This window comes from Diplotaxodon limnothrissa, linkage group LG8 (assembly GCF_057381915.1).
Source record: "Diplotaxodon limnothrissa isolate DT_005_m linkage group LG8, D_limnothrissa_male_GT1.1, whole genome shotgun sequence".
In the NCBI taxonomy this organism is placed as follows: domain Eukaryota; kingdom Metazoa; phylum Chordata; class Actinopteri; order Cichliformes; family Cichlidae; genus Diplotaxodon; species Diplotaxodon limnothrissa.
This window is the reverse complement of record NC_140603.1, coordinates 24366855-24655212: the sequence shown is the minus strand read 5'-3', so window position 1 is coordinate 24655212 and position 288358 is coordinate 24366855. Positions and strand designations below refer to the sequence as shown.

Here is a 288358-nt window from a genome sequence, read left to right as displayed (position 1 = left end):
CTGTCAACTCTATGAACAATGAATAGTTTTCCGAGGACAGGCAGATAACACAATAACAGCTGCTGACAGCTTTTGACAATGTTCCCGGGGAATGGAGTTCCAGTGCATCACATGTAAAACAGCAGGGTGGGTTACACACACACACACACACAAGAATGTAAATCAGCTTCTCCCTGCTAATCAAGTACTCCACTCCTCTGTATTTGTTAATAAAGCTGTCATCTTTTTAATTACAGTTCTCATTTTAAGTAGCTGGTTAATATACTCAATAGAAAACTCTACTCTCACCTCTCATTAGTTCACGGGTGAAGCAATAAATCCTTTACGCCCTGACTCTAAAATTTATATGGTTCAGAAACTCCAGAACATTTGTACAGTTTACAACTTTTACAAAACAGTTGCCCTTATCAAGCTCAGCAGTGAACAGCTCCAAAAAGCTGTCCTCCTGTTAGTATGCTAAATAAGCTCAGCTGACTGAGGTATTGCATATTCATGGCATGTTTCACTGCCACCAAGGATCCTGTGAAACCTCATTTTCACAACAAGGGACTTTCATGAACAGCACTTTCCTTTGTGTCTTTCTGGAACCATTTGGCCTTTCGTCTGTCGTTTCTGCTTAATTTGTTCTGTCAGAGAAGAGGAGCACTCATACCAGGGGCATGCACTATCTGCAGGGACTCATGGTATCCAAATAAGAGAGCGAAGAATGGAAGGCCAAACACGACAAGTAGCCGAACCGAAAACCTCTGTGTACTTACAAGCCGCCGTGTTCCATGTTTTGCTGCATCTTGATATTCCAGCTTAGTTAGTAATGCTTTTGAATAAGTAATCACACTGCGCTCCCTCTTTTCACTTCGTACTACAGTGAAAGGAAGCAATGTCATGTTTGTCCTGTGCAGCACAGTGTTTCAGCTGGAGGAATATTTCCTGTCCACTTTTCTGTTTATGTCCGTTATTCCTTATTTTCATAAATAAACCTTACTTTACATTCATTCAACATTTAGCACTTAAATAGTTAACAGGGAAAACAAAACACTACCGTCAACAGACAGTCACATCTTAGGCTATGCACCCTGCATCTTATCACTGTTGAAGACCTATTTTGTTTTTTTTGCGCTGAAGCTTGAGTGGAATTACTAATTCATACTTACTCAACAAATATTTAACCATGGTTATGTCACATTCTAAGAAACGTCCTGTTCTTACATGTAAGGAATTGTTCAGCAGATCTCCATCAGATAAAACACAATGTATTGAATTAGATAAAAAAATATTGTTGACATTCTCATGCCTTGGCTCATTATTAGTCGCAAACATATAACAGGGCTTTGGTTAAAAGTGAGAAAGTCTACCACCAGTGTTAAAACTAATGTGACGAAGATAAATCTTTACAATGGGTATTTTAATTAACTAGTGGAAATCGGAGGCAAAAAAAATGGGAAGAATAGGTTGAAACTGGAAAATAAACCAAGGCTCTGGATGTAACCATGGTAGATGGCACTTGAAGGGGCATGATGGCAGGGGAGTTCCTTTGGACTTTGTTGATTATGTAAATTATGGCAAGGTTGTCAAAATGACAGACAATGGACCTCTTTGATCATTTGTGCCTCCAGAAAAGGGCCACGATGACTACTGGGTAGTTCTGGAAATTGTTATGAAAGCATTTTGGTGCAATTTGGTGGAAAACCACCTTTTGCCTTAAAACTGTCAGAAGGAGCAGGATCTATGTAGAACTGATCACCATGTGGTTTTGATTTAAACAAGATGTGATGGCTAACTGTGTTAAAAAAGCGATGGAATGGATGACATGAGGGAGAACATATGGAGTAGTACAGAGGTGTGCCAAAAGTGGGAGTACTTGTTATTTTATGCAGGAAAGGGCAAGAAGAAAATTTGGAATGCCAGCAGGGAAGAAGCCTAAAATTGATTCATTGGGGAAAATAGACATATGGCCTTTTGTGATTATGGATGGGGATCCACTTTGAGTCTCCTCGTCATTAACTGGATGATGCTTGGTAAATGGCTGATGTGCTGAGAAAATGAGAATTTTTCGTGGCCGGTAAATAGATGATACTTCTATAAGGGGAATATAATGTAAAGTGCACTCAAGGCACGTTTTACTACAAGCCACATTTGCATAGTGCTTTATTCTGTGCTTTTAAGTCATTTCTAACTATCACACACACCCACAGAATGACTGTTTGGGGTTCACTACCATGTCCACTGGAGAGGCCAGAGATCAAACCACTGAAATTTGAAATGGCAGACAATCCACTCTAGCTACTGAACATCCAGCTTGTAAGTCACTGTAGCAGTCAACTGAAACATGCACTACTATGCTAAAAGGCTGGATTATTGATGCAAGTACTTTTTGTCCATATATAGCGTACAAATAGCTAGAGAATACAGCAACCCAATGCTAGCAGTGGCAGCACAATGTTGTTGAATAAAAGAAAAGGAATTAGCGGAATGTGCAGCATGCAAGCTGGTGCCACTCAGACCAGAGGAGGTTTAGAAATATACAGGTAACCCATTGATGGAAATAGCTGTAAAGGGAGTCTATGTAAGAAGAGAAACTGACATCAGACATAAGAGCAATCTGAGATCGATGCAATGCTTTGCTGCAATTTCTCTGTTGAACAGTATATTTCCTTAAAACAATTTTGGTAAGGGGATTGAGGATTGTTTGTAAGACTCCGCTTCATGGTTTGATTTGGGCACTAAACACTACTTTGTGTGGATTAGCAAAACACAGCTTTGGTTCAAATATGCAACTTCAGAATCACAATTAGTTTTGCTGCAATAATGTCCATACTTACATGTTAAAAATGTGACTCAAAAGGGACTTTTACAGCCATCCACTAGTTATAAGTGAAAGATGTGTTTCACTGCTGCCTAAGCCTGCTGCATCGGGAGACAGACACCAAAGGAGAGCTTGTGCATTATTTTGAGAGGTTGGCGGCTTTGTCATAATTGCAACACTTGATGTCCTAGGGACGAGAATAGGCTCATCTAATCCGATTAGTCATATTTTTCAGCAGTCACCTGGAGAAAAAAAAGGATCAAAATTTGAAATCGTATATGCACTTGGGTGATGGACAGAAAAGTCAGCTTTTCATCTCTCTCAGTTATAAGTCCAACCAGATCTCAGATGTTTCTCTGTACACATTGTCTACTGCAAACAAGGCTTATCTTGTCAACCTTAAAAACCTACCATAACTGCACAAATCAGAACATGTTGCATTTGGCAAATGAATGGTGAAACACTTATCATATCATTTTGTCAGCAGTCGTTTGCTTGTCCCGCTTCACTTCTGCAAAGCCCTCCTATATTCTCTGCCTTTATCATTACCACCGGCTCTGCTGTGACACTGCAGGGCCTATGACACCTTATCCAAGTAGAGTTTTGTGGAGAGGGGAGGACAAAGCAGACAGGCCGAAAAGATAGAATTCATTATTCAGGCCCTTCTGCTGCCTGCTCCTGCTACTGCTTTGCACATTCCATCTCTCAGCCTGTGAAATAGGGACCCTGCCTGTCCTGCACATCACTGTGACCCCATTACACTGCCACATATACAACCCTTTGATGAGAGCTGCTGCCATGGCTCTGCTATTCTAAAGAGAAAAAAAATCATATTACAATTTGCCATCCCATGCACACACACACGCGCGCACACACGCGCGCACGTATTAAATGTTTTTAGAATTGGGGTTTTTTTTCAGTGTACATATTTGATATTTAGTGGAATAGTTAGACATATATTAACAGAGAGAATGGGAGGAGAGAAAGGAAAGCTGGAATAGTGCACAGCAAAGGCAAAGATTTTTCCTTTGTTCCCTGTGTCTTAAAACATAACCCTCTTCAGGGCGATAGAGCAATTCTTAACTTACTTAGCTCACCATAAAACCTTGCATCCTAGTCTGTTCATATTGTAGGTCTACTCACTGTCTTGTCAGTAGTCCTGGATTGAGGACCTCTAACATCACCTTTCCACCCACTGTATTTGCTGAAATAGGTAGATGTGGGTGTCTCCACAGTGAGACAACATATGAAAAAGGAGAGTTTTTCAAGCTGGTTAAACAAGACAGGTCGACTGGAACTGTGACTGTTGTTACAAAAGGCTTTTTTGTTTGTTGTTTTTTTTTAGTTTTTAGGTCTTTTTTGTTTTTTGGGTTTTTTGTTTTTTTTTAGGAACAAGCTTTTCTTACATTCTTTGTTTTTTGAGCAGTTTTCTTGGTTTTATGGCAGAGTCAAATACACATGCTCCAAGCTCTCCTTGAGTTGCTGCTTCTGTGCTGGTTTGCTCTGTAACCTCCTTCAGCTCTGTCAGATTTTCTGCTAAGATTTTAAACTGCAGGTAAAAATTTAATGGCCTTATCCTCAGATTAGGAAAAGATGATGCATTTAAATCATGCTTGTAGTCCACAATTGCAAACCAGTTACTCCAGGCTGCTGGGTTTTGACGACCAAGGAGACTGAAGAGTAAAAGTCGTAGCGTCCGTATCTGAGCTTTGGTTATATAGCCATGCTAGTTATGAAATTTTGGCATCTCACTGATATGAGTAAGATCCACCAGCTTTTCTGCCTGAGCCTACGCTGTTTAAGTTTACCCTAACTGTTTATTTTAAATCCTTTCATATAGCTTAATAGGTCTCACTGTACCCCTTAATAGCAGGTGTTAAACAGTTTAAATACCATCACTCCCAGATGGTTCCTAGAATTACTTACTTTATTATTGAGCTTTCACCTCATTAAATCACTTGTCAGCTCCTTAAACCTTTTATTAGGTAGAAGAGACAAGATTGAAGGCAGCAATCTGTGCGAATTAATTTATTCCGACTACATTACAGTTAAATGCACAGTTTTCAAAATTTTTACAATGATTGAAAGTTCATTTATTGATAAACATGTTGACCTTCTTGTGGCCTGAGGCGATGAGGAGTGCAGGGTGAATAGGAGGAGTTCTGTTAAAGCAGAATCTCTAACAGCAGCAGAGAGAAACATACTCCTGTTTGGGATTTTCAACCAGCTGCCGTAGGTGTGTGGCCATGCCAGAGGCCTCACAGAGGATAGTGGGTAAAGGAGTGTAGTGTAGTGTCCTTAACATGCAGATTGCATGGAAATAACACTCTTTTCCCTCTCAAACACCTACACCGCACACACAAAAATGGTGACAGAGAATGACTGCAGGGAAACCTGCAGCTGAGACTGAAGAAGTCACTTGGATGAGTGATAAAACATTTCTCGCACTGAAAACGCTACGTCCAGATGAACAGAATCAACTTTTGGGAGTGACACAGGATTGTTACTGAAAACTATGGAGTCCAGGACACACATACACACATTCCTATATTCATTTGCAGTTGCACAGCTACTTAAAAAACAATTACAAGTTGTCCCTTCATCTTGAAAAAAAAAGTGTACAGAGGGTCTGCAGGGTGAGAAGTGGTTTCAGTGTTAGAGGAAAATGCAAAATAAGTCAGGGTCCTTGTTACGTAAGACATGAGATCCCCTGAAAACACAATTTGTGAAATACGGTAAATATCTAAAATTTCCCCTTGTGGGACTAATAAAGGTATATCAAAATCAAAAATCAAAATATTTTCTCTAGCTGTTGCATATCAATATAAGAGTATATTGAGTAGCAGTATTTCCACATGTTGGTCGTGGCTTCTTTCAGGGATTCTTTCAGGCTTTAGGGTTCAGGTTAGAACTAGTTGTATGGCGAGGATTTAAGATGTGCATGATCTCCATGACATTTTATGATTGTGTCTCTTTCAGCTCCAGTCTGTGTGCATTTCAAGCCTGAATATAATTTTGAAACTAAATTTATGTTGCCTGTTGTGAAGGTTGTTGTTCCCAGAGGGTTCGCAGCCAATGTGGGTTTCTGTACACCTTTATTAGAAATCAACACAAAAACTGTGAATAATACAACAATATTCAGTATCTTTTAACATCCACAATTCTGCCTGCAGGTCTATATGTGCAAAGTATTACCCATTACTACCTTAAGAAATGGCTGGCCAGCAAATACATGTTTGAATGTGCCCATGTTTCCAGCTATAACAGGTCAAATATGCTGATCATATCAAAATCCACTTTTTTGTTCTTTTTTCATATCATCAGGCTGTATGACAGTATTGTAAGTGGCAGATTATGAGGGAGGAAGAAACTGAATATCACAATCACAATCAAACTTAACCACATGGATATCTAAACACTAACAGCTGAAACAAACCATTCAACAGCTGCTCCTGGAAAACTGATGTATTCTGCATATACTGTGCTGTTTTGAGTGTGAAAATGATGTGTTGTGACTTGGGGGTTTAACCTTGAGGAATATGCAAAAGCTGTAGTGAATAATAATTGCTATGAGTCATGTAGTCATGTGGGGTATGGTGGAGTTTAAAATCAATCATGTCAAGCTGTTTAATGCAAAGACGGAGAGAGGAAAAGTATTTGTCTGTGAGCCCCTGTGCTGTTTGATATGTGCATGGCATTGAGGCACATCAGTTCTTAGTTGACTGACAGCATATGACGATCTCATGTTTGCAGAAGAGGCCTGACTGCAGCTGTGGGTCCAGTGAGGCTACTCATGTAAGAAGAAAGAGGCTGGCTCAATCAAATCTAAACCGTCTGGAGTGTCTCTAGAGTTCTTCCGATGGAGGACAGATGTGGTGATTGGATCAATTAAGCAAAGGTAGTATATTTAAATTTAAAAGTCTATCAGGCTGCTGCAAAGCAATGGCTGCTTCTTTTTTTTTTTAATTATTCACACTGTACAAACACACATCAGAAAGATCTATGTCTCCTTCTACATTTGAGTATCCTCTGAAAAAATGTTCTTATATGACGGTAAAGTCTGTCAGCCCAGCACGAGATACTCAGAGCTCGAATGCCAGTCAGTGTAGTTCTGAAACTGCTGCATCTTCAGTCAATCACTTGTGTTTTTGAGCTGCTGTGCAAATGGCAGTCCATTTGCACAGTATGACTCATCACCATTGTCATACCATAATTATAGCATCTGGCCACAGTGCCAGCCCTCATGCTGACGCTGTAAAAAAGAAAAAACCTTAAATATGATGAGGCTGTTTTTCACCTTTTCCAACTGTTACCTATTTCATTCCCACATCTGTTGTCTTATCCATAAGACCGACTCCTTCAAGACATTTGATGATAAGAATCATGTTGGTCACATGTTAATGCATACCTATATTTCAGGGCAAATAAGCTACATGCTTAATATAAATGCGTAATATTTTACAGCGGTAACATTTGGCATCTAGGTCCTGATCTCCCCACAGGAATATGTTACGTTCAAGGATAACCACCCACTAGATATCCTTTAAGTGCAAACTCCTAACCAAAAATAAACAGAGAATCAAGGGCATAATCAGATCTCCCTTGAATTACCTACAAATTTCTTATACTTCCAAACTGCAATTGCTAAGATGCTTTGTAATTGATTCTCTGGCCAAAACCTTAGATTCCCAATGAATGAAAATAATAGCTCCTTTGCCTGTCTTTACCCAGCTAACTTATCCTGAAGTTTCATTTGGATTTTTTTGTTTTTGTTTTGTTTAATCCGCTTTTAGAAATTTACCCTACCCCATAGCTTACACCTTTGCCCAGAATCCACCCCGCCGGGAACTACATGTTAAACAAATGCAAATTGAAACAATTGTGATTGGCCCATTTTATATCAGTTTGATCTGCTTGGTAGCAAACATGCCAGTATTTGTTTCACAATCTGTTGCTGTGCGGATTGCAGATTTGTGCAGAATGCAGGAGACTGACACTGCAAATGGAAAGCAATATTTATTGCTGGTAGCAGGTCTGATGAGAGAAGGAACAGAATCCAGACACAGCAGGATAAGCACAAAGCAAAACTAGCATGGTATACTCAGGAAGAAGCTCAAGAGACCAAGAGATACAAATATAAACACTTAACAAGGGAGCACAGAGGAACTGATGCATAATCATGAAAACAGGAACACACATACTGTGGAGAGTACTACTACAACTGCTAACAAAATACCTCAGTCAAAATACAAGATAACACCAGACTAGAACTGTCTGCTCCCCCTTGTCCTCCATAGACCTGCACTATTAAGAGAGATTTAGTCTCATCCAGGCATCTTTGGGTTTAGCTTGAATCATAAAATAATTGCCAAAAAATTCTAACTTTTGGAAACTGTGGTGTTTACTTAACTTTTAAATGATTACATGAATTTGTATCATATTTTCTATATCTTGTATTTGGTACAATTTATTTTAGGGGAAAACATGCTGATGATTTTGAGGTCTCAAAAACTCACAAAATATTATATAAAGGTACTTTAAGTATGTTACAGGGTTAACTTTGGTGTTTCTGTACTATGAAGATGCTTCACTTCTTACCTGTTCCTTGGTCATTTATAGTGGAAATGTGAATAAGTATGAAATCAGTGCTTGCTGACCAATCGGCTCTTTGTAAAATAGCATTATTATTCCTGGAAAATCCATGAGACCTGCAAGCATTGATGGTAGGAGGCACTAAAGTTTATTTGTTAATAATGAACATGAGTAATGAATGCAGATCAGTAGAAGCAAGTTCATTCCTTGGTGGAGTTTTTTTACTGTTGGTTGCAGCTTTACAACAGTTTTATTGTTCTATAAACATGCAACCTGTCACGGTTCTGGGTCAGTTTTGACCCAGTATTTTGAGTTTCTCGTGTCTTGATTTAATTTTGTATTTTGTTATTATTGCCGGTTTAGTTCAGTGTCTAGTCTGTCTCAATCGGTCGAGTCCGTGTCCTAGTAAAGTGTGTCTTGTTTTCTGTTTTACTTTGAAGGTTCATGTTCCTGTCTAATGTCAGTGTTTCTAGCTTTGTTCTCCCTGTCTCATTAGGTCTTATTCCTCCCAGCTGTGTTCCCCTTCTGTCTCTAATTCCTTGATGACTTCCTCAGTGTATTTAAGCCCAGTCTTTCTTCGTGTCAGTGTCGCGTTATCTGTGTGGTCCGTCTGCTTAGTTTATTTTTGTATCCTCAGTTTAGTTTCTGTTCCGTTTTTCCAGCGATAAAAGCTGTGTATTCTGAGTTCATGTCTGCCTCCGAGTCCTGCATTTTGGGTCCTATCTCCCTGCCCGTCCGCACACAGTCATGACACAACCATAGTCCTAGAAGGCACCTATTATAATTACTGACCTTATATCAAATCTGCAGATAGACTAAAAAATATCATTTATGTTTGTATATTGATTCTTTCCTCTCTGAAGCTGCAGCTGAAAGAATACAGACTAAAACTGTCTTTGGAATGAATGAATTTGATGAAATACAATAATCAGATTCTCCCTTGTGTCAGTGACAGAGCTGTGATATCGGTAAGTCTGTTAACTTGCCCAGTCAGCATTTACGCCGGCTCTCTTTTTTACTGTTTTCAAATATGCTAGACTTTTTTAATACAAAAGGTCTTTTCTAGCCTTACTGACCAAAGAGATTAAATGCACATACAGTCAAACAGCCCTATTAACTTTAACACTGCACAGTGCTTTTCCTCTTCCACACACTTTGTTACTGCTTTGTTTGTAGAAGCTGTGTTGCACATTTAACCTCTTCATATTTTTCTAAAGTTACAGTTTGATCTTTGTTTGCAACATCATGATACATAATTCTGATTGGTTGAATACTGCCAGTTCCACCCATTTCATTTGAATGCACATGCAAAACCTTCGACTGACATACTGAGTTGCTAACCCGCTTCATGTGACTGTTTATGCTGATAAGGGAAACAGCCTAGGTTTGTTTTACTCGCGTCGTAGCAAAGAGCTTTAGTCCAGAACTGCTTTCTATTACTAACCAGTAGCTTCCAGGAGTGGGCGTGATCTAGGGAGGACTCAGGCAGCCAGATATGTTTTACATCCCCAGTGACTGACAGTATTTAAACCTGCCTTTTATCTTCACTTGGTGCCAGATTGTTAACCTACTTTATATGATAGTGTTGCTCAGCCTGTTTGCAATTCAGATATGATCTAGTTACCTGCTTGCCTTGTAAACCTAGATTTGTATTTACCTGCTTGTCTCCTCCTCTTCCTCCTCTTAGAGGATTCTGTCTGGTGTACCTGCCTGACCCACTCTCCCACACACTCTCTGGAAATAAACATGGACTTGAAGTTGACCCTGTATCAAAGAAGGAGGACGGAAACCTGTGCAAGAAAAGAGACTCCTCCAACTGAGTAACAAGCTACTTACCTAAATGAACATTCTGACTTTGAGATAATTTTACATTTTACCTGATTTTAGAACAAAAATCTTTCCTGAGTTTAACATTTTGCTTCTGATGAAATATCTTAAGTTTTGTCTGCTTTGGTGATTAAAGTCTTTGAGCCTGTGAACATTCAGCTTTAACGAAGATACTTGGTTCATTTCTGTTGTTTAGAAACAACATTGAGTAGCTCATTAAAACCTTGTGAAACTGCTCAGTGTGACCTGCAGTTGAGTCCTTTTTGAACCGTGACAAGCCCATCGTTAGAAATAACGTACACAGAGACTCAAAGGTATTAGAAGCAAATTAAAACAGCAATCTAAAACTTTAAGCACTAGAACCAAAACTCAACTTGAGCATATTAACCAAGAATACAAAACAGCTGGGAGCGTGTCCATTGTTACCAGGTGCACCGAATGTCCTGTGGTAAACTCCTCTTAAGGCAACTCGAACCATGCAGGTGACATGCTGTGTAGTAAAATGAGTATTAATTAGAACCCAGCAATTAAGCTGAAGTGCAGCAGCAGTCTGAGAAACCCAAATTACAGAAATTAATGGCTTCAGATAATGTTTTCTTATGTGGCACTTGTTTGATTGGAGCCTAACAGCAATGTATGGCTATAAGCTTGGTAGGCAATGAGTCTGGCTGTGTATATGAGAAATAATAAAAACATGCAATCTCAGTTACCAGTAATTAACTCAGCCAACACAAGCATTGAGATCATTATTCACAGTCAAACTCAGATATCTAAGAGCACAAACAAATGGAAATATCCATAAACAAGTGCATGAAAGAAGCAATAGGAGGTGCATACAGCACATTATGGTGCATGCATATTTTCATGGGTAGAAGCAAACTTTAGAGGGTGGGGCTTTTGTTTGTTTTTGATAGATTTATCTTTTCTGATCCTAGTTTGAATCAAAATTCACAGTTTTGTTGGCATGATATGCACTAGAGTTTTATTTCATGAGCTACACGATGCACCCTAATAATGATTCTGATTACACATTGATTTTGCACCTGCAAATGCAAACACAATATTTGCACTGTGGTGTTAATGATGTCGCTACCAGCACCAAACTGTATTTGACTCCTCAAATTCTTTGAAATGGCATAATCAGGCTGATGTGGCAGGAAGTTGCTCTTGAAAAGCTACTATTGGGTTAATGTAGCTTTTGAAATGCTAATGGGAGCAGTGGCAACAAGCAACGGGACAGCTTTTGGGTGAGCATGCTGCGGAACAATGAGCAGAATACTGACAGCTTAACTACACTGACACGACTGAGAGTGTGGATATGTGTTGCTGTTACAGAGATACAGGTGAAGCAGGGGGACTGGAGTTGGATTGCAATAGTACATAGGCTTAAAACAGAAACATAAATATTTAGCTTTCCAGGAATCCTTCTATGGATTTATTTCAGTTTACTAGAAACCTTGCATGTCTTAGCTTTAACTCCAATCATCTGAGTGCTTTTCATCAACATAGAGCCCCATTTATCCATTTGAACAATTCCCTGAAAGGATTCAAGATTAATTAATCAGTATAATGAAGTTATTGTGTTAGTCTGTAACTCTAAAAGGTCACTAGGGCTCAGAAGACTGTGGCGACAGTCCATATGTAGCATTCCAAACTTGGCAACCGATGTAGTCACTGACACCGTAAGCGATTAAAGAAAATCATCAGCAGTCATTCAGCTTTGGTGGGTTTTTTCCTGTGCACTCTACAAGTCTGTAATCAGAGGTCCATAGAAATCATTCCAGTTTGAAATGCAGAACATTAGCTTGTGGATAAAAATGTTCAAGTACATAGCCAGTGGAATACACAGAAAAAGCATAAAGCGTAAGCACATAAAGCCTGAGCAAAGAGGGATTAGCTAAACATAACAGCAATTTTATTTCTCATCAAGCTTATAGTTTAAATTATTATAAAAAGATTTGCATAATGCAAATAACAGGTAGTGATGCCAGAATTAGTAAGTGGGCAAGTTAAACTGCAGAGATGATTCTGTGCCTATTTAATCAAGTGATCTACTTAGGCAAACTCATTTGGGACTTCTGTGTACTCTTTTTATATCTATCCAAACAAAAATGTTTGCTGAGGCTGCAGACATCCAGCAGGATATGCTGTGCTTTGTTTCACAATGTCAGAACTGTGTGCAAAACAGTGATAAGGGTTCAGTGCTTCACTGTAAGATCTGTATTAGTCTTGCAGATATCTTTTCTAGGATGGATTAATAGATGCTATTTAAAATATTTCAGAGGAGATGTTCATGCTTTGATAAAGAAAAGATTCGTCACTATGGAAATGTAAACAAAAGCACCACAGGGTACCATTTCATGGTTTCATAACTTACAGTGGCTTGCAAAAGTATTCGGCCCCCTTGAACTTTTCCACATTACAGCCACAAACATGAATCAATTTTATTGGAATTCCACGTGAAAGACCAATACAAACTGGTGTCCACGTGAGAAGTGGAACAAAAATCATACATGATTCCAAACATTTTTTACAAATAAATAACTGGGGTGTGTGTAATTATTCAGCCCCCTGAGTCAAAACTTTGTAGAACCACCTTTTGCTGCAATTACAGCTGCCAGTCTTTTAGGGTTTGTCTCTACCAGCTTTGCACATCTAGAGACTGAAATCTTTGCCCATTCTTCTGTGCAAAACAGCTCCAGCTCAGTCAGATTAGAGGGACAGCGCTTGTGAACAGCAGTTTTCAGATCTTGCCACAGATTCTCGATTGGATTTAGATCTGGACTTTGACTGGGCCGTTCTAACACATGGATATGTTTTGTTTTAAATCATCCCATTGTTGCCCTGGCTTTATGTTTAGGGTCATTGTCCTGCTGGAAGGTGAACCTCCGCCCCAGTCTCAAGTCTTTTGCAGACTCCAAGAGGTTTTCTTCCAAGATTGCCCTGTATTTGGCTCCATCCGTCTTCCCATCAACTCTGACCAGCTTCCCTGTCCCTGCTGAAGAGAAGCACCCGCAGAGCATGATGCTGCCGCCACCATATTTGACAGTAGGGATGGTGTGTTCAGAGTGATGTGCAGTGTTAGTTTTCCACCACACATAGCGTTTTGCATTTTGGCCAAAAAGTTCCATTTTGGTCTCATCTGACCAGAGCACCTTCTTCCACATGTGTGCTGTGTCCCCCACATGGCTTATGGCAAACTGCAAACGGGACTTCTTATGGTTTTCTGTTAACAATGGCTTTCTTCTTGCCACTCTTCCGTAAAGGCCAACTTTGTGCAGTGCACGACTAATAGCTGTCCTATGGACAGATTCTGCAGCTCGCTCAGAGTCACCATGGGCCTCTTGGCTGCATTTCTGATCAGCACTCTCCTTGTTCAGCCTGTGAGTTTAGGTGGACGGCCTTGTCTTGGTAGGTTTACAGTTGTGCCATACTCCTTCCATTTCTGAATGATCACTTGAACAGTGCTCCGTGGGATTTCAAGGCTTGGGGAATCTTTTTGTAGCCTAAGCCTGCTTTAAATTTCTGAATAACTTTATCCCTGACCTGTCTGGTCTGTTCTTTGGACTTCATTGTGTTATTGCTCCCAATATTCCCTTAGACAACCTCTGAGGCCGTCACAGAGCAGCTGTATTTGTACTGACATTAGATTACACACAGGTGCACTCTATTTAGTCATTAGCACTCATAAGGCAATGCACACCCCACTTTGCAGTTATTTATTTGTAAAAAATGTTTGGAATCATGTATGATTTTCGTTCCACTTTGTGTTGGTCTTTCACGTGGAATTCCAATAAAATTGATTCATGTTTGTGGCTGTAATGTGACAAAATGTGGAAAAGCTCAAGGGGGCCGAATACTTTTGCAAGCCACTGTATATGTAATAGAAAAAAAACTATTAAAAACGAGTTATTAAAAATTAAATAAACTGTCTTATTTTTCATTCCATAAATGATCCCGCCTATTGGGTAACCGGAGTCCTATTTCTGCACAAAAGTTTTTCCTGAAGTGTCCCATCATCAAGGAGTTCAACATGAAGCACTAATTATTACCCAGATATCAAATTATGTTCCTTAAAACATGTTTGTTGATATTTTTGATATATATTTTCATGAACTTAAACTTAATAAACAATGCCTTTGATTAATTGTTGACCAGTTGTTACAAACAGTTCAGTGGATTTCATTTGTTCACCACTACTAAAATTCTTTAAAAAAAAAAAAAAAAGTGGGTTTTTTTTGGTTGTTTGTTTGTTTTTACATGAAAAGCAAAGACACCAGGAGAATATTATTGATTGTGTGTCTTACTGATTTATACTCTCTAGGCCCTCTGAACTACTTCCAACATGTCTTATTTGTCTTATAGTAATTTGGAAAGGATTTAATCTCTCAAAGATGCACCAAATTGTAAAAGACTACGATGGACAGGCCTTTTATGTTTAGTGCATTTTAGTATTCTGCAAAAAAACAACTTAATTTCTGTGATGCGGGACAAATTTTGTTCTTTGTTGCTGTGTTTTCCTTTCACATTTTCCTTCAGAAAGACTCATAACAACCTATCAAGCTGAATTAAGTACAGCAGCTGTTTAACGCTCGGCCATCCACCTGCTCCGCCCCCCTAAATTGCAACTCCTCTAAAAACAAAGAAAAAACATGGTGACTGGTTACACTCACAACCCCATTTCCTTCTGTGCCATTCTTCATTGTTCCCTTGAAGCTCGTGAAATAAAAATTGCACACAGTTCTGCTTTGCCTTCTTTGATTTTAAATATGGTTCAAATTGTTTCCTTTTTGATAATAATCTGGAACCAACTGTTTTTGCACTCGTGAGTCGCTGCAGAACAGCTAATGTTGAAAATACAATTTCCTTTGAGTTCTCAAAGTTGGTAGTTGTGGATAGTTTCAACATGGGCATTAATTTGTTTTCTGTATACCGTTTGCCTCTACAATGTTGTACAGTATGTGGCTGTGAGAAGAATACATAGAGAATAAGCTCTGTGTTTTTGTATATCAAACAGTATGCGCATTAAAACAATTGTGTATGTTTTTCATGTCGTCCTGTGGATATGAACAAGTAACCCAACACCCATTATTGTTTGTTCTCGAAAATGGTTTTGTCTTTTCATGTAATCAGCTTCCTAGTAATTATCATGGACTTTTCTTCATGCACACAGACAGATCTTTTAAAAGCAGGTAAAATGTGACCTGCTGTGAGCTTCTTCCTAGCTAATAGCTTCAATTTTTGTTTTCCTGTGTGTAGTCTTTATATTGTACGGTAATGGGACTGGCCTTTTGCTGCCTGCATTACACAACTCCAAAGCTCAGCTTTTGTGAAATGAAAATGAGCACTAGATAAGGAGAGATGCTTATATTACAAAAGGATGAATCAGTAGGAAATGGCAGGTGATGCTACACACTGTAGAAGAGCCAATTAATTAATTTGTAGGCTGTCATCCCTTCTATGCGGATTGCAGGTATAGGTATTTATCTTCTTTTGGATTTTTGCTTGTGTCTTGGACTGGATTAATGCATGGATTTGTGTTTCATGTGCCAGGTGGTCATGTGGGCCCCACCTGCTGTTTGTTGACACCGGGTGACAGCCACCCACACAGCAGCCATGGGCTTGAACACACACAATAGAGGGAATTACATTTGCCTCCCAGTGAAATGTACACTATAGCAGATCCATCGTCATCCAACGGAAATATAAATATATAAAGTAAACGCATTTAAGAACATGTCAGCACTTGTTCTTACAGCCAGCAAGTGGAAGTAATATGACAAAAAGGGATGAAGGAAGATGCAAATCAGTCTCTGAGGTGTCATTTTTAACTTCTTTTTCATTTTGAGCTGTGAAGCTCAAGAAGTTTATTGAACTGATAGTCTATTACAATCATGTTCGAACAAAAGAGTATGAAACTAGCACATTTAACGAGTCAGTTAACACAAGACTTGATGACTTGGTCGAGAATGGGCAGCTTTGCTAGTTACGAAGTACTTAACCAGCTGGGGCATCAGTGACACAGTCCTAGAGATTTGTCACCTGTGACCATGGTAACCGTTTGTCACGACTGACACGTGTATTCCCCGACTGGTTGGTGAGTGGTTGCTATAGGATGATGGCAGCTATTACAATAAAGTTGATCTAAAACAGATATAAAGTGCCCTTGCAATTGGTTTGGTCACTGGCAGGTTGCCATGGTCACCTTTAATTTGCATGGAAAATGCCGACCTGTCTGCAAACACTAGTGAAACTGTGAAAAGTATGATTTAAACTGGAAATGGAGACTGATTGCATTCAAACTGAAAGCTGTGCTTTCAAAATTTGTTGGTGGCAGCATTTCTGGTTTCTGTTTCTTTTAACAGTTTCAGTACAGCTGGGAGAGTAAATCGAGTCAGCATTTTCCATGCACACTATGGGCAATCGGGGTTATTAGAATACAAAACAAGGAGAATTTTGATGTAGTGCCTTCTGTGCAAATGATTTCACCTGGTAAAAGCAAACCATTCGGTGGAATACACATTTTTCAATAGCGGTGCCATGCATCAGAGTTTGTGCTAGTCTCCAGGCCTGTGAGGCCTAAAATATTCTTAATCGCTAGCAGACATTATTTATGACTTTTAATATCTTGCACTGGCTCAGTTTTGTTTTGCCTTCCACATTTTTTTGTAAAAACAATTCCACTCAAATCAAGGCAAAGCAAAAGTGTAAAAATCAGGTCAAAACTGTAAAACACACACACACACACACACACACACACAAAAAACAGCTTAAAAGGCCAGTTTAAGTTCTAAATAGAGAAACCACTTATCCATTAAGCTTTTTGAGTAAAAAGCAAAAGAAGACCTTTTCATTCATAATATGGTGTAAATTAAAGAGCCAAAAGAGGGCACTAATGGGAATGTCTGAAAGTCAATGGTTAATCGTGTTGCCAGAGTAGGCTACAATACAGTATGTGAGAACAGCATGTGGGCGAGGTGTCAGAGGGTTTCGTTGACAGTGGGAGCTGTATTATCTTTAGCTCCAAGCACCAGTAACAGTCAGCGATAGTCCACTCAGTTGTATGTTCCCTAGGGACAGAACTCCTTAGAGAGAGAAAATTGGAGGAATAGCTATGACTGAGTGGCATAGTGGCAGCTCCACCTCAAACAGCCCATTCCAGACTCAATTACCACACATCTGCACCCCCGCTGCCAGCCCTGGCAATCCTAGGAAATGCTGGAATGGTTGTCCAAAAAAAAAAAAAGCAGCTTTATCTTTGGCTGCTCAAGTAGCAGAACACCTAAGGGTTGGAGTCTAAGCGCTGGGACTGAGACTGAAACAAATGAGGTCTGTGAGATCGGCATTTGCAGCTTTTCATAGGTCTAAAATGGCCTAAATCCAGAGAGAATGGGGGAAAAGAAGGCTTGATTTGAAAGGGAGATTCAGTTCAGAGATAGAAACATGAGCCCAGCAGGACATTGCAGAACGTTCTCCCACCCTGTAGGAGAATGATAAAGTACTACTGCATATAACACTGACTTGTTTTACAGAAATGCCCGGCCTCTCAATGGGCTTTGCAGAACGCAACCATGCAGGACTGTCACTGGAAAATTTATAGCCTGAGACACAAATGAAGATGCCATGTTGTTACACTAATTTAAACCCTTTTATGCCAAGAGCGACTGTGTCCATAAATCCCTTTTCCTCCTAACAGAATAGCTTTGTATTTTTCTTTATAGTTCTTTGTATTAACCTGATTAAAAAGCTGCTAATTAGGTGTCCCTTTCAGGAGATGTCTTTGTGTGTCAACATTCTTTCATTATTGCAGTCAACAAGTGTTTGGGCACAGTGGGGGGTGGCTTGTCTCCCATGAAAGTTGGAACATTATGATGCCAGCCAGCTCGCTATTTAATTACCTTCTCTCTTTCTGCCCCATTGATTTACATTGTGAGGCCTTTAATTATACAATTCATCACCTTTTAAACATGAAAAACGGTGTAAAAGCACGCTAATTAAACCTTGTCAAAAGGTTTTCTGCAAGGCCCCAGTAAATCAAGCAAATGGGTTGTGTGCACTGTGTGTATGTATATACAGTATGTTCTTTCAAGGGGTTTTTTCTGTGTATTGCCATAAATTCCACTTAATCCTCTGCAGCAAACTAATCGGGCTTTTGAAAGTATGTGTCATGAATTGATTTCAGTGCTTTCCTTGTTTTCTATTTGTTTGGTGTCATAATGAGGAGAAGGTAACAGGAAGACGCTTACCCATTTTCATCCAACATCACTGGTGTGTGTGTGTGTGTGTGTGTGTGTGTGTGTGTGTGTGTGTGTGTTAACTATTATGAGCAGTAATCAATGTTGTTGTTCTATGACTTTGCCATAGTATAAATGTATTTAAAAACAGGATAAGTCATTACCATTTTTGTCAGATTTTCAATCACAAAAAAACCCTCTATACCTTGGACTACTACAAGCTTTTCTATTAACTGGCAGATGAGTGGGTTGATCCCCAGCTCCTCCAGTCCATATGTTGAAGTGTCATCTGGCATGCTATTGAACCCCAACTCTCCCCCAATTTATCCATCAGTGTGAACTTGTGTGTGATAGTTACATGATGAAAGTGCTTAAAAGCATGAGGAATAACGTGCTGAATATGTGTGTGTGAATTGTGGGTTACCGACTGCGTATACAGTCAGTAGCTTACTTACTCTCTTATTAGCTTAATAGCAATGCTTCTCTATCACAGAGCCCTGCTGTAAACACAACTGTAAAAAAACATTTTCAGGTTATTTTAATCTTTTGTTCACCTGCTGCCTCGCCTGAGCCAGTATTTATCCCAGGCTGAAAATAGTCCCAAGTGCATTTATTTGAGTGAAGTTTACTTAAGCCAATGTTGGAGAGGTCGATCAGGTGTGTCTGGAGCATTCCCATTGGACTGCTTACTGTTGGACCAATGTTCCAGTCATAAACAAAATATGACTGTAAAATTATTCACGTTAGTTAATCAGCTCTAAAACTAGGCTACACCCTCCACTTTCCACAGCTGTGACACTGCAGCCTCGTGATGGTAATAAATTGGATGAATGCTACCACGAATCCCCCCCAACACACACATGCTTTTAGATTACTGAAGGTGGTGGGCCCATACAATTGTTTGCTCATTTCATTGTTTTATTTGAAGTTTTGGAAAACAAAGAATGGACTGAGGGAAAAATGAGGCAGAGGAGCTGAAAAGATTGCATTTAAAAATATTTCAGATGTGTATGTTGACCCCAGCTGGAATGGAGTCCAGTTCCCCCACATCACTGAGATGAAAAAGTGGTTTGTGGAAAATGGATGGATGGATGGATGAATTTGAAAAATGCTTGTGTATGTAATAAATTCCCGCCTCCTCCAAATAGTTTTTTTCACTTCTTGTACAGCAGGTGACCAGATCCCAAATGACGATAACAAGGAAATTATGACTCCTGAGAGAAAGGATAAAGTACAACGCCAAAATACGTACCTGAAATGATCAAGTGATCAAGGACTTCTGTGTGAAAACCTAGATGATCGGTTTGTGTTATGTCAGTATTACTGAAGAGACTGATTAAAAACAGCTCAATAGTAATAAAAAATACTGACAGAAAAGTGGGCTGTCTGGCCTTGAACATTAAACTACCAAACTAAAAACTGGCACCACTGCTGAAAGCAAATACAGTGAATGGTTTTCTGAGCATTTTATAATTTTCTTTAAAAATGGTTGCCCTATTTCTTAAAAATGCTGGTCACTGCTGAAACAAATGTGCTTTGGGTATAAAGCCACAACTTACTTATGCCCAAAATCCATGACCTGCGGATGCCCTAATGAAATGCAGTCTCACAACCGTAAGTCAGACAGTGAGAAATACGTTGTCTCTCATCTCCCCTCACTTATGTGAGAATGATGAAAGATTCAGCTTACCTTGCCTGCCCTCTTTTCTGATGCCTCGCACTGCAAGCAGCTGTCACCACTGTGAAATGAAATAGTCACCGGAAAGATAAACAGCACAAAAATGCACAACAACAGTTCGTGCTATTTTGTTAAGCTTTCTCGCACTGATACTGCTGCACAAAGGGTAGATGTCTTCTTGATTCAGTCAGTATAAGTCAGAACAAGAGACGCTCTACGCTTTAACATTGAGAAGACGAGGTCAGCAGTTCAACTGAGTGCATGTCTCGAAATGAAATTGCCTTCTTTTATTTATATATATATATATATATATATATATATATATTTATATATATATATATATATATATATATATATATATATATATATATATATATATATATATATATATATATATATATATATATATATAATGAATGCCTAACGTATGTAATATCACTGAATGTTGTTTAATGTAGGTGAGAGGTCTGAGCTTATTATGTGTCACTGTATGGAGAACGCCAATCAAGTTTTAGAGCCATTCCACAAGGACATATACACAGACACACATGCTCCGGTATAACTCATGCTACTGCGATCTCATTTTAAAGTCTTTAGTTTCAGCAAAGGAAAACAGAAGCCAAAGGTGATTTTGGATAACCTTGCCTGGTGTATAATAATTTCATAAAATTCACTTGTATTCCTATGTTGTGCAGCTTGTATCCAAAGGCAAGTCATCAGTGAATTAATTTGAGTAACTGGCGAAATATTTGGTGTCGGCAGAGATCTGGGGGCTTTTTAAATGTCACCTTCTCTATATTCAGGAGATGCTGAGGCTTTTTAAATGGCACTGCATTAATGATGTGAGATTAAATGCTCAATATCAAATAGAGGCTGCTCCAATTACAGTTTGTTCAGTTTTACTACGGCGTGGCCTTCAGTTTCCCTCCATGAAAAGCAACTTACAAGACACATCGAGATGGCGCACGTTAGCAACACTCCCGAGATGATATGTGCCATTTGCAGTGCAACCCTTGCCGGAACAAAGGCTTCTTTTGTGTCTTCCCGTTCTTGATCCAACATCAGTGACCAAATTGAAATCCTCTCCTCTGTACTGACCTGCAAATATCTGGGGACATGAGATAGGAGTGCTCACTGCCTTGAACAATGCCACAGAGTTAGGCTCTGATTCATGCTGAAAACGGATTAATTTCTCCACAAATTAACTGCTAATTCGTCTCTTATCTTTGCCCCAGACTCTCATTGAGTGAGTTGCCTTTCTCTCCTCTGCCCTGTTTCTCTCTCGCTCGTGACTCTGACTTTGTTAAGCTTGGGTGTGAGCTGTGACTGGAACTATCATTTGGTAGTCTTCCCCTTGGGTCTATTGCACGGAGATCTGAGACATGTCCCTCACGTCCTCATTTCCTTTTCTGTAAGTCTTCTACAAGCTAATTTGCCCCCTTAGCTGCTTAAATATTAAATGACAGTTTAATACCGATTCAATTAGATGTGTGAAGTGCGTGGCAGTCGTGCACTCGGAATTAGCGCAAGAAAAGTAAATATAGAAGCCTATACACAAAAACATGATCTAATTTACCACTTGGTGGGACATATGTGAGAGTGACCTTTGCTTTCAGATGACTGTATGATGTCTGGGACTGCTTATGTATGGTGGCATTGCTGTGTTTTTCTAATAGCAACAAAGGAGGAGAAAGACAGCCACACATCAAGGTCAGCCAAGAAAAGAAAGAAGAAGAAAGCAGTGAATACTTTTTTTGCACTAAAGTTTATACTTACAGCTCTATGTGCCCAGATCTTAAGGCTATCGACAGCTTCTACCGAAGAAGCCTTTCTGACAAGGGGATGCAGTGAATAGCTCAGCTAGATAACGTCCCAGCATCAGATTAGCAGCACCTAGCTCATGGAAGGAAGTGTACCACCATGTCTGCCATTTAGCGAACTTTAGAAAGGACAGCAAGAAAGGACATGGATTCATTCAAACGCACGACTCATCATTTATTCATGAAAAGTGAGATGGGAGTTCACAGCTTTTTTTCTATGCCTTATAAAGAATGATGTGTATCTCGCGGGGCGATCATGGTTTATGTATCCCCTGTTACATTTTTTGCATGGACTAATGGTGAAATTAGAAAGTGCTTACACAAACACAGTAAAACTCACATACTGTATGCATCTAAACTCAGACTATATGGGCTGACTATGCTTGACAAATGTTGAAGCTTCCATACATTATCTAACAAATTTCAGAAGAAAATCTCTGCCTGTCACATGATGGTTATGAGTCCCACTGGGACGCTGGTGTCTCCATAAATACTTTGACTTGACTCATTTGAAATGTCCTTTGAAGTCAAAAGTGACTCATGCTGAGATTGACAGTGGCATTTAACTTCACTTGGCAGCTTCTCACCCTTTCATACCTTTATTAATAAGCCAAACTTATTATTCGCTCAAACTCCCTTAATATTGAGATAATGTGTCACATCAGGTTTTTTTAGGAGTCATTTTTCATAATCACTGCGATAACCCTCCTTGAAAGGGGTGGCTGGGTGCACAGAGAGCGAGGGTCGGCGAGGTAGCAGCCAGGGACAGCTGTAGAACTCTATAAATGAGTATGCTAATGCTGACTGACATTTCCTTGAATGGCAATGAGGGAGAAAATGCTTGCTCCCAATTATCTTAAACGTCAGTGTAAAATGGGACTGTATATCCATCTGGGAATAATTTGAAATAAATGTAAAGGATTGCAGTAAAGCAATAAAAAAATGCAGATAACTAATTGAAACCAAGATTTCATGAACCTGCATGCTGCCTTGAAATAGAAGTACTTTATAAGGTACTTATAAAGAGTTCATTGTGCTCTTATCTCTTGCATTTCTATGATATTTTTCATTTTTAAAGGAAAAAAACTGTTTCAGTTGCCTAAAAATAGCAGTTAATAACCAGAGCTAGCCTTTACAGAGCAAATGTTTGTTTGCAAACATAACATTATGATGGTGGGAGAGTTTTGCACTGTGTGTATATTATGCATCTGCATGAATGCTAGTTTAAAAGTCGTTAATTATTAAAGAATCTAATAGATCTTTTAATATTTAGGCAGTTTGTTCTCAAAATTACATTGCTCTGCCTTCTAATATAAATGTTGCATTTCTAATGACTCTATTTAGAGATAAACGCAATTACTGTTATGTAGAATGGCAATGTAAATATATGTCAGGAGGCAGAAGGGGTGGAAAGAAGGTGCCTCAAAGTTAGAAGGACCTGGGCTTGAATCCACTGGCTGGGTGGGGTCTTTCTCTGTGGGGTCTGCATGTTGACCATGCTTACCCCCAGCTGCTCCCATTCTAAATTGGCCATAGGTGCAAATGCCTGTCTGGCTCTCTGTATATCCTAAAATGGATAAAAGCTTAAGAGAATGAATGAAAATGTAGTTTACCAAAGCATAAAAATAATACCATGGACACTTTTGAATGTGTTACCTTGAGTGCTTGTTTTGAAAAGAAATATTTTGCTAGCTATTTGCATGTAAAAACCAGTTGGGTGTGAAAATTATCCCACGTCTACAAACTGAGCCTAAAACCAGTCATTTGGGCTTAAAAGGAACTGTTCACTAGATGTGGTGCTGAACTGCAGCTGTAGGTAGGCCACAGACTGTTTTCACCTGAGTGTTACAGTCGCTTCAAATCCATTAGTGGGAAAATGCTTTTTAATTATTTATTTAGTTCCTTTGTTCTTTAAAGTCAGAAATAGTGTCAAATGTATTTCTGTAAACTAGTACGCCCATATAAACTCAAGGGATAGGGTGAGAAAAATTATGAGAGTGCGTGAATAAGCCACGAGTGTCGGAGAAGTATTTGAGGGTGGGTGTGGGATTACATGAGGCCTCAGCGCTCATGTAATCCTATTGTTTGCAATGGTGATAGATGAGGTAAGAAAGGAGTGTATTACGGTGTTTGCAGATGAAATTGTGATCTGTAGTGAGAGTAAGGAGCAGGTGGAAGAGAGCCTGGAGATATGGAGGTATGCTTTGGAGATAAGAGGAATGAAAATCATTAGAAACAAGATAGAATATATTTGTGTAAAGAAGAAGGAAACAGCTGAAGATGAAACAAGTAAAGGTAGTGAAGGGTGATGAGCTCAAATGTGCAGTGCACTAGAGCAGTGAAGAAGAATGGAGGTGGGTGGGGAGTGGGGGTGGGTGGAGGCAAGTGTCAGGAATGATTTGTAACAGAAGGATAGCAGCAAGATTGAAAGAGAAGGGTTATGAGATGGTAGTAAGACCTGCTATGATGTATGGTTTGAAGATGGTGGCACTAACAGAAAGACAGGAGGCTGAGCTGAAGGTGTTAATATTTTCATTAGAGGGCCAGCCCAGGTTGAGCAATTTGGAAATAAAGTTGGAGAGGCAAGGCTGATATGGTGGCAGATGTTCTACTGTGGCCATCCCTAACAGGAGCAGGAGAAAGGAGGAGAAACGTGTATATTCCCAACATGCAGTACACATGAAATTATGACACATTGCTTTCATAAATACAAAAATAGTTTTAGATGATTGGTACGCAACATGATGATGTTGTAATAGATCACGTTTAATTCTTTTTGTGGATATAAATAAGGTGCCGCTTTGATAAAGTATTGTAGGTGGCTAATGTCACAGTCCGTGTGTCCTTCTGCGCTGGCGTTCTGTTTCTCTCTCTCTGTTCCTTCCCTGCCTGTGTTTGTATGTGCGTCTGTGGTTGTGTGTTGTTTACCTGTTTTAGGGGCAGTTCCTCTGGGCCTTGCCACCCACCTGTTGAGAGTTTGCTGATTAACTCATCTGCTCCTTGTGTGGTCATTAATGCTGACTGTTTAAAGCTGAAGAAACCCCCCAGCCGTCACCAGATCATTGTGTCCGCAGGAGGTATTGTGCTCTGGCCTCTGTCCTGTTTGCTTATTCCTTTCTATTCCTTGTCTCTGTGCAGACCTCTCCAGCCTTTGGATACAAGCAAGTATTTGTAACAGTGTGTGTGCCCACAGACTTGCCTTCAGTTCCATAACATCTCAATCAGTGTTTTCTCTGCTTTCAAAGCTACCTGTTCAACGTGTGTTGAACTTTCTGTTCAGTCAGTTCTACAACAGCTAAAGGAAAAAAACAGGTCATTTATGATATGTGTATGATTCAGATATTTGTTCTTGACTCACCTGTCATGAATTTCTCCTTTATTATTTCCTTTACTCATTTTATATTTGTTGCAATCTCTGCTCTCATCTTTGAAATTTAATCTCAATGTCATTCTTTTAAGCTGGATGTAATTTTAGCCCGTTGCTAAGCGGTTGCAAGGCAACCTCAAGTTATGATAATTTGTAATGTATAACTGAAGTTTTGTGGGCATAAATTAGTTACTAGTCATGAAATGACAATACTTTTATAAGATGTTACAGGCGTGTAAATAAACAAATGGGTCATTTTAGCCCATTGCTAGGTAGCTGCTAGGCAACACCATGATGCCAAAATTACATAGATAATAATCATGGGGTGCTAAAGCTTTGTGCTGACCAAAGATTATATGAAAGGAAATACATGCTGTGACTTCAAGCAACAAAGTCCATTTTTACTGGTGTGAGAATTGGGCGGGACCTATGATTAATTTTTCTCATCTTCCAGCTGAGCAACTGAAGCAACTACCAATGAGCACGGAGGATACAGTTGATTAATACTAGAGATGGACCGATCCGATATTACGTATCGGTATCGGTCCGATACTGACCTAAATTACTGGATCGGATATCGGAGAAAAATAAAAAATGTAATCCGATCCATTAAATATCACGAAAGCACCTCACAAAACTTGCAACACGCCGTAACTCACCTCAGAACGTTAGCACGTCGGAGCAGTGTGGTCACGTGATAGAGCGGCTGTGGCATGCGGGACCTGTCGGTGGTCTGGATAGCATGTGGAGCTTCGCTAGCAACCCGGCATTTCATCTCCGACAAAGTTATCCCGAGAGAAGTAAAGCACGTGTGTAAGTCCATCTCTGAATGTTTGTAAAGCATTCCTGCGTTAATCTTAACAAGCGACTGCCTCTCGCTCTCCGGCTGCTACTTCAATCGTGAAACTGCTTAACGATCAGCTGATCGGCTTTTCTGTCGCGAGTCCGTGTCTCTGGTTTGCTTTTGGCCCACTTTGCACCAGAAAGAGGAAACCAGTGGCTGAACAACAGCAGCACGTTTAAGCTTGATCAGCTGTTGTTTGAATGTATTTAATATTACTTTCTACACCAGGATCTTTTTCTACGTAGCTGACGCTGGTAACTGTGCAGGGGCGGATCTAGCAAAGTTTAGCCAGGGGGGCCGATAGGGCATGAACAGGGAAAAGGGGGCACAAAGACATACTTTTCTTTCTTATTCTCATTTAAAATGTCGAGCTTTTAATAAATAATTATCTGACACCCAAAGTTTTAATTTGATGTAAAATGAATAGAAGTCAATTACTGTATATAGTGACTATTAAGTCTAATATATATACCCTAGTAAGCTATAGTACTTTTTACTTTGGGAAGGTACCATCTGTGCAGTCTGCAATTTTGTTGAAGAAAGATGTTGAATCTATTTAATATTTCTTGAAAAATAATTGATTTCTGTGCATTTTTTTCACACTTCATCAAATTAAGGTTGATTACGTCGATTAAGCATCATAAGGTGGAGCGTGAGGGGTGGTTCCCTATTTTTTATTTATTTATTTTTGTTGTTGCTGGGAGTTGGAACCCTATTAGTTAGGTTGCTTAATATTTACGCTAAGTACTCTTTAAAATACCAGAATAGTGAGGATGGTGTAGGTTTAAGTTTATTAGATTGATCAGTATTGCTGAACTATGAAATATTTTTTTTGTATACAGGTATAACAGAATAGCTTTAGTGTAGTTGTTGTTTTAAACTTGAGTATGAACTTGCAGACTTGCAAAATGCAGCAAGATATTTTAAAAAACAGTTTTGTTGATTAAAAAACATTATATCGGATTCATATCGGTATCGGCAGATATCCAAATTTATGATATCGGTATCGGTATCGGACATAAAAAAGTGGTATCGTGCCATCTCTAATTAATACATTAGCACATTACGGTTGCCTAGGCTACTACTGGCACGTGGAATGTCGGCAAATGACCAGCTGTGAGCTTCAAAGACTGGAATGATGAGCAAATCATTTGTAGCGTGGATGCAGCTTAAGATGTAACTGTGTGCCAAGTTTGGTTCTAAACTCATTATGTTGGAGGAGTTGGCAGACAAAAAGTAGTAATATATGCATCTATACATTATCTTAAGTAAGGAGAATAGAAATGCTGAGTTATACAAATGTTGCATCCTCTCCTAAATATAATCCTGGCCATTTTGTTACCTGTGTGGAGCAAGGATTCCCCCCCCCCTCTTGACCTACTGATTAAAAAGCTCTTTGTATGTTATTTCAATTGGAATGTAGACTATTCGTCTGGGAGACAGAAAGTTGTGCATATTCCATATCAGGCTAGTCATTAATCCTTGTGTCATGTTTTTAGATTAGGGTCAGCAGAATTGATTTCTTCTGTGGAGGTTAGCAAGAATAACAAGAAACAGAGAAACAGGAAAGCCAGCAGAAAAGATGAAAGCACAACAGCTGTAATTTTTCATAGTCATCAGAGAAACTCATACACGTATTCATGCACATACATTTATGCATGTGATATAAAAATATATGTATTATGAGGTCATGACTCATTACATGAAACAATTATTGGCTCTTTTACTGTTCTGAACTAAGCGAGATAAATCTACAGATTTCAAAAAAAATAAAAGCAGGGGGCCGAGTCAGGGTGAGTTCTCATTTTTCCCCATGTTTTTCAAAATATATTCTTTCTCCACTGGATAAAAGAGAATAAGAATAAGATTGCTTTTCCTTTGCGTTTGTCTAAAATTCATAAAAAAGTGTTTCATGCATGAGAGATGACATTTGATTTTCTTTTGGATTGCAGTGATTGATATTGTAGTTAGAAATCCCAAGGTGCAGATGTCTGCATAAAAGCCACTTCATAACTTGCTCCATCTTTGAACAGAGGTGGTGGTTTACGACACCAACTCTCTGCCATCTATAATCCAGTTTTGAGATCCCTTCCCAGACGCCTTAACGCCCACTCACATCCTGGGCCATCTGATCTCAGGAATTCGCATGATAAGGTGGGGCCAGGTTTCACAATGAACTCACCCGAAACTCTGGCTGATTGGGACCCACACCCAGTTTCACACCTTGGCTCAGTGGATTAGAGGATCATCAGGGGGTCCTTTTGTCCCTCTGTGGGGGGTTACTCCCACTAGGTTTATATCTGGGACTCTCCACCATTTGACCTTAGAACTGAAGAAGCTTCTCGGATGAGAGGTGAAACGTCTTCAAGTAACTTAAAGAAGTCCAGACGCTTTTCTTTGCAAGCTCCTTTGACAACCTACATCTTGCTACACTCCTTCTTTGCTGTGCAATTGCATTATTATATCTGTAGTGATAATCAAAATGTTTTAGCATTAGCTAACAATTAACAATGGTGCTTTTTGTTTTTTAAGAGCTGCCCTTTATTAAAAGGTGCAACATCATACAAATAAAACTGTCCAGATTTTACTTTAATTTTACTCTTTTTTTAATACTTTACGTTACGTTTCATCTACAGTAATGTATGTAAAAAAGCTCTGGGTAGCTCTGAAGCATTTTTTTTTCTTTTTAATTTGCTGAAATGTGTGTCTTTTGATGGAGGAGTAGAAGATGATGTCTGGAGCAAAGTGGAATAAGAAGAGTGGAGGGATTTCAGGGAAAGACAAATGGGAATGAGGAATGGGCCGTCGAGCCCAGTGCTCAGCTAATGGATCATGTGCCTTTCCCTGGAGTGGTTGGCCTCGCCTTTTTTTTTTTACTGACCATGGTGCTGCTGCTCTGTAATTACCTGCAGTGAAGGGATAGCTGCTGAAAGAGGGGCCAGAAAAAGAGTAGATAAAGAGGAAGTGAATCAAGACTAACACGATGTCAAAAGAGAAGTTCCTAAAGTGCCTGATTCATCTGACGTCAGTTTAAGATATTTAGGATTTCTGATTAGTGACAGAGTAATTTGTTTTTACTTCCCAAATCCTTTTAAGAACACCTCTCTAACCCTGCTAGTATTTTTGCAGCCATCATGAAATGAGAACTAGTCAGATGTGGCAAAAATATAAACATCTGTAACCTGTGTAGAAGTACAGATACTTGTGTTAAATAATACTCTAATAAAAGTTGAAGTACAGCTACTTTACCCAAGTAAAAGTGAGAAAGGTCAGGCTCTGAAATGTGTGATGGTAAAAAGTAGCTCTTTGAAGTACAGACATATCTACCAGCTATTTTGCTGCAAAGCTAAGTAAACCGTGTGCTATTAGCACATGTAAATACAAGTTTGTTTTTGTTTTTTTACATTTTGATGTAACCTAACACTGATCATGCATACCACAGCCACTTTGCATCAGTCCAAAATAGTGCTTTACTGTAAATTTACCACAGCGCAGCAAGCTAATGTAACAGTATTTATGTAGTATTATTCCACGTGCCACAAATGTTAGTGCAATGGGGACACACTGCCTCCCTCTCGGTGTGGCCGGTTAGGTGAGGCTGGCTGCAGTAATCACTGCAAGTCTGCCGTAGCCATACGTTAAGTATTACAGATACATAAAACTTGTTTGCTCAACTGATGGACACAGAGGGTAATAAGTGCTTAGTGGGCACGTGCCTGACACCAGTTGTATGTATTTCTCATTTGTTTATTAATTTTGTGTAAAACAATGTATTAACGGGATGTTCTGCTGTAGTGTGCTGTGGGGAATGGCGTGTGGCGAGCCTTTGAATAACGGATAGTTAGCATGTTAGCTGTTAAATACAGCAGCTGTACCTTTAGCTAGCAAACGCACTGTGTGACAAGTGCACACAATTAATTAATTTGTTTGCTGATATTTGTTGAAAAGAAACGCATTTGAAATTACCTACATTAAAAATGGTCAGATATTTTTTTGGGAGGTCACTCATCGAGTGTAGCACTAGCTAGATGCTAAAGTACCACCACCACAGCTTATTATAATCTGCAGAAAAAATGCTGTTGGAGATCTTTTCAGCCCAATTTAACCCGGGAGTATAGTGTTACAAATGATGCCTAAACTAAATGTTTTTGCCTCTTTTATCTCATTGTATGAAAAAAAAAAACCTACCAGTGACAGATACACCAAAAAGATTGCCTTTTATGTGTTATTGTCCCCTCTATTTAAACTGAAATTGGTTTGATGTTTGATGACAAACAGTGCTGGAAAATAAAGAAAATCTCAAATGCCTTAAACTTAAATCCTCACTGTACCCTTCATGGATGTTTTCACTTTCCTACACCCATTCCCGAAGTACTGTAATATTAATTGTATAATTAAATAAATATCAAATGTATTCCCGCGGTTCACCTTTCGTGGTCTTGCTGTTTTGCGGATTTTTTTTTTTGTCCAATTTTGCATGTTTTTGTTTTTTTTTACAGCACATTGTGTTCTGCGTTCTGATTGGCTGTAGACCATTGTCAATCAATCTCGTGCCGTGTCTCCTCTACAGTACAGAATGCGTTCAGCTTGTCAAATTTATCTAAATCGCTAGCAGTGTGACTCTGAAGTGCTGTACTGTATGTTTGTAAGTTTTCTCCAACAAACACAAAAATGTCGATGAAATGTTTTGCACCGTTTTAATCTATAATACTAGACTTATTTTTCTACGAAGGTTTGAACTTTTAGTGTGTTTAAACAAGAGAGAAAAGTGTGAAAATGTTCATGCCTGTCGGAGAAAAGTGTATAAAGTGTGTAGTGAGGGGTTTTACAGCTGTAAAAAAAAATAATAATAAAGTTAGCTACTTCGCGGATTTCACCTATCGTGGGTTATTTTTGGAACGTAACTACCGCGATAAACGAGGAACCACTGTATCAGAAATTATTTACTTTTAACTGACATCATATTTTATAAAATTATATATTTTGGGAGAAGGGGTGAAATATTGAAAAATGAAGGTGGTGTGTTGGCCAAACAGCTGGTTAAACATAATTGTCAGGGTCCTGGGACTGGGCGACCCAGGATCCCTGAGCAGTTATGTATTATATTATTATTATATGTATTTTGGTATTGCTGCTGCTCTCCTCCATGATTGTAGATGTGAGTGTGTGTGTTTAGGTCTGCGGGGATGCTTGGAGGATGGAGCTCAGCCACCTGCAGGCCTGAGGGGTGTGGCCCTGCGGAAGGACTGGCCACACCCGAAGCCACACACCTGCCGCTGATCAGGGCTCGTCGGGGGAGCTACTTAGGAGAGTCTTGGAGCTCCCACCGACGCGGGAGAGCACAGAAACACGGACTATTCACGGGGAGACACGACACGGGAGTCTGGGAGAACACGGGGATTTATTGCTACGTTGTTTTTCACTTTGTAAATAAACACTGCCTATACATAGAGCACCGCGCCTGGGTCCTCCTTCCCCACTCCTTCCACGGTGTGCCATGCCATACCGTGACAATAATAGTGATTTCTCAGAGATGCTATAATGAAAGTTCCAGGTTCAGCCTGCACCTGTTCCACCTGCCTGTTTTATTAAACTCCTCTCTATGATCAAGGCTTTCCTTGCTAACATTCACACATGGAGTTAAAGGGTTTTTCCACACTGGACTCCATCTTCTCTATGCAACACATGCTGGAAAAGGTGGTCAGTAAGAGAAAATGTATCTTTTAAGATGGTAAATCACAGAAGCTTGAACGTTTGTGAATGGTAGCTCTGTTTCCACACAAAGTGTGACTTGTAATTGATTTAAGAGCAGTGAAAGCAGAGCCTGTGGCAAATTGTCTATCACGCCCCCATCAGTTTACCATCAGAGGTTTTCCCACAATACACATGTGCAAACAACCAGGAAATACTGCTGGCCTCTCAGCTTGATAAGCTTCAGCCATTGTTAATGGGACACAGACATGCCTGTAAAATGTAGACACGCTACAATTTTCAATGGGATCCAAGGCAAGTGTGCTTCCAGCAATAATATCCAGTGGAAACAATCTAAAGAATGAATGCAAACAAGAAAGAAGCTTTATGGAGGAGTGCTGTTTCAGATGAAAGGAAAGAGAAATCTCTTTCACTCTGGTATGTAATGACTGATATCTCATTTGACCGGGCAAGCACTCCTTGTCTTGCTTCTCCTGATGGAAGTCTACAGCCACCAGAAGTACAGTAACAAGTATTTGTATTTTGTTATGCTCCACCTCTGGAAACTGTTAAATTTATTAAACAAGCCAAAAGAAAATCTGAACTTCTGTACCTGAACTCTATCTGCAGATAAAGAATACAAAGACAGTATATAATAGATGGACAAATCCTCAAAGCAAGGTTAATTGGTTAGAGTGGTATGTTGAGTCTGGAACGACCACATTTCCAGTCATTCTTTTGTTTACAGTTTGCTTTAAGTGATGTATAGATTATCTGCTGCAGAAACATTTTGTTGTGCTACATTAAAGTAAGAATGCATACGTTCAGTCAGTGATACAGAAAATGTATAAATGGATGTTTGTTCTTGATCTGCTACAACGTCTCTTTTAAACTGCTGGAATTGCAGCTAATACAACACACTCGTGAAAATGAATCACATTAGAGGCTATTTATCACCTGGAATAATCAATCAATAAAATTAATTTCACTTTCTAGCATCCAAGTCTCTCTTTTATTAGATGAGAGGATGCCAGAACTGAATACACCGAGTAGCCTGAAGTTTCAGACCCCAGTGTGCAGCTACAGAAGAAAATTGAAACACAGAGAGCAAAGCAAGCAGTAAAAGAAATATATTAATTTGACATATGTTTTCCTATTTAGTTGTGATAATTAAATCATATGATTGGCAGATTTCTGCAGCATTCCTGACATGCTATTTACAACAGCAGTGTTGCAGTTTTATTATTTATGGTCTTTCCACCTGTTTCTCTGTTAATGTCTGTAAAATGGGTAATGTTCAGACTGATTTTGTGTGGAAGAAGAGTAAAGGGAGAAGCCAAACGGCCCCTTTTATGTGACTACTCAGAGCCTGCGCGAGCCTGGTGTTTTAGGTTTTGCCAGGCTAGCTAATACAAAGAAACACTGGCTATGTTGAACTTGCTTTGTAGTCCCTCACTCTGGTCTAAAAAGTAAAGCCAACCAAAATATTTTCAATTTGCATATTTTCTTATGACAGGCTAGGGGCAAAACACTAAATACTTTCTTGATGAATTTATGGTCTTAGTCACAGGTTTTAAGTTAAATCAATGGATGACTGTGTTAAGGTTGCTGACCTCTAGGGGCTATATGTGAGATAGCTTTTTCTCCTCCTTCTGTGTTGGATATCTGTCTCATAAACCACAGCTGAGATGTGTTGCAGCTCATCAGCCACTGCATAAAGACTGCCATCTCAAAATGCCACGCCCGATTTTTGGCTTCAAGTTGAAGACGGGTCAAACATACCTTTAAGCATGCACTTACACTGGAATTAGTGGATTCAATAGAGAATGGCTTAAACCGTGGAAGAGACGGTGGAGGCTGTCCCCTCCTCAGCACAAACCTCAGGCTCATCAGACAGAAACTGAAGTGGCATCCTCCGTTTCTACTTCCAACAAGAATACACCCTTTTCAATCAACCCACTAACCACACGAGCTTTTAATTCGCTCTTCTTCATAGATTTAAATACAGATATTTCGTAATGGGAGGCAACTGCATATAAATCATCTTTCCTACACACATCAAGCCGTTATATGGTAGGATAAGCTTTAAAAATCTACCAGACTAAACTCTGCCATGTTCAAAATTAATCCCAGACGAGCCCCCACTTATGTTACACCCCACTTAAAAAGGAAGTATTATCTGGGGTGGGGGGGTAACACAAAGTGAAAAGAAAGCAACCGTAACAGACTAACACTGGCTCCATGAGTCTCGTTATATAATCTGAAATAGTGCATTGCTTAAAAATTTCTGCCATCTTCTCTCCTTTTTTGGCATTTTGTTCATTTTGTTCACTCTACACTTTATTCAGTGACAAAGTTTAACGCTGGGCACCCTCTTAACTACTAGCTGAAACATTTTAAAATGGCACAAAATGCACTTAAAGATGGTTTCCACTGACTGAAGCACATCCTCGGCACCAGCCTAACAAATGAGTCAGGCTATTACACAACGCATTTAAAAACTGTTTAATGACTGAACAAACCTGCCGTATAAATGACTGCAACCAGTGACTGTCACAGCATCTACTGCAAACATTTACCATATGGATTTCTGCATTCCTTCAAATCGTTCACAATGAAAAGCATTGTTAAGAGGAAAAACACTTTCTGTGCAATGAAAACTTCAGATTTTTTTTTTTTATTTGAAAAAAAAAAAAAGCACAATTTCAAGTTTTGTGTCAAGAATGTCTAAAAGTAATTTTAATAGGGAATTGTTTTGAGTCGAGTGCAGGTTTCCTACATATGATATCCATCGGGAAATTAGAAATAAAGAATGCCTCTAATAAATTATTCTAAAAAAAATCTGCCACCAGCTGAAGTAAATATAGGCCACTGTGTCACATGGGTGTCATTGTTTGTGTGTCATGTTAAATTAGCAGGTCTTATTCACTAAAATCCTGAAAGGCAACGAAAAAACATTCACACACGAAGCTGATCTCTCCTCTAATGTCTAATACTGAATTATTAAACTTATGCGTTCCCATTCTTACATCCATGAACCCTACCACTATAGGTATGCAAAGCATAATAACAATTGGGGATGTGGTGGCATAGTGTTTAGAGCTGTTGCCTCAGCGCAAGAAGGTCCTGAGTTCAATTCCATCATTAGGTGTGGAGTTGAATGTTCTTTCTGGGTACTCTGGCTTCTTCCCACAGTCCAAAGATGTGGGGGGTTAGGTCAGGGGTGTCCTACTCCAGGCCTCAATGGCTGCTGTCCTGCAGGTTTTAGATGTGTCCTTGAACCAACACAGCTGATTTAAATGGCTAAATTACCTCCTCAACAATGTCTTGAAGTTCTCCAGAGGCCTGGTAATGAACTAATCATTTGATTAGTGTGTTGACCCAGGGTGAGGTCTAAAACCTGCAGGACACTGGCCCTTGAGGCCTGGAGTTGGACGCCCCTGCGCTAAATTGCCCAGAGGTGTGAATGTGAGTGCGAATGGTTGTCTGTGTGTTAGCCCTGCGACAGACTGGCGACCTGACTAGGGTGTGCCCTGCCTCTTATAAGAAAAGACAGCTGGGATAGGCTCCAGCCCCTGTGACCCTGAAAAGGATGAGCAGGAGAGAGAATGGAATAATTGGGGAATGATGGAGACGCAGGTGAACAGAATCCAAAAATCAGAGATAGGAAGTAAAGCTTAAATTAAGGCACCAGAGACAAAGTAAAACAGGAACTTACAAAAAAAGAATACTTGACACAGAGACTGAGATTTGACAGCAAGCCACAAGGGAAGACAGGGATGACCTCAAACACACACTACAACTTTTATAAACTAACAGAAACCAGAAAACAAGAGTAGCAGTGGTAAGAAGTAAGGACTGAGCATAGAGGCATTACTATTATTACAGAAAAGAAAAAAAACTGAACTCACAATCTATAACTAAACAGAATATTAAATAGTGAACAACACAAGAACAAAAATAAACCCAGAACCAGCACAGTTACCATGTATATGTTGAACATATACACTCGTCTCTAACATGGTCCACTGGAAATTATTGTTGAATCGGTCAGTGCGTGAACAGTTGTCACTGTGTTACTTTAGCAAAGCTTAATCTGTTTTGGGCTTGTGGTAGGCTAGTTGAAGAAGATGTGAGTGTGTTTGCTCAGTACTGTGTGGTGATTAGAGCCCAAAAGGAATATCTGCCCCCGGGCCAGTTGCAGCCTGTGCTTAAATGAAAAAAGGTGGAATATAGACAAAAGACAACAGTGTGCTGGCTTCCATGGTTTTAACTTACATCAGTTCGATGAACAAAGTTATCAAAATTGTTCAAGTTTAACTTTGTGCCCAGACTTTCAGTGTCCATCTAAACTTTTAATATAAAAAGACTTGTGTGAATGTGTTATTGAATTGATCATGATCTGTATGAGTGGAAAGAAGCCAGCCTGTATTTTATGCGTGTAGGAGCAAGGTTGTTTGACCCAGTAAACTTCATGGATTTCCTTTGGAGCATATACAATTCTCGGTGTTTATTCTAAAAATTTTGACCTTCAGCAAGCCATAACTCACTATTGAAAGTGGACAATACTCCAGAGTTTCTTTTCAAAAACCACAAATGACTGTTGCTAACCTTCCTTGACACGTCATTTGATTCATCTGTGGAGGACTGGGATGGAAATAGTAGAAAAATAAATGTGAGCAAAGGAAAAAAAGAACAATAAAGAACAACACTCACGCTGAACCTCCAACACTTTCTTTCTGCTCCTGTAATGAACCTGAAGCAAGATGGCTCCTTGGTATTCACTGAGAAAGGCGATCGCTGGGACAGGCAAGCGTGCTGCAGGCTCAGGGTTAGTGCAATTAAATGGCTGTCTCATTGGATTATTGTGAAGGTTGCCTGGGCAAAATTAATAGCAGCTAGTCCTTTTGTGCTCCCCGATTTCTCCGATCTCTACCCACACAAGGGGTCATAGGTGCACGAGTGTCCAGAGGAGCGATATGAAGACAAAGGCAGAAAGAGTGGTAAGAGCAGGAGAATGGTGAAATACAAGCAAAGATACAGTATGAACAGTTTTTTTTAAGGTCAAGTAATTCCATTACCCCTCTGTTTACATTGTGTAACATAAATATTGTAGTTGAACATACAGCAGCTCCACGTGTTGGTAAGTCTGAAGGTTTTTCATCATGACATGTCTCATGGTTCTGTCTGGGAAGTTATGGTATTGTTTTTAATTTGTATATGTGGCATGAATTTTCCTTTTACCAAACGTAGAGCATGTTTTTACCTAGAAGTGGTTAACTTTTTGATTCAGTCCATACAGTCTCATATCGTATGTCCTCATATCATCAATAAATATGAGCACAAAACAAAAGAAGCAGATTTCTCTAACATTTGTTCTGGGTACCTATCATGTACTCTACGCTCTGTTCAATTTGTGTTTGTGATGTTGAAAACACATGTTGCTAAAACAGAAGTGACAGAGTGCCCTCTGGAGGACAAACTATGCAATGTCAACACAACACGGTTGAAGGGTGTTTTTTTTTTCTTTTTTTTCGTCTCTTTTTAATTGCAATCTTTGGACATTATAAATGCAGATATTGGTAGACTGGCAATAGTTATTATTGGCGATAATAGTAGCTCACTGGTTTATTAGATGCTAATTCAGATCCATAAATCTTTCTAGATCTGAGGTTTCCATTCATGGATGGTGGAGGCGGTTTTCAGCAGAAGAAAGGAGCCTCAGACTCCTCTTTCTTTTTATTTGTGGTTAAATGTAAAATAAGTAAATCCTCCCTTTCAAAACTTAATGATTGTTAAAAATGAGTTGCTAGGACTGCCAATTTAACTGAGAGTCAACAGGGAACTCAAAGCTGCAACTGTTTTTAAAAAAATCCTTTTAAAATAAGATTTTGTAAAGTGTTGACCCCATTTCAGTGACTGATAATTTGTGCATTAAAATACAAATATAAAATGCCGCAATTTTGTTTGTCTAACAAAACAAGAAAAGCCCTACTGAGCAGTGACAGCTGGTCAATACAGGTTAATTGCCTATTTTAGATCCAATATACTCCTAGGGCTGGTCCCATGCCCTGATAAATGGGGCGGATTGTGCCAGGAAGGGCATCTTTATCTTAATCTTAGTCAAATCAGACATGAAGATCATAAATAATGAGATTTCCACACCAGATCAGTCAGGGCCTGGGTTAACAGCAACTTCGTCTGGTGCTGTTAGCAAAAAGGGTCCCAGTGGAAACTGTTGGCCAAGGATAAAGGAACAGGAGGAGACATGTTAGGACATGTCAGCCAGAGAGAAGGAAAGGCATGAGTATGGCAATGAGAGTAGAGACTCTAAATGTAAACACTGTGCCCAGAAAAGGGGGATAATTGCCTGATATGATATGATGGAGAGAAGGATGGTAGCAAGGCCAGGAGTAATCTTGAAGGAAGAGTACGTGATCAGTGTTGTAGGTGAAGAGTGTCAGACAGAATCGTGAGTTTGAAGCTAGAAATGAAAGGGGTGATGTTTAATGTTGTCAGTGTGTATAACCCACAGGCTGAATGTCAGAAGATACAGAGAAATTCTGGAGTAAGTTGGATGCTTCATCCAACTTACTCCAGAATTTCTCTGTATCACCTCTACTGCTTCAGTAGAGGTGATGAGAGGGTGTTGGGTAGGTGAGTGTTATGGAGAAAATGCACAAGGACAGAAGTTGGTTGTGAAAAGGATGGAAATGACTGTAGTGAACATTTCAAAAGAGGTAGCAACATAAGGTAAAGTATAAGAGTCAGAAAGAAAGGTGCACACAAGTGGACAGCATGTTATGTAGAAGGTGCAATCTGAAAGAGATAGGAGACTACAAGGTGGTCAAATGTAGCTAGGCAGCATCAGATGTCAGTTTGTGGGATAAAGTTATGCATCCAGAAGAGGAAGCAACTAAAGCCAGAGGCAAAGATTAAGTGGAAGTTGAAGAAGGAAGAATGTTGCTCAGAGGTCTGGAAGGAGTTGAGACAGGCACTAGGTGGTAGGTATGACTTATTAGATGACTGGGAAGGTAAAGCTGTACTGCTGAGACAAACTCCCAAGAAGGTTTCTAGTATGGACAGAGGAAAGAGGACAAGGATACCTGATGCAGGAATGATAAAGTACAGGATACTTTTCAAAAGATGGCGTTGGAAAAAATGGGATAGTCGGACACATGATGAAAATAGACAGGACTGTGTGGAGGCTAGATGTACAGAGACTAGGGCTGCAACAATTCATCGAGTAATTGGAATAACTGATTATCAAAACTCCTCAGTGCTAATTTTTTGCTTCGTTGCTTCATTTAACATGCAGCTCTGTAGCTCTCAGTTGTCACTATGTAAACGAGAGCGTTTTATCCACATTAAAAACAGACTTGCAATAGAAAAATGTGCATGTGTGTCAATACCAAATATTAGACAATTAAGACCATGCAGCCCCCAGTTTTTAAACCAAAAGGCTTATAAAACCACAGCAGCAGTGAAGAAGATGTCTTAGTTTAACACTGATCAGGAGTCTGGCTACACACACCGCAAAGAGCAAAGAGTTGGAGGCGTTACCGAGACGCTGAGATCAGGTGGAGTGAAAGAAAAAACATTTCTAGCGTCTAGCTTGTTCTTGTAATCACTGTTAAACCCTTTGAAAAAGATGGCAGGATTTCTTCATTAAACCATCTGCTCAACAAGTTCAGATGAAAAGAAGAAAAGTAAACTTTATAGCTGCTCCTGCCCACTGTTGTTTATTTTACACAGTGAAAACTCTCCAGTAAGCCTCCAAATGTTGTATTAAAGTATATACCTATATAAAATATATTACCTCCTATCAATGTCAAAAAGGTTCCAAGAAGACAGAATAAAGGTAATTTTATTGTATGCCTTAATTTAGATTGCATGTATAAGTTATTTTATTTGACTTTAACCTTTGACTCTACTTGAGATTATTTATCTATTTTTGCATTTAAGAAAATGTTTTCTCTAAAAAGTTAAATTTTTAATATGGCATGTAAAAAGGCTTCAGTTGGGTGTTGTTGTTGGTTTTGTAGATGATCTTCTGTGGAAGCAGCTGAAGGAAGAAGAAGTTAACCAAATAATCGTCAATATGTTAAACTGGTCAATGAATGAGTTTATACTTGTTAAAATGAGCTAATGAACAGTCTGTCTCAAACCAGCATTGCACTCCCAAGACAGATTAATGTGACAAAAACTATAATTATGCATGAAGCTGAAGAAAAACACAATAGGTCTACTTTGGGCCTGTAATATTAATATTGTTATTTCTCTCAAAGTCAGAAACTAGAAGCTATTTTTGCTAAGAATCCACCCGTAGCTGACTCTAAAATTAGAAGTTGCAAATAAAGATGATACATGGTGTGAGAATATTGCTATTGAAAATGAAAGCGTGCCAAGTAATGATGCTTAAATTAATAAAGTATGTATTGTAAGTGTCAACAGTAGTTCCCCAAACAAAAAGAGGCTACCTGTATAGACTCGGTGACACTACCTCATTCTTTCTTGCCCTTGTTTACTCAAGTGTGCTCAGGCTGTTTTATTTCATTTTTATTTTATATTATTTCAATTTTAAAAAACAAAAACAAAGGGAGCGTGTGTATGCTGCACCACGCCTGTGTTTCTCCTTTCATTTTTAAGTATTAGAGGTACATCAGAAGAAAGTGGGTTTCAGAAGAGCAGTGACTTATCTTTTTTTATTAAATCAATTTTAATCTTCCTTCCTTGTTTTCTATTTTAAAAAGAGAAAAGGAATCAATGCAATAGTCTATATCTGTATGATTTTCCCATCAGAGTTCAGAGATAGCAAGTCACATTCAGAGTTTGATTGCCAGAACTATTTGATTGTGACAGGCTTGTCTTTTTGCTCAGACAGATATTGTCTTGAACTCTCGGATGGATAGATGGAATAAAGTGGGGCTTACCTTAGAGAACAAGTAAAAGGTTCAACAAAAGTCAACTTGGTAAATTATTAAATCTTTTATCTCGACTTGGTAACATTGTCTATTATTTGAGAGACTTGATGCCTAATTTGCCAATTTTGATGGAAAGCCTGTGTGATGAAACTTGAATCAATTGTTATATATGTTTTTCAGTGTTTTATCTCCCTCTTTATGTCTTCAGAGACTCATTATAGTCTCTGAATTTCTGCCTGCTTCATTCTACTTTCACAGCCTTACTGAATTTTTTACAAGGCCGGCAGACCTTCAGGTGGTACCACTATCTTTAAATCCACTGAGTATGCATTGCTCTGTATCTCTGCTATATCTATACATAATGAATAGAGTGAGACTCGGAATGACATCTGCAATATGCTGCAGTATTGTGAATGCACTGTAGTGTTAGATTATGCGTAGAACTATGCTGAATTGTTTTCGTGTGTCAAGCTGCCTTCTTTATCTGATATTTTCCAAAAAGTTGGGGTTTTTTGGTGTGTGTGTGTGTGTGGGCGGGAGGGGGGGGGGGGTGTAATATATATTTGTTGGTTGCCTCTTTCATTGGCGTTGCAGTAAACATGGCCATTAATTGCTCGTGGTCTTCAATGGCCCCCTACCCTAAGCTCCAAAACTACTTGCACACGCTTGATGAGTATAATTATTTGTAGGAGTACTTATCATGAGAAGTTCAATCCACTCGGTCAGTGTTTACACTCATGAAGCTCAGGCAAGAAGCCACTGAGCCAAAGAGGATTCGCTATGAAGGACTTGGAAGGGCCACCACTGGAGTGCCGTTGTGGTAAAAGCATGCCCCGTCAGACATGAGCTTTAACACCTCTGTTTTTACTCTGAAAATTCAGGATCTAACAGGCCATGAAATTACTTTTCCACTCTACGAAGAGGGGTCATCTCTTCCGTGCTTTACCTGAAGACAGCAAGCCAATACAGAATCAAGCTGTCATCTTAATTAGTCCGTACAGCCTCTTATTGAACAGCTTCTTTCGTTACACTTACTCATTGATCTGCCCCCTGATGCTTTTTAGAGGCTATGGAGATGGGAATAACTGACACAGTGGCACTGACACAGTTGTCTTTGACACACTTCAGTCCCATTCTCTTCTGCTGTTCACAGAGTCTTAAGCCATTTACTGTGGGATGTTTGTGTCTTCACAACATTGGCATCTATTTTCGCCTAATACTAGCTTACTGTTAGCTTATATAGCTGTGGCAATGGAACTGAAAACACTTGAATACAGATTAAAAGTGTATGACTTCTATGATGGCCTTGTAGTGTTGTTTTTCACTTGATTGGTTATCATTGTACTGATGGCTTTTTATAGTGCTACAAAGCTGGAGCCTTTCTGTGGAGCTTGCATGTTTTCCCTGCCCTTTGTCAGTTTCCTCTGGGAACTCCAGGTTCCTCCCACCTCTCTGTATTAGCCCCGTGACCTGCCCTCTGTCCATGGTGCCCGCACATCTCGCTCTATCACAGTTAGAAAAGGTTTCAGCCTTGACACTTAATTGAATAAGTGGTTAGGAAAATGAATGAGTAGATAAGAAAGCAGTATCAGCTTTTAACTTCTGAAAAATTCTAGTAAGCTTCACACACAATGGAACTGTTCACTTGTAAGCTGGATGTCTAAATGCAGCTCAATGGCCATATGAATGTATGTAACCTGATCTAGGCCCTATTTGAGTATATCTAAATGCGATATGTTGAGTGTTTTGAGAGAAATTTACATTTACATTTGCATGATAAAATTGTGATGCATATATCCCAAGAAAAGCTTCTTTATATTGTGCTCATTGTACATATAGCATGTATATAATACACTTTCACACATTTCATTCATAGTGCATGTATTTTTGCCTGATGCAAAAGCTGCTTCTTCATTTTGAAAGAAATGGCTGAACTCAGCTAAAATCTTTCATAGGAATATGCAAATATACACTCAGAAACTTATCAATGTTTTGGATGTGTTATGTCCATATTCCTTTGTTGAATTGTGTTCAGCGCCAAGGTGGCCTTAACTATTCAGATCAGTGCACAGAAACCTATGCTGCTTTTAATATTTCCGACCACATTATTCAAACTGCCAAACTCTAATGAAATACATATACTGTAATATTCAACACCTGCGTTTCAAGTCCCCCGGTAGGACTCACAATCTTCTTTCATATTCAGGTTTCAGGAAAATGGCAATATTCACCTCTGAAGATTACCGGAGGTCATTTGAGCAGAGGCAAAATAAGACGGAATAAAAATAAGAAGAGGCACTTCTTAAAAATTCATACTGTGTTTATCCCTGACGTGATTTTGCCCTATCACAATGGAAGACAAGACAATGCATAGGCGATAAGATCTATTGGGTTTATTTTCATTGTCTCTGAACTCCCAATCTCCTCTGAGGCACCGCCTGCCCTCAGCTATGATCTTCTCCTCACTTATATCGCAAGTTTTTGCTCTGCTTGAATTCTTTCCATTCTTTACTTTTATTTTTAATTAAATCTGTGTGTCAGTATGTTTAAGTCAACACTTGCGTGCAAATATTAAAGATATAAATGTAAGACATGTAAAATGAGCCACGTAAATGCTCTTGTTGTCAAACTGCAAGGCAAGCAAAAGCAGGGCAATTAGACAAGCTCCCAATGTGTGTTCAAAAGCATCATTCTGTTTAAGATGTGCACTGGTCTGAAACATGTCAGAGAATTCGAACCACCATCCATAAATTTCTTATTAATTTTTCCAAGCAAAAGCCTTTATTTAAAAAGTCCAACCAGCACAATAAACCAAGCATTTCACTACTGGTATTTTAGCAAATAATTGCTGCTAAGCCAAGTAAAACCTCACCCCACCATTAAAGCTGCTGTCATAGAACCAGGGAATAATTAGCTCTAAAAAGGTGTCACAGCAGCTTCTTCTGTTGTCTGCTGAAATTGCAAGCAAAAATCTTTGATTTGGTGCTTTACCAAGTATATTTACAGCAACCAAAGACGGTGCCCTTTGTCTCCTGATCATTTTCTTTCAGCCTTTGGGGCAGTGATCATGACTACAGCTGATGGAGACCTCCTTCTAGACAGGCAGGATGAGGTCAGAATAACAAAAAAATGCTAACTTTAAATATTGGGGGCTATGCAAACCGACTAGCTGAAGCGAAATGAAAGAACAGATAACTTGAAAAGAGAATTGATATTGAAATTGAAAGTAAAGTAAGGCAGTGTGAAAAAGTAATGCAGAGAACACAGCAATGAGAATAGCCAATATTTAATCTAAGAATAGAGACAGAACTTGGGGGAAAGAGCCCTTCCCAATTGAATGTACGGATAAGCTTCATTTCCTAATTAGCAGTGAAATCAAAGTAGAGCCGAGGCTGTTGGGAATGTCATTAACTTTGCATTTATTTGGTCATTAACCAAAGTTTTGCACAGATTAAAATGTGGACCTAATGAAGAGTAGGGAATCTCTTAGGTCATTAGAGCAACCATCCTGAGAATCATGGATGTGCCAAATCATTTTATAGGTGTGAAAAGTTACTACCAAAAAAAAAAGAATGAGGACCTTTCAATGTCAATGTAGCATACAATGACTACAATGTCCTAAAGTGTATATATAAACTGGGCTGATGAGTTTAGGCACCAGTCACAGGGCCTAGAGACTGCTTGGAGACCACCTGGCAATCACCAGTTGGTAAAAAAAACACGAGTATTCCCCAACTAGTAGAAGTGGTTGTGGGACATTACTGGAAGTTACTAGGGGAAACTGGTCGCAAAAACATATAGGATGGTGAACCAAAAACTTGCAATTGCTTTTGTTGCCAGAAAATGGCCACGATCACCTGTAGCTTGCATCGGAGTTAGTTCGTTCGCTAGTTAGCATTGTGGCGTCAATTACAAAAGTGCAGAAGCATCTCCTCTATTAAAATCAATCATGCTTTCAATATAGTTGCACAAGTCAATGAATGACCTATTTTTATTTCCAGAAAACATAATCCTGTCCTTTTCAAAAAAATCAGTCGTTTGTCTTCTGTTGGGTCAGTCTTCTTCTCTGACAAGCTCTTTATCTCTATTGCGGCAAATCTATTAGCTAATTAGCTTATTTGTTAGTGCAATGACTTACTGCCATTTTAGTATTTACCTGCTTCATTACCAAACTGCATGACTTAAATTTAATTATAGTTAGAAAACTATATTAATGGACTTAAGCTCAGTGGGCACTGTAACCTTTTTTTGGAAGGGCCTAGACACCCAAGGCCTCATAACCACTGGGTCAAGCTAAAAGGGTCAACCTCCATAGTTCCTATGACGAAACTGGAGAACTGCCAGCAGTCCGGGCCTTTATGGATATCTTTATATATATATAAGCAGAAGACTGTTTAGTAAAAGAAATACTGCCCACTTGGAGTTTTTAAAATTCTGTTAAAGAGAGAAGAGATGTTGTAACATATTCAAGCATGACTGTAAATTGTTCAGCAGTTTTCACACAGGATGCATAGGATACACAAGCAGTGCAGGGCACGGCCAGCATTCACAACAACTGAGTCAACTGGACTTTGGAGTGCAAGCACACTTACATGTTAATGCACCTAAGTACATTACCCAAATAGACTCAAAGGTGAACTGGCAAACGAGTCCTTGTCTCTAAAGCAAGTCTATGATCACAGATGTTAAAATATTAAAAATTTAAAAGAATAGCTTAAAAAGAAAAAATGTAAATGCTGACTAATTCTGATGAGCCCAAAACCTAAAATCTATGCAATCTATTTGCAATGTAGGTTTGAGGCCTAATTTCTGAATTTAACACTTGAATTGTCTCCAAAAGAGTCAGTTATAGTGTTAGCTATGATAAGTAAACAGTCATTCACTTGAATATCACCACTAATTAGGATATCCACACTTCTGAAGACTTTTTTATTTTGTCCCCTGACATCTCCAGAACTTCCGGTCTCACACTGCTCTTCTTTATATAAAATAACGGTCATTATCACATTTTCAATTGCTTTGTTGTATATATTGAACAGAAAACAGACTTTTAATTAGCAGTTCCACAAAGTCATGTCTGAGTTTCCACATTCCACTTACTGTAGGGCAGAACTGTTGACCATACTCTCTGGCTGAGCTATTTTAAGGCACTGTGCTAGTGGCTCACAGTCAGAGAAAAGCTTGTGATTAGGAGAGATCCACATCCGTTTTGAACATGCTCGAGACCAAGCTTTGCTCCCAGTGAAGATAAGTGCATTTTTTTCTTATCACTAAAAAGATAGCTGTATTGTATGAGTGGGTTAGTCAGTTTGCAATAGCTCTTCCTCTATTATAACTTCCTATAATTAATGTCCATTAGCAAAGGGGAGACAGCATTATAACCACCGAAGAAGAACCGGAACAACCTCAAAAAAACATGTTTTAAAGGCAGAGCAAGGTCAGCGCGGGAGTATGGCTTTCACTTTAATCTAGCCTCTCAGTAAAATAATTTCAGAAATAACACAAAACGTCTTTCCAACTGAAAAATAGAAAAACAGCATGCATTTACCCTTAAAATGTCAGCCAAATTGGAAGAGAACTTGGTGAGTGCCAATTACTCTTCTGGGGAGAAGGAGACTTAGAAGTGGTGAAGCTTTAACAAAGACCAAGTCACTGTAGGAACCCTTTCTTTCTAAAAATGTCTAAAACTACAGGCTATCAATTATTGGGATTGTTTGTTCTCAAAAAAAAAATCCTCCATTGCTCATTCTTTGCAGTAGTAAGTTCCTAGGCAGTAGTAAATCTGCACATAGAGTTCAGCTAATCTAGACTGTAGTCAGTAACTACATTAACTACTGTAACACCACATTTTCATTTTTTAAGTTGGCTAATTTTGGAATTGTTAATATAATAATATAAGAAAAGAAATTAAAACAGTAATATGTGGACTTTTAATGTGGAATGTATGTAGTGGATAAACCCTTGAAGTTAAGAGAAGTCATGACAAAACCAGTGAGTGTAAGTATATCTACTATGTTCCAAATTTCATATAGATCTGTTAAAGAACAACATAAAATAAAAAGTTTTGGAAACATCAAACAGCCAGTAGAAAAAAAAAATGCCTTGATGCCATCATGCATCTCCATCTACTACACAGATATTGTTTCCATGCCTTCAGTTTGACGTACATGTGCAATGATTCACCTTAGCTGTAGACAGCTGTGATGCCAGGTGTTTACTCCAGCCTGCAATCAACTGTCTAGTTTGACACTGAGTCTCCATGATCCTGTCAGCACACTCGTATATGGTACGGTACATCAAACACACACGGATGCACAAACTCAGATGCATGCAGATACACACACACACACACACACACACACACACACACACACACACACACACACACACACACACACACACACACACACACACACGCGCGCACAACACACACTGATAGAGCCTACATGGGTTGTTAAGCTTGTGGCTTGCATCAGTGGGATAGATCTGTTCGGCATCGAGCCTTGTCATTGCTGTCATCTTAATTTTCGGCCTGGCACATCCCCAAATCGCAGCCCTCCACCACCCAGCACCACCAAAAACTTCCCTGTACCATCTTTATCAGAGTGGAAAATGGATGGGACACTGGACCACAGACTGTTCCACTCCTTCATGAATATGCTTCTATCTCCCAATCAACTCAGAGCAAACTTCTTATGGCTCCCTGTGAAAATGTCTGTGGAAAGAAAGAGAGTTTTATCTCACTTTTGCAAATGCTCGCCCCTCATTTCATCAAGCTCTCCCCTGTGAAATATATCCCTCCTACTCAAGCCAAAGCCCCCAGGGGCCAAAAGCCAGTGAAGCCTCTTATTGAAATTGCCATCTTATCAGAGAAAATATCACCATGACATCGCTTCACAAATAGAGTGGTAATAAGTCTCGGTCAAGTGAGGTGGCTTTTACATCAGCCCCCTTAGCGTACAATGAAGCAGTTTTTCTATTACTCAGATGTTTGGAAGATAAAATGGCATCGCAGCAGTGGCCAACTCTCCAGGCTGCAGGGAACAGCTGTCAGAAAGAGTGCTCGATGAGAGAGCGTGCACACGCACACACACGCACACAAAGCTACTACAGTCTGTCATAAATTATGCTATTATACACTATATTGGATTGGCTTTTGTTCTCTCCAATTGAGGAGGGCAGAGCAGATATGAAAATAGAGCAGGAAATTGGTCTAGACGGAAAATTAGTGTCCACACAAAGTGAAAAACAAGTGATAATCCTGTCAGAAAATACATCTAATTTCACAGAGTGTAGAAGGAGAGAGACATGATGTTACACTTTTAAGCATCATCTTTATTGAATTCCAGTCAGTTCTTGAAAACATTCTTGCTTTAAGCCCCCGAAGACGATAGCGATCGATATCTTAACAGGTCTATGCACATTTTCTGCTGTGTACTTTGAAACCGCTGCATTAAGGTTTTTGCTTTTCCCTTATCTGTCATTTTGTCTCTTACCAACATACTCACAGTACATCCCCTCTTAATACTTCCAGATTCAGGATATGCTCTAATCTCAGACCACTATCTTCAAAAGGCCATATGCCATGGCTCTCTTCTGGGGCTGCCTAAGATTGCCTCCCAGTAAGCACTTTCTGGGGAGCTCTGTGGGGATTGCTCTGTTTGATCTATGCTACCTGGACCACAATGGTGCTGCAGAGGAGGATCCCCTCTCTCTGATCTCTTTCGCATGCCAGCAGCACACTCCATCTCCCAGTGGGCTGGGCTAACACCTTCTGAGGAATACAGCCCATTTTATAGCAGCTCTATTCCAGCTATTTCAATTCCAATAGTTCAATGTCTCTAATCCAATTGCAGCTGTGAGATATCCGTAGTCACAGCTAAAACCAAGCAGGGATAAACGTCAGGTTAATTCACTGACAATAAGAAAACCATCATCGTGAAGGAAAAGTCATCTCTTGCTGACTTTGTTTTTAGCAAAATCAAATGTTTATTTTATCAATTCAGTGATAATGAGCACAACACGGGATTCGACATCTTCAGTAATTACAGCTGTTTTTAGTTGTCTTCAGCCAACCAGAAGCATAATGACTGAGTCTTTTTCACATAAAATGGCTTGTTTGGATATGGATTTGGCATCAATAATGAGTTGTAATGAAAAACGTTAATGGAGCTTTGAAAACTCTGAAAGATCCGGAGTGGAGTGGGTAATAAAACTTGTAGTGTATGAGACTTTTGCCCGGTGCAAAAAAACGTTCACAAACAGATCCATCACCACAGGAGACAATTGATCAGTTAAATATTGCAAGTCTTTTCTTCGGAGAGAAGTTCTCTCATAAGCTGCAGCTCTCCAGAATTTTTGGTCTGAGGCGCAAACCAAACCCTTTCTGGCATGCATCATTTAGAAGACAGCAGCTGGTCATGTCAAGAAAACAATTGCACAAACTACAGATTAATGCTATTAATAGTAATCTTCTTTCACATTTACATTTTTTTAAGCGAGCCTGAGTTAGAGTTTATATGAGAGTTAATTTATTATGAATTTTATAACTGCAAACTATAGAACCAACCTGAAAATCTCTGCTTTGATTTGTAAAGCTATCATATGACAGTTCACTGGAGAAAATGAAGTCAACAATTCAGTGAAGTCAGTGAATGGCAGCAGCTATGTGCTCTAACAGCTTCATAAGAAATACATAAAACAGATGGTCAAACTAAATAAAATACAACAAACCTTTGCTTCCTTTTTTCCCAGTTTGAGTGCAGTGAGTAGTACTCACAGTAAAGAAAATAAGCTGCATTAGCACTTACTGGTAAATGTCGACAGGACAGAAGCCAGTTGTTTTAAACAACAGTTTACAGCCTAAATTACCTTATTGTTAAATATTTGTTTTGCCCATTTTACTGTTAGCTTTATTGCCAATAAAATGCTTTTAAATGCTGATTAAGTAACTCACCATAAGCCAAATGCTTAAATGCTGAATCTCACATCAAACTCAAATCAATTTGTGTCTTCAAGCTCACCAAGAAATAAGTCAGTTAACATAAATGAGCAAATTACAATCATGTGTTTCATGACCCTGCAAACCAAAATGGAAAGTGACACTTTTATTTACAATAATATCTTCACAGTGGTGGTCAGGAGGGACCAAAACACAATCAAACGTCAATATACTCAATGGCAGGAATAACTGAAACAGACACTCACACAAGGGAAAAGGGGAAATTGGGGCTATATATACACACAGAGACACACTCTGGGATAAACAGGGAATTAGACACAGCTGCGGCGAAGAAAGGCACAGGTGAAACAAATTAAGAAAATGTCAGGGAATTAAACTGAGACACAACGAGACAAATGACCAACAAATAATACAGAAAGCTGGTGGACACAAAAACAAGCACCAATAGACTTAAACTTGACACAGAAAGATACAAAGAGGAAGCCTGTGAAAACAACACGAGCTTCAACTAAATAAATCTCAATCAGAAAAAACAGAAACAAAAAACTAAACATTAAAATACAAAGGTTCATGAAAATGATTGATTCAAGGGTCAAAAACCCAGGACCATTACATGTCTAACTTAAATGTTTGCTCTATAAAATGCAGAATGAAGAGAATGCAAGAGAGCGCGCATGCATGAGTGTGCAAAAAAATGATGTTCCACCATAACAATACACCCAAACTTCTTTGCCAAATGAGTGATAACGGGGGTTTCAAAAGGATGTCCCATCCCAACCGAATAAAGAAAGAAAAAAACTTTTAAGTCTGCAGTTGTTCCACATTTGAACATAACAATACCACAAATGCACTACACTTTCCTACTGTATGAAAAGTATTCAAACTAATGGCATGTGTGTCAGCTCTAGGGAATGCATATGTTCTTCAGTCCTCCTGATGGGTCTGCTGTCACTAAATAAGCTAGGGGTGTGATCTGTTTTGCATCATCTTGCCCTTCAGGACAAATTGCAAACACAAAATTAGCTCGAAGTAATTTTTAAAAGAAAGCATGCTGGGTGCAGGCCTGGGTTTGCTATAGATTTAGGTAATATGTATGCAAGGGCACAAAAGTGGTATTGTGTTTGACTGTGCAGCCTAAATATACTTCTAAACTGGTTACCATACAGAATGGTTTATTTCATGACCAGTATAACAATAAGAATGTCTTTTCTCACTGTGTTCTGTCGCTTCTTCTTCTGCCAGATACTCAGTCAATTGAAAATGCCCTTTCTGATTAACAATTAAAATTCAATTACCTGCAGATGCAGAGGAATAACTTTCTTTCTGGAGCATACATTTTGCACTATTTCCTCTTTGTTGCTTCTAATGCAATTACAGAAATGCATTACTAGGACTGAGGATTGGAGATAGAGCAGTTTAGAGAGGGAAGGGACGGGTGAGAAGACATAAGTTAGAAGACTGATAATTGATATTGATGTCTGCAGCTGAATGATAATCCCACACATACCTTTTGGTGCCTGAAGAAATGACGGTTCTGTGATGTGACATTTTCACATGATTTAAATTGTTAAAAGTTTTTGGGAAATTTCTCTCTTCCAGCTTGATTTAGTGAAAAATGTATCATAGCTTGAGCTTTCATGAATTCTCCTGGGGAATTTACAAGCAAAGTGCTTATTTTAGAATTTTATACCAAGTTTCCAAAGGGCTCTTCAATAAATCACTGACAACGGAGAGGAGACTCACTGAGAGGGAGATAATGAAAAAGGAAAAAAGGGAGGTTTTTTTTAATATATCAAGTCGGCACTACAACTGGGATCTTTAGTAAACAAAGGGAAGACAAATTTCACAGCTGTACAGACATCCCTGTGTTTAAACTCTTTCCCACTATTACTCATGCAGTTAGGTCCATAGGTAGTTGAATTCAACCACTGATCATGTAATTGTGAGTAAGTAATTTGACAGACTACAGCTAACATAACATAATTTTAAATATTTGGATTATTTTTAATAACTACCTTAAAATTCTGCTCTTTCAATGGATGCCTGAAGTCTAGAAACCATGAATTAGATCCTCTGCCAGGTCTTTACTGCAGCTTATTTCAGTTGCTGCTTACTTGTGTGTATTTCTGCCCTCAGTTTGGCATCTAACAACTTAAAAGCATGCTCTACTTGGTTGAGGTCAGGTGAAAAACGTGCAGTGTCAAGAACTATTCGTTCAGTCGTGCAGCATTTGGCTGAATCGTAGCAGAGTCTACACTTCAGAATTCATTGTAATACTTCTATCACTAGTCACGTCATCAATATACGCTAATGGCTTGATTCCACTGACAGCCACTCATGCCCATGCCATAACACTGCCACTACCATTTTTGACTGATGATGTGGGATGCTTCTTCAGATCATGAGCTGTTCCTCTCCTCCATACTTTTCTCTTCCCATCTTTCTGGTGCATGTTAATGTTGGTTTCATCTATCCATTGGATTTTTTTTCCCCATACTGTGCCTGCTCTTTTAGATGTTTTGTGGCAAAGCCTAATCCTTCCATCTGCACAGATAGCATGCTAACACAAAGCTAGCCAAGAAGCTAGCCAGGCAGCCAGACCCCGAACTTCATTAGGTAATAAAGGCAGTCATGAGAAGTCAGGCTTGTAGTTTCCATTTCCACCTGTACCTGTTTCTAAAGTAGAAAGGACAGAAAAATTGCATGTGTGTATGCCCATGAGCATAGGGATTTGTGCCGGTGTTTAGAACTGTAGCCAAAGTATTGCTAACAGGTAATTACGAGACAAATGCATTTCAGGTCATTTTACAGAACAAGAAGAAAGTAAAGTAGCAGGTAGTGTGTGTGTGTGTGTGTGTGTGTGTGTGTGTGTGTGTGTGTGTGTGTGTGTGTGTGATGCCTTTTGTTTGTTTTCCGGAGTAACAATGGACAATGTGAATATTAGTCCCAAAAGGTTGATTCGGTTGATCTGGATGTAGCGTTTTAAGTGGGAGAAACGTGTCGTCACTCATCTAAGTTACTTCTTCAGTCTCAGCTGGCTGTGGGTTTCCCCAATCGTATAAACAGCACCTTTGCACAATGACTGAAAGTAGCCCACTGGATGATCAATGGGCTGTGAGGTCAGTTCCTTGATCATTATTGTTTTGGGATTTACTTACCTGGATGATTGAGCATGCATCAAGATAATGTGAATATTAGATTTTTCTTGGTTGGTGTGTCTCCATTATATCATGGCTGAACACCGCAACCTCTTTGTTAGTTGCTCTCAGCAGTTCAATTAAAGCTCTTTATACATCTGATTATTGGGGGGGGTTCTGTTTGTGCTATTTTGGTAGCTTTGTCGATAGTAGATTTACTACCTTGATTTTGTGCGTTTTTCAAGCTGGGTTTTCACTTATTGGCTCCCTAGATTCCCTTCGAAATTACTCCACTGAGATCACACGTTCCTTAGGTGTTTTAGCATTCTCATTGGTCAATAATTTACTTTACAAGTTAGAGCTAAATGCAGCATTCAGCCTAGGCATAGCTTTACCCAGGCAGAAATGTCCTCGTTGGTATAAATGTGCAAAATCTGCCAACATTAGTCTCCTGCTAAAACCAGGCAAAGACCCTTTATTTCCCTCAAGCTATCGTCCAATTTCTCTTTTAAATGTAGACCTTAAAATAATCTGCAAAGCTCTTTCAAAGAGATTAGAGAAAATTACCCCCCTCTTAATTCATCCTGACCAAACTGGTTTCATAAAAGGTCGGCACTCCTCAACAAACACTCGTAGATTACTTAATTTAATAGACTACTCATACGATAAAAACATCGAAACCATAATATTATCTCTAGATGCAGAAAAAGCATTTGACAGAGTTAACTGGAAATTTTTATTCGCAACTTTACACAAATTTGGTTTTGGAAACTCTTTCATAAACTGGATAAGAATATTATACAATTCCCCAACAGCTCGTATCAGAACAAATGACCAGACATCCTCCAGCTTCTGTCTCCTGAGGGGCACCAGACAGGGATGCCCACTCTCCCCTTCACTTTTTGCAATTTTTATCGAACCTCTAGCAGCAGCATTTAGACAGGCTACAACAATTAAGGGCATAAAATGTAAGAACATAGAACATAAAATCAGTCTCTATGCGGATGATGTGTTGCTTTTTCTGCAAAACACACAAACCAACCTCTCTGAGGTAACTACTTTAATAAACTGGTTTTCAAGAGTTTCAGATTATTCAATTAACTGGCCAAAATCTACAGTTCTCCCCATTAACTGCTCCTTCCATAACTCTTCCTCTGCCCCACTGCAATCCGGAAATATTAAATATTTAGGTATTAATGTCTCTCCTAAGCTTTCAGACTTAACTAAATTAAACCACATCCCACTTCTAAAGAAAGTAGAAGGCGATCTGACTAGATGGAAATCTTTACCCATATCACTCATGGGAAGGGTCGCCACTATAAAAATGATGATCTTGCCAAAAATAAATTACTTATTTTCGATGATCCCTAACAAACCATCACAAGATTGGTTCAGATCTCTGGATTCATATATTTCCAAATTCCTTTGGAAAGATAAACCCCCGCGTATTAGCTTAAAAACGCTACAAAGAACCAAGGATAGAGGAGGATTAGATCTGCCTAATTTTCACCAATACTTCTTAGCCAACAGGCTTCATTTCATCTCAGAATGGTTAAAACATACCTTCTTAGTTGAGCCCTGGCTAGATGTTGAACAGGCACTATGCAAGGATCTAGAGATTTCAGACCTACCATTTATTAGCTCAAACATCAAAAGACATGAATGCTTTAAAAGTATCAACATCAGCTTTTCTCTGACAGCATGGTGGGAGTTTCTAAAAATAACGGAGTCTTCATTAATCCCATGCAAACGTACACCTATCTGGAATAACCCTGACATATTACAAAACAATAATATGATTAATTTCCCAGAATGGAGTTGTAAAGGAATTAAATACTTAGAACATATATTAGAGGGAACAGAATTTATTCCATTTGACAGACTAGTTGCACAATATGGGATCAACAAGACAAGATTTTTAGAATATCAACAAATTAAATCCATAGTAAAAAAAAATTTAACCTCAGTCAAGTTGAATTACAAACACCACCAAGTGCGGAACATTTTCTTACTCTTAAATCCCCCAAATTATTATCTAAAATATACAGAACACTTTCTAAATTAGATGAATCAATATCCCTTCCAGAGGTGTGGACTCGAGTCACATGACTTGGACTCGAGTCAGACTCGAGTCATTAATTTTATGACTTTAGACTTGACTTGAAAAAATGTTCTAAGACTTGTGACTTGACTTGGACTTTTACACCAATGACTTGGGACTTGAATTGGACTTGAACCGGTTTACTTGAAAAGACTTGATATTTTACCCCAAATATAAAATTTAACATGCATATTATATAGAGATTGAAAATGTGACGTCATTCATGGGTAGAACCGCAAAGGATTCTGGGAACTCGTGGCAAGCGGTACTAGCGCACGCAGGCTTTCAATTAAAATCAGTTATACAGCGATAAAAAGAAACACAAAAATGTCAAGAAGCTGTTGTATTATTAACTGCAATAGCCGGTCGCATGACAGCCACGGGAAGCCGACGGGTAAAGAGATCGGTTGCTATCGGATTACGTCGTTGAAGAGAAATTGTTCAAGCCATGTTTCCGAAGTAACAAAGACGCGACGGATGGCCTGGATTGCAGCCATTCAAAGATAAAATATAACGTCCCAGAACACTCCAGCTCACAGGTTAGTCTGCTCCAAGCATTTACACGAAGGTCAGTGTTTTTTAGTAGTTAATACGTCATTTTTCTTAACATAATTGGTGATATAGGTTACAAGCAAGTCTGGCGCTGAACAGAAATTGTCGCGCTATGCTCCTTTGTTTATTGTGCATAAATAGTGAATTGTCCTGACACAATATTGTGTTTCGCCTCTGTTATTATGGCACATTGACAAAAACATATACTTTTATTCACAGGATAAAACAGGTTTTTTGTATCACTAATTGCCCAGTACGATTACAGCATACTACAGTATTATTGTCACTGCTACATTTCTGTGATGGGTACCAGAAATTATTTCCACTACTAATTAATTACCGTTGAGCTCAAAGGTCCTATTAATAAACTGTTAAGGAATGTGTATTTATGACGACAATTTGTGAGACTGGTAAACTTATGATACGTACGATGGTCTTTCGTTCTACACGGTGCATTTCAAGGTCCTGTACCCATCCGTCGGTAAACTGTACCTGGGCTTGTTGCAGTGACCTGAAGTTACTAAACTTCATGAGTGTATGCACTCACTCCAAGAACCGTGTAATTATAAATATGCATATAAATATGCTAAGATGAGATAGCTGACTTCATCTAACTAGCAAATGTTGTCCAGGCTACGTTGGTGATACAGTTTTTTTTTAATATGTATGATATTTTTGTCATGCGATTTTAAAGCTGGTCCTACAACCGCATCCAAGAATAACATGCAGCTTATCTCAGAACTGTCGGTGAAAATTATTCTTGGAGCTAGGTTTAATTGAGCTGCATTTTAAAGAGGTGCAATTTCACAATTTGTGTATATTTTCTAAGTTCACTATTTTGTCATGTGTTGAGAAAAACACAGATTTTAAAATTACATGGTCTAATATTTACATTTAGCATAACTGCAACATTATTTTTTCGTTTGTTTTTTTTTAAAGACTCGAAAGGACTTGAAATTCAAAGTTTCAGACTTGTGACTTGACTCGGACTTTTACACCAGTGACTTGAGACTCGACTCGGACTTGCCTGACATTACTTGAGACTTGACTTGAGACTTGAGGATAAAGACTTGAGACTTACTTGAGACTTGCAAAACAATGACTTGGTCCCACCTCTGATCCCTTCCTATTGCAAAGTGGGAAGCAGATTTATCAGTCAGCTTAGACCAAAACTTCTGGTCTCAGATTTGCTTAAAAACCTTTAAATTAATTAAAAAACCCAGTCTGCAATTAATACAATACAAAATACTACATAGAGTGCACTATACAGGTCATCGGATGTTCAAGATGGGCTTTACATCTTCCAACAACTGCTCACACTGTCAAGGCAATACACCAGACAATTACATCCACGCTCTTTGGTTCTGTCCACCAGTGCAAAAGTTTTGGCGCGAGATATGTGAAGACTTATCAAAGTGTCTGAAATGTAACATTCCAACTTCCCCCTTAGTGTGTTTACTGGGCAGCTTAGATAATGTCACTTCAGAAAAGAATATAGCCCATATGGTTTTCACTGCCCTATGCATAGCCAAGAAAACAGTCCTCATGAACTGGAAAAATAAAAATAATCTTAATTCTAACCAATATAGAAATTATCTATTAGATTACATTAGTCTTGACACAGCCTCTGCCACCACATCAGATCAATTGCTCTGGGCTCCTTTTATCAGCTCCATCACTTAGTGGGGGTGGGGGGTCATAGTTTGGTCCCGCCTTCACTGTTGTGATTGGTGTGGGGGTAGGGACAGGCTTAGGGCGTCGGGGGGTTCACCGGAGGCATCTTCCTTGGGGGGCTCAACCCGGGGTAGCGGTCATGTCCGGTTGGGGGCTCTGTTGGCTCTCAGGTGACTGTTTCCTCGCGGCTGCGTGCAGCGGGGCTAGGGGAGGGTCTGTGCTGACGGACGTGGGTTACTGACCTGGTAGCCTGGCTGGCCCTGGGTGGGTCCGGGATGGGCGTGGGGTTCTGGGGGTGCTCCGTCTCTGGGCTGGGGCCCGGGCCGGGCCTTGGGGGCTTGGGTCCTGGTTGGTGTGTTGCCGGGGTTGTGGGCGGGTGGGTGCATGGGGGCCCAGCCCTGGAGCAGGGTGCCGCCGGTGCGTCGAGCCACCTGGGGGGCTCTTCAACTGGTGGGGGAGATGGTCACATCTTGCAGGAGCTTTCCTCTCTTCAGGAACTCTCTCTGCAGGAGGGGGAGATACAGGAGAGGTGGAGGAAGATCTCAGCCTGGGCGTTTACTGTCTTATGTAGTCTGGAAGATGAGTGGATGGTGGGGTGGGTGCAGTTTTCTCTGTGGTGGGGTTGGGTGGACTGTCCCGGGCTCTGTGGGGCCGGGGGGCGCTGCTGCACTGGGCCCCGGTCTGGATGGGCCTGGGCCCCCTTTCCCTGGCGGGTCGCGGAGTATGGGAGTGCCTACTGGGGTCAGCGGGGGAGCTGGCCCCAGGGAGGGGTTACCTGCCCCTCCCTTCCTTCCCTCCCCATCTCCAGCTGCCTCCCTCTTCCCGCTCCACCACAACCACCCACACATGCAGGGCCTTGGAGTAGGGGTATGTCACCAGGGTGCAGAGGAGGCTACCCCCCCCGTCCCCTTCTAGCTGCCTCTGCCTCAATTTTATCCCACAACTTAGACATTCACATTATTCACACTCTCATTACACATACATATAGGATCTTGGGGGTGGGCACAATCACGGAGTCCAAATTACCATCAGGGTGTACACCTCACCCCTGGCGTCGTTGCCCACCTCTCAATTTTAAATACACTTAGACATTGAGGGCTAGCAGGAGGGACCATGCGCTTACCTGCTGCTCCTCGGCAGGTAGCTCCATGCCCTCCTGGGTTTTAATTGCACCTTAGAACACACATGCATCAACACTACAATGAGCGGGTGGAGTGAGGTTTGGAGTCTTCTCCCACCCCCGTTCTCTGCGGCCTGCTGGAGCGGGAGGGCTAGGAGGAGTTGGCCGTCCGACTGCGGTCTGGGGTGTGGGGCCTCCCTGCTGCTACGGAGTCGGGGTGGTCTGCCTCTCCCCACCGCAGGGAAAAGGGTAACACCACCTGGGTCTGGGTGCAGTTCCCCCCTCCAGGGGCAAGGGTACCTAGACCCGGTTTGTAGAGTACGCTTGGGGAGTGTGATCGTGTGTACAGCGTCTCTTTATGTCTGTCTCCACGTTGGTTGAGTGTGGAGTGAGTGCATATGAGAGCATGAGGGTGGGAATGGATGTTTGTGTCTGTGTGTGCCTGTATGTCTGTGTCTATATGTCAGGTTGGGTATCAGACGCCACCTCTCTGGGGACACCTCAGGCCCTCCAAGGTTTGGAGGCCTATCTCCGCCCACCACCACTTCCCCTGCCAGTGGCGGACTCCCTCAGGTGTCGGTGCGTTGGTGGTTCTTTGTGTCTGGGGGTGGGCGTCCAGGTACACACCGGCTCACTCCTTGGCGGCCGCTTATCGGGGCCTGGAGCCTGGGGCTCGCTTGGGCCCCTTCGGAGGTGGGGTTCCCCCGGCCTCTCGGCCTGGGGCTCGGTCACTCAGGCACAGCTGGGGGCCGGCGGAGCTCATGGGCGCGTCACTGCAACTCCCCCTGGCTTCTGCTCCGTGGCTGCTGGGTGAGCCCTCATCTGGGACTCTCCTCAGCTCTTACTGGAACAGTGGCGCGGCTGCCCCTCTGTTGGTCTTCCATGGTCTCTTGTGTTCTGGGGGCCTCTGGATGTCTGGAGTTTTGATCTCCTCCATACCCGCTTCACACCCCGGAGGACGGGGCTGTGGCCCCCCCACACACTCCCTAGCAGATCATTACATGGAGAAACCTTTGGAATACAAGCGCGCTGATCCACACAGGTATGCACACGGGTGTTCACTGCTCGTAGACCCAAATTACACCTTTCTTGGCTGCTACTTCGAAGCACATCTGTCCTGCGTGCTGCACAACAACATTGAATATTTAGTATTTACTGCTGTTTACACTTAGCTAGATTAATGCGATGGTGTTGTGTTTAGTATGTTGCTTTGTTTTTTTTCTGCTTGTTTTCTATTCTTCTCTCAACAGGTGATCCAGGAGATTTTTTTTTTCTCCCCCCCTTTCTCACTGTCCCTCTCCCCTTCTGTTTTTCCTTTCCCTCCTCTTTCTTTCTCCCTTTCCTATCCCTCACTCATGTCTGTCCCGTCTGTAACATCTGAAAATAAAATATAATAAATAATAAAAACAAAGATCGACCAAATGGACCAATACGGCAATGCCACGATGATCCATTTGGCAAAGTAAATCCATTGGGTATCCTTGTTGGTCTTCAGACAACAATTCTGATGGCTAAAGAACCAAATGGGACAGGAAAAAAATAAAAATAAAAATAAAATAAATGTGCAAAATCTGAATCTGTCTGACCTTGTCCATTATATTCCGATGTACTTTTATGACTGTTCAAACAAGTCACAGGTACACATTCTTATTCTTAACTTCATTGCACCTTAAAAATGTATCTGGCAAGGGCAGGCTGTATGAATTGACGAGAAGGACCCAAAATGCAAACTCCAAGGAACAGGGAACAAAACTTGAATGTCAACAAAAAGCGAGCCGTTTAATGAGGCTGGTAAAAGGTACAAACAAAAGGCAAGGCAAACTGAAGCAAAATTAACACAAGCCTAAACAAACAAACAATAGAGAGGGGAGGGGGACCTGGACATGAAACCTGGTGTAAAGAACATGGCGTGAACAACAGACGACCTGACAAAGAATGACCAGAACTAGTGATGGCCCGCTTGAAGCTGGCGCTCCGGAGCGTGTGTCGAAAAAAACAACACACTGGTTCAGAAGCACTGTGTCGAGGCTTGCTTCGTTTGGCAAAAGTCACGTGACCAGTGACGTCCGAAGCTTCATTACGCACGTAACTGCTTCGGTACCTGATTCAAACGGATATAAGGAAGTGAATCATCCACGGGATTCGTGGAGTGTGTTGATGGTGACAGATAGCGAAGAGGTGACCATTCCACTGACAGATATGGAACCAGCAAGGAAGAGAGGACGTTCTGGCGTGTGGGAATATTTTGAGTTGATTTTGCTCAATTCATTTTATCTGCCGAAGTGAAAAACCTGACATGTCCAAAATCATGTTTTCATAATGGAAATGCCATTACAGCATATGACTTTAGGAACACTTCTATGTGAATTAAAGCTGATGAAGACTACAACAATGTATTTGACACTATACGTACATTACATTGCTACAGTTTAGAAAATCATTTTGTTTATTGTTTTTAGGTGATAGTCTGCAGGACCCAGGAATACCTGCATATCTACCAGCTTGCAGTGTAGTTCCTGCACTCCACAGCCTCTTCTGTTCCATGCAAGTGGATTTTCTCCAGGGCAGGAGAAACTATTTCTAAGAAAAGGAACAGACTCAGCCAGCGCACAGTAACACTAATCCTCTTTTTAAATGTAACTAACAAAAGGGCTACCTGACATAGATCATGTTTTTGGTTCACCATCCTATATGTTTTTGCGACCAGTTTCCCCTAGTAACTTCCAGTAATGTCCCACAACCACTTCTACTAGTTGGGGAATACTCGTGTTTTTTTTTACCAACTGGTGATTGCCAGGTGGTCTCCAAGCAGTCTCTAGGCCCTGTGACTGGTGCCTAAACTCATCAGCCCAGTTTATATATACACTTTAGGACATTGTAGTCATTGTATGCTACATTGACATTGAAAGGTCCTCATTCTTTTTTTTTTGGTAGTAACTTTTCACACCTATAAAATGATTTGGCACATCCATGATTCTCAGGAATCTTGTTGTGCCTGAAAATGAATAAATAAATGAAATGAAATGAATGAAATATCTCGGCTCCAGCCTGAAGGGGCTCAATGGTTATCTGGCCTTTTCTCATTAACTGGGAGATGAAAGTGGGAGCTTGTCTTCGGTCATGCGTCCCTTAGAGAAAACCTGCAGTGGGACATTAATAAAGCCCTGAAGTCTGAAGGGAATCACTTTGGCCCTATCTCCCACAGCCAAAGCGAATCATTTCTCAGAGTGCTATTCACATAAGCTGCGGCTTCCACTTGTGTCTTTTCCATTTCCCCGAACCTCCATCTACACCAACTACTGACTCAAACAAGGGCATTGTATCGTCAAACCAGAGAGGGGTTAAGTCTACAAATCCCCTTGGGAATGACATAATATGTTATAGTTTAACAGTGAAGCAGTCACGCTTGGCTGCTTGCATTTTACAATATAGTATCATATGTGCACGCCTGCCCCGAAAGACCAAAGAGGCTCCCAGCAAAGATGCCATCTAAAAGGAAAGAAAATGCAAAATATTACTTAATGTGTCACTATCATCAAAATAAAGAAGCAATTTCAATTTTAACTAGGTCATGCATTCAATCCAGAGCTTACGAAACAGAAATCACTGACTGTAAAACATGAAGGCACAAGTAACGCTGGGATACACACTACAAACGTATGAATTATGTGTTTTATTCATGAAGACATAACTGGGTTGCCTTCTACAAAGCGGGTCTATTATGACTACTGCATGTGTCATTTGCAGAGACAGTAAAAAGGAAAGCCAGGTCTGTGGAAAACAACTTTTTAGATTTTTTCATTGTCCTTTCAAACACGCAAACATAACATAAACCATCCTTCTCTCCTTTGCTACAACCTTTTTGTTATGCAAACACAAACAATAGAGAGACACAGCCATCCACATAAAAATAAAGAAATAGACAAAGTCAGTTTGGAACAGAAGTAGCAGACGAATGAAGTAGATTGTTAAATTTATTTGCTATTATTATTATCATTTGTTTATTTTTGTTAAATTACCTTTTCTGTAGACTTTTGCTGTAGTTTTGCTTGACCTCTACGATGGTGGCGTTATGCCAGTAAGTCAAGACAATGAAAGCCACCTCTTTAGTTATTCGGAGGAAAAAGGATGCTCTTCAACTAAATAATCCTTTCGGCTGTTTGTTCCTCCTGTGCTGTTGTACTTTCTGTGTGAACATATAGACACTTCTTTTGTCAAGGCCGCAAGCCTGATGGAATAAATGTGTGCTACAGGTATTCTACTGGTATAATCTAAGTCCTTGTGGTTAAAATTTTGATTATGGCTTCTAAATCAAAAATCCAACATCTTAAATTCTTAGAATATTTAATTTCAAGTTACCATTTAGACAGTATAAATACCGTCTCTCTATCTAGTTCAGTAGAGTCTAGGGACCTACTGCTGACCTGACAGGTGTCCAGACGACAATCGCCAACAACTTACAAAAGGAAAGTAAGTCGCGGAAGGTCATTGCTGAAAACGCTAGCTATTCTCAGAGTTTTGTATCAAAGGATATTAATGGAAAATTGACTGGAAGGGAAAAGTGCGTACAAGCAGCAGAAATGACTTGTAGCCTTGAGAGGATTATCAAGAAAGTTTCCTTCTAGAACTTCACAACAAGTGTGTTGAAGGCTCCAATGGATGCTATGGAGTTAAACATTTTCCCTCTTAGTTCATTTATTATTTTATTATTACATTTTTTTTGTTATATCATTTACAGTACATGAGCCAGATGCCCTTGGATGACTTCTAACTACGACTCAACATATCTGAGAACATTTTGAGGAGGATCTGGCAGTTTTACAAAAAACTAAAGAAGAATATTATCTGTAGTTTCTACAGCGCAGCATATTTCCTATCTCTGTGCCCAGGTTCACATGTGATCTGTGCCTGGAGTGCATACCTGGCTAACATACAAGGATAAGCAAACCTGAAAGATGCCAGCAAAGTTAAAGCTTGGCAGAGTAAACCTCCAAACCCCCGAAACACAGCAATATAGATGTCTGGAAACGTCTTACAAAAGCACATCTTATGAATTTTAACAGATCCCACCTCCAATTCGCTTGGGTAAAAGAAAATAGAGAAGTGCAGCGCTCTGCCTTGGAGGTTTGACAGAGATATCAAAATAGTCTTTGCCAGTTGCTTTGTGAATCCATCCAATTAGGCCAAGAGAGCCCAATGAAGCTTCCTGATGGAAATGCTGTTTTAAATTAGGCCTGCAGTTAAGACTTCTTGGCTCTCAGCATGTATATTTTCACCTTTCTCAACAATTAGCCCGAAAGAATGATGATTACACGTGGAAAACAACAGGACCTGCTAAAAGAGGAAAGTGAGACTTTCTAAGTCAGCACAGAGAAAACACTGGTGGGAAATGGAAATACAGACAGAACTGGTGCCACATCTGCAATAGCGAGCTTTACGTCAATTTTGCAGACCAACCTTCCGTCCCTTTGTTGAATTTGTTGAACAAATCAGCTGCTGAACTCGAATACTAAGAAGCAATCTTCAAAAAATAATGAAGCTTGGAGTGAAAGATGGGAAGTAATAAGCCATGAATAGAAATAGATTTACATCATGATTATAATCTGAAATAGAAGCAGAGTGTGTGGTCAATGTAGAGTACAAATATACATTAGAAAGTCATGCTGTGTACAACTCAATAACACATCAAAATAATGGCTTCCTAGAGTTTGGTAATATTTTTTTTTGTGTGTGTAAGAGTTTTATTCGTACATGTTTTGTTGTTGCTGTTTTGTTTTTGTTTGTTTTTTCAAAATAAGATGGCACTGTATTTGTTTTTGTGAGAGAAATGATTTCGAGATATCGAGAGACGACATATGACTTAATTATTTTTTTATTCAATCTTTCTTCAAAGTCCCTGGCAAATACATTTGAGCTTTTCTCAGGATCCTCCTATTTGATGAGAAAATGCCAGAAGAAATGAAAGCCTATCTTTCCAAATGACAGCGATTTAGCTCATAGACAGGAGATTGTGGGGGAGCTTTCTCACTTGGGCAATTTGATATAATATCTTCATCTAATAACAGTCATTTCTTCAGTCTGAGCCCTTCCTGGTTTCTAACTGGATAGTGAATGACTACCTTGTGAATTACCTGCGAGAGTCATTCCACTAATGGCTTTTTAATCACCTTGAATATCCTGCTCTCCTTTACTTGTAAAGAAACTTCTTCCTTTGCCTTAATGATCTTTCAGAGCACAGGGTGTTATTGTTTTATGGTGGTTTGTGTTTGGGATGAGGATGGCTTCTTCCTAATAGCATCTTCCTTTGCCAATCTCAGATTTATTCACGGGTTCTCCTACATCATCTCTGACAACGAAAACGAGAAGGCAGCCGAATTTTAAAAAAAGGAATGAATAAACAGAAAGAGTCATTGTGATTGTTTTTCTGAATATAGAGAGAGGTAATCTAAATTGAGTCAAATCCATAAAAAGATGGCATTAGACTTTCATGGTGTAGCATCAGTGCGGCGACTAACTAATAAGGGAATTAATCCTACCGCTACGGCTCAGAAGCTGCCCCTAGCTCGTCCCGCTTTCCTAATCTATCATTTCCCCCTCTTACAAACAAATGCTACGCTCATTCACTCGCGTTATTCTGGATAAAATAGAGTAAAAGCAAAAGCATGAAAATGCCACTAGTTTAGGTGTCAATTCCTGTTAGTGAAAAAAAGTGTGTATCTAAAAACGCAGCTTGCAGAAACTTGGCATCGTATATGAGGGGGCAGCTGAAAGCGAGTCACATTTGCTCTGAGTATTTGCCAATTCCTCACAACCATTAAAGTGAAAGCGTAATAGTTTGGGAAAAGGCCAGAAGCCTCAGTCCACAGTGTCATATCAGCAAGCTGAAAACATTAAACTGCTTCAATTCTATCTTTTATTACATTCTCAGCAAATAAAAGGGACTATCTAGGCACCGACTAAAGGCAGTAGCAAGGAAATGCGATCATTTAACAGAAGACTACTGTAGCGGTGCAATATTAACAGAGCAGAGAAGCTGCAATTGATGACTGTCAATCCAATTTTAAGAAGCTTAAAGGAACTAAAGTGAGGATAATACACCAAAAGCACCTGATAGTGCAGACAATCTAAGACAAAATGAAGTCAAGTGAAACTTCTTTTTTTTTTTAGTTAAAACAACAGCTTCCCAGCTTCCAATATTGAACAACAAGTTGATGTCGTGGTTCCTTTGTAATGGACATGCATGTCATTAAATGAGAAGATCAAGACTCTCAAAGTTGCACACATCCAAGCTGTAACATACCATGAAGACTTCAGTGTTAACTGTGGATTGGAAAGGACAACCGAATGTCAGTTTTGACTGGAAGTGAATTTGTATGGAGTGAGGGCTGTCACACATAGAGGGCCATAGCCCCTAACAGCTTTTGGGCCCAGTGCTTGCCCTGTGGGATCATCCATAATTCATGTGGGAGTCATGCACTTGTCACAGCGGCTCTTTAGAGTAACTACCACAAAGGGGAATGGTGTGAGTGAATGGCAAACACAATTATAATGCATCTGTGTCTGACCATTTCTGTAACTTTCCAAAACTAGACAGTCCGACATTCATATCCTTTTCAAGGCACGATTAGCCCGCTGTGTGGAAGTCAGGAAAAAACCTGTTTTTTTTTTGTTTTTTTTAAATCTCTCAATTTCTTGTCACTCTTGACAAAACGATTTCTGTCACTTTTTTGTGAATAACCAGGGACAATGCTATAAACGCCTTCAAGGCAAGACTTTTAGTAAGTCTCTCCTATTGGAAAGTGAGCTCTCTCATGTCTGCATATTTTAACACCGTCATGTCTCCCCTTATAATAAACTTTAAGAATAGGCATCCTTTATATAGTACCTCTATTAACAAAGTGACAAACTGCTGCACAAAAGCAAATGTTTTTTAAAAAAAAAAAAAAAAGAAATAAAAAAACCACCCAATTAAAAAGACTTAAAAACCACTCAAAATAGAAACAAAAGAAAAACGGTAATGATTAAAACTGAGATCATGAAAGAAACAAACAGATCAAGAGGAAAGAAGATGGGGATAATAAAACATCGACACATTAAAACATTCATTAAATCCTCCCAGTGAAACACTTTTTAAAAAAGAGACACTAAAGAAGTGACTGCTCTGATTTTAGCAGGCAGACGGTTCCAAAGGCAAAGACTCATTTTGCATTGCATTTGTTGACTGGTGGAAACTAAGGAACATCGAGCAGTCCAATTAATCGATCCCTGTGAATGCACCAGCCCACAAGTGGTTAATACGTCTTTGATATAATTTGGAGCATAGCCATGCTTTAAAAGTGAGAAGTTGAATTAGAAAATCAATGCAGAAAATTACAGGCAGTCAGTGTAATGCTGGAAGTAATGGCAATATATTGATATCTCTTAAGATCTGGGCAGCAGTGTTCTGTATCAGATAGAGTGCATGAAGTGAGCTCTGACCAATGCTGTCATGAAATGCAATGCAATAACCAATGCAAGGCAGGAAAATAATACATGCACAAGTGCCCTCCATGGTGATGACTGGTTTTCCTTCCGTTTTTTTAGATCAGCCATCTGAAACAACCATGACCACATTTGGTCAGGGAACAGTTAGAGCTAACTAGTTTTGATACAGCATGATGCAGCCCATGAGTAGTTTGCACAGGTTTCATCCACTCTTTGCCTAGTGCATATAGTTCAGCCCTTCTGTAATTTAAAGCAAAATAAGACTTGTGCATAAAAAGGCAGTTTGCAGGCATGCTTGGATAGAATATAGTCTGTTAATCATCAGATTTATCATGTGATAATACTGTTCTGTCCAACAGATGGACAAAGCCTCTCGTCAGACAAAGCCAAGCCTACTTTATTGTACTGAAAGAATATCAGTGACTCATTCACTGGCTGCTTGAGCTACCAGTGACATCTAATAATAGTCATATAGGTTTGTTAGTCATCTGATGCAACAGCGTTTTGAAAAATCGGGATAAAATATTCGTGTGTTTGTTTGTTAAAAGCAGCCCAGTTCTTATATCGAAATTCTCGCTGCTGCTGAGATTCTCAGAGAGACAAGCAAAGCCTTCTTCTGCCGTGTTAAACTCTTTGGCATTAATGCTCAATTACTAAAGAGAAATGATTAATGTAGACTAAGTGAGAAAAACATCATTTTGTGTGGTAGCTCTGAGTGAAACTGCTTCTTATATGCAGTGAAAACAGTTGCATAACTATCTAAGTGTACAATCATCATTTCATTTTTTGTGTTTTTGGTTTTTTCATGGTATGTAATTGAGTCACTTGCTTTTAGGTTCACACTTTGTAACTGCCTTTCCCCCTCTGGAACCAATTTAACGTGTTGGTAGGATGACCTAATTTTCCCACAGACACCTCTAAAATTACTTTGGAATAATATTCTCTTTCATCTGTCTTGCTAGAGTTGCTGTTTTCAAACAATACTGCTCTCCATGATAAGTAATACTTTCTCCTCTCTTGCACTTTAAAGGGGGTCCTGCAAAATTTTAAAATATGTAGCTACACTGTATTCCAATGAGATTCATTTCATGATCTGTAACAAAACAATTTGTCTTCATGATTTGTATTGTACAAAAATGAGTAAAAAGAGGTATGATATATGTCTCGACTAAAGACGAGGGGGATCGTGCCTTTGCTTTTGCTGCACCAAAACTGTGGAACAGCCTGCCGGTTGATGTCCGTGCGTCGGAAACTATTCAATCTTTCAAATCACGGTTAAAAACCCATTTGTTTAAGCTTGCCTTTCAAACTACTTAGCTTAATTTCTTCCCGGTTCGTGCTTGTTGCAATAGTACCATCCTATAACTGTATTTTTTGTTGTTGATTGTTTTCTTTTGCTGTAAACCTGCAAGTATGGCTCGTCTGTGAAGCACTTTGTTGTACCTGTGACTTTTAAATGTGCTATAGAAATAAAATTGAAATTGAAATTGAAAAATATATCATATCAATATCATATTGACATGATAGAATCACACGGTTGCTGCAGATTTGTCTGTTGCATATACATGATGCAAATCTCCTGTTCTACCACATTCTAAGTGTGCTGTATTAGATTGATCTGATGACTTGGGAGACCATTCGAATACACTAAACTCATTGTTGTGCTCAAGAAATCAGTTTGAGATCATTCAATCTTAATGACTTGGCGAGTTATCCCGCTGGAAGCAGCCATAAGGATGGGTACACTGTGGTCGTAAAGGGATGGTCATGCTCAGTAATCTTGCTCATGCAGGCGTTTAGAAGATGCTCAGTTGATGCTAAGTGTAAGAAAATATCCCCATCACTATTATACCACCAGCAGCAGCCTGAGCAGTCTGAGCAGTGGATAAAAGGGCATGATAATGCCACGCTTTTATGTTGTTTGTGTCTGATTGTCATAGCAGAAATTGAGACTTGATCGACCAAGCAAGTTCTTTTTGCGGGGGGGGGGTCAACCTTTTATAGTACAACATCTTCATACCTTCCTTTTAAAGAGTGGTTATTTGAGTTACTGTTGTCTTCCTATCAGCTTGAATAAGTCTGGCCTTTCTTCTCTGACCTCTGACATTAGCAAGGCATTTTCTCCCAGAGAACCGCTGTTCACAGGATATTTTCCCTTTTTTAGCCTCTTCTCTGTAAACCCTTGAGATTTTTGTGTGGGGAAAATTGCAATAAATCAGCAGTTTCTAAAATACTCTGCTCAGCCCATCGTGCACCAACAGCCATGTTCATCTGATGTTCACTTTGAATTTCAGCAGGTCATCTCAATCATGTTTACATGCAGTGAGTTATTGCCACGTGATTGGCTGATTATACTTTTACATTAACAAGCAGCTGATCAAATGTGCCTAATAAAGTGGTCTGTGAGTGTATAGGTGATCTGACAATGATTTCTTTATAGATTAGAAAACAGCGAAGAAGCTGATAAAGAAAAAAGTTACTGAATTTGCTTTCAACAGCATTTAATGAATCTCTAGCCTTCATCCTTCAACAAAAACTTCCCAAAAGACATTTTAACAAGTGAACGGAAGAAGCCCTGCAGACCAGCAGTGCACGACAAAACAGAGAAGATTACAACTTTCTAGACTGTGAGCATATTTGGGAGCTTTTTTGTTATCATCATTATTTTTGAAATGACATCCACTTGGCACTATTAACACATGTGGATGTAGAGAAGTGTCTGGGGGGCTATCCTCATCTGGAGTAAAATAGCTCAGTTTTCCAAGGTCACAACAAGGTCAGGAATAAAAAAGAATTTTTTATCACCCTTCATAGACACTGTAACAGGCTGTCAAGGTGATACATTGTCTCTAAATGCATTCTCCATATCTGGTTCTAAAGACATCTGCGATTATAAATGCTGCAAATATGTTAATGTGAAAAAAAGGGGACTCAAAAGTGACTGAAGTGGCACATTTCTCATTTTTCAAGCTGCTGTTCAAGTATTGTCTCTGTAACATTCACCAAGAAAGAAATGTGGTTACATGTCTGCATCGGCAGTCAGTGAGAGCAGAGTTTCAGAAAGGATAAATAGACCCATTTTGTTTTGGAGATCATAAATATCTCATCTAACTATAACTGTATGGTGGTGGAGAGATTGGATAAATATTCAATGACGCGATGGGAGTAGGTGGAAAGTGAGAGATTTCAATATACCTCCATAAAGCAATAGACTGCACCAGCAATATTCTCTATGCAGAAAATGGCAAGTGCTTGTGAACTGTTTTTGGCATTTGAAAATAGATTCTGAGCTCTATCTTCCCTAAGTGCCCCATGGCAATTTTACAGCTTAATAGGGGCATTTGAAGAAGGACTTATCTCCCTCTTTAATACCACCCATTGCCCTTAGAATTCATCTTAATATCTTTTGGTACAGATCATCACCTAATTACCACTGACAAAGAGCAGCTGGAAGGTACATGGTATTAGAGGGAGTAATGAGCCAACTGTAATGAGAACAGCAAGTAAGATATAGAATTTTTTAGACACTGAATATACTGATTTACCTAATGGAATCAATATTATAGCTGTACAAGTTTTATGTATCGATGAACAAACACCAAATTGGAAAAGACGCCTGTGCAGTTTGCATCCATCCAGAAGTGCTTTAGTGATATAGATATATTACAATATATATTAGCAATAATATAGATATTTGAGTATATTACAGAAATGGGTCTATTATGGTATGTTATAATGTACACGGTATGAAGTATGTTGTGAATATTCTATAACTATAAGTATGTACAGGCTGTAGTGAGTACAAGCTATGTACAGGCTATGAACAGGATATAAATATGAAAAACTATACAGAATATGAAATAAATAACTTTACAGAAATCTGAGATATACTGTTATACAGAAATGGGAACTATGCAAGTTGTAAACAGTTGTAGGGTTAAAAATTATCAAATGTACAGAATGATTATTTACACAGAGCTATACAGTAGTGCAGTTAAGGTAAGTGAGATATAATTCCTACAGAGGCTATATAAAGTGCTGGTGGTTGTGAGTGGTGGTTCAGTCCATGTTATTATTGTGTGTTTGAGGGTACAGTTGTCCATTGTGGGTGTGTGTATGTTCAGTCCATGAGTTTAACGTGGGTCAGATGTCAGGAGGCAGAGTTCAGGAGTCTGACAGCTGTGGGGAAGAAGCTATTCTGGTCTTAGTCCGGAGGCTCCTGTAGCGCCTCCCAGAGGGCAGGAGGGTGAAGAGTCCATGTGATGGGTGACTGGGGTCTTTGATGATTTTCCCAGCCCTTTTCAGACACCGCTTCCTGTAGATGTCTTTTATGGCAGGAAGTGGTGCTCCGGCGATGCGCTGGGCAGTTTTCACGACCCTCTGCAACGCCTTCCGGTCCGAGGTAGAGCAGTTCCCGTACCAGACTGTTATACAGTTGGTCAGGATGCTCTCGATGGTGCAACGATAGAAGTTCACCAGGATGTCTGAGGACAGGTGGTTCTTCCTCAGAGTCCTCAAGAAGAAGAGGCGCTGGTGAGCCTTCTTGACCAGCTTGGAGCAGTTGGTCGTCCAGATGAGATCCTCGTAGATGTGGACTCCCAGGAACTTGAAGCTGCTCACACGCTCCACAGCCGTCCCCTTAATGTGGATGGGTGGATATGGGTCAATTATGCTTCAATTATTTCACCCAGCCAAGTGTACCACAGGTGACCACTGAGAATTAGGGTTAAATCCACATTGCATACTTTTCCCTTGTCCCCTTTGAAGACTTCTGCCTTGTGTGTTGTTTTTTTTCTTCTTGAAGTTTATTTTGTGTGTTGCTAAAAAGTAACAGAGTACTCTATCTGTCTTAAACTTGCTTTTTATTGTGTATTCAGTTAATAACTCTACTAACACTAGTGTCAAAAACTACTGAACCCACTCACATAACCTTATCCTTGACTTATCCTTAGCTTGTGTGTTTGTGTAACCAAGCAGGATTTCTGGCTCAAATGCATACTCGCAACCCAGTGAAATTTGTAATCTTAATGACTGAATTTGTAAGCTGCCCTGATGCTAAGAGGTGAGTATCAGTGCAGCCTACAACCGACAGCTTGGCCCATGCTGAGCAAACAGAGGCCAGGAAATGTTAGCTGGCTGATACAGACCTGCTGTCAGCCAAGACTGACACTGTGGGTGCTGAGTGGTGCAGGCAAGGGCAATGTGACTGAGGGCATGAGGGACGACAGACATCCTGGCACAGGCACCGCAGGCTGGCAGGTGTGTGTATGTATATATGTGTGTGTGTCTGTGTTGGCTGGAGGGGAGCAAGTGGAAATTGATGGCTGTACAGCCCCCAAATGGCAGGTGGTGAGGTCTCTCAGACACGGTCCAAAGGACAGTCAGAGAGAACTATTCATTCATGATGTAGCCGACTCCCAGACGAAAATGTTACCATGAAGAAGAGACGCACTAAAATATTTTTACTGTGCTGCACTAATAGGGTGACAAACTATGGCCACTTTCATAACTGAAATAAACAGATAATTTGACACTGATCTGATCAAAATGAAGTAAGAGTTTACTTCCCTAAAACTTTCTCTCTTCTTCTACATCCACTACATAGACCAAATGCAGCATCTTTCTTTAATGGTCCTGTAAATATTCTAGTTTTTCAATAGTCAAAAGGTCTATTTAACCTATTTAAATGGTCTATTTAAATGCCTATTTAACTAAAATTCAGTACTTTTTGGCTTTAATGATCAAAAGTACAGAAAGTTAACCAAAGGTTAAAAAAACAGTCTTGAATTTTGAAACTTGAACTTTAAAAAGATAAGATAAGATAAGATAAGATAGAACTTTATTAATCCCTCGGGTGGGTTCCTCTGGGAAATTCGACTTCCAAAAAGCACAGCAACGACCGAAGTTACAGTTACAGAATTGTTATATATATATATATATATACACACACACACACACACACATATATAAATACAGAGACAAATATAAATAAAATATACAAAGGGGATAAATAGAATAAATAGGAATAAAAAATAAAAATACAAGTGAATTGCACATTTCAAGTATTGAGTCTATTGCACTGTTGACTATTTACAAAAAGTATTGCACAAGGTATTGTACAGTGAGGTGAAGAGGCACTACAGCTTAGTTGTTCCCCCCTCCTTTGTCCTCCTGTTTCCCCTCCCTCTCCCCTCCAGAGAGGAGTTAAACAGTTTGATGGCGTGTGGGACAAAGGAGTTTTTAAGTCTGTTAGTTCTTGTCTTGGGGAGAAGCAACCTGTCACTGAACAGACTCTTCTGATTGTTTATGGCCGTGTGCAGAGGATGCCCAGCATTGTTCATAATGTCCATCAGTTTCTTTAATGTCCTTTTCTCTGCCACTGTCACCAGAGTGTCCAGCTTCATGCCGACCACAGAGCTAGCCTTCCTGATCAGTTTCTCCAGCCTGGATGAGTCCCTCTTTGCTGGAGAAACTGATCAGGAAGGCTAGCTCTGTGATCGAACAATGCTAGAAAATTCATAATCTCCAAAAGAATGTGGAGAGATGAAAGGCAGCTTTAGTCCTTTTGTTATTCTTCTGGTATTTTTATTAATTCTTTATGTGTAAAAGTATTCATTCATTCTATTTTCTGTATTTTCCTTCTAAAATATAAAAGATATTCTTGCCAAACTGTCCCCTGGATGAGAAGGGTCCAAGCTCCTATTTGCTTTATTTTTTGTCGTGATTCTGGGTTTCTGTCATTTCCTGTTTGGCTTTGAAATTGCTCAACCTGTTTTTTCTTTTTCTTTCTTCTCTTTTTTAAAAATTCCTCTTGGTTTAATTCTTTAAACTTATTGCAGTCAGTGTATTTAGTCTTCTAACAATGTTTAAATTTACTGGACATTTATGGTAAATGGTAAATGGCCTGTATTTGTATAGCGCTTTTCTAGTCCCTAAGGACCCCAAAGCGCTTTACACAACCAGTCATCCACCCATTCACACACACATTCACACACTGGTGATGGCAAGCTACATTGTAGCCACAGCCACCCTGGGGCACACTGACATAGGCAAGGCTGCCGGACACTGGCGCCACCGGGCCCTCTGACCACCAACAGTAGGTAACGGGTGAAGTGTCTTGCCCAAGGACACAACGACTGAGACCGTCCAAGCCGGGGCTCGAACCGGCAAACTCCCAACTCTTGAGATTTATGCTAATTTGCTTGTTAGTTCAAATAATTAACCAGCCATGTGACAGCAAATCAGTGTAGTATAGTCAAGACAACTTGCTAAAGTTCAAACTGAGCAGAATCAGAATGGGAGAAAAAAGTTGATTAAGTGACTTTGAACGTAGCATTGCTGTTGGTGCCAGATGGGCTGGTGTGAGTATTTTAGAAACTGCTGATCTGCTGGGATTTTCCCACATAATCGTTTCTAGGGTTTACAGAGGATGGTCAAAAAAAGACGAAAAATATCTGGTGAGCAGCAGCTCTGTGGGCGAAAATGCCTTCTTGATGCCAGTGGTCAGAGAAGAATGGCCTAACCTCGACCTAGTAGGGCAACAGTACCTCAAATAACCACTTTTTAAAACCAATGTATGCAGAAGAGCATCTCTAAATACACAACATGTCAAACTTTGAAGCAGATGGGCTATGGGAGAAGAAGACCGCAGTGGGAGCCACTCCTGTCAGCTAAGAAAAGAAAACTGAGGCTACAGTTTGTTGCAACTTTGGGCAGTAGACGATTGGAAAAACATTGGCTGGTCTGAGGAGTCTCAATTTCTGCTGCAATATGTTGTGTAAAAATGAAATAAATTGAGTTGGAGGTAACCAGGTTGTCTTTCTGGGTTTTATTTGCTTTTGCAAAGGGGTCAAACAAAAGTACAGACAGCATGACAGCACTCTACATGTTTTTTGACAAAGAGGGATTGAGAGATAAAGTATTTATAAAGATAGGCTATCTAGCTTAGAACACTGTGTAATAAAAGATAACATGTACATTTGGATAGATCTAATATGAAGGATTATACAGAGACAGAGTATCAAAACTGTTTGTTCAGTAAGGTCAGTTTGGCACAGAGAAGTAACAGAATCTTAAAATTTTACCATCACAGATATTTAAATAAAAGGGTCAGAATCATAAAAACACCAATGCTCGTATGTAAGATTGTGGGCACACTTTAACACAAACTGAGCATCATTTAGACACACACAATGTTGCAAACCACCTCCTTTTATGACCACAGTGTACCCATCTTCTGATGGTTGCGTCCTACAGGATAACCTGCCAGAAATGTGTACCAAATGAATAGTGAGTGTATATACTGCTTCCTTTTGTTGTTTGCCAAGTCATCTTTTTACTCCATGGAGTCAGGTTTCTGATCCATGTTTCTGTTTTTCTTTTTTTTTTCTAGTTATCTCAGACTTGTGACATTTACCCAACTTTGGTATTCTGTTTGACAAGTTTGTTTAATCACCAAGTATTTCTTTGTTTTGTCCAGATCACCGAGTCCAGAATAATTGCCAATCAGAATAGTGCTCCAAACTAGTTCGCATGTTATCTGTATATGGATGTTTGCACTAAAGTGAGGACCGCTATGTGTGCAGTTTCAGAGTTCTAGAGACTGCATGAGGTATGGTATCAAAAGACAGATGAGCTTAAAGCAAGACACACACACACACATTTTTTTACTTTCAAAAACATATGTCAGCAGAATATTTAGATGTCAAAAGTCCCCCTAAGAAAAACCCCTGATGATGGCTTTAAGGTTATAAATCGCCACTTAAGCACAGTCTATACTCTTTCTCTTCCTTTCTGACCTTGCTTTCACTCCACTTTTACTCCTTGCTTCCAAGGAAATCAGTTTTTTCTGCTCTCAGGTCTTCTGTAAATGCTCAGCCTAACATCATTCACAGTCACGATTTCTCTCAGCATAATTCACATGGATGGTGGTCATGTTTGTTTGCCTTGCCCGAGGCCTTGCACAACGGAAGAAGTGGAAGAGAGGCCCTAGGGTATCGAGTGGGATTGATGACTTCATGGACCGTGTTGCATAGATGAAGCATCTCTATCTGTATAGAGTATATGTGCTTTCTAACAAATATTTCTTGTTGTTTTTCTCCCTGCAAAATATCCACTGCAACCTTCAATGTCAAGGTTATTCTTATGATTGAGTTGGACATCGTTTTAATCTGCTAAATACGCTTACTTGCAGGCCAATTCTGTGACATGCACAGTGAGTTTTTCTTCTTCCTCTTCCTCACTATTCTTTCCTGTGTCCTGGTTTTCTGATTGAGCAGACCCGAATGGCAGGGAGTCATGACAAAAAGCCACACTGATTTCTTGGACTGCCATTTAGCACTGACACATTGGTCTTTCAACATGATAAATGAGAACTTTGCGGTAAACTTTGTCAACAGTTTCTGGCTACTCTGACAAGTCTAAGCACATCCACATAGCAATTCTGTCAAGGTAAACCTTCAGACTCTCTAATAATCTTACTTCATCTGCAGACGTACTTTGAGTTTGCCTGTGATAAGGCTACCGGAAAAGGGATCAATATCGATCAATAATCAGGGAGATTAGAGAAACCAGGGTGGTAGAGAGGATTTTAAAGTAGTCTGTTCTTGCATCTATAATGTCAGAAGTATTTAAATATAACTTGAATGACAGCAACACCAAGTTTAATATCACATTAAGTTCTCAGCCTTTGTATTTTATTGCATATTATCACTGTGGTTGGTTTCCTACATCGAGTAACATCTTTGTCTATGTCTTAAATCAAATTTAAAAAATAAAGGTCTGCTGGTATGCTGCCACTTTTGTACTATTTCCCAGTGCATCCATGAGAAATGTGCATTTAAAACCTTCTGCTGACTTGATGATCAAAGTAAATTCAATAATAATGGTTCAGTAAACTATTTCAGGTAATCTTTCGTTGCCTCTCATCCATACAGTAGATCAAAATGTGATTAATAACAGAATCCACTGCTGCATTACTCATTAGCTCTCAGGTAGAGCTCCTTCTGCTGTCGCGCTTACAGGCCTGCGGGCAGAAATGATGTGTTTCATTACCTACAATGTCTGCGGTGAAGCTCCTGAAATTCCATCATCTACCCTTTACGTGTCTGTTACAGTTAAAAAGGATCTCTGAGCTAAGATCATTTCTTTTTCTTGTAACCCCACTTTGCCTTTTTAATAAGCCAGCGCATAGTTACAAAGTATGATTATCCGTCAGCCTGAGGGTACACATTTTTATTCCAATAACTGCCTTTACACAAAAAGGGGATTATAGTTTCGGGGAACTATTTTAATACCAAGGTGTGTCCAAAAAGGGGAAAAAAAAGACTTCAAATGGGTTTTCAGTGCAGAATGAATTCCGAAATTCACACTGCTGTGTAAATAAATTAACACTTGCCCCAAGCAGAATATCTGAATCCATCTTTCTAAGGTGAGATAGTAATTTGTGCGAGCACAAGTTATGAAAAAGGCAAATAAAAATTCACATTGCCAAAGATTTGGGGGAAGGTATAAGGATATCATATCATGAGGCACAATTAAAGCGTGATGTGTTAATAAGCAGTGCCCTCAGCTGTGCTTGACGATTGTCTTATGTTGCAGAAGATTGTAAGGATGTCTAAAGGTAACTTTGATTCATTTGACGTCTTATATAATTAAATGAATTTGTATTCATGCATAATAAAAGGAGAAAATGAAAAGAATTAACATTAACCTTTGCAATCTCTCCCTTATACAGAGAACTGAAGACCATTGGAGGCAATACCTTAATACACAGCGTCTCCTAATGTTGAGGATGAGATGCTGATCAACTCGACATTATCAACTACTGGCTGCCCCCTATTGTAAGAAACCCAGAACTGCAACTGGGGAATGGAAAAAAATCAGCATTTAGAGTCAAGCTGAGTTTCTACAAGCGGCTTGGCACAGGGGATCATGTTTGTTGCTGTGCAAGCAAATGGAATAAAGATCATACCGGTGCAAAAGAGCTTTAGCTAAACCAGGCATGGTCATTTGTTGTAATCTCTGTGGATGAGCTGATCCTCCCTACGTAACCTTACACTATTACATCCACCCCTTACACAAGCGGACATTCAACAGGGATGGGGGAAAAAAAGAAATAACAACAGAGGTTGTGATGAAAATTAAATAAATACCAAATAGGACATGCACACTGGCACATAGGCTTTGATAAAATGCAGTCACAATATAAAGAAATATTATAAACGTACGGCGTTAATATTCAGTTTAGGCGCCTCAAACTTTATTTCATCAACTTTATTCTCTTTTATAAAGAACTTATTATTATTTTGAAATGATGATGCATGACCTGCGTGTTACATCAGAGATGGCAGCTGAGAAATAATGCGTAATTGATGCTGTCGGTGCTTTTTAGAGCATACAAATCCCAGATAAGTCTATTGATTTTCATTGTTCATGAGCAAGTCGAGAGAGAAGAAAGAAATTGAAATAATATTTAACAAAGATGAAACAAATGTGTCCGCATAATAACAGATAAAGCAGGAAAAAAAAGGTTTAAATTACAGTAATTTCAGTTGAAAAATTGAACATGAAATAAATAAAGATGAAGAGTTATAATAATCAGGTTCATATCAGGTCTAATTAAGAATTTGTTTATCTGCGAACACATTTTTATGCAGCACACGTAAAGCATGAAATGTTTCCTGATCACTAAGTTTTTTTGGTCTTTTCTGAGTCTTGTCCACTAAAGTGTAATGCTATTTAAACTAAAGCATTAACGGTACAATGTATAACAAGACAAACTACACTTTGTCCATCTGTGTATCACCTTTCATATTTTCTATACACCAGTTCCTCAACAAGGACACCTTTTTTATGATCTTTCCTGTGAATGGCACGGACATCATTTTACTGAAGCTACAGAATGAGTCTTGTACTCTTACATCTCCTCAGCTTCCCAAGGAGCAGAGTGACTGGCTGTCAGTTGAAAAAAAAATATGGTGTATTATCTTGTCAGCAGCAAGGAGTAGAAATCCTTGCTGAGATAAACTGTTTTTAGTTCCTTTTTCACTGTGGAAAAATGGTTTGGGACTACAAACAAGTACACAAAACAACACAGATGTGGGACAAAGCTTGTACTGTGTAGTGTCCGTGTAGTTCTCTAACCAGTATCTGCTGCAGAGTCACTGAGCCCCCTCACTAAAAACACTTGCTAAAACAAACTGCACTTCATCTCCAACTTTGACTGACAAGAGACTCGTGAAAATTTTAAACCCTGAGTGAAACGTCTCCAATAGTGCAAGCGCTGATCGAGTATCTGGGTGGATATGGCCTGTGAACACGGGCAGACAGGTATATAGTAGGTTAATTAAAAACGGCCGATGAGGTGTTTCCTGTCTTTATGAATTAACGCCAAGTCAGAGCAATGGAAACAGACTGAGGTGTCACTCAAGCATCACTGACCAAATATCCTTGGCTTGTGCACATTTTAAACTTGAATACAGTTCAGCCCACTTATGAACTCACCTCCAGGTAAGACAACTATGGGAAATATGTACTGCTGGAGTATGTTGCCACTACCATTTCCTCTGAAACAAAGTACATGCATAATAAATTACAAAGCCAAACACTGCCTTGAACACAAGAAGGTAAAGTAAATTGACACCCACTGAGCAGAAATGTGTTTCACACCTCACCATCGCAGGATTGGCTCATTAACTATGCTCTACTGCTGTAGAAATACATGGAATCATTTTTGTCAGGTTGTAAGGATAATAGATGGGAATTTCTTCACTGTGAACCATTTATATACTTAAAGGCTTATTATTCTGGTACCCATTGGGTTTATCTGTCTTGAGTGCAAAAGATAATTGAACTCATAAGTCAGCAGGTTGGTTGTAATGTGTGCAGTTTCAAAGATGTCTCAAGCAAATCTTTTACTTTTTTGCTCTCTCTCCCTCTTTTTTTTTTTTTTTTTTTTTTTTTAAATTTAGTGTAAGTCTGAAACCAAAGAAATACCTGCCAGAGCGTATAATACAAAAGCCCAACACAGCAGTTTTTCAGGAAACAAATTGTATTATACATGTAATTCTTCCCACCCTTCTCAAAAGAAACATTCAGTTCCCTCGCAATGCTTGGCCCTGAACTGAGTTTGAAAAACTCAGCCATACAAGAGGATATAATGCCTGTTGCCTACTTGCTTTAAAAATGACCTCCGGGTTAACGGCTTCTCTGTATCTACGGTTTAAGATGAGAATGAGAGAAAGGGCTAGAAAGACGTATTAGAACAGATGAACAGATAGACAGAGGCAGAACATTCACAGTTCACAACTCAATTTGAAGCGCGCAAACTATTTCAGTAGTGAAAGGAAATCTCTAATTGGATTAAATACAGTCTTATTTGGTTCCTTATCATCTCCCGTTATAGACAGCAATATTTCCTCACCCACAGTCTGCCTGACCTTGAACTGTTAGATAAATCTGGGGCTCTGACGCGACTTGCTGCATGTGTGAATGCATCTTTATTGAAAAAAAAAAAAGAGAGAAAAACGTATGAAGTTTTTTTTTCACCCTTGCATTTTGAGTTATACAATTATTTCTTTTGCTTGGTAAAATCCAGTTTATGGAAGTGTCACTTATGAAAACATATGTCTATACAGTAAAGACTCTGAATGGAAGTTATGAAGTGATGGCTGACTTTTGAATCAGCTCAGTGATACGGTATATGGCCGGGAAATTCTGTCCTTTTCTGCTTGATATTTGTCCATATAGTAAACAAGGTAAATTCAGACCATTGAAGTTTCTATTTGTATGTCATTTTGGACAAAAGAAGAAAAAATACTGAGTTTGATTCGATTTATTTTCCCATGAATGTTTGTAAGTTATATTCCTAGCAGCGTTGAGAAGTTATTGAACATTTAACATTTATGCAGGGTAGTGGATTGCAGCTTTCTTTGGTGTGACTGAGGGGCTTCGAGCTGCTCAGTAGAAAAGGGGTTGTTTTGGGGCTTTTTTAACTGATACACAAGAAAGATTTTTCTTGACACTTGACTGGATCACTGTGTTCACAATTTTTCTCTAATCTCAAATGTATTGAATAAAGGGTTGACCACTATTACAGGTGGAAAATACATTTTTAGGTACAGAAAAAATCCCTGGCAACTTCTAGAGAGATTAAACTTAAATAAACATCGATTCTGTATTTTTATTTTGGGATTTTTCATTTTAGAACTCAATTTCAAAATCCTGTTTGCAGCCCAGTGTCTTTCCTGCTTTACTAACACTTTACCTTTATGCTAATTATGTGGAAATATATCCACAGCATTTAACTGAATTAATTTCAGGTTCACTTTACATAATTAGTAGAAATGAATGCATGACCATGATTCTGCTCCTGAAGTGATAAACACAATGCATGTTCTAGGTCAGTCTCAGGTCTGCAGAGGAGACCTAGTGTGATCATGTCCACATCTTGGAGATATGGCTTTTTTCTGGCAGTGTAACGGAGCGGAAAGGCTGATTATGCTTCCAAGATGGTTTGTGTTTTTTAAAAGGAAGGAAACCTTCCTCAAAGCGGGCAGAGCAGTGGAGCCGCCGAGGGAAAAGCACACGATACAAAAACTGTAGAATTAAAAATATAATTTATTATATTTAAATAGTTAAAAAGGTAAAATGAATTAAAACAACCTTGGCCAAGGGAAGACAATAAAAATCAATAACACACAACATTAAAAGTCCAGTGGAATCCACCACGGCCTAAAAGTCACAGAAACTAAGAAATCCAGCGTAGTAATAAAAGAGGGAAACCCAGCAGAGTCCTCGCCTTCCTCCTCGCATTCCACGTCCTGGTGCACTGAAGAAAGGGAGGGAGCGGCAGTCACTATTCCTTTGGCAGTTTACTTTATAAAAAAGGATAAGTCAAAGACTTACCTGGGAGGGCAGAGCTCTCAACTCCGCCCGCCGCTTCCTTAAACTGCAATCGGCACCGCGGTCTCACTGCTTCTGTTCTCCCGCAGTGCACGAGCTGGCTCTTGTCGTTATTGCCACTTGACTGCCGCTACGCGTCCCTAGTCACTGGTAATCTCTTTTCCTCCCCAGTCGCTGGTCATCTCTCGCTCTCCAGTCGCTGGTAATCTCTTTTCCTCCCCAGTCGCTGGTCATCTCTCACTCTCCAGTCGCTGGTCATCTGCTTCATCTGATCATCTCTACTCTCTGATCGTCTCTCGCTCTCCCCCCTGATCGTCTGTGTCTTTCCTCTGTCTGTCTCGCATTCTTCGTGTTGCATCCCCCGTTGAACACCGGCTCCAACCCTTTTATGTGTCATTGAGCACTCTGTGAATTACCTTTCCTTTCCTCTTCAGGTGTGTCCAATTAGTCAAAACGGGGAAAAGGCGGAGTCTCTCCAGGACAATTTGCCGGCAACTAAAACATGCAAACTAAATAAAACACTGCACAAAAATATAACCAATGCATGCAATATAAAAAATAAATATGTACACTTCACATTAAAATACAGCACAGCAAAACAACGTCCGTCCTTCCCTGGATGACAGCAGCGCAAACATAATTTCTTCCACACACTGGTCCTAGCCAGTGTTTCTATTCAGAGGCACGCTGTAGTGCATCCATCAAAGCTTATTCATACTTGGCTGAAAGTGCGCAGTGAAACACAGTGTGTGATCTGCAGGATAACAAAAGGGTCACACAGAGGGTGAGAAATAACCTTCATACATAATCCGCTTTACTGGCCTGTGAGGAATTCTCAGCACATTATGTCCTGTGTGATGCATGTTGTATTCATGAAAAGGTCTAATGTGTATAATCTGTGTGCAGTTGAGCAGCAAATTAATAAATTCATATTGTGGTTCTGTGTCATAGGCAACAAATCACTGACATTCACCAGGCTTAAATGAATTGTGCACACTACAACAGTGAATTATTAGAGGATATATTAAATTTTATGTACATGCAGTTTTATAAGCTTATTTATACTCTTGCATTGGAAACCTGTTTGAGGTATGGTGGTTTTTTGCCATTTTTTTTTTCATTTTTGGTACATTCAATTCCCTTTCCTGGCTAATAAAACCAACAGTTACTTTGCGACCTTCAGCTTTCTTGACAATAACCCATAGAGCCTCTATGAGTTTTAATTCAGGCGAGTTACCTGGCCAATCAAGCCGAGTAATATCATGGCCAGTATTTAGTAGCAGCTTTGTCATTGTGGGCAGATGCAAAGTCCTGCTGGAAAAAGAAATTGGCAATTGTTTTGTTATTGGGAAATAAAGACATATACATACATTTTTTTTTGTCATTCACCAGTATATGCTTGGCTGGGTTATATTAAGTTTACTATTCAATATATGGTAATAAAGTCTATAAAACACGATTTGGGGATTTATGCGGCACACAAACGCTTTTAAATTTCGGCAAAACTGGGCTCCTGTATCAATATTCGATTCGCTTTTCGTCTTGGCCCTCGGTAGTTGCCGTAGTGACATATAAATGCGTTTTCAACCGGAAGTCCCGCCCCTTTTTCATCCCCTCTCTGGCCGACTGAGTAAGTTCATGTTGCACCACAAACATAATGACTATTTTAATCATCATCCATCCTCTTTGTCAGCAACATTTCGAACCCAACTTTTGCTAAAATATAATTATTTCATTCCGTTGGTAGAAGATTAGATTGAAATTTTATTTTTAGTACATTGATTATCGTCTGTATAGCTGACTCGATCTTTCTCTTCCGCAGCCTCCAGTCCGCTGACACGGCAGCATGGTAAGGATTGCATCTCATTTTAATCTGTTAGTTGCTTATTTGTGCTTAATAAGGTTGTATGTCATGTATACGTGTATGTTGTTACTTAGAGTGTGTTTACAGTTCAGTTAATAGTCGGTAGTTGTTGTAAAAGTAGTTAGCACTGGCTATTAGCATTAGCAAAATGCCGCTCAGGGGCTAAGCTGGGCCACCCGGCTGCAGTTTGTTGAGGAATGACACATGAGTCAATACCTATAAGAAATTGTTTTGTTGTTGTTGTTTTTGTTACTTTAAGTAGAAGTGAATGTCTTGAAAGTAGCTTAAGGCACTAAAATCATAGTTGCGTCTTTTCTACAGTACTACAGCTTAGACTTGGTCTGCGTTAGCCACAGGGTGCCTGACAATTAGCAACATCCTACCAAAAGAGTTTTTTGCTAACAGCAAGAAGTCCAAACATCTCAGGCTGATGTGCCCGTGATGCATTTACACTCTTGCGAGAATAATGATGGACCAAGTGCTAGGTTTCGACTTTATAACGGGAACCTCAGTTCCACCGGTCCACTAACACTCGTTAGCGATTCATTATCAGCATGTGAAGTTTGATGCTCTGCCTGACTGATCATTTTTTCTGTTTATTTGTAGCCTCGCAAGATAGAAGAAATCAAAGATTTCCTGCTGACAGCCAGGAGGAAGGATGCTAAGTGTAAGAGGCACACAGGCATCACATTTTGATGTTTAACAACTAGAAATTTAATCTTCTTGCCAAAGAATAGGTAGATATGTGGGTGACAGCTTGCCACAGACAGCTCTATGCTAACATTGTAAATTGAAATGCACCTTTTAAAGTCCAGTGAATGTGTTGAAAAAGAAATTTGAACCTCTAGAAATATTTTTTTTTGGGGGGGCATCTATCATGTAGTTACCTCTAAATTAAAGTGCTCTTCAGCGAGATTTTGGTCTTCCCCCAAAGCAAAATCACCATGGCTTTGATAAATAATAAATTGTGGTGAAACTTACTAAAAGTATTTAGTAATTGGCAGGCTTGTGGCAGTTATTCTGTGTTGTCTTAGGCTATTTAATATACAGACCATTCATACTTACATATGTAGTCACCTCCCACAAGCCTATTTTTGAGGCATGAAAAAACACGTGTTCAGAATGCTGTTTTTATTAGCAGATCCAGTAGAGGAAAGTATTAAACTAAAGCTCTCACCTATTAGTGTTTGTTTGACTTGAGAAATAATTATGTTTGAGTTTACTTTTGAAGAGACTCGGCGCTAACACAGCTTTGTCTTTCCTCCTTTAGCCGTAAAGATCAAGAAGAACAAGGACAATGTTAAGTTCAAGGTGCGCTGCAGCAGGTACCTGTACACCCTGGTCATCACAGACAAGGAGAAGGCTGAGAAGCTCAAACAGTCCCTGCCCCCAGGTGAGTAATAAGAGAGGTGGCATGTAAAGTGAACACAGCTTTCTGGAAAATGTGCTCTTGATTTTTATCAAGTAGATTTAAGGGCTTTGAATTAAAATGACTCAGACGAAACTTTTTATCGCACTGATTTAAAGATATGTGCACATATACTACTCTGTACAGTTTTGGGCCACCTTTGGGTTGAAGATTTTTAATGCTGGTGCATCCCTTTAAGTTAACTTACTTATTGAGACATGGTTCAGTGATTGTTAATGGTTTGTTTCTCTTGGCTGCAGTGTTAAAAAATAAACCCTTTTTGAAGAACATTCATAAAAATACAGTTAAGTTTTTTGATATTCTGGGACTTTAGTGCTTTTATTGGCCCACAGTAGTTGTCTGCTTTATCATATTTGCAAGGAAACGTATAAAACGTAGTTAATTTCATAAACAAATGTCTGGAATCTTTAGCGTTTAAAAAGTCTGTGTGCACATGTATTAATGATATCTGGTTCTCGTGGAAAATGACCTGGACTTTTCAGTGTGTAAAGCACAGCTGCAGATTCTCTGTTTACAATGTGTAGAACAGAAGGTCCTGATACTTAAGTGCCCCGAATTGCGAGGGTTAATAGTGCAATACTGGGGAAAAAAAAAAAGTCTCATAATAAAAAGAACCAAAGAAATTGATTGCTACAGCAGAGCTTTCCCAGTTTATGTTGTGTTCCTTTGCTCTGATATCTGGTTGGTTTTCAAATGTTTTCATATTTGATTGCAGCCTGTCTAGACATTGCAGTTAGTGCCTAAAAGTCTGTGTATGGTGGAATTGCACCATAGTGTAAGCTAAGAAGTTTGCCTCATAATGGCAGAGGAGCCATTTTTAGACAAATTAATTCATTTTAAAATTAATAATATCATCAATTTTCTGCTGCATATCAGGGTTTAGATTAGTTGTTTTTTTTGAAGAATTATTTCTTTAAAAATTGTGATACTTTAAATTATAATGAGCTATCATTTTATCCTCTGATTTTCTGTAACACGTCATGCTGTAGCTGGTAGGACTGAAACTGGCATTGAATCGCAAGCTCTTTGTATTAAAAAAAAAAAACCCCAACAACCCTGAATTAAATTCTAATCGCCACAGAGACATTCATGCTCTTCAAAGAGCAGATCCACATTAACTGGTTCTTTGCAGTTTGCTGTCACTCGTGTTGATGGCAGTCTGCCATCTTCTTAATACTGCCGGTATGATAATTGTTAATAACTTTCCCTGTAAAGGTCAGATGTGATACCTGGTGCAAGTGGAGAAATTTTGATGAAAATATAAATACTCCTTACTACTTTAATCATGTGATGCCTCAAATGTATTTTCCCAGTTGTGTTTTAGAAAGTGTGTATCTGAATATTTCTAATCTTTTGTCTTTCTTTCTCTACAGGTCTGGCTGTGAAGGAGCTGAAGTAAATCCGTGATGTACAGATAATTGTAATAAAAAACTGGGGGGGAAAATCACTTTGGCTTCTGTGATTTGTTGTGTTGTTATACCATAATCCACAAGTGTGACATGGACATTGGAGCATTTGATCTGAAATGAGCGGCAATGACTTTATAGCACAATTTGGGGCGAAATAATAAAATGCATCCTTTGTAGATGTTGATTGTTTTCTTCAGCTTCATCTTTGTAGAGGTTTTCACTGACTGCTTGGTTACAATGTCTGCATCAACATATAGCCACACTACATCTATATACAAGATTTTTACCCAGAAAATGTAAACTTGTAAATTTTAATGGCTATAAAATTAATTTTGGAAACATTTAAAGTGATAAAGTCATATAACCAGCACAGTTAGCTATTTGACAGCTGGGCTGAATCTGGCTCAATTCCACTTAGTTTAATTACATCAAAGTTTCATAAATAAATATAAGTAATCTGCTCATGAATACAGCAAATATTATTTTAGCATCTAAATTTGCTGCATCTGTAGCTGAAGTACACCAGAAAATACAAGTATACAAAATGTTAATATAAGCCACTTTAAAAATGACCCACCAGCTGTTCTCACGGGCTGCATGTTGTGTAATTGGCTTAATTGAACACTAGGTGGCACCGCTGTTGCTTATTTACCAGAGAATAAAGGGGCCGTTAATAATAAAAAAAAATCGATGTAGCTGATGTTACAATAAACTGACTTTGTGTATTTAATTAATTAGTTGTACTTATGATGTATGCTGCCAGACTAATGTTCCGAAACCATTTACGAAAGCGAATGTGCACGCCCCCTCACCCCCTGGTGTCCTGCGCCTACTATAAGTGCGCGTTCACGCTGCTGACTGTGTTGTCTGCTGTTTGTGTGGAGCAGCTGTCGGTCGGATAGTATCTGTAGGTCCACAGGAACGGAAACATGGACGCAGAGTGATTATTGGTCTTTCTCGGGAAAAATCTTAACCGGAGCTCACTTTGCAAACACACTTTTACCTTTGCAGGACTTTCCCCACCTCTCATGTGTGGTCGAGCGTGTTTCCACAACCGAGCATGCTTTTATCGTTGCCTTTGTTTAATGTGCGACTTGATTAAAATATCCGGCAGCGGAAAAAACTTCCTGCTTTACTACTGAGAGGCTAATTTAGGCTGAAGCCTAACTTTTTCTCCGGGCAGTGATGTCTTCGGATCGTGTGGATTACATTGCGCCGTGGTGGACTTACTGGCTTCACAATTTTCCTCATATCAATCTGAGGTTTCAGCCCATTGATAAGACCTTCCAGCCTGAAGATGAGAACTACCAGCAGGTCAGTGGAGAGGGATATGGGACATATGGCTCTTTACCAGAAGCCTAGTTATAGACGCTTAAAAACTGGGGCATAATATGTCTGTAGGTTTCTTCAATGACATTTAATAAAGAGTTTATAATACTATTTTAACACATTGTCCCAAAACCAACCCACAGTATGATCATTTTTTCTGATATTGCTGTTGTTTCACTAGAATCAGTTGTGGGCTGTTTGCTGTCACTATTCCCTCTGCTACCCTGAAGAGTCACACTGCATTGTATTATTGATGACAAACGTGGGCCATAATGTCCCTGCACGTAACCTAGTCAGCTCCACTGAAATCACACTGAAGCATCTTTACTTTGCCATTGACATGAGAACCAACTCAAAATGCTGTTTATGTATTGTAATTGCAGTCATCGTTCTGAAAGCAGCGATTGCTCTTCAGCAAACACACTAACAAAGCATCATCATCATCATTACTTCAGAAAACCTTAGAAAGAGAAAACGCAGCACAGGACATCTCCCAAACACTGCTTGGGTCGACTGTTGCAGCTTTTAAAATGAGCTCATCTTTTATCTGTGTGTGCTGGAGAGACAGAGAGAGGAAGCACCCTTGTGGGATAATGCTGGCATAGATCACCCGTGGGAGTCAAAGTGATTCCCATCCAACTCCAGAGGTGGTGACAGGACCATTTCACACAGCACTGAAGAGGGTTGGGATCAACTTTTGGATGACTAATGACCTGCTTGTGAACACATGTCATTTTCCATGAATGTTTCATTATTTAACTGTTGAATTTTTCAAAGTTACAGTTCTGCCTCTGTCAGTGCAAGTAGTCATCCTGAGAAGTGATGGCATTTAAGTTCATCGCTGCAGCATCCTAGCACACTGGTCTCCAGAGTGAGTTCAGGTGTCTGAGACAGTCAGAGCCTTATAATGATTTTCAAGCGTTTAATTTCAGCAGTGAAATAAGGCAAGTGGGAGTCATTATCACATAGTCAGCATTAGTGAATCGCAAATGGGTGCATTCTTTCATAAGCCAATACTAGTCACGCCAGATTTAATGTGGCTATGATTCATATTTCCTTCTTATTTCTGTGTTAACACATGATCACAAGTTTCCTGGAATTTAAAGGAGGATTTTAGTCATAGCACCTCTTCAGTTGGGGGTGATCAAAAACAGAGATAGAAGGGGGGGGGGGGGGGGGGGGGGAGCCTTACTTATTCTAACTAAGTGGGGACAATAAGAGCAAGGCTATTTTTCCACCTTGTGATGTTTTTGGTGGGTGTTTCATTCACTTGATGACATTCCCATCCCTCAGACCCAAGGGGGACCCCCTCTGTACTATAACTATAACGCTGATATTGTCAACAGTTACCTATCAGCACAGATAGGAAGCAACTTAGGGCCTCTCCTTTTCTGTTGGAAAAGTATCAATAGAAGAATCAAGCCTAAAAAAAACTCTTCATGATGTGTTGAGTCCCTGTGCTTAAGCCTTTCAGGACTTTAACAATAGAAAAGGAGAGACCCCAGGAAATACTGGACAACATATTCACTGATACCATTGCATTCATTTTGGTTTTGATGCATTCTGTCTTTGCAAGATATAGAATCTATTTTTTCACTCATGTTGAGGAAGACTCCAAATGAGGCAAAGAGAGGCAGATTGCCTTTTTTCCTCATGCTGCCCTGTGCTGCCCTCGATTGCATTGTGGAAATACAGCCGGAGCCACGGGGTGCAGGAAGAGAAGGTGGTGAGTCTCAGCAGGTGAAAAGCAATTCCCATTGAGAATACTGTCAGCCACAGGCAGTCAGTCAGTCTGGGGTAGGAAATCCCCACCACTGCATCCACCAACCTTACTTGTTCTTTGCGAATCTTCTTTCTCCCACCACACTCTATCTGACTAAACCATGCTCCTGCTTTCTATTGTCGAGGCTTTAATGGTCTCAACATGTAAAACAATGTACTGTAAAGCACCACAGCAAATGATGCAATTTCAGGCATATGCCAGGCTACTTAGGGCATTATATTCCTTTTCCTTTATGAGCTGTTGAGCTTAATTCACACCACCACCCCCTGTTTTGCCTGAATTAGAAGCCATGCTCATGTGCTGTGCATGTAATCAATTAATGAGTTACTGAGAATAACACTGATAACATGGATCTTGGGTGTCCTGAATAGTCGCCAAGCTGTGAATTATGCTTATAGTATTTAGGAAGAGTGTTAAGGTTGCTAGTGAAGTATAATGTATTAACGTGGTCAGCACTGCGACACAGTAAAAACTGTGAATTAACTTATACTGTCCTGTTTTATAAAACTACAGTACACTGTGATATCTGGGGTGATTTAGTGCGTTGCAGTTGATACTTTTACAGCATTTAATACGTAGTTTAATGGGATAAAAATTACACTTTAATTGAGTTATGTGGTGGTGAGTTGATTCTTTTGTTAACGAGTTGCTGAGTTGACATTTTCTGTTGTAGATGGGGTAGCATTGAGCAGCTGAGCCATGCTTCTTAAAGCAGACCACATGCTTTGTCAGAGGATTTGTAATTGGTTAGTTGTACCGTGGGCAATCCTGGTGAAGTCCCGCCCTGGCTTCGGGCCAGGGAATGTGAAGGGATGTGAGGCGATGCTATATTTCATTGTTCTTTATCTCTGTGTGTGTGTGTGTGTGTATGTGTGTGTGTGTGTGTGTGTGGTAGGAATCTACTACTGCTGTTGTCAGTAAAGGAATGTCTGTAAGCTGAATCATCTGCCTGGAGTGCCTCTAATTTCTGTCTTCTGACCTTAATCAAGCTATTCTTTTTTATTTTACTGAGATATTTTGGAAAATCTCATCTAGTGCTGCAGAGTTGAGGGTTGAGTAGGCTTGAAAACTATGCAGAGGATCCGTTGAGTGACTGCTTTAAAGGCACAAGTGTTTAAACCTTGCTCCCAGGGCCTACTTTCAGCCCTGCACTCAAGTGGTCAATTACTGCATGGAGTGGGCGTGATTGTTGAACTGTTTTTTTTTTTCTTCTCGTCAGTCCAGCTAGCATTCATTTTAAGCATGCTGACCTCGTGAGCAACTGACATCCATCACTTATGTTTGTTTTGGGCACGCACAGGCTTGAGAGACAAACTGCTGATCTGCTCAGCAATTTGCTCAGTCTTTCTCAGCCAGTGTCTGATGTAGAAAATGGATTTCTCTGCTCTTCCTGTCCCAAGGCCTGTGGGATATAAAGAGGGCAAAAAACTGGAAAGGCTTACCCAAAAGTAGGACAGAGTTGGAGGCCTAATTTTTTTTGTTCCTGTATTTTTGAATGTATGTGTGTGTGTTGAGCCAGACGTTATGTGTAGGTCAGAAGGTCCTAGTCTATCTGACTTCTCCTTTCTTTTCTTCATTTCCTGCTTTGTGAATCAAACATAAACATATTTATGCCAAATAAATTACTGGTACAGATCACATGGATCACTGGATCACATGCTCCAGTCATCCCACCAATGTACTCTCCTCCCTTTTAAGCAGCCAGAGTCACTAAAACCCATATAGTGTGATGATAGAATGTAATACTAAATACTAAAATCAGAGTTTTCAGAGCAATAGTCATTTGTGCTTCTGTTTACTTGAAGTTTTTAATATATATGTTTAGGTAGTCCTACATTTGCACTGGCACTTACTGTACTGTGCAAAAATCTTGAGCCAAGGTGGAAGCCATTCTGTTGTGGGTGTATTTTTAATGTTCTGCTGACAATGTGGGAGTGTAATTGTGCATTACTGGCTAGTGCAGCCGACTGGGAGACAGAACTCTCTTATTATGCAAATTAAAATAAAACAACAAACAAATAAAATGTAGGCAGATTGGTTACTGTACAGTTTACAGCTCTGCGCAAAAGTCTTGAGCCATCCGTAATTTCTTTATATTTTGCGAGTAGAATGGGGAATAGGTGCAGTGATTTGTTGAAACATATGCCAATGTGTGGAAATACAGAATATAAGACAAAAATCGAGTTTGTACAATTCTATGACAGTGGATATTTCGTAGGATCACATTTATTCTTCAGCACAATCTGACAATCTTACAAGCTTTAATTAGTCTTCATAGTTCTCAAGGATTTGTTAAAGATGTTTAAAGCTCTTCTTGGGTTTTTGGCCGCCTCTTGTTTGGTTCTCTGTCAAGATGATCCCACACTGCTTCGATAATGTTGAAGTCTGGGCTCTGAGGAGGCCAATCCATGACTGATAGAGTTGTAATGTGTGATTTTCTGCCCAGATATGCTTTTACTGCTCTGGCAGTGTGTTTGTAATGGTGAAGAATGAAGCTGTTAGCATTCAGATACTTTCCAGATGCTGTTGCATGGTGGATCAAAATGTGATCAGGATTGTAGTACTCGCATTCCATGACTTTCAGGTGCTGTTCATCTTCAGCTAATTCAGCTCATTGTTGGTGTTGTTGGTGCAAATATACTTTTCATGCCAGTCCAACTATTATCTTTGACATTTGTTGGTTGGTTGCTAAGTTGCCTGTTATATTTAGACACAGCATTGGTTCTTCCCCGGAGTTAGGTGTGTTTTTATGCTTAAGTGATTCATAGATCTGAGTTAAGATCAGTGTTAGCACACAAATAAACAACAATAATAATAATAATTCCTCTGAAGATGGTCAGGTACAAGGAGTGGTCTGAAAATCTGTGAAAAACCAGCCAACATCCAAAGAAAAACTTTGAAAGACCTTCACAAAACCTGGAGAGCTATTGCTCAAGATGACTTTAAAACATTACAAGACATTTAGACTCCTTGGAAGAAAAATATAAAGAAATGAGGGGTGGTTCAAGGTGTTGGCGAAGTACTGTACATCAAAAGAAAAGCAGGCTGATTACCAAAGTAATTAACTCAGGCATTACTTGAACCAATTTTGAGTTGGTCATGAGACTCTGGGAAGACACAGGCAGCATGTTCGTGTTTTTTTTGTGAAAATTAAATATTTTCCTCTTATCAGCTGTTCAGTAACAGTAATTACTGGGAAGAATGTGGATTTATGCTCGTGTACGCTCAGTCAAGCACAGAAATGTGTTGAAAAATGTATGCAGCCGCTGCAGGAAATCTGCCATGTTCTTTACTGTTGACAGTTAGCTACTAGTCTCATGTGGTGTTCTGCCTGTTACGGTACAAAGAGTTCAGGGAAGCTTTTGTATTTTAGGGTAGATGTTTGTCTTCTTTGCTCTTGTTCTAAACATTTACACAATTAAGGATGGTTAAAAAAAAACTTTTGTCTGTTTCCTGCACAGGAAAATAGACTTTTTTTCTCTTTTTGTCTGAGACAAATTGACACATCCTGTAATAACCACCTCAGACAGTCTCCTGTTGAAGGCTTTTATCATATTGCTCAGAGTGATATGGGATAAAGACCTGGGCACATACACAGCGTTCATTTATGGTCACAAACAAGAACTTTTAATACATCCCATCTCTCTTGCGTCACAGATCGCGTCTGAAAAATGAGTTCCACCGTGATGCTTGGTTTTTCAGACTTTCCAGGTGTTTTTTGTCACCTTTGCTATTTCTGTAGTCATTCATCAGCATTCCCTTCACCTCACCATCTTTATTCATTGACATAAAACCTCCCAGTTTAAATAAATGCACTGTGTGTCAGAGTCGCTAATCATAAAGACCGGAAAACTTATGTGCAGTCTTTGTGGATAAAATATGTATTTTTTATGATTTTCTCCAAGTCGTATACTTCAGTTTGAAAGCGCTGCAGCTCCATTTCCCATTAAAGTACAGCCATTACATTCTCATTAATACTGCTAGATTTATGACTATTTCTAATTTATGGTTAAAAAATTATTTGATTGCATTTTTGAGCCCTCTTCACACGATGTTGTTTCAAGCAGCTACTTTCCTGATTTGCAGCTAAACGCTTATATGGCACTGTTGTGTTAACTGCGTTTAGTGCGTGTGATCGAAAATGAAAAATTATGCGTTTCAAGAGCTGAAAATCCATTATCTGTTCAGCTATCGCAGTCACTCTGATTGCACTGGAAATTTACCAACTCCTTTTGCCGCCTCCTCAAGAAAATCAATCTTAAATCTGTCGTTCTTAATTCCCATGCTCCTTGTCTTATCTCAGCCTCTCCCCGTTTGCCTGAATGATTGTGTAACCTTATTGTTAAAGCAGTGATTCACCTCAATTCAGTCTCTCTGGTAGGTTGTCTTTTTTTGCTACACAGCCATCTATGTATGTATTGCTCGTTAGTGACATGCATAGACAAAGAGAAAAGAACTTACACTGTCCCCTCTGGGTTTCCAGAAGGTCATTAACCCCAATCTGTCTCCATGCTGCTTGAAGCTAGTGATTAGTATCACCTGATTGACTATATGGTATGGCTTAGGTCTGCACTAATAAGGCAATATTCAAGCCCTCATGCTGATCTAACCACGATTAAACAGGATATGACAGCAGCGGATGACCAACCGTGCTGCTGTAAACTTGGTTTTCTTTGTATTTCCTTAGTGTTATAATTTTAGTTAGTGATATACAACACAGGAAACCTTCAGCAGGTCGCATGAAAGGCCGTACAGCTTTGGCCATACACCAAAGCTGTATGAATTGGGAGACGTGGATTCACTTAGCCACATTCCTCTCATGTCTCTCATGTAAGCTGCTGGGGGGGTTGGGTTTCCTTTGTTGTGACGGTGTGGAATCAAAATCATGACCCCTGACTTCCCCGAGGAAACAGGTTGGCTTTGGGTTCAGAGAGGAAACAAACATAACGCGCTTTGCTTCACTCCAGAGATGTCCCGGTCAGGATGGCCGTGTTTATTAAAGAAGCATTTACTAAAAAAATATTCACAACGCTTTCTTTTTAAAGATAAAACAGAAAGGGTGAAATTAAACGGATTGGAAGAAACTTTAGACACCATCAGTTTATGGTAGTAAGACAACACAATGTAGATATACATCAATACAGCTTTTTTTTTTAATAATAGGCTTCTGTGGGGTACTTTATTGCAATATAGTAGACCTACCATTGATATTAGTTTCACAATAACAATGGTGCAAAATACCACCCATGTAGCGACAGCTTATAATCAAGTTATCAAGAGCAGTGGAGCGGATAAAAACTTTTTTTTTTCTTCCATCTCCAGTATTTGCTTCAAAGTTGCTTCTTGCTTCCTCTCACTGCAGGCATTAGGAAACTGGTTGAATGTAGAACTGCAGTTGGTCTTTGGATGCTTTTTTAATTGCTTGTGTTAGCCATACTGGTATTAATACTTCCCTAACATAGTGTAATAGATTTGAAACAATGGTTTAACAACAGAACCCCCCCCCCTGCTTCTCATCCATATCTCATGGGTCACCTTGCTGGGACTTAATAGCATCCCAGCTGTGAACATGGGCAGGCTCAGCTGAATGCACTGAGCTGGAAAGGGCCCTCGTCCCCAGGCATCCAAGTACGTATCGGAGTGGAACAGGCAGAAGCAAGGAGGAAGATAGTGAGTTGGACCATTCATTGATCTTTGGGTGGGGGACTTTGCTTCTTTGCCATATCAGCTTGCATTTCTTAAGGCGCTTGGCTGCCTCAGTTCAATCTGGTATGGTGGTCTTGAGTCATAGAAAAAGTGCTGTGCTATGTCATGCAGAATGGTTAATGTAATAAAGAAAGAAATGATGGGGGAAAATTTGCCATGGGGCTCTCATTTTAAAAACTAAAGTTTACTAATTGTGAGGAGTACTAAAAGTACGTTTGTTAAGTATTAAGTTCAATTAAAAAAAACTTGATGACATGAATCTAAAGATGTGGGATTTAAGCTTTTTACAAAGTTGCTGTTGTGTTGTTTTGTAGGAGAGAAGGATCCAGTCCCTGTGGAGTTTTGGGGTGTAGAAGGGAAAGGTAGTGAAACATTAAAAGAATAAGTGAAAGAGAAAGCTCTTTTCTGGTGACATTCACCAGCAGCTACTGTTTCCCACCAAGCTTTGAATTTCAAAGTGGAGCTTTTTCTTTTTAAATGTCTTCTTTTTTCACTAACTGACCTGACACCTATTTAACCCCTATCACGCTGAAGTAATGTCACTGCCCATTCAGGCCACTGTCGAATTTGGTGTATTGCAAAGCAATGTGCACAACGCCTGGAGGCCTTCCCAACCTACGCACAGCTGTCTGCCACCTGCTGTGGAGCTCCAATGCTTGCAGAAGACAGTTCACATCGCTTAGCGTTGCATTTAGAGCTCCTCTAAGTTTGTGGAATTCCTCTGTTAAATGACTCAGGGCTGCTTAGCAGATGCACTTTAACAGATGGAGGTGCTTTCCATTTCTATGTATTAATTATGTGTATTAAAAATTGATTTTTAATGGAAGCTAGGGCTGCCACGATTAGTCGACTAGTCACGATTATGTCGACTATTAAAATCGTCGACGACTAATTTAATAGTCGACGCATCGTTTGAAGCTTTGTAAGATCACAAAGGACGCAGGAGTACCGGTAGTAGGATTTAAGAGTGTAATAACGGACTGAAACAGAAGATGGCAGCATTGCATGTACAAGGATGCCAGCTGCCGTTAAACCCCGAAGAAGAAGAAGCTGTGTCCCAGAATTCATAGCGCAGCCCAGCGCAGTTGTCAACAATGGCGGCAGCTAGTTAGTTTTAACTTTACTCTTATTATTCTTTCTGGGTCACAAAATAAACGTTTAACATATTTTCAGGCTTGAATGTAGCTGTGTAAACCTCAAATATCTGCTCAGTTTATCAAGACACCACATATTTTCAAAAGCGCTCCGACGTTTTCGGAGACGTCTGTTACCCACTAGCTCGTTAGCTAGGCGGGGGCAAGGCTAACTAGAGCCGTGAGAACACCGGACTCCCGGCAAATCGTTTTCAAACCCACCGCCGTCTTTCGCTAGTCAGGTTAAACATATATATAAGTCACTTAGATAACTTAAAAATGTTATTGTTTGGCTTTCTTTAGTATTTTATTTGTTCCTGAGTAAATCGGTTTGGCTGAGATTAAAGTTATAGTTTTTGCACAGCTAAAACTGTCAAGCAGACAGCTGATTATCAGAAGTGTGAGACGCTGGAGAATATACTCCGGTGTCCTGTTATATTTTAGAAAGCAAGGAGTTTATTAAACTTCACCGAAACAATCTGCAAATTTCATTAAAATTTAATAAACTACCATCTTGTCTTTATTTTTAGTTAGCACAAACACTTCAAGCTGTAAGCTAATGATAGTTATATAAGACCAGATGCTGCTGGTGCAATAAGCTGTATGCTGTACGTCCAATGGATGATGATCTGATTAGTCGACTAATCGCAAAAATAATCGGTGACTAGTCGACTATCAAAATAATCGTTTGTGGCAGCCCTAATGGAAGCTCAGTAAAAGGCACATATAACACTTAGGGAGTTGTGAGTTTACATCTGTGTTGACATAGCACGACCTCTATGTGCTCTGTTTCTTGTCTGTCTTTGTTATGCTCCAGCAAAGCGGCAGAGAGTGCTCATCAAGGACACTGAATATTTGGAAAGATGTTCTCTAGTAAATCAGAGTCTTTCCAGTGAAATTAAGTTGAACTGACTGTGAAGCTGTAAAAGCAAACTTCCACATCCCTGCATTAAACCTCCCACAGTCCCTCTCTTGGATTGAGACCGAAGCAGGGGCGGAGCGTGGGGGTGGCTTACGGGGCTTAAGCCCGGGTTGTTTTGTCAGAAGCCCGGGGTATTTTGGAGTGTAATTTTTTCATAGTTAGATGCCTGGCTGACAACTGTATAAAACAAAAAGTACACACAATATTCGAAGCACATAGTGCACACTGTGGGAATTTACGACTGTGCGTGAATCCCCCCCTGATATTGGTATGATCCGAGCTCAGGCACTAAGCGACTGAGCGAGGGGGCGGGGCAGCTGCTGCCCGTGAGTGCGCTGTTGGAGAGACGGAGCCAGCCATACTAAGGAGAGCTTAAGTTTGACCAGGTACCAAAGCAAATCATTCGTACCGTACAAATAATGTAAATATGACGGTGCATCACGAAAGATTGATATGAAACTGATCACTTGACCAATATTACGTTACTTGCTCTTCAAGTGAATCAACAAATGGCAAAATGAAAAGCCGAACAAATGCTATTTTTTTTAGAGAGTCTTAGCTTACGTGTGTTTATTTCATATTTTCAGTTCTTACCCTCCCCGACTAAATCGGTTTCAGTTATGTACTGAAACATAAGAATGGACATTCGAGGGTTCTTTCAAAGAAAAAACTCAGGTAAATGTTATTTTATATATTATGCTTTGTATGTTGTTCAGTATATTTCTATGCAAAACAAGAGGGATTTCAGTACACAGCAGGATATTCACATTTGTAACCAGATATTTACATACACTTTAGGGAGAAAACATAAAACATTTTTACTGTACAACATCAATTTAGAGTAAATTTTTGTTTTAGATAAATATTGAAATATATTTTGAATTAGTTAAATTTCAGAATAAAGAGAGACAGAGCTATTTTTATCACTTTCATCAAATTTAGGAGTACATGTACACTAAATTTATTGTTAATTAATAAGAAAACTCCAGACGATTCCATTCTGAGCTGAAGAAGCTTCTGATAGGTTAGTAGAGTCCATGTGAGTAAATTGGTGGCACAGCTGTGGATGCATATAAGGCAAAACACAGAGCCTGTTTCTTTGACATGGGAAAATCAAGAGATATCAACCAAAACACCAGGAAAAGAACTGTGGAGCTCCATAAATGTGGCTCAGTTTGAATACAATTTGGTGCCATTTGCAATTAAGAAATACAGATAGTTTCTCTCTTTACTCTTAAAGTTAACAAATATGTTTTTATATTTATCAATCTAAAAAAATAAACATTTAGTCTGATTTGATGTTACAATTAAAAAAGTGTTTTTATCTGAAGAGTAAATATCTGGTTTCAACTGTATATTTGATGATTGTCAGCACAAAGAGGGAGAGAGAGGAGAACGAGGACAGAACAGATGAACAAGAGCAGGTGAGACACACATGTTAGTCAAATGGTTGTTTACCAAAAGTATCACCGTATCATAGGTCCTCATGTATCTCGTACCTAGTGTTTCTTTTTAGGTTTGTTATTTTTCAAATTCTGTATTTATTAAGTTCTGCAGGCTTGTTTGCACAACAAGGCTAAATAATTATAGAAACTTTTCTCAATCTAAATAGTGGACTTTGGTAGAATTAAAAAATAAGTGTAGTGCAGGTCTATGATGATTTTTAGTGCTGCTATCATCTAGTTCTGATTCTGGTTCTGTCTTGGTTAAGTCCTCAGTAGTCCTGATTTTGAACTGTTGTAGTCCTGTTTTAATTCTGGATCAGTTCTGGGTCTGGTTGAATTGGGGTTTAGTCCTCGTGTCTTGATACAGCCCTGACCTTGTTCTGCCTTGCTGCTTAATTAAAAAACTAGTTTAAGGTGTCCTGCACATGTGATATATATTTTTCCCTATATGAAGTCATTCTTTTTTGAACAGAGCCTATTAATCTTTTAGTCATTTCTACACCCCCCCCCCCCCCCCCCCCAAAAAAAAAAAAAAAAAAAAAATCCCACATGCATACTACTCTTTGGGCTAAGCCCCGGGTGTTTCAAATGTCTGGCTCCGCCTCTGGACCGAAGCACCGTGAACATGCTCCGGAGCGGCATAGACTCCACTCAGTATTGATTTTTGCATCCTTCGAGTCGTAAGTGCATTCAGAGGGTTATTTTCAGTATTTCATATTATCTGACGTTAGAAAGCAATAACATCATTCTGCCTTGGCCAGCTGTCTTTAAGTCTGTTTGTTATATTTCTCACATAGATAGGTCATTACAGCATCACTGTCCGTTTATCTCACCGTCCCATCTGTGCTGGCTTTCATCATACCTTTGATGGTGCTCGGGGGAGAATAAATGACTCAGCCAGTGCCCTTTGGGTCATTTCTACCCCCGGGTTATTACTGCTTCATTATGCTTCTCCCTTTGTCCTCCATTTGAACAAGAACGTGTGTCTGAGCCTTTGTTTATTATTTATTCTCTGTTATGGGCCATTTTGTTGATTGTAATTGTAGTGTGGTTAAATTGCAAACCATTCTTTTTAAAGTTGTTCTCAATATTCTGTTCGGCCATGTTCTAGTTTTTTTTAGTGGGTTTTTATAAAAGAATAATGATGAACTCTGCATTTTTTAGAGTCTGATTAACGAATGAATTACTGCTTACAAATTCAGTATATAGATGTTCAAAGACAGATCTAATAGGCTTTACTTGCCGTCTAATTTGCATTGGATATGCTACAGGCAGTTTAAAGTTCATACAGGGGCCACCTCAGAATTTCTGAGTAACAAATAGTTCAAAAGTTCAATTAAAAACAATCTGCCCATTTTAACTGTGTGTTAAGTGTATTACCCTGCAGTTTGGGGCAGGGGGCTTCGTTCTTTGGGGCAGATTCTTTTTTTGGCATTCAACAATGATATCTTGTACTGGATTTTGGCAAAATCACATTATTATGCAACATTCCTGCCTCAAGGCAAGGCCATCTACAATGGGATTGTAATGGGAGAGAAACTGGGCCGAGCAGTGAGTAACAGAGTGTGTTTGAGGTAGCCGTGAGGATGAGGTATCTCTGTCGGCTGTCTCCCATGTTATGAATTCACGCACATGGAAACACACACTTTGTCAGGCAGCCACTCTTTGCCTGCACCACCTCTCTTTGTCTCTATTTTGCTCTTTTTCTCATCTGCACCCTCACTGTTTTCATTACCACAACAATTCCTCCGTCATTCTGTCATCCTCTTTTTATGCAACCCCCCCCCCCCCCCCCCCCCCAACCCCCTCACCCACCCCCTCACCCATGCTATGCAGCTCTCCGGGACTGCCTTTACGCTCAGCTAGATCTTCCTTTCTTTCCTGTGCCGTTGCCTCCAGCCTCGTGCTCACCCCACCCCCGTGTCTATAGGGACAATTGGGAGGAAACAAAAGAGAGCGGACAGCACGGCCTCTTGAGTTTACAGTGAGCAAGTAAGGAGAAGGGTGTTAACATATTGAGTCTGCTTTTATGGCGAACTACTCAAACCTAATTTAGGTAGCAGTTAAGTGGTCGGAGCTGCCAATTTGAATGAATGTGTGCACACTCTGGTCAGTAAAAGATAAATGGTGTTTTTAAACTTAATGGAAGGTTGGAGTACTTGGGGATGATGGTTCCGGGATGGGGTTTGCGGCGTGGTTATGTGTGTCTTTGTGCGTCCTGCTCCTGAATGGATGCTACATAATTTAGAAGCTATTATTTTTGCACCCTACTACTGAGAAGAAAGAACAGTAGAGGAAATGACAGACAGTGTTGTCTCAGCTATAACTGCTTTAAAAGCAATACATTTATGAGTTCTGTTTTAAGTCCTATATATTCTTTGACTTTGTTGTCAACAAAAACATAATCGCTTGTGCTCCTCTCATTCTGTCACTTTCTCTGCTTCTTCTGCATTGCCTGCCTGCATAGGAATCACAAGACAGAGGCATGGCAATTTAACCAAGCCTGTCACATGCTGCTTAATTCAAATAGGCTGATAATTCACCCGTTCACTCGTCTTCCTTCCCTGCTGCAAGGGCAACAACTAACATGCATGTTACCATGGCGATAAGAGGGGCCCGGTGGCCTAGTGTTTGTTCGTTCAGCGGGAGTTTCCCCCTTTTCTCTCCTCTGTTGAAAAATCCAAAGCTGTCTCCCACCCATCCCCCTCTGTTCATATTTTCCACCTGCGCCCCCACATCTCCATCTCATTTACTGTGTTCACCTCAATTACACCCAGTTTATGCCAGCTCTCATCATTCAAAAACTCCACCCTGCTTTAAGATGTCGCTCTCGCTCCAGCTCTCTTTGTCTCACCTTGGTGAGCGCTCCCATCCATCTGTCTGAGCACTGCGAAATTGCAAAGTGCTAAATTTTCATTTAAAGAACTTCTTTATATGTAGCATTTTCTTCTATTGCCTTTTATTTTTGGTCAAAGTGTGAAAGCATTGTGGCAAAGCCTAAAATAGGAAGACTCACCTTACTCTCTTGGTTCCCTTTAATGCCATGTGCACTATATTTTATGTGAAGGACTCACTCATTTGCAGTGAAAATGCAAAGTATTTAACATTTATGCTAGCTCCCGGGTGTCTTGTCTCAGTGCTGCTCTTCTGCTCGAGCCAACGTTAACCGACTCACTGGCTCCCACACCATCACAAACTTGATGTATCATAGGAAAAAAATTTTTTTTTCCATAAATATAAATAATTTTTGCTAGTGAGAAGGAGGCTAGCAGATGTTAGCTAGCAAACAGCTGGCAGCCACGTCTGCTAGCTAGAATTTTTCTGACAGGTAAGCAGGTAACACTCAGTAACATTTACTGCTAGAAAGTAAATGCACTTTTTACAGTACTAATCATGAGAGGGGTTGTGAGCCAGCTTGCTGTAAGCCATGCAACCATTTTCCTCTTCTTTCATCTGGTTCCCTTAGGGTTCACTACAGTAGATCATTTGCTTCAGTCTGAACCTATCTCTTGCCTCCTCCTCATTTACACCAAACCCTCCTTCACTACACCCATGAATCCATTTTGTGGTCTCTTTCCATCCTGCCTGGCAGATCTATATTCAAAATTTTTTTTTGTCCTGTATATCCACTATTCCCAAACTGCTCACCCTGTCCCTCTGGTATACTAATTTATAATCCTGTCCCTCTGGATCACTCCCACTGAAAATATTAACATATTTAATTCTGCCACCTCCAGCTCGACCTCCTGTCTTCAAATAACATATAATTGCAGGTCTCTCTACCATCTTGTAAACCTTCCTTTTCACTCCTGCTGCTATGCTTGTTACAATCACCCCTGACACTCATCCTGACCCACTGCCTGCACCCTTTTCTTACCTGTCTTGTGCACTGTCCATTGCTTCAAATGATTTACCCAGGGTATTTAAATTTGTCCACCTTCACTGCCTCTGCTCTTTGCATCTTCACTGTTACCCATATTTCCGTCTTAATGTCATGTATTCTACAAGCCATGCAACTACAGACAGTGTAAAAATCGACATAGCTATAATGATGTCACCCACAGGTTTCTGAAGTCCCATTTTGAAGCCTGATGAGTGTTTCTGCTGTCACAATCTTGGTTTCAAAAAACAGATGTGACAAGGAAGGGCTGGTCTGACTTTGGTATTAGCTAAAAACTTGAGTTCAATTCAATTTTATTTATATAGCGCCAAAACACAACAACAGTCGCCTCAAGGCGCTTTATATTGTAAGATAGACCCTACAATAATACATACAGAGAAAAAACCCAACAATCATATGACCCTCTATGAGCAAGCACTTTGGTGACAGTGGGAAGGAAAAACTCCCTTTTAACAGGAAGAAACCTCCGGCAGAACCAGGCTCAGGGAGGGACGGCCATCTGCTGCGTCCGGTTGGGGTGAGAGAAGGAAGACGGGATAAAAGACATGCTGTGGAAGACAGACAGAGATTACAAGTATGATTCAGTGCAGAGAGGTCTATTAACACATGTTGAGTGAAAAAGGTGACTGAAAAGGAAATCCAGCCCCAACTATATGCTTTAGGAAAAAACAAAAACAAAACAACTTGTAATTGGCTGTGTGCAGTAAAACCATTTTGAAATGTGATATAACCATTTTTGGTCAACATTGCCCAAATTTAGAGACTGAGCCCATAAATTTAGTAGGGATGTTTTTACAGAGGTTCAGATAGAAAGCCATTTTCCCATAGACGTTCAACGTTCAAGGTTCTTTATTTGTCACATGCATAGTTATACAAGTATAACACACAGTAAAATGTAACCTGACACGCTAAAATGGGGGGGGGGGGGGGGGGGGTTAGTAGAGGAAGAACATTAGGTGTATGTGCAGTAGTAGCAGCAAGCAGGTGAATTCTGTACATTACGTGAATTAAATAAGAATAGACAATCTGACTATTTTACAGAATAGACAATATAAACATATTTAAAATTAAAGGAATTTGAAATGTACATTGTGCCTGGGTTTAGAGTGTCTGGAAGAGAGTCCTGTCTCAGTCAATTATAGATGATGTGAGAGGGCGGGTGTGTGTGTTTAGGGCCCGGATGGCTTGGGGATAGAAGCTCCTCTTGAGTCTCTCTGTCCTTGCCCGGATGATGCGGAACCTTCTACCGGATTGCAGAAGTTGGAACAGTTTGTTGCCAGGATGGGACGGGTCCTTCAGTATCTGCGCTCCTCTAGTCCGGCATCTCCTGGTGTAGGTGTCCTGAAGCGGGGGGAGAGCAATCCTGCAGCAGCGTTCTGCTGTACGGATCACTCTCTGCAGAGCTTTTTGGTCCTTAACACAGCTGTTCCCAAACCACGATGTCATGTTCTGTGTAAGGATGCTCTCCACAGCGGATGTATAGAAAATCCTGCGGATCTTTGGAGAGACCCTGAACTTCCTCAGTTGTCGTAGGTGATACAGGCACTGCCTAGCCTTTTTGGTCTGGACCTGAATGTGGGCAGACCATGTCAGGTCTGAGGAGATGTGGACACCAAGATACTTGAAGGACTGCACCCTCTCCACTGGAGCTCCATTGATGATAATGGGCTTGTAGTCTCTGTGCTGACTCCTTCTGAAGTCCACCACCAGCTCCTTGGTCTTGCCAACGTTCAGCTGGAGGTGGTTGTCCTGGCACCATGATGCCAGATTCTTCACTTCGTCGATGTAGGCCGTCTCATCGTTGTTGGAGATGGCACCCAACACCACTACGTCTGTAGTCTATGGGAAAAATCTGGAACCACAGCTATTGCCATCGGGTGGCAGGTTTAAGTCACTTCAGTGTTGGCATAATTTAGAAGCTATATTCATGCTTAGGCTTTCTACACACATACAATAGGTATCTGCAGTACTATCTTTACCATGTTCAAGTCACCTTTTAGTCAAGACTGGTGCTTCTAATTCTCAACAACTGTATAAATGGTGGAATAATGACGGCAATGCAAGCTGTTTAATGATGTTTCTTGTGTAACATCATCCACACATTACATGCAACTATAAGTGACTGCGCCAATCTGTTAGTGCCCAAAGCAGTTGCTAGCAGGTTATTGCTTCAGCACGATATACCTATTTGTGGCCAATTTCAACTTGCAAGTTGCAGCAACTGCCAGCAAACATTCAAGAAGGGTCATTAACTGGACTCTATGCCTATGTAACTGAATCTTTGGCCATTAATTTCACAGCTGCTGCCATCAAACTCCAGCAACCACTCTCTGATCAGTTGGGGAATATGTATTTTTCCCTTGCAGCCGGTGGTTTCTAAATGTTTGCCAACTGGTTTCTAGGCCTGTGTAACTCGGGCCTTATTCACGTGATGTGACAGCAAAACCTGAACAGAAGTTCATGGAAAACGAGCTGTTTGCTGTCTTCTTCGGTGACCTCTGTAAACATGATTATCATGACTTCCTGTGCTGAGTTCCTTTGAGGTCTAACATGAAGTTTGTTTTGTGAATTATGGTCACTGTTAGAGCTGGGAAGGAGGATTCTCCAGGATATGGGCACTGGCTAAGGATTTGGGAGTTACAAGTCATTAGCCAATGAGCATCCAGTCTCCTCGGCCTCACATCAGATTTCAAAACGCCAAGATGTTGAGTGTGAAAATGCTCTGCTCAAGGCTTCATTAATGGGACACAGTTTGGAGTTTTTTGGGTTTTTTTATAGAGATGAATAATGAAAAAAAATGTAAAGCACCTCAACAGGACCAGTAGAAACAAATAGTGTTTTTTTAGTGGGAAGAGAGTAAAAGTTATAAAAGATTTGTTGTGCAAAAAGAGCAAACATATAAATGCTTTTATCCAAACATACCTTGCAGTTATGAAGACTTCCAAATAAAGTGTTGCTAGTTTTCTGATTTCAGAGAATTTTTAGATTTGCGGTTCAACTGGCTGTTTATAGCAGTAAACGATATATTCCCGCAAACTCTTCCGTTGCTGAATTTTAATCCCACCACTTCACTTGCAGGACACATGACATCACAGGCGAGAGAACAGATGGCTCAGCACTGAAAAGATTTCAGGAAAACTAAAAAGGAAGAGTAAAGGGGGCGGAAAGGAGGGGGCCGAGCTCGAATAAACCCATCTGCTCACAGATGGATGCAGATTTCATTTGGGCCTGTTATGACAGTCTTGTTGCTATTTTTGTCACCGCTCTCCATCTTTCGCAGAAGGTGGGATGGGGGCAAAAAGGAGGGGTTGAGAGGGAGAGGAGTGTACCCAGAGATGTATGAGGAGGTGTCTTGTCTGCTTTCCAGTTGGATTCGGGATCCCAGAATGCAGCTGGCCTTGTTACCATGGCTGATGCAGGCATATTTATTATTGTTTATGTGTGTTATTACCACACAAATCACAATAAGGGCTGACAGCAAAGCTGGAAACTGGTTATTTGTATGGGAAGTTAGCACAATTTAGAAGCCAGTTAAACCCAGCGAGCTGTACTGATATAAGGGTTGCTCTGTATACAGAATATTTCTTCGTTATTTAAATTTTACTGATACTTAAAAAGCAATAGTTTAATTACAGTGGGCACTTAAAGCAGTTCAAGTTACTTTTTCCACTACTTCACAACTTAAGTGTTAACGTCTTCCTCACTAGTAATTATCCAGTAATATTAATTAATAAGTCAGTGTGCCAACATTTTGCATTTGATGCTTGAGAAACATTTTAAATCACAAGAACTTTTAGAGGAAAAAAATGTGGTGAAACATGTGAAAATGTAATTATACTCAATGTCACTTGTATGCAGTTTAATATACAGACTGTAAATTACTTTGCATTTTAGTACTTTGTAGTAAAATGGTATAGACCTCTGGTTTTTCTTACTGCCGTGTGGATGTTACAGCACGGTGCTTATAAAATAATAAGTTTCCTTGCAATGACACAAGGCGTTTGATTTATTTCCTCCTGTTCTCACCCTCTGCAGTCACTCATATTCCTGGGCTGTGTGGCGGCGGCGGGGCTTGGCCTCAACCTTCTGTGTCTGGCCATCTACCTGAGCTGCTTGTGCTGCTGCCGTAAAGAGGAGGAGGAGGAAAGCAAGAAACCTAATTCCTGCTGCGTCACCTGGTCGGCAGTCGCCGCCGGCCTCATCACATGGTGAGAGAATCACGACTCAGACAGCGTGTTATGCATAACCATGATTACAGTTCGCACACGCTCTCCACTGCTGTCTGCAGTTCTGTGTTTTCCCATTTTCTTTATTTGTTGTTCTGTATTCCTCATACAGAGCTGTAAGTGCTGTGATGTTTTCACTGCACATTCTCTATTCCCACACTAACTTATTAGTCTGTAGCACGTAGACTCTCTGTGTATTTGTCCACTCTGTTTGTCTTTTTGTCTTCCCATTTGTATTCTCCGTGTGTTCGGAGCCTCTCCTTTTGGTCTTCGTAAACACTGTAGGTTCATGCGTCTCTACCATTTGTTCATTTCTAGTGATTTCTAGTTTTGAAAATGTTCCACAGGATTTGAATTTGTTTTGTTGAAAATGGCTCTTTAGGAAACTATGGTCACTATATTTTGAGGCACAATAAAAATTCATCCAACGCTGAGTTCACTCTGGTATTAACAAAATATCCCACTGGCATTTGTGGCTCTCAAGCACTATACCAGTGGTTGATGGAAGCTATCCTGATGTGGGCGTATTGTCAATGTTCTGCTGACAATGTGGAAGTGCAATTGTGCATTGCTGGCTAGGGCAGCCAGCTGGGAGACAGAGCTTTTCTATTATGCAAATTATAATTAAAAAGCAAAAAAACCCCAACCAAAAATCAAAATGTAGGTGGATCGGTTACTGTACAATAAGCAGAACAATGAGCTGCACATCTTTCATTTATATTTTGGTAGGAAAATAGGGGATAGGTGCATTGATTCACTGAAATGTATGCAAACATGGAAATAAAGTCTATAATAGTTTGTATGTCTGCCTTCGGGGCGATTGGGGTGATCGTGGCTCAAGAGTTGGGAGTTCGCCTTGTAATTGGAAGGTTGCCGGTTCGAGCCCCGGCTTGGACAGTCTCGGTCGTTGTGTCCTTGGGCAAGACACTTCACCTGTTGCCTACTGGTGGTGGTCAGAGGGCCCGGTGGCGTCAGTGTCCGGCAGCCTCGCCTCTGTCAGTGCGCCCCTGGGTGGCTGTGGCTACTATGTAGCTGCCATCACCAGTGTGTGAATGTGTGTGTGAATGGGTGGATGACTGGGTGTGTAAAGCGCTTTGGGGTCCTTAGGGACTAGTAAAGCGCTATACAGTGGGGCAAAAAAGTATTTAGTCAGCCACCGATTGTGCAAGTTCCCCCACTTAAAATGATGACAGAGGTCAGTAATTTGCACCAGAGGTACACTTCAACTGTGAGAGACAGAATGTGAAAAAAAAATCCATGAATCCACATGGTAGGATTTGTAAAGAATTTATTCGTAAATTAGGGTGGAAAATAAGTATTTGGTCAATAACAAAAATACAACTAGATACTTTGTATCATAACCTTTGTTGGCAATAACAGAGGTCAAACGTTTACTATAGGTCTTTACCAGGTTTGCACACACAGTAGCTGGTATTTTGGCCCATTCCTCCATGCAGATCTTCTCGAGAGCAGTGATGTTTTGGGGCTGTCGCCGAGCAACACGGACTTTCAACTCCCGCCACAGATTTTCTATGGGGTTGAGGTCTGGAGACTGGCTAGGCCACTCCAGGACTTTCAAATGCTTCTTACGGAGCCACTCCTTTGTTGCCCGGGCGGTGTGTTTTGGATCATTGTCATGTTGGAAGACCCAGCCTCGTTTCATCTTCAAAGTTCTCACTGATGGAAGGAGGTTTTGGCTCAAAATCTCACGATACATGGCCCCATTCATTCTGTCCTTAACACGGATCAGTCGTCCTGTCCCCTTGGCAGAAAAACAGCCCCATAGCATGATGTTTCCACCCCCATGCTTCACAGTAGGTATGGTGTTCTTGGGATGCAACTCAGTATTCTTCTTCCTCCAAACACGACGAGTTGAGTTTATACCAAAAAGTTCTACTTTGGTTTCATCTGACCACATGACATTCTCCCAATCCTCTGCTGTATCATCCATGTGCTCTCTGGCAAACTTCAGATGGGCCTGGACATGCACTGGCTTCAGCAGCGGAACACTTCTGGCACTGCGGGATTTGATTCCCTGCCGTCGTAGTGTGTTACTGATGGTGACCTTTGTTACTTTGGTCCCAGCTCTCTGCAGGTCATTCACCAGGTCCCCCCGTGTGGTTCTGGGATCTTTGCTCACCGTTCTCATGATCATTGTGACCCCACGGGATGAGATCTTGCGTGGAGCCCCAGATCGTGGGAGATTATCAGTGGTCTTGTATGTCTTCCATTTTCTGATGATTGCTCCCACAGTTGATTTTTTTCACACCAAGCTGCTTGCCTATTGTAGATTCACTCTTCCCAGTCTGGTGCAGGTCTACAATACTTTTCCTGGTGTCCTTCGAGAGCTCTTTGGTCTTGGCCATGGCGGAGTTTGGAGTCTGACTGTTTGAGGCTGTGGACAGGTGTCTTTTATACAGATGATGAGTTCAAACAGGTGCCATTCATACAGGTAACGAGTGGGGGACAGAAAAGCTTCTTACAGACGACGTTACAGGTCTGTGAGAGCCAGAGATTTTCCTTGTTTGAGGTGACCAAATACTTATTTTCCACCCTAATTTACGAATAAATTCTTTACAAATCCTACCATGTGAATTCATGGATTTTGTTTTCACATTCTGTCTCTCACAGTTGAAGTGTACCTCTGGTGCAAATTACTGACCTCTGTCATAATTTTAAGTGGGGGAACTTGCACAATCGGTGGCTGACTAAATACTTTTTTGCCCCACTGTATAAATACAGGCCATTTACCATTTATTCTTCAGCACAGCCTGAACTCTGTTAGGGAAGCTTTCTTTAAGCAGTCTTCAGGAATAGTTCTCCAGGCTTCAGACCTTTCAAAGCTCTTCTTTGAATGCAGCCTGTCTTTTGTTATATTCTCTCTCAAGATGATGCTTCAGTAATGTTGACATCCACGTTCTGCTGAGGCCAATCTATGACTGATAGTATTCAACTCTAGGATTTTCTGTCCAAGTAGTGTGTTTGGGATCATTGTCATGTGGAAAAAATGACGTTGAGACTTTCCAGATCGTATTGCATGGTGGATCAAAATCTGACCGTACTTTTCTGTTTTCTTAATTTAATCAATTTTGACAAAATCCTCAACACCACTGTCTCAAATGCAACTCCAAACTATGAGAGAGCTTCCACCATCCTTTACAGATTGCTGCACACAGTCAGTGTTGTACATCTGTCCTGGCCATACTGGTGATTTTGGATTCATCTTTCCCTAAGACTTTTTGCAACTGATTTTCAGTGCAATTCTTTTGGCATACCACAGCCCTTTCTCCCCGTTTCCCGTAAGGATGGCTTCTTGGCAGCCATTCTTCCACTGAGACCATTACTGATCCTCTAGCAAACAAGTAGTTGGATCAACTGTAGGCCTACATGCATCTGTCACTTCCTCTGTCAGGTCTTTGGTGGATATTTTCCCATTTCCTGAGGTCAGAAAGGTCATCTTAGAGTTTCACATACAGATCCTCTGCTGTGGATAATTTTTTTTAGAGCTGCTAATTCTTATTTGTGTTTTTCACTTGCCCAATTTCCATACTGAGAAATGCCAAGTTTTAGGCTTTAAAAACAAACAAAAAAACAGGTACAAGCAGTGGAATTAAAATGAACGCAAAAGCAGCCAATGCCCAAAGAAAAACTCAGAGAAAGCCCAGAGAACTACAGCTCGAGACCAGCGTGGAAGCAAAATATAAAGAAATGAGGGAGGATCAAGACACAATACTTCATGATATACACTGCACATGCAGGCCAAAAGAATGTAGAAATATAGAGGGACAAAAGATGACTATAGTATTTTAAAATTTTATTTCAGTTGTATTGTTAAATTATTTATTGGAAAAAAAATGACGCACATGAAGGTCATTCTACCTATCAAAATCCCTTCTGTGTCTCACTGGGAATATGGCAGGAATATCATACTGTAGAGGCCTTGAAAATTACACCAGTCAGTGCAGTTTTAATGACTTCCTAGTTTTCCTGGCTTGCTGAATGACTGCGTTTCCTCTCGCTTGTACAGGCCCAAGTATCAAACTGTACTGCTGCAGACGTAGCCTACTTGTTTTGCTTGTTTAAAAACTTTTTGTTTATGTCACTGGAAGAATAATGCAACCCAGTGCAATGAATTTGTATTTTTCATTAGCACAAATTTTGTGTCACCCTCACATTGTGTGAGTGCCAACCCTAAGTATGGCATTTTATGCAAAAATCACGTATTAAATAAACCACTTAAAATGTGAAAACGATACTATTTTAAGGATAAATGTTTTCTTTTTTGTTATCGTTAAGATGATATCAGACGCAGTATTTCCCCTCAGATTTTATAATGGAGCAGCGTTGCAGTTAATGTGATTTGTTTTGGCTGGAGGCTGCTGCATCTCATCAAGTCTGTGGTGAACTGAAAACTTCCCTGATGTGAAGTGACATTAGCTGTGATATATACAATAGATTAATGGCATTAGTGTTATAGCCTTTAGCTGGTATAGGAAGCCTAAAGCAGCTAATTATTTTTGGCAAGATCCAACTTTTCATTCATTAAAGTTTCGGCTTTTGCGACAGACTCGAACACGTGAACTTAGGTAACACAGTCAGCACTTACATCGCCACATAGAACCCATCAAATCCCTCAATGAGCTCCGCTGTCCTCGCAAAGTGGATAATTGAATTACTCGACTATCCACAAAGGAGGGGACAGTCAACCATGTGACAACCATGCTTAGTAACTACCTGATTCAGATGTTACCAACCCATCAGCTTTTATCAGTCTCACACACAGATCCCCAATGAGTGGAGTCCTCTACTTTCAGTGTGGCCCAGTAGTTTGTTATTAACCATTATAATCATTCTAATAAACAGAGATCAACACAAATTATGGTGGCTCCAACCAGCAGTACTGAATAAGGTGACAACTCACTCACCTGGTTGGTTATCTACTGCCAGTGTCATGTGATTAATTACTGCTGCACGACTATGTCCAAAACGATTATTATGATCATTTTGATTAATATTGCAACCGTGATTATTTGTCCTGATTATTTGTTGATTTTAGTGATGAAATCTTTTGTTAATGCACTTTCACTCACATTCATATTATGTTAAATTCCTGTGTTACAGTAAATTTTAATTGGTTCTCTTTATTCACCTAATTTCAGTGGACGTCTTAGAAGAAAAATAAAAAGTGGCCCAAAATGTAAAACAAAATTCAATAAACAGTCTACTTATTTTGCTCTTACGTTCCAGTTAATTAGAACATCTTTGCCGACAATTTAGTGTTTATTTAGCTTACCTAAATGCATCTCCCAGAAGACAAATATAAAGTATTTCACTGCTCGTAATACCTGCATGTGCTCAGCAGCTCTGTAGCAAAGAATGTGCATCTTTGGTCGAGCAGAATGGAACTATGTTGGTGATTTCACTGTGTTTTTATGAGCTGGATGGATAAGCTGGAGAAGCTGGCTGGGGAGACAGAGGTCTGAGCGTCCTTGCTTAGGATGCTACACCCGCAACCCGGCCCCGGATAAGTGGAAAAAGATGGAGAGATGGAAGGATGGATATGAAAAACAAAAACAAACAAACAAACAAACTACAGTTTGTGGTTATGTTTTCAGATGGCTGAATAAGTTAAGTTGTGTTGTGTTGAGCAGACACAACTCCACAGCACTCTTTGACTAAGATCTTTTCTTGGTTAACACTTGCCTTAAATTGGAATTATTTCCAGGGAAAGGATGATGATTCATTTCTGGGAATCCAAGTGTCTGCTGCTGTGCCAGACACTTGGATTTTATCATATCATATCTTTAAATGTAATGTCACTGTGTTACAATGTCACCCAGAATAGTCAAGGAAACTTAAAGCTGCATGGTGCAGAAACAGCTGGCATGTGTAGGGAGTGCTTGATTTACCTTGTGTTTTATCGGTGAAGAATTCATTTTCACTATCGCCTGATCATATTAATTTAACTGTGGGAAGCCAGAATCATGGTTAAGCTTATGATATGACTTACTGGGCAGCCCTAAGATTAATGATTAACAGTCAGTGAGTGGCATTGTAAAATCTGAAAAGGAGCACAAGTGGGGAAAAAAATTATTAAGTCTTAAACCCACAGTGGATTTAGTGAAATAGATTAGCAATTGTTTTAACAACTGTGCAAAGATTAAATATGTAGTGAACCTTTATACAAAATATAAGAAAGTTATTGGTAGTGATGAAAATTTTTCACCTTCAGTTCATATGGTAACTTTGTTAATATAAACCCCTCATGTGCTGAGTGCGAGAGAAAGTTTAACAGGTAGAACAGCAAATAAAGGGGACACAGCCGATAAGCAGTGAAGTATGAAGAGCAATAGATTCAGAAAATTGATTTTTTTCCCCTCCTATTCACAAAAAAATATCTGGTGCTTACAAACCCAGAAGCCCCAAGGTCATGACACATGGTTTGAAACTTTGTCTGGTATCTAGGACGTCAGTTTTAAAGGGCTCTCAAGAACATCTGACAACATGAGCCAATCTGTCGTCACGATGCCAAAAAAACATAGCGGCATGTTCAGTATGTCATTAGATGGAATAGCCTAGAGTTCCTATAGTCCTGGTCCTCTGCTAGTTAGTGCTCTCCACTGTATTTTCACTCTTTTGCATCATACATTTTTAATGTAGAGAGTACTGCTCATTTGAGACGCTCTATATTTTAAGAAACTTTAATGAGCACTGTTTCACTTGATGGGAACAGAAGTCATTTTCTACTGATGACATAAAGAAACCGCTGAAAAAAATGGGCGACATCGGCTAATTGTTGTATAATTAGTGTTTTTTTTTGTGTCTTTTTATTTTTTAGTCCAGATTAATAGGTTGATCTGACATATGCAAAGTTTATCATCGTGTTTTTTGGTGAGCTGTGCTTATCTTTGAATTCAATAGCTCTCCAAATTGCTAAAACAGCGAGAAAGCTTATTAGCAATATGTTTAAACTAGATGTAGCACTGTTGTGCTTCATTTTTATTAAATCCAATTTGGTAGAATTGAAGTTGATGGTTTTAAAACAGACTTAATAGCATTAGAGTGTAATGACTCATTTATCTGATTTAAGGGTGTTGCTCTCTAATTTATAAATCAGATTATGCGTGATTAGGGAGTGGAACTCTTCCACTCCCACAGGGACAAGGAGACATACTGCATTTAATGAAGTTTTTGTTTCTCCTCCCTTCTGCTGTCCCATGTCTCCTTTGTTTCCCTGGGCTGGATCGCCATACGTGGATTAACGTTTTAGCTGGATTAAATTGGTGACCATTTGCCTTGATCCTGGATTTCTTAGTTCTTAAAAGCATCTGCAGGATTTGTTGTCACAGCAACATATCCATAAGGTCAAACCAACTCAGGAGCAGGATTATTAAGTAGATGATGGAGGGAAACTTTACCATGCGTAATTTATTCCAATGGAAGAAACTAGCTGTGTTCATTGCACTGATAAAAATAATCACCAGCTCAGTCCTTTAGTGTACACTGAGTCCATAATTTTAGAGCCCCATCACTTCAATCTGGATGGAAAAAAATAATGCACACCATATTAAAAGAAAAAGTGACATAAAGGAAATGGAGATCAGTGAGCGATGATATGACACAAACAATAAGATTGCTTTACCAAATTGAAGTCAGCGCTGCTGCATCCTGCCAGTCCTTAGAGGAAGAGCCCCTCTCCTGTATCATCTGAATTTGATTGATGATAGCCAGCTCTTGAGCAGAGGTCAAGCTGGGCTCAGCTGGTCCTCTCACACCTTTTTTCTGCTTCCTACCTATTAACTTTAAAAGAGACAGAGAAAATTGGGTGTTTCGGTTTGAAAAGATATCGTGGTGTTTTACTTTTTTTTGTTGTTGTCGGGCTTAGATTAGAATCCTGATAAATAATAAATAAAGATCTTACTCATTGATCGTATTTGTAGGTTAGGATATGTAATATGATGCTATTTTGTTATGTGACTTTATTAAGCCCGTGCATTTTGTTCAACTTCTCATTAACACAATATATAATCAACCAATCACATCGCTGCAAATCAGGGCATTTAGGCATATAGACATGTTTGGGCTGTTAAGGTTCACATCGAGCATCAGAATGGGCATGGTTGCTGACGGCGGACTGGCTGGTCTGACAATTCAAGAAACTACTCATCTACAAAGATTGCACCACACAGCCATCCCCATGGTTTATAGAGATTGCCTTAAAAAAGAAAAAATATCTAGTAGCAGTTCTCTGAGGTCAAAGCAGAATGGCCAGACTAGCTGAGGTAAAAAGAAGGCAACAGTGCCTCAAATAACCACTTGTTAGAACCAAGGCATGGAGAAGAGGTTCCCTGATAACATGTCATGTCACAAAGCTCGGATCTTTCATTGTCACTGACCAGGGTTCAGTTATGAGTGAATCTTGCTGTTCTAATCAAATATTCTTGAGCCTTCAAAGGACAAATGAACCAGGATCAGTGAGTCTTGGTTCATGTGACCTGGTATCGTTTAAGATCTCCTTCTTCTTTTTTTTCTGTGTTTTTTGTTTGTTTCTTTGTTAAGTTGTTTACTTTGTGTGCTCAGTGTTCGTTCACCCTTCCTGTGTGTGTTATTGGCTTGTTGGGTGTCAGCCCAAACCTCATCGGTTTCCCTTGTGTCCTGTTTCCCAATTAGTTCCTGTGTATTTATAGTCTTGTCTCACCCTCTAGTTGTCAGTTTGTCTGAATTCTCAGCCTGAGTTTCTCACCCGTCATCTGCTTCTGCTTCACTCTTCTCTGTATTTGCTCAGTTTCGATTGTGAACTTTGGTTTAAACCTTGTTTAATTTACATTCTTGTTTTTGTTCTAGTGAACTGGGTTCTCTTTTGGACAGAAATCACTTTGGTGAATATAAGAGTGCTTTATTTTATTGCATTTTGTGATAAAGTTTGACCTTTTATTTTACACATGTTTAGAGTATAGTGGAATAAAGTCTAAGTCCTTCCTCCTCTGATTATATTTATACCCTTTAAACAAAATCATGTCCATCTGTCTGGTCTACACTTCTGTGCTGCTGTAAATTATACCACAAGCTTTAAGTTAAGCTCTCCATCAGCGTTAGCTACTTTAAAGTATTATAAAGTGTGTTGCATTGTTGTTCAGACCAGTTCATTATCATTTGCAGTCCATAACAAAAAAGCTCCCTCTAATGGGGAGGACTGCACTTAAAAGGTTTATGTTGCCTGACTTGGTAAGCTAAGACAGGATAAAATATGAGATCAGTGAAGTTGGAGGAAACATCCTGTGGGGAAACAGACTCTCTTTCATCTGATTCCTGACTTTGATTTTGTCCATCTACTGGATGAAATAGAACATGGATGTGTTTGCCTAGTGGATTTCACACCGGATTTGTACTGAAGTTGAAAACTGGCTTCATATTAATCCCATCCGTCCTTTTCACCCTTTCCCTACACCCTAATTCTATCTTTTGCCCTGATTTTGCCTCCCTTCCCTCTATAATCCTGATCGGTCTCCCCCTTTTCTCTTGACTTCCTCCACTCTAATTATGTTTGACAGTGGCTAGGTCTGATATGCTGTGATGTCCGTTATAATTAACACTGGTGAAGCCAGAGCAGATGTCACTCAGCTGTAGCTGCAGCCCTGCCCATGGTGTAGCACATTAACTCTGTAATTATGGTGTATCATAACTGATCAGGCTGCTCATGCTGAAGACATCTGGACTGATTTTTTTTTACTATAACTATGATAGTTTGCAGTTTAGAATATTACTTGAGGTATATTACCGTGATAGTTTGGCACACAATGAGCATTTGGGTTTTTAAAAAGAATTTCAATTAATTTGATATTGCTTTAGTCTTCCCAGAAGAACAGTTTGATTAAAGAAGGGTGTGATTTACAAAAACCAAACAGTTCATTCCCACACAGTCACTGCAAGGTGAATTACAGAGGGGTTATTTGAATGCCAACAAGGCACATTATGCCAAAGAGGGTGAGTTTATTAACTATCGGTGTATGCAAAAGGTAAACTGTTCAATTCTGTCTGATCACTGTGTGCTGTGCACTGGCAGGGTTAGGAGAACCATACGCCGGCACACTTAAACAAATGCACCTGAGCAATCAGTTGGATTTAAGCACGGCATTCATGGACTGTGACCACTGTCCGTGCAAGAGCATGGATCTCCAGTTCCTCAGTGATACCTCGTGAGAACACGCATTATGTAAATAACAAATACAGGGCATGTGAGAAGAAAGTAAATCAGCCATTCCAGAAAATACCCTATTTAAGCCACACAATGTGTAAAATCTTGAGCCTCACTATGCTCCGCAAAAGTGCTGTTGAAGAGTGCGTATTGCATAAAAGAGAGAATAACAGGCAAAGGTTGACAGTCATGCCCAAGCACAGCAACACTGAAGATACCCGTTCATTTCCAGATCTGGGGTGTTGGACGGCTGCTCATTTAAGTTGCTGTATGGAAACGTGGGGTGCAACACTGACAGGTCGCCAGTCTATCACACGGCTAACACAAACAGACTTAACATGCCTGTCTTTGGATTGTGGTAGAGAGCCAGAGTACATGGAGAGCATTCACATGGGCACAATGAGAACATGCAAACTGCACACAGCAATCCAGTGGATTCCAGGGACAGTGGTTACCATTGAAATGATCAGTCCGACTTTAGAAACTGAATAAAGGGGATTTTTTTTTTTTTTTTGCTTCTACTGCCTATAAAAAAAGTAAAAGATCGTTAAAAATTATTCTCTTTTCCTGTCGATTTTAAATATACATTTTTTAAATTTCTTTTTGTGGAACATCTCTCTTGACAGTCACAAAGTAGAAATTATAACAGAGGGCACAAGTGAGAGAGGATGTCTGTGTATCCACTGAATCCATTCGAGGAAAGCTTTTGGAACGAGCAGCCGTAACACAAAATCTATCAGCAATATAAATGTACCAACCAAGTAATTGGCAGCATGTACGTTTGTTTTTACTGCTTCTCCGAACTTAAATGAGCTATGCTGGACTTTTTGTAGCTCTAAAAAAAAAGATGAAAAGTAACTATTTGTGTTTCGTAGTTTATATCAAAGGGGATTTTCCCCTGCTGAGGGTTCAGTAGGGCAGCGTAAAAAATATAAGCTCACCCGTCTATACTTATCATCCCAAGAGATTCATTGCTGCCATTCTGGGGCAAAATTTCCAATATTCAGACCTGTCAGGGTCAATTTAGCATAGCTTTTTTTTTGCTTCAGGCTGAATTTTTTTTTTTAGGTTATTTTATTTTATTTTATTATTAATTCCCATCACTGTCTGTTATGTACTTATTCATTTATCAATGTGACAGTTTGGACTCTTGCTCAGTACATGCCTACTCAAATCTATGGTGTTCTTTCTCTTTGAATTAGACGATGGATATTTCAAGTAGCAGCACTAAGAGAACTGGCAGGACCGAGGGAGTACATAGAGAAGGCAAAGAAGAGACTTTCTATTTGTCCTCTCAGTTCTTTTAATCTGAATTCTGCCTAAAATAGTTGCCTTTTTTAGAAGTAAGTCTGTGTTTCTCCAAGCTGTGACTGCTTTAATACATTCCCTGCATCTGTGCTGTTAAAGGGGCTAATAGCACACAAACACAGATATACAAAGAACAAATAAGATGTTATGTATTTTTGGTGAGGAACCCAACCCGCCCCCGCCCAGTCTTGCTTTTTGTATCCCAGGGTCTTGCTCTCTGCTTTTGTGACTTCTTTCGTCACCTGTATTTGTCTTTTTTTTTTTAGTGCTGACTGTCTATATCGCTTCCTGTCTTCCTCTAAAATGATGATTTTATTCTTGTCTGTAATGCCTGTCCCCACTTTCTTAACTGCTCTCCCTGAGGGTAAGTCTGTAACCTGCCAAGTGGGATGTTTATCTGCAGGGGGTCATTTAATGAGGCCATCTCTGCTGGCTGCAGACTTATAGTCTCTGTTTTCAGCTTAAAATTTATCCGGAACATCAGGGATAAGTCTGTAGGAACCACAGCCTTAATCTAAAGCTCAGTCAGGTTGAGTCCTGCTTAGTTTTCTTTTAGTCCCGACCTGCCACACGAAGTAGTGCTGACCTACAAATAGTGTCTTCAGTGTGTTGCATTACTATTGTGTGCAATAAAAAAATCACACACAAAAGACCTTCTAAACATTTAACCTTGTTCAGTAAATGATGGTCAGTATTTATTTATTAGTGGGCAGAGCGCTATAGGTGCACCTTGTTAGTATTGATTTGGACCCGCTTTTGCTTTGAGAACTGCCTTAGTTCTTCATGGCTTAGATCAGTTTTTGCTCCATAACGACATGATAACATCACAGAGTGGCTGCGGATTTGTCAGCTGCTTATCCATGATGCAAATTTACTGTTTCACCACATTCCTAAAGTGCTCCACTGGATTGAGATCTGGTGACTGTGGAGGCCATTTGAGGACAGTGAACTCAATGACATGTTCACGAAATCAGTTTGAGATGATCTAAGCTTTGTGACATGGCACATTATCCTGCTGGAAGCAGCCATCAAAAGATGGGTACACTGTGATCAGGTACTAAGGATCCCAAAGTGTGTCAAAAATACCTGAACATGGAAGAACCTGGAAACATGGAGGCATGGAAACATGATGAAAACTCAACAGACAACCTGACAAGGAATGAATGAAAACACACAGACTAAATCACACGGGAGGTGAACAGGGAAAGTGGAAACGCATGGGAAAGGAGCTGATTAGAAATAACATAATGACGCCACAGGGGAAGTGAAACTAAACACAATGAACGTGGGACACCAGACCTCTTCAAAACAGAACAGGAAACATGACAACACGAGCTTGACAACATAACACACGCAGACCTGACACACATGAAGGACAAGGGAGACTTAAACACAGGGGTGAAGACACAAGTGGAATCTAATAAACAATGAACTATAACAGGGCAACATAGGCAAAATAGAAATGAAATTAGATAAGCTAATGAACTTAAACATAAACCATAAACAACAAAATGACCCAGGATCGTGACAATGCTTGCATGTTGTTTAGGCTAAATTCTGACCCTGGTGTCCAATGGTGTAGCGGAAATCAGCAGACCTGGCACTGTTCTTCAAGTTTTCTGCTGTAGAATTTTCTGCTGTTTTAGTGAGCTGGTGAACCCAATGTGTTCTCCTGCAGCTGTAACACATCTGCATCAAGGTTTGAAGTCCTTCTTCTGTTCTCCTTTCTGAAGCTCAGTTTGAACTTCAGCAGGTCGTTCTGACCTACTCTGTATGCCTGACAGCATTAGAACAGGTCTACCTATTAAAGTGGTCTGCAGGTAATTTTAGCATTGCAATGACAATATGAACTTGAATAAAAAAAGAAAACAGGCATAAAAAGGCATAAAAAAGTGTCTATTTTTATCACACTTTGGAGAGGAGAGATATGAGTGCAATTTGTAATGTGAGAGTTGACTTTCAGATTCTTACATCCTTGTTTTCAGTTGAGTTCAGTTCTCCTGATCCAAGGAGAATTGAAACTATGTAAGCTTCTCAGATGCCCATAATCTTTGAAGTTACTGTTGCACTGTTGTATTTGAGTGCAAGCAGTGTATATAAAGTTTCCCTTGGGAGGTGTACTAAGCTCTGTCATGTCCTGTTTCTCACAGATCATGGTCATATACGGGATCTGTATTCCTTTTTTGTCCTGCGTAGTTATTGAAAAGAAAGGGTATAAAACACTTGCTCACTGCTCTGATCTACGGCCTTCAGTGTCTGTAGTGCAAGACTTGGACATCCTTGTCTTTGCAGAGGATTCTTGTGCAGGGTCTTTGGAGTATATTGTGAGACATTGTGTTGCAGCATTAAATCTTCTTGTAGTTAACAACTGTGCGGCTACTTTGAAATCCCATCATATGGCAGCACAATATGACGGCACTTAGGGAAAAAGTGGAGCTCAGAGAGACTACTTAAGTGTGTGTGTTTAGAATGCGCCGGTTATTATTCTGTTTGTGCTGATGCTCCAGCTCAACAAATTAAATCCTTGGATGGCTGAATATGCAAAAGTGGTTTCAATTTATGCACACGCGTTCCAGAGGCCTGTATTGTATAATTTCTGATTCAAAGAGTGTTGTTTACAAAAATTAACGCAGAAATCCAAAAAGCTTTTGCTGCTTCATTTGCTGCTTCATTGCGCTGTGAGATATATGTGCATCAAACACCCACATACACAAATTACAGGTATTTATTTTCTATAAATCAGCAATTTATTGTTATTCATTAAGGCGTCTTAGTTTTTCCTCATCCTGTTTGTTGTATTTACATAAAAAGTTGGCGATATTTATCAAAAAATAACACATCGGACACACTACGGTGTGATGAGACAGACAGCTAATGTCTGTTAGTGACAAGGCTGTTAAACTGACAACTCAGACCACTGGTTAGGATAAAATGAGCAGTCTAACAAATGGATGGAGCGATGGAGAGATCAATTCTTAACGCCTTAACAACAGCAGCGCTTCCTGATGTAAAATACATTAAAAGCTCCAGAAATACAATACCCTACTTTTCTTCATTTTTCACACCTTTCTAAAATCATTCTGTAAGCTAGATCAGACCCTTTGGGCGAGCTGGCTTTTACTCCCTGAATTCACCGACACACTCAGCAACTCAGCCTTCGCACTGTAATACCATTCATACTGCTTCACAGCTGTTTACAGTGGGAAATAATTACTGAATAGCTAAAACAAAATTTCTGTCCCAAAGTGCCTCATTAACCTCATACATTTAAAATTTTTCCAAAACTCAAGCCTGATGCAGAAATTGATGATACTGCTTTATGATAATAGCCAAATTCTTTTTTTTTTATCTTTAAAAAAAAGGCATCAAATATTCATAAAACGTTGTGCTCTTTTCCAGTGTGCCATGCTATACTACCTTGTAAGTTGCATATTTCCACTGCAGGTTGGCAAAGATGTTTTCAAGTAGACAGAAAATTGTTGTTTACGGGTCGTTTCGCATTAATGTTTAATCTCAGCCAGGTTGTGATAATGGCTTTGAAGCTGGCAAACTTTTAATTTAAGGACCGAAAATGGCAGCACTTTGGATGTAGATGATTTAAAATCCAAGAGACTGCTTTTATATTCTGCTCCTTCTTTATCAAAGGTTCACCTGCGCCTTTATGCATCTTTTCTCTGCAGCGTCGCAGTGGGTGTGGGTTTCTATGGCAACAGCGAGACCAATGACGGTGTATACCAGATGACCTACTCCTTGTACAACGCCAATCACACGCTGGGTGGAGTGGACAGTCTGGTATGTAAAGCATCATTTACAAACATATTAGTGTCACACAATTAACGCTTCACATATCTCTGGACGGATGAGATTACATCATGTATTAGTTTGCAAAAATAAATTGAAAGCATTTGATTAAATTCCCGCCATTTCATAACATGCATGGTTTATAAATGAGTGACCAATGAAGCACGACTCAAACAACTCTGGGTGAAGACTTCGGAAAGGCTGGATGTGATGTATTCCCACACACAGGCGCACAACCACACAGGCTCCAAAGAGAAGGAAAGCCCACAGGACTCAATTTAGTATGCCTTTAAATGTTTTTATGGGTTTTTTTTATAGCTATTTACGGCTACACACAAATTGACAGCCTCTCCACACACAAACCTCGTCCTCTGAGAGAGACACACACTCCCTCTGCCTGCTCCACCTTCTCCTAGCCTCTGTGGCTTCAGCAAACACAGAGCCGTCCTGTCTTTTATGCTCAGTTAAGTTCACTGTGTTTTTTGAGGATTCTTTAATTTTGTCCAGATGCAGTTTTCCATAAGAAACGCCATCATTTGACACTTGATTAGGACTCCAGTAAAGACTAAGACTAAATTCCAAAATGTGGAATTTTACACTGATATCTACTGATATTTAAAAGTGGTGTGGTGGTTAGCCTTCCAGTCTGGGGCATTGTCTCAGTGGAGTTTGCTTTATTGCTTCTCCCCCAGTCCAAAGAAATGCATGGTGTTAGATTAACTGGTGATTCTAAATTGCCCATAGGTGTGAACGTGAGCATGATTCAGACTGGAAAGACTTTTTTAAATGATTTTTTGTGTATTCTTGGCACTAAAGAGGGCATAAATATAGACTAGAACAGCCTTTTATTGTCATTGTAGATGTAGAATAAAATTATAGGTGCTCCACGCTAACTGTGCAGGAATAAAATTTAAATAGTAACACACTATATACACACTATATAGCAAAAACAAACAAACAAAATAATATTAGTACTGGCTAGAGATGGACCGATCCGATATTACGTATCGGTATCGGTCCGATACTGACCTAAATTACTGGATCGGATATCGGAGAAAAATAAAAAATGTAATCCGATCCATTAAATATCACGAAAGCACCTCACAAAACTTGCAACACGCTGTAACTCGCCTCAGAACGTCGGAGCAGTATGCATCACGTGATAGAGCAGCTTATTCTCATTTAAAATGTCTAGCTTTTAATAAATAATTATCTGACACCCAAAGTTTTAATTTGATGTAAAATGAATAGAAGTCAATTACTGTATATAGTGACTATTAAGTCTAATATATATACCCTAGTAAGCTATAGTACATTTTCCTTTGGGAAGGTACCATCTGTGCAGTCTGCAATTTTGCTGAAGAAAGATGTTGAATCTATTTAATATTTCTTGAAAAATAATTGATTTCTGTGCATTTTTTTTCACACTGCATCAAATTAAGGTTGATTACGTCGATTAAGCATCATGAGGTGGAGCGTGAGGGGTGGTTCCCTATTTTTTATTTATTTATTTTTGTTGTTGCTGGGAGTTGGAACCCTATTAGTTAGGTTGCTTAATATTTACGCTAAGTACTCTTTAAAATACCAGAATAGGGAGGATGGTGTAGGTCTAAGTTTATTAGATTGATCAGTATTGCTGAACTATGAAATATTTTTTTTGTATACAGGTATAACAGAATAGCTTTAGTGTAGTTGTTGTTTTAAACTTGAGTATGAACTTGCAGACTTGCAAAATGCAGCAAGATATTTTAAAAAACAGTTTTGTTGATTAAAAAACACTATATCGGATTCATATCGGTATCGGCAGATATCCAAATTTATGATATCGGTATCGGTATCGGACATAAAAAAGTGGTATCGTGCCATCTCTAGTACTGGCATCACTTGTCAGACTTCTTTTTAACACTGGTATCTGCACTTAACCCATTCTTAAAACTGTTATCTTCTAGTTATATTTGCCAGCAGTAATAGAACATCGTGTAGCTATTAATTGTTGAGGTTTTAAAGCCTTCACTGTGTGTTCTCATCAGGCGTTTGACCAGTGTCGATGCAGGAGCAGACCCAGGATAACTCGCTGTCAAAGAGTAGGGATTAAGTCTCCATTTGTATTAATGGAGATTAATGTAGTGGTGTGTGAGACACTCAGCGTGGCGACTCGACTTGGCCTCGGTAATAAACACGTCTCGAGAGAGCCTGCAGCGCGCTTTCTGCAGCAGTGTTCTGTGGCATGTTAGGACATCTGATGCTGATGATTAGGGAAAATAATCACAGATTTAAAAGGAGAGTGGTTCTAAGCTGTGGGACTTCATCAATATTTTAAACTGGAAGCATGTAAGATCTCTGTGACTGCTGAGGTTGAGATATCACTTGGGCTACTCTATTTGGTCATCTGGGATTAGTTGCTACCATACTGTACAACACACAAGTTAGCATTTTTGATTTATTCCATTTGATCAATATAATCGCATATTAAGCTTGTATTACTATAATAAAGAGGCAAAGATGCATCTCTTGGCATTTCTAGATTTTATTTATTGTTCTCTGATTCTCTGCCAATAATTTTGGAAAGTGGACAAACACATTAGTTTATCAGAATCCTAATAATAAGTGGAGAGAAATCAATAATATATTGCATATTGGAGCACTTATCAGTATGTTCCTCTAGGGTGTGTGAACTTGTGCAAGCACTTAATTGGACATAGTGGCCTTTATTTGGGCATCTTATGTGTGTGAATGTGCATGCCTGTGTGTGCATGTGCATAAGTGAGTTCATTGCACGCTGCTATAGACTCTTAAGGAGTCTAATTCTTGAGTTGGACAAAGAGCCCAGTGTGCCACACACAGTTCCTAGTCTCCCCCCACCTAATCAACCATGAGCCCAGGAGACAAAGCCCTTTGATGGGTAGAACAAGGAGCAGTGCAAGCCCGTCTGATTGGCAGAGTCGGGGTTAAAATCGGCATTGAAATCATTGACAATGAAGGCCTCTCTGCCCTTTTGACCACGCAAATGCCTTTTAGCCCAGCTCCTAGAAAGTTTAGAAAAGGGGTAAGCTCAGAATATAAGTGAGAAAAGGAGGAAAGTTAGGTTCTTTGTCATCAGATGCTTTTTTTCCTCTGCTGCTATTGAGAGTTTCATTAGTAACGGTCTGGAATATATGCTTATGATGTGTTATGGACACAGACTCACACGGAAACCTGGAAAAAGATGAAGAAGGTGGCTCGAGCAAATGAATACGGAGGAATAGCGAGAATATAGAATATTACTCTGGTTTTAAATTGGAAAAAAATAGAGAGCCAAATACGCAGATGAAGGATGCACCACAGCGTCTAAATAACAAACAGGTTATTAAACAATTAATGCTGCATAGCCAATTACAACTGGTGGTGATGCTGAAACTATAACAATTGCAGTTGATACACACAGCTTACCTGCCTTGCATGCACACAACTTGTTAGCTAGGACCAATCATTTTTATGCAGACTTCCTAAGTGGTGCTTTGGTCTACAGTACATAACATCAACCATGCAACATACTATACACTAGTCATACATAGTGAGAATCTGTGAACAACTCTCCACTCTTAAGCTCAAAACAATAAAAAAAGATGCACACTTTACAATAGGGCTGAACGATTATGGAAAATAATCTAATTGCGATTTTTTGCCCCAATATTGCGATTGCGATGCGATATGCGATTATTTTTTAAGGTCTTTGTCTTCTGTATTATTAAACAAAGACAAGCAATACATCATATAGTATGGCCAATACTATATTACATTAATTTTAAACTGTTCTTTCCTGGAAGACAGACCTCTGTTATGATGACATGAGGTGATGCATGAATTGATGACTGACATTTTTATTTAACTTCTTCAATCACAACAGTATATTTGAACATACACAATAGTTTATTTTTAGCTTACAAACATCTGAGCATAAAGTGCTGACAAGGAACCCTGGTGTAAACATTAAAATGAAAGTCAGTACAATGTGCAGATTGCAGAAATATACATAAAAAAAATCAGTGGCTTTACCACACTCAGTTTTTCGACATCTGTGAACTACTAGACAGTCATTAAATTAAAAAAATAATATTAAATAAATAAAACTAATAAATAAAAAATACACACATCTTACTGATCTCTGCAGTCAGTAACATTACACATAAAGTGCAAACATAATAGCAATTGTATAAACACACACACAAACACGCCTTTAAAATTTAAAGGCGTGAAATTGGACGGTCTAGTTCTGATTAGCGTCACCGCTGTCTCGGTGGAGTTTAATAAACTCGGCCGTCTGCTTCTTGCTATCTAAAATATAACCAGACACTGGTGTAAATTCTCGACTGTTTCATACTTCTGTTTAATACGTTTTCTGTTTGACGTTTAGTCAGCTGTGTGAAAACCAAGGAGGAACCCACCCGGGGGATTAATAAAGTTTTATTTTATCTAATCTAATAACTTTAATCTCAGCCAAACCGATTTACTCACGAACAAACAAAACACTGAAAAAAGCCCAACAATAACATTTTTAGGTTGTCTAAGTGACTTATATATCACGTTTAACCCGAGCAGCGAAACTCCGCGGTGATCTGAAAATGATGTGCCGGGAGTTGTGCCGTTCTCGGCCGCATCAGTAACCCTCGAGCTCCCGGCTAGCTGTCGAGCTGGTGGGTAGCAGACGCCTCTGAAAACGTCGAAGCACTTTTGCAAATATGGGATATCTTGATAAACCGAGCAGATATTTGATGTTTACACAACTACTTTCTCGCCTGAAAATATTTTAAAAGTTTATTTTGTGACCCAGAAAGATTAGTATGAGTAATTTTAAAACTTAGTAGCGGCCGCCATTGTTGGAAACTGGAGTTTGGCTGGGCCGCGCTATGAATTCTGGGATATGGTAGTAATTTGGACAGCCTTCGGCGCGTCGCTGTGACGTAATCGGTCTACAAATGCGGCCTCAGGAGGATGCAGCCCATGAATTTGGACATGTCCAGAGTATAATCGCAGCCTTTGCGGTTAGAAAATTGCACTTGATCATGTCGCGATATTATCGCAAATGCGATATATCGTTCAGCCCTACTTTACAAGTTTAGTTCAGTTTGTTATAAAAATTTAACAAACTCAATTCCCTCTGAGGCAGACCACGAAATAAACCTATTGGGAAAGTGAGTTTAAAAAAAAAACACTTGCATTTCAGCAGCATTGCTTTCGAACAGTAATGTTAGCTCTGGAAACTGGCCCGCTTGGATGCCTTTTAGTGGTAATGGGACTGATCTCATATTTGGAGTGTTTAAACACCAATAATAACTCTGCGGGTGACGGATGTTATTAGAGCTTTTGGAAAGCAATCATCCAGTGGACTAGGTCAGTGTCTGGGTCAGTAACTGAACAATTGGCCGGAGCTCAACTAAGGTTTGGATGCTGGCCTGACACCATTTTACACCATTCTCACTAGAAGCTTCTGTAATAACACAAAACGGTAAGCTTTTCGTTATACAAGCTAATATTGAAACACAATTATTTATTTATTATAGTTATTTTTGTAAATACTCCTAGTGTAAGAACCTGATGTTTAACTCGCTTATATTAAGTGTCAAAAAACCTCAACGGAACATAAAGAACATATTCAAGGTCACATAGAGCCCTATTCTGTCCAGGTGAATTTATTATGGTTGTAGGGAAAGAGTGTTTCCGGCCAAGCTTCTGGTATTTTATGAGCACCTTGTATGCCCATATTTACAGCCTGACCATGGTTTTTCTTCTGTCTCTTAGAAATGACATTTCTCAAAGAAATTTAAGTATCTTGAGGTATTGTTAGGGGTAAAGTAGAGCTGGCGATTGACATGTGTGTGGCCTAGACATAAGCATCAACATCTGGGGATTAAAATTTAAATTGATGAACAAGTGTCAAATGTTCCTCAACTGACAGCAACTTGACGATGGTTCCAAAACCCATGTCGGTAAGCCCTCAGACTGTTTTTGTCCCATGTAAAATATGTAAATGCATATTTATATGGGGCAAAAACAGTCTGTACAGATGTAATCACCATGACATCACCAAAAGATGTAGTTCTTCTAATAACGATGTAAAGCTGGTTCAAAAATCAATTCAGTCCACATGAACATGTCTAAAGGCACCAGACTGTTTTTGTCCCATGCAAAATATCTAAACAGCTTCACATTGTTATTGGAAGAACTACAGCTTTTGGCAATTTCGTGGTGATCACATCCATCTCTACTTACATACAGGTTTATAGGAAAAGGTGAATTTGTGTTCACTGCTGTAGTTCTTTTACCTAGAAGTTTGTAGTTCAACATGACAGCATATTACTGCCATTGATGTGACTACCACAACACCAGTTGACTAAACTGTGCCACAAACTACAGATTTTCATGGAGTCTGTGGTACATGCCAGTTTTGCTAAATTTACGACTATTCGTTGGTTTTCTGCAAATGTAGTTGTTTCATTCAGTGTAACTGGAAATGAGTAGAATAGAAGCATGGCTTGTTTTTATAGGCCTATGCGCATGTGTTTAGCATAAATTTTCTCAAGCAAAACACTCTTTTTGAGGATTGTAATAAACTGTTGCAGTCAAAGGGGAATTGAAAGTCCAGCACCAAAATGTACAAGTTAATTTAGAACAAACAGTTGGACTGTGGATGGTTTTGCTCATGTATAGGGAATGGGAGAGGATTTTGGATAACAGGAAAGAGCCTGAAAGCAAAACTGCTCTTCCACAGTAAGGAGACAAACAAGGTGTTTGCTGAGGCAGTGGACTGCATCACTCTGTGTGTAAATATCTAAATTGGAGAAAACCAGCGATGTGAGACTTATCTTTATCAGAGCAACTGATGCTTTACCTCAAAATGTGTAGAAGAAGTAACAGTTTTGCAAAAACTTAAGGAGAAACATCATCTTTGAAAACTTGTTCAGTCTTTCATCAACAAACTCATAAACACCACTAATCCACTCTGAAGGATGACCTCCTAGAAGCTTCGTGATCATTCAGTATCAAACTTAAAAAAGGAATTTATTTTTAAAGAGATGTTTTCAGAGCTTCGGTACCCAGTGGTGAAGATGGTCTCTATCTTTAACTGTGACCGAGCTGCCAAGGCACTTCAGACCCATGTTCCATTTCACGCTCTAGCTCCCACATTCAATTTTAATTGAAGAAACTTTTCTCTTCTTCTATCATACAGACACAATGGATTGCAGAAAAAAGATCTGATTCCATATCTTATCCTTTTTTTAAATTTCAAAAATACAGTCAAACGGTTCTCATTTATCAAGCAATTACGAGACGATTGTAAGTGATTCTGTGATGCCTGCTCAGCAGCACTGAATTTTTAAAAAGGAAAACACTACAAAGAATTAGAAATTACTCCTTTTTTTTCTTTTCTTTTTACATGGTTCATCTCAGAGACGAACACTTTCTGGGAGGTTTGTGCCTCAAATTAGAACTGTTCTTTTACATTCACTCTCTGTTTTGTGATCCCTCATCTCTCTGAGGCATCACTTCCACAGAGACATACCAGCCCGAACAGGCTTAAAGATAGAGATCGAATTCTAGTGAAGGAAGTGGCATTTATATTCTGTAGAATCTCAGACCAGGGCTTAACCCTTGGGGGGGTCCTAAAAAAAGTACCCCTTATGAGGTCCTAGAGCCAAAAATCGACCTTGCCATAAAAAGTGCTATAAAAAGATTATACATTAATATTTTTTTCCACTTTAAATTAGCCAATATTTTAGACCTACTTCTCCTTGAAATATTCATATAAAGTTTTAATTATATTTCGCGGATTTTAACCCTTTATATCCCGGTTTTGTCACATGAGCGCACGGCCGTTTTTGGCGAAAAAAATGAAAAAATGAAATATTTTCCATAAAATACATTTGAAAGTTATATTTTATTGTACTTTTAATTAGGCCTTTGGATGGACCAAAGATTGGCACCAACAGTCATTTCGATCGCCTTTTATTTTTTTTGCAGGAGCGCATTTCATAAAATGCACACACTATCGGTCCCAATCGACCACGCCCAAAAAAGTGCTATAAAAAATTTATACATTAATATTTTATTCCACTTTAAATTAGCCAATCTTTTAGACCTACTTCTCCTTGAAATATTCATGTCAAGTTTTAATTACATTTCGCGGATTTTAACCCTTTATATCCCGGTTTCGTCACATGAGCGCACTGCTTTTTTTGCCCCAAAAACATAAAACTTGAATATTTTCCAAAAAAACCATTTGAGGTAATATTCAATTGTTATTATAATTAGGCCTTTAGATGGACTAAAGATTGGCACCAACAGTCATTTCGATCGCCTTTTATTTTTTTTTCAGGACCAGAAAATGGTCTCCAGGCGGCAAATGCTCCTCCTCTAGGTCGAAATAAGTGCATTCTTGCCGGGGTAAGTCGCGACGATTACCGGGGCACGATCACCGGGGACTCATTTTTGCAGCACACACATCCGATACCACGTGACAACAAATACGTCATTTCCTGTTGACTACAAAAAAAAGGCACCCTCATACGGTCCTAGGGGCCGAAAATGGTCCCGTCCGATCAGCGGGCGAAGCCGCTGCTGCACGCCGGAAATGAGGCTTCATTCCCCGCAGGTCTGTCCAAGCAGCCCGCTGTTTTCCAGCCCCGGGTCAAATGTGGAGCAAGGGCGCCACCCGGTGGACAAATAAAAAAATTACAATTCTAAGGCCTCTTGTCCAAAACAAAAATGAAACCTAAGCCATCACCCAGATGTTAACGGTAATAATTCTGCAGTGAAAAATAGCGTTTATAATGGAAGTCAATGGGGCGATTTATGGCTCTAGGACCTCAAGTGGATGGCGGTTTGTAGCTTAGCCACTTTAAGCTAATCGAATAAACGGAGACTGCAATTCTAAAGAAAAAAGGGAAAAAAAAGGGTTGGAAGGTTTGGCTATATTCTATTCAACACAGTGAAAATGGCCTAATATTAAAAAACGCTGAGGACGAAAAAATGGCCGTAGGTCTCCCTGAGGGCTAAACAAAGGAAACATTTCTTGCCTGAAATGTGTACAGGCCTTAGGAGACAGGATGGATTAAGTTACCCGTGGGCATTACAATACGTCATTGGAAAAAATGATGGCGTTTTGAAAGATGGACATGGCAAATGGCAAGGTTTTCTGTAAGTAGGATCTGAGACTACATAACTGTTTCTCCCCTTCAAATGATGCTCAGGGGCTTTAAAATGTGTAAACAAGAGTCTGCACATGATTCCCATTGATCTGTATTTTTTTTCCATTTCCTGAAGCGAGAATCTACATTTGAAACGTCACACCCCATTGTCATTTTTCTCTGCTTAAGGTTACGCATATTTTATCCGAATAATGTCACGTATAATGGTTCTTTAGACTTTTTTCATTGTTTGTTGTTTACCCTCTGGCATGTAGAAATGAATATCCCACAAGAAAATAGCTAGGCACTGAGTACAATCTACTGTAAATTGTTTGTTTAGAAAAGATGTGAGGCGGAAAGTACTTCTCCGTGCCCTTAAAACATCAGTCTGAGATAAAGGCTGAGATGACTGGAAAAGGGGAATTATATCTTCTTGATCGGTGCGGATCAACCCACACAGTGAGTATCAAACCAAGATGAAGGAGAGATTAGCTGGATTGTCTGTCTCCCTGGGCATTTTAGATAAGATTTTTACACAGGAGGCGAGGATCAGATATGTGCTTTCATTTTTCATCTGCAATTTCATCTTCTCAGTTTGAAGAAGAAGATGTATTGATGAGTGATCAGATAACAAAGTACAGAGTGCTACATGCCTGTGCATACGATCTGTTTCTTTTTGTAAAACCCAGAAGCCACTGTGTGCTGGATCTCTGTCTGATTATTCTTATGGCAATCAATCAAAGTGATAACTTTAAATGAAAATTAAAAAGGTTTGCTGCGATTAAAGTGATCAATTTCTTTGAGAATACTATATTAACGTCCTCTGAAAACATTCACCCATAAATCAGGAGGCGCACCAGTATGAATGATGTAAGGAAATGTGATGTTTTCACAGCACTGTGTGCACCCCATTATTCAGCAGCTCATAGGAGCACTTTCAGCAGCAATAACTTGTAGTGATTATTTTCTGTATGACTTTATCAGTCTCTCACATCGTTGAGGAGGAATTCTGATCCACAGAATGATCCTTCTCTAAAACATTGCTTTAGTTAATTGGATTTTGTGGGAATTTGTTTTATCCACAGCTCTCTTAAGGTCCCAACACAGCATTTCAACCAAGTTGAATTTTACTGGCTCATTGCAACATTGTAATTCTTTTCTTTTTCAGCCTTTCTGTTGTAGATCTGCTGCTGTGCATTGGATTTTCCCCCCAATGCCCAGATGGCTTACAAGTGTCTACACTTGGATCCACCTAACTCTACTTTAATCACATCACATCTAACTCCCTTTTCTGTCTCACTATAAGAATGGACGAGTTCTTTAAACCTGTGATTTTCAGTAGTTGCTCTGCTTTTATACAAGTATGTCAGGTTAGATTTTTTCATTAAGGTAATCGACATCTAATGACTAATTTTGTAAGGAGCGACCTTATGGAATAGCATCGTTCATCAAAAGGATTAACAACATGCACAACTTTATCAAAGTTAAATACAAAGGAAGATAAACTAAATCAAACTTCATCTGGTTTCTCTTATGTTTGGAATTTTGACCTGGGTAGTCAGATCACACGAAAAGGAAATGAATCTGCATTAATAGCAAAAAAACTCGATTTGAGACATTCTAGTAAACATTATTCATGTTATAACGCATTATGTCTAATATCGTTCACTTTTTGAAAGAAAAATATAGTTTTAATTGTGGGCAGTCCAATGATTCGTTTATGAAGACATATTTATGAAAGTTTAGCAAACAATTCTCAATCAGCTGAACTTAACCTTTCTCTTCCTTTTTTTCTCATTATGTATTTATTCTCAGCTCTTCCGTAAGCTGTATAATGTGGCCCACACATTACATGCAAAACCAACTAATTACTGCTATCCAAACTTTCCTTTTAGCTTCAGCAAGCCTTGTCCCTGACAAAGCCAACAACAATATGAGTAGTCTTGCTTGTGAATGCCAAGTACCCAGAGCTGAATAAGAGCGCTTATTTCCCTTTTTAATTATCTTATAGCAGGTTGTCTCCACGAACACCATTTCCCTGTAAACAACTTCTCCCTTCAAGCAAAGTACACAGTAATTAAACCCAAGAAGATGGTTCGATATTTGTTACATAAATACTGTATAATGTTGTCTCGGCCATAAATAAAAATGTGATTTGTCACAATAAATGTGTCTGTTTGCTGTTTATCTGTTTGTTGTTTGGCTTAGGGGATCACTCTTCCTTTTGGGCTTAAACAGGTAAATAAAAGTCTCATAGTGAGGTGTTGGTTTGAAAAAAATATCTAACCACCAACAGCAGCACTAGCAAACCTGCTGTTTTGCCTCTGCGATTTCTAGTTTTGGCTGTTTTCCAAGCTGATCTGTTTACTTAAACTAAAACTGCATCAACATGCACAGTAGCCCAGCTCTCCCACACGGTCCTCTGTCTGAGCTCTGCTGCTGAGTGGCAGCACAGACCAACCTCCATGTTTACGAAAAATCTCACCTTTGTCCATAATTCTGGGAACTTCTTTCAGGCAAACACATGACCTCAGTAATAAAAAAAACACTGTCAGTACATTATTATTTTAGCAGAAAAGTCTGGCATAGAAAACATTATGCTGTGTTCAAACTTGTATGTTTTGCTGACAACTCATTAAAGCATCAGTTGTATTGATGAGTTTTCTGTGAATAAGACTTCAAGCGTTAAAGGCTGGTGGGTTGACTCTATGGCAGCACGGTGGGTCAGTGCCTCATAGGATACTTGATTTGAACCCAGACAGAGTCCTTGTGTGTGGAGCCTGCATGTTGTTCCTGTGCTTGCTTGAGTTTTCTCCAGGAGCTTCGGTTTCTTATTGCCATGAAGAAAAGCAAAAATGTTGTGGTTAATGCTAGTTGTCTGACAGGTTTATGAAAACGCTTTATTACTCAGGGCTATAAGCTAAATGCTAATGAGTGTGCAAGTCTTGACATGTTCGTCATCTTACACTAACAAGTACAAGTTGTCTTCAGCAGTGGTGTGCAACACTGAGTTATGGCATCAGCTTTTGCATGATGTGGGGTTACTGTTGTAAAGGTCTGTGTTAGTATCTTTCCAGGTGCTTAAATCTAACCTGCATGTTAAAAAAAAATCTATAGTGCAAAACTGGATGAGAACACACTAAGTAGTCATTTGACTTTCAAGTCATTTCTCTTCCAAGGATTTGAGTGCTTTGATTCATAATCTACGATGTGGAAACTATGAAAACCATTTTTTTTAACAGTTGATTTTTTTTAGATAATTTTAAAGATGTTTTAACAAAGCGGTGGAGAGACTTACTGACCAACAGAGAGATGTTGCCATCCCCATAAAGGTCAGGCTATTCCCTGACCTTTAACCACGCTAAGCGCATGGCTAAAGGTCAGGGAGTGGCCTCAGATTGATTGCGTTTCCTGCTTCGTCTGCTTTTGTTGGAGATGTTGTAAACTAATGGAAGTTCATACATGTTGAAGAAGACTTCTCACTGCCTAAGCATTTAACACATGAAGATGAATTACTTCAATGTTGATTTCCTACACACACACGCACACGCACACGCACACACACACACACACACACACACACACACACACACACACACACACACACACACACACACACACACACACACACACACACAGCTGTTTCATATGGACTTTTCTGTTCATTGTTCAGTGAAAAGCTGAATAAGAGCAGCTGTTGACTGACCGGTTGAGTGCCTCACTTTAAGCAACAGAAAATTTCTATATTTAGAATATTATTAGAAGCATATTATACTTAGTATATGTAGTCCATTGCTACAATTCACTGCTGTTAAGTACATTGTTTCAGACAGATAGATAGATGAACTGTTTTTACATCCTTCTGCAATCCAGTCCTTGTACCTGATAAGATAGCTTTAAGGACTTTGTTACTAGCTGCTTTTGCAAAAACACATAATTTGTGAACTTGTCAGGCATGAAATAGTATTTTTGCACCAGCAAGGTGATTCTGATAGAGCTATTGGCATATCTTTGCAATGTGTCCTTAAAAAAAAACAAAAAACATGGACTTTGGCATGTTAAGTGCAAAAGAACTGTCAAGGTTGCAGACGAATACTATCTGAGAGTCAGAAGAGGTCAGAAACGGGTTAAAACTGTCTGTTTTTAGCCCTTTGTAAAACACAGTGGAGGCTCTGTGATTGTTTTAGGCTGTGTTTGAGCCATCAGCTTTTGATCAACCATGCTGTACCGTCTGGAAACTGTCTGATTGCTTCAACAACAACAGTATCGTATCGTATCGTATCGTATCTTTATTTGTTTCAGACATATAAAACAAAAAACAATATATACACACTACATATATTTTCATTTACAGATACGAATATATATGTAGATATACACACACACACGTATGTGTTCAGATAAACAAAAAATATATAATGAAATAAAACAAAATCGTCTGACATAATGTAACAATGTTTGGTCTGAAAAGGAGTAGGAAGAAGTATGAACATACTTATTAATTCCTACCCCTGCTCAACATCTTATTGATCCCACATAATTCACCTAATTCCCATCATCACATACTCCACACGATACACGAGGAGAACCTATACAGTAAAAACATAAATGAATAAAAAAGCAAGCACACATTATTAAAGCGGTTCATCTTGACAGAGAAGGGGATAAAAGACTGCCAAAGGAGCTGTGGAATGTCCTTCAAGAAGTTTAGAAAACTATTCCTGAAGACTACTTATAAAAGTTAGAAGAACACTTGCCTAAGAGAGTTCAGGCTGTGTTGAAGAATAAAGGTGGTCATACCAAATACTGACTTTCAAGCTTTTTGAAAGTGAACAAACTCTCTTTTTTGCCTTACAGGTTGTATTTTTTATTTCTGTGTACATTTGCATGTTTTTCAATAAATCACCACCTAATTTTCCTAAAAAACACAGAAAGAAATTTAGTTTCTCAGGACTTCTATGCAGTACTTTAGATAGATCTATTAATGTATTATAATACCATTGACTCATACCCTCTAACTGTATTTGCTGTGTCAGTTAATCTTACCCCACTCTTTCTTCTTGTGCGCTCCAGGTTTCAGGCACCATGGGCAACATGAGGAGTGGGCTGCACCAGCACCTTGCGAGGCTTGATGAGATCTTTGCAACACGGGGCGACTACGTGCAGACCCTGCAGTTCATGCAGCAGATGGCTGACAATGTGATCAAACAGCTGCTCGGACTGTCTGACTGGGAAAAAGCTAAAGTGGACCTGGCATCCATTGCCGATCAGTCAGCAACCATAGAGTACTACAGGTGGGGAACAGAAGAGTACATGTGTCAAGGTTGTACTGTGTGCGAATCTGTTTACTCGATGCTATAAAAGTGTCTAGTTAAACAGGAGGAGAAAAACACCCAGAGCTCGAGGACAGGATTCAGGAAGGTTATTTCTGTTGGTGCACGTTTCCGTTGCCCTGAACATTTTTAACGGTTTAAAGCTTCCCAGACACGTGGGAGGTGAAATTTTCAAATTTATTTATACAATGAAAATCAGTAGAAAAGTGTTTAAGGAATATAATTATTAATAACTTTGGAACAAGTTTACTTTTCATAAATACATGCAGTCTTTAATCAGTTTATATGGCAAAAGTTTATCTAGAAGACATCTAAGCATCGGTGCACCTAAAAAGCTAATTCATCAGTGTTATGTTAAAAAAAATAATCCAAATAAAACAAACTTGCATATAGTCATTCACATTCATTTTATAGCTGCAATGAGCAATTTAAACACGGTAGAATAGATTACTTTCTACATGCTATGACCTGAATATCTCACATAATATTTATTGGGTGGGTTTAAATAATAATGCAGCTGTGTTTGTGTGTGTACCTACATACTGCATGTGAATTATCTTCCAGACAGTTCTTTAGGATGTTCAAAAAAAGCATCCTATTGAATAATTAGCAATCATTGCATAAATGAAAACAGCAGCTATTACTGCAAAAACTACTGCAACGTGTTAGCGGAACTATTTTCCGAGGCTTTGTCTCACTGTTGTTACTCTCATCGTTTTAGAGGAAAAAAATGGGCTCATGTCCAGTTTTTATTTTTATTCTTGAATAGGCTCAGTGGTGTTTTCTGTGGAGTCTGCAGTAACAGACAGGCTTATGTGTTTGTATTGATCTGTAATGTGACTCCTTTGCTCAGCCAATAAATCAATACCCCGCATAGCTCCATGCTAGAAGTGTAGGCAGACTGCAAGCAGACAGCCAGACATTGTAAGCTGTTAATGGACTCATTATCACTGCTGCACTCCAACAAATAGTTTCTGTGCGGTTGGCTGTGTGTGCTTCCTGTTTTTCTTTTTTCTTCTTTTCTTTTTCATGTTGAACTTATAAAAGCCTGTGTGTTGTTCACTCTTCCAGTGTTGTTTTCTTACTTAGTCACAAAAAGTAACATTATTACTTCCAGGAATTGCTCAGTATTTATTTTAACTGTGGCCCAATGCAAAACTACTGTTCCTAACCATTCTTAGTTTACCATGCAGTTTTATTCTCTCTCTATTGATCTGTTTTTACCACATCAGGTTAAGATATTGACAACATCAGTACCTTTTTTCTTTATCTACATGGTTTCTAAGTGGAAAGAACTGCCCAGCAGAGTTTACCTGTTCTCTCTGTGCTTGTGTGGGTCCTCACCAGGGGCTGCAGCTTCCTCCCACGGTCCACAGACATGCCTCTTAGATTAATTAATGATTAACTGGTGATTCTAAATTGGCCGTAGGTATTAATCTGAGTGTGAATGACTGTCTGTCTCTGGGTGTTATCCCTGTGATGGACTGGCAACGTGCCCTTCACAAGGATAAGCGATTAAAAATGGAAGAGCGATTTTTCATTGTTATTCCTGTGTTTTGAAGTCAGATACATTGCAGACAGTTAAATATTTGTGTACATAAACACTTTCAAAAGCCAGATTTTTTTCTCATGAAATGACCTGACGCTTAGATGCAGGATCCAGTCACCTTTGACCTGTCTGTGAGGGTAAACAGGTAGAACTTGAACAAAACATCAGGAAAGACTGACAAATCTCAGTGTGTATTTTGTTTCTTGAGGAAAAGAGGTCTTGCTTTTTATTATACATACATGCCGCCCGTTCAACCTCCTGCATGTATTCATGCTTTGCTCAGACTCTAATTAGATTAGGATAACATAGACAACAAGGTGGCAGCGTTACTGAAGTACCTCCCATGCTGATGCCCCAGCTTCTTGTACTGTCCCCTGCCGAGGGGGGGAAGATAAAACGAGGAAGGAGATGGCGGCGAGGGAGAGAAAAGGGGCTAAAAGGGAAAGAGAGAGAGGGGAGAGAGATTAAAGAGACTGACGAAGAGGGGGAGGAAAAGGAAAAAGATGGAGAAAAGATGTGAGATGGATTCTCTCAGAGGGGTAGAAACTCTGGCTGGTGAGAAGTAGAAAGAAATGATTAAATACACAATAAGAATATACAAAGTGATGTCAGAGTTATGTATGCAGGGTGGAAGATGAACAACGATGGAAATAGACAGGAAATTAAACTGAAACGATTCCCCACAGTTTGTATTTTTCATACCATGAAACATTCAGCCACATGGATTTGAATCCATTCATTATAAGCCATCTGGACAGGTTTACTATGTCCAGCCACAAACTGTTCGAATAACAGATGGTTACAGTGAGGTGGACAACTCTACCACGTTATACCCGCGAGCACGAACACACTTTCACACACGCCTCTAATGCACGTATCCGATGATGTGAAATTAGGTGCAATACTTTACCCTTTCTTTCTTTTCCTGCTTGTCTTTACGAGTCATTTTTTATTTCACTAGGTTCCAACATCGATCGAATTTTTCTGTATGTTTTGATTAATTATAATAAGAATGATTCTCTGCAGAATAAATGCTTGTAAACCCTGTTTTTTAACAGTTGCTAAACCACTAGCTAGCACAGAGGAGTGAGGTGCAATTTTAAACAATTATGTGGCAGATTTACCTCTCAGAATTCATATTTCTGTATGTGTAATTTAAAATAAATTGGTAGTGATGCCTGCTGTGAAAGAATGTTGTTGGTTGCTTTCAAGAGAAACCCATCTCCAGCTATTGACAACAAAGGTATTACTACGGGTAGAAATAAAGGCAAAACTACAAAAATAAAAGCTACATTTCAGAAACTGAATTTCTTTTTAACCTCCCATGTTCCATCACCTCCCATAAATAAAAGGCATTCACCAGCAGCAGTTTAATTTTGTGGTCTGTCTGTGTCTGCAGGTGGCTCACATACCTGCTGCTCCTCATCCTGGACCTGATCATCTGCCTGCTGGCCTGTCTGGGACTGGCCAAGCAGTCCCGCTGGCTGCTCACAACGTGAGTATATACCCTGTAACATTGGGCTATTTTACAGCAACAAGCTATCTTTTTGTTCACATGAAAAGTGGTAATCTGTTCCTTCCCCCCAATTCTTATATGTGATATTTTTCTTCTCTTTCCTTGCACAGCAGGAGGGAGAGACAGTGGGTGAAAAGCAAAGGCAGGATATATAAAAGAAAAAGTCAGTTGGGAGATTAGTAGGCTAAGCCTTAACTAACTGTGTGCTATTATGGAAATAAAATATATTCATTTTTCTTTTCTGAAAATATTCAATTTTTCTATTTTTTTTTAAACAAAAAATAGAGATGAGTTGAGCGAATTAGTATGAGTTGGTGTAGATGAAGGAAGCTTGAGGCGTGGTAAATGTCTGTGAACAAAGCAGCAAAGCACTGAATTACATCCTTGCTCAAACACTCCTCTTCTAGCCATTTCCGTATTCCCTTTTCTTTTTAGCATTGCCAGCAGTGGGTTGAACTTGTTCAGCGTTACTGTCTCAGTGGCTCTGCTTTGCAAAGAGGTTTGGAAAGCAGGGGAGAGATGAGATGTTATCAGCAATACAACTTCCTGAAGATTATTTTCCCTCTTTAACACTTGACCTGTTCTAAATAGGCTGGGCATGAATTACATTAAACAACAGTAGGTACAATTTTATTGTATCTCCAGATTATATAGCATGTAATTTATACCTTTTTTGTTGTGGTTTTTAGTTGTATCACACTAATGCTACTCTTTAGGAGTGACAAACATCCAGAATGAAAGATAAATATGTGACAGCACATGCCAGCTATACTAAAACATAAGCAGTAAAAGAAAAAAAACACAGTAATACATTAACAGGTGTTGGTTCGTCTGCCTTTTAACAGGCGGCCAGAATGTGCAGCATGTTGGTGTTAATGAACCTAACAATCACTCTCCCACACACTGTAGTGCATGTTTTGCTGAAACGGAGCTTTCACAGAAAGAACATGAAATCTGTCCTGCCTTCATTCCTTCATGAGGCATCCTGTCTCTTGCAATCAGTCATTTCAGGGTGTGAGTTCTGCTAAACTTGCCCTACTAACCACAAATGCACTCGAAGACTAACCCTATACACACACACACACACACACACACACACACACACACACACACACACACGCACAAACACACACACACATAAGATGAGTCAGTGTGAAGAGTGTCTGCCTTCCCAAGAGATGCAGTCTTCCACTAGAGTGGAAGTGGTTGGGGGCAAATTACACTCTGGAGGCCTACCAACTCTTTCTGGTACATGCCGTCTGGCTGGGTGTTACTGTGACATACAGTAACAGCTTACACCTACACGTTAGAGATTTATAAAGCTCACTGTCAGAGAGATGTTTATTTATGGATCTTTTACAACTGCTTGTTTTTGTGAAGAGGCATTTGTTGCGGTCGAGTTTTTCAGCCGTGATTCTTTTTATACGCCTTTAACGTGGCAAGGACATTTTGGTTTGGTGAATAAAAACTGTCATCTCAAACCCGGATACACAGAAACTATTATTCGGTCTGAAAGTGCTGTAAAGTATAAAAAGCTTCAAGTGCATGTGTATTCCTAAAGTAAAGGACAGAGGAAATTTAATTTCCCTGGATGGCGGAGATCATTAGGACTGTGATGAGCAAGGATTCGCAGCGCAAGTTGCGTTAAAAGTAATAAACGGTTTTTCAGGGGAGGCCTGAATTTCTTAAGTAACCTTGAATATCCAGATTATGAACTCAAGAACACTTAACAAGCCCGAAGCAAATAAAGAGCAGGCTTTAGTTCAGGCAGCCGAGTCTGCTTCAACGCTCACATGACTCACTGTAGAACATTTCCAGCTCACCCTTTTAATCATGGAGCTGTAATTAAGCCTCATTATTGTGCTTGTATACTGCTGATTTGCATTTAGAGAAATGTAAAGCAATCTGAATTGCACTTTCACGGGCACAACAAAGAAGTGCTTTTAATTAACATATCTGACAGATGTTCAATGGCAAGATATTTCATTCATCTTACATAACATGGCATGAGTAATATCTCTTAAAGTCTTGGAAAGACACTAAAAATGACAGAATAATACTATGAGCTGGGAAAAAATACAGCGCTTTTTGCCATATAATGCCTGTTAGTATAATTGAGCGTTCGATTATGTTGTCCTAAAAAACATATCAGTCAACCATCTCTTACTAAATAGTTATATAAATTTAGAATATGTGCAGCATTAATGTTTGGCTTTTATCTTCTTAGCTAATTGCTCATCAAGCATAAAACATCAAGCTCATCTCAGCAGGAAGTGGGAAGTGACAATACTAATTTTCCCCTCAAGGGAAATCTAGATTCAGAGCCCACGGTTAGGTGCTGTGGTGGGCGTGGGGCTTCTGAAATGCTGACAGCAGTAGTCTAAACAAGCGTTGGTATGTCTCTCAGGTTAGTGTGTTTGCACTGCGTTGAATTGATGGTCTAACTACACCTCTGTGATCAAAAGCTTGCATTGTAAGTCTGTCACTGGGGGGGGGGGGTGCCATGTAAGTGCAGCAGCAAGCTTGAGTTGGGTATCCTGAAGGGTCCCTCACTTCACTTCATATTTGGAAAAAATAAACAAGGAAGTGAAAAATAAATGAGCCAGGGAGAGATAATGTTCCTGCTGTAGTGGAAAACCTTTAGCATATGTTGGCAGTTTACCCATTAGTGCTGGGGTAAACACTGAAGGAGGTAATTGCACAGATAAACCTGTTCAACTGCTCGTTAATGCAAATATCTAATCAGCTAGTCATATGGCAGCAACTCAGTGCATTTAGGCATATAGATATGGCCAAGACAAACTGCTGATGTTCAAACTGAGCATCAGAATGGGGGAAAAAGGTGACCTAAGCGACTTTGAGGTTGTTGGTGCCAGACTGGCTAGTCTGACAATTCCAGAAACTGCTGATGTACTGGGATTTTCCCAACAAATCCCAGTAGATCATCTCTGAGATTTCCAGAAAGTGGTTTGAAAACAAGTCAATGTCCAGTGAACAGCAAAAATGTCTTGTTGATGCCAGAAGTCAGGTTGCCATTTTTGTCAGTTAAGAACAAGAAACTGAAGCTGTAGTTCTCACAGCTCACCAAAATTGGACAATAGAAGACTGGAAAGGTCTGGTCAGGCTCAGGCTGCTGATGGTGGTGTAATCATATGTGGATATTTTCTTGAGATACTTTGGGCCATTTAATACCAGCTGAACACTGCTTAATGTTCAGCTAGTATTAAATGGGCAACAGTGCACTCACTGTTGAACATGACAGTGAGTGCACTATACTCACATGGCCGCCACAGTCACTAGATCTCAGGCCATGTCCTTTTTTTTTTTTTTTTTTTTTTTTTTTTTTTTTTTAGGGCATAGAAATAATTTATTTTCTGCCAAGTTCTAAAACTATTTAACTACAACCTGAATAAATGAACATCAACATTTGTTCATAAACAACAAACACAAGGCTAAAACATTAAAGTCCACAAGTCTCGTGCAACATTTTTGTTACACTAGTGTAGTGCAACAAAAGTGTTGCACTACATTTTGCAACATTGTTGTTTGTCCTGCACATAGTAATTCATGGTAGACATTTATCTAAAATAGCTAGCATATGTTTTTATGGCAGCTTATGACTGTCGTAAAATCTCGAACTTGCTGCATTATCTGGTAACTTACAGCAAGTAAGGGACTCTCACAGCTGGTGTTCTAACAATAGAGAGACACTCACTCAGTCTGTGGCCTCAAACAGGCATCTCCATCCTTCCTGTGCCTTTCCCCATGAAACTGTAAGTGCATCTAATGACCGCAGACTCACTCACTGTTTAAAAGAACTGAGGTACAGTTTTGAAATTGAACTTCTTTTTCTTTGGACATCTCAGGCACCTGGTTTGTAAATTCATTGTTCATATATAGTTTGTTGTGTTATCTGGCAAGAATTTAGAGGACTGCTTTAAGAGGATTTTGGTCTTATGGTTTTAGCTGTTTAGTTGAACATTTTCAGAAATTAAACATTCTTAAACATCAAGAAAGCATGACGATTGTAGACGGCCCATGATCACTTGTATTCCAGACACACTATACTGTTGAATATGATGTTGGCCCACCCTTCAGCTATGACAGCTTCAACTCTTTTGGAAGGCTTTCCACAAGGTGTGTTAATGGGAATTTTTGTTCATTCTTTCACATTTGTGAGGTCAGACACTGATGTTGGACAAGGAGGCCACATCAGGATGCCTGCCTCATAGGCTCTGCTCTCATTCATGTTCTAATTCATCTAATTCATCTAATCTAATTCATCTAATCTAATATGGAGTCATATTGGAGCAGGAAGGGACCATTCCCAAACTGTTCCCAGAAAGATGGGAGTATGAAATTGTCCCAAAAAATATGCTGAAGCATGAAGAGTTCCTTTCACTGATAATGGAGGTGTTTAGAACACCAGAATTCAATGATCTGGATGAGTGAATATAGTGTATGAACACATATCAGCTTTTCTTGACACAAAACACAAATGTGCACATCCAGAGTGTCCTCCCAGCTAAACAGATGACTGCGCACAGATAAGAGACACTTGCTTCTGTGCAGAAAGTACCGTAGAAAAATTTGAAGTATCATATTTGACCTCTGACCTCTCCTTCAAATTCAAAATGATAACATGTTCATTAACCTCCTAGGACCTGGCATCATATTTTGGGTTGTCTAGACCAAAATACTTAATATTGCTCTACAAGGCCCTGATATCCACTTACGAGGACATTATACTGCCACTTTTCTTTTTTTTTCTTTTTTTTTTTGGGTTTTTTTTGGGCCATGTCCACACTAATGTGTTTTCGTTTGAAAACGCATCTTTTTGTCTCCGTTTTGGCCTTCCGTCCACACTGAGACGGTCAAGGAAAACGCTCTCCAAAGCGGATACGCGTGGCAGTGTATACGGCAAACCCGGAGCCTTTTCGAAAACGATGACACATGCATCATGTGATGCAGTCATGTGACCAATTAAGCTAAGATAGCGGAGGGCATTATACAGCAGTTCTTTTGTTTGCGCTCAATTTTGACAGCCCTATTAGACATTAATATCAGTTTGTACATGACCAGATAGCTTTTCTTCAAATTCTTTAACTCAATCGCTTTTGCAACTTCGTACTTTTGTGTTACTCGCAGCGACAACTACACCTCATTGTTAGTCCACTTAAAAAACTCGGTGCTTTTCCTCGACATTTTGCTGCGACGTTTCAAAGAGCCAGAAAGTAACTAAACGGCAGACAGAATTGACGCAGGTCGAAACGTCTTGCGTTTCACGCATGCGCAATACTGGAACTTAGGCGTTTTCTGCCGTTTCAATGTGGATGCACAACTCTGTGAAAACGACTGAAAATGATAGTGTGGACACGGAGTGTTTTCTGATGAAAACGCCGTTTTCTAATTTATCCAGGCTAATGTGGACGTAGCCTCAATCAACGCAATGTTTCTGACATGTTGTTGAATCTATGCCAGGAAGAATTAAAGCAGTTCTAAAAGAAAAAGTGGGTCCAACCAAGTACAAGCAAGGTGGACCAAATGAAGTCCTCAAGAAAGACGCATCATTTTCGGTTCAAACTACCCTGTCCAAACTAGCCCCTTGTGTCAAAGGTGTCCCATAAGGAAGTGTGCCGGAGCCTTTGTGTTTTTCCAAAGATAATATAGAGTTTATTAAGATAAATTTCTTAAAAGTTTAAGGCACTTGCCCGAAGGAAGGAAGACAGGGATACATTTAGTTACTTTTTGTAGAAACAATTTATATTCACATAATAATTATACTATACTAAGTATAATCATCATAATTATACTTTACCTTAATTGTACACACTGACTAAGTAAATCCATATTACCACAACTGTCTTCATAATTAAGACATTTTAGACAATAAGGTCAATCTCCTAAATTTGCTCGGAGGAAATAAACACAATTTAATGAGTTGCAGTCCAAGTTAGTCTGTGATGGTTTGTAAGATGGCAATCACAAGGTGGAAGCCAAAATTAGAAACTGAGAGAAATATGTGATTACTATGTCAAGCTAATTAGCACTGGCAGTGAGGTCTCAGTACCCATGCATATCTGCTCTGAGGTCACATCTCTATCATTTTGCTCAGTTTTAATTAGAACATTTAATGGGGGCTTGTGTAAGGATGACAAAGCTTTCACTTTCTATACATTTATACAGGGAGTGCAGAATTATTAGGCAAATGAGTATTTTGTCCACATCATCCTCTTCATGCATGTTGTCTTACTCCAAGCTGTATAGGCTCGAAAGCCTACTACCAATTAAGCATATTATAGGTGATGTGCATCTCTGTAATGAGAAGGGGTGTGGTCTAATGACATCAACACCCTATATCAGGTGTGCATAATTATTAGGCAACGTCCTTTCCTTTGGCAAAATGGGTCAAAAGAAGGACTTGACAGGCTCAGAAAAGTCAAAAATAGTGAGATATCTTGCAGAGGGATGCAGCAGTCTCAAAATTGCAAAGCTTCTGAAGCGTGATCATCGAACAATCAAGCGTTTCATTCAAAATAGTCAACAGGGTCGCAAGAAGCGTGTGGAAAAACCAAGGCGCAAAATAACTGCCCATGAACTGAGAAAAGTCAAGCGTGCAGCTGCCACGATGCCACTTGCCACCAGTTTGGCCATATTTCAGAGCTGCAACATCACTGGAGTGCCCAAAAGCACAAGGTGTGCAATACTCAGAGACATGGCCAAGGTAAGAAAGGCTGAAAGACGACCACCACTGAACAAGACATACAAGCTGAAACGTCAAGACTGGGCCAAGAAATATCTCAAGACTGGTTTTTCTAAGGTTTTATGGACTGATGAAATGAGAGTGAGTCTTGATGGGCCAGATGGATGGGCCCGTGGCTGGATTGGTAAAGGGCAGAGAGCTCCAGTCCGACTCAGACGCCAGCAAGGTGGAGGTGGAGTACTGGTTTGGGCTGGTATCATCAAAGATGAGCTTGTGGGGCCTTTTCGGGTTGAGGATGGAGTCGAGCTCAACTCCCAGTCCTACTGCCAGTTTCTGGAAGACACCTTCTTCAAGCAGTGGTACAGGAAGAAGTCTGCATCCTTCAAGGAAAACATGATTTTCATGCAGGACAATGCTCCATCACACGCGTCCAAGTACTCCACAGCGTGGCTGGCAAGAAAGGGTATAAAAGAAGAAAAACTAATGACATGGCCACCTTGTTCACCTGATCTGAACCCCATTGAGAACCTGTGGTCCATCATCAAATGTGAGATTTACAAGGAGGGAAAACAGTACACCTCTCTGAACAGTGTCTGGGAGGCTGTGGTTGCTGCCGCACGCAATGTTGATGGTGAACAGATCAAAACACTGACAGAATCCATGGATGGCAGGCTTTTGAGTGTCCTTGCAAAGAAAGGTGGCTATATTGGTCGCTGATTTGTTTTTGTTTTGTTTTTGAATGTCAGAAATGTATATTTGTGAATGTGGAGATGTTATATTGGTGTCACTGGTAAAAATAAATAATTGAAATGAGTATATATTTGTTTTTTGTTAAGTTGCCTAATAATTATGCACAGTAATAGTCACCTGCACACACAGATATCCCCCTAAAATAGCTAAAACTAAAAACAAACTAAAAACTACTTCCAAAAACATTCAGCTTTGATATTAATGAGTTTTTTGGGTTCATTGAGAACATGGTTGTTGTTCAATAATAACATTATTCCTCAAAAATACAACTTGCCTAATAATTCTGCACTCCCTGTATAGACTAGCTATAACAGAAGTTTACAGCAAAATATTTTTTAGTAGAGAAGAAAATCCCCTTCCCACTCTGATTTAATTCAGTCACTTGACCTCATCCTTGAATGCATTTACTAGCATCATCTGACCTGCTCATTGAACTCTGTAACTTTTGCACTTGACTCAACTTTAAACCCTATTTTCCTTGTATCCCATTGATTCCCATTCGTCTCACAGAGCACAAAACTGAATAATTTATTTTAATTTCACTTTAGTTTTAGGAATAAAGCTCTAGTTTGCAACAACAGTCATCACAGGGCACTTTACAAAGAAGAGTAATTACCTTTTCTCTATGTAGTGTTGAGAAGACATCAAACAATAAACACTCATCAACTGATGGGCTCAGTTACCGTAGATCAGAAACATGTAGCTACAGAGCCAAAACGAGGAAAGACTGGAAAAACAAAGACAGAGAAATGCACGGTGAATGAAAGAGAAAACTCCTTTCAACACAGAGCAGTTTGCAGTTCATGTGCCCCGCTTCCCATTTACATTGGGTCTCAGTATGAAAAATTCTACATACCACTACACACGCTTAAGTCATCTGAACATTTTTCACAGGACTCTATCCAGTGCTGTGAAAAACCAACTGGAACCCATGATTTTTTTCCACAATTTCTTTTGCTGTATAACTTTGTCATAAACCAACATCATCATCGCATTCTTGTGGAGCAATGTGGCCCACTCTTCTTTACAAATTTGCTTCAGTTCACTGATTTGCAGGTATTCATCTGTGCACTGGTCTCTTTAGATCCCACCACAATATTTCAATCAGGTTGACCTTGGAATACAGAGAGGTTGACTTGATGTCTCCAGACTACCCAGGTTCTGTGACTGTGAAACGAGCCTAATTAGCATAGCATAGCATCTTTATTTATAATGCACTTTACATCCGACAATGTTAGCCAAAGTGCTACAAATATAAAACAAAGAGAAAACAGTTTACATATAGAATATCTTAAAATTAAAAATAATATAATTAATAAGAAACATATTAAGAAACATCAACAAGTCCTGCTGTGCTGAAAGCCAAGGTGAATAGATATGTTTTAAGACGTGATTTAAAAACAGATAAGGAAGGCGCCTGTCTAACATGTAAAGGCAACTCATTCCACAATTTTGGTGCTGCCACAGTAAATGCCCGATCCCCTCTGAGTTTACGATTAGTCCTGGGCACGCTTAGGAGGAACTGGTCTGTCAACCTGAGGGACCGGGAAGGTATGCATGGATGAAGAAGCTCAGAGAGGTACAGAGTGGCAGCATTGGACAAACATTTAAAAACCAAATAAAAGTAGCTTAAAATGGATCCTAAAATGCACGGGCAGCCAATGAAGTGAATATAAAACTGGGGTGATATGCTTGCATCTACGAGTGCCAGTCAAAAGATGTGCAGCAGCATTCTGAACTAGCTGCAGTTGAAAAACAGAAGATTGACTCACCCCATAATAAAGAGAATTACAGTAATCCAGCCGAACGGCTACAAAGGCATGGATTACTGTTTCAAATTGCTAATTATCATCCTTCTACCACCGCGCTTGACAGTTAATATGAGGTGTTTATACTGACATGCTGTGTTTTTTGGTTTCGTTTTTTTTTGCCAAACATGGTCCCATATGTCTAAAGAACGTTGTTCCAGAGATCTTGTGGTTTGTTCAGATGCAACTTTGCAAAATTAAGCTGTACTGCCTTTTTCTTTTTTGTTACAGATGTTTGCTTTTCTCCCGTTAACTCTTCCAAACAAGCCATGCTTGTTTAGTATTTTTCTAACTCTACTGTCATGAACTTTAACATTAACCAGCTAACTGTGGCCTGTAGAGTTTGAGATGTAGCTTAACTGTTTTTATATTTTTTTGTGCAGTTTCTCTGAGCATTGCAAAGTCTGGCTTTAGGGTGAATTTGCTGGGAAGATTGGCAACTGACTTGTTTTCCAGTTGTGAATAATCTTTCTCACTGTAGTATGATAGGCTTCCCTGTGGACAGCAACGGTTGCTTCTCTCAGGCTATTCCTTTCGCCTTTCTTCTTTGGCATTGTGATAACACAGACCTGAATGTTCCAGACCAGCAAATTGACCCAAGACAAAAAAAAAAAGAAGAAAGAGCTATTCACTCATTGGAAATAACGGTTGGAGCATTTGACCATTGCTGTACAAGCTGCCAACTTTTCTTACATTTACAACTTGTCAAACCTTTGTCCACATATCCAAAGCTAAATTCTTTTACACCGAAGAAAATAAAATATACGCCAAGACACAGCTGCAGTGTGTAGGTTATCATTCAACTTATGGTTGTCTTAAGAGCTTGAGAAAACAAGTGAACTGAAGAAGCATCTTAGGTGAACAATGAAAACATAAAGAAGTCCAGTTTTCTTCATTGTTCAAACTCTTATGACCCTAAATTAACATCCATCCAATTCAGTACCCATCCCAGCAGCCATGGGGTGAGAGCCGGTGTACACTCTGGACAGGCTGCCGGTCTATTGCAGGGCTAACAAGCCTAAATTAGCCTAAATTGCCAAAATCATTTTCTATGTTAATGTATGTATAATAGTTAATCCACCAGTATGCACAAGCTCTTTATCAAAACAGCATTTTTAATGCTAAAATATAATTATAGTTGTTATGAAAGAATTTTCTAATTTGTTGTTATAACTATAGATATAGATATCAATATAGATATAGATAGCTAACGGTAGCGTTTCCATCTATGCTGACAATGTATTCCTGTTACTGTCAAACAAATTATTGGTGCATCACCAAGATGGTGGCTAGTGAAAATGAAAAGTGTACAGAATTTTACACTCAGGGTTTTGTCTGTTTTAAGCATACCACCAAGTTACTTGGAGTGTACCGGGTGTAGCTGTTCTTTTTAGTGTGGCTACTCTAGGCAAACAAAAGAGGAAATATGTGATTTGAGATGCAGCATTAGTATTTCATGGGAAAAATACAGGAAGAGCACAGTCTTCTAAGGCCAGTGTCCTAGCTATCAATTTTAGAGAAAGTGAGAATTTGCACCAAAATACAAAAGGTTCATTCTTTTCTGCTGCTATATCTCTGCAGCAGGTTTGATGAAATTTGGCCATGTAGCTTTTGTGTAATTTTGCTGACAGAAAGAGAGACAATTGGCACAGCAAATGTAACCCTGTGAGGCTCTTGTCTGCGAGGAGGAATTACAAAAGTGTCAGAAAAGGAATCAGAATTTTCTTCTTATCCCTTTATAGTTGTTGTAGTTACCACCAAGAACCAGATGTGATACTGGTGTAAAGTGTTCTATACAGTACCCCTTATATAGCCATATGCAGATATAATCACATATTAATGCAAGTTATCGCAGTGAACGAGTAAGACGGTGAAGAACGTTTGCATTAGTTCTGCTTGTCGAGTCTAAAATAAGATAAGGAATCTGTGAAGCCTCACTCTCTTTCCTATCTCGCAAATTGTCTGGGCCTAGTGAGAGGTCTGTATCAGACAGAAGGAAGGAGACAGACTTTAAGTATGAGGATCTGATTTGAAGGCAGAGGGCGTTGAAAATACACTGTAGAGAGGGCAAAGGGAATATATAGAGAAGTAGAGATAAAGAGAAAAGGACAGAAGTAGCGGATTGTAAGTTCAATATTGGGAGCTCAATGTGGATGCACAACTCTGTGAAAACGACTGAAAATGATAGTGTGGACACGGAGTGTTTTCTGATGAAAACGCCGTTTTCTAATTTATCCAGGCTAATGTGGACGTAGCCTCAATCAACGCAATGTTTCTGACATGTTGTTGAATCTATGCCAGGAAGAATTAAAGCAGTTCTAAAAGAAAAAGTGGGTCCAACCAAGTACAAGCAAGGTGGACCAAATGAAGTCCTCAAGAAAGACGCATCATTTTCGGTTCAAACTACCCTGTCCAAACTAGCCCCTTGTGTCAAAGGTGTCCCATAAGGAAGTGTGCCGGAGCCTTTGTGTTTTTCCAAAGATAATATAGAGTTTATTAAGATAAATTTCTTAAAAGTTTAAGGCACTTGCCCGAAGGAAGGAAGACAGGGATACATTTAGTTACTTTTTGTAGAAACAATTTATATTCACATAATAATTATACTATACTAAGTATAATCATCATAATTATACTTTACCTTAATTGTACACACTGACTAAGTAAATCCATATTACCACAACTGTCTTCATAATTAAGACATTTTAGACAATAAGGTCAATCTCCTAAATTTGCTCGGAGGAAATAAACACAATTTAATGAGTTGCAGTCCAAGTTAGTCTGTGATGGTTTGTAAGATGGCAATCACAAGGTGGAAGCCAAAATTAGAAACTGAGAGAAATATGTGATTACTATGTCAAGCTAATTAGCACTGGCAGTGAGGTCTCAGTACCCATGCATATCTGCTCTGAGGTCACATCTCTATCATTTTGCTCAGTTTTAATTAGAACATTTAATGGGGGCTTGTGTAAGGATGACAAAGCTTTCACTTTCTATACATTTATACAGGGAGTGCAGAATTATTAGGCAAATGAGTATTTTGTCCACATCATCCTCTTCATGCATGTTGTCTTACTCCAAGCTGTATAGGCTCGAAAGCCTACTACCAATTAAGCATATGATGTGGTGATGTGCATCTCTGTAATGAGAAGGGGTGTGGTCTAATGACATCAACACCCTATATCAGGTGTGCATAATTATTAGGCAACGTCCTTTCCTTTGGCAAAATGGGTCAAAAGAAGGACTTGACAGGCTCAGAAAAGTCAAAAATAGTGAGATATCTTGCAGAGGGATGCAGCAGTCTCAAAATTGCAAAGCTTCTGAAGCGTGATCATCGAACAATCAAGCGTTTCATTCAAAATAGTCAACAGGGTCGCAAGAAGCGTGTGGAAAAACCAAGGCGCAAAATAACTGCCCATGAACTGAGAAAAGTCAAGCGTGCAGCTGCCAAGATGCCACTTGCCACCAGTTTGGCCATATTTCAGAGCTGCAACATCACTGGAGTGCCCAAAAGCACAAGGTGTGCAATATACTCAGAGACATGGCCAAGGTAAGAAAGGCTGAAAGACGACCACCACTGAACAAGACATACAAGCTGAAACGTCAAGACTGGGCCAAGAAATATCTCAAGACTGGTTTTTCTAAGGTTTTATGGACTGATGAAATGAGAGTGAGTCTTGATGGGCCAGATGGATGGGCCCGTGGCTGGATTGGTAAAGGGCAGAGAGCTCCAGTCCGACTCAGACGCCAGCAAGGTGGAGGTGGAGTACTGGTTTGGGCTGGTATCATCAAAGATGAGCTTGTGGGGCCTTTTCGGGTTGAGGATGGAGTCGAGCTCAACTCCCAGTCCTACTGCCAGTTTCTGGAAGACACCTTCTTCAAGCAGTGGTACAGGAAGAAGTCTGCATCCTTCAAGAAAAACATGATTTTCATGCAGGACAATGCTCCATCACACGCGTCCAAGTACTCCACAGCGTGGCTGGCAAGAAAGGGTATAAAAGAAGAAAAACTAATGACATGGCCTCCTTGTTCACCTGATCTGAACCCCATTGAGAACCTGTGGTCCATCATCAAATGTGAGATTTACAAGGAGGGAAAACAGTACACCTCTCTGAACAGTGTCTGGGAGGCTGTGGTTGCTGCCGCACGCAATGTTGATGGTGAACAGATCAAAACACTGACAGAATCCATGGATGGCAGGCTTTTGAGTGTCCTTGCAAAGAAAGGTGGCTATATTGGTCGCTGATTTGTTTTTGTTTTGTTTTTGAATGTCAGAAATGTATATTTGTGAATGTGGAGATGTTATATTGGTGTCACTGGTAAAAATAAATAATTGAAATGAGTATATATTTGTTTTTTGTTAAGTTGCCTAATAATTATGCACAGTAATAGTCACCTGCACACACAGATATCCCCCTAAAATAACTAAAACTAAAAACAAACTAAAAACTACTTCCAAAAACATTCAGCTTTGATATTAATGAGTTTTTTGGGTTCATTGAGAACATGGTTGTTGTTCAATAATAACATTATTCCTCAAAAATACAACTTGCCTAATAATTCTGCACTCCCTGTATAGACTAGCTATAACAGAAGTTTACAGCAAAATATTTTTTAGTAGAGAAGAAAATCCCCTTCCCACTCTGATTTAATTCAGTCACTTGACCTCATCCTTGAATGCATTTACTAGCATCATCTGACCTGCTCATTGAACTCTGTAACTTTTGCACTTGACTCAACTTTAAACCCTATTTTCCTTGTATCCCATTGATTCCCATTCGTCTCACAGAGCACAAAACTGAATAATTTATTTTAATTTCACTTTAGTTTTAGGAATAAAGCTCTAGTTTGCAACAACAGTCATCACAGGGCACTTTACAAAGAAGAGTAATTACCTTTTCTCTATGTAGTGTTGAGAAGACATCAAACAATAAACACTCATCAACTGATGGGCTCAGTTACCGTAGATCAGAAACATGTAGCTACAGAGCCAAAACGAGGAAAGACTGGAAAAACAAAGACAGAGAAATGCACGGTGAATGAAAGAGAAAACTCCTTTCAACACAGAGCAGTTTGCAGTTCATGTGCCCCGCTTCCCATTTACATTGGGTCTCAGTATGAAAAATTCTACATACCACTACACACGCTTAAGTCATCTGAACATTTTTCACAGGACTCTATCCAGTGCTGTGAAAAACCAACTGGAACCCATGATTTTTTTCCACAATTTCTTTTGCTGTATAACTTTGTCATAAACCAACATCATCATCGCATTCTTGTGGAGCAATGTGGCCCACTCTTCTTTACAAATTTGCTTCAGTTCACTGATTTGCAGGTATTCATCTGTGCACTGGTCTCTTTAGATCCCACCACAATATTTCAATCAGGTTGACTTTGGCATACAGAGAGGTTGACTTGATGTCTCCAGACTACCCAGGTTCTGTGACTGTGAAACGAGCCTAATTAGCATAGCATAGCATCTTTATTTATAATGCACTTTACATCCGACAATGTTAGCCAAAGTGCTACAAATATAAAACAAAGAGAAAACAGTTTACATATAGAATATCTTAAAATTAAAAATAATATAATTAATAAGAAACATATTAAGAAACATCAACAAGTCCTGCTGTGCTGAAAGCCAAGGTGAATAGATATGTTTTAAGACGTGATTTAAAAACAGATAAGGAAGGCGCCTGTCTAACATGTAAAGGCAACTCATTCCACAATTTTGGTGCTGCCACAGCAAACGCCCGATCCCCTCTGAGTTTACGATTAGTCCTGGGCACGCTTAGGAGGAACTGGTCTGTCAACCTGAGGGACCGGGAAGGTATGCATGGATGAAGAAGCTCAGAGAGGTACAGAGTGGCAGCATTGGACAAACATTTAAAAACCAAATAAAAGTAGCTTAAAATGGATCCTAAAATGCACGGGCAGCCAATGAAGTGAATATAAAACTGGGGTGATATGCTTGCATCTACGAGTGCCAGTCAAAAGACGTGCAGCAGCATTCTGAACTAGCTGCAGTTGAAAAACAGAAGATTGACTCACCCCATAATAAAGAGAATTACAGTAATCCAGCCGAACGGCTACAAAGGCATGGATTACTGTTTCAAATTGCTAATTATCATCCTTCTACCACCGCGCTTGACAGTTAATATGAGGTGTTTATACTGACATGCTGTGTTTTTTGGTTTCGTTTTTTTTTGCCAAACATGGTCCCATATGTCTAAAGAACGTTGTTCCAGAGATCTTGTGGTTTGTTCAGATGCAACTTTGCAAAATTAAGCTGTACTGCCTTTTTCTTTTTTGTTACAGATGTTTGCTTTTCTCCCGTTAACTCTTCCAAACAAGCCATGCTTGTTTAGTATTTTTCTAACTCTACTGTCATGAACTTTAACATTAACCAGCTAACTGTGGCCTGTAGAGTTTGAGATGTAGCTTAACTGTTTTTATATTTTTTTGTGCAGTTTCTCTGAGCATTGCAAAGTCTGGCTTTAGGGTGAATTTGCTGGGAAGATTGGCAACTGACTTGTTTTCCAGTTGTGAATAATCTTTCTCACTGTAGTATGATAGGCTTCCCTGTGGACAGCAACGGTTGCTTCTCTCAGGCTATTCCTTTCGCCTTTCGTCTTTGGCATTGTGATAACACAGACCTGAATGTTCCAGACCAGCAAATTGACCCAAGACAAAAAAAAAAAGAAGAAAGAGCTATTCACTCATTGGAAATAACGGTTGGAGCATTTGACCATTGCTGTACAAGCTGCCAACTTTTCTTACATTTACAACTTGTCAAACCTTTGTCCACATATCCAAAGCTAAATTCTTTTACACCGAAGAAAATAAAATATACGCCAAGACACAGCTGCAGTGTGTAGGTTATCATTCAACTTATGGTTGTCTTAAGAGCTTGAGAAAACAAGTGAACTGAAGAAGCATCTTAGGTGAACAATGAAAACATAAAGAAGTCCAGTTTTCTTCATTGTTCAAACTCTTATGACCCTAAATTAACATCCATCCAATTCAGTACCCATCCCAGCAGCCATGGGGTGAGAGCCGGTGTACACTCTGGACAGGCTGCCGGTCTATTGCAGGGCTAACAAGCCTAAATTAGCCTAAATTGCCAAAATCATTTTCTATGTTAATGTATGTATAATAGTTAATCCACCAGTATGCACAAGCTCTTTATCAAAACAGCATTTTTAATGCTAAAATATAATTATAGTTGTTATGAAAGAATTTTCTAATTTGTTGTTATAACTATAGATATAGATATCAATATAGATATAGATAGCTAACGGTAGCGTTTCCATCTATGCTGACAATGTATTCCTGTTACTGTCAAACAAATTATTGGTGCATCACCAAGATGGTGGCTAGTGAAAATGAAAAGTGTACAGAATTTTACACTCAGGGTTTTGTCTGTTTTAAGCATACCACCAAGTTACTTGGAGTGTACCGGGTGTAGCTGTTCTTTTTAGTGTGGCTACTCTAGGCAAACAAAAGAGGAAATATGTGATTTGAGATGCAGCATTAGTATTTCATGGGAAAAATACAGGAAGAGCACAGTCTTCTAAGGCCAGTGTCCTAGCTATCAATTTTAGAGAAAGTGAGAATTTTCACCAAAATACAAAAGGTTCATTCTTTTCTGCTGCTATATCTCTGCAGCAGGTTTGATGAAATTTGGCCATGTAGCTTTTGTGTAATTTTGCTGACAGAAAGAGAGACAATTGGCACAGCAAATGTAACCCTGTGAGGCTCTTGTCTGCAAGGAGGAATTACAAAAGTGTCAGAAAAGGAATCAGAATTTTCTTCTTATCCCTTTATAGTTGTTGTAGTTACCACCAAGAACCAGATGTGATACTGGTGTAAAGTGTTCTATACAGTACCCCTTATATAGCCATATGCAGATATAATCACATATTAATGCAAGTTATCGCAGTGAACGAGTAAGACGGTGAAGAACGTTTGCATTAGTTCTGCTTGTCGAGTCTAAAATAAGATAAGGAATCTGTGAAGCCTCACTCTCTTTCCTATCTCGCAAATTGTCTGGGCCCAGTGAGAGGTCTGTATCAGACAGAAGGAAGGAGACAGACTTTAAGTATGAGGATCTGATTTGAAGGCAGAGGGCGTTGAAAATACACTGTAGAGAGGGCAAAGGGAATATATAGAGAAGTAGAGATAAAGAGAAAAGGACAGAAGTAGCGGATTGTAAGTTCAATATTGGGAGCTCAGTATCAATTCAGTGCATTGAGAAATGGATTAGCCTGGGATCTGTGGGGTGCTGAAAGATGAACAGGCTGGCGATGAGCCTGGACATGCATAGAAAAAAAATCCGATTTAAACTGTGGTGACATGAATCAGGAGCTTATTGGATTTTCTGGAAATTCTTTTCACTTAACCAGAGCTGATCTATGATTGTCTTTAATAGGTATTGATCTCCTATTTTAGTACATCAACACTTTCCTGCATGCCAAAATGGACAGCCAGGGCCTGCAATCTCTCAGCCTCTGTGTAAATCATTTGATGTCATCATCTTATCATCTAATAAGTTGACATCATCAGGGTATGGATTCACTGTAAAACAAACACATGGGTGCAGGAACATCCATCCACTGAGTTCGCTATAATCAGATGTCGGCAAACAGAGCGGATGAGCACTGTTGAAGATTAGCTGTTCTTCTGCAGCTGTATGTTGAAGCAGCAGAATCAACTCCATGGAAGTAAACATGACTGCTGTGACTTTTTCTGGTGATGACAGCCCAGTGACATCAGCATTTCTTCCTCTTGGGTCGCGAGCCATTTCTTATGAGTAGCAGAAGCTGTTATGACACGGACTCTACAATAGCTCTTTTTGTTTCTCCATTTTGATTGTTATTTTGTTATATACAGTAGTTATAAGACATGCTTAAAACATGCAACTATTCCAAAGGGGTCGCTTTATTACTAGTTTGGAAAAGCAGTTGCTTGCAAAGATAATGACTCAACTCTACTTTGAAGCGTCTCTTAGCATTCATGGCATTCATCTTTGTGATTTTTCTATCAGTGCAAAGACACAGATTAAATGGAGTGATTAGACTTAATATTAGTGGCTCAAAAACACAGCTTCAAAAGAATGTTGATGTAGGAACCATATCAAATTGAAGGTGCTGATATACCACTGATATAATAAGTGCAGATTCGTATGACAAACCCAGAGTACTTCTTGGTTTTCTAGCAGTGTGATTACAATAGTGTTTACCTGTAATCACTGCAAGTAATTGGAATGAACCTAATGCAAACCGGGTCAAGTATTTAAATCACTGACTCATTCACTTGGATAAATACCAAGCTTTAATGAGCCATTGTGTCCTGGTTCACTGAGCCTTCAGTTAATCTTAGTTTAATTTAGCAAATAAACAGATCACTGCACTGAGTTTCAACCTGACCCTGTTGTTTCTTTGTATTTCTGCAGGATGATGGTGTTTGGAGTGCTGACGCTAGTCCTGAGCTGGACTTCACTGGGAGCTGACCTGGCAACCGCTGTGGTAAGCTCCCTCGCTTTCTTACCCCTGAGTGACTGACTTACTTTGATATAAAATACCCTAAACTGGTCACCTCTCTTATGATACTTGATAGTTTGCAGAAACTATCTATCTATTTAAGGTATTAGCTGCTAATTAGTGGTTCTAAGCTTAAAAGCCAAGTATTTAAGCTTTATCAGGATGTTAAGGTTACAAAAATATTTATGAAATCAGTCTAAGTGACAGAGATCCCTCACAGATGCACAGAGTCATCTAAACAGGTTCTAAAACTGCCCAATCTCAAATTCTTCTGATCACAGCTATCCGTCTACCACGTCATGAGCTTTTGATCTCTGCTGTCAAAACACACGGCACTAAAAATAGACTGACAAAAGAACAAAATTGCAAACCCACACCTTCTCAGCAGCATTATACAGAGCTCAATAACCCGATTCCAATTCAAGGATTATGACAACACGAATCCAATTGCCGTATTCACACTGAGTAGGTGATTAATTTCAGTGTTTTTCCTCTCTCATCGTCCCAAGGCTTAAAAAAGCCGCGCAAGTGTTTGATCGATGTGGAGGTGAGAACTCACCGTGAAAATAGAGAGAAACATGAGACACGATGAATATCAGGTGGCTGAGCACTGGTGTTTGACTCAGCTGCCTCGGGCGTCTGTGCTATTTTTCTCAGTTTTGTTGCTGGATGTTGCTTTTTTTTTTTTACTCAGGGCAGCAGAGGATTGTTTACACGTTTGAATTAAATTTGGAGATAATGAGCGTCAAGTAATCAGGAGTAAGTAACAGCGAGAAGTTTGATCTGTTGCACAGTGGTGTCTGGGTTTATCTTCCTTTTTATCTGCATGTTCAAGTCTTCTTTGCGAGGCTTCACTCGGTGTGGTCTTCATTTCCTGACACAATGACACTAATGGTTTCCTTTTATAGCAATGCTACGGCACACATGTATGACTAAAACACCAAAACCCCCATCTGCATCCACCGGTCAAGACATTGCAAATGCAGACAAATACAGAATTTCTCAGTAGATGATTCATCCTGTCCATTTAGTCTCCTGCACCATGACACATGCTGCGTTCAGGTCCATCTATGGTGTGTAAGGCTTATCTCAACGGAAAGACAGTACTTTCCCTTTAAGGAACTTGAAAGCATCCAGTAAATTACATGGTAATCTAACTAAAAGGTCTTCTTGTTCTACATCTCCCCTTGATAAATGAATAATATAACTTTTCATAAATTGCTTCAGAAGAGTCACGGGTACATCTTGTCCTCTCAGACGTAATGATTTTGTGTGTGTTACAAAATCATTACGTCTCACTTTTATGTAACGTGTCTGCTGGGTGTCACTGAGGCTGAGGCTGAATGAGTGATTTGTACACCCTTAAAAAATAAAGAACCTGTCTTTAGCGGTACAACAGCTTGTTCTTATTCTTATTCTTGTGGGCCGAACCTTGTAGAGCCCAGTCTTGAAACTCTGGTGACAATTTTGTACTTTATTAAAACAGCACATACACAGATCTGTTAAAAGAGTGTAAGAGTAGCTCTATTAGAAAACCATCAATATATTTTATTATTCATTCATACACTTGGAAATGATTTTGGTCAGGTTTGAACCCCGAAACATTTTGCTAGTAGATAACAGCACTAACTACTGAACCACTGTGCTGACAGTACACTGTATACAAGACAGATACAAAGTGAAACTTTTCTCGGGGGGGTGGGGGTCCAGAGTTAAAAAGATTTATACATAAATTCAATAAAAAAAATTGGCATTTTATGTGAATTAACAAAAACTCAGTGAGCTACAGTAACGTTTTCTGTAATTTTAGACATTAATTTGTCATAATTTAGGGGCCATGCTGACAGATTTCTTTAAACTTTCTAGAACAGCATTACTGATCAGGTTTTTCTGATATTTAAATATCTCAGACAGTGGAGGTCCACTCATTTATTCCACTTAACATCAAACTGTAAAATGAGTTTGACATGAAATTAGTAGGATTGATAATATTTCTTTATGTTTCTGTAATGGTTAATTAACTGCTATACGCAAGATCTTTAAAAATGATATTTTTAATACCAGTATATAATTATAGTTAACCCTGAATTTTCTGATGTACTGTTTTGCAAAAAAATGTTTAAAAATCAGAAAACATGTTTTTTTTATTAGAATGCCAAATTAGTTATTTACTTGCAGTCCTTGACAGAAAAATTACTTTTAGCTGTTTAATTTTATGCTCAATTCATTGCAGAGTTTTTTTTCTGAGAAGTCCATGTGCTCAAATTTGGGTGTAAATATGTGAAATCAGTTTGCTATTAATTAATACCAAAATAAATAACAAAATAACTAATAATGAAAAATATTATTTTGACAAATTTCTGAAATGTTTTCCTTTTTTTATGACAGGTAGTCTAATAAATTCATTAAGGATCCAGTGTATAACCCTAGATGATACATTTGTGTAGATAGTCGGGATAGAAATTGGCTTTTACTGTACCTCTGTTTCTGAGAATTTATAGATAAAGTCCACCTGGGCCTTTTCTTTGCTTGGGAGTAAACATCATAAAGGCTTCGTAAAAGCAATTACATGAAGAATCTGCACTGGCTCCTCAGACATCATTTATATGTGTAAATAGGAGCTTGTGCTTATGTCGATGCAGGTGTTACTTCTTAAAGGAGATGTTTATGTGAAAGGCCCAGATTTCATGTGTGTGTGTTCCTTTATATAAATGTGAGGGTTATATGCAAACTGCTTGCATAAATGTTAGGCAGACAGTTGGTGCTTGTGAGTCAGTGTGGACTTCACAGTTTTCAGTTTCTAATAACAGACTTGTAGACATCATCGTATGAAGGCATTTCATCTTTAATAAATGTTGATTCATTCTTTATGCTTTAATCAGGTGTCTTCTTTAAACAAATTCTTTTAGAATTTATATCAAATAGAGAAAAGCGGCAAAAGCAGTTAGAATGTGTTTATTTGTTTGCATTTTTTGATCTTTTCAGCCCTAATTCCAAAAAACAAAATTTAACATAGAGAAAGATGTGAAAGTACTCATTAATTGAAAGATCTCTTTTGAATTTACTATTCGATTGAATTTATGCAAAAACCTCATTTATAATAAAATCACTGACAGCATTTTCAGGCACTACAGACTGAACACAGGACAGGCCAACATTCCTGTTTAGATGTAATTGTTCTACACAATTTTTCAGCTCAGCGAGCCAGCTAGCACCTATGGAGAATTTGTGCGTATGTGCAGGAACGCCACACACATGGTGACCTCTTTAACCTCCACGTACCACTGCCATCTGAAAATGTCTGAAAATCTTCGACCTCCTCCACCCCGACTGAGAGCTGAACTTGTGAAAATCGATTTGCCACTGCAGTCGCGCAGCTGTGTCCCACTTTAAATAAGAATGCATTTCATTGCCCTGCTCTAATGACGCGAAAACACCCACCACAACCACAGGAACTAACAACTGTTTAGTACATAGAATCTGGATTTATCTGAGTTTCTGATCAGCTTCATGTGTGACTGCATTTACAGGTGTGACTGACAGACCTGCAAGATAATCTTCACATCCTGTCTGTGTGCAGACTGCACTTAAATTAATGGCTGAATCCTTAGTAAATAAATGCATAATGAATACACCCCATTGGCAGAACTCCTAATTACCAACAGTGGGTAGTCAGAACTTTGCATTTTCTGAGATTCACTGTCGTCCCTTCAGGAATTCTAACAGACTTGCTCCTGAATTGCAGAGCTCGTCTCTAACAAACTAGCTCAGGTTTGCTGGGAAACACAGTTTGCTTTATCTCTTCTGTGTGGGGCTCATTAGCGTACCCCCCAGAGAAGGTTAAGCTACACGCAGTGTTTGTCCTGAGCCCCGGGGACATTTAGCATTCAGACGGCACAGTTCAGCGGAGACTGCCACTTGTCTTTTGTTATTTTTGCCAAGGCAGGTTTCTTGTTAGCACTTTGCATTGAATTGAAAAGCATTCCTGTTAAGATGTGTTAAAGGGGTACAAAAACAGCCGTATTCCCTCTACTGTGTCAAAAGGCGCTAAAAATGATAGCAATCACTATTCATGTTTCTGGAAAAATGTTTTAGTACAAAATATGTATAAATAATTGTCAAGCTGATTACTTTCATTTGACACACCACATCATTCCTTCTTTGAAATGTGAGTCATGAATTTTTTTGTGAGTCATGAAATGTGAACCATTCAATCTTTTTTTCTGATATGTCCTTGTTTTCCACTCTCTTTCCACTCCTCTCACATCTCCTGTTTTATTTTAGGGCACGAGTGATTTCTGCATTTCCCCTGACAAATACATCATGAGTAAAACAAAGGATGTCATCAGTGCTGGTAAGTGTGGTGTGAATAATAATGATCGTTTAATGGATTCATTATGTGACATTAAATTTGTGGCCATGGCGATAATTGATATTTAGCAAGGCGAGGACAATGATGATGAAAAAACATTTTCTGCCTGCTTTTGTGTTTGTGTTTTCTCAGATATTGTTCATTACTATCTGTACTGCAACCAGACTCTCTCCAACCCCTTCCAGCAGGTAGGAAACGGGATGTGTTGCAGAGCTCCTCGCAAAAATTGCAGGTCATAAAATGTCCACACATCTAAGCCAAAAGAGTTTTGATTAACACAAAGAAATGTTCTGTAGACATTTGAAATTAAATCTTTATCCATAAATGAGGATTTATGATGTGCAGGTAAAACTGGACACTTGCTGGGTATTTTACAGATACAATTTAACGTTGTTAAATGTTGTTATTTTGGTGGCTATGCACTTGCCATCAACATTATTAGGTACACATGTTCAGCTGCTAGTTAACAGAAATGTAAGAGTCACAGGGTGACAACTCACTGCTTTTAGGCATGAAGACATGCTCAAAATGGGCTGGTGAAATTCAAACCAAGCATCAGAATGGGACAAAAAAGGCGATTTAAGTGACTTTGAACTGTGTTGTGGTTGGTTGTTGGTGCCAGATGGGCTGCTCTGATTGTTTCAAAGACTGCCGATCTTCTGGGATTTCCCCAGACAGTCATCTCAGGGGTTTGCAGAGAATGGCCCAAAAAGGAAAAAATATCATGTGAGCAGCAGCTCTCTGGGTGAAAATGGCTTGTTGATGCCAGAGGTCAGAGTAGAATGGCCAGACTGTTTCAAGCTTATAGGACAGGAACATAGCAGAAGGTATGCAGAAGAGCGTCTCTGAGTGTACAACATATTGAAGCAGATGGGCTACAGCAGCAGAAGACCACACAGGCTGTCTCTCTTGTCAGCTGATAACAAGAGTACAGTTCACACAGGTTCACCAAAACTGGAGTATAGAAGATTATAATGTTGCTTAGTCTGATGAGTCTCTATTTTTGCTGTGACATTTGAATGGCGAGAACAGAATTTGACAAAAGCGACATGAAAGCATCTGTCCTGCCTTATATCATTACATAAGTTCCTACTGGTGGTGTAGCAGTGTGGATACTGTTTCCAGCAAGATAACACATCGTGTCGCAGAGCTCAAAAAATCTCAAACTGAGATTGAACATCACCAGACACCATACCTCAATCCAGTAGAGCACCTTGGTGGAACAGGAGATTTGCATCATGGATGTGCACTCAACAAATGTGCAGCAACTGTGTGACGCTATCATGTTAGTATGGAGCAAAACCTCTGAGCAGTTTCCTGCACCTTACTGAATGTGTGCCATGAAGAATTAAAGAAGTTCGAAGACTAGTAAGGTGTACCTAATAAAGTGTCCCGTGAGTGTATGTTTATTTTGAATTTAACAAATCTGTTCAAACTACCCACTGCATCAACATTCAAATAGACGCTTTGTCCTGATTTTTTTTTTAAACTTTTTTAAAGGTATTAATGAGGAAATATCAAACAGATTCATGATTAAGCCTAATATTAGTTTAATTATGGCAGGATTAATATTATATTCTTTTTTATAATCAGCCCTTAAAAGACTCCAAATTTCTCCTCAAAACTCCATCTTAGAAGTTTAAAGAAGAAACTGTTACTTATTCTTTTTTTTATTTATTAAAAAGAAACTTATCTGAATTTTTTTTTTTTATCTCAGAAATGTGAATTGTGTAAACAGCATTTAAAAGACCATTTAAATACGAGCAAGGTCATTCCTGACTCATTTAAACAGACTTAAGACAGCTGTTGTTGTGGCGATACTAATCGATATTAATAGCTACAAAAAACAAATGTCGCTCCGTTTTAACAGCAAAATGCCTTCATGTCTTTTGAACTGTAATTTGCGATGCTCAGTCTTTGCTCATTTCTTTGCCTCTCAGGCTTCATCTTTGTCAGGCTTTCCCTTCGTCCAGCCCTGTCTGTCTGAGTTACATCCTAACTTCTAGCAGAGGAGTTATAAAACCACCAAGGATCAAAGACTGTCGCCATTATTTTTCTCTCTTTCTGTTCTTGCTTCCTTGATGCATGACAAAGCATACCTTAGTGTTACAAAACTGCCGAGACAAAGGCTATGAAATTGCACGTTAGATGAAACAACCTGGAGAATCTCTTCTCCTCCCACTCTTCTGAGGATCTGTGGAGTTACTCTTCAGGGAAGCAGTTTGTGGGTCACTTCACTGACTTCCCAGCTGACATCAGTCAGCAGTTAAGTCAATTTCTGTAAGTTCTGGTTCACCAGACCTCAGATCTTATTATCTGGCTCTTGTAGACATGCCCCGAGGAGCACACCACAAGAGCACAGCGGCAGAGGGCAGACAAGCGTCACCTTGCCTGGTAAACAAAGTCAGCGCTCTTTTCACTGTCACACAGATAGCCAACAGGTGCAAAGTTCACAAGCAAGCGGGTCTACCTTCCTGCCCCAGCGTAACACTGCCTTTGGCATCACTCCTGTGCCAACTCTTTATCTATTTTTATCATCTCTTCTCTTTTTTTTTTTACTGTCCTCCTCCATGCACTGTCTTTGTCCTATTTTTTCACTTTATTTGGCTTAGAACAAACTCACTCAAGCTAAAGTTGGGGGAAAAAAATCAATTGAAGCCAGTCGACTGTGTAGCAGAGAGCTACTGGGCCATGGACGATCGTGTAGATCGAGAAAAAATGTCAGATCAGAGGAAAGCAATTACATTTATGTATAGTTGAGGTAATTGACCACATCTTGTTTCAATTTAACACTGTGCCCCAGGCGTGGGGGTTTCCAGGCTCGTCTTGTTAGGCTGGATGACTGTGAAGATACAGATTTACTTTGAAGATATGGCAGATTAATTGATATATGATCATACTTGAATGTTAATTTTAAAAAAAAGGCAGGAACGATTGTGTTTCAGGTAGAACAGACTATCCCATTACTCTGGGCTGAATTTGGATGCTTATTTTGCCCCCTGCTGGTGGGAACATAGATCTGTTGTTGAGATGGGATATTGTGTCTCAAGTAACCAAAATCAAAGCATGTTAAAATGAAGTGAAGAATCTGACGTTTTGACATATAAAAATTTTATTTGTATTTATATTATCATAAGAAAAAGTTGGGTTTTTAATAAAGTTGTAAAATCTGAAATCGCTGTATAAAACAGGGGGAAACACAAACTGTGATAACACCCAATACCTCCAATGAAAATTAGATTTAGCTTAGGCCAGTCTTTTTGACCATTAACCTGGATTTTCCATTTCAATAAATCCAAACCAGATCAGTGACATAAAATCAAAGCCAATTATTATGGCATTAATGTTTTTACCTATAGTTTTTGAGGCTTTTTTTAAATTACTGTACATATTACAGTACCTCTATTACTCAGCCCAAGGCTTGCTGCATTCATATGTGTTATTTGCTTGCTGTTCATTTGCTTCTGTACTTTTGTTTGCAGCCTCTGGCCATCTTCCAGAGGTCTCTGACCACCATGCAGATCCAGATCCAGGGTCTGTTGCAGTTTGCTGTACCACTGTTTCCTACGGCTGAGGTATGGCACACAGAAACACTTTTATGCTGTAGTTTGAGAAAAAAAATAAGGGCTGAAGTGTTTTTCAATGATACGCTGACCTCTCCACAGAGAGATCTCCTGGGTATACAACATTTGCTCAACTCCTCGGAGGCCAGTCTGCACCAGCTGACCGCCCTGCTGGACTGCAGGGGGCTCAACAAGGTTTGTTCACTGCATCCTAATTGGCATTAGAGAAGCACAACTAGGTCAACTTGAGAGTAAGTGGCCATTCAGGATTTCAGAGTAAAACTGAAAGTGGAACTGAGAGCAGAGAAGATAAAAGTAATTTTAAAAACCTCTTTTGTTGTTTGCAAGTTTGTTTGCACAGTGCGGTTCATGACTGCAATGCGGTTTACGTGAATGATGTTGAAGTCCCACCGAATGTGCAAGACATAAATGAAGAAAATGATGACGCACACCGGTGCACTAAGTGCTTTTTCATCTTTGGCTCATTTTGTTCCGCTGTGTAGTCAAACATGGCAGCGAGAGTACAGATAATGAGCAAACAGTTTGGCCACATATCTGTGTTCTGCATTTGACCTCTTTAGGACTACCTGGATGCAATGGTGGGGGTGTGCTATGATGGAGTGGAGGGTGTACTGTACCTCTGCCTGTTCTCCATTCTGGCAGCCTGTGCCTTCACTGTCATGCTGTGTGCCATTCCCAGGGCATGGAGACAAATTGCCTGCAGGTCAGTACATTTTCAGGCTTGTCTGCCTGCTTGAGCGCCCTCATTTTCTCATTCTGCACCATTCTCTATGTACATCCCGGTGTACCGTCTAAGCCAGCACATACCAAAGAATACTGTAATTTGAAGTTTTGTTTCCATCAGGCGTCATTCACACCGTACCCAAGAAATGCAATATCGTAAACCTTTCCTCTGATGCTCCTTTCCTAATTTTTCACTGAAGGGAACAAGATTACGATGACATGGATGAGGAGGACCCGTTCAACCCACGGGCAAGGAGATTAGGGTCTCAGAACCCTGACCACACCAACATGCACAGCTTCTGCAGCTACAGCAGCAGCATGGGCAGCCAGACCAGCCTGCACCCGCCCGCCCCGGCTGTCTCCAATGCCCCAATGTCTGAGTACATGTGAGTCAAAAAAAAACCAACTTGGGGGGGGGGGGGCGGAAAGTGACATCAGAAATTTGAGCCATATCCGAGTCACTTGTCTCATTTTTTTCTGCAGGAACCACACAGCTCTTTTCGGGGGAAATCCACGGTATGAGAATGTGCCTCTGATAGGACGAGGCTCTCCACCCCCATCGGTGCGTTGGGTCCCAGAGGCCAAGTCCTTCCTATGATGTCATTTCTTTCTCAGTTAAACTCAGGAAGTGGTTTTCTTAGAAATAACAGCTTATTATTTCTTTCATTTTTTTTAACTTGGTGACTCAGCTAACCTCCTTTGTTACATTTTACATTCACGTCACTTACATTTTAGTTCCGATTAAATCCACTCTTTTTAAAGGTTCTTTATAGTATTTAACCAGATACTCATGTGTTTTACACTGTGGCTTTTATTTTCTGCTGTGAACAACATACAGGAGGCTGGCTTACAGTGCCAAAGCAAGGAGAGGAGAAGTAATTTAGTTAATATTTAATATGAACAGAACATCATTTAGCCTCTCTCAGGCCTCTCTCTCGGGATAAGGTGACACAGGCCGTAACCCATAAACTCTTTCACTGTCAACACACAAGTTTTTCTTCCTCACTGAATTAACTCAGCACCCTGCTGGGCCTCTAGTCTCCTGTTATATCACAGAGATAAAAATAGAAACATTTTAAATGAAGTTTTCATTCAGCACACGCTCCTAATAGCATGCTGTACACCATTTTACAGATCTCTAATCTGGATTTTGCTTACAGTTATAGGAAAGAAATAAGTTTTTATCCTTTTTCCTGCTCAGATGTTTTATTAAAGATTGCTTATATGTTTAGAATCTAAATTGAACCAAATTTATACATGTGTTACTGCAGTTTTAATGTATGTAATTCTTTTTAAGTTAGCCATCATTATCATTAACCTTCAACCTTTAATTCCAGCTAAAGTACCAACTAAACATGTGATATGCTCTGTCTTTTGACTCTTTAATACAACCAAATAATATGCATGTTAATTTCTTCCTCATGGCTATAACTGTACAGAATCATGCAGTCATCTTCGGCTAACAGCTTCTTTTATATATTTTTTGTTTGTTTGTTTGTTTGTCATGTGTATGTTTGTTTGTATCTTTCATTTCTATATTCCCTCTTTTTTTAATCAACTTTTGGAGATATACTCTCAGCAGTATAGAAATCGAGTAAGTCTTTTCTTCTCTCTCTGTCAGGAATAAAGTCCCTCACTTGTCCCTCTGTTCCATCTCCTATCATTTCTCCTTCACCTCACATTATCTCGTCTCCTGTGCAGTTCTCCTGTTTAGCATGACTTTTAATCTGCAACCTATTGTCCCCGTCGCAGATAGGTTCACTTAGCAAGGGTATTTCAGCCCCTGGTGTTCACAGGGTGGTACGGTAGTTGCGTCTCTGGGTACTTTCACAGTCAGCTCCTATGTGCATGCAGTCTTTCTCCGGTCATTTCGTTTTACACCTAGCACTGACACAAAAGTGTTAGCAGTAGGGATTCTGTGCACTGCAATAAAATGGATTTTACCTGGAAAGTGTTTCATACTTTATGCTATGTGTGTATTTAATGAATAAAGGATTGGCCTTTTAAAACAAACTATAGGTGATATCTAAAATATTTTACCCTGCCATGGTCTGTTATGATTTAAATGAATACTCCACTGAAACTTTGTCTTAGAAACTAATATTCAACCACTGTAGGAATGAAATCTGGCATTTAAAAGTTTGCATACTCTCCAACACAGAATTTTTGTTGATATACTAGCCAGTAGTCTTTATATACGCATACGTTCGCCAGCCATACGCTCACCTATTCCACTGCTAACACAAATACCTAGTCATCCAATCACATGGCAGCAACCCAAGATATTTAGGCATGTAAAAATAGTCAAGATGACCTGCTGAAGTTCAAACTGAGCATCCATCAGAATGGGGAAGAAAGGTGATTTAATTGACTTTAAATGTGATTTGAAAAAATTATGAACCCTCCTATTAAAGCAAAAATTACAGCCGGTCTGAAAGCAAAAGGTGCTCCAACCCAGAACTAGATAGGTGTAACTAATAAACTGTCTAGCGTGTAGCTATACTATAAACATGTACTATATATTCATTCTTCTGTAGTTTCACTTCACCTGTTTTTTTAACCTGATCATCCATGCTTTCCCTGCTTTAAGTCCCACTAGGGGAGTCGAGAGCCTCAAACATTTCTCATGTCAGTGCCACAGTAGAGTGAATTTGATAGATATTCAGTGGACTGTTCCTTTAAGCCCATTTTCCCTACTTTCTTCCATTACAAATGAGTTTTACATGTTTACATCACCACAATCTAATACAACAGACTTGTAATATTCTCTATATATGTCTCTGTGTTGGTGTTTTGTCTATAGTACTCTCCCACTATGAGGGCCACCTACCTGTCCATGACCGAAGAACAGAGGAGACACTTTGGAAATGACTTCCAAGCATAGACTTCCCTGTTTGCCCAAGGAGAGAAGCAGCATCGCATACCATCTACAAGACAGCAACATGCAGCTGATAGAAGACTCACAGAGGAAACTGTGTGGCTTCACATCAGTCAGGACTCCAGCGTGTGGAGTCTAATGATAATGGAACAATATCTGTAATCTTCTCTCTGTTCTTTTAGCTCATTCATGACATTTCTATCCTTTCTTGGAGAACGTGCTAGACGTTTCCAAGAAGTGCTGTCAAACTTAACAAGCTCTTAATCTGTTTTGTCCTTTGATACCCTCACACGCTCTTTTAAACATATAAAAAAACCACACAAAAAAAGTTGTTTCCCAATAATGTAAAAAAGAAAGTTTAAATTCAGTTGAGATCTCTCTCTCTGCCTTTGAAATGGAGATGTGTACTAATTTTGACATCTTATATTTGAGTCTCCAAAGATAAAAGATGTGAACGCGATAGCTCATGCATCGTTATTTTCTATGTAGTGTGCTCCATGCGTGATATTCGTGAAGCACAGAGCCAGCACTGGCAGCACACAGCAGGAGTTTGTGGAGCAGTATAATTTATTTGCAGTCTCACACACACACACAAACACGCCTGCTAGTGAAGCTTTAGGAGTCTACAGAGACGAGACTACCTTGAGACCATGGCTTCTGTAAATAAGTTGTAAAATAACAGATTGTTGTCTTATTCTGTTTTATGTTTAAACTGTGCGCCATTTTTATATACTTTTTCTAGTTCTGTCCAGCAATACATAGGACCACTATTTTTTTGTATTTTCTAATGGGCCATTAATTCATACTCCCTGTATATCTAATCCAACTAATCCAATAAAGTCGTCATTCCTATTGTGATTCGGGAAGCTGTGCTGCTCTCTGATTAATGAATCCAGGTAATTACTTTCACCATAGCAAACAATCCAAACAATACATGTTTGTACCGACTAACGATGACTTTCTGTGTGGATTGGATATATGCCGTGTCATTAATACGTTTTGTGTGTTTGTTTCAGCATGTTGCACTGTACAGGCACAGAGAGTGGTGCTTAATTTTGTTTGTGTGTGTGTGTGTGTGTGTGTGTGCGTGTGTGTGTATGTGTACGCAAACTTCAGGGTCTAATCGTAAATTGAATAAACCAGCTTTGAGTACAACGCGATGAGTCTTAATTTTGTTTTTGAGTGTTCGTGCCTGAGATCATTAAGATCTCCCTGTGCATTTAACTGAAACATATCCACATGCAATTAGTGTATCATGAACTAGTGATTCCTAGAGTATTTTTAAAGACTGCTGAAAATATGTACAATTCTTCCCAAGTAAAGGATGAAGAGGCAGGGACCAGGGTTCATTTGTACTCAGTGATGAAATTATTCGATTTTGGTTTTTTGAGGTCAGATGTGAAGGTTTCTATGAGCACATGGCTATCCCATTTTTAGTGAGCTCTATATATTTAGTTTTACATATTTGTCACAAATCTAAATGTTTCATATCATCAACATTATGAATTTATTTATGAAATCCTGTTAGATTTACACCAGTTTGTGGCTGTTGCCGGGGTTCGCTTGAGCCCCAAAGCCTTAAAAAGGTCTTTGTAACCCTGTGACTTTATTTCTCATCTTTTCTTGAGTTTCTTTAGATCACGGCCTGATTCGTTGCTTTTTAAGATCTTTTAGCCTACTTCATTCTGTCAAACAGGTCCTTTTTTATTTTATTTTACTGTTGTTTAGCAGGTCTGGCAGTAATCAGGGCTGAGTGTAGCTCATGAAATTGAAATCAGCTTTAGAAAAAGTGTGATAAAACACACTTAATTTGTCATTTAACAAATCTGATTCTTGTTGGCAAAGGTGGCTCAACCAGTTATAAGGGTCAGGGCGAAATCACTTTTTCTCACAGGTAGGTTTAGATAGCATTTTTCTGTTAATGAATCAAATAATCATTTAAAAATACATTTTGTATTTACTCATGTTGTCTTTATCCAATATTAAAATTAGTTTTATGATTTGAAACATAAGGGACAGGATACTTTTTCACAGCACTGCAAGACTGAAGATATTTTTACCCAATAACCTAGAATTCAGATTTAGGAGGAAATATCACACAAATATCAGAGAGGATAAAATGACGATGGAAATGACGAAACAATGACATTTTATATCCCAAAGATCAGGTCTAGAGAAGTCCTAACTGCTTGGTGGAACTATACAATGGGATCTAAAGGGTAATTCTAGTTTAAAATATCCCTGTTACCTTCTTTTGGTTTGGTTTATTTGTTTGTTTTTAAAGACTATAGGTTACTTAGGTTGTTTAGAAAAGTAAAAATTATGAAAGTAAAAACAACTTACTTTAGTAGGTATTTTATGTTCCCCTTTCTGCTCATTTTCCGGCTTTTCCCCCCCAGCATTAAGCCGCTTGAAATTGATTGTCTAAAATAGTAATTGCACAATTTCTACAGCAGATGTCAGGAGAGTGCAGCGGACACGGTATCTCAGTAAATATTATAGAAGTTTAGTGTTTTAGACCGAGGCCCTGTACAGGCTCTTGGTAAATGCATTGAGGAAATCAATGACTGGTTGTGCCACAATTTTCTCCAGCTAAACAAAAACAAAACTGAGGTAATAGTCTTTGGCGCCAAAGAAAAACGATTACAGGTCACCAGAGAACTTCAATCTATACATCTAAAAACCACAAACCAGGCGAGAAATTTGGGTGTAGTGATGGATGCAGACCTAAACTTAGAAAAACACATTAAGACAATAACAAAGTCAGCTTACTATCACCTCAAGAATATATCAAGGATAAAAGATCTGATGTCTCAACAGGACCTGGAAAAACTAGTCCATGCATTCATCTTTAGTAGGCTTGATTACTGTAACAGCATCTTTACAGGTCTACCTAAAAAATCAGTCAGACAACTACAGCTCATTCAGAACTCTGCTGCTCGAGTCCTCACTAAGACCAAAAAAGTGGACCACATCAGTCCAGCTCTGAGGTCCTTACACTGGCTGCCTGTCCGTCAGAGGATAGACTTTAAAGTTCTGATGCTGGCCTATAAAGCTCTGAATGGTTTAGGACCAAAATACATCAATGACCTCCTGACCCAGTATGAACCATCCAGATCCCTCAGGTCATCTGGATCCGGTCTTTTATCAGTTCCCAGAGTCAGAACCAGACACGGAGAAGCTGCATTCAGCTTTTATGCTCCTTATATCTGGAACAAACTCCCAGAAAGCCTCAGATCAGCTGAAACACTCAGTTTATTTAAATCCAGGTTGAAGACTCACCTGTTCTCAGCTGCATTTGAATAAAGCACCAAATCCACACTTTAAGCTTAAATTTCAAAACTTACATTTAACTACTGATTTTATCTACTGTTCTGATTTTATCTGTTTTGATTTTATATACTGTTTTGTTTGTTTGTTTGTTTGTTTGTTTGTTAATTAGTTAGTTAGGTTATTTGCTTGTTTTAATCAATTTTAAATCATGCTTTTTATTTGTTCTTGTTTCTAATGTCTCTGTAAAGCACTTTGAATCACCTTGTTGTTGAATTGTGCTATACAAATAAACTTGCCTTGCCTTGCCTTGCCTTTTAAAGATCTAAAGTTTTTTTCACTACCGATCATTTTCTAAATACGCTCTGTGGTCGTAAAAACAGCTTATGTTATTATATTTTTAAACTGCCTTTTCCCTTTCCCCCTTTTATGTATTTGTTGTCTTGAAACGGTCTTGAAACGGTATGGGTTTTTTTTGTTGTTGTTTTTTTTTGTGTCCCGTTTGGATCTTTAGCCATCAGAATTGTTGTCTTAAGGCCAAGAAAGATGCCAAGCGGATTTATTTTACCAAGTGGATCATCATGGCCTTGCCATATTGGTCCATTTGATTGACCTTTATTATAATTATGAATTAATTTTATTCTCGGTTGCTACAAACGGGACAGACATGACTGGGGGATAGGACAGGGAGAAAGAATGAAAGAAAGAGAGGGAGAGAAAGAAAAACAGAGGGGAGAAGAGACGGTGAGAAGGGGGGGAAGAAAGAAAAAAACAAACAAAAAAAAAACTGGGGTCTGGGATGCGGGGCCTCCACCCCAGAGAGAAGGGTTACATCTCCTGGGCCTAGGTGCGGCTTGCCCCTCTGAGGGCGGGGGTACCTGGACCTGGGATATAGAGTATGTTTGGGGAGTGCGACTGTCTGTGCAGTGTCTATTTGTGTCTGTCTACACGTTGGGTGAGTGCCGAGTATTTGGTTGTGCATATGGGGTGGGAATGCACGTTTGTGTCCGCGTGTGCCTGTTCGTCTGTGTCTATATGTCAGGTGGGGTCTTAGACTCAACCTCTCTGGGTACATCTCAGGCCCTCTAAAGTACGGAGGCCTATCTCCCCTCACCACACTCCCTGCCAGTGTTTGATGCCCTCAGACGTTGGTGTGTTGGTGGTCCTTGTTGTCTGGGGCTGGGCGCTCATGTATGTACCGGCTCACTCCTGGTGGCTGATTGGCAGGGCCGGGCGCCTGTGGCCCGGCTGGGCTCCTTCCGGGGGGTGGGATGCCCTCAGGCCTCTGGGCCTGAAGCTCGGTCCTCTGGCACAGCTGGCTGCCGGCAGAGCCCGCGGGCACGTCACTGCAACCCCCTCTGGCCTCTGCTCCGTAGCTGCGGGGTGACCTCTCGTTTGGGGCTCTACTCAGCTCTTCCCAGGAGGGTGGCACGGTTCCCCCCCTTTGGTGGTCCTCCTCGGGTCCTTGTACTCTGGGGCCTCTGGATATCTGGGGCCTGGATCTCCTCCATACCTGCTTCATACCCTGGTGGACGGGGCTATGGCTCCCCACACTCCCTAGCAGATCGTTACATGGAGAAACCTTTGGAATACAAGCATGCTGATCCACACAGGTATGCACACAGGTGTACACACGGGTGTTCACAGACGCGGACTACACCTTTCTTGGCTGCTGCCTCAAAGCACATTGTGCGCTGTCTATCTTGCGTGCTGCACAATATCGTTTATTATTTAGTATCTACTGTTATCTACTGCTAGCTAGTTTATTGTGATGGTGCTGGTTTTTTTTTTATTATGTTGCTCTTCGTTGTTTGCTTTCTCTTCTGTTTTTTTTCTCCATACAGGTGAAACGGTATGTCTTGAAACGGTAATTGCATAACATTTCCACCAGATGTCAGCAAAGTGACACAGAAAGGGTATTTCATACAGAAAAAGACATTTAAAAAAGGTTACCATTTTCCAACTATTCGCGTCCGTAAAATGTGTGATATTAGGATCACAGATCTATCTGAATGCACAATAACTGGTTTGGATAAACGCATACAGCCATTTAAAAATATTCACCATTGTTTTAAAGGTGTTTTAGAAACTCTCCAAAAGATTTATTTTAAAAATACTTAATAATAAAGGCACATCCAGTCCAATAACTGATAAATGCTCGTTTAAATGTGACTTTTTGTCTACTTTATTGTCCTTTTGAAATTCAGAAGCGTTATAAAATGTTAATATGACCCAGGTTGCTATGAAGCACTTTTACAAGGTACAGAGGGTTATGTTTGTATTTCCTTTACAATCATTGTGTAGCCTAGGATAGGAAAACTGGGAGTACACATGCCATGCCATATTATTTATTTATTTATTTATTCACCCAAAGCAATGAAAACCCGGACTAGAGGGTTTTATTTTATAATCGGATGTACTGGTGTTTACAGTAGCTGATTTGATACTGCCGGTGTTCCGCGAATCTCCAGGGACAACACAGCACGCGCGAACGCAGACGCGCGCGCGCGTAAACACAGGACACGGAGCGGAGAGGAGCGAGGACAGACACAGAGAAGTGCGAGTAGCAGGTGAGCTGTTGCTGGTGCTGCTGTTACCTGCCGCTACCTTTAACTCTTTGTCTGGCTAAATTATTCCCGTGTTTCCCGACCCGCTGCGTGGAAGATACCCACCGACGCGCTCTCGAGTAGTGATGGGATTTCCGACTCTTTTTAGAGAACCGGCTCTTTCGGTTCGACTCACTAAAAAGAGCCGGCTCTTTCGGCTCCGAACCGGCTCTTCAGGTTGTTTTGTTGCTTTAATTAATTTATTATTAACAATAATATAAAATTATGCACAAAAGGAATTACTAACGTAAAAACAAGTGGTTTTATTTATATATGTTTATATATAAATATATGCGGTGGCCCCTAGAGACAAAACACGTATAAACTCCAAAACACATTTCTAGCATGAACTGAACTTCCAAAGCAGAGCTACTAGATCACTTAAATCACACAATTGAAAGCATGTGTGTATTGTTTGTGTATTTATACACAGGCACTCATATATATATTCAAATAATTTAAAAAAAAGTTCATTTACCTGTTATTACCACACACCAAATCCGGTCGTTGGTACTTGCTGGCTTGTGTAGCCACAAGATAACAAAGGCTCAACACTGTGCCCAGCATCCTGGAGCACTTCTGTTGTCTTTTGTACGTGTTTTGAGTTTTTATGTGCTTCTGAGCTTTTATATGCTTCTGAGTTTTTACGTGCTTCGGAGTTTGTACGTGTTTTTACGTGTTTTGGAGTTTGTACATGCTTCAGAGTTCGTACGTGATTTGAAGTTTGTATGTGCTTTGTCTCTAGGGGCCACCGTAAATATACTTTTATTTATTCACTCCACATAAAATGTAATAAATAAATCATATAATACAAAAATCAACTATTCACATTTCAAGTTTTAACTATTTAAATTTTCAGCTTTTTCCTTTCACAAATTTAAAGTGAAAAGAACACAAAACACTGCAAACCACAACACAATTAAATATAAATTATAATATGAAAACTAAAAGAACATGCATATTCTCTGTCATATGGACCTGCATGAATAAACTTTCTCAATCCTTTATCATCTGCAACCGAAAATAGTTGTGGATGATTACTATACCTTTCTAATGTTGTTGTCCCTGCCTCTCTTTCTCTCTCTCTGGCTCTGTTCCTGTGCTACTGAGTGTAACTACCGCCCCTCCCCCCTCTGCCCAGCGTAAAGCACAAGGCTCGCGTGCAGAGTGAAGCGGAAAAAAAGTGCGAGAGAGAGGCTGAGAGAAAGAAAGAAAAAAAAAAAACCCCACGTGACGGCTCGCGATAAGGAGCCGGCTCGCGTCGTTCACGTCAAAGAGTCGGCTCTAAGAGCCATTTCGTTCGCGAACGACCCATCACTACTCTCGAGGACACAAAGAGGAAGCGAGTGAGAGAGTAGAGTCGGTCGGTAGTTGTAGGAAAGCTAATGTCGTTGAGTAAAAACGACTCGAAGAGATTGTTAGCTCGCCAGTCGCGCTTGTTACTACGGACAAGCTACAGCCAGTGAGCATTAAAGGCAGAACCCGGGTATATTAGTAGATGTTAGGTGTGTGCGGTGTGCTGCAGGTGCTTTTTTTTTCTTAAAGAGTAGGTGGCATGCAGGTAGCGACGGGGAGCGGGATGGTCCAGTGCCCCGTTTTCTGTTGATGCTCGCTATCCTTCAGGCTGACCGAAAGTGAACATGAAGGACACCGGAGAGTCAAAGGACCACCAGCTAACTGTGAGTTTCAACCTATGCTTTTTTTAATGATATTTTTTTATTGAGCTCTAACACCTTTATTAACTTTGTCAAATGAGTTCGCTCTGTTGGTGAGTAGTAGAAAACCATCACCATTTAATACAAACAAGCTCATAAATTTTCTGCCAGTTAACTGAACACTCGGTGATCACTTCATTAGAGTACACCTGTAGGCTGCAGTCCTGTGAAGTTTGCCTAAAAAATGCCTGTATTTTTTGTTGAATGGCATATGCACTAAAAGGTGGCTTCACACTGGATACCAAATACCACCTTTTATATATAAAAAAGCAAACAAACAAACAAAAAAAACCCATCCTATTCACCCCTAAGTGAGCTCGGCATTAAAACATATAATTTAATTAAACTAAAATATATTAGCGGCATCATGGAGTTAGCCTAAGCATAGTTTATTTTTAGGTTCTTGTTCTTCTTTCTAGTGGTTTCTTCTTGAATTCCTAACCATTTAAGCTGCTGGCGTTTATAGTGAATGTTCAATTTTCTTTTATACCACCTGCATTGCAGCCCTTACCTGAATTATTGAAGTGGCTGTTTCAGTTGCCCGGCCTCTCTTGTCCCCCATGTAATACACCTTCTACATGGTGCTGATAGAGAGAGGACCTTCTTATTTCTATTTGTTGCCTAGGTGAATCCAAGGTGGATCCACATCCACTATAAAAGCCCTTATATACATGAACGTCATAGCACATTTGTTTGAATGCATATGAATGCAGCTCATGTGCCACCCCTGTGGATCTAACACACTGCTGGTATTGCTACACTCTGTTTTCATCCTGTTTTAATTCAGTCAGAGCTTTTCTGCTGATCTCTAAATCATGCAGACAGATTTAGACTAACAGTAGGAGTCTGAATGTGCATAATGCTGTCGTATTACAATGCTCCACTCATTAAGCTGTTATGTGTCTGCCAAGTGCCATCCAGTATTCATAATTTAGACTCTAAAACGACAGCTCTGCATTTAAAGTGATATTTTGAGTTTCCAGTTTACCTACCCTGGTTGAATTGGGGTTGTGAGAGAGAAAAGACTTAAAAGTTAGAAGATCCTGCATTTTTCCTAATTATTAAGTTAAATGGTGAAAAAAATGTGTTTGACATTTGAAAGATTACTCATGCAATTTATGTGTTTCATTTTCATGAATTTGGGTTATTACTAGGATACATCTTTTACAACTCCCTTAATGCAATATAGCAGTGTATCATAGTTCCCCTTCCTACTTATATTCGCACATCTTTATTATTCTAAGTCACATTTCATCTTGAGGGATTCTTTTTTTTATCCTGCACAAAGCCAATCCTGAGCCGTATTGAACATTACTCACCTGCTTTCTTCATTCCCAAAACCATTGTAATGTTCAAAATCAGCACAGCGTGCGCTGCATCTGATATATGAGCCAGTTTTTTTTCTTATAAAATGCTTTTCTGTTGAAGCACTCTAACAAGTGACATTAAAGCATTTGTAAAAATTCAGTTGAAACTACAGATAAAACCTTAGACATGTTGTCTTATGTGCTGTCAGTGTCATTTTCTTAGATATGATGTCATGAAACCGAACATATCCAAGTTGATTACATTCAGAGTTTGCTCTGTTTGCTGCAGGTTGCCTTGAGAATCCGACCCCTCAGCGATGCTGAGCAGGAGGAGGGGGCTACAATCGTGGCCCACAGAGTGGACGACCAGGTGAGACATTGGTCTTTTAATTTTTCATTCTGCATGTGAGTGAGTGATGGGGTGGCTTTGTGTGAAAGAGGGATACTGTGTTCCTTCCTGCTTGTCATGAGACTGCACAAATAAGGTGCCTACAGGGACCTTTGCAACATCAGCATCTCTTTAAAAAAAACAAAAAAACAACCTAATTTATAAAGCATACATCATAATGCATATGTATATGAATGCTGCAAGATTCAGACTCAAGTAATAAAAAGCTCCTTAAAGGTCTTAGACTATGTGCTTCATATATTTTAAAATTTTCACCTTTAAGATTTATTTAAAAAAAACATTACACGTGCGGTTTTAATGTCACTTGCTGTAGTTATAAGGACTGTGACACTAACAAGCACTAACCCAATAACATAATTAAAATCAACTTGTACTGGTCTGTCAGCAACTTCAAAGTAGCTTCATCAAGTCATACATTGTAAATACTGACATATGCTTGTCGGAAAGAGAAACAGGGGTTAGTTTTAGAAAGTAATGCATACAAAGGTTAATGGTAACTGTGAGTGTGTGCTTTGCACTAAGTCATGTATACGCACCACACCAAGTCGTCTTGTAGATTTAAAAAAAAATAGTTGGTGTATTGTTCTGCTTTTTGTTGTACAAATTAAATCAGGTACACATGTTTTAACAGAAGTGTGGTGCAGTTTCCCTCTGGTATCTTTTAAGTCCAGAAAAAAGTATCTCTGAAGTCCAGTAGTGCCCACACAGTTGTAACATAAAGACTGTGCCGCTCCAATTACTGAGGTCTTGAAAAGGTCATAAAAAGCATTGATTTTGATTTTCATAATGGTGCAAGAACTTTGTGACGTGAATGGCAACAGAGAGACGCCTAGGGCAGCAAGTAGTAATTATTTCTATTTCTGAATCTGTCTGATGCTTATGAAGTATTTTTCAGCCACCTAGTCATTGGAAATGAGTAGTTCACCAATTAGCAGTGCACTTCTTCTGTAGTGTCAGACAAATGGACAATGGACAAATGCTTATGCCTATTTTTATTCCACTAATACTTTTATCTTGCTAACTTAGCGCCTACATTAACCATGATGCAATTTGACAAACAGTTTAATTGGAAAGTCTTTTTCTGTTTTGCTGTTTCTATAATTTGAATTTCTTTGGCTTTTACTGTTGGTCTGACAAAACAACACATCTGGCTTTAATATGAAAACAGCCAGTACCGGCAGCCTCATGCTTGGTTCTATTTGTTTCCACTGTGGTCTTGTTTCAGTTTTCCACCAACTTGTTTGACATTACTTTCCAACTTATTTGACAAATAAGCAGCTTTGAATGGAGCTATTACACTAATTGTGTTTTCCATTAGAGTAAACCATGACGAGAATGACTCAGAATGAACAGAATGTAGATTGGCTATCATGGCCATAGCTGTTCCCCATAGCAATGAGTTTTAGGCATATTTCATAAACTACAACCAAAACTTGATTTTTCTATTCATTTATTCTGGCAGTGGAATAGAAAAAGAAACTGGACTTGGTTTGCCGTCATAGACCAGGTGGCCTTTTTCCCAATGAGCATAGTATTTAATGAGGTTGCTACCATGTGACCTTTCATATGAGAAGGACACATTGCGTGTGCAAGTCCCTTGAGGACCATTTTCACCATTACGCCTCACATTTGAGCAGGTCCCTCTTCGAGATCATTTAGTAGATTGTGCAGTGGTGATGACGGTAGTGCAAACGATAATGAACATCGTGACTGGGAACCTGCTGAGGTGTCTCCTCACGTAGTGTAGGCTGATTGAGGCATTTGTAGGCCTGCTGGTGGTGGGAAGCTTCTCTTAACCAAGACAAGAAAATTAACAGTAGCAACAGATGACTCACCACAGTAAAACAGTGAGAAGTGTTTGTGGAGAATGTTATATTCAATAAAGGGTATGATTAGTGTTTTTTCATGCTGTTGAGGGAATTTGCTAGAAACTCATTATCCACGACGCTGGTATATCACTTGTTTTTCTTAACGTAAGTAATTTAATCACAGCTTAAGGACAACATCAGCACCAGTCTGGCATGACATCATTAAAATTGGCTTGGACTCAGGGGATTAGTGCATAACACCAGGAAGGTAGATATGGTGCTGACATAGCCACTATAATAAGGCTCAACCAAACCTCAGCTAGAAAAAAATGTTTCCTCTTCAGCTTGACTCAGTGTGTTGATTTCACTCCTGAATACCACAGTACATAGTTTATTATATCTGAAAGTGCTGATGTGTGGCGTCTTTGAGGTTATGTCAGGTTCACTTGTACACGTTCACAACAAAGGATTAGTGGAGCTTACGCTACACACTTGTTATCGAGACAGTGGGATTGTTGGGATCTGTTTTTTTACCTGTGGGCTTACCTGGGCTGCCTTGACATGAATGGAGGGGATATTGTGAGATAAGGTCACATCCTCACAGTGGATGTGGTGGGATTATATTGCACGACAGGGCTGAATCTGTTTACCTGTAGCTGTCACTCCTGTGGTAGTCATCACATACAGAGAAATAAAGAGTGATGTCTACACTACATCTTAAATCCTTTATAGACAGCATATTTTTGCAAGCAAACAAGACAGTGCATATGTTACTTTGTTGGTAAGATGGTAAACATATGGCCCAACGGTAGTGCTCAGACAGATTAGCAGAGGGCTGGTGGCTGACTCGACGGACTGGACCAGAGTACCCAGATCTGGCTGTCCTGGCAGAAAGCAGACAACTTGGAAGCTGGCTAAGCCTGTGGAGATGAGCTCATTGGATGCGTTTTAGCTCAGGTTAAGCCTTGTGCCACCTGCTCTTTTTCTCTCTCAGGTTTACTCTTCCCCCAGAGACAGCCTGTAGGGATCTTCATGGATCTTCAGAAAAGTAGTGGTAATTTATCTGACTGTACTGTACCATCACACCATCACTGCCTGACACAATGGTCATTGGGAAACAAAGAAACCTTGAATTATTAAGACTGGCTACTTTCAGCTCTTTCACAAGGGATCAGTATAGCAGGCTTCTCCACACATTTGATCTTGAACTTTAACTTTACCTTCCTGATGCAGCCTCCTCTGGGAGGATTTATGTCTGCTCCCGGGACTGTTCCAGATAGCTTTCGTTTGTTAGGTAAATGTGTAAACCACTACATTATGGGACCACTGAACTAATGCAACCGGTGTAGCCTCTAACACTATGGACATTGAGAATCAAAGAAACGTTGAACTGTTGAGGGAAAAACTAAATAGCCTAATTCAACTTAAAAACAATAATTTGGCATAATTTTTACTTCTAAAGAGACTATTCGGCATATCTGACAATTGGACATAATTGTTACTTCTAAAGAGAATGAGAAACAATTTCAAAAAACTAACCTAACAAACAAGCCTAGGTGTATTCGTCTTTGCTAATGATGATATAACACAAAAAAGATAACAGCTCTTGCCACAGATGATAATATAATTCCTATGGTCTGCAAATATTTTGTTTTTTCAGACAGGTTCTGGTGAGTAGCAAAAAATAATGTAACACATCAACTTTTAAATGCTGTTGGAAACCAGCTTTTAGAGTGCCATGTGCTCTCTATTTTTAAAAAAATATTTGTGCTTCAGATTTCTAATCAATAGTTATTGACATTCACATACTGAACATCACTAAGAAGAAACTGAACCTGCAGCAGACAGTATTTCCATTACCATCTTAATGTAATATACAAACAGAGGTGAGAGGTCAGTCCTTAAGAGGCTAGCACTAAGGCCATGTTTACCCCATAAGGTCTAAAGATGGTCACTCAGCCTTGTGAACATAATTACTTAGGACATTTTCACTTAACAAAGTCTGATGTGACATTTTAATGGTTAAACTAAAGTGGTAGGTAGAGTCATTGAAAATACATTTAATTAGGGATGGGTATCGTTTAGGTTTTATCCGATATCGGTGCCAAACCGGTACTTTTGAAACGGTGCCGGTGCTTAAACGGTGCTCAAACCGGTGCTCAAACCAGTGCTTAAAGAATGGAGAACACAAAATTGGTCCTAAAACCTCTCATGTTCAGCTGTTTTTTTTTGTAAAAAGATAACAATGTTAGCCTTTTCTGCAGCTATAGGGCATATATGGTATCACTCTTGGCTGGAAGCAGTGCTTAAACAATGGAAAAAACACAAACTTTGTCCAAAAACCTCTCATGTTTAGCTGTTTTCCACTTTTTCTTTGGTCATTTTAGTCTTTTTGGCCAAGGTGAAGGGAGTATCTGCCATCAAACAAGAAGACAGCTGCATGTAACTACGACGGTGTTTGCTAGTTCACCTTACATGCATTAATTTAATAACGTGGTTAGCCTACTCAGCGTAAATTACACACGAACAACATTAAGCTACTCACGCAGAGAAGAACGGCTGCTGCTGTCATCATCATCCGTCATCATCAAAAAAAAAAAGAAACAACGAAAATCAGCAAGCTGAGGAACCCATTTCAGTTGAAGTTGAGATGAAGGGTGTCTTGCAGCCTCTAAATAAACAGGTGGGATAACACATGCTGTTAAGTGATCAGGGATCACCACCTATGATGTGTCCTTGTCCGAGAAGAGAGAGTAATACGTAGCACTTAGCTAGCTTGCCTATAATAGTTTAGACATTTGTCAGACACAGGAGTGGAGACATTCGCTCTGGTGCTTTGTTCAATACAACCTAAAAGTGACCATACCATACTAGGTGTCCTCAGCACTACATTTCATTGAACATGGGAATCTCAGTCAAAGCCTTATTTCTGTGCCTGTGTCCGAATTCAAGCACTGCAAAGGAGGCATCACCCTGTGGCTCTCTTCAGCAATTCCACTTTACAAGCTGATTATTTTTACAGAGTAAATTAAGAAAAACCTTTTGCACAGATCCCTTATAAATGTGCAGTTTATATAAAAACTGAATCCATTTTCAAAGGCAGAGCCAGAAAAGGAATATCAGGAACATTAGTACATAAATTCATATACATGTATGTAAAAATATCTTTTAGTAGAGTTGAGTGTTTGCGTCACGCACCATGTGTCTTAGCCTTTGGAGTTGTAAGGCAAGTTTTTGGCCAGGCTGGTCTGTCAGCACACAGAGGGGAATGCTTTATGTTGAGGCCTCATCTCCATAGAGACACCTAGACAAGGTCACGGCCATTGTTTGTTTTTGTTTTCTGTTTTTGTTTTTTTCATTTCTGTTCCTCAAAATTACAGTCCAACATTTGTGAGAATAAAGGAAACGTTTTGGAAGAAGTTTACAAAAACTGTGGATTTTTCCTTGTTGCTTTTCAGTCAGCAGGTGAATTGTCTGCATCAAATACGTTCTTGCATTCATTAGTGGAACATCTGTACAGCTTAGCTTGTCTGTGCTTTCTGCACTGCATTTCATGGGTATGTGCAGGGATTCCCATGTACTTATATATCGGGTGTTCTAAAGAAAATTCTCAGGGACAGGTTTTGTCTCTCATGTTCATCTTTATCCTGAAGAGAGAGAATGTCAGCCAGAAGGCAAACAAAAATGTAACCTTTTACCTCCTGCTTCCTTTGTAAAGATCACGTCCTTTGAGACAATCAGCAGCATTCAGCTTGGTCCAAGCACAGGTCAACGTCATTACAGTATGCCCATTAACTGGCAAATTTTCTGCCTTTGTGAACTACGAAGCACGTAACCTCAAGTGCTCAGTATAGAGTTTCCGACATCCTCTACGCTGGCCTGTCAGTGAAAGAAGATTCAAATTGCCTTCGCATTAGAGACTGTACTGTAATTAGCCCGGTTTAAAAAAGCAGCACCCTAAGAAAACAGTGTAGTGTAGATTAGAAAAGGTTTGCACTGCAGAATACAAAAGTGCCAGCAAACAGAATGCTACATAGGACACTCAGTGACTGATAAAATTGGTCAGGTAGCCATCCTGACATTAATTCAAGATTCTTTATTGTCACTATGCAGTCACATAACAAGCTTCTGTGCAGTAGCTCTTAGCTGAAAACAAACAGTATTTAAAACACAAACACACAATAGGAAACTAGTAAGACTGCAGGATTAATTAAAAATGTGGAAAATGTGATTCTATATGTAGCATGCTTACAAGTCTCAGTGCCATGCAGAAGATATACTCAATAAATATGCCTAATTAACTTGCTCCCTTATTGTTTCTCCACCCTCTGTTAATGGAAATGTTCTCTCCAACAGCACATTTGCTAGCCTATTTCTAACAAAAACGGGAAAAAATGGCACACTTTGTCTAGGTGGAGTGTTTTTATGAGGCAGACTGTTTGAATAGCTTCACAGCTGCAAATAGCATACAGCGAAAGTGCTAGGCACAGGAACTGAACTTAAAATGGCAACAGTGGCACCACAGAGAGCAGAGGAAGCAGTTTGGGCCAGACGTGGAAAGTAGACCTACTTTTTTGTTTTTCTTCAAATGTGGGTTAATGTGTCAATCCAAATAGACAGCCTGTTCCAGAAAAGTGGATAATCTTTGCTTTCCTTATTCTCACACCTGACCTCGAGTTAGCTTTCTCACTACACCCTCCTTTGGATCGTGCATGTTTGCGTGTGCTGTGAGTGATCCCTCTCAGTGCCCTCTCATCATGCGCTCTCTAAAGGCAGGGCCATAGATGTGCTCGCTTTAATAGGTGACAGGCAAGAATTTGTCCATTGTGGCAAAACTATTAGGTAAAAAAGCTTTTACACAATGGCTGAGATAACTCTAGCCAGAGCTGAAAAAGCAATAAATTTAAAATATCAGTTGTGGAAGAGTCAAATTTTTGAGTGGGAAGAGAAACAAGTATGCCAAAAAAGACTGAGGGAAATAAAAATAGGAAGAAAAGAGATTGTATTTGAGATGGACAGATTTTCAGCTAACCATTACAGGGTGTTTACAAAGAATTGCATGCCTTGGGTATTAATGATCTAGTGGGAACCAGTCTCTATGGGGGCTTTTACCGTATTACTACAGTCATAACAACATGTTGTCTCTCTGGTGGGGCTCATCCATGAGACTGCCTTTCCCGAAAATTGCCTACATTGGACAATTAAAACAAGAATCAGAGGAAAATGTTCAATCATAGCACTGAGTCAGAGAATAGAAAACTTACCTTTTCTGCAAGGATGGTAATTATGAAAAGGTGATGTAGGTGAGTCATGTCTCCATTTATTGTGTAGCTTTAAGAGCTGCACAATAAATGTATTATATATAAGGATGGGTATCGTTTAGGTTTTATCCAATACCGGTGCCAAACCGGTACTTTTGAAATGGTGCCGGTGCTTAAACGGTGCTCGAACCAGTGCTTAAAGACTGGAGAACACAAACTTGGTCCAAAAACCTCTTATGTTCAGCTGTTTTTTTTTTTGTAAAAAGATAACAATGTTAGCCTTTTCTGCAGCTATGGGGCATATATGGTATCACTCTTTTGTGTTTGTGTTTTTTAAATAATGGAAAAAACACAAACTTTGTCCAAAAACCTCTCATGTTTAGCTGTTTTCCACTTTTTCTTTGGTCATTTTAGCCTTTTTGGCCAGGGTGAAGGGAGTATCTGCCATCAAACAAGAGGACAGCTGCATGTAGCTATGATGATGTTTGCTAGTTCACCTTACATGCATTAATGTAATAACGTGGTTAGTAGAGCTGGGCGATATATCGAGTTTTAAAAAAATATCGATATATTTTTATACGAGATATAAGATGTGACAATATCTTTTATATCGATATAGTCTATGTTACGTTAAAGCTATACTTGTGGAGCCGCAAGTTTGCCTCTCTTTCGTCCACTTTTGTCTTTACGCAACGTTACTCGGCCTCGCCCCTCCTTCACTGAATACAACTCCCCCTCCTCCCCCATCGCTTCACCTGCAGGAAGCGACAAGACGGACACGGCAAATCTCCGTTAATGAGTTACTGCGCATCGACCCGTGCGTGGGGCTGGACGCCGTCAACGTGTTAGCTAGCTAACCACGCTAACGAGCTAACCACGCTAACGCCATGCAGCCCAGAGGCGCTGCACAGCCTAAAATCCTTTCATTTTCTCAAAAGTTGACAGCGCGCCTTATGTATGAATTTTGGTTGTGCTTGATGGCTGCGAACCGATTTTATGTGGTACACAGCGCTCAGCAATCTGTCAAAAAATGTTTTAGTACGACTTTGGTAAGCTACGGAGCTGCACCGCTTGATGGACTGTCAGAGCATTACGGCTACCGAGGAGCCTCGCGGAGTGATACGTACTGTGCTTCAACGTAATATTACCCTACTGTGTATAAGGACCATAAATGGCACCTGTTAAGAGACGTGGTTACGAAGAGGATTTCAAACTCAATGCTGTCAGTCACAGAGTAGAAGTTGGGAACAGAGCAGCTGTGAAATCTGTCTTTGTTATTGTGCTCAGCGTCTTTTAGTTTACATTTTGACTGCACAATTGTGAGCTTTTTGTTATGCACAAAAACAACATTGTTTTCTTTTATTTATGGAGCATTATTATTTAATAAATGCTCATAATTTATTTTTGAGTAAATTTTATGTACATCTATGCTCTATGTTAATAAAAGTGCCTGTGTGACATCTGGGACACAGCTTTGACTAAGAACTCTCTTTTTGTTCTTACTTTATGGCTTTAAAAAAAAAAAATCGAGATATATATCTTATATCGCCATCTAGGTAAAAAATATCGAGATATGAATTTTGGGTCATATCGCCCAGCCCTAGTGGTTAGCCTACTTAACGTAAATTACACACGAACAACATTAAGCTACTCACGCAGAGAAGAATGGCCGCTGCTGCTGCCATCATCATCATCCGTCATCATTTCTGCTACACTGGCAGGGCTAGGGACCAGGAGTCTCCTCTTCAGGTTCTTGGGGGATGTTGCTAACTCCGGGACCGATAACAGGCACCACACCCGCAGAAGATGTGCTCGGTGTGAGGTCTCGCAGCAAGCTATCAAATACGGTGCACTTCTCTGCTTTTAAAAAAACACTATGCGTTACCAGGTTCGTCGTCAGATTTGAGGTGTTACCTCCTTTGCACAGTATCACCTTAAAGCACTTGTTGCAATGTGAGTGAAGTTGAGTTGCCCCCCCCCCCCCCACCTTATTCAAATCCAACAAAAGTGGTATCAAACGTTTGTGCTACCTTTGTGCTGGTTTGTGCTGCAAAAATGTTCTTTTGTGCCGCTATCATTTTAAAGATATTAATAAAAATTTCTAGAGGTCACCGGAGGTCAACCAGCCCCCCCATATTAATGGAATCAAACAAAATTGGTGTCAATCAGTTGTGCTATGTTTGTGCTGCTAAAATTGTAATTTGTGCTGCTTCTGTTTTAAATATATTAATGAAAATGTAAAGGTCTAAGGTCAACCAGCCCCCCCACATTACCCAAATCAAACAAAATTGATGTTAAACGTTTGTGCTACATTTGTGCTGGTTTGTGCTTCAAAATTTTTCGTGTGTGCCGCTATCATTTTAAAAATATTAATAATATTTTATTATTAATATAATAAAATATTCCAGACCAAAAAGCACCAAAATGTGCACTGCTTTTTGGTCTGGTTACTACTAGGGCTGGGTATCGTCACTGATTTCTAGAATCGATTCAATTCCGATTCACAAGGTCCCGAATCGATTCGATCCACGATTCGATTTAATTCGATTTAATTCGATTCGATTCGATTTAAATCTGGGAAATTTTGACAGTCAGAAATATTATAATTCAAATCAGTACATTTACATATTTTTGTATCAATAAAAAGGAAGCTGACACACGCAAGACTTTATCAAAGGTGTGAGCATCACAGCAGATGCCTTTGTGTCAAAGTAGCTGAAGATAAAACACAGAAAAACATGAAGGTGATTTTCCTGGCCTGGGATTTTATAAAAATATTCTGCAGTACATCAAAAACGAAAGAAAACCATTAATCAACATATGAACATTACCTCTGAAGTTACAGCGGTTTTATTAGAGACACGGTTAAGCGTTTTGCATTTTGAATAATTTTAAAAAGTTTAAATTTGTTCAGTATTGAACAGCAGAAATGAGGTTTTCTTTTCGGAAGAATGTAAAAGGGAAAAAAACAGCGGCTGACAGCGCTGTAAACTACGGTAGACTGGTGCGTAACAAGCAAGCGAATAATGAAGAAAGGGAAACTGTTCTTGAAGTACAGAGAGAGGGGGGGAGGGAGAGAGAGAGAGAGAGAGAGAGCTGTGCATCGCGGTGGAAGCAAAACAGTAAAAGTCAGAGTGAATTCATGACGATTTTATGTGAATCGTTTGGATCTTCTTTTGCTGCTGGTTCGGTCAATATTGTTTGGAGAGAGATCAAACTAACAGCTTTAGAATCGGCGCAAAAAGGGCGTAAACACAAAGCGCGGACCCGCCGAAACATCAGGATCAGCGAGCTGTCGGCTTTCAGCCCCAACCGTGAGAAAGGCGACATCTAACTGATTCTGATCCGCGGGTCGCACTGTGTGTTTAAGTCTATGTGCAGAATCCGTGTACCTGCTCTCATTTACTGTCTTAACTGTTTGGTGGTTCTTCAAATTTTGTGAGATGTCACCAAAGATTCTGGCATTTCAAGCAAAATAAATTTATATTAAAAAAATCGATTCAGGATTTAAATGAATCGATTTTACGTTATCCAAGCCAGAATCGATTTTAATCGATGAATCGATTATAAAAACCCACCCCTAGTTACTACCGTTTATGTCTGGACCGGTGCTGGTACCCATCCCTAATTATATATGATGAAAACATCATTTTTATCACCCCTAAACCATAAAAGCCTGAAGGGGTATAGTCGTCACCCAACTTTGCGAACTTGATTAATTGAGAGGGAGCTGACGTAGGATTTTCAAATTGATACCATAGAATCTACTGGGTGGATGATGACCACTGATAACGACCGGTATTTTTTCCTTTTAATTCAAATACAATGGATTTTTTAAAAACCCTTTCATTTGCATTGTTAAATTATTAAGTATTACCTAGGAACTCAACTGAAAATCCAATATAGAGTAAGCTAAAAAACTCTGGTTGATTTAGTACAGTTGTGCTTCCTGAGCTCACCCAGAAGCTTTTAACAATCTAATTTGCATACTGACATTTTTAAAGGATGTTCAATTTAGACAGTTTGTCAATTCCAAACTCCACTTTAGTTTTTTTTTTGTTTGTTTGTTTAATGAACTCAACACTTTCATGGGGCTGCTTACAGTTTTTCTTTTGCCTATACCTCTTTAGTACATTCAAGCTTTCAGTTAACTTCAAAAAAGAGAGTGGAGTGTATTTTTGAAACCTTGGAGAAAGTTGATTGTCTGCCATGCCTCCAAAAAGGACTTGGAAGAAGTAATGGTTTCTTTTGTGTTTTACACGGACAACATCTCCTTCTGTCATGTCATGATGGTAGCAAAATTCACTGAAAGGCTGAAAATAGCATGCTGTCGAGCACCATTTTGCTATTACTGTCATTATGTGTGAACATGGGTGTGAAGTTAACTCAGCTCTGTACTAAATGGACCCTTGCACAGCTTGCTGCTGCCTTCATCTGGAAGGATCCTCCAAAGGCCATTACTCACCAACATGTTTTTTCAGCTTTTATTCTATTATACTAGAAAGAAGGAGAGTCATCTTACTCCTGTGATAATTCCTTTTGATAATTGTAACAGTCATTACAATGAAACAAATGAGGAACAAATAACAAAGCAAATATACACACTTAAAAAAAATGAAGTTATTTTACACTGTTTGTTTGTCCGGTCTGTTTATTATTAGAGGTTAATCTGCTATGGATGATCCACATCATCTTTGTCAAAAAGCAGAACATCAAAGGTGTAAATGGAAAAATGCTGGCATATTTATATCTGAAATCCTGGCACACAGAAGACTTTTACCATTTATAATATATATATATATATATATATATATATATATATATATATATATATATATATATATATATATATATATATATATATATATATATATATAAGAAAGGAATGGAGAAATCTGTGTACAGGTCAGTTTTAATTTTTCTGATTTCAATTGGAATTGATTTTCATTCAAATGTTTCCTTTTTATCCTAAAGAAATAATCTTAAAGTTGACTCTTTAAGTTCTCCGACACATGATAAATGTGAAGCTAGATGTTAACCCATATCAACCTCGGAATTGTAGCTTGTTTCTGTGTAGTATGTGTTTGAGTCTGCGTCTGTGTGTTATTGCCTGGATAACTGGTGATTGCCCTAGTTTGTGTGTTATGCCAGACCTCCGGCCCTTGGCCTTGAGTTTACTTCTGGCCTTTAAAAAGCCACCAGCCTCTGGCACAGCGCTACTATGGGTTTCTGCCAGCTGGTGTACTCCTGGATGTTTGTTTGTGATGGTACCACGTTGTCATGTAATAGCTTTTCTGGTAATCAGCCTAATTACCTCTTGGCGTTGAGTTTACTCTTTTGTCATTGTCTTCTGTTGGCTTGCATGTTATCTCCCAAACATGACATTTTTAACACAAGAAACAAAATAAAAGTGGTTAATGGGTTGATTGTTTTATTTTAGAGTATAATTTATGACAGTGTGAAGATACTTGACATCTTCACACTGAATTGTGATCTGGATGTTTAGTGAATTGCTTTTTTGGATGACAGATTGCTGCATTGTTCTTTCAGTCCTTTTTAACAATCCGTGCCTGTGCTGTTTAATAATGCATCTGTGCTATATAAAAAAGAAATGATGGGAGTGATGAGTGAAGCGAGGAAAATTGGAAGTTTAAAAGGGACAAAATGAAGTAATTTCTCTCACCCAATTCTTCAGCTTAAAAGACGTCTTGCTGCATTGTGCAAGAGGCTGAAAGTACTATTGCGTGTATTATTGAACATCTCAGTCGGAATTACATCTGACTGTAATGATTTGGCCTTCGTTAGCCACGGCCAGACATCTTATATAACATCAAATAGAAGAGCAGACCTTGCTATCAGGCACACTGTATCAGGTATACTGTGATCCAGCACACACCTCCAATCATAGAGAGCCTCTGAAACGGGATATACAGTAGCATTGTTGGGGTGCAGAGGGCAGTGCCGAGGGTTTCTATCAGATAACCAGCTGCAATTGTGCCCGTTGGATTTTCCAAAGCTTTGGTTGCGTTGCTGACAGAGCAGCTTGAAAGGTTGCCTTGTAAAGGTCACAGCTTAGACCCGCTTGCATTCTTTTTCTGATCTCAGTCCTTTTATTCTTCTTCAGTATTCTTGACACAGCATGTAGATGGCATTGTTAAGCAAATCTACTGTTATGTGATTGTGCAGCCAGAAGATATTAGCAGGGACTACTGAAATACACACAGAGAGCAGAGTCGTCACACAGAGATTAATACATTTATTTCATATTCTGACGGGTACCTGTCCTTTAATAAATAAAGAGATGAATACCTGCATGACAATAAAAGGACTGCATTGTAGACCTAATGTGGCTGGCATTTCCTTTTTCTGCCAGTGGCTCAGTTGAAGTCAGCAGGGAGAGTCTTTAAACATATTAGCAGCTCTATTTTAGCAGACATTTCAACTGCACTTTTAATTTATCTGTCTCCTCTCTGGAGGGGAGAGGGAGGGGAAACTGAAGGACAAAGGAGGGGGGAACAACTAAGCTGTAGTGCCTCTTCACCTCACTGTACAATACCTTGTGCAATACTTTTTGTAAATAGTCAATGGTGCAATAGACCTCAATACTTGAAATGTGCAATTCACTTGTATTTTTATTTTTATTCCTATTTATTCTATTTATCCCCTTCGTATATTTTATTTATATTTGTCTCTGTATTTATATATGTGTGTGTATGTGTGTGTATATATATATATATATATAATATTCTGTAACTGTAACTTCTGTCGGTGCTGTGCTTCTTGTCATAGTGGGAAAGTTCTTTCAGGGTGACCACAATCTATCACAAATACATCTTTTCAAAGCATGCATTACGAACTGTTCACATAATTTCCTTAGGGATTAATAAAAGATTCTGATTCTGATTAAGGGATGTTACCTCATCAACACTGAAGCCAATTCACTCTAATTCAGACAGCATCTTAACATTTTTGGTGTCAGTTCTTTAGATTTCTCATCTGTGCTATCTTTGGTTATTGCGTCAGTTGTTGCTGCTTCATTGATGTATAAGGTTTTTGTTAATTAACCTTAAAATATCTCACAACATTTCATCAGGTTTTCCTTAATTTTACCTGCTAGCAATGCACTACACCAAAGCCTGAAAATAATTATACGATTAGTACAAGACAGGAAAAGGGTTTTGCTTCTAGTGTAGTGTTTTCAGATTTTGCTTTGTTATTTTCTTAGTGACCCTAACCATTATCTAGGTGTAATGAAATAGTGCTTAGAAAACTGGTTGATCTCTAGACTTCTGACTTTTGTTTCCCGTCTTGGCAGCATTTTCCATTTGGCACATGATAGGGAGAAGCAACCAGGGCTGGCTCGCTAGTGAAACCGCACCACATCCAGGCTTTGAATTATAGATCTACGGTGGGGGCTAGCTGTGCTATAGTCAGCAGGATGGCCAACCAAGTCAATCCTGCTGGTGTAATGACCCCAACAGCAAGTCTTGTGGATCATCAATCACATCAGCCAAGAAAAGCACCAGGCAGCACTGCTCCATCTCACCACACTGTTTATTGCAGGTGTATAGATAATGCCATCATGCTAATTGGGTTCATGTCGCCTCATAAGCAAGCTGTTGTCGGACTTTGGCTGATCCTTGAGATGCTATAAATATTTTATAGCCTCTTTTTTTCTTAGCCACCGTGTATAAATTCACGCTCTGACCATTTTCTTTTTGCCAGCCTCCGAGGTCAAGTTAAAATGAGTCACGCACTGCATCCAAATGAAAAGTGGCTGTAGCATGTGATGTCCATTGTGACACCATGATTAAAACTGCTAAAAATGACACCATGCTTGTAGAGGCTGTCAACCAGGAAATTGCTTTCCTTTTCACTTTGTGCTTTTCTCAGGCGCATCGGGCTTCTAGCCCACTTGTGTCAAAATTGATGTCTCCTTCAGAGGTGCCCATGAATAAGTCAGCAGCCAGTGAAAAGGGGCGATTGGTCCTGGTAGAAATAACAACAAGAGCCAATTTAGAACTGAGTGGAAAGTCTTGTTTTGACGTCAAACATCTAAAATTGTGTCTTTCCGGATCTTTGAAAGATCATGGTTTGACCACTACCCATAAGTTTAACCATTTTGGTAGAGGTTTAGAAATCACACACTGGCTGCTGCAATTGGTTGTTATCATCAGAGTGCTAAGCCATTAATGGACGTGATGGCAAATTGACTGTTACTATACTATCACAGTTTTGGCCTGTCCTTTACTTTGATCGTTAACAGCAAACACATAGGCCCTTATAATGATCTATGTGCTCGCTGTATTGTAGCAGTTGTGTTTGGAGAATGGTTGCTGTGCAGCTGTTCACTGACTCACAGCTTCGCCTCAAGTAAGCTCATGAGTTTGATTAACTATTTTAAGGCTCATTTTGCCATTTTAACAGTTTCATCAATTCATCTTAACATTTGCCAAATGTGCTCATGGTGGCAAAATGTGATTAATCGGTTCTTGTGGGGAAATAAATTACGTACCTTTTGTATAGGTGAATTTCTTTGTGCTCAAACATACTGTGTTTCATAAGTGCGTTAAAACTCTGTCTTTTTCATCTTATACACATCAACATGCTTCTTTCGCTTTGAGTGTTTGAGTACGTTTCCATGTAACTGTGAGCAAAAACCGGAAAGAGGGAGGATGTGTATAAAGCTAATGTCAAGAACACTACGTTTCTAAGCGTTTCTTAACCTGTTCTGTACGCTAGGCGTCAGTGCTCAAGGGCTAATACTAACCTGTACCTAACCTCAGACACTTCTCAGAAGCCTCTTAATTAAATACAGAGAACAACCTACGGTAAAGGCCGTCTGTGTCGAGAACTTCTAAACCCAGGAAGGTTAGGCACATGTCCAGACATCCTGTCTTATGTTGCCACACAGTGTACTGACACTAGAGCCAGCACCTTAAAGTCTTATCAGGAGACTTAAGAAAATTAATAGTATAGAATCTTTCCAAGCAGCAGATGCTGTGTGTGGATGTTCATGGGTGGAGCTGTGGGAAGGTAGCCTGTACTGTAACTCAAGAAACACAGATGACAGATGGGACTATATGTGTTATCAACACCCTTGGTCCCTAATGATTTCCCAAGCGCATACACAGAAACAGAACTGTGCATGAAAGCATGCATTTGATACTTGCTATTATGTAACAGCACTGCTGTGTGCTCATCAGCTTTTTCAAGCAACAAAATTACACAAGCATATATACAAGTTAATATATGCCTTGCATATATAAACAAGCTATGTCGCTTTTCAACATAAAACCAACTAACTTCAAAAAGGAAACATTTTACTCCATTATAGTTTTTGTTTACATTTGAACTGGTACTTTTTAGCCCCCACCTCCAAAAAGTCTTTCCAGGGGTGCAGAAAATGTGAAAACACTCGTTTTATGCATTTGTTGTGTACAAGAACAACAAAAACTATTTATAGCAAAGTGATCATTTCTGCTGCTTCTTTTAAAGATTGTTTTTCTCCTCAGTGTTGCCAAATGCTCACTCATAAAGGATCACTTTACTGTTGCAAATCTATGTTTAATGTTGTGCTCTTTTTCTTACAAGAATAAGTGTTTTCAGATGATGATAAATAAATAAAACTGAATTGAACTAAATTTTTTATTTTCCCTCACTCCCTTCTCTGTTGTGGCAGGTGTAGTTCAGATCATAGAAAGATGACTGAAAGAGGAATTGTGGTTGACAACATCTATCTAGAGTTAAAGTTACATTTTACCATGGTCACAATAGGTTAATGCCAGAAAGGGTCACTATTGTTTGCCTGACTGTCTATCCCGGGCCTTCCTGCCTACACCTCTTGTCACCGCTGGGACTAGCGGTTTCTCTTAAGAGGTGGGCAAAAACACTCCCTCACTTGGGTGTAACTACAACTGGCATGGCCTCTTTTGCTCCTGACCACTTTGATACATTTATTTTATTATTAGATGTTCAATTACACACTTTTTGTGTCTTTGCTGCTCTTTGCCAGAATAATTCTTCTGACTACACTCACATTGTCTGTGAAGGTCATCACATTGACTGAGACTAAGTGGCTTAAGAGCACCCAAGAGAAGTACTACGTTGTTCACAGTATCTTTTCTATGAAATGCGATCAGAGCTTGTACGTCATGGTATCTGGGTGCTACAGGAGACGGAGGAAGTTAGGGAAAGAGGAAGAATGGGCATCAGTTGTTGGACATGTTATCTTTGTGTCGAAAGGACATTGGGGCATTCACGTGTATGCCATAGAAAAAATACTAACTGAAAAAGTAACGATATAAATTCAAAGAACAAATAGTTGTATGCCTTCGATGTTTACTCTCTTTTTCTTAATACTTTACTCTTCTCTTTGTCCCCCCTCTTTTCTGATTGCAACCTGCGTACGCCTGCCATGCTCCCCGCCTTCATCTGTTGTTCCCAGTTTATTAAAAGTGGAAACCCCCCCCCCCCCACGCTCTCTTGAATTTCAATTGAGAGGCTTCAAAGTGAGCGGTTCAGTGGTTGGTGGGGTTGGAAGAGTGGGGGGGGGGTCATCAAACATGCCGGGTGCTTCAGGCCTCAGAGGACTCTCAAGGCCCACTGCTGAAAGGAGCTGGTCAGCTGACAAACCCCTAGCCCCCCCATAGTCATATCTAAGATAAACTTAAGTGCTCTCTGTTTTTATTAATTTTTCTCCCAGGTCAGTTGCACGAGATTCAAACCTACAATACTGTGAGAAAACTAATTTTCCTTCAGCTGTGTACAATCACACCAAGTCAGTTGGAACCACTCTGAGCCCGAGATTTGTCATCCTTATTGTAATATATTTTTCCTGATGTCGTGATGTTCTGTTTCTGCATTGTTTCTGAAATATTCTTTTTCAGAGATGTGATTTACTAGTGATAATGGACTAGTTTTGTCAAACCGAACAATTAGAAGAATGTGACATTTCAGTGCTTATTCACATTCAATGTAATATCTGCCACCGTGGCTGTCACATGTACAAAAGCATATTTTTAACACCAATGTTTCCAATTTTCTCCCTAAAAAAACTGAAGTTTGTCTCTTTACTGCATGACTGTCTTTGCCATGTGAGCTGCTTTTTGTTCTATGACCATGATTCAGACAGATGGCCTGAGTGGATTCCCATTTCCATAAATGCATATTCTACATACAAGCTGTGAAATGAGTGTAGAGGGGACTGTATTTGTCACAAGAAGTGGCTTTCATTTCCTGGAGGAAATAGCTTCCGCCGGCATTGTCATTTTTCACATGCAATTTCTTACCATTAACTTTAATAATATATAGGTGGAAGAAGTTATACTAACTAAAGTTTTTACTTTTAACATTTAGGCTCAAAGGTGCACAAAAGTGAAGTTGCACAATTGCTTTTTTTGTACATCTTTAATTTGGATCTGAATATATTAAAATACCATCTGTGGTAAAACCGTAGTATGTTTGCCCCTGTGACCACATTAACAGATTATGGAGAATCCCCAGTAATTAGTGTGTGCGTATGTATGTGTATATGTCTATACACATATAATTTAGTGCTAATTACATGCACCTTTAATTCAAGAAAATACAGAAATGCTGTTACAAATTGGTGTAAGTTGATACTACTACACAGAACATTCCTCTTCACTGTCACAAACAGTCAATTCAGTCATTTAACACAAACAGCTGTTTTAGCAAATGTGGAAACTATAAAGGTTGGCGAGATGGTGAACTGGAACCTTTAAAATAGTCACAAAAGGTAATTGAATGCTAAAACCTACTAGAAGACATAAATGTAGTAAAATAAATCCAAATGGACACACTTGGAGCATGGTGTTTTATGATCATTAAGTAGGTACTGGAGCTCATCTCATTGGCCTGAAGGGGGACATCAAGCAAATGGCTATCTCGTTTTTCCAGATGTACAGCACAGTAAGGGGCTCAACAGAAACTTGCATCTGCAGTGATCTGCCACAAAGAGACATATCTTTATTTTGTGTTAGCTAGTCCTGGAAACTGAGCGGTCGTTTATATTTGTTTTCCTGCACTTATGAGATATTGTAATGATTAGTGAACAGTCATCCATCTAATCCCAGCAGAAATACGCTTCAGTAGCCTTTCAGCTGACCTTCTTGTCATTTATCTTTGCCACACTTTCAAGCTGGACCTAATGTCACTGAATAGAGAGCCCATTTGCTCATTAGCACATCTTTCCACTGTTATTAAAAGTAAACCATACTGTCTACACAACAAACACATTACTAAGTTCAATGGCCTCGCTGATGTCAATAGTGTTTAGCCCCTTGCCTGCAAAGGCCTGTCTTCTTTTCCTGTATCTTAACCATTTTCTTCATCATTAGATGGTGGTTCTGATGGACCCCATGGAGGACCCAGACGACATCTTGCGTGCCAATCGCTCGAGGGAGAAGACTTACATGTTTGATGTAGCATTTGACTTCTCCGCTAGTCAGGTTTGTCAGGAGTTAAAGAAAAAACAAAAATAAATTTATGCAAATCTCGCACTGTATTCATATTGATGTGTAGCTGTTTATGTATGGCCTGAACCCTTTCTTCGCCCTATACAGGAGGAAGTGTACCGGGCAACAACAAAAGGCCTAATTGAGGGCCTTATATCAGGCTACAATGCCACTGTGTTTGCCTATGGACCCACAGGTTTGTTTTGTGCGAGTGTATGTGCATTGAACAAGAACCAAATATATTTCTTAGTACTCAGTCTCAGTGCTCATAGGTGTATCATACACTAATTACATGTGCAACCCTCCTGACCTGTTGTCAGCCTGAGCCAGAGAGCTATTCAGCAAGCTCTTGGGAAAAGGTAGACATCTTATTAACACCTGTTTCACTTTTGATTTTAGCAAAGGCCTGATTAGAAAATGAGTCATGCTCTGCATCCCACATTTCCAGCGGGTAGTCACAGGCTGTCAAAGACTAGTACAGAGCCATTGCTCCATCAAGTTTCCCACCTTTCTCTTGCTTTCATTTTTTGCCTTCTGCCTGGCCATTTCTCGCACACAAGCTCTACTCTTGGCCTCCTCTTGTGGAAAGTAAGCACAGAGGTTGTAGCCACTCATGTGTATGCATGTTGTTTCCTCCTTGAAACTACAAAGTTAACAGGTTAGGAGCAAATGATTGGCATTTATTTATACTTTAAAATGTTTTTTCACAAATTCACCTCTGTAGCTAATTTTGTCCGTCACTGGGTGCTCACTACATGGTTAAGACTGGGTCTATGAGAGGCATTATATTTTGTTTTCAGGTTGTGGAAAGACATACACCATGTTAGGAACTGACAAGGAGCCAGGCATCTATGTTCGAACTCTGAATGACCTGTTCCGTGCCATTGAGGAGACCAGTGATGACATGCTGTACAGTGTGTCCATGTCCTATCTGGAAGTAAGGATTTTCATTTTTAAAAGAATTTCTCTCTAGACCTGTATTCTTATCACGAACTCTCAAGTAATGACACATCTAATTGCTCTGCAGTGAGACCCTAAATGTTAGATCCATTACTCTGATTGCTCACTCAGTAATTACCACTAATCTCTTGAGGTATGAACATTAGATATCCATCGCTGGTTCTGTCTACTGTTCAAACGGGATTTTGTTTTTTGGTTTTGTCTCTTTTATTTGGGGGGGGACTTCACACTGTTCTTGTAACATTTGATGTTGTTAATTAATGCCCGTAGTAGGCAGATACAGCTATCGCTTTACTTTTTTCTGGCATCCATGTCACATCTGAAGTGAGCTGGGCATCCTTATCTGCAGCCCAGTAGAGAGAGAGAGAGAGAGAGAATAAGATTGTTAGATACATTTTTATATTATGCAATGGAACTTATAATATATGCACATATATGCAGTATAGATATACAAAACATTTCAAATGAGGTGACCTCTGGAAGTGATACAAGCAGTCACCCATCAGCACCTGGACTAAGCAAGTTTCCAGATCCACCTGATGTAGGATTTTTAAGACTGATAGCAATATTTGAAGATTTAAAACTTCAATGTATGAGCTGATATTTTTTGTTTTTGTCAAACACATGAAACTTAAATGAATTTCCTGAACCTGTGATGTGCATAGAAATTTATGAATCCTTGCTAAGATAGTTTGTGAACTGCATTGTCATATTATCTTGTTTTTTTTGTTTTTTTTGTCACAACAGCTTGGGAATAACTTATTTAAGTTCTGGCCGACTCTCTTCAGATCAATTAATTGTTGTGTTTCTGGCGAAAGGTGTCGCCTACAGGGAAGTTTCAAAGTACCCTTTGCTCGACAAATTATACAGCGTGAACACTCAGGATTGAAGAGTGCTTTGACTTTTTAACATTTTCATTTATCTGTTGTTATAAAAGCTGATTCTGATATTTCAGTAAATGTAAACGTATCAGCCCCAGGGATATGAGTCCCACCATTATAATGGTCAAGCTCTATCTAACACCTCAGCTTGGTACCGCTCACCACTCCGATTTTCGTCAAGAGGAATCAGATCTGTGATAGTACTCTCATGGATATGCGAGGCTGCAGGAACAGCTTTGGACACTCATGTCAGCATCCAGCATGCCAGTAGCTCAGCCTTAGCCAATTTCAGTCAGTCACGGCATGGTGGCACTGATGACAGTGTTGTGTGTACACTGTTCTTTTGTGTTTGGAGAGCATTGGCTTGAAAATACAATAAACTGATTGATTCTGGACTGTACAAGAGAGTTCATTTGTGTTCAGTAAACACATCAATCCTGCCACTGACTGAAACCAGTTGATCACAACTGAAAACTACTGACAGAATATGTTTGTGTCACAATGGGACTGAACGGACTCACGCGCAGGCTCTAGGTCTTGAAAGCACAGGAGTCTTTATTACAATACACCAGGTGATCTATTTACAAAGGTGAGGGGAAAGCCGGGCTCCGGGGGTCCACACACGAACGGGAAAGACGCTGAAAGTCACACACACACACTCCGTCCACTCCTCACATACCTCTTCACACTCCAATCACTCAGGTAACACAGGGGTTGGTCCAGGGAATCTGTACACAGAGACACGAAGTGATTATAAAGGCAAATCGCTGAGAAAACACTCTCGAGGTAACTGCGCTGGGGTTACACTGACGAGGGTCGGCAACGGTCCAGCAACGAGAAACACAGGGTTTAAATACACTGGGAAGTAACGAGGGGAATGAGACACAGAAGGTGGGCACAACTGGGAGAATAATCAGGACTGACGAGACAAGCAAAGCAGGATGCATTCACATAAGACATGGACCTTCAAAGTAAAACAGGAAGTATGACACAGAGATGCGAACTTGACACGGTGGAGACAGCAACTAAGAAACGCAGAGACATAAACCATAAGGCAGAGGACTCTAAGACCCGAAAGACACAGAGGGAAACTCAAACATGCAGACACAGACTTACACAGAACAGAGGGGACACAGAGAAACATGAAGGGCAAGGGATCGAACTTAGAAACCATAGAATACCTCACACAAGTACAATAATACAAAAATCGCAAAGAACTAAACATGCTGGGTCAGGAGACCCAGAACCCTGGCAGTTGGGTATCTAAAAGATTAAAATGTTGTACTAACAGAAAATGCAGTCATGACTTAAAGCTTGCATTGCCTATTTGTTTTTGTGTTTTGTTTGGGGGGGTTTCGACTAGTATATGTTACTGGCCTGTATGTTTTGCATCTTCAAATGATTCTTATTGTTGGAAATGTGGCTTTTTGTAACAACATCAAATGCATTGAAGGGCTGAGAAATCTCTGAAATGTTCAAAAACTATTTTCTCCCATTTACTGTGTTATCTTTCTTTATTTATAAAGTTTAGGATCATCCAGAAAATGTTCATGAAAACTCAAACTTAATCACATGATTTGCAGTGTGAATAGAAATTATAATTGGCATTCAGTTTAGGTCATCTGGACACATGAACTGACTTGGTTGATGGGCACTTAAAAAGGGATGTGGTGGCTGTTCTGTTCACCGAACGTGCAGAGAAAATAAAAGCAAACTGTTTCTTTTCTAAATAGTTTTTGCAGAGGAAGTTGTAGTTTGGGTCTTTTTATTTATTCTTCTGTTCACAAATTGTTTTGGGGTTAGTTTGTTTTTTCACCCAAAGAGAGCTCATTTTGATCAGCCTGTCTCTGCAGGGTTTTTTAATCTTCTTATGCTCAGTGTCTAGGTTTTATTTTTCATTTTATTTTATTTTCATATTGCCTAGTCTCAGATATGCAGCATCATTTTTAAGACTCAGATATTTCTTCCAGGAGTCGCCTCTTCACTGTTAGCGTGTTTTGTGGGCATCTTTTAATGAATCTGCTGATTGAGGACCTGTGAGGCGCCTGTTTGTCAAACTAAAAACTGGAAACTCCCAGCTCTCTTTCTGTGTTGGTTAGATTTAGTCTGTGTTGTTATCTCACTGGAGTAATACCCACCATTGCATTTAGTTTTTGTGGCAGTTTTTCCACATAAATTTGTCTCTATTTCTTAAAAGTTTGAGTTTTACTGTTTTTTGGGGGACAATTTTAGACTGTAATAACATACAAATGCTGAAGCCTGAGTCGCTCAACTAGTACAATGTTTAGAGGTTGTTTAGTTTTCAGCTGTGCTAACTTATTTGATTCATAAAAAATTATTTTTTAACCTCATAAACTCGCATTAGTTTTGAACAGTTTTGCACTAGAGCGCAGGTTTGATGGTTTCCTGAAAATGGGCTTGGGTATGCCTATGTAGATATTCTATTAAAATTCAATTAAATGTTATTAAAAAACAAATATGCGTTTGCTTCTGAGTGAACGAAAGTTACTGAGCGATTATATTTTAATAACAGTGTCGACGTCTGACTAATTATTTATCCTGTGGCAATACCAAACATACAAAATGTGCTTTTGTGATGCTGATTACCTCCTAATTAGCTTTTGAGTTTAACTACATTTAGGTGAAGTACTGATGCAAACAATTAAATAATTTATTTGAACTTTGGAATGAAGTTTTTTAAGTGATTTTCCTGTGTTGGGGCTATTAGTTCAAGTTTGTTTTTTAAGTTAGACTGAATTGTGATTTGAATACATTACAAGGGAATTATAGTACAGTCGACCCCCGGTATTTACAGGGGGTAGGGACCACAAGCTCCCGTGAATAGCTGAAATGCTCAAATACTTGGGACCCCCTCTTAAAATGCTGATATATTTCAGCTTCCCAAGCTGCATTTTCTTTCCCGGGAGCTTTGTGTTTGGAATTTCGACATTTTATTGATATTTTGCTGTGTTTACATTAATATGAATATTTGAAAATTAGTAAATCATTTTTCTATCATAAAAATTTACTTAGTCACAAAAATAAAATTAAAATGATTAGCAAATATTTTAGAAATGCCCTACGAAGAAAATCTGCGAATACTGAACTGCGAATAGGCGGGGGTCGATTGAAGAGACCATTGCTCAGTCCATGCCATCCTTGTCTCTTGTCATCATTACTTCAGCACATTGCTATAAATTGACAACAGTAACTGGAAACTATTCTTGGGTACTGGATTTACATGTGCCTTTATATAGAAAGGTTCAGTACTTTTAGGTGTTTCTTACCTTTGCTTTTCTCAGTGGATGATGAACCACAGATAAAACCACAGGCTGAGGATGGCGGTTTCACTGTTGGCTGTGTTCCACACCTCATTATTGACAAGCAGGTACAGCTCACTCTGTGTGTTCAGCAACAAAAGCCTTAATAGCCCTGGGTACAATAGAGCTGGTTCACTTGACTCTGACAGAAGAAACTTATCCTGGCTGGTGTGAATTAGTATAGCTACAGGCTTCAAGAGGTCGTTTAGGCTTTTCCTCACTTTGAAAATACAAAAACAATATAGCCTTACAGTAAGGCAAGGCAAGGCAAGGCAAGTTTATTTGTATAGCACAATTCAACAACAAGGTGATCATTCAAGAGATCTAATTACAATTTTCACCACGTCATTTAGCAAGATATTTGAATGTTTTTGTTGGTTTGGGTTTTTTCTGTTTTAATTAAACATGAAAAGAATCTTTGAAAGTAACTGTGTAAAGTAACTGTGTCATTGAGGTTATTTTTATGATTTTAAGTGAACAATTTATCTGTTATAGTTTTGCAACAAGATCTGCAAAAGATGGCAGTACAAAAATACAAATAAATGTGTCAGATTTATTCAGAAATGTTCAGGCTGTCAGGAAACAAAAGAAATTTGGAGAAGAAAACAAAAAGGAAAAGCTCCAGGCAAAAGAAAACAAAATGAGGAATACAAACAGAGAGATGAAAAATGAAAAGAGCACAATAGACGTACTTGTTGGATACAAATCTAACCTCTCAGAGTGGGCTTTGCATCTGACATCAAAATGACATTTTGTGTTTTCAGTGCCAGACTCTATCATTATGTTCAGTGACTGACAATGTTATTGAAGCCTAGCTTTTAGTAGCGCTCTGGGTGGGTGGAAGTTAAAATGTTCCTATTAGGAAGCCTAGTCGCTGAGTCTGGATGCTCTCTGACCTGTATTGAACTCATCGGGATGAATCCTGAAACAAGTGTGTGCGTGACATGTGTGTTTGCTGTTTCCAGGGAGCAATCTGTTACCGCTGCTGCCTCACCACAAAGAGTTTAAACGCCATTTTATAGCCTTACTGGGCGAAGTGCACACATCTGTTCCTTTCCTTGTTCCGATCACAATCTCTTTCACATGTGCAATCTCTTAAACATGTGCACAGAGCACATAAATATAGCCTGTACTGATAAAAGGACACCTTCAGCCATTCTGTACCATTCACATGCACACAGCCGTCCTCCTTTTTTGTTCATGTTTATTCTGGTTTGTGGGTTTTGGCAGATTTAGAAACCTTAATGGAAAGAGAAACCTTTTTAGCTACATTAGTGAGCCTCTAAGGATGGCAAACTCTGCAAGCTGGTTTCTGGCAGCTGCTTTTGTCCAAATAACTAACTACTATTTTGTCCATCTGAAGGTTCAGAATATAAAGCCAGTTCTCTTACGAAATGGGTTTCTTTCTGAATGATGTCTGATTTCCAAAAGCCTTTTCAGTTTACTTGGCACCATGTTAGTATTAGACTTTTCCAGACATGTTACTTACTCGGATTGAAAGCTGTTGTAGGTCACCAGAGGTCACCAGAACTAATATTTAGGATACCTTTGATGAAGACAGGTGGACACTGTTGGACATGGAAGTACTTTGTGCTGTTATCCTAAAGTAACTGGCAACAGCGTAACGTTTTAATCAAGACGTTTGTGTTGAAGTACATGTAATAATCACTTTGTTTTGGTGTTAAATTGCGTATCAAGAATCATTAATTCAGCTGGTAGTCTCACTAGCAATTACATTTCTAATATCATGACAGCATTAGGCTGATTGTTGGTATTTATTTAAGTAGATTTTGCGATAGTTTGCACTGACAGTTGTTTTTGTATCCTCTTTGCTAGCTTTGATGTATTACACTGTAATATTTCTGACTATCCAGCAATCTTTAATCATTCCATTATTTTCTTTTAAAGCCATCATCTTGTCAAGTGTTAAATTTATTCAACACTTTGTATTGTGAACGTATATCTTAGCTGTGTCTTGTGCTAACAGTGATTCTAGCACGTTTACCATGAGTGTATTTTAACCTTTAGCTCAAAGTACCACTATGATTCAGTAGAACCTCTCAGAGCTGCTGTACACTCGGGCTTGTTTAAACATCACCAGCAATCATAGTGTACCAATGGAAAAAATAACGGAACAACCACCCAGCTGTCAGTGGCAGTAAAAGCATCCTCTTGTTAGCGTTTGTGGGTTTGTCTGCTCGACAAATAAAAAGCATCTTTAACATTTTCAACCCACTGGCAGATTGTCGTCCAGTGGTCACTTTCCAGGATGTAACTTCCTACACTGGGTTTTTATGTGGCTGTGGGCCTTCACGCTCACGCCATTACTGTCAGTTCAGAGAAGTCACTTCAATTCTGCTTTCATGAAAAAGCGCACTGACGTTAATTTGATGACAGCTTGCCACCCAACAAGTAGAGGTTATTTAATGACAAGTTGCTGAAAATGTAGCACTTGATGTTTTTGTACCAGGTTTCAGTCTATGCAGGAGGTCTGAAAGGCTGAATGAAGCCTTTTCCATGGATGTAAGCATTTTCGCAGTTAATGTGTGTCTGTAACCTAGCTTTCTGATCTTTATTACAGGTCCGTTCATATATATTTATACATATATTCTGTTTGTTATTAGATCTACAATGAGATGATCCGTGACCTGCTGAATCCATCCTCAGGCTTCTTAGACCTAAGAGAAGATTCTAAGGGAGTTATTCAGGTTGCTGGAATCACAGAGGTGTCCACCATCAATGCTCAAGAGGTGAGTCAGTTTACCTTTCCAAGCACTACATGACCCATTTATTTCAATCAAAACACTCAGAAATTACAAAGACCAGAAATAACTCACACCTGTGTTTTTCTAGATCATGGAGCTCCTCATGAAGGGCAACAAACAGCGCACCCAGGAGCCAACAGCCGCCAATCAGACGTCATCTCGCTCCCACGCTGTGCTACAAGTAGCTGTCAAACAGCAGAGCCGCTGTCGTGACGTTCTGCAGGAGGTCCGCTTTGCACGCCTCTTCATGATTGACCTCGCCGGCTCCGAACGAGCAGCACAGGTGTGTGTACATATATATATTTATATATGTATATATTTATTCAGAGGGAGTGAGTGTGGGTGAAGCTACTTTTATCAAGTGCTTACCCACCGAAGTCAAGATTCAAGGCTGTGGCTAATGTGATGTGTCTGTATACAGTACAAGGGTTTGCTCCATGAATCGTGTCTCCATGGGGAACAATGAATGATTTCTTCAGAGGATAGACGTTATCATAAATCTTAGGAGACTTATAAAAAATATAATATAATCAGAGTCCCTTGATCCAGTAGGATATGTCCACCAGTGGCCACCAGCTTTTGTTTTTTCATTTTAACATATATTTGTGACATGATACCTGCAACCTCTACCTAAGTAGAGTCAAAAACAGTTCATAGTGGACTTAAATTTGACAGGTGGTCAGAAACATGAATCCCGTAACTGTGTTAATGGTATCACAACTCATTTCTTTTCATAAATGAAATCTGATGTCTGCACTTTTTTTCTTTTTTTAGACAACACTGTTTTGTTTTCCAGGAATTTATGAAAAGTGTTCTAGATATTTCTACAGAAAACTAACACAAAATAAAGACTTGGAAGATGACATATTAAAGCACATTCTTCACAGAGAAAATAAGAATGACAGATATAAAAGCGAAGAGCAGTACATGGAATTTCTTTTTAGTATTGTCACACTGATATTTATCAGTACAGCGATGAAGAGAATCTGCGAGCCAGTTCATTTTCTGGGTTCTATTATCGCCTTGACCTTTTCTTTGCAAGCGGTTAAGTGAGAAAAACTCAAGTATTTGTTCAGTTGTTTTTTTCTTTTTGGCAGTTGTTCAGGTTGAGACTGCGTTATTCCTTCATTTGAATAGCTTGTCACCGATGCTCATTTTACCACAGGCTTGTTGTTCTTCACCATGAGATAATCATGCGGTCAGGCTGTGAGAGCACTTATTTGTCATGGAGACTATTTGAATGATTCAAAGGCATAATATTGATGAGTTGCGCATTACAAGGCTGAGCATACCTCACAGGTGTTAGTCACATGAAGCTGCAAAGAACATTTTCTCTCCCTGTAAACAAGAGGCATCCATGTAGTTAGCGAAAGGTGAGGTTGTGTTATTTTAGTACTAGATGGACCAAGCATTGGAGCTAATGCCATCTATTGGTCAGGAGTGGAAACATGTCAACTACACCACCGAAAGAAACAGCCAACAATAGCTTACTAATGTTGACACTCCCCTGGTGTCCGGGGGCTGTAAAGCCTGTGAAAACATAGCTCAAATATCACCATCATTAATGAATCCTCTATTTAGTATAACTTATTAATTTAAAAGGTTTAAACTGTGTTAATCTGTTGATACTTATTCAGTTTTTTTGTCAGTGCCACCCAAAAGTAAGTGTTATCATAATATTACTGTTATTATTATATTATTATTATTATTATTATTATTATTATTATTATTATTATTATTATTATATTACTTAAATCACCTTCAGAGCAGTAAAAGAAACGGGGGAATATTTTCCTTTTTTAAAAGCATATTTGAAGTTTTCTCATTACTCATCCATTTTTATTTTATTTTATCAGACTCAAAATAGAGGTCAGCGTTTGAAGGAAGGGGCCCACATCAACCGCTCCCTCCTGGCTTTGGGCAACTGCATTAACGCCCTGAGTGACAAAAATGGTAACAAGTATGTCAACTATCGAGACAGCAAGTTGACTCGTCTCCTGAAGGTACAGTCCTCTAAAGGTTTATATGGGACCATCTGTGTTGATGATTTAGATGTTTTTTGTGTGTGTATTTATATTTATCATTCTTTTTTTAAACAAAAGGACTCCTTGGGCGGAAACAGCCGAACGGTCATGATAGCCCATATTAGCCCTGCCTCTGTAGCTTTTGAGGAGTCTCGTAACACGCTGACATATGCAGACCGTGCCAAAAGTATTCGAACACGGGTGAGCTGAGTAATATTTTATGTCTCAGTGTTGCTTCACTCTAGCAGAAGTTAAATAAATTAATGTAGCTTCAACTCAACTTTCTGCAGTTAGAAATCCAACTTCTATTGTATAATTCATATATCCAAAGTATATCTCAAGTATTCTTTGTCATCTTTGTCCTTTAGGTGAAGAAGAACATGATAAATGTGTCATACCACATTGCTCAGTACACCAATATCATCTCAGACCTGCGCTGCGAGATCGAGAGGTTGAAAAAGAAGATTGCCGAACAGGCGAGTCGACAGCTCAATTCTGACCGAGCTGACATCCGCAATGTTCAGGGTAAGGTCTCGCACTCACAGCTGACTTTAATATTTGAAAAATACCTGCTTTTTGAGCTCTTTGAGTCTAATCTCCATCCCTTCCCTTGTAGCAGAGGTCCAGGCCCACTCCAGCCAGCAGAGTCGAGAGGAGATGGATCTGTTGAGGGAGCAGCTTCTGGATGCCTTCCGCCAACAGATGCAGATCAGGAAGAGCCTGATGGAGCTGGAAAACAACAACATGGAGATCCAGATTGCCACCTCTAACAATCTTTTAACTATTACAGAGTCAGTTTCAAGCCTTTTTGTCATGTTTCTCCCTTCTTTAACCAACACTATTTATCCTGTATTTCTCTTTGTAACATTATTAAATCCAGCTATTTGATAATATGTTGAAAACTCACAGCATGTCTTTGTCATGCTTAAAGTTGCCTGAAAGTGTCAGTGTTTGTGGATTATATAAATATAAATTATTGTAAGTGTTATGACCCAGTGATGTGTTTGAACTAATGTCAAACCCCTGACAATAAGTCTGATCAAAAAAAACAAAAAAACAACATAAATCAAATGTAATAATGAATTTTATTGGCCGCATTTTTTTTTTTTTTTTTTTTTAAACAGAAGACTTTTTCAACTATGTACTTTCAAATGTGCCTTCATTAACCAGATATTATTGTCTCTGTCAGTGACCATGTGTAATTTTCTTCTCTTAGCTGGGAACAGGAGCGCAGCAGGCGCAGGAGAAAGTGGCGTGTGGAGAGGAGGAAGGAAAGTGTCAATAAGGATGAAAGCGAGAAGGACTCTGATTCCTCAGAGTCTCCTCCAGACACCACGGAGACTCAGGAGGTGGCAATAGCTCGAGAAAATCTGGTTGCACTCATGGCTGAACAGAAAAAGATTCACAAGGAGAAGGTGGGAATATCTGTCTACAACTAGAAAAAAATAGCAGAAAACAGAATCGTTCTCATAAAACCTTTGACTGTAGTGCATACATAATATTTTTAGTGTCTGAAATACAGTCTGCTTTTTAAAATGTGCCTTTATACCTTTTGTTTAAAGGCGTTGCTTGAGCGTAGGTTTCTGGAGCTTCGGGATCAGGCCCGGCGCTTGGAGGAGCTGCTGCCGCGGCGGGTTAGCTCAGAGGAGCAACGCGAGGTCCTAGGACTTCTCTGTAAGGTCCACGAGCTGGAGATTGAGAACGCAGAGATGCAGTCCCACGCTCTGCTCAAAGACAACGTGATCCGACAGAAAAACTTTGTGGTGCAGCGTTTTGAACAGCACAGACACCTGTGTGACGAAATTATTCAGCAGCAGAGACAGTTCATTGATGGTGAGTATGTGAGGATTATGACTCCGAAGTTTGTTAAAAACAAAGATCATCTAAATACATATAGCACTGCTAACTGGGTTATTAGGCCCTTTACAGTTTAATATCAATGAAGTGAAATGAGGTTACTTTGAACCAGACAGTTAGACAATTGAATAATCATGAAGGAGCTCATCAGTTGTTTTTGATTTGTTTTTTTTATGAAATTATTTCCTGACATGAATTATCCTCCGTGTTACAGACCACAGTCTGCCCGTACCTCCACACCTTCAGGAGCTGTATGATATGTACATGAAGGAACTAGATGATAGGAAACTGGAGAAAGCAATTGGCCTAGAAAAGGTGACAATCAGGCAGACCATCAAGGTAACCACAGCTGACACGTAAAGTCTAAACTAAGTGATACTATAGTAGTATTAAGCTTAGAAGAACACAAGGTACAACTAACTCCTATGTGCTTACTTCCAGGAGGTCTCGCTTCCTAAAATCGCCTTGCCTTCTCGCGGTCGTGACAACATGCAGGACATAGATTCAGACCAGGAGAGCATACGTAACATGTGCTCAGATAACAGGCGAGGTCAAGCCAAAATACGCAGACATACCCTGCCTCCCATTCTGCCTGAACCTGATCTGTAAGAGGACATCTTTTTCATGTGTGCCTTAAAGCTTTTTAACTCGTTACACTGTCTGGATACATACTGTAGGTTCTCAGTTTTGTTCTCTTATTCCCGGCTTTAGGGACAATAACAGAGTTTTCAAGAGCAGCCCTCATGCCAGGCAAATGAAAAATTCAGCAGTAATGACCCCACCTCCTATCCACATAAATGGGAAGGGCAACAGAGAGGTAAGCACAACTATAACACCATCTGGTTTTGTTCATTTTGCTTTATTAGCTGTGAGAAAATGCAGAAGAGCTTCTCTTCACATGGCTTCGTATTTGAATTTCACTCTCAGAGATACTTCACTCTATTAATCCCTTTGTTTTTCAACATTCGCCTGTCCATAATAAAATGTTCACTATTGACTCCTGTGTTCAGGCTTTTTTTTTGCTAAGCTTACCAAAGAATTACATCTTTGTTTCATCACCTCCAGCTCATTATTTTTTCCTGTGTAAATGCATCTGAGAGATGTGATTCATTGGCAAGATAAAGTTATGTTCACCAGAGTCCACCAGAGCCCCATTCAGAATTAAAATTTCATTTTGGAGAGCCATAGAATTGATTAATCCTCACTGACACTCAGACAGACCGACTGAAAGCAAAGTACCACAGTGAATGTCATATCGTAATGTGGCACTCTGCATCTCACGTCTGCAGCTGCAGCCTCTGGCTCCTGAGAGCTTTCTGAGTTACAGCCATCTCAGCCACAGTGTCAGCAGCCACCTGGACTCATCACCTGAGAGCAGCGAGGCAGGGGCCGATATCCCCCTCTCAATAAATGGTACGATATTCAAATGAGGACATATGAACTTTGGGGAATTTTAACAGAGTTTTTATCTACAGTTTAAATACAGGGGGAGTATTTAAATGCAGGTAACAGAAAATCAATAAACCCTTGAGTTTGATGATTGTTTGTTTCCATGATGTAAGATTTTTTTAAAGCACTTTGCATCAGTGCTCAGGATGAAGCCTTCAGATTTCACGGTGACCTAGAAGTGTATTTTTTGAAGCAGGACACAAGAAATATTCTGCAGATCTTCTTCATGTTTAATATGAGCGATTGATTTTCAGTTATAACAATTAAATCAGTGCTAATGGGGAAAAGTAGTGTTTCTCTGTTAACTAGCTTTCTTTCTGTTGTGTGAATGGAGATTAAAAATGACAGTGAAAAGAAATTACCTGTGTCTCCACAGAACGGCAGCAGATTTTAAAGGGGGTCCAGAACATTGCAGTAAAAGCAGCACGTCGGCGCTCCAAAGCGCTCGAGGTGGATGTCTTGCGGTTACCTTCTGCACCATCTCCCCTGGACCCCAAGAAGCAGAAGAGCAGCCTTTCTTTAAGCGAAGCTCCCCCTAGAGGTTTGCCAATGAGGCGCGTCAGGCAGCCCAGCCCCGAGCTGAGACACGCCACTTCAGACGATAACCTGTCCAGCAGCACCGGGGAGGGACCTGGTTTGCATGTGACCTGGACACGCCCACGTAACAGACAGGTGCTCAACAAGAACCAAACGCCTCGCGAGGCAGACTTAGAAGGCCGTCGCAAAAAGAGACGCTCACGCTCTTTCGAGGTCACAGGTCAAGCGGTTAGTATTTGGCTTTCTTTTCAAACTGCCACAAGACACGTGAAAGGTGTCACATAATGTTGATGTCTGTAGATTATCAGTAGTCTGTGTTAACAAGAGGACTAATATGACTGGTCTGGGGTGGCTTCTTTTGTGGTAATCATTTGTCTTATAAGGATTTAAGCCAGCCGCTTGGTACTATAGACTGTATATTAGAGTTATTCCCTCTGTGTACTATGTCACTACATATATGTCACTGGTATGGGCGTATGCCGTGTGTCTTGGAAGATGAGTCTATTAGTGTTCTTCATCTAACTTCCAGGTACCTCAAACCAAGACGAGCACAGCTCAGAGGTTTCGCCCTCTGGACAGCACATCAGACCCTCATCTCCACATTAATGTTCAACCCCAGGCCCCTATGCTACGCCCCCAGTACCGAGGGGTCCCTCCTCTCGCCAAAGTCAGGCCTCCCCACAGCAGCCAGCAAACAGGTAAACCAATTTCACTGCCTGTGAGGAGATAGTCTTCCTTAAAGTTGTTACACTGCCGAGCACAATCTGAGAAACCTCCTGATGTACATTTTATAATATGCAAAACATGTAAAGTGTATTTTCTACTGCTCAGCTTCACATGATTACACCCCTCAGGTATATACATGACATTATACATACACATAGCCTTTAAATAACTCATGTTCATGTGTCTCCAATCTTCAAGTATCATTCCTCTTTCACCTTTCGTCATCACTGTACTGAGCATTCATTCTGTTATTCCCTCTCTTTCCATAGGCTCAAATGCTGAGTCCTCTACAACCAATATGAATAACCTGAAGCGAGCACCCCAACTACGGCAGCCCCAGCCCCTCCTCTACATAACAAACACAGGCGCGGGCGCCCAGCATATACGCAGACACTGAGCTTACACTGGCCGCGACTCCCAACACCAGCATTAACACCAAACCCAGCTGAGCCTGGAGGCCGAACCATCTTGTTATCAGAGATCTGAGAGCATGCAGCCTCAATAAAAAAAATAATTAATCCTTCAGTGACTGTCACTACGCAAAATTTGTAACAACATTGAGCTGGATAATTTCACACAGGTCTCACTGTGATGCGGTTTTGGCGATGAGTGGGTGAGGTTGACACGGCAGTAGCTCCGCTTAATTTCGATCCTAAAACTCCAAATAGACCGTAATTATAGGCAGTAACCGAAGGTAACTTAAACTACTGTCTGATAAAGTGGCTGGGTGTCTACACACCAGTTGAAAATGCCCAAAAAAGTTTTGCCAAAGTTGGACACGCCGGACGGGGAAGGCCCGAGTGAAGCCTCTGGCCACAGTAAAGACGCCAGCGGAACCGTCACGAGCACAGACAATATAGTATTGGGGGCTATTGCGGCACTCCGCTCTGAACTGGCAGGTGTTAAGGTTGAAATTTGTGACAAAATTGAAAATAAGATCTCAGAAGTCACAGCTGTATTAAGAGGGGAGATAGCCAGCTTGAAAGCCGAGAATGACAAAGCCATAACAACGCTAAGGAACGAGATAGAGTCACATGGCCATACGCTGCAAGAGCTAGCCAACACGGCTAGCGGCTCATCCGATGCAATACGGGAGTTGGAGAACAAAGTTGAGACGCTCCGTGGGCAAGTGACATCGCTTTCTGAAAAATGCCTCGACCTCGAGTACGGTGTACATTTTAGGACATCGTCAGGTCTCAAGAAAAAAGTTGTCAGGTATCAGACAAAAAATTGTCAGGTCTCAGTTCTCAAAAAAAAATTTGTCAGGTCTCAGTTCTCAAAAAAAAATTGTCAGGTATCAGAAAAAAAATTGTCAGGTCTCAGTTCTCAAAAAAAAAAGTGGTCATCCATGTTCACATGTTAACTGCAAAATGAACTGATGAAAACAATACAAAGGTTAAAGTATAAAGTGATTCAGAGTTATTCATACCAGAGTAACCAGAGAGGATCATATCTTTTTAAATATATAACTTTCTACAGGACTGAATATAATACCTTTATGTAAAAGTCCGGAGCCTCTGGGGAGTATCCGAGTATTTGTAACATTACACAAACCAAAGGTCTCCATCACAGTGTTCATGAAATGCTGGGTTTATCCATCTTCTGGGGCGGGCCTACGGAGGAGTGCTGAAGATTTCCCTGTGAGGGAGCTGCTGGTGAAGATCATGAGTCCTGTTTGATCAATGCGATGAGCTTCAGTGTTCCTGGTGTTTCTTAAATGATGCCTCTTTCAGTGGGTCAACAGAACTTCTGGCACAGGACAGCTGTGATGAAAGAAAGGGAAGAAGTTTCTCCAAACCTCTGGACCCAGGATACCCAGCTTGGTCCTGATGGTCTCCCTCACTAGTTTCTCTCCAGGGTGAATGTAGCTGTTATACATAATATGGATTATTATTAAATAAAAAGAACAAATTAGACTACACTACTGAAACCTTCTGCTTCTGTTTTTAAAGTTTCCTTGTTACCAGGCTGAAGAGATTTAAACAGTTTTAGATCCATTACACTCACAGTCTTAAATGTTAAAATCTCAAAGGACGACAGCATTATATTTTTGATATTAACAGTAACTCTGGGCTTCTGTGGAGTGTGTAGCCGATCTCATCGCTGTCTAAAAATGGATTAAAAAAAAACATAAGAAGTGCTGAATCCTTCAACAACACAGACTATTAAGAGTAGCAGCTGTCTGTGTGAAGCACTTGCTGCAGGGTTGCGCCATGAATGTATTCAGCTGCCAACAAAAAGCAGGACTCAGTGCGGGCAACTGCCATGAGTCTGACGATGTTGGGGTGAGACAGTCTCCTAATAAAACAGAAACATCTCCGAATAAAAAACAAAAAAAATCACGTTTCATCACTGTCGCTAGCTAGAATGAATTAGCCAGACAAAAATAGTACTGATTTGGTTTCGTACAAAACTAGCTTTCCTTCTCTGATATGTAACTTTCACAACATAACCGCAACTTAATATAACACAACTGTAGCAAAAATATGAACAAAATTTAAACTTACCTTATGTCGTACGGTGGCCCCTAGAGACAAAGCACGTACAAACTCCAAAACACTTGCAAACTCCAAAACACATGCAAATTCCAAAACACATGCAAACTCCAAAACACTTGCAAACTAAAGAACACATGCAAACTCTAAAACAGGTACAAACTCCAAAACACTTGCAAAATCCAAAACACATGCAAATTCCAAACCACGTACAAACTCCAAAACACTTGCAAAACCCAAAACACTTGCAAACTAAAAAACACGTACAAATTCCAAAACACGTACAAATTCCAAAACACTTGCAAACTCCAAAACACTTGCAAACTCCAAAACACTTGCAAACTCCAAAACACATGCAAATTCCAAAACACATGCAAATTCCAAAACACATGCAAATTCCAAAACACATGCAAACTCCAAAACACTTGCAAAATCCAAAACACTTGCAAACTAAAAAACACATGCAAATTCCAAAACACATGCAAACTCCAAAACACGTACAAACTCCAAAACACTTGCAAACTAAAAAAACACATGCAAATTCCAAAACACGTACAAATTCCAAAACACTTGCAAAATCCAAAACACTTGCAAACTAAAAAACACATGAAAATTCCAAAACACGTACAAATTCCAAAACACTTGCAAAATCCAAAACACGTACAAATTCCAAAACACTTGCAAAATCCAAAACACGTACAAATTCCAAAACACTTGCAAAATCCAAAACACTTGCAAACTCAAAAACACATGCAAATTCCAAAATACAACGGAAGTGCTCCAGGACGCTAGGGGCAGTGTTGAGCTCGATTTGCAAAATAAACGGCAAGTTTGTCTGTATCCGGTTGTTCAGTGATGACGCGACGAATCCTACTTCCGGGTCTAAAGTAGTCTGCGTTTAATATGGCTTTTCTGTTGTTAACATGTTTAATGTTATGTATTTTCTTCTATTTGATCTCAAAAAGCTCCTAAAACAGTCAGTGATCCCTGTTGACCTCCCTCGGCTTTTATTACCACTAATCATTTATGTAAGCTCAGTTTTTAAAACCTTTGGATGTAACTACAGCCCAGCCCATGCAGCAGTATATGAATGACTAACCTCGTATTGTGGATGGATTATCTCAGTCCTTTTACAGCATCCTGCCATGCAATTACATTTGTTTCTGACCACCGAGAACACTCACGTTAACTTTTATCGAGTGGAAAGAAAGTTAGCTTGTTTATATTATGCTAACATAGCTGTGTCGCTAGCGGTCACGTAGCACATCATTATATACCAGCTAGCCCAACTTCAGTAACCCTACAAACGTCACTGCTGTTTAGTTTTCTGTGTTCATTTATGCTGGAAGTGATAGCAGAGCTGTACGTTTTAATTTGTTTCCAAAACCCCGCAGTCAGGACATGCTATATTGTATTTAGATAGAAGCTAGCGAGCTAACTCCCTGCTAACTTCTAACGCCGTTAAATGTCATAAATTCCGTTTTCATGGATGCCTGGATGTTAAACTCAATTGTTACACCTGGTAGAGCAGAACGCTGATCATTTTATTAAAGATGAAAGACTTTAGACAGTTTTTCAACTCTCAGTAATGCCACAGTGATCGTTTGATATATGGACCTGCAGCAGAGTTTAGACCCAGACACGGCTAGTGACGTCAGACTGAACAATCGGATGGGACGGTCTAGTCTCCGTCGCGCTTCCCAGGTTGCCTAGCAACCATGATACTAACCGCTGGAAACGTGTCATACAACTTGGTTTGACAGAAATGAGGGAGAACATATTTTGTTCATTTGTTTGTTTGTTTCTACAAGAGCTTTGTGTGATTTGATAAGTATCTGAGGCTGAGACCACAGGACAGTAAAACATGATTTTTGGGCTTCATTTCTGTACTGAACAGTTATTTCAAGATTAATTAGTAAATAAGAATTAGCTGATGTTGTTCATGAGACTAAAGTCATATCACTTTGGTAATGTAAATATAATATGGCCAATATTATAGTTATTATATTAATCATTATTAGCTATTACAGCAGTGAACATGAACTCTGTGTCAAATACTGAGCTTCAGTACAGATTCAAGTTGCAGTTATTTACATGTCTTATCACCTTAAATCTTCACTCAAAGACAAGTATCTTTGACAGTGCATATATAGGTGTATCATATATAAGAGACAAATGTTGTTCCTTCAGTATGTTGGCATTACTAAATTTGGCTCATTGCTTACATATATTTATAAAAAGAAAATGTACAAGCTGTGATAACTGTTTCTGATAGAATGAAGAGTAGACTGTCAGTCTGCCCCAGGGCAGCTGTGGCTACAACTGTAACTTTCCTCCACCAGTGTATGAATGTGAGAGTGAATGAATAGTGGTATTGTAAAGCGCTTTGGGTGCCTTGAAAAGCGCTATATAAATCCAATCCATTATTATTATTATTATTATTATTATTATTATTATATGAAATATTCCTTTATTGGGTGAGAAAATCAGACCATGTCATAACTGCTTTAAGTCATACAGAATAGATATCAGAGCCTTAAACAGGCTGGCTTCTGCTAAATGGGTCAAACTGGGCAGAAAGTATACAAACACATAACATCCTTATAGAATATGATGTAACACTATAGATCAACTTACCTCAGAATATATAAAGCATATAAACAATTACAGCAATATGATGCAACAAACACAGCAGTGCTACTGATCCAAAATACTCAAAGCTTCATAGAACTGGAACAAACATTTATTTTTAGGTCCATTCTGCTGCTGATACATACTTTAGGTTTCTGAATATTACACTTGTTGCTGCCTTTCATAGTGTGTAACTTGAAGGCCCTGAGTACTTTCTCCCACACTGAAAACACTGGAATGATAAAATTATTTGAACATTACCTAATAAGACTGATTCAGGACAGACAATTAGTTATTTTAAACTTTTCTAGCAGTCCTTCACAAACAGGGAACAGTCTGTCTATTCTCTCCATCTGTCAGCTGCTGCTGGCTCTTCCTCCTACTCTTCCTCACACACTGCTGAGTTTGTCCTGGTGGATCATCAGGGGTGCAAAGCCTCACAGATGATGTGCAGCAGTGTGTCCCTCAGTCTGTCCTCACTCTGGACACTTGCAGTTGTCACACATGGAAATCAAATGTGTGATAAGCTGCAGGATTCAAACACAAGTGTGACTTATAAACACATGTTCATACTTTTATTCCACAATCAGAGAGAAAGAAACAGAGAGCGAGTGCAGGACAGACAGACAGGTGACAGTCTCAGGTGTATACACTGCTACAAAACAGCACAAAAGAAGGAGGATTTAGTGTTTGTGTTATTACGAAACAAGAGGAGTTCCCAGATGGTACAGTGGACACATGTGTGACTCCTGCAATTAAAGCATCTTTCTTTCAGCTTAACAAGTGAACCGTCAGCTCGTTCAAACACACGTTAAAGTCCGTTTGGCTCGACACCACCGAACAGAGGCAGCAATATAACATAGCTAACATTAACAGTGCAGTGAATCCTCCTTGTGCTGTGATATTCAGGACTGCAAACCGAGCAGCATCACTGACTTTCAGCTTGTTGTGTTTGTGGATATATGACTGACTTTAATTATCCACAAAATCATCACAATCTCTGTAAGATTAAGGTCGACTATATATATATTTTTTAAAGTAAAGGCTTTAAAACCAAGTTAATTCTGATAGTACAGACATGACTAATGTCACATAACTTTCCCGACATGTGGCCAACAATAATGGTTTAATGTTCTTCATTAAAAAAATATTTGCGCATAAATAAGTGACATAATATTCAGTACTTACTTCTGAAAGTTTACTCTTCCTCCGCTCCGCTTCCACCGTTTTTTTTCGGCAAAATTATCCACACCACCACCGCACTATGAAGTCTGGGATATGTTGGGCCATGAAGGCTACACCGACCCATCCTTAAAATTCAGGGAAATTATGGACGCATTTGAGGGCCGCATTTTGAGCAGCCTTTGAATTGGGAAAGCCTTCTCTTGTCGCTGTGACGTAATCGGCCTTAAAATGCGGCCTTTAAGGCTGCAAACCCCAAATCCGGTCATTGGTACTTCCTGGCTTGTGTAGTTACTAGGTAACAAAAGCTCAACACTGCCCCTAGCGTCCTGGAGCACTTCCGTTGTGTTTTGGAATTTGCATGTGTTTTTGAGTTTGCAAGTATTTTGGAATTTGTACGTGTTTTGGAATTTGTACGTGTTTTGGATTTTGCAAGTGTTTTGGAATTTGTACGTGTTTTGGAATTTGCATGTGTTTTTTAGTTTGCAAGTGTTTTGGATTTTGCAAGTGTTTTGGAATTTGTACGTGTTTTGGAATTTGCAAGTGTTCTTTAGTTTGCAAGTGTTTTGGAGTTTGCATGTGTTTTGGAATTTGCAAGTGTTTTGGAGTTTGCAAGTGTTTTGGAGTTTGTACGTGCTTTGTCTCTAGGGGCCACCGTAGTTAGGAGCCTGAACTGCGGTAAAACTCCGGTGAGGTCAATGACCTTACGCTCTCCCACTGTCACACGTTGATGACGTATTTGGAAATCAATTCGGGTGGGACATGACAACACCGCCACCTGCAGGAAGATTTTCTCTCTGGTACCTTGTGTTCTGATACCTGACAACTTTTTTTTTTTGAGAACTGAGACCTGACAATTTTTTTTCTGATACCTGACAAATTTTTTTTTGAGAACTGAGACCTGACAATTTTTTGTCTGATACCTGACAACTTTTTTTTTTGAGAACTGAGACCTGACAATTTTTTTTCTGATACCTAACAATATTTTTTTTGAGAACTGAGACCTGACAACTTTTTGTCTGATACCTGACAACCTTTTTTTTTGAGAACTGAGACCTGACAATTTTTTCTTGAGACCTGACAATGTCCTAAAATGTACACCGTACTCGAGGGATGCTCGAAGCGTCAGAACCTAAGAGTGGCAAAGAGGAAAGAGGCAAAGAGGACGGGCAGAATGCCAGGGAGTTTGCAGGGAGGCTGTTAAAAGAAGCGCTTGGACTGGACGAGACACCTGTGATTGACAGAGCCCACAGAGCTTTGAGAAAGAAGCCCGGAGATAACGAACCACCTCGACATCTTATTGTAAGAGTTCACTACTGCCACACCTATGAGGACATCATGAAGAAAGTCATGGGCACCCGGGATATAACATTTTGTGGCTGGCGGTTTCAGATTTTCCGGGACCTGCCACCTGAGGTGGCAAAGCGCCGAGCTACGTTCACCGCTGTGATGCTACGCGACAAACCGGGAGTCAAATACGGACTTCTTTACCCAGCCAAACTACGAGTGTCTCACGACGGTGTTGAGAATTTTTTTACTGACCCGGAAGAAGCACGACAGTATGCAGAACGCCTCATTGGAGACGTGGATAACGGAGGATCACTGGATCCTATCCCACGTGAGATAAGGGCAGATAATGCCACAATACACCACCCAGAATGCAAAGAACCTCTACGCAGGTGACATCTAGCACTTTACTACAGACAGGTTGTTTTTTGGGGTTTTTTTTCCTTTGTGTACCTAAGAGTCAATAATCCGGGTAGCCTGCGGTTAAAGGCATATGTTAGTAACGTTATACTTGTTAATGATGTTACATGTTGCGGTCTCATACTTGGTTTTAAGGGCTGCTAGTTAGACACCCTTTAACTTGTTTTTGAATAACTGTATTGTTTTGTTTAATAGTGACGATAATGTACCTTCTGATCCTTCTTTTTGTGATACCTGGTCTATGCTTAATGTCTTTATGGAGCTACACAGGACACTTGTTATGTCGGTGGTTGCGACAGAGGATGGTTGGAAGTACACATGGTCTTGTTGGGAGGATGGCAGGCTCCCCTTCCTGCTATGACCTAGGTGTATGTGGGGTTTTTTTGTTGTTTGTTTGTTTGTTTTTCTTTTTTATTATTTCTGCTGTGTTTATTTTGTATTTTCGTGGGTGGGGTTGTTGGGTAGGAAGGTGCTATGGTAGAAAATGTTCTAGTCAATATGGGACAATACACATAAATCACTAACAATATGGCCTCAATAGATGGTGATGGAAATGATGGGGTGAACAGGAGAGGGCTTGTAACCTTTTGCTCTTGGAATGTGAATGGCATCAATGAACCAATAAAACGTGGTAAGGTGTTGGCATACCGAAAGTCATTGAGATCAGATGTTATTTTCTATCAGGAGACCCATCTTAAAAATGATGCACATTGCAGGATTACAGCTAAGTGGATAGGGCAGGTTTATCACTCAAGGTTTTTCGCAAAGGCAAGGTGTACAGCAATAATTATTCGTAAAAATGTGCCATTCATACATAAATCGACCCTGGCAGATAAGGAGGGGAGATATATCATGGTGGTAGGAGAAATTCAGTCTATACCAATCACATTGCTAAATGTCTATGGCCCGAACAGGGATGACCCAGAGTTTTTTAGAAAAATGTTTAGCTTGATCCCGGATATTTCAACTACACACTTGATACCTGGGGGAGACTTTAATTTAGTTTTAGATACCTATCTAGACAGGTCGTCAGCTCAAAGAATTGCGCCATCGAATGCTTCTAGGTTTCTGAAATCGTTTATTGATAATTTGGGTCTTGTGGATGTTTGGAGAACGTTGAATGCAACCGGAAGGGAATATTCCTTTCACTCTGGGGTTCATAATACGTACTCCCGTATAGACTACTTTCTATTAGATAGTAAACTGTTACATGGAGTCCAGAGTAGTAAATATCATAATATCCTTATATCAGCTCATAGCCTAGTGTCTATTTCACTAAATTTACTGGAATCAGGTGGTAATTATAAACACTGGCGATTAGACCCTCAACTTCTTACGAGGAAAACATTCTGCAATTATCTGGAAGAACAGATCAAGTTGTTTTTTGAGATGAATGACAAAGATGATGTTTCACCTCTGTTATTGTGGGAGACGTTTAAAGCATATGTTAGAGGCTGTGTAATTTCTTTTCAGTCGTCTGAGAAAAAACGTAATAACATGGAACGCATACAGTTGGAGGTTCAAATACAAAAATTGGACTCTGTGAATGCCAGACAACCATCTGTACAGCTACATAGTAAAATATCAGCTCTGAAGTATAAACTCAATAACTTACTCTCAGATAAAATTTCCAGGGCTTTAAGCAGACCTATTTTGAATTTGGCGATAAGCCACATAAATTACTGGCCAGGCATCTAAGGAAGAGAGAAAGTGATAGGGCTATTCATGCAATCAGGTCAGACTCAGGGTTGTTGATTAATTCTTATAAGGATATTAACACTGCTTTTAGACAGTTTTATGAACAGTTATATACATCTCAGTGTAATGCACTTCCTGAAATTATGCAGGATTTTCTAAGCAAATGTAACTTGCCCACATTGGCACAAAAGGACAGGACACTTCTAGATGCAGATTTAACATGTCCAGAATTGATTAATATCATACGCTCCCTGAAAAACGGGAAGAGCCCAGGACCTGATGGTCTATGTAATGAGTTTTATAAAAAGTTTAGCAGTTTACTAACCCCATATTTGCTGAAAATGTTTAATATGGCCTTGAAAGATGGTGCACTCCCGCAGACTCTGAATGAAGCAACTGTGACTCTCATTCCAAAGAAAGGAAAGGACCCAGAATTGGTGAGTTCTAACTGACCAATCTCTTTATTGAACACAGATCAGAAAATACTGGCCAATTCTTTAGCCAGGAGACTTAGTTCTCACATAGGTAAACTGGTTCACCCAGATCAAACAGGGTTTATCCCAGCAAGACATGCATCTTATAACCTGAGACGTCTTTTTGACATTATTTATTCCTCTAGGGATCCAGATAAAGACCTAGTGATACTGAGCCTTGATGCAGAAAAGGCCTTTGACTGTGTCGAATGGTCATATCTATATGCAGTATTAAGTAAGTTCGGAGTTGGACCTAAATTTGTTTCCTGGATTCAATTGTTATATAGTAATCCGTGTGCCAGAATACTCACAAACAATACCCTTTCCGAACCAATTAAGCTATTTCGTGGCACAAGACAAGGATATGCGCTGAGCCCTTTATTGTTTGACCTCGCATTAGAGCTGTTGGCAGAAACAATTCAGAAACATAAAGAAATACATGGCTATAATACAGGATACACCTCTAATAAGATCTCACTGTATGCTGACGATATTCTGCTGTTTGTAACCAGACCATTAGACTCAATCCCTAAGGTGCTAGTAACAATAGATTTATTTAGCTCTTTTTCAGGTTACAAAGTAAATTGGGGGAAGAGCCAACTGATGCCAATTAAATGCAGTGATCTTGATTTACTAAATCGTCTTCCCTTTAGAATAACGTCAGAAAAATTTTCATATCTTGGAATTGAAGTTACTAAGTCATACAAGTCATTATATGAAGCCAATTTTGTGAGAATTCTGGATACATTTAAAAACGAGGTTGAATTTTGGAAATCACTCCCACTTTCCATGATAGGTAGGGTGAATGCGATCAAAATGATTTGTCTCCCCCAACTCCTATATCTGTTTCAAAAATATCCCTGTGTATCTAAATGCTACATTTTTTCAAAAATTGGATTCAGTCCTTCTCCCTTTTATCTGGAACTACAAGAGCCACAGGATAAAAAAAAGGCCCACCTTTGTAAAGAGAAAATACATGGTGGCCTAGCCTTACCAGATTTTAAAAATTACTACTTCGCAGCTAATATGCAATACATAGCTTATTGGCTACATGATACAGTTATAATGGGAAGTTGGTTGGACATGGAGCGAGAGGACTGTATGCCTCATTCTCTTGGTGCAATTGCATTGTCTCCTGTTCGTTTTAAAAATACATACTACAACTGTAATCCAGTTATTCACAATACAATTCAAATCTGGAGACAGATCGTGAAAGAGTATAGACTCAGAGCCTTCTCGCTTTTGACACCTATTACAGCTAATCCTGCATTCAGACCCTCAGTTTTAGATGGGACATTTGATCGCTGGAAGGAAATGGGGTTGCGAAATGTGGGACACCTGTATTTTCAGGGCTCTTTTGCTTCATTTCAACAGCTTAAGGAGAAGTACAATTTACTAGCCTGTGATTTTTTTTTTAGATACCTTCAAATAAGGAGCTATGTAAGGTCCCAACTACAACAATTTGAGTTTGCAACTCCAGGTAAGCTTGACCAATGCCTGGCGGATTGTATAACAGAAAAGCATGCGGTTGCTTCTATATATGAGATATTACAGTCACTCCGGCAGAAGGATACAGGTAAAATAAAATCAGCTTGGGAAAAGGAATTAGGGTCAGAAATTCATAATGATATCTGGACTAAAGGGTAATGTTAATTCCTGCTCTATCAACGCCCGACATAGGTTAATTCAGTTTAAAATTTTGCACAGATTGCACTACTCGAAGACCAGATTACATCGAATATTTCCTGAAACGTCACCCATCTGTGATAAATGTCAATGTGCAGAAGCTGATCTGCTTCACAGGTTTTGGGCTTCAGTTTTTTTCTTTTTTTTTCCCCAAACTTTTTGATGTGCAGTTAGACCCTGACCCCATTTTGATTCTTATTGGACTATCAGGACAATCTAAAAAACTTAAGAGCACACAGATCCCCCTCCTGGTCTATGGCCTGATGTGTGCAAACAGACTGATTCTCCTCCTATGGAAGGGAAAAGAATTGCCCTCCTTGAAAGCCTGGATTTCTGTATTGACAGATACTCTTCAAAGGATCCGCTACATTATAAATGACAAACTGGAGGACTTCGATCAGATTTGGAGGCCGCTCATTGAGCACCTGGAAATTATGAACAAATGAGAGTTATTATGTGGACTTCACCATTGCTTAAAATAAGCTGATAGCACTCTGGGATAAGGGTAGGGAGGAGGGGTTTGGGTTTTTTTGTTTTGTTTTTTTGACCACCCTTTTCGGTACGTTTTGTTTTTTCCTGTTTTTGTTGTTTGGGTTTGTTTTGTTTTTTGTTGCTATTGTTGTTGTTCGCTTTGTTTTTCCTTTTTTTTTTTTTTGATGCCAAAACTGTAAAAAGGAAGCAATGTCAGTCTATGGGACAATTTGTGATTGTTATTTGTGCTTCACAATAAAAATATTTAAAGAGGTCTCACTGTGATGGTGCTGAGGGTCAAGTGTTTCCTCTTTAGCTCGCTGTTGTGCTTAATCACTTGTGGTATCGTCGTGTCAGGAACATATCAAGCTCATAAATGCAAGACTGTGCTTATATTGCTTTGTTATCAGTGCAATGGCTCTGTAATGTTCTGTGCTTATTATGAACAGTGAACGGTTGGTGTTAACGAGCCTCACAGAAGATACATAAGAATCCAAGGGAAATTATGGATATGGGACAAAAGATTAGGAGACAATATTAAACCAATGCCGATGTTTAAAAACAAAAAAAAGAGTAATGGCCTGCAGTAAAAAGGTTTCAACATCAATGTTTTTCGTAGTGAGTTTGTTTCAACCTGACACACTGAAATTTAAGAAAAAAGAAAACTTAATCCTCTTGATCATTGTGCTCTTCAAACTACCTAAATAAATTTAACCGAAGTATCCAAAAAACAAAGCATGTGTTTTTGTTGTGCGTTTACTTTGCCTGCAAAGTCTGTAACATCTGTAACACTCGTCTATCTTGTGTAATATTCACATATATCCAGTAGGGGGGGCGCGAAGGCCATGGTTGACCATTTAAATTGCAGTAAGGTATTTTTTTTCTTGTGTAATCACGTTTTATTTTTATACTCCAGTGTTAATCCAGTCTTTGCATGTATCCCCTGGAAAATGCGGGCGACTTTAATTGATTTTGTATTTATAATTCCGTTTTTTTTAAAAAAAAGTATTATAATCTTTTTAAATTGGTAATATTATGTATACTTTACTTTTTTATTGTTTTTTTTCTCAGATGCTTATGTGTACCTTATAATTTCGCCATACCCTAAAACTGTAGCCATTACACACACACACACACACACACACACACACACACACACACACACACACACACAGTGTAACAACTGGATAATATGTTTTTCACTGAGTCATGACCAACCAACACTATGCTGAAGGATGTGTCTCTATATTTGGACATTATTTAACCATCATATATTCATCTATGGTTCAACCTGTAATAAAACTGGGGGAAAATCCGCTAACTAACCTATTATACTGTCAAAACTTCTGCTTCCAGCTAAAAGCAGAGAACTGAATATATCGTCCAGATTAAAAGAAAGTAGATTATTATAAAAACTCCTGGTCTTCTATATTTTACTAAATAGTTTTGTGGTAGAATTACATTTTAAAAGAAGAAAACAGATACATCTTCATACATGTGTATTTGATCAAAGAAAAAAGCGAGTCGGAAATACCGCCCCCTGTGGGCTACTGACTACATTCTTGCCCAATAATAACTCGCTTGTTGTGTGATTGATGTGTGAGTTGACCAATGAGAGAGGGGATTACGGCTCCTGGGCGGTAGTGGACACAGCTGATTTGCAACCCGCTGAAGAAACTGCAGAGAAGAAGGGAAAATGTCGCTGGCTTCGACGCGGACCGTTCTAGGATCAGTGTCCTTTTAGGAAAAACTAGAAGGCATTTCGGTGAGTGGGACTGCCGTCACTAGTTGCACCCAAGGTTAGGGCTTGTGAATTTGGTGTGTCCCGTCCAGAAACGCAAAGGTCCGCCTCAGTTTCGCCAGCTTTGTGTAACGTTTCAGGCTCGCCCCACAGAGAAACACAGTGGGAGCAAGGCAGCCATGATGAATGTTAGACACTTTAAATGCGGACGCGTTGATGAAATTGGCGTCTTTAGCTGGTAGCTTTAAAAGTCAGGCGCGGTTGCTACATCAAGTATCAGTTGTTTTTAACTTCTTCTAAACTTTATGTTACTTAAAAAAAAAACTTGTTTGCACATCAACGCTGGCCATCCGTGCGAGTGGGCGCGAGACTCAAACTTATTCATCTCGATTGTTCCTGCCTTTCAAAGCTCTTATGAGTTTAATTGTTTTACGTAATCTTGGACAGAAACATATTAGCTCTTTGAGCTAAAATACGGATGTTTTAATTTGACTCCTCTCACAAAGCAGCCGAGCTGTGACCTCTAACTTGCACCATCACTTGGCTGTTGTAAGGTGTAGCACGTGCTGATGATGCAGTCCTTTCAGTTGCTAAACTGTACGTGAAGCCACAGGTCTGAGATTTTTTACATTTTGTTTATCCTTTAATAATTTATTTTCCACATCTTCCACACTCAAGTTGATGGTTGGACGTAGGAGAGCATTGTTTTTTCTCTTATTGTCTTTTTTCTCTGAATCGTCTCCTTGTGTCCCAGATCTCTAGATTGACATATATACTCATTAGCCTCTGTATTATTAGGTCTAGTACCGGGTTGGAGCCCCTTTTCTCTTCAGAGCTGCCTTTATACTTCAAGCAGTTGCTCAGGTGTACCTAATGTAGTGGCTGGTGACTGTATGTGCATCTATAGCACTTTGGAAGTGGTATTGTGATTTTTCCAGGGGCTCTAAAAATCTGATATTTTTATCACATTCAAAAATAACATAATCAGTATCACATGTAAGAAACTAAAACCAGGAAATTTGGAGGTCATTTGTATCTCCCGCACTCAGAATATTTCAATCATTAATCAATTTTCTAATACATGTCTTGAACAATTATTTGGCTTGATAGTTTTGATATAACCAGGTTATTTCCAACACTTTCCTAAAATACACTGACAAATGAAACTGTTTCTGTGAATCAGAAAAAAATTGGAAACATGTAAAAATGCAGTTCATTGAGTTGGTTTTTGTTTGTTTTATGACAATAGAAGTCTTCGTTTATTATGAACATTTCCTGCTTTTTGAATAATTCAAATGTCATTTGAATACATCTCACCTGTACATTTAACTCTGTGGACTGCAGCAAATGTACGTTATCCTATTTACTGACAGACTAATATGTCCTAATTTATCTTTTTCTTCTTGTCTACAGAATGGCATTTCTGCTGTATTGTTGCCATGAGTGAATAAAAGTGTCACACAGCAGGACAAAACAAGGGAAAAGTAAAAGTTTAGGTTTTACCTGAACGATAAGGGAGTCAGCTGGCATATGTTCCTGTTTTGTGAGGTCAGCTTTAACTATAACCATTTAAGCCCATAAGAGTATACTGTAACACTACATGGGCCTCTAGGGCAATCTGAACTGATAATTAAAGCCTCTTCTCCTTCTGCTGCAGTTAGCAAGGTAATATTTCAACAAAGACATGGACCCATCTGCCCGAATGGTGAGCCTGGATAACCAGGGGAACATGGTTTTCACAGTTGTAAAGCCAGTTATGGGCATATTTCAGGTGTCTTCAGAGCAAAATGGCAGTGCTCCACAAGGGAGCATGGGTCTACAGGGTTTAGCTGAAAGCACATTAGTCCTCCCTCAGGCACAAGGTCAGCCTCCACTAGACCAGAACCAGATGGAAATGAACACCATACAGCCTCATATTCAGCCTCTGATGCAGGTTTCTGCCCCAGTCCAGACTGAGAATTTACCTGCGAATCAGGATCTCCCACAAAGCTCAAGCGAAAATACAGAGTCCGCTAGCCAGATCGCATTTGCTGAGGTTTCATCACTCCTGGATCCCAACATGAAAGGATCAAAAGCTCGTAAGTAGCCAGTTGTTTGAAATCACACTATCTGAATGTTTTTCAATCTTATGGCTCCAAGTAAAATACAATGAAGTGAAAATTTTGCAAAGTAACGTAAAAAGAAAGTACACTATCTGTCAGTTTTAGGTTTTGCATATCAGAACATTAAGTCCTTACCAGTTCTTAAAACAATGTAAATAATACAAATGAAAGATTGTGTTAAGTGTTAACAAAAACTAAAACAAAATACTGAAGCAGTGAAAAACTAAGTATACCCTATGATTCAGTAGCTTATAGAGCTACATTTAGCAGCAATAATTTGAAATAGTTGTTTACTGTGTGACTTTCAGCCTCTGGTATCATTATGGAGGACTTCTGACTAGGGGTGGGCAGCAGAAAAGGTAGAAACGATATAAATTTGGCCAACGGTAGAGATTTTGACTATACCCCTCTACCGTGATAGCGCATGTTGATGGTGTCATTGAGCTGCGCCTGTTTTGGTCGAAAGCATTGCAGCGACTGCAAACAACATCATCTGCAAATTACTGCGCTTCCTCCACTTCCCTACCATTGATTCATTAATGCTGAATTCTCTCGCAGCTGCTCTATTCCCATGTTGTTGCAGTATATTAATAACTAACCTCGTATTGTGGATGGATTATCTCAGTTGTTCTCCTGACTGAAGTTTGGTCTGTTTATAGCATCCTGCTATGCAATTGCATTTGTCCCCAACCACCCTCACGTTAACTTTTATCGAGTGGAAAAAGGTTAGCGTTCATTCTTCAGCTTTACTGTGCTAATGTTATGTTAACTAGGGCTGCCACGATTAGTCGACTAGTCACGATTACGTCGACTATTAAAATCGTTGACGACTGATTTAATAGTCGACGCGTCGTTTGAAGCTTTGTAAGATCCCAAAAGACGCAGGTAGTAGGATTTAAGAGTGCAATAACGGACTGAAACAGAAGATGGCAGCACTGCATGTACAAGGATGCCAGCTGCCGTTAAACCCCGAAGAAGAAGTAGCTCTGTCCCAGAATTCATAGCGCGGCCCCGCTCAGTTTCCAACAATGGCGGCAGCTAGTTTTAATATTACTCTTATTATTCTTTCTGGGTCACAAAATAAACGTTTAACATTTTCAGGTGAGAATGTAACTGCGTAAACCTCAAATATCTGCTCAGTTTATCAAGACACCACATATTTTCAAATGCGCTCCGACGTTTTCGGAGACGTCTGTTACCCACTAGCTCGATAGCTAGCTGGGGGCAAGGCTCACTAGAGCCGGTGAGAACACTGGACTCCTGGCAAATCGTTTTCAAACCCACCGCCGTCTTTCGCTACTCAGGTTTAACATGAATAAGTCACTTAGATAATTTAAAAATGTTATTGTTTGGCTTTTTTTAGTATTTTATTTGTTCCTGAGTAAATCGGTTTGGCTGAAATTAAAGTTATAGTTTTTACACAGCTGAATAAACATCAAGCAGACAGCTGATTATCAGAAGTGTGAGATGCTCGAGAATATACTCCGGTGTCCTGTTATATTTTAGATAGCAAGAAGTTATTAAACTTCACTGAAACAATCTGTAAATTTCATTAAAATTTAATAAACTATCATCTTGTCTTTATTTTTAGTTAGCACAGACCTTAAACACTTAAAGCTGTAAGCTAATGATAGTTATATAAAAGCAGATACTGCTGGTGCAATAAGCTGTACGCTCTACGTCCAATGGATGCATGATCTGATTAGTCGACTAATCGCAAAAATAATCTGAATAGTCGACTATCAAAATAATAGTTTGTGGCAGCCCTAATGCTAACGTAGCTGTTTTGCTAGCGATCACGTAGGACATCATTATATATCAGCTAGTCTGATTTCAGTAACCCTACAAAAGTCACTGCTGTTTACTTTTTTGTCTTCATTTATGTTGGAAGTGATAGCAGAGCTATATGTTTTAATTTTTTCATTAATCTCTCAGTCAGAACATGCTATATCATGTTTAGGTGGAAACTAGCGAGCTAACTTCCTGCTAACTTCTCACTCCGTTGAATTTAAAACATTCTGTTTTCATGGATGCCTGGATGTTAAACTTAATTGTTACACCTGATAAAGCAGCAACGCTGATCATTTTATTAAAGATGAAAGAATTTAGACAGTTTTTAACTCTCAGTGATGCCGCAGTTTTCGTTTGCCTATTTTGGACCCAGATTACTCCGCAATGCTCCTGACTTCGGCAGCCGTAATGCTCTGGCAATCCATCAAGCGGTACGCCTTCATAGCTTACCAAAGTCGTACTAAAACATTTTTGACAGATTTCTGCACGCCTCGTACAACATAAAATTGGTTCGAGGTCAGTAAGCACAACCAGAATTCATACATAAGGCACAATGTCAATTTTTGAGAAAATTAAAGGATTTTAAGTGTGCCTTATAGTGTGTAAAATACGTTATACAGAAGAAAAGAATATATCGCGATATATATCGTTACCGCACATGCTTCAAATTATACCGCGATATGGATTTTAAGCCATATCGCCCAGCCCTACTTCTGACCTATTCTTCTTTACAACTTTGCTTAGTTGACTAAAGTCTGCAGGTCATTGTTTATGCACAGCTCTCTTAAGGTTCACACCATTTTAGTTTGGTTAAGGTCTAAGGACTTTGGGCCATTCTATAGATTCGCCCCTGTGCTTGGGCCTTGGCTGCTTTGCAGATAACCTCGCCTCTGACTTTATGGTTGACTCTGTGATTGCTCAGTTTAAAAATGGCCTTGTAACCCTTTCCATGGACATTAACAATTGCTTCTCTAAGACCGTTGCTGAGGTCTTTCCTTCTTAGCATTGTGTTACCGTGCACCTGAATGCTCCAGACCATCAAACTCCCAAAACATCTGCTTTTATACAGGTGCTCACACTTAATAATGGTCAGGTTTAATAATATTTATACTGTTAATTCCCAGAAAAAAACTAAGAGTTTGCTTATTTTTTAAGACACTCTAAGGATCAGAGCATTTTTCCTATATCCTGATATGTAAAACTTTAGAGATCAAAGAGGCTGTGCTTTCTATTTGCCACAACTCCCTGAAGTCATTTATTCAGCAAATGTATAATGTTTCCTTGATTCTAGCCCTTACAGTTTAAAATGTTAGATTTTAAAAAACAATTTCCCTGTTCAGATTTGATCAGATGCTGTTTCATTCTAATCCTGCTGTGCTGATTTATGTCCCTCTGTTTTGCTCTAATTTCAGGGAAATATCTCATCTCATATGATGAAATTAAAAGGCGTCTGCAGGCTCCAGAAAAGATGTCCCTGCGGTCTTTGGCAGCGTACACTCGGGTCAGCAGAGGACCAGCCAGCAAGAAAACACTCCTGGAGTCACTTAATGTACTCGGCCTCACGCCAAGCACAACTACCTCCGTATCCTCGTCCTTCTCCAAACTCACTGAAGGTTAGAGGTGTGTGTGTGTGGGGTGGCGTGTGTGTGTAAAGCCATGTTTGGAATTGATAATGAGTTTGAAAGACTCGGCTGCTTATTTGGTTAATTTATTTTTTAGGTGACACCAGAGCTCTGTGTGACGATATGAAGGATTTTGCCCATGACTACATTGACTATGGCAACATGGCAAAGCAGCTTATCCCAGAGACAAATACAGTTCAACACTGGTCCAAAATTATTGAAACAAAGTATGTCTTTCATTACTGTGGGTCCTGTATAACATGGTTACTGTGCTTGTGAAAATAAAACATCATAATTAAGCGACCAGTTTACATTAACACTTTCCCTTTTTCTCCTAGGAACCATCTTGAGGATATGAGAAAGTGTTTTAGGGACCCAGTCAACAGTGGTGCATTCGACAACGTCACTCATGGCCTCGGTCTTGGAATGCTTGATGTTGCACTGGACATGATTATTATGGTAATTGAACAGCAGATTCGCATCCTGTCTGGTGTCGCAGCATCTGACCCGGCCGACTCAGGTCCACAAATGCGCCGTGTCCGCAGACGCCACCGCAAAACTCGCTCGATGGACAATGAGAAGCTTCATAAGGTGTCTGGAGGGGAAAAAGAACAAGGAAAGCTCATTTCAAAAGCCAAAGGTCGAATCAGAGCCAAGAAGAAGATCAGACAGGAAACTGTAGCTTCTGGACCTGTGGAGACCCAGGCAGAGCCGTGCAAGCCAGATGGTGTGGAGAGTAATGTCCTCACTCTGGTGTCTGTAGGTTACGAGACTGTATCCAGCGGCCTCGGTTCAGTTGGACCCGTTTGATACTTGCTCACATGATAAGTATAAAGACCCAGTCATAGTGCTGTTCAAACTGATTCTCAGCAATCGGACAGAGGTCGGGGTAAATTAAGCTCCCCACTGTAATGAGCGCAAAATCATCACAACATGTTACATATTGGTGTCAGGCTTTAAGGAGCTATTCACTTTCTTCTAGAAAGTTGTAATATGTAGTCAGAGCCACAGCTGGTTAACCTACCTTATCAGTAAGGCTGGAAATACACACAGGCTTGATGGCTTTTTTTAATATGTATTTCTTTTCAAAGGTGCATATTTAACATGCCCAAAGTTTAAAATAAAGAGGTCAGCATATTTACAAGTAAAGCTCAGGCTTCAGCCACTCTAAAGCACTGAATATTTTGCGCCCACCTTCTGTTAAAACCTTGTTTGCAAAGAGCAGAAACTCAAGACAAAGGTAGGATAGCTGTGAATTCTTTAAGGCTGTTGTAGTAGTCATGAAATAAGAAATACTGTAGCTGAAAATGGGCACAATAGGATTTAACAACCCCCTCTATTATTTGTTCAATCCATGCACAAAAACAAGTGTGACAAGACAAAGTTTTCATGGCACTCTGTGCAATAGTTTGTTTTTGTTGTTTTTTTTGTTTTGTTTTTTATTAAAGCAAAGTAAATGAAATATGGCTTTAACCTTATGTTTTGTTTCATTTGGATGGACTTTTTTAAAACAGTTTCCACTTTCTGTGCTAAGTTAGGCAATCTGGGGCCCGTTCTTCGTACGTCGCTTACTACATCCAAGATCAAATGACACATCCAAGATCAAATCATCGCGCTAACCGTGAGCTCGCTAATCCGGTTCCCCGAACACACCTGCTGTTGACGATTACTACAGCTGGACGCAGTAATGTGACATCACTGGGTGTAGTAAAAGGGGCTACGCATCGATAGTAGAAACATTGATCGGCAACCCTCTGATTGGTCGGCGAAAATGTCGAAGGAGTGCGCTCGGCTCGGTATTTTTCGGCAGCAGAGCAAGAACTCCTGAGTGAGGGATTTCAGGAGTTTCAGAGTTTAATCAGAACGCAAGGGAACACTGCAAAGGCTGCAAAAGCAAGGAGCGAGGGCTGGCAGAAAGTTGCTGACAAATCAAACTCGTAAGTAATTTAATAATAATAATAATAATATATTGGATTTATATAGCGCTTTTCAAGGCACCCAAAGCGCTTTACAATGCCACTATTCATTCACTCTCACATTCACACACTGGTGGAGGCAGCTACGGTTGTAGCCACAGCTGCCCTGGGGCAGACTGACAGAAGCGAGGCTGCCATATCGCGCCATCGGCCCCTCTGGCCAACACCAGTAGGCGGTAGGGTAGATTTATTATATTACACTATATTATCCAATATTATATTACATTACATTATATTATAATATGTTATATTTTATCCTCTTTCACATTAGAGCCACGACAGGACCCACTAGAACATGGGAACAGGTAAAAGTGAAATATAAGAATATCCTACAGAATGGTAATATTTATCACTTATATTGCTTTTAGTCTCTTGGAAAGAGACCCTGGAATAATCTGTTTGTTTATAACAGCAACCAAGAAAAGGGCAGAGGAAAAAAAGACAGGTGGTGGTCCTGCACCCCCTCGTCAACAAGTTGGTTAAGTGAATAATACCCTCACGGGAAAATCGATATCTCTCTATGAGCACACTGTCGCGCTGAGCTAAAGGATCCTGTCTGTCCCGCAATATACGCTGAATTCTGAAAACTCTCCTTATCAATCTTGCACCTTCCGCAATGGGTGGCTCGCGTATACGGACAGGACATGGCTGCGACAGGCTTCCCAAATCCACCTTCGCTTTTATAGCCGTGGTCTCTCATCTTGATTACACGAAGTAATTTACAATTGCTACTCTGAAATATGAATTAAATCTGTAATAATCACATACATGTAATAGAATGTTAATAGTACATTTCCCTTTTTTAGGAAATGACCTGTGTGAAATCAATAAATGGATCAGGTGCTGCATTGTCTTTAGTTACATTGATGTTATTTATTTATGGTGAAACAGTGGTGGAATATCGCTGTTGCTTTCGTATAAATGAAGCGGACATACCTGCGTGGCCGCGATCTAATCCTGTTTACATAAAGTAAACCTGCTCCCGAGCAGGTTTACGCTTACGGCTCTGTTGCTATGACAGCAAGTCCCGGATGAGCTTCGGGGAACCGACTGATCCAGGATCACGCGAAATCGTCAACAATCTAATCCGGCTAACCTACTTAGCGAGGTACGAAGAACGGGCCCCTGGTGAAACTGCTGCATGTTTACTGTGTACCTGATACAGCTGTGGTGTCAGTCATGTCATCTCAGCCTTTGCAAGAAAGCCAATAAGTGCATTTTCCAAAATCTCCAGATATCTTTTTAAATTGATCATTTGCTGCTTCAGTAACAGGTTTTGTTTCTTGGTATCAGTTAGAATCCAATCATACATTATTTTTTCAGTCAACAGAACATCTGGTACATGGATAATATCAAATGTAGATTATATTTTTTTGGCTTGTGGTACATTGTCTCCTGTTTTAATGTTGTATTTATTCCTTAGATTTTCACGTCTGTACTAGAATACTGGAAATAGAGGTTTTTACTTGAGTTGAGTAAAACAGGATGATCTAGTTTTAAGAATTGTCTTCTGTTGTTCTTTTTGTTATCTCATAAATGGAGCAGGAGCTGACAGAGGCTTTAAATACCCCTATCAGCTGCAATATTAAAGTTCATCTGGGAAACCTAGAGTGTTGTCACCCTACCTGTTTAAACAGCCTTGCTGTCTGAACCCACCCCCTCACTGCTATGGCAGTTGCATTTGATGATGGGTAAGCGGGTTAATGCCCACCACTGCTGAAAAAACTGCTCAGGAAAATATCAAAGAGCCAAAGTGTTACAGGCCTTCGATGGGGTCTGTTTTTAAACTGTTTTTTTAACAGAAAAGCAGAGACAGGAGACATCAGTTGCGTTCGGTCTGCAGGCTCTTCCTCGTCTGATTTATTAACAGAGTTTAACAACGTCCTTTTCTTTTCATTTAGACACACACATTTCGCTTTTAACAACACAAACATTCAATTAGGTCCATAGCTCAAACCCTTTTGGTTACCTTGCACTCTCACAAGAATAAACTTACAAAATAATCATTGTATATGAACGTCCTTATTTACAATAAATCTGTAACCAATTTTACTGCATTTCAGCATCAAAACATTTCTGTGCAGCACCACTAACACTGCAATTAACCCGCTTATGTCACCTTTATACTTTTCTTATACTTTAACAGATTCAAACAATATATTACATTTGTAACCAATAAACAAAAATATTCTTCCCTTGCTCACAAACAGTTCACAATCATCCACAAACAGTATACATCAGACTATTTACATTTGACACATAAGAACTGGGTAGGTCCTAATCAACTGTAACTTCCAATAATGCCAGGATAAAAGAAGTGTCTAAGAGCTCCATTTGTCACAAAATAAAACAGGTAATAAGACCAGCTGCCTATTTAGACTACGAGTGAAATGGCGGCTTCCATTACAAATGGCGGTATAGTTAGCTTTCTCTCAGTCAGTGAAAACACACTCTCTCACAACATTTGCGGTCTTTAAACTAAGACAGAAAAAGGTTTCTTGCCTTTATATGTACATTGTGGTGAGCAAACTTGAACTACTGACCTGTTTTTTTAACAGAAAAGCAGAGACAGGAGACATCAGTTGCGTTCGGTCTGCAGGCTCTTCCTCGTCTGAGGCCGAGACGCGTTGCAACAGCCTATCGCACTCACCACTATCTCCCCCTTGTGGCAATGCCACGCAATTACATTGTCCATAACGCTAAATGAAAAGTGCAATACCACCATAAAATCAGGTCTTTTACATCAAAACAATCCACAAAAAAATTACAATTGTGACCATACACTTGTGGGCGTCACACACTCCCCAACAAAAAGAAAATGGCTCCTGACATTTAACCTCTTACCCTTTAAAACTCATTATACTCATTACTCAAACAACTCAAATCACATCCCCTTCCCACATACCCACATTCCTTGTGTACTAACATGTATAGATTGGGCAGTTATAATATACAGGGAAGGTGCCTGGGTGTGCACAGTGAGATGTTGGAATGCGATATGGCACTAGGGGGAAGTAAGGTAACAGGGGATATGGTGGCATGGTGTAGTGTGTTGTGTTTGGTGACTCGTGCACTTCAGCACAACTGACTGATGGATGCACCCGGAGAGAGGGCTGGCCAAGGGTGTCATATGTGAAATGTGTAACAGGCCGTCGTTCTCTAGTAGACCTTCTTAGAACTGATTCATTAGTCGGCGGGGCCACGTTAGGTGTATACTGTGCCCTTTCTGAAAGCGGCAGTCCAACTTCTCCTTCGTCAACTGTGAAAGGCACTTCAGTGACTCCTGATTCCCGTACTCTCTCATGTTCCTCCTCTCCCACGTCATTGTCAAGTTCAGTGCTTTGGTGTCCACCATCCTGTTCCATTCCTTGTTCCCTCAATTCATCTGTTGCTTCTGTTGGCTGAGGTGCTCCACAGTTGACCACTCTGCTGAACTCAGCTGTTCCTCTTGAGGGTCCAACAGTATGGTTACAGGTATGTAGAGCATCCTCTTTGTTCCCACTCCTCAAATCATACCTCAACTCATAATACATTGAACTCTCATCCTCATCGGAGCTTGCGTCAGAGTGGGGTTGAAACTCGGTCTCTCCTTGAGCTGGTTTTGGTTTCTTTTTCTTCACTCAGGGTCCTCAGCATCTGCAAGATGGTACGATTAAAGCGTTCAGCTGGGTTGCCCTGAGGGTGGTACGGAGTTGTTCGAGAGTGCCCCACATTGCTCAACTGTTGTAGAGTCCGGAAAAGCTCGTTCTCAAACTCCCACCCCTGATCATGGTGCAGCCTTAAAGGGTAGCCAAACCTGGGGATATAATCACTGAAAATCCTTTCAGCTGCAGTTTTGCCACTCTTGTTGCGGGTTGGATAGGCCTGGGCATACCTAGTAAAGTGGTCTACCACAACTAGGATATACTGATATCCGCCCCTGCTTGGCTCTAAGTGGAGGTAATCAACTGAAACCAATTCCATTGGTGAGCTTGTGGTAATGCTGGACATGGGAGCTCGGACATGTGTCACCGGTTTCTTCTGTTTGATGCACGGACACTGCCGGGTGACATAGGCTTCGATGTCTCGCCTCATGTATGGCCAGTAGAACCGTTGCCTCGCCAGGCTGAGAACTTTTTCTACCCCGACATGCCCCATGTCATCATGCAGATGTTTCAGGACCAGGGATTTGAAGCTAGCTGGTAAGACTAGTTGGCGCTTTTCTGCAGTCTTACGATACAGAACTCCGTCTTCTAAGCTCAGCTTTGTCCACTCATGCATCATTTTCCTTGCCGGACCTCTCACATTCCGTCTCATGTCATCTGTCAGCTTTTGATCTGAGTCTTTCATTTTCATGATCTCACCTATCGCAGGATCTGCTCTTTGAGCCCTTTGTAGTTCATCCAAATTGATGGGCGTGACCATTTCTTGGATTACTGGTTCAAGCTGGTCACCTTGCGCTAAAACCAGAGCAGCGATCCATGCGACATCTCCATGCTTGCCTGCTCCACATCCCTCCCAAGTAGCGGCAACAGCTTCTTTGGAGAGCTCTTTTGTACATTCAGTGACGTATCTGTCAATGTCAAGGGGACTCCTCGACAGGGTGTCTGCGTCAACATTTACTTTGCCAGGTCTGTACCTTATATCAAACCTGAAATCTGATAGCTCTCCCACCCATCTGAACCCAACCGCATTCAACTTGGCGGTACTCATGACATAAGTTAAGGGATTGTTGTCTGTGTAGATGGTAAAATACGGGGCATAGAACAAGTAATCCCTGAACTTCTCGCAGACAGCCCACTTGAGGGCGAGAAACTCAAGCTTGCCCGAGTGGAGTCTGTAATTCTTTTCAGCCGGTGTCAGTGTTCGGGAGCCGTATCCAATCACTCTTAGCTTCCCACTCTGATGTTGGTAGAGAACGGCCCCAAGTCCTTTATCAGATGCGTCTGTATGAAGGACGAAGGGAAGCTCAAAATCCGGGTAGGCAAGTACAGGGGGGTTTACCAACATATCAATCAACTTACACAGGGCACCCTGGTGCTTCTCTGCCCACTCAACTGGTGTTTTGGATGGTAACTGTGCGCCTTTCCCCTTCTGTCCTGTAACCTTCCCCAGAAGATGCTCCTCTTTGGTTTTCTTGGGTTGCAAAAGCTCATAAATGGGTTTTGCTATTCTCGAGAAATCCTGGATATATGAGCGATAGTAACTCAGGAACCCAGCAATCCTCCTCACATCTCCCACTGTGGCAGGTGTCTCCTTTTTCAGGGCGTACACTGCCTCGAGATCTTTTGGGTCAATGCGTACTCCTTCAGCTGACACTAAGCGCCCAACATACCTCACTTCTCTTTTAAATAGGTCACATTTTGTCGGCCGGAGTTTGACTCCGTAGTTCTGCAGGGCTCTCAAGACTTTCCTCAGCCCTTCCACATGTTCCTCAAAAGTCTTGGCGTAGCACAAGATGTCATCCAAGTATGGGATGCAGCACTCATCCCGAAGGGGAGCCAGCATTTCTTCCATACTGCGTTGGAATGCAGCAGGTGCGTTGGTAAGACCGAAGGGAATTCGCACCCATTCATAAAGGCCCCAGGGGGTGATGAATGCAGTCAGATGGCGGGATCCTTCTGCTATAAAGCCCTGGTGATAGGCTTTTCCCTGGTCCAAAATGGAGAACCAGTTGTAACCTCCTAAGGTGTCAATGAGGTCCTGGATTCTTGGTAATGGGTGGCGATCAGGTACTGTGCGCTGGTTCAGGAGACGGTAGTCGATACAGAGCCTTAGGGAGCCATCCTTTTTCCGCACGCAAACTATTGGCGCAGAGTAAGGGGATCTAGACTTTACAATCCATCCTCTTGCTAAGAGGTCCTCAATATACTCTTTAACCTCCTTATAGAGGAGTTTTGGAATTGAGGTGTACGATTTCTGAATTGGGGTTGTGTCTTTGAGTGTTATCGTCATTTCCAAGCTGGGAATGCACCCCATGTCATTCTCATCACGTGCAAAAGCCCCTGACTCTTCCCTTAACATTTTCTTGGCAACAGTTTGTTGGTCTTCAGTCAGGTGGCTAACATCGACAGGTGGATCCCATTCCTGTGTTGCTTGATCTTCACTGCACTGCTGGGGTATTTGAGATACACCAGAGTCGACATCTTGAGTCACTTTGGGCTCACCGAGGTTTGGTAAGTCAGTTTGTACGACTCCTGCTATTGGTTCAATAGTTCCAAGGGCTGCTCTGCCGGTGAGGGTCACATCATGCTTAGTGTGGTTGCCAATAGGTACTTTGACATATGGGACTCTGGCATCACAAACTGTGAGGAGGCTGTTGCCAACATCAAGCTGTTGCAGTTGTGGGTTGCTCTCAGTTGGTTCAAAGAGCACGAGGGGGTTGGACATGTCAACTGTAGAGGAGACTTTACACTTAACATACTTAACTTGACCAGCCGGGATTACTACATCATACAGGCCCACTTTTAGGACACTCTGGCTGACCACGTTATCACTGGTAAGCTTGGTCTGGATGAAGTTGACCAGTGCCGTCGCTGTGTCATCCTGGAGGTTCATCGCGCTGCGCAGGAGGCTCACAATGGTGGGTATGAGGTTTGTACTAGCATTTGGCCCCAGTATCAGCTGTTCAATTACATTGAAACCAATCAGGGGGCAGTCCATGGGCACACTGCTTACTAAAAAGGGGACTTGTACAGTCAAGTTTGGGTCACTATTCTCTGGGAGACTCACCATCACGCCCACCCAGCCGTCGTAGGGTAATGGCTGGCCATTAACGCCAAGCACACTAAGAGCCTTATCTCCAATAAGTTCTGTCAGTGGCCGGAGTTTGTGGTCAGAGAGGTAGGTTTTTGCCCACTGGCGATCAATGAGACTCACTTGTGCACCTGTGTCCAATAAACAGTCCACTGCAAAGCTATGAATGTAACACTTGATTTTACATTTTTTCCCAACAAGCTGTGCCACTCTCTCACTTGCCCCTGTGTCTGCATTTTTCGTTGGAAGGGTCGCCCAACTACTTCTGACATGAGCAAACTCTTCTGAGCACATACCTCGTGATTTTGGGTCTGGCTGTCCACTGGTTCTGGGCGTGTGTGTATCAGCAGGAGGCCAACTAGAGCTTCTGGGTTGGCTTCGTTTGAGACATCCCACTGCCCTGTGACCTGTCTCCCCACAGATAAAACAATGAGTGCATGAAGTAGCCCCACTTTCAATACACTTGGGACAGCCATACTGTTTTGCAGTTTGTCTGGGCTTCTGCTTTGGGTGTGCACACTGACAAGTGGGTTCACGAGCCTGACTGGCTGTGAGAGACTCAACCACTTTGGTCAGGGTTTCCACCTTCGCAGCCAGCTCTTCTATGACTTTATTCTTACTCTTAGATTTACAGTCAGTCATTTCAGTGTCTTTGGCAGGTTCAAGTTGAGCAGTATGAGCATGTGTTACCTTTTGTCGAGTGGAATATCCCAGTCTTCGCTGTCGCTCACTCTCTTCGCTTGACACTTTGTTCACTTGCCTTATCAAGGCTTCATCTGACACACTGTAGTCTGATAGTAGTGGCTTGAGTTCATTACGAATGTCACTATATTTTGGTAGAAGACCTTGATGAATGGTGCGTAGAAATACATTTTGGATCGTACGTGTCTCATACGCAACGTCCATGTTATCCTGCCTGGATGCAAACATGACTTTCTGCTTCAGTCCAATCATCCTGTAGAGGAACTGTTGTGGAGTTTCATGGTCATGTTGCTTAGTGCTCAACAATTCCTGAAATAACTCACTCCCACTCTTCTCACTCAGGTGTGAACGTAGTAAGCTTTTGAGTTCAATGAGGGTCAAGTCATCTTTACTGATCAACATGTCCTTAAACTGTCCAGGCTTGATAATACGGAGCACACCTTGAATGATCTCTCCCTCTGTGTGCTTCACCTTGAGCCCCTCCTCAATCTGCTTACACAGTCCATGGTAGCTAATGTCAGATGTAATGTCCCCAACCTGACCCCCATGTACTTTAAACTCTCTGCGTTGCAAAAATGGCAGGTCTCTTAGGGAAACCATGTGATCAGGCTTAGATTGTCGCATGTCTGTGGTGGAGTGGCTGGTTGTCACGCTCTCAGCTCGAGGCTGGAGTGACTGTGTAATAGGGGGGGTGGGTGTGTCTTGTGTTGCGGATGTCACTTGTAAATCTGCTAACTTTTTACCAAGTGCCTCGTAGTTAGCCTTTAGCATTTCATACTCTGTTATTTGTGGATTAACAGACTCAAGAGGCAATATAGCTGAGGTAAGTACATCACTCTGTTCCGGGTGCTTAAGTGTTGTGAGAGTAACAACATTTTCCTCTGAGACTACAGGGTGAGATACTTCAGCGGCATGACTATCAATGAGATGAATAATAGCATCTTTCAACAGCAGTAGGTGTGAAAACCCCTGATCCTCTAAGTCAAGCAATGTCTTACAGCGTAGATAAGCACAAACATAATCAAAACAACTTTCCTCATCACCACGTCTTACACTTGCGGGGTCCACATCAGGTACTGGTGTGATGTTTGTAGCAATCTGGAAGAGTTCCTCTGCTGTCAGTGCATAAAGACTCTTTCTGATCTGCCAAGCCAGTTCTTTTCTTTCACTGTCCTCCATTCTGTGTCTTTTGGCTAGCACTCCTCACAGTGCAGTCAGCTCAAACACGCAGCCCGTCACCTCTCCAGCAGGGGTTCCCCTCCTCGACACAGGTCCCGCTGCTGCCTCAGTTGCACGTCTGCTGTTCCAACACGCCTGCCCTGTGATGGCTGTCTCTGGTTCGTTGATTAAAGGATCAGCAGTCACCCACGTAGCATGCTGATCCCCGTACGGGCCACCAAAATTATGTTACAGGCCTTCGATGGGGTCTGTTTTTAAACTGTTTTTTTAACAGAAAAGCAGAGACAGGAGACATCAGTTGCGTTCGGTCTGCAGGCTCTTCCTCGTCTGAGGCCGAGACGCGTTGCAACAGCCTATCGCACTCACCACTATCTCCCCCTTGTGGCAATGCCACGCAATTACATTGTCCATAACGCTAAATGAAAAGTGCAATACCACCATAAAATCAGGTCTTTTACATCAAAACAATCCACAAAAAAATTACAATTGTGACCATACACTTGTGGGCGTCACAAAAGCAACCAACTCAGATTGGGGTGGCACCACCCTACATCCCAAAATACCTGCAACCAATGGTGCCAGACACTAATGGAGACCCCACTGCTTGAGCTGATTTGGTTGTACATGGGAGGATATAAATCTAGTTTAAAATAATCAGTTAATAGAGAAGAATTGGAGTGCCAGAGTTGGATTAAAGATTGAAAACAAAATTATAACCACCAGCTTAACATTTTTGTAGGTCCCCATTTTGAGGCTATTTCAACTCTGACCTATTTCGTGTCCCATCCAGTGGTGTCTGGCACCGGAGGGCAGGGGAGGGTTCACCCTGCATAGATGCAGTTTGTTGTACTCTTCACCCTGTTCCTTGAAATCCAGAAAAGCAGTTTTTGCAAATTGGCAGAGTGCACTGTCTGCAGCAACATTTAGAAAAGCTGTACTAGCCAAAGTCAAACCCACATAAATACTCAAACCTCTCAAAAGAATCTTGTTTTATAAGCAGATGAATAACTGCTTTTCAGTGCGTTTCACCTGTTGTTGTAATAAACTCATCAGATTCAATTCTAATCCAAACTGACACAATGGGGAAAAATTACGCCTAATAATAAGGTTGTATACAAGAACAGATGTCCATATGTCTGTGCTGTTTTGACTTGGATTTTTATAGAAGGTGAAAGGCATTACGGGAGTATAGAAATACACTCAGCAGAGTCAGCCAAGTGCTAATACCTTAACAGTGCACACGCACACACATCCACAAGTGGTGAGTGGAAGAGAGAACAGCTTTAGTGAGGATTTGCTCTGTATTAACCCTGACAGGGAACACAGAGTCAGCTGGAGCACAAGGAAGCCAGAGTAGATAGACCTGTAGGAAAATAGAGGGAAAAAAGCAACAGTGCAGGGAGGTATGAAATACACTGTCGTCAAAAGGATGTGTAAGTTGAAATAGGGGGTCCTCCAAGCAGCAGCTAATGACTCGAAAATACGGCACTAAAAGAAAAAAGACGACAGCTTTTAAAAAGTGCTGTGCATTTTGAAACATGTCGATCTAAGATAGGTACGACTGGTCCAGAGATGGCAGCACGGAGCACAATGGGGCACCCCAATGTGCCCCTCTCACACAAACACATGCATTCCCAGAGGGACAAAAACAGATCCAGTCGACTGCAACCTTACACACCAAATGGTGAGTAGAAGAGTGGCATGACTGAATATGTTACACTGTAAAGAAAATTGTTAGAAGTCACAGATCGTAGATATTGGCTTTTGATGTTGTTGTGATTGCAACACTAACAATAGGGAATAGCACCTGCATGGTGGTGGTTGTTGTTTTTGTGCTTCACATAAAACTGTCTGCACTTAGGTAGATGTTAGCTGTCTTGTTTGAAATAAATTTTTTTGTATTTATAACTAAGATAAGATTCAAACCAACAAGCTCTCCTGTAGTTTCTATGAATTTGTAAAGGGCCATTCCAATTTTCATAAAACAATTTTTAACTGGCAATGCTATGTTCAGCCTGTTCTTCAACATGTGTTTTCATCAGTCCAACCAGTCTTTGTTGTTAATTCCTGTGCAATGTGACAGTTGCACAACCCTCAAGTCTGAGCTTCATAGTGCACAACCATGAACAACAATGGCATCGATTTGTTTCCATTTACATCACTGCTGTGTGGTAATACAGTTTATATGCATGATAACTTCACTCCATTACGTCTTCACTTAAATGGATTTCACGGTGAGAACAAAGCTGAAATGTGTCTGATCACAGTTATGTTACAAGAGCAACACTCTAACCGAAGCTTTATACTTGGTGAATGATCATCTTTTCTGTACAAACAATGTTTTTTGTATCCAAACATGAACTGATGGCCACAGCAGAAGAGAGTGTAAATCAGATTTGATTAGTTAGCAGTGAGGTGTGCCAAGTTTCTACTGCAGCACTGTTTCGTTAACTCTGTTTTTTCTGCTTTGCACAAGTATATGCAGGCTATATACCGATACTAGTGTATATATACACACAACAAAACCTTTAATGCAAGTTCAGCAGGTCGTGCAGTTGGATATTAGTATTCTACAAATTTGACTGTTGTCTAGTAAATTCAACTAACTTCAAATCCAAATTGTTTGGCTATAACCGGTAAGGATGGCAGACCTCTTCTTATGAAAGATTTATATTATATTATTGAATATCTTCTTGTGATTAGTAAGCTTTGATGCTTATCCTCAGTAGTTGTCCAGACATCCTTTTACATACAGTTTTACAAAAACACAGTAACACTTTTGACATTGTATATATGAGAGCTTACAAAACTGACCCTAATTCTCTGAATTTTATATATAATACATCCTACTTATTAATACTTGGCTTACCTTTTTTTTTAAACATCATTTTTATGTCTTTTTTGTATCTAGGGAAAATGTTTTATGCTTTTTTAACTTTGCACTGTCTTTGTTGGTCTAACTAGAATCCTGTACATCTGGTACAAACCTGACCCTAACCTTCTCCAATCACAGTCCCACAACTTTCCATCTAGCTCTAACTTTTAAATTGTCCATCTTTGTAGTTTAGCATCCAAAATCTCACCTACGTGTATTGCTTGCTATCAAATATCACCATGCAGACACTGCTTGTTCAGAGTTAATCGTTGTGTTTGATTTATTTAAGTCTGGGATATCAAACTTAGGGCCCACCAAATGGTCCAGTCTGGCCTATTGGATAACTCTGTAAAAATATAGAAATTTTAAAGAAGAAGAGCATAAACTGTATTTTCATTTATTTTACTTTTTATTTTACATTTATTTTGTCTTCTAACTGACAAAGACCGTAAGTAAGAGTAAGTAACAGATAAACCATTACTTTAGAAAAATAAAAGCTTTTTTATTATTACTACTCGCCCAGTGAGTCTTGTTGATGGATTTAAAAAACATTTACTACAGCAGCATTTCTTTATAACGCAGAAAAGCTGAGACATATTGTTAAATTGTCCTTTTTTTGTCTATAGACTTCTAAGTAAAGAAAGACAGAACCAATTGGAGGAATTCTTTAGGTCATTACTGTAGGCAGTGGTTTCACTGGTCTGCCCCTTGATGTAAAATGAGTTTGACGCTCCTGCTTTAAGCTAATCCTTGGCTTTCTCTTTCTGTGTAACAGCATTAACAAACAGAATGCTAATAAACAGTAAACAGTATAACTGCTAAACATGTGACTCAAAGCAGCACCGGGCACAAGTTTAGCTTCAAAGAGCTTTTCTCATAGGATGACATGGTTCAGCATGTACTTAAAAAAATGCTGATCAGTTGAATGTAAACAAGAAAGAAGCTGACATCTAGATTTCGTGTGTGGAGGTTTTACACGAGGAGCACCTTTTTCATGTTCTTATATTTACTGTTCAAAGTGCAGTAAAACATTATTTCTCTCGTGCTTTGTTTCATGCCCTGCCCAGCTCTTTGTAACATTCATATTTCTTATGCCATCCTTTTATAATTCTTAATATTTCCATTTTCCTGATTGCCCCTGCAGACAACTTAAACAATGCCTTAGGCGCTATCAGAGTCCTCGGTGTGGAGCTCATTGAAGATGAGCTTAAACCCCATTTGAACACAGTGATGGCCAGCATTAAGGAGAAGAGTAAGTTCCTTTAGGTATAACACTATGCAAAGCAATATAAAATATTTGATGCCTTTTGTTTGTTTTTTGTGTGTGATGTAAATCTAATGAGGGGTTAATGTCACAGGTGCATGCAATGTATACGAACATGTAGGAATATTTAACAGCACCTATATCATAGGCCGCAAAACCACACTGATAAGAAATGGCCCCATGAAGCGAGATGTGCAAGGCAGTTGTAAGCACTAAGAAGAGGTTAAGCTATATTTGTGTCTCCCAGCAAGTCAACAGCAGGATAAGAAGGCGGCAGAGGGAATTAAGCGTCAGAGAGGTCACGCAAAAAAACAGATTACAAGATTCAGTTCAGGTAACTTGACATATAGTCTATGCAGTCTCTTAAGAGACAAACTCTTCTAAGGCTATATAAAGGGAATCCAACAAGTGTTGGTAGTGTCAAAAATATTAATTATTTTTAAATATGCAATTCCACTTGTGTCCAGAGAAAGGTGCTGCTGAGCAGGTGGTGATCAGTGGGATCTTGCCAATCCTTGCTCTGAGCCTGAGAAGCAGAGGGCCTCTGAGTGTGCTGACTGCAAAACTAGTGGCTGAACTTGCCAGGGAATGTAAGTAATCAATGCTTATATTGTTCTTTATCTATGTACAGTTTATTATTTAATACAAATAAAGTATAATGTTAATCTATAGGTTTGCTGGTGAACCCGAAAGCTTTCTCTCTCTGTTGCTTCAAGTGTTATTAGTCTAGTACAAAGTCTTCTTTCTTTACTGTATATTATTTATCAATACACTTTATCAAGGTTTCTTCTTCTTCCCATCAGCTGTGATTCGTAAAGGTTTTGGTGACACGGGCTTGGTTGCGGCTTTGTTGTCGGTCCTGACCAGTTCAGACCAAGAATTGCTTTTCCACGCAGCGAGGGCCGTCTCACGCATGTCTTATGATAGCGGTAAGTTAATACAGTCTGAAGCTTCTATCAAATTCAACACTGCATTTTACATTTGCTTTATGCTATATATCAAATGTCCTGGATTTATTTATTTTTTAGTTAAACAGTACTGAAATAGAAAATACAATCTTATTCATTCTCTTTATGGAAAATAGAAAGCAGCCAACAGGGTTTCTGCTAAATGTTTGACTTACAAAAAATCTGTCAATGTGAGGAAATTTGTTTAAAACAAGTCCCATGTAAAAGTAAATAAATAAAGTTGGCTCAATAAATTGATTTAATATTCAGTGCTCACTTTCCCCTTCAGCTAAGCTGCAGCAACTATTACTACGCCAAGGTGCGGTGCCTCGTCTTGTTGCCATCCTGCTCCAGTTTCCTGATAAGGAGGCCCTGGGGGATGTGTGCCTTCAGGCCCTCTGTAACATCAGTGGAATGGGATTAGCAGAGGAGGCCAGAAGGGTGTGGGAGAGAGGAGCGTCTGTGAGGCCGGGGGAGTCTGTGTTTCACGGCGTTTCTCCTCACACCTGTGGTTTTGACTCTTCTGTGACTCTGGTGCGTGTGTCTCACTGGGGGCCGGGTCAGTACGCAGTCAGCATCGAGGTTTTCCAGCGCTGCTCGTCCTCTTTCTGGAACCTTCATGGGAACAAACGGACTGCTCACTGGTCCCCCTTTTCCAGCTTTGGAAGCTGCTCAAATTTGTACAAGCTGCTCAAGTTCTCTACAAGGAATATTCCACGGACAAAAAGTCTGAAAACCCGTGTGTTCCACACTTTCCTCTGAAATCTGGAAATACACAAATGTCTCTGGGCTCTTCCCGTTTACTTTAATCAGAATTTTTTGATTTCTTCTTCTTGTTTGCATCTACTTTGTAAGGTTCAATCAAGGAACTATTTATTTATGTGTATTTTCAGAAATGCTAACTTTTGCAACTACATGCGTCACGACACGGATTAGGCAATTCTGCTGTTTTAGTGTCACACTGTGCTGTTTAAATTTGGGCAATAAGTGAATCAAGGATTAGAATAAATAAATCACGTTACATCTAAAACTTTCTATAGTGATGCTCTTCATGTTGAATCATTTCATAAGTGCTTGAAATAATTGTGAATTCCTATTCAAAGGCAGCAATACTGAGAATGTTGTTTTCCTATGTGTTATCGCTAATTCAACTTTGTGCTAAATCTTTGAACGTTTGGATATCTTTGGGAAGCTTTAAATAATAAAATAATTTCAAATTATGTGTGTAAGTGTCTGTACTGAAGTCAAACTTCACAATTAGTTTTGTTAAAGTAATTTTCAAGCATGAATAACGAACGTTCAGAAACATTGTTAGCAAATTTTTAAGATTGTGCAAATTGAGATAATAACAGACCATTTTTCATTTAAATATATAAACTGGGTTTCTTTCTCTTTTTTTCTTACAAATGTACACTCACTGGCCCTTTTATTATTTATAGCTTGCTATTACTGGGTTGGACCTCTTGTTGCCTTCACAAATGCTTTAATTCTTCATGGCACAGATTCAACAAGGTGCTGGGTCCGTATCAACACGATCATGCGCTTCCTGCAGATTTGTCAGCTTCACATCCATTGTGTACAACAATACTCAGTTGGTTCCAAATACATGCAGTGAAAATATTTACCACACCATTATAACATCTGAACTGCCAAAGCAGGGTAAGATGGATCCGTGCTTTTATGTTACTGACACATTCTGACCTTACGATTAAATGTCGTAGCACAAATTGAGTCCTCATTCCTACTCTTTAATTTTGGTGAGTTTATAGTCTCAGTTTCATGTTAGCTGTGACACCTGATTTGGTCTTCTGCTGCTCAAGCCCATCTGCTTCAGAGCTGTGCTTTCAGTCATACTCTTCTGCACAAATTGGTTGCAATGAGTGGTTATTTGAGTTAATATCGCCCTTCTATCAGCTTCTATAAGCTGGCCACAATCTCGCACTCTTCTGACCTCTTATCAGCAAGAGAATTGGTGCTCACTTGATGTTTCATCTTTTCAGACTATTCTCTGTAAACCCTAGCGCCAGAAAATCCCAGTAGACCTGCAGTTTCTGAAGTATGTGGGAGAGTGTGTCTTGTGCCAACAACCACACCATGTTCAAAGTCACTTAAATACACTTTCTTCCCCATTCGTGCGTCCTGGTCATGTTTCTTGTAAGTACGATGATATGTCTAACACCTGCATATTTATGCTTTCTTTTTTTTCCCTCACCCACTCTGCCATGTGTTCATTGTTTCAACGTTATTCAGGATTTCCTGAACCATATCACCTACCCTGTATTTTCACCCTTTTAGCTTCAAACTACAGGGACACTATATCTGCTCCTGGACTATTAATATATTTTAAGCAGCTTTTAAAGTTCAGGGGAAATGTCTGGGAAAGCCACTACCACACTGAAACAGCCATGAGCAGCCTCTCAGAAACAGTGTGATTACTAGAGCTTAACACTAGATGGCAGACATGTGCTTTGGAGTTACCTGTATAGTATTCATATAGTCTAAATATAGAATAAATTTAAAGGCAGTTTATGACTTTGAACATAAGCCTTCACACATGGATTGAATTTAATAATGACAAGCCGCTTGACTGCACACCTCACCAGGTATGCAAAGATATTTACATAGATTCAATTAGTCTGCCTTGCTTTGCAGATATGAAAGCAGTTTGGGACAGTACCTAAGTTAAACTAAATGCTTATCCCTTGCCTGCACATTTGTTAACTAGAAATGCCAACACAAGGATAGACACAAGTGTAGTCAAGTGTATCTTGCTTCTCGATCTTTCTCCCATTTCTCTTCTTATAATTACCTCTCTTATTGGTTTCATCCCGCCTGAGGCGTTCTAACGCAGGGGCACGTCCTCTAATCAATCCTAACTTTATTACTCTGGGAACCACTTAAATATTTGATGTGAGATGAGATGAGCCTTGGAATTATTTACAGGTAGACAAGAGTTGCACATACCTGTTACTAACGACTGTCTTGATCGCCCTCTGGTGAAAAACGCTTAGCTGACGTCTTGTTTAGGGGAATGAAATGGATATTTACGTAAAAACACAGGATAACAGACAGGCTACCATTTATGAATTCTCATTACTTAGGATAATTACCTCATGATTGCCTGTCTAAATCTAAAGACACTTGGTCAAGTTATGTCTGATGAATCAGGGCCTCAAGGTTGAGAAGTTTTAACTAGGTTAAAAGGATTTCATTTAAAGCAGCAGACTACCTTCTTTACTTGGTGAAATCTGTCAGCGTGTTGTTTTTGTGGCTTTCAGCCAAAAGCATTCTGCACACTGCAACACAACAAATTGGTTAAAAAAAATAATAATGGCAATCTTTTTGGCTAGAGGACACTTGTAAAAACTTTCAAACAGTAGAAGGTTTTGTAAACAACCCTCTAGCTTTTTTTAAAGCTCGCTGAGCAGGCTATATATTTTTTTAAAAAATTAGATTAGATGTAAAGATTTGGGGTTAATTAGCAACCAGCATCAAAGTAAGGGCCCAACATAAGCTGTGGATTGCAAGTTAATTCATCTCTGTAAAAAGATCTCCTAAGAAAAATGCAGGACCCAGTGAAACATCTGTGGTAATTCTAGCTGTTAGCTACAGTGAAAGGTTCATGGACAGCCCTGCTTAGTTAGCATACAGTATGTCTTTAGTGGTTAGTTACTCTGTTTCCATATGCTTTATTAGCTAGTTTAGAAAGATGGCCTCAGAAAGAGACACATTTCCTTTTTTTGTGGTCTTTTTGACCAACTGTAACAAGCTATAGCTGGGAATACTGGCAGTTGTCAGAGAGAGCCCTGGTCCTTTGAATTCTTTGGATTATACGTGAACGAAGAAAGAAACAGATACCAGCAGGAGCCTGCTCATTCTTCTTGTTCTTTTTTGAGTGTGTTTAAAGTTCGCCTTAAATGCGTAGCTGGTGCTTTGCAGTCAGTGTCTAGCAGACAAACCTGTGTGCTTACAAAAAACTGGCAGGCAGTTGAGGTGGTTTAGGTATGGCTAGGATGCCTCCTGGGACACCTCCTAACTGAGGTGTTTTGAGCATGTTCTACTGGGAGGAGGCCATGGGGCAGACCCAGGACACACTGGAGAGATGATTATATGTCTCAGCTGGCTAGAAATGCCTTGTTGTCTCCTCGGGAGAGGACAAAGAGGTAGTCCGGGTAGAGGGAGGTTTGGGCTTCTCTGCTTAGACTGCTGTCCCTGCAGGTCACAGAGAGACCAGATCCATCTTCTGCCAGGCAAGTGGCAGAAGATAAAAAATATCTCTGAAAAGGTGTTTGTATTTGTGTAATTTTTAGCACTTTAGTCTTCCATATGCCACAGGATAACAACAGTAAAAACTGACTATCTGCCACACTATTGTCAAGATCTGTTTTCCTAGTTCTTGTTTTTGTCTTTTTAATATAAAACTTATTAATAATGCATGATGAATTTTGCATTCTGTGCCCTCAAACCCCGTTAACATGGCTGAAGACTGTTATATTGCTTGTCTTTGCAAATAAGTCATTTAAACTTTAATCCTGTTGTTTTCTGCAGAAAGAACTCCATGTAATTGCATTAGGATTTCATTGTGCCTCTAATTATGGCTTTTTTCATTTCCCTTTCGTGGCCCTTGTTATTGTTGGCCTATAGTACCCTTAAAGGATAGATACAGTGACACAGCTTGCTGACTGACTCCACACACATCATTCATTTGATACGGACAAACTACAAATAACTACAGAAAACTAACAAAACATCTGCATACATACACACATCAACACATATACACGATGCTTGGGTGTCAATCCGCCACTCAATGGGTCAAATCACTTTGATAGAGCTTTCCTCGGGGGATTGCTCCTTGTCTTTAAATATAACAGGTTTGATTGTCAAGCAGACAAGAAAACAAAATTCTCCCCCTCTCTGACAGCCTGCTGCCTTTTCAGTCAGGCAAAATCTCACTTATGGACCTTTGTGACAGGTCGATGACAACTCTCATCAGCATAGAGTCCAGATTAGCATTACCCAATCGATTCCTCTGACAAGTGCAAGAGAGTTTTTGGACAAATCCACCCGGCTGTATTGTGCACTTTACCGAACTCAGAGTTAGCAGAAAAGTTAGACAAGAAGTCTGAGAATAAGTTTAAACCTAAAGCTAGGGGAAAGTGACATCGACACAGATCGACTGGGAGAGGAAGATCAAAAAATGCAACAGGCACACAGTTCTTCTAGAACTTGTACAATATTGGGTAGAGTCACTATAACAACTACAACTCATTTCTTCAAGTGATGCTGTGTAGTTTTGACAGGACTGATTTTTAAACATACATGCAGTTTGAAAACATTATCACTTCAGTGTTAAGTGATTCAAAATTGTATCACCGCTTATTGTTGAATTATTCATAAGCTGACAATTAGAGTACTTCCTGTTATGAATAATCAAGATACTTTAAAAAGTCAGAACTGTAGAGACTCATTATGACAAGTGACAACACCTATGATTACTGACACGCAAGCAAGAACAACTAAGATCACTGCATCCAAACTGAGGCCAACTGCAGTTTGACCAGACAATATGAAAAATTACACATATAAACACATTATAAAGCTGCTCGGTGAAGAAACTGGAAGATTGTTGCCAAATAAAAATGACTCTAAACACAGTTGCAGCAGCAAAAATGCACCATTGTGTCGGCACTCACAGACACAGTGCCAATGCTACTAACTTAACAGCAAAGATACTATTTGCACTATCTAGTTCTGAAAACTGAACAGCAAAATGCTTTACACTTGGCACTGGGGTTGACAATGAAAATTAATTAATGGAAAAGATAACGGAATGTATGGATAATAAGAGGTATGCGCTCGGAGTTTTCTTAGATCTAAAGAAGGCGTTTGATACTGTTAATCATGAAATTCTATTAAAAAAACTGGAAAAGTACGGGTTTAGGGGAGTGGTTTTGGAATGGTTAAAAAGCTATGTAGGGAATAGGCAACAATATGTACAAATAAATGAATATAAATCTAATTTGATGGATATAGCTTGTGGAGTACCTCAAGGTTCAGTACTGGGTCCAAAAATGTTTATTATGTACTTAAATGATATCTGCAGAGTATCGGAGATTTTAAAGTTTGTAATATTTGCAGATGACACAAATATACTGTGTGCAGGTGGGGAATTGCCACAGGTTTTGGAAATGATCACACAGGAATTAACGATATTAAAGAAGTGGTTTGATATAAATAAATTATCATTGAATCTCGATAAAACCAAATTTATGTTGTTTGGAAACCAAAAGAAAAACATCGAAGTAGAAATATGTGTTGACAATGTATATTTAGAAAGAGTAAATGAAATAAAATTTCTTGGGGTGATCATTGACCACAAGCTCTGTTGGAAGCCACACATTACTTATGTTCGGGGGAAATTGGCACGGGGCATTGCCGTCCTGGGAAAAGCAAAGCATATGTTGGATCAGAAAGCACTGCACATTTTATACTGTGCTTTACTACTGCCATATATGAGCTACTGTGTAGAGGTCTGGGGAAACACATACAAAAGTAACACACAAACAATAACTATAATACAGAAAAGGGCCATTAGATTAATAAATAATGTAGGGTACAGGGACCATACAAATGCACTCTTTGTCAAAATGCAAGCTATTAAATTCCAAGACTTGGTGAAGCTTAAAACAGCGCAAATAATGTATAAAGTCAGAAATAAATTGCTTCCCAAAGAAATCTGTAAATTGTTCATAGAAAGAGAAGGTGGGTATAACTTAAGAGGGAAATGGAATTTAAAAATACAAAGTGCTAGAACAACTTTAAGAACTATGTCAATCTCAATTTCAGGAGTTAAATTATGGAACAGTCTAACAGAAGAAATAAAAGACAGTCAAAACATAAAACAGTTTAAAGTAAAATATAAAAACCTAATTTTAAATAAGTATAAGAATGAAGAAAACGGGGTTAACCCAGGACGGTAATGTTGCTGGTAATGGTGTTGCGGTTCTTTTTTGGTTGTTTTTTGTTTTGTTTTGGTTTGTTGTTTTTCCATAACTTGTGTATCTGCAAATATACACATTCTGTATTTTTCATATGAAAGAAACTATACTGTGGTGGGGCTTGCTAATTTCTTGTTTTTGATTTATGTATGTTATGTTTTGTTTTACTTCATATGTTTATATGTTTCATATGTTGTTTGTTTAATTTAAGACAAAAAAAAATTAAATGAATGAGAGGTAAAACTTGAGGGGGTAGGGACAAATAAGTAAATACTTCAGCCTACTCCTTTTCAAACAAATAATGGAATGATATTTTGTAATGATTGTGAAGGCACATGTTTGAAATGTTTGAAATAAAAATGAACTGAACTGAACTGAACTGAACTGACAATGAAAATTACAATTTGTACAACAAGTTACAGAACTCAATGTTTATGGACAGTATCCAAAAAGGGGGAAAGAAAACTTGCTAATAAGTACAAAAAATGCACGACAAAACTTGCTAGAATGTGATGAATATTGACAGCTCCTTGTTAAGTTAGATGAGACCAAAATAAATGTGCTCAGCTAAGATTCAGCATGTTTTGGCATGAACCTGGCCAGGGATACCGCAGTGAATGCATAGTGTTGTCAGTGAAGCACTGAGCTGAGTGTGATGATACATGGCTGCATGAGTGGAAAAGGTATCGGGGAGATGAAAGAGATGAGATAAAATCACCCAAAATACTGGCTGACAAGATGACTCCCAGTCTCCATGAGCCTCATGGAAAAATTCTAACATGATAATGATCCAAGCACCTGTGCAAAAAAAAAAAAAAAAATCACACAAAGTTTCTGAAGAAAAAAAAGAGGATGGATGGTAGGGGGGACTGCCCTGGCAAGGACTGTTGCTGGACTTCAGAGAACTAAAGAACAACAACTCCTTAAATATCCCTGCAGAAATATATGCACTTCTGGTATCCTCCCTGCTGAGGAATCTGTCCTCAAAAATAAAGAACATACTACGTTTTGAATCCTAAAATCGATAGGGGTTCTGACCTTTGTTAGATTGAGTCTCTAGTTTCAAGGTTTATTTTTTACATAAACAATTTTAAAAATACAGCCTCTGAATTATTTACAGAGGCTCCCAAGAAAATGAGCAAGAACAAGGCAGGATGGATCAATGTTTTCATGTTGTTTACATCAAATACAGGCCCTAGCATTCAAATTTTGCAGCAAAAATTGAGATTCACCACACTGGGGATTTTTTTTCCTGCCAATAATCTATCCAATTATGGTGAGTCTGTGAGTCAGTTTCCTGTTGTTAGCTGAAAAGAGTGGCACCTAGTGTGGTCTGCAAAGTCAGACATGTTGTAAAGTCAAAGATGCTCTTCTGCATGACATGGTTTTGAGGAATTACTGTTGCTTTCCTATTCCTGCCCATTCTAATGCTTGGTTTGAACTTCCCCTGGTCTATATACCTTAATGCACTGAGTTACTCTCATTGGCTGATTAGATATTTGCATTAATGCAAAGCTGAATAACTCACCAGCCGTATAAGATGACTGCATAATGCACAGTGAAATGCTTACACTATGAGTTAGCTATTAGCTAAGAAAATTCCTGCTAGTATATGTAACTGATAACACAGCTCAAAGCTCGAGACATCTGGGAAAGTTTGAAGCTTTTCTTGCTAATTTTTCTAAGACGGCTTGTGAATGTTTTTATTTGTATTACCTGGAATTTTTATTAATGAAACCTTGATGGAAGTGAGACTTCCTGAATGAAAACTAATAGGTTTTGCTAAATAGATAATTTGAGAATCTGTGAGAAATTATTCTCCTTATTGAACTGTCAGTATAAAAGCTGCTATTTTGAGCTCTCAGTGGATTACTGTAATGCCACCATAAACACCAAAATGAATTGCTAGCAAGAAGCAGCGCTCCTCTGCACTGATTGCTGTATCGTTGTTAACCAAAAGTTGTCTCCCATTAACTAGTCTTAGCAATTTTCTGCTCCCAGCTTCAGTACCTGCACTGGAAACACGTCAGTGTCATTTCACTTATAACACAACAGCAACTACATGACAAAAGGTTTTAATTTTACAGCATTTTTTATTAAAATCTTTCCTTTTATTACAACACATGGAGTCACTCAGATGCCAAAATTTTAATCAAAAGATGACAAACTTGATACTAAAGGGGAAAATTAAACTGAACTTGACTTGTTGTGATAACAGTGAAAACAGCAAATTGAAATTTCATCCAGTCTCAGATGGCACACCTGTTGCTGCCATGTCACACTATAAAGCTCTACCGGGTTATGACAGGCAGATGTTAAACTGAACACCAAGCACCAAAGAGCCTACCGCGTCCCAGGCAGCTTATTTTTACCCGGGGATGTCAGAGTGCTGAATGGTCGGCTCAAACACCGGCTCCTTCACTTCTATTTCTGTACTGACATCACAAGCGAACGCGGCACAGATGTAGCTCTCTCCTGCTGCTCTGAGCGACAGAATAAGGCTAGTACTGGAACAGGCAACAACAACCACGACCAAACACCGAGGCTGAGCTTGAGGCTTGTGTCTGCGCATGTAAATGTGTGTGTGTGTCGTAGTGGATTGGTGGGAGGGGAGGCCATCTGTCCTGGCCTATTATGTCCATAAGACACACTCAACCTCATACTGTGAAACATAAATTGTGTATAAAAAAAGGAACAAGAACAGACCAATTCTGTATTTGGTTTCATTTGGGGGTTTTATTATTAATGGCTATTTTGAAAGAATATTGCATCTTGACATTACCAGCAGGGGAAAGTGGGAACATGAACAAGAGATGGAGGGAAGGGCAGAGGAGTGGCGCACAGAGATGACACGGCAGATGGTTGATTGGAGATTATCACTGTGGGAGGAAACACCAGGAAGTCAATTAGAGGAGGGGACAGCGACACTCAGACAGTTGGAGGACCAATCAAAATTAGTTATATTTGATCATGATATTTAGAGCTGAGCACTCAGAGTCCCAACCTTGAGAGCTGAGAGAGATTATGGGCCAAAATGACCACTACGCCCCTTTGTGAATACAAAATATGACAAACTGAATCATGGAGGACTGTAAATGTGTTTCTCTGTGTGCTGAGCTCCAAGCTGACTTAAACAGTTTTAGGAGCTTATTATTACTGAGACCTCTGACAAGTTATTTTAATCAGTGCTCAGAAAAACAAGAAAAGAACGAAGGACAAAGAGGCAGAATGCAAGATGACACGAAACGCAAACAGGAAAATATAGCAGCAACAATCAGACAAAAAGGAAACTAGAGAGTCGACTTTGACAAAACATCACAATAGTCCTCTGACTTTCTTGTCAACCATCCTTTTTTCCATCTCATTTTTTTTCTCCTTCCTGAGTCAGTGAAAGTCTCACTCACCATTTCCCTCAGCCTGCAGGTCTGCATTATGGCGTGTATTGCTGTCATTCTGCTGAATAACGATGACAGTGTTAGTAAGCACGGCTATCACTTTCTTTCATAATGACTACAGCTACCCTGACAGGCAATACCTTGGACAACTCTTTTTCACTCCTCACAAACACTTCCCACTGCAAACATATGCTCATATGGTGGCAGAAACAGCAGATAGCAAGAAGTGTTGAAACATGTCACTTTTAGAAGTATTAAGGCTTCCCTTGTACGTGTGACTCAGCAGGAGTTTAGCGGTTAAGCTCAAGGCTCTTATCCCCACAAAACAAACTTTCAGTGTTTTATTTAAACTGAAGGATCTTTCAGGTACAATGGCTCTGAATACAAATGCTACTCAAACTCCTGATTGAACTGCCTAGAGCCCAAACAGGAAAAAAGAAAGTAATTGAGTTGTAAAAGCTCAGTTCTGAAGCAGGCCAATTAGTTTCAACACTGAGGAAATAGGACTTGTCAGGGAGTTTGCGAAGGGCAGACTAAGGGAGAAAAAGAAGCAAGGAGAGGGAAGGGTTTATGCTAATGTGTGTCTTAGTACTGCTCCTGTCCCGGAAAATATCGGGGCCGAGAGGCAGCAAAACCTGGGAGTGCAATCTACATGTGACCCCCTAGAGAAGCACTTTGTGTGACACCGGGAGGAGTGGCTGCTCTGCAGAAAGGGTTATGCAAATGTATTCAACTTTCCCAAGGAGCGAGGTTCAGATTTAGCAGCGATGCATGGACAATTGGCAAAAAGTGAATATTAACTGAGAAAATAACATTAAACATAAGAGAGAAAAGTATATTATTGGCATACCTGTTGGGCAATATGGCAACCTTTGCTTACAACCTCAAGCTCAGCATATCAGTTGGTTAACAAGGTGGTGAATTTGTAATTCACTGTGACGCTCAAATAACTTTAAACCTCAGTATATTTAAAACACAGTCACAGCCAAAAGTTTTAAAGGTCTTGAAATTCATTCCGATTAGAGAACGAAGGTCTGTGCCGTCCACTGATTGCACTCAAGAAGTGCAAATGTTGGCATAACTGTGGCAGTAGTAAAAGTTTCAGAATTGTCAAAGTCAAAGTAAATTATTGTGTGGGGACTATGCAATTTTCTAAACTCAGGAGACTACAAAGAACATTAGAAGTCATCCTCTGGGCTTAAGAAAGATTTGTGTTCAATTTTTGTGCCAATGTGTCCAATTATTGATGATGTATTTCACTAAAAATGTAAAATTATAAATAAATCTACCTCAAACTGACATTGCCATCCCCTGAGTTTTAGCAAGTGTGGGTAATAGTGCTGTTGGTGAAAAACATCAACAGCAAATGGCACCTTTGTAACAAACAAACAAAAGAGTTTCAAGGAAGAACCCATCTGTGTTCAGGCTAATCAAAACGCATTATCACTACATTTTTCCCCAAAGCTGCTGCCAGTTGAGGTCTGACTGATTAAAGTCAGGCACAGGGCTGCTCTCTAGCAACCCTCCCAAGCCTAATTAAGATACTTGGCTGATTAGAGACTTGGCTGATGACAGCTTTCACGTTGATATCACATTGAACAACATCAGATACAAGCTTAATGGAGCATAATAGAGCACACTTTTAGCCTTTTATCCCTTTTGAACACGTCAACAAGTATAGGTGCCTGCTCATCATCTAAAAGCAACACACCCACCGTTTGTGATTTTTTTTTTCCTTCTTGCCCCATTCCCCATATCTCCCCAGAATGAAAAACAAAGCTGCCAGGCTTCTCTCCTCCTCCTCTTCTCTTATTTCCTCTCGTCTCGCCTGATCTGTCACCGAGTGTCTCCCAGCCATCACTCTGTCTGACAGACGGACTATCTCTGAGTCGTCAGTCACTCCACTGCCTCTACGCAGCCGTCATCTGTAGCCGGCAGGGACACCCCCTGCAACACACCCGTCACGCTGCAAATGAAGAGAGGCCCCTTGTCTCCTGAAATAGGGGAAGCATGAGGAGAATATATTGTACAGATTAAGGAGTCTCCCTTCACATGTGGATGTTGGCATTGCTGTGAGTGGTTGTAATGTGAGTTTTAATAGTCAGGATGAGGTTTGACCTTCAAGTTGCACCATGTCTCTTTGCTTTAATCTGATTTAGCACACTCTGCCCCCTGAACTACATTTCCCCCCCTGGTGAAACAACAAAGTGTTTGCATTTGTCTTATCTAAAACACAAGAATGTAAAATATCTTGTAGATAGTCTGAAATATATACAAGTAAAAGCAAATGAAACACAGAAAAGACAAATGCTCTATCTATCATAGACATGGAACAAGTGTTGCATTAATTTCCGCTTCAGCAATGACTTTTACTAACAAAATAGAAACGTAACTTTGATGCAAAAGTGACAAAAACATGCTTGCCTTCAGGAAGTAGAGGAGCAGCTCCCGTCACGTTTGCCAAGCCCATAAACATTTTTCAAGAGGTGATTTGCAACAAGCCAACCACAGATGTAATATTTAAAAGTCAAGTAGCTTCTTCAAATACTTTGGCCGATTAGATTGCAATTCATTTCCGACAGTCGAGTGTAAATGGAACCGTGAGATCACTTGCAGTCCCATGGTTTGTTTCCTAGACACATTTCGAGTAGGTGTAAAAGGCATTGTGTTTTTAAAGCATGATTTCTATTAGTCACAAGTGGAGTGGTATGTGTTGACCTAACAAAATCTGGCTTGCAGTCTTTGTTTTTTTTGTTTCTTCTACCAACAGCAAAGCGAATGCATTTAAATTTTATTGCACGTTTCAAGAAAAAGACAATTCAAAGTGCTAAAGATAAGACAGAATGCTAAATTTAGAATGTTATATTAACCTAAAAATAGACTAAAACTGATTATGTAGCATAGCGATTACAGTACTGCTGTTGTGCAGTATGAAACAATAAATAGACAACATTCAAGGCAAACACAGACATGATGGAAGGTGTTTTAAGATGGGTCTTAAATGTGTCTGTGACTGTCAAGCTTTCTAAAGTGATACATAACATAACATTATGACCATTGAATCAGTGACCGACACTGATTTTCTTTTCATCAGGGCTCCTGTTAGCAGGTGGGATACATTAGGTAGTAAGTGAACATTTTGTCCAGTTTGACAAGGGCCAAATTGTGATGGCTAGTCGAAGGTCGGAGCATATCCAAAACTGCAGCTCTTGTGGGGTGTTTCCAGTCTGCAGTGGTCAGTATTTATCAAAAGAGGTCCAAGGAAGGAATAATGGTGAATCAGCGACGGTGGCATGGGCAGTACACCTCGTTAACATAAATATCCAATCAGCCAATTACATGACAGCAATTCGATATGGCTCAGTTGACCTGTTAAAGTCCAAAAAGAGCAACACAAATAAGAAGGAAGGAGATTTTGAATGTCACAGTGTTGTCGGTGTCAGGCTGGGAAGGTCTGAGTATCTTTGTATTTGAGAAAATGGTCATTTTCTGGCATTTTCCCCACACAATCATCTCTGTGGTTTATAGAGAATGGTCTGAAAGAGAGAAAATATCCAGTGAGTGGCAGTTATCTGGATAAAAATGCCTTGGAGATCTTACAGCAGGATAACAGGCCATGTCACAGATCTCAAATCAAATCACACCGTTTTCTTGGACATGACAGGAAGTTCACTGTACTCAAATGGCCACCAGAGTCACCAGATCTCAATTCAATAAAACAGCTTTGGGATATGATGGAATGGGAGATTCTCATCATGAAAATGCAAGAACTGTGTGATGCTTTCATGTCAGCTGGATCAAAATATTTAAGGAATCTTTTCAGTACTTTGTTTAATCTATGTCATAAATAATTAAGGCCATTCTGAAGCAAAGATTAACTAATAACAAACACAAAAAAGCTCTTGCTCTTAAGCTGTACCACATCAGCTTCATCTTCATTTAAAAAAAAGGAAAAGGAGAGAAAAAAAATGCATCTAATTTGAATTGGACTACCACATTTTTGTTTCCAGGTAATAACTCTCACTGGGATTATATGCTGGTGAAGTCTGACAAATTACATCTTTGGCCATGCCTGTGGTATGCTCCTCCAAGGCGACTTTCCATTTAGACTGAGGCAGTCAGATGGAGATGTGAAGTTATAAATGTGTTTTCCCCCCTCAAAGCATGACAGATAGCTGCAAGAGATTTGAAAAACACAACAATACAAGGGAGGTACACATGTGTGTGCTTATCAGCACGTGTGATTAGTTCTGTGTAAATAAAGAGAGCCTTTCTCAATATAGATACACCCACCAGATCTATCATGGTTAATAATGTGTCAGGGAAGATTGATGGTCAGCTAAACAGATGGGACAAGCTTGTTAATGTCTGTGCCTGTGTCAGTGCTCATGGTGGTGAATAAGTATGTAAAAACGACAGTTACATTTTATTCTTCCCTGTCGTCTGCCTGTTAATTATTCCTTATCCTCTTTCATCTCAATTCTAAATACGTACCATGTACTTACATCCATTTATAAATGGCACATGGACTTTAAATGAAATCAGAGGACATATTAAATGCTAATTATAATGTAGTCCAATCCCAGTGCACTTCAATGGAGAACCCACTGAATACGTCTGAATGGGGTTTTCAAAGTGTTGCAGCACAATTAGGCAGAGTTTGAATACATAATCAAGACACATGTCAGCTTTTGTAAGAAGTGATTGTGAACACATTTTGCTGACTGTACTCTGAATGCCGTTTTCTTTATCCCCATTTGTTCTTAGTATTTTCTGTCTTCACCAAAAATGGCCCTCCCCTCCTCACTTCTCCTGGATTACATCTCTCTTCTTTGTGTGCTTTGTCAATAACCGCTTTCAGCATCGTCAAATAAACACAGACAACACACTGCTGGTCACTTTTCCCACAAGTCCTCAGCCAATAAAAGCAACTCTTCTGACCACGAGTGACTGAGTGAATAAAAATAACTGCAAAGCAAATACAGATGACAATTGTTTGGTTATTTGAAGTGGCATCAAATCCAGTTTTCAGTCCAAACACAGTCTAAATATTCAACACCGCTGGTCACACAGATGCCCAAAGTGACCTTGTTGTGTCTGTGTATACATCAGATAATGTTTGTGTCTCAGTGTGAGTGTGTGCCTTGTGGAGGGTATTTTGTTTATTTCCAGGTTGGATGTGCTGGGATGAAAAAGACGACTGTATATTTAATGAAATCAAGCCAGGTCACCTTTATTTATATAAGACAACCACAATTAAAGTAAGGGATATATAAAATATATAACATGAACACATAAAAGTGAAATCAATGCACAATTGGCTTTAACCTGGATTCTTTCTAGTTGCAAAAAAAGGTCTAAATGACTCTGCTTACTTGATGCATGATCTCAGTAAGGATTTCTGATGGTGGTCTCATTCACCAGTTTCAAATCTTACATGCAGCATAATGGACAACAAAGCTAAACATACTTTGCATGTGGCTAATTTTTGATTGTCAAGTCGCTGCCATATAAGTGTGCAGTGTCATTAGTTTCTCCGTCTTAAAAATGTATATTTCTTTCTGGAGATCTTTCAAAGTTTTTCTTTCTGCTTTTTCATTCATTTTCAATCCAGTTCTTGAGCCCGAACATTTTCAGAGGAATGTTTTCTCTATTTGTTAATCCACTTAACGCTAATCTATGAATCATTCGTGCATAACGATTTTTTTTTCTACATAGCATAGCATTCTTCTCCTCTGCTCTTCTCCCTGTACACCAACTGCTGCACCTCCACCCACCAGTCTGTCAAGCTAATCAAGTTTGCAGATGACACCACCGTTATTGGACTCATCTCGGACGGGGACGAGTCTGCCTACAGGAGGGAGGTTGAACGTCTGGTGTCCTGGTGCAGCCACAACAACCTGGTGCTGAATGCCCAGAAGACAGTGGAGATTATTGTGGACTTCAGGAATCACACAGCCCCACTCCCCCCCATCATCCTGACTGACACCCTCATCACCTCTGTGGACTCATTCCGCTTCCTGGGTACCACCATCACCCAGGACCTGAAGTGGGAGCCCACCATCACCTCCGTCATCAAGAAAGCCCAGCAGAGGATGTACTTCCTGAGGCAGCTGAAGAAATTCAACCTGCCAACACGGACGATGATGCAGTTCTACACTGCAATCATCGAGTCCATCCTCACCTCCTCCATCACCGTGTGGTACGCTGGAGCCACTATCAGGGACAAACAGAGACTGCAGCGTGTTGTGCGCTCTGCTGAGAAGGTGATTGGCTGCAGACTCCCATCTTTGCAGGACCTGTACACCTCCAGGTCATTGCGGCGTGCAGCTCGGATCTCAGCTGACCCTTCTCACCCTGGACACAGTCTGTTTGACCTGCTCCCCTCAGGCAGGAGGCTCCGGTCCATTCGCACCAGAACCTCTCGCCATAAGAACAGTTTCTTCCCCTCTGCTGTTGGACACATGAACAATAACCATATGACTGTACCCGCCACTAACACATGACCCTACGCTGTGTCACTGCATCATTCTATGTTTGGCACTGATCACCACCTGCACTCATGTATATATCTTTCAACGTAGCACTCTTAATTCTTATTCTCATGTATATATCTCATGTATATCTCATGCACATATCTTTCCACGTAGCACTTTTAATTCTTATCCCTACTTTTATTTTTTTCCATGTCTATTTAAGTGCTATTTATGACAGCATGTTTGCACTGAAGCACCGCAGCAATTTCCTAATGTTGTAAACCTGCTCAACATTTGGCAATAAACCCCATTCTGATTCTGATTCTGATTCTAATCCCAAAGCATCCCTGGATAGTAAAACACACACAGGCATTCTATACTTAAGCACAAGTAAAGATACTAGTGTTAAAAATGCTCCAGTAAAAGTTCAACTTCTTTACTCAAGTGAAAGTGAAAAAGTACCAGCTATGAAATGTACTCAGAGTAAGAAAGTCCTAGAAGAACATTTCTACCATCAGTTTTAATGCAAAGCTCACTGAAACTTGTGCTACATTAATGTAATAATAAAATAATATTAGTAGGAATACAAACTTGTTTCAGTCTAAATATTAATTCTAACAAATGTACTCAGAATCAGTTAAGTAGAGCAGAGAAAAAGAAGGTTTGTTTTCTGTTGCCTACATTGTAGAGGGTGACTTTGCCTCTAAACAGGAAAATGAGCACAGCAAATGGGGTATCCCTAAAAACAGTTGTAGTGGCTCAGTGCGGGAAAAGAAAAAGAATCACAACTCAACAATATTTGAGTGTCTGCATTTGGGTTCATTCTCCTGGTCTGGTCACTCTACTGTTAACACCGGCCTACTTTAATCCCTGACTATGGCACACTCCCCCCCCCCCCCTCTTTAATTTATTTTTATGCAACATCCCCTGATGATTAATACTGTGATAGCGTTTACTTTTGTATGCAAGTCATACACTGAAGTATCACTACATGCAGCCAGGAAGGATGACAACAAAAAACTTTAGCTTGTCACTGTTGACTCTATCATTTCTTGGTGTTCATATCACGAAGACTAAATGAAACATTGCCAAAAGTGAATTGCATCAATGTAAGAGGGAAAATTAATCGGTTTTATAGGAATACTTAGTTTATATTGCATCAGTTGAATTCTCTATACAGATGTTTCCTCTTCAACACAGTATTATTACTGACATCTGAAATACATTTACCATTGTATCTGACTTAAATGAATCCCACTGACCAATTTGTTGATGTGATTTTGATGCTATAACCCAAAGACACAACTTTTAATAAGATTGTTTTGTCCTTTGAGATATGGACACTCTCACCTCTTCCCTGTTGTCTGTCTCCACCTCTCTCCCCATTTGAGGGGAGGATCTGTCCTTGTTACATGGTGGCATATTGACTTTTGCTGGAAAATAGACATCATGTATCCTTGGGGTCGCATTTGTCTTCATAGATACCGTGTTGAGACACCGAAAGAGGGTACGAGACACACAGAGTGACACAGAGATGGTCAATAAGCAATGAATGGAGATGACTACAAGATGGAAACAGAGTGAAGGACGGGAAAAGAAAGAGACATACAGGGAAACAGGACACAGAAGGACAAGAGAAAATGGAGGGAAAGCTGGAGAGATAAAAAATGATCTTCAGATGTTGGCCGGCTGCTTTGGGCATCTGGGATAGGAGGAGAGTGAGTTGATTAAAGTATTGTGTTAGCCCCATGAGTACTGACAGCCATCTCTTCTGTGATCATATTTTCCTCACCGAGGAAATGCCATCCCACCTCTCCTCTAGATTTAATCACACGAGAATTTGTAGAAACAGCTGGCCTCAATGTCAGCGCAGGGCTGCTTCTCTGGGATCTGTGGAGGGATGCATTGGGGAGACAGATGCCAATAACTAATGGCCATCGCTACACACCCGTCCTCCCCCAAAGCTGTGCATGTAGGGAGAGAGACTAGAAAAAGTTTTGCGAATTCCTAAAAATAACCATTAAAAGGTCAAATCATGTGCTTATTTCTATGAATAGATGCCATATTGCAAAAAAGGTTCTTTTAATGTGACGTTTTGTTGATTCCACCAGTATCAGCCTATTTCTTTCACACCATTTAAACCTTTAAACTGTCCCAAGAGTATTCAGTGTTGTATCTTTACCAAATAAACTTCAGTATATTGTTTACATGATCAAAATAAATTAATAAACAACAAAAACAAACAAACTGAAGCTTGCCTAGTGTTTCTAGTCTCATTTTTCCAAGTTATGGACCCAGTAATTCCACGTCCTCCAGATTCCCAGATAAGGCTCTCATTCAGACCTGCTACAATCCCACCTACAGCTACTGTGTATCGATTCTTGACCTCTCCGGCTTCACCTCTGAGACAGTTACTACACACTTCAAGTTTCAGTAAACATTGGTAAACACTGACTGACAGTTTGGGTAATCAGTAAGGTTAAGAACCCTATCCCTTCCATGTTTGCTAACATGGTTTCTGCTCCGTTATATCACAGGGGTCGACAGGCCATGGTACTACTAGTCTCAGTCCAGAGCCTGGATAAATTGAGAGAGTTGTGTCAGCAAGGGCATTTAGCGTAAAATCTTTCCCATAACAAACATGCGGATCCTCACTAAGAAGGAGGAGGATGATCTGGTGTGGTGACCGCTGAAAAGAAGAAGGAAAAGAAGAGCTTCTGTCATAGCACGTACTGTTCTTATCAATTCTGGTTTATTTGGCTAATAAAGAAAACAGGACCACGATGACAGTCACTGCTGAGCAGGTGGATGACACGACTGGCACAAGATGGCAGCAGTTTCTGCTCTCGCTTAAGTAGGTGGAGGAGGTGGGAGCACATTGCACATCTCTTCTTCTTCTTTTTAAGGCCAGGGTTGCATCAAATGAACAAACGGGTCTACACAATGTCTTGCTTCAATACACATGCAGTAAATGTCAGATTGTGTTCAGGGACAAATGAGCAACATACAAAATTTGAGTGTGTGTGTGTGAGAGAGAGCAAGAGCGAGTGAGTGTGTAAGTATTCTCTGCATGGCAGGGCAATTCATTCTGTTGTGACAGTAATTCTGAGAGATTGTATTGATTGGTCCTGATGGAGGATGAGATATCAAGCAGAAGGACACTTGTCTCTGTCTGTCGTTTCACTCTCTCTTTGTCTGACACACACACACACACACACACACACTCACTCAGGCACCCGTCTAGAGAGGCCGCATGAGTGGATAGAAATGGAAAGTAATCACACAGTTAAGTGATTACACAACAATTTTAGTTTCGCAGTCTTCGCTCTATGAGTCGTTCTTTTTCGTGCCCTTCTGAAGTCCACCGTATTTTAACGACAGAAAAGGGAATTCAGTGGCAGCTCACTTCATCACTGCTCTGCACGACACTGTTTTTCTTCATTCCCTGGATGTGCTCCACTGCAACTGTGGTTCACTTTATGTCACAAGAACGCCTTCATTTAAGGTTTATTTTCTGGCAGATCTGCTTCGCCTGTGTGTGTGCGGGTTCGGGTTGGTGGGAGGTTTCGCTTATAAAAGAGAATTAGTAGAAATAGATATCATAATAAGCTGCAACCCTTTGTATTGTCATTGTGCCCTGTCAGTACAACCTCAGTGGCTGAGCAACATGTGGCTGTCCTATAAAACAGCAGTGCTCACATGATGCGTCTGCTTTATCTCTATTGATTCTGGCTGGTTCAGACCTAACAGGTATCATTCCTCTCATTACTCAGTAATAGTCCTTTAATTGGTCTATTATTGGCACTTTTTTTTAAGAACCTAATTGGTGTTTTGCAGCGTAGCCAGCAGTTCCTTCTGGCTGCCAGCGAGAGTGAGGGTCCTCAGGGCGCTCTCAGGTGTCTGAGCTGATTGCTTGCCTGCCTGTTTGCTCTCAATCTGTCAGGGCTGTGGCCATTCTGGCACAAAAGGAAGCGAAATTGCCAGACAACATTGTGAAAGTGTGTGTGAATGTGTGTGTGTTACCCGGGAAGGCGTCGGCATGGCACACCATCCTTCAGGCGGCACCATGACAAGACCCATCTGCCAGCCAAAACAGGGGGACTGGTCAGAGCGGTTCTGGCACAGAGTGGCACAAAAACAGCTCCTCTCCACCTTCCATTAATAAGCCTCATCTTCTCTCTGTCATCCTCGCCTGCTTTCGCACCGTTATTATTCTCCTTTATCCGACCCTGTGCTGTCTTTGATTCGTCCCCTTTCTTTGAGAGCCGAGTTATCCAGCTCTCTTTAAGCCTCACCTTGTCTCAATTAAACTGATGAGCTTTTTCTACTGACTATATAAAATGTATATTAATCACACTTTCAACAGAAATCTGTCTTATATTAAATTTTTGTATTAAATCCTGTCTCATATCTATCCCACCTACACCCTGTACGAAATAGGTGGGTGGATTAACAGAGTATTCCTATTGATTTATCTCACTGAAAAACAGACTGCCATAGATATTTTTGCTCACCGCTTGGTATTACATTATACCTGCAGATTTAAAGTCTTTCCACTGCATATTCTAACCCTGCAGGATGCTAATTTGACCTCTGCTGCACAAATTAAGACGTGCCAATAGCAGGGACGGGTCATTTGGATGCAACAATATTAAAAGAAAAGCTTTGATTAAGCCCAATATGTGGTTTTTTTGTGTTTGTATGCATGTTTCTTGGTTTGCCCGACCTCAGACTTGGTAATTGGAAGATGTTTATCAGCCTGTTGCTGCTGCTGGAGTGTGACTGACACCAGGTCGCAGTGAGTCATTCACACAACAACAAACACAAACATGTAGTAACAGAGAACACAGCCAGATCCCATCAAAAGAAACAAACACACAAGCTAATATACACACAGGCCACACATGCTGCCATGCTCAGATACATTATTTTGCTTGTGTGTGTGTGTGTGTGTGTGTGTGTGTGTGTGTGTGTGTGTGTGTGTGTGTGTGTGTGTGTGTGTGTGTGTGTGTGTGCTTCCTGTAACTTTTCTCTATGAATTTTCAGCCATGCTGAAAGTAATTTTCTTGCAGAGGCTAAGTTCATTGAGGGTGAGGATGTCCAGACTTTGCAGGATATGTTGACAGCAGCCGCAAGGGCCAACATACACACAGACCATGTTGCTTTCAGCAGGACTGTCCACCTGGGAACGCCGTAGGGACTTTTCACTGACTTCACTTTCTTCATTTAGCTGCTGTGACATTATGACTGTGCCACAGAACACTGTCAGGTCTGGTTTGGGAGAACCAGGCCCCTGTCCAGTAATTAGCAAGCTGCTATAGAAGCACGGTGTCGGGACAGGGCTGCCAAAGTGACACAGCAAAAATTCAGGGAAAACTAATTTGTTGGGCTGCTGGTGTTTGTTTTGAGCCTTGAGTAATACACAGCAGCTGTAGCAGCAAATTTAAAGAGTGGCACTAGAGGGGAGAGTATGCATGCCTTTACGCTTACATTTATATTTACATTTTTGAAATCCTTTCACATCCTTTCTTGTATCTATTGCTCTTTTTTTTTTTTTTTTTTTAAACTTAATCTTTTCTATTTGATATCCTTGGACAGTAGGGAGTTTTAAAATTCAGATTATCTTATCTTATCTTATTAAAAACACAAATCAGTCCAATTGTTCCCAGTGCAGCAGCACACTCAAAACGATCCTGTCTTATACACAGCAGCCAGATGGTATGAGATGACACAACACATCAAAGGCTCTGATTGACAGTGAGAAGGTTAATAAGAGGGAAAACAGATCACAGAAAAGAACATGTAAGCATCAGTGCAGACGACCCATCGCCTCAAGCAAAGAAGGAAAATGAATGTGAGGCAATATTGCAAAAGCTACAGGTTTTATGGCTTCAGCTTTACCGGAGATGTCTGAAGCTGTCAGCCTAAAAGGTTGGGAGAATACGGTACCAAGCAAGCTAAGAGGGCATTCGAAAACGAAACATCACTTTTGGGAGAAAAAGTGGCTCAAAAGAGTTCTAGATCTCAAACAGAGGCTAGAAAATTGTCTGCTAGGACCAGGTAAGTCAAAGCTAAAACAATTGCAGGTGTCCTGGTAGGTTCAGAAAATGGAAATGTGCTGTCAAAATGACTTTGTCTGACTATAATATCAAAAGAACTGTCAGTATGCCACATGACAGTGAGGCTATTTTGTAAAGACATGATTACATGTGTGTCCTCACATTTTATGTCACCCTTTGGTGTGACATAATGATTTCACACAGGAAGTAATTAAATAAAAATACATTTAAAAGAAGGCAGAAAGGCAAAGCAGTTTTTCAACTAACAGCAATAACAGGTGAAAGACAGGTGAGTACTATGTGCTCTATTTTTGGTTGGACAAACACTACGGCCACACATGCATATCCACTCAATCCACAGGTGATAAAAAGGGTCGTCTTCATTAAAATGTCACTCTCCATAAATGAATGCCCATATGTTTCTGTGACATACAGGGTCAAACGCATATATGGAGGTCAGCGTGGCCTCCTAATGAAGGTTGCATGCACAAACAATTAAAGCAAAATGCTGCAAAAATGGTTCGCAATGGTTTATGGGAGCTAGATGATACTGATTCATCTGGCTTCTAATTGATTTGAAAATCACCAGTGGTAATTCCACATCAGTCTTAGTGAAATATATAGTGTATGCTATTACCTTTATACTGATATTATGCACTGGCTAAATGTGATGATATGGTGGGTTCATTATATCTTGCTGTGGCTAAGACTGCAGGCAAAGCTACTTTGCTGAAGTTTCAGGTATTAGCAATTCTGTAATTATCATTAGCATCATTATGTCACTTCCTTTCCTCTCTTCCTCCCTTCACCCATCCTGCTCTTCCCCCATCTCCCATTGGCAAAGTGTAATCATCTGAGTTATCAATCACAGCGGACTGCCTAAGGCGCAGAAACATAATACCTGCAATGACTGAAATAACTCATATCTATAGTATGACTGAGAGAATGAGTGTTTTTTGAGCCAATGAAACGTGTCTGTGTTTGTGGAACGAGCAGAGTTGGATTCTGATTTGCAAATGTGTCTTTTGTATCTAAATCTGAGGTAGTGGGGATAAAACATTGCAGTGAGTACTGCGACAAACCAGACTGACTAGCTAATACATATTTATACTCTGAATATTATTTTCTGAGATGTGTAATATTTGTGATTTTTATATGTTGTTGAGAAAAACATTTTTCAAATATTAATGCTCAATTTTTTCCCCAGTTGTTTTTTTAAGTGTGCTTGGAAAAAAAATGCATTCAGAAGATGAAGCTTTAGAGTTTACACATTATTGATTGTTTCTTGGTAACTCTGAGAGAAATTTAGTCAGCATGGTTTCTGAAAAGGAGTAATTTCAGTGTAAAATTGCTTTGGAACAACTGATCAAAGAAATTCAGAACTTTTAGCAACTTTTATGGGAATGTGTTTGTGTGTGTGCACACGCTGGGGAGGGATGTGCTATGTTGCATTAATAATAGCAATGATACATGTAAAAAAAATAAATCTGTTTTTAAAGCTGCTCAACACAACGCAAAGCTCACCTGAGGCAGATGCAAATCTCTAACAACAGCACATTATTAATGGCGAAGAGAAAACACGTTCCTTTGTGCAGTCTTAAGCATATGTTGGGTGTAGAATATTCATGTGGAAAAAGCATTATGCAACAGTGCCATACCCTACGGTGATGTTATAGCCATATGCAGAATACTAGTGGGTATGTACTGTAGACATGCAGCAGCTTGTGCACATTAACAGTAAGACCAAGAGCAAGTTAACAGCAGCATCTCTGCTGTAACTTTCAGATTGTGTGTGTCATGTACCGCTTACGGGAATAAATGGGGAGGGGAGTTTGAGAGTTGGACTAAGAGGTAAACAGCACTTCAAATGTCTGTAACATCTGGTGGTGAAATAAGTGTTTAAAAAGCTTCCTCGTAATTGTCACGGGCTGCGATGGCAGACCGTGGAGTTGCAGTGAAAGTAGGGCCCAAAATGCGAGACTCTTAGTGAAGGACAGTGGATTTATTGACAGCGGGTGGAAAACACACAACTATATACAAAATCCCGGCACTGTGGTCCTGTGGCGATTCTCCCTGAATCCCACACAGTGCAGATGTTCGTGAAAGGTGAAACAGTGGCGACTCCAAAAACTCCCACACCGTGACTTCCAAAACACACTCTGCTCCAGATTCCTGGTAACACAAACACATTCAGGTCAGCAGGGACTCTACTTTCTCAAAGGTTTATACCAAGTCCACGGCTGTACTGACGAGTTCTGACTCAAGAATCCGGCGTCGGCCTCAGCTCAGCTACAGTCTTAAATGCTGCTCCCTTGACGAGCGTAATCTGCTGCAGCTGGCAGAGGACGATGAGCGGCAGGTGTGGCTGTCTCTAGAGCAGAAACGCTTCCGGGTTTGCAGTCTCCTCAGCACACCAAAACCTCCGGAAGCTCACACGGAGAAACATGGAGAAAAAGGAGAGAAAACCAAAACACCACACGGAAAATATAAACATACACTAAAATACATGAGCCCTGGGTCCCTAGACCCAGGTCATGACAGTAATTGCACTACCTTATCAAGTTATTGTCGTAAAGTCATCCGCTTAAAAATTGAGAACCAGCATAAATAATGTGTATTAGGAGTTTTGTTTTACACGGGAAAGAATGATGAAATTTACTGTGAAAGATGTCATTTTTGAGCATTTTGTTATGTAAACCTTAAAGTGGACATGAAACACTACATTGCGATGCCATCACATCAATATGGACTAAAATCACAAAAGTATGTTTCCAGCAGCTTGTTTAATCTATGCCATGAGAAATTGAGACTCTTCTAAATACAAAGATGGTTCAACTTAATACAAGCAGTGTGTACCGAATGAATGGGAGTGTATGTGACAAAACATAACACTCAAAAATAACAAAAGAAATACTCTTAAGTCAGTAGCTTCAACATAATCTTTTTTTTCTGCAGGTTTATGTTTCCTCATGGTATCCTGTAGCTTATCAGTGTAAACTGATCAAACTCTTATCAGTCCTTAATCCAGCAGCAGGCAGCTGTATCTGTCACAGTTTGCAGGTTAAGGACCCAAACATGGGCTCAACAGGCAGGCAGGATTAAACAGAAAGTAAACTCTTTAATGTGGCTGTTTGCAAAGTCTATAACACAAAGCCAAAAAGGTAAAAAAAGAAAAGAAGCCACATGAACACAGAGGAAGGACCATACACAAGCTAACCAAAAATCAAAGATGGGCGGGTAACACACTGATACATTTAAAAGAAAGTGAGAAAGGAAATCATCAGAGGGTAATTGGAGAAATTGGGAACAGGATGGTAACGAGGCACAAGGTGAAACCAATAAGACTAATGACCCATGGGAAGTAAAACTAAGCACACAGGAGACAAATTAAATGAAAAAGAAGAAACATTTAAATGCAGAAGTTCGACACAAAGCAATTTTACACTAAGGGGCACTCTGGGAAAGGTGAGAACACTTGTATGAGAAAGTCTTGAAAGACTAAGCTCGCGAAAAAAATACCTAACAGCAATTTAATATCTAATAGCTCTAAATAATCCCAAAATCAAACAAAAACACAAAACACAATTTCCCGCAGCCCAGTCTACGATCTTTACACGACCAAGCAGGTGATGCACAAAGTTGTAGAATAACCTTGTGTTGAACATAATTGAACATTTAGCTACTAAAGATGCCGTTATTTTCCTCTGGTAAAGCATAAAAAACTCAAAGAATGATCGATATTCAACTGACAGTGCTGAGGAATGCGACTCATATTGAATGCTAATGTTGCTCCCTACCTGCTGTGTGTGTTACCGAGCATGTTGCCTGAAATTGGATTTTCACAACATTACTAGAGCAGAAGAAGAAATAATACTATATAATAATGCAAGGTGACCTCTAAAGTAGCTTTCAGATCAAGCTGATGTTCACGCTGGTGTGAAGTGCTTAGAAGGTAAATTTCATAAAAAGCCAAAAGTATGCTCTAAATTATGCAAACATGCTTCTTCTTTCTTTACTGCTTTGCCACTCCATCACTTGAGTCCACCTCTGCTCGTTTCTGTCTGTAGAGGTCTGATATAGTGACTCATCAGGTGAACTGCACCCTGAAGTTTATCTGTTAGAGTTGCTGTTATGCACTAAAACCAGGGTTGTGTCACCGCTGAAATTACAGGTTGCAAAGAAAGCCTCCAATCCTCCCAGTCCCTTTCACAAGGAGCTTTTTTTATGATTAGCTTTTCATTTTTCACTCTGTGCATCAGCTTTTAAAACCCCAGAGCCTTTAAGACTTCACACAAGTGCTAAACAGACATGCACCAGAGAGCCCTGCTGGACTTGAATCCATATTTGAAATATTTCGTATTCTCAGCCCTTGCTGAGATCCTTTCGTTTCCTTGTTTCTTAGGCCGTTTGCTGTACATTTACACTGCTGGCCAATAAAAACATACAAGCTGCTTTTTATAGGAAATCTGGACACATGACACCTGCACAGCTCAGGGTTTTCATTTTCAGCCATTCTGATGTAGAGTTGCTGCTCTGCTTGGGATCCTGTTTCATGACCTAGTTTCATCCAAACTTTAGTTGTTGGACAGATGGCGTCACATTTGACTCCAGAATACTTTGGTATACAGAGGAGTTCATGGTTGACTCAGTGACTGCAAGTTGCCCAGATCCTGTGGCTGACAACTGAGATAAAATCATCATCCCACCATCAACTTTGGTCTCGTCTGTTCACTGGACATTGTTCCAGACGTGATGGGGTTTGCTCAGATGCAACTATTCTAACCTAAGCTGTGCTGCCATGTTCTTTTTAGTGAGCTAAGACTTTCTCCCAGCAGCCCTTCTAAACCAATCGCACTTGTTCATTCCTTTCATAATAATGCTGCCACAAACTTTAACATGCTAACTGAAGGTTTTTGCATTGCACAGCCTGACCTCGGGGTAAATGGGCTAGGACACCCCCTTCTGGGAAGATAGTGACAACGGTCTGAATGCTCCAGACCAGCAAAACTGCCAAAACTTCTTTTTCTACAAAGGGAGGAAATCCTTCCTTTTTAAAAAGAAATCAATTTTTTAAATTCCTACTGAGGGAATAAGGGTGCACTTAATCTTACTTTCTTTTTCACATGACTGACAGGTAAAAAAGGCCTGATAATAAAATGATGAAATATTTCATTTTATTAGTTTTTTTCTCTTGTTCCAAAGACTTTATTCATTGGCACTTACGTTTATATTTATTGTAAAGGGGAGAGAAGGATAGCTTTACTTTATCTGTGTCTGCGCAGCCATTCCTCAAGTGGGACAGGCAGGGTCAGGAAAAGATTTACTCTGTCCATTCTTCTGGGTCACACTCACTGCAGAAATCAGTGTTGGTGGATAACACATGCTGGATGTCACGTAGGAGCAGAGATTGTAAAGATAGTTAAAGGAGCCGGCAAACTGATGTGCAATTGAAATCTAAAGATCGAACGAAAGAATCATTTTATTTGAAGTGACATCAGCTGGCTCGAGGGATGTCGATGAACCAGACAAGAATGTCTCAACAATTGGACAGAAAAAATTTGGTACAGGCATTCATGATCCCCAGAAGAATCCTACTGACTGTGACGATCCCCAGCCTAGTCCCTAAGCCCCAATAGCATTTAAAACTGTTTACATCTACTAGACTGGCAGTTAAAAAAAGACTTTTCCCAAGAGTCCTAATGATTTGGTTGATCAAGTTACTGAACCTCAAACTTAGGCTTAAATTTCTATAAACTACACTCGATTTTTTTGCACTTATTTCTTGTAATACTGTAGTTTGTTAATTAATATTAAAGCTAGAAAATTGATCCAGATTTTCAAATTATAAAAAAGAGAAGCTTTTTCAAAACTCTGGAATAATTCTTATGCAGGCTGTTACCTGTAATGCCACAGAAAGCCTGGAAGAAGTCATTGTGCTATTTGTGATTATTGAGCTAAAAGAGCAGTATGATCATCTAAAACTCCCCCATCTGCTTCAATCAGTCAACAGCTCTGTGGTGGACTCCAGGTTGGAGGTCATGTCTCCGGACAGGTGGGAGGATTTTGTTTTTGGAAGACCCCCCCTTCTGGGTTCCCATCTGTCTGGCAGTGAATGGAATTAATGTGTCCCATAATCTGTAAACATAACCTAAAATCTGATTCAGGCCATAGAAAGCAAAAAGTCTGTGCAGTAATCTGTCCCATGATCTGCAAAACAAGCTACATATCCTCTTTTGTAACATGCTTCTTTTTCCACCAAAGAATTCTGACGTCTAAGTCGGCCTCAGAGAGCTTTCCAGCATAAAACTGCAATTTCAGAGCTTCAGTTTGATTGTAATGGAGTGCAGAAATCTCTCCAAACTGTACAGTGATTTCAGAGATGAAATGTTAAGTTACTTCATGCTGCAAGAAGGAAAAATGTAGTGTAGGGGAAAAAGCTGAAATAGCTGAATGACTTTAAAGCATCAGAGGCTGAGATGTGCTGCGATAGATAAAACCCGTGTAGCAAACTGAAACTCTTTATATTACTCAGTGAACGATGTGTTCAGTGGATGTGAGTTCCCAAATTTTTTAATTAAATTTCATAATATTGTTGAGAGAAGTAAATGCACTGGGGGAAAAAATGACATAACTACTCGTCACCCTGAAAATGAGAAAAAAGAATATATTTATTCTCATGTTAGACAAGCCACAGTTCTATTTATCAGTTTGTAAAGTTGCTGACTTTAAAATGACAGTTTTTAGAAGATCGTGAGTGAACAGAGAGTGAATGCAGAGAACGTCTGAGATGAGGCCACTGTGGGGTAGGCCTGTAGACAATGAACTGCCTGTGACTATGTTTGTGTTTGTGTGAGAGAGAGTCTGAGGAGTCAAGCCCGCTATGTAGATCTTCCAGTTCTGCTTTGTGTTTGCTATGATGTGTTTTTACATGGGCGAAAAACACTCAAGGGTCATCTGGCGAGAGGAGCTACTGTTTAACACTCCTGCTATGTTATTAGATATTTTATGGCAAAATTTCTACCTAAAGCAGAGACAATGTGCATATTCTTCTCCCCAAAATGTGCCTTTTTTACATTCTGACTATTTTTGTTTTTTTCTTTTGCCTTTTTAAATACAAATATTTCACGTGACATTTTCAGAATATTTGTTGAGATTAAAGGGAACCTTTGGACATTTTTACCACGAACCAGTTGTGTTTGTTTGTCTGACTGAGAGCAGGTGAAGTGACACTGTCCAGAAAACTGATCAGCCACCACAGTCTGAAGGCAGTTAATGGAAACGCACAACAATTTTTTGGACAGTTACATAGCTTTTGTATTTTTTTTCTCTTTTAAATAAATCAGTGACCATGTGAATACAGAAGAAGATTTCAAAGTTAATCCCCCCATTTTCAGAGGTTTTAAAAGTAATTGGACAGTTGATTATTGTATGATTATTAGTCCTATGCACATGTGAGTCTGTTTCCTGATTATTCCATAACAGATTCAATAAATAAAAGACTTGGAGTGTTTCTAGGTTTTTAGCTTGTGTTTTATAGCTTTTGATTACAAAAACTTTATGAGTGCATTCTTAAAAGAGAAGAATTACAGCTCAGGGCTCTGGGCAGCTCAGTAACTCAGTAAAGACCCCAGAAGACAGTTAATGTGGATGATGACAGAATTATTTCCATGGTTAATAAAACCAACTTTACAACATCCATTTCTTTAAGTCTAAACACTCTTTCGGATTCATTTACAGGCCCAGTTTTCTTCCCTGCTGGGTGAAGCATTGCCTTCAGAGAATCTCAGAAACATAAATGATAAATAAAAGAAACTTTCTACATTGAAATGAATGAATGAATTCTTTCTTTCTTTCTAACCAGGCTGAATCAGCAGGTACAGTAGTGAAGATCAAGAACGCCCTTCGTCACATTCATGCTGCGATGTAAAGTCACACTTCTGCATCTTATGTTGCAGGAACTTTTACAGTGGCAGTTTCTCCAAACTTCCAGCAGATAAAGTCACCTCAGCTGTTGATAAGCTGACTTCTCTCACCTCGAGGGAATACTGACGCCGTTCCACACATATTTGTGCGAGTGTGTGATCAGGCTCAGAGTTCTAATATTTGACAGTTTTGGAAATGTTTTGGCTGCGAGCAGCCCGAAGAAAGCAGAACTGCCACAGATAAGCAGCTGAATACACTGCCACATCTCAGCTGGCTTCGGCAGCGTGGTGAAGATGGTGTTATTTGTACCCTTGTGTGCAAACACTTCATGTTCTAAAACGGGAAAAAAGGAACTTGAAACTTGCACAAGCATGAAAAGCTTGTCTGTGGTGCTGTATGAGTATCACATACTAAGTCAGTTAATGTCAGCTGCATATGTACATAACCACTTTTTGCATTAAATACATTGTCAGAGTACTAGCGATCTAAATGATAAGCTATTTATCCCCCAGCGTTTACTTTTAGAGCTCATCAGGGGTTTTAATGATAGTTCAATATTAATATTTAAGTTGACACAAGTAACACTGTCACAATGTTTGCCTTTTTTATTTAATATCTATTGAATAAAAAGCAGCTGAATCAGTTTGGTACAAAAGTCTATTTTCTCTCCAATCCCCTACCCTGCAGCTTTTCCTGTGCTCCACTCTCACATCCCCCTTGCCAGCCTGTGATCACCCTGTGATCTCGCTTGACTCCTGTTCCTGCAAATATAGCCAGTCTCCCAGTAGTGCTGCTCTGTGGCAGCTCATCCACACATTACAAATGTGTTTGACCCTCTGTGTAGCCTTAAACAACACCCTTCAATTGTATCGCTGTGGCATTTTTACCAATGCAAATGCTTTAGTCTTAGTTTGTTCCTGTTTCAAGCTCCTTTTATACTGTAGTGTTTTCAAGGTAGCAGCTTGTTAGTACATATACACACAGTGTGGAGGAGAGAGAGTGCTACATGTTTTCCTTTTGGGAATTGATGGTATTGTGGTGTTTTCACATGAGTAAGTATGCTAGAAAAACGAACAACTAAAATAGCTCAGGTGGTAGAAAAAAACAAGAATTACTTGTTTCATAAATTAAATTGTGTGATAACAACGTGAACAATGCAGAAACACCTCTAACATTTCCCTGAATGTACCACTGGCACCAGCTTTAACAGAAACTCTACAACTCTTACTACTGTTTAAACAAGGCTGTACTATGACAACACATAATTGGCCTCAGTTTGCCTGTTTTAACAATATAAAGTGCAAGTTGTAGTACCAGATTAAGCTCATGAAAATGTTACTGACCTTTTCTTCTCCCTCATGTTTTATTCTGAAACGAAAACTTTAATTCAATAAAACAGACAAGGTCGATTCTCCCCTTCTACACAGCACAGTACTGCACTGACCTGTCATATCCTCTCATACCACTCCTCACACACACACACACACACACACACACACACACACACACACACACACACACACACACACACACACACACACACACACACACAGTCTCGCGGACACAAAAAGTCTCTTCTAACCTCTCATGTGTTCCACTCACTCTACAGACATGCAGCCTTTGTTTCAAGGTTAAATTGTCCCTGGACAGTGGGTAACAGGAGGCAACAAGAAAACATTTGCTTTCCCACTTAATATTTTCTGCTTTCCTTCACTTTTGCTATTTTTGTCATTTATGCAGACTATCCCATTTCAGTCAGTTTCTGCATTTACAACTTTTTCCATGCGCATTTAATACAAAAGGTCTTTATATCATCTAATTATAGCAAATAGTATTTTCCTAAAAAATAAGTGTTACTATTGAGAGTAATATATATAATTTAAGGGGTCATCCATTGAAGCAAAATACTTCCACAAATTCCAGATGTTTCTGCATTCATGGTTTATAGCAAAAGGCCTACAGATGTCATGCGCTGAACTACAAAAACTACCATAGGTCAGTTTTGGCATGCTACTATGTTCAAGGACAAAAACAGTGAACATTTGAAAAGGCAGACATCTAGGCACTGCTTCAAAGCAGATAACTACTGTTAGTAGTTATGTTTCCAATATATAACAAGTTCACTGTGTTAGCAAGCACTGGACATTGGGGTAGAGTATTGCATTGCACGGTCTTGCTCACAGCAACAGAGTCCTGGTTTCATGGACTAGTTGGGGCCTTTCTGTGTGGAGTTTGCATGTTCTCCTGTGCCTGCGTGGGTTCACACTCGGCTATAGGAAAAGGAAAAGGCATTCTTCTACATTATTTGAACTCATCCTCTGTGTCTGTACACAATAGCATAGCAATACATCTGTGAAAACAGATAAATACAGTAATACACTTTAAAAATTACCTCTCCTAAATGTAAAACTGCAAATGTCATTATTAATCATGCAAGACAAACAATGTTTAACTTCAAATGCATGTGAACAGTTATGAAGGAGGACTTGCTTCATGCTGCTCATAATCATTAGGAAATGAAAAATCATCACTGGTCACAGGAACTTTTAGAAAAAAAGAAAGGTGAAAAAACCTGACAGTGCTTGTAAAGCCTGACTTTCACGGCTACTGCATCTGTTAAAACAACAGCAGGCGTTTCAGCAGGTGCAGTTCTCCATCCCATAACCACGCTGGACAAATGACAATAAAGTTTCCACAGAAGATTCTTTTTTTTTTTATAGTTTTGGATTAGGTTTGATAAGAAAAAGGACAATCTGAGTCCTTAATAGCTGGTCATGGTGACATATGACAGGTTTGTCATAGTTGCAGCTTTGACATTTTGCTTGAAATTAATAACATTTTAATTTACATCTACAATTTTTCTCTCATTTCAGAAAAAAAGAAGAAAAAACTATCTCGTTTTTAGTTTTAAGCTGGAGGATGAAGTGTGGTGTGTGTTGATTTACGTGTGTGTTTGTGTGCTCAGCGGCACAGCCAGATGACACTTCCTCCTCGTTAACCTCTTAGTTTTCAGCTTCCCACCAAGCGAAGTGTAAGAACGATGGCGAAGAGGAGAGGAAGAGAAAGATGGACGAGTGATGTTCCCTTTCCCATTACTGCTCTGTTCATTTGAGCCCTGGAGGGAAAACAAAAGAGACACCGAGCTGTAATAGACACTGTACATTTCTGGACAGACGAGTGGAGTCTGAATATTATTAGTCTGTGTCTACCTACGGGAAAGAAACATTAGAAAGCAGGAGTGATATTACAATCCTCACACACTTCATGCACAGAGTGTGCTCTCAGGAAGGCGTGGGAATTTATAGTTTTTTATATTATGCTGATTTAGTTTGATCTAAATCTCCTGCGGGTGAACAATTAATAACATTTTCTTCACATCTCTGGTTTTGCATAATGATGCATGACTTGAATAAAGATAAAACTTCACATGGTAGATGATGGCTCAAAAGATAGAGACTCTCCGACTGGCTCGACACGTGGCTTTTGATAGACACCGATGTTCATTTAGCGCAGATTGCTTTTCATAAAAAAGGATATGGAAGGTGTTTCATGTCAGTCACTGGAGAAGACGGCACCTTTAAAGCTGCAGTTCTGAGGGTCAGACAGTTTCAATCGTCTGATTATTTTTAGAGGCAATTATGCCCTTGTATTTGTCTCTGTTTATAGTAAGTAGAGCTATTCTGCGTTAGACTTTCATGGCCTTGTCAAGGTATAAATTAATAAAGGCTCAGGAGTAAAAGCTGTTTACAAAGAGACTAAAGGGTATTCATCAGAAATATTTCAAAACATATGATTGGTTATGATAAAAGGTTACATGGACATGTGAGATGTTGAAATTGTGCATGAACATTAAGAAAGAAGCAGTTATCTGTAATCTGTCTTCTTCTTAGATCATCATTGAGTTCTTTAAACCTTCCCAATGCTCTGATTACTGGTCAATCCAGTGAGTGTTGTCAAATAAAAGCCTTTTACTACTAGCTGTAGTCAATCATGACCACAAATGAGAAGTTAACAGACGTTTACCTTGTTAAGATAGAACCTTCAGCACAGCTTATTAAGGTATAAGTGAATGTATGTATACTTTTGAGCCTGTGTGGGCTAGAGAACATGCTAAATAAATTCAAATATGAACGAACGATTTAAAGAAATCATTAGAAGCCCAACATTACAATGGCATCCACGTCCGTGATGAGCATATGTACACTTCTGACCACAGTTGTACCTGCAATCGCACCTTAGTGTAGCATACTTTAATTTAAAGGCACTGATTTAAATTCTTTCCCTGGAGGATCAGCCTTACCTTAACCTCAATTACTAACCTTAACCTTAACAATTAAGACAGAAATCACTTTACATCTGCTGAACGCTGGGGTAAAACTCAAATGAGGACATCAATTTTGGTCCCTAATTAGACGCACTCTCCCCCAGTCAGTTGCTCAAAATTACCCCAGAAAGCACACACAGAGAGACAAGTGAAATGTCCAGGTATATCAAGGGGAAACCTCCACTGGGCAGAGTTTAGTTTGACTTTCATTTTCAAGCTATTGCATACACCCATTTTTTTCTCTCTTTTCGTGAGGTTGTAGGGCATGAGAGATGGGAAGGGATGTAGAGCGTGAAGACACAAGTGGGTTTGGAAGTCACATTGACAAGCTACAAACCTCAGAGATGTTCATTACCTCCCCTGCTCCTGTCTAGATGCTCCTAGAAACACAAACCGTCCCTCCTGTATGTACGCATGCTTGTGTTTCACGGATTCAGCCATTATATGATCCTTCTGTGAGTCTGCCTTGAAAGTGAAGCATGTGACATATTTCTTGCAACAAACGTTTTTACATCAATTAGAAGCAGATGTTCTTGATCAATTTAATCTGGAACGTGGTTCAGGTGGACTATTCTGTGTTAAGAGTTACTGAATCTTTTCATCAAAATCTAATATTTTTACTGTGGTAGATAAAAGTCAATCAAATGTTTCATGTAGGTGGTCACAATAGTTTTCACCTTTTTAAGAAGGTATATGTTTTTTTTGCTGTTCATTGCAGAAGGGGAATGGGTATTAGGATATTAAAGGCATTTGATTTTTCTAGTGAATAGTCTGGTAAAACGTCTTTCCTATCTAGGAGTCACATCCACTTATTGCTTATTGTTTGTGATTGGAAACTTAACAGAAATGATAAAGCTGCAGTTTTGAAACCCAAAACAATGAGCCAAAGGAGACTAAATTGCTCTGCAGAGTGGGACGAACCCTGTGTTTTGTAATTTTCCCCAACAGACAGGTCAAGACAAACAGACACAGATATACCAGCAGCACCTAATATGATTACAGTGTTTAATGCTGCACTGCAATTACTCCCTTACTGTGTGAGCTTTTGTAACAGATGAATACATCAGGGTTTATTTAAACGCAAGCAAGGCGAACGTCTCTCACATCAGAAATGAAATCGGCAGGAATAAATAAGTAAACAAGAACAGCCGGCTCTGTGTTGATGAGAAACGTGTGCTCACTGGGTATTAATCGATAGCAGCAGTTTTCATCTTCGATCCGGCATTGTTTAACAAGAGGAGGACAGCAGAATGATTTCTGATTGTTCTTTCTAAAACTTTGTGTCCCAGTTTGGCATTCGGTCTAATTAAATTGTGAGCATTTTTCTCTTTTTCTTCTTCTTCTTTAATTTAATTTGAATTTTGTTTAAATTTTCTTCTATTTGTTTGTGTTTTGCCTGCTTTGACCCATTTAACAGCTGCCTCCCTCCTGCTTTCTCGTGTTGTTCGGTCACTGTTGTCACAGTTTTGTTATATCAGGTGAGGGTTTCATGGCATAAGGTGACAACAGGCAGGTAAAGATGAGCCCTGACTGGGCTCTGTGGGCTAATCTGGCATTTTGCGCATGGATCACTGGCAGAGCTAATTCAGGCATAAACAGATTCAAAAGCACACAAAGAAAGTAATGAAGCGTAGCTGGCCAGACAGCGCAGACAGAGTCCCTGCACATCTGAACTCAGACAGGCACACATGTGCCAACACATATACACCAGCTGAGAGACACAGACTCACATTAGAGATATAAAAAGGCTGGCAAGTTTGCAGCTCTTCACTGGGGCATGCGTATGCTCGCCTGTCAGTGCTTCAGGGAGAACTGACCAAGTGTGTACATCTGTCTCGACCTCGGGCTCATCTCTTACTTGTCTTCTTTCCACCTTTTCTCCTTTCCTTTAGCTCCTTTTTCAGTTTCCTTTTCATCATTTTCTATCTCGTCTTCTTTCATTTCTTACCACACACACTTTATCTTCTTTTCTCCTTTCCTGTTGTTGTGCAGCTCATCCCTTGTTTATCCCCATATCTTTTCATCCTTTGCCTATATACACTAACCTTTCTTATAAATTTTCTGGCACTTTAAATCCTTGTCCTCTATTTTCACACTTCTCTTTTCTGTTCCATTACACTTCTCCTCCTGTCCTCCAATTTCATTTTTGGTATCCGCTGTCTTTTTCCCGATCCTGCTTTCTTTTCCATTCCCATTCTCTCATTATGTCCAAAACAGTGAGTCTGGTTTGATCTCTGGCTGATGGTGATTCCTCTCCGTGAGCGCTGACAGGTAGGATAGGCTTCATATCCTCGGCTCGGCGCCCAGATGACTCAAGAAGGGGGCTTCTTAAGGTGCAATGTTCCTTCCTCCGTAAATGAATGTGCTCAGATACATGGAGAGTGAAAATGAAATAGGGAAGTGCAGGCGCAGACAGGAAAGCAGGTACAAAGGAAACATGTACAAGCGTGTTTGCCTGCATGCATGCAAGTGTTAGAGAGCGAGGGGCATAAAAGCTGGTAAAAAACAAGTAAAAGCAAAATTACAGCAGTCAGTAATTTCTGTTACCGCTGAATCAAATTTACTACAAGGTATGCAGATTTGTTTGGGGGGATTATTATGTCTTATTTTGTTAGAGTACATACAATCCTTGACCCTTCTAACATTATTTTCTTCCACCCGGTGTTAGTTTTAGTCTTTTTAATTAATTATTATTGTATCAGTGGCATATGTCATAGGAAATATTTAAGAACATCAGTACAGGTAATGCAATAAAAACTTTTTGAAAGTTGTAGACACCCAAAAGTCTCAAGAAATATGTCTATCAATGTCTCATCGGGCACATTGTGAAAGCATTTTTACCAAACAGATACTAAAACGAAGCACTCACAAAATTCACAAAAATCTTTCAGTTAGTTTACTTTTTTCAAAAGTCTAGTATTTATTTTTTACATTAGTTAAGTAAAATATTTGTTTTTTTCCACACGTAGTTTTAGTTTTTAGTTTAAAGGTGGTTTAAGCAGCATATGGGTGGGGCTGCTGCATAGCAACAGCTGTGTGCCTAATATCTACACTCTGTATGACATCATGAAGCTACAAATAAAGAAAAAGCTGAGTGTTTATCACAGTCTGAAACATCCAGTTTTTTATAGTATACTGAATATATGATATAACTCAGTGACTCAGTGTAACAGGAGTTACTGTTTGTCAAAAACAACTTGCTGCCCTGCTTTTGAGTAGCTCATAAATGGTGACACAATCATCTTCTTGTTTTACAATCTTTTGACTAACAGCAGAAAAAAAATGACTAGAAATACAGAGATGATGATGCGGTAGAGGGACTTAGGGTGGATGCAGTATCAGTAAAACTGACCTGAATTAGTATGTGAGTGAGTGTGTGACACACAGACACAGAGAGAGCTGCTCAGGGAATCTGTACACAAAACCAAATCCTGATCCTCAAACAGCTGTCTAAAGGACTGCTCCAAAGTAAGGATTTGCTGTCCAAATATATTCTCAATTCTCGAAACTTAAATTGTTCCCCAAACCCAACCTCTGTTGGTCAGAGGTGGATTGTGCTGACTCAGCTCCTATCTCACCATCTCCCTTAAAGTGCAAACTTGTCGACAGTCATCTGCTCTCCTCAGCTCTGAGCACACACGCACATTCTTATGTAAGACATGACCTTCCCAAGGTTTTTCTGATAACCTCTTACGTATTGAGAGCTCTCCTGTCTGATGTCGCTGCATATTATCAGCTGGTAAAGGCTGATGTGTTAGGCATAAATCATTATGAAGGGGTAGAATTGTTGGTTTCCTGTTTGGGGAAAAGGAAGCGAGACAGAAGATATCCTAAAAAAACTAATTATATCCACTAAGATTTTTGTTGTAAATACAACTTAATTACATGTACTAAAGTAAAGTATTAATTGTTTTTTGAGTGTTTTTTTCTTCGTGTATTGATTTTGTTAACACTCAAAGCTAATCCTGTGGCCGCGCTGACTGACAGGTGTGCTGACACAGACACCTGTCGCAATACTAGGTGTCACCTTCACTAAGGGGGACTAAGGAGGTGGTTACTCCAGGGCACGATTAGCACAAAGTGTCTAGGACACAGGGAGAGTTCAGTTAGTGGCAGAGCAGGGCAGAATATCAGACGGAGGTTGTGTAGGGTTGACTGCTTACTTGTAGCAGAGGTGCAGTGAATCTTGGGGGAAGCTGTAGATCCGAGTGGGAAGCTTAGTGGCAGGATTTCCATGAGGGGAAACAGGCAGCAGGCAGGGTGAATGATACTGATAGGTCCTTTTACAGAGCGGGGTTGCAGAGGTGATTAGGGGTTCCTGCTGATGGAAAGACAGTGTGAAGGTTTGTGGTAAACTGTTGACACAGAGAGAAACTTGTTAGGCAAGAAATCTACATGAAGGAGACACAAAGGAATAGGGCCTGTGATCACTGGGAGTAGCTGAT

General features: G+C 39.8%; 5 protein-coding genes across 6 annotated transcripts; all 5 read left to right on the top strand.

Moving 5' to 3' along the window:
• Nucleotides 1-83293: 83293 nt before the first annotated feature.
• rpl38 (ribosomal protein L38) lies at nt 83294-86596 on the top strand. The gene is made up of 5 exons (XM_085360962.1): nt 83294-83344; nt 83537-83563; nt 84185-84245; nt 84849-84971; nt 86381-86596. The coding sequence occupies exons 2-5, from the start codon at nt 83561-83563 to the stop codon at nt 86404-86406; spliced, it is 213 nt and encodes a 70-aa protein (XP_085217088.1). The 5' UTR covers nt 83294-83344; nt 83537-83560; the 3' UTR covers nt 86407-86596.
• Nucleotides 86597-87294: 698 nt separating this feature from the next.
• ttyh2 (tweety family member 2) lies at nt 87295-171231 on the top strand. Its single transcript, XM_085360961.1, has 14 exons — nt 87295-87730; nt 106671-106843; nt 122045-122156; nt 136403-136623; nt 139611-139706; nt 158440-158512; nt 162812-162881; nt 163032-163087; nt 166382-166474; nt 166565-166657; nt 167044-167186; nt 167407-167592; nt 167690-167768; nt 170010-171231. The coding sequence occupies exons 1-14, from the start codon at nt 87602-87604 to the stop codon at nt 170088-170090; spliced, it is 1605 nt and encodes a 534-aa protein (XP_085217087.1). The 5' UTR covers nt 87295-87601; the 3' UTR covers nt 170091-171231.
• A 6369-nt stretch (nt 171232-177600) lies between these two features.
• kif19 (kinesin family member 19) lies at nt 177601-213855 on the top strand. 2 transcript variants are annotated; one of them, XM_085360959.1, is made up of 20 exons: nt 177601-177639; nt 179272-179352; nt 198823-198933; nt 199048-199135; nt 199740-199876; nt 206725-206850; nt 206954-207148; nt 208722-208868; nt 208968-209090; nt 209258-209414; nt 209506-209680; nt 210106-210304; nt 210452-210722; nt 210961-211085; nt 211188-211351; nt 211470-211563; nt 212036-212159; nt 212572-212960; nt 213262-213422; nt 213696-213855. In XM_085360959.1, the coding sequence occupies exons 1-20, from the start codon at nt 177601-177603 to the stop codon at nt 213853-213855; spliced, it is 3066 nt and encodes a 1021-aa protein (XP_085217085.1). The 2 variants fall into 2 exon arrangements, with proteins under 2 accessions (XP_085217085.1, XP_085217086.1); XM_085360960.1 differs by having other exon boundaries at nt 211458-211563; nt 213262-213430; nt 213728-213855.
• Nucleotides 213856-227497: 13642 nt separating this feature from the next.
• LOC146626987 (uncharacterized) lies at nt 227498-234532 on the top strand. Its single transcript, XM_085360958.1, has 5 exons — nt 227498-227566; nt 228956-229620; nt 232848-233048; nt 233155-233284; nt 233396-234532. The coding sequence occupies exons 2-5, from the start codon at nt 229227-229229 to the stop codon at nt 233865-233867; spliced, it is 1197 nt and encodes a 398-aa protein (XP_085217084.1). The 5' UTR covers nt 227498-227566; nt 228956-229226; the 3' UTR covers nt 233868-234532.
• A 10689-nt stretch (nt 234533-245221) lies between these two features.
• LOC146626986 (rap1 GTPase-GDP dissociation stimulator 1-A) lies at nt 245222-249497 on the top strand. The gene is made up of 5 exons (XM_085360957.1): nt 245222-245333; nt 247669-247776; nt 248256-248378; nt 248592-248717; nt 249025-249497. Exons 1-5 carry the CDS (start codon nt 245222-245224, stop codon nt 249495-249497), a joined length of 942 nt encoding a protein of 313 aa, XP_085217083.1.
• Nucleotides 249498-288358: the final 38861 nt, after the last annotated feature.

What these genes read in the sequence shown, in the direction of transcription:
- rpl38 (XM_085360962.1), top strand. An exon ending in CAGGAGGAAGGATGCTAAGT is followed by an intron (nt 84,246 to 84,848) that starts GTAAGAGGCACA and finishes TTCCTCCTTTAG; the next exon opens with CCGTAAAGATCAAGAAGAAC. An exon ending in CAAACAGTCCCTGCCCCCAG is followed by an intron (nt 84,972 to 86,380) that starts GTGAGTAATAAG and finishes CTTTCTCTACAG; the next exon opens with GTCTGGCTGTGAAGGAGCTG.
- ttyh2 (XM_085360961.1), top strand. Translation starts at nt 87,602, where the DNA reads ATGTCTTCGGATCGTGTGGATTACATTGCGCCGTGGTGGACTTACTGG. An exon ending in AAAGGATGTCATCAGTGCTG is followed by an intron (nt 162,882 to 163,031) that starts GTAAGTGTGGTG and finishes GTGTTTTCTCAG; the next exon opens with ATATTGTTCATTACTATCTG. An exon ending in ACTGCAGGGGGCTCAACAAG is followed by an intron (nt 166,658 to 167,043) that starts GTTTGTTCACTG and finishes TGACCTCTTTAG; the next exon opens with GACTACCTGGATGCAATGGT.
- kif19 (XM_085360959.1), top strand. Translation starts at nt 177,601, where the DNA reads ATGAAGGACACCGGAGAGTCAAAGGACCACCAGCTAACT. An exon ending in CCCACAGAGTGGACGACCAG is followed by an intron (nt 179,353 to 198,822) that starts GTGAGACATTGG and finishes CTTCATCATTAG; the next exon opens with ATGGTGGTTCTGATGGACCC. An exon ending in GCAGAGACAGTTCATTGATG is followed by an intron (nt 210,723 to 210,960) that starts GTGAGTATGTGA and finishes TCCGTGTTACAG; the next exon opens with ACCACAGTCTGCCCGTACCT.
- LOC146626987 (XM_085360958.1), top strand. Translation starts at nt 229,227, where the DNA reads ATGGACCCATCTGCCCGAATGGTGAGCCTGGATAACCAGGGGAACATG. An exon ending in CTTCTCCAAACTCACTGAAG is followed by an intron (nt 233,049 to 233,154) that starts GTTAGAGGTGTG and finishes TTTATTTTTTAG; the next exon opens with GTGACACCAGAGCTCTGTGT. An exon ending in TCCAAAATTATTGAAACAAA is followed by an intron (nt 233,285 to 233,395) that starts GTATGTCTTTCA and finishes TTTTTCTCCTAG; the next exon opens with GAACCATCTTGAGGATATGA.
- LOC146626986 (XM_085360957.1), top strand. Translation starts at nt 245,222, where the DNA reads ATGGCAGCACGGAGCACAATGGGGCACCCCAATGTGCCCCTCTCACAC. An exon ending in GCAACCTTACACACCAAATG is followed by an intron (nt 245,334 to 247,668) that starts GTGAGTAGAAGA and finishes TTGCCCCTGCAG; the next exon opens with ACAACTTAAACAATGCCTTA. An exon ending in GGCTGAACTTGCCAGGGAAT is followed by an intron (nt 248,379 to 248,591) that starts GTAAGTAATCAA and finishes TCTTCCCATCAG; the next exon opens with CTGTGATTCGTAAAGGTTTT.